General features: G+C 45.8%; 1 protein-coding gene and 1 long non-coding RNA gene across 3 annotated transcripts; one reads left to right on the forward strand and one right to left on the reverse strand.

The window, feature by feature from the left end:
- Positions 1-37,144: 37,144 nt before the first annotated feature.
- Positions 37,145-154,294, reverse strand: LOC143816734 (uncharacterized). 2 transcript variants are annotated; one of them, XR_013223987.1, is made up of 4 exons: positions 154,152-154,294; positions 138,112-138,243; positions 38,688-38,737; positions 37,145-37,187 (listed from the first exon to the last, which is right to left on the reverse strand). It is a non-coding gene; the product is annotated as an uncharacterized LOC143816734 (long non-coding RNA). The 2 variants fall into 2 exon arrangements; XR_013223986.1 differs by having other exon boundaries at positions 138,108-138,243.
- Positions 153,943-163,031, forward strand: LOC143816733 (tubulin alpha chain). The gene is made up of 4 exons (XM_077297485.1): positions 153,943-154,525; positions 161,363-161,585; positions 161,738-161,886; positions 161,972-163,031. Exons 1-4 carry the CDS (start codon positions 154,523-154,525, stop codon positions 162,944-162,946), a joined length of 1,350 nt encoding a protein of 449 aa, XP_077153600.1. The 5' UTR covers positions 153,943-154,522; the 3' UTR covers positions 162,947-163,031.
- The last annotated feature ends 125,327 nt before the right edge of the window (positions 163,032-288,358 follow it).

The raw sequence follows: 288,358 nt of genomic DNA on the forward strand, positions 1-288,358 counted from the left end.
GGTGGGCTCCAGGCTGCGTCCTTAGCCCAAAAATAATACCTGTAGGGTGGGCTCCTGGCTGCGTCCTCAGCCCACACATATTACCACCTGTAGGGTGGGCTCCTGGCTGCGTCCTCAGCCCCGCACATATTACTACCTGTAGGGTGGGCTCCTGGCTGCGTCCTCAGCCCCGCACATATTAGGCTACGTTCACATTTGCGTTGTTGTGTGTTGCGTCGGCGACGCATCGGTGACGCAACGCACAACGCATGCAAAACGCATTGTTTTGTGACGCATGCGTCCTTTTTTTGCATGATTTTGGACGCAAAAAAATGCAACTTGCTGCGTCCTCTGCGCCCTGACGCGTGCGCCCAAAAAGACGCATGTGTCACAAAACGCAACACAACGCATGTCCATGCGTCCCCATGTTAAATATAGGGACACATGACGCATGCGGCGACGCTGCAGCGCCCGACGCTGCGGCGCACAACGCTAATGTGAACGTAGCCTTACTACCTGTAGGGTGGGAACCTGGCTGCATCCTCAGCCCTGCACATATTACTACCTGTAGGGTATGCTCTTGGCTGCGTCTTCAGCCCCGCACATATTACTACCTGTAGGGTGGGCTCCTGGCTGCGTCTCCAGCCCCGCATATATTACTACCTGTAGGATGGGCTCCTGGCTGCGTCTCCAGCCCTGCACATATTACTACCTGTAGGGTGGGCTCCTGGCTGCGTCCTGAGCCCACATATTACTACCTGTAGGGTGTGCTCCTGGCTGCGTCCTCAGCCCACACATATTACCACCTGTAGGGTGGGCTCCTGGCTGCGTCCTCAGCCCACATATTACTACCTGTAGGGGGGGCTCCTGGCTGCGTCCTCCGCCCACATATTACTACCTGTAGAGTGGGCTCCTGGCTGCTTCCTCAGCCCACACATATTACCACCTGTAGGGTGGGCTCCTGGCTGCATCCTCAGCCCGCACATATTACCACCTGTAGGGTAGGCTCCTGGCTTCGTCTCCAGCCCTGCACATATTACTACCTGTAGGGTGGGCTCCTGGCTGCGTCCTCAGCCCCCATATTGCTACCTGTAGAGTGGGCTCCTGGCTGCGTCCTCAGCCCCCATATTACTACCTGTAGGGTGGGCTCCTGGCTGCGTCCTCAGCCCGCACATATTACTACCTGTAGGGTGGGCTCCTGGCTGCGTCTCCAGCCCACACATATTACCACCTGTAGTGTGGGCTCCTGGCCACGTCCTCAGCCCACATATTACTACCTGTAGGGTGGGCTCCTGGCTGCGTCCTCAGCCCACATATATTACCACCTGTAGGGTGGACTCCTGGCTGCGTCCTCAGCCCCGCACATATTACTACCTGTAGGGTGGGCTCCTGGCTGCGTCTCCAGCCCTGCACATATTACTACCTGTAGGGTGGGCTCCTGGACACGTCCTCAGCCCACATATTACTACCTGTAGGGTGGGCTCCTGGCTGTGTCCTCAGCCCACACATATTACCACCTGTAGGGTGGGCTCCTGGCTGCGTCCTCAACCCCGCACATATTACTACCTGTAGGGTGGGCTCCTGGCTGCGTCCTCAGCCCACATATTACTACCTGTAGGGTGGGTTTCTGGCTGCGTCCTTAGCCCACACATATTACCACCTGTAAGGTGGGCTCCAGGCCGCATCCTCAGCCTACATATTACTACTTGTAGGGTGGGCTCCTGGCTGCGTGCTCAGCCCACACATATTACCACCTGTAGGGTGGGCCCCTGGCTGCGTCCTCAGCCCGCACATATTACCACCTGTTGGGTGGGCTCCTGGCTTCGTCTCCAGCCCTGCACATATTACTACCTGTAGGGTGGGCTCCTGGCTGCGTCTCCAGCCCTGCACATATTACTACCTGTAGGGTGGGCTCCGGGCTGCGTCCTCAGCCTGTACATTTTACCACCTGTAGGGTGGGCTCCTGGCTTCGTCTTCAGTCCTGCACATATTACTACCTGTAGGGTTGGCTCCTAGCCACGTACTCAGCTCCCATATTGCTACCTGTAGTGTGGGCTCCTGGCTGCATCCTCAGCCTCCATATTACTACCTGTAGGGTGGGCTCCTGGCTGCATCCTCAGCCCCCGTATTACTATCTGTAGGGTGGGCTCCTGGCTGCGTCCTCAGCCTTGCACATATTACTACCTGTAGAGTGGGCTCCTGGGCTCCTGGCTACGTCTCCAGCCCCGCACATATTACTACCCCTAGGGTGGGCTCCAGGCTGAGTCTCCAGCCTCGCACACATTTTACTACCCGTAGGGTGGGCTCCTGGCTGCGTCTCCAGCCCCCGCCCATATTACTACCCGTAGGGTGGGCTACTGGCTGCGTCTCCAGCCCCCGCATATACTACTACTTGTAGGGTGGGCTCCTGGCTGCGTCCTCAGCCCCCATATTACTATCTGTAGGGTGGGCTCCTGGCTGCGTCCTCAGCCTTCCACATATTACTACCTGTAGGGTGGGCTCCTGGCTGCGTCTCCAGCCCCGCACATATTACTACCTGTAGGGTGGGCTCCAGGCTGCGTCTCCAGCCTCGCACATATTACCACCTGTAGGGTGGGCTCCTGGCCACGTCCTCAGCCCACATATTACTACCTGTAGGGTGGGCTCCTAGCTGCGTCCTCAGCCCACACATATTACCACCTGTTGTTTGGGCTCCTGGCTGCGTCCTCAGCCCCACACATATTACTACCTGTAGGGTGGGCTTTGTTATGGACCTGGTGGGTAGCAGCACCCGGAATGACCTGATGAGTAAATTCAAAATCGGGACTAGCTCTGGGGAAGTGGGAACTCTGCTGACCGCAAACCCTACTCCTATCACACACACTAGAAATAGCCGTGGAGCGTACCTAACTCTCCCTAGACGCCTCTTCACAGCCTAAGAGCTAACTACACCTAAAGATAGAAATAGAAGCCTTACCTTGCCTCAGAGAAATTCCCCAAAGGTAAAGGCAGACCCCCACATATATTGACTGTGAGTTAAGAGAAAAGTCACAAACACAGGAATGAAACAGGTTTTAGCAAAGGAGGCCAGATTTCACTAAATAGTCAGAGGATAGAAAAGGGAACTATGCGGTCAGCACAAAAGACTACAAAAAACCACGCAGAGTAAGCAAAAGACTCCCCACACCGACTCACGGTGTGGAGGTGCCACTCTGCACCCCCAGAGCTTCCAGCTAGCAAAGGAATATCATGATAGCAAGCCGGACTAGAAATAGCAGTACTAAGAAATATATTCAGGAAGCAGTAACAACAAATGAACTAGCAAAGACTTAGCTTCTGCTGGAGTAGACAGGTCCTGAGAGAAGTCCAAGAGAGATCTGAACCAATACTGAAACATTGACAGCTGGCATGAAGTAACGATCTGAGTGGAGTTAAATAGGAAGCCAGCATAGAAATAAACGAGAGCAGCTGATAAAGCCAACCTCAGTGACCAGCAGTTCCGCTCGAAGCCACCAGAGGGAGTCCAAGAGCAGAACTAACCAAAGTACCATTCATGACCACAGGAGGGAGTCCGAGAACGGAATTCACAACAGTACCCCCCCCTTGAGGAGGGGTCACCGAACCCTCACCAGGGCCCCCAGGCCGATCAGGACGAGCCAAATGAAAGGCACGAACTAAATCGGCAGCATGGACATCGGAGGCAACAACCCAGGAATTATCCTCCTGACCATAGCCCTTCCACTTAACCAGGTACTGAAGCTTCCATCTCGAAATACGAGAATCCAAAATTTTTTCCACCTCATACTCCAACTCCCCCTCAACCAACACCGGAGCAGGAGGATCAACGGAGGGAACCATAGGCGCCACGTACCTCCGCAACAACAACCTATGGAACACATTATGGATGGCAAAAGAAGCTGGAAGGACCAAACGAAATGACACAGGGTTGAGAATTTCAGAAATCTTATAAGGACCAATGAAACGAGGCTTAAACTTAGGAGAAGAAACCTTCATAGGAACATAACGAGAAGACAACCAAACCAAATCCCCAACACGAAGTCAGGGACCAACACAACGACGGCGGTTAGCGAAACGTTGAGCCTTCTCCTGGGACAACGTCAGATTGTCCACTACGTGAATCCAAATTTGCTGCAACCTGTCCACCACAGAATCCACACCAGGACAGTCAGAAGGCTCAACCTGCCCCGAAGAAAAACGAGGATGAAAACCAGAATTGCAAAAAAAAGGCGAAACCAAAGTAGCCGAACTAGCCCGATTATTAAGGGCGAACTCAGCCAATGGCAAGAAGCTCACCGAATCATCCTGATCAGCAGAAACAAAGCAACTCAGATAGGTTTCCAAAGTCTGGTTGGTTCGTTCGGTTTGGCCATTTGTTTGAGGATGGAAAGCCGAAGAAAAAGACAAATCAATGCCCATCTTAGCACAAAAGGACCGCCAAAACCTAGAGACAAACTGGGAACCTCTGTCTGACACAATGTTTTCCGGAATGCCATGCAAACGAACCACATGTTGAAAAAATAATGGCACCAAATCAGAGGAGGAAGGTAATTTAGGCAAGGGTACCAAATGGACCATCTTAGAAAAGCGATCACAAACCACCCAGATGACAGACATCCTTTGAGAGACAGGAAGATCTGAAATAAAATCCATGGAAACATGCGTCCAAGGCCTTTTCGGGACTGGCAAGGGCAAAAGCAACCCACTGGCACGAGAACAGCAGGGCTTAGCCCGAGCACAAGTCCCACAGGACTGCACAAAAGAACGCACATCCCGTGACAAGGAAGGCCACCAAAAGGACCTAGCCACCAAATCTCTGGTACCAAAAATCCCAGGATGACCAGCCAACACCGAGCAATGAACCTCAGAAATAACTCTGCTAGTCCATCTATCAGCGACAAACAGTTTCTCCGCTGAACAACGGTCAGGTCTATCAGCCTGAAACTCCTGCAGCACCCGCCGCAAATCAGGGGAGATGGCAGACAGAATTACCCCCTCTTTGAGAATACCAGCCGGCTCAGGGACTCCCGGAGAATCAGGCACAAAACTCCTAGAAAGGGCATCCGCCTTCACATTCTTAGAACCTGGATGGTATGAGACCACAAAATCGAAACGGGAGAAAAACAGCGACCATCGAGCCTGTCTAGGATTCAACCGCTTGGCAGACTCGAGATAAGTCAGATTTTTGTGATCCGTCAAGACCACCACGCGGTGCTTGGCTCCCTCAAGCCAATGTCGCCACTCCTCGAATGCCCACTTCATAGATAGCAGCTCCCGATTGCCAACATCATAATTACGCTCAGCAGGCAAAAACTTTCTAGAAAAGAAGGCACATGGCTTTATCACAGAGCCATCAGAACTTCTTTGAGACAAAACAGCCCCTGCTCCAATCTCAGAAGCATCAGCCTCGACCTGAAAAGGGAGCGAAACATCTGGCTGACGCAACACAGGGGCCGAAGAAAAACGACGTTTCAGCTCCTGAAAAGCCTCAACGGCCGCAGAGGACCAATTCACCACATCAGCACCTTTCTTTGTCAAATCAGTCAAAGGTTTAACCACACTAGAAAAATTAGCGATGAAGCGACGGTAAAAATTAGCAAAGCCCAGGAATTTCTGGAGGCTCTTCACAGATGTAGGTTGAGTCCAATCATAAATGGCCTGAACTTTAACAGGATCCATCTCGATAGTAGAAGGGGAAAAAATGAAGCCCAAAAAGGAAACCTTCTGAACTCCGAAGAGACATTTAGACCCCTTCACAAACAAGGAATTAGCACGAAGGACCTGGAATACCATTCTGACCTGTTTCACATGAGACTCCCAATCATCCGAAAAGACCAAAATATCATCCATATATACAATCATGAATCTATCCAGATACTTTCGGAAGATGTCATGCATAAAGGACTGATACACAGATGGAGCATTTGAAAGCCCGAATGGCATTACCAGGTACTCAAAATGGCCCTCGGGCGTATTAAATGCTGTTTTCCATTCATCGCCCTGTTTAATACGCACAAGGTTATACGCCCCTCAAAGATCTATCTTGGTGAACCAACTAGCCCCCTTAATCCGAGCAAACAAATCAGACAGCAGAGGCAAAGGGTACTGAAATTTGACCGTGATTTTATTGAGAAGGCGGTAATCTATACAGGGTCTCAGAGAACCATCCTTCTTGGCCACAAAAAAGAACCCTGCTCCCAACGGTGATGAAGACGGGCGAATATGCCCTTTCTCCAAGGACTCCTTTATATAACTCCGCATAGCGGCGTGCTCTGGCACAGATAAATTAAAAAGTCGGCCCTTAGGAAACTTACTACCAGGAATCAAATTTATAGCACAATCACAATCCCTATGAGGGGGTAGGACACAGGATTTGGGCTCATCAAATACATCCTGGTAATCCGACAGAAACTCAGGGACTTCAGAAGGAGTGGAAGCAGAAATTGACACCAACGGAACATCGCCATGTACCCCTTGACAACCCCAACTAGACACAGACATTGATTTCCAATCCAATACTGGATTATGAACCTGTAGCCATGGCAAACCCAACACGACCACATCATGCAAATTATGCAACACCAAAAAGCGAATATTTTCCTGATGTGCAGGAGCCATGCACATGGTCAACTGAGTCCAGTACTGAGGTTTATTCTTGGCCAACGGCGTGGCATCAATTCCCCTTAATGGAATAGGATACTGCAAAGGCTCCAAGAAAAAACCACAGCGCCTGGCAAACTCCAAGTCCATCAAATTCAGGGCAGCGCCTGAATCCACAAATGCCATAACCGAGTAGGATGACAAAGAGCAAATCAGAGTAACAGACAAAAGAAATTTAGGCTGTACAGTACCAATGGTGACAGACCTAGCGAACCGCTTAGTGCGCTTAGGACAATCAGAGATAGCATGAGTGGGGTCACCACAGTAAAAACACAGCCTATTCTGACGTCTGTGCACTTGCCGTTCAGTTCTGGTCAAAGTTCTATCACATTGCATAGGCTCAGGCCTCTGTTCAGAGGACACCGCCAAATGGTGCACAATTTTGCGCTCGCGCAAACGTCGATCAATTTGGATGGCCAAGGACATTGATTCGTTCAGACCAGCAGGCGTGGGGAATCCCACCATAACATCCTTAAGGGCTTCAGAAAGACCCTTTCTAAAAATTGCTGCCAGGGCACACTCATTCCATTGAGTAAGCACAGACCATTTTCTAAACTTCTGACAATATATCTCCGCTTCATCCTGACCCTGACACAAAGCTAGCAAGATTTTCTCTGCCTGATCCACTGAATTCGGTTCGTCATAAAGCAATCCAAGCACCAGAAAAAACGCATCTACATTAAGCAATGCAGGATCTCCTGGCACAAGGGAGAATGCCCAGTCTTGAGGGTCGCCACGCAACAAAGAAATAATAATTTTTACTTGCTGAATGGGGTCACCAAAGGAGCGGGGTTTCAAAGCAAGAAACAGTTTACAATTATTTTTGAAATTCAGAAACTTAGATCTATCCCCAGAAAACAAATCAGGAATTGGAATTCTAGGCTCTAACATCGGATTCTGAACTACATAATCTTGAATGCTTTGTACCCTTGCAGTGAGATAATCCACACAAGAGGACAGACCTTGAATATCCATATCTACACCTGAGTCCTGAACCACCCAGAGGTTAAGGGGAAAAGAGAGACAAAACACACTGCAAAGAAAAAAAAATGGGTTCAGAACTTCTCTTATCCCTCTTTTGAGATGCATTAACACTTTATGGGCCAGCTGTACTGTTATGGACCTGGTGGTTAGGAGCACACGGAATGACCTGATGAGTAAACTCAAAATCGGGACTAGCTCTGGGGAAGTGGGAACTCTGCTGACCGCAAACCCTACTCCTATCACACACACTAGAAATAGCCGTGGAGCGTACCTAACTCTCCCTAGACGCCTCTTCACAGCCTAAGAGCTAACTACACCTAAAGATAGAAATAGAAGCCTTACCTTGCCTCAGAGAAATTCCCCAAAGGTAAAGGCAGACCCCCACATATATTGACTGTGAGTTAAGAGGAAAGTCACAAACACAGGAATGAAACAGGTTTTAGCAAAGGAGGCCAGATTTCACTAAATAGTCAGAGGATAGAAAAGGGAACTATGCGGTCAGCACAAAAGACTACAAAAAAACACGCAGAGTAAGCAAAAGACTCCCCACACCGACTCACGGTGTGGAGGTGCCACTCTGCACCCCCAGAGCTTCCAGCTAGCAAAGGAATATCATGATAGCAAGCCGGACTAGAAATAGCAGTACTAAGAAATATATTCAGGAAGCAGTAACAACAAATGAACTAGCAAAGACTTAGCTTCTGCTGGAGTAGACAGGTCCTCAGAGAAGTCCAAGAGAGATCTGAACCAATACTGAAACATTGACAGCTGGCATTAAGTAACGATCTGAGTGGAGTTAAATAGGAAGCCAGCATAGAAATAAACGAGAGCAGCTGATAAAGCCAACCTCAGTGACCAGCAGTTCCACTCGAAGCCACCAGAGGGAGTCCAAGAGCAGAACTAACCAAAGTACCATTCATGACCACAGGAGGGAGTCCGAGAACGGAATTCACAACAGGGCTCCTGGCTGCGTCCTCAGCCGACATATTACTACCTGTAGGGTGGGCTCCTGGCTGCATCATCAGCCCACATATTACTACCTGTAGGGTGGGCTCCTGGCTGCGTCCTTAGCCCACACATATTACCACCTGTAAGGTGGGCTCCTGGCCGCATCCTCAGCCTACATATTACTACTTGTAGGGTGGGCTCCTGGCTGCGTCCTCAGCCCGTACATATTACCACCTGTAGGGTGGGCTCCTGGCTTCGTCTCCAGCCCTGCACATATTACTACCTGTAGGGTGGGCTCCTGGCTGCGTACTCAGCTCCCATATTGCTACCTGAAGGGTGGGCTCCTGGCTGCATCCTCAGCCCCCATATTACTACCTGTAGGGTGGGCTCCTGGCTGCGTCCTCATCCCCCATATTACTATCTGTAGGGTGGGCTCCTGGCTGCGTCCTCAGCCTTGCACATATTACTACCTGTAGGGTGGGCTCCTGGCTGCGTCTCCAGCCCCGCACATATTACTACCTGTAGGGTGGGCTCCTGGCTGCGTCTCCAGCCCCGCACATATTACTACCCTTAGGGTGGGCTCCAGGCTGGGTCTCCAGTCTCGCACATATTACTACCCGTAGGGTGGGCTCCTGGCTGCGTCTCCAGCCCCCGCATATATTACTACCTGTAGGGTGGGCTCTGGGCTGCGTCTCTAGCCCCGCACATATAACTACCTGTAGTTGGGCTCCTGGCTGCGTCCTCAGCCCTGCACATATTACTACCTGTAGGGTGGGCTCCTGGCTGAGTCTCCAGCCCCGCATATATTACTACCTGTAGGGTGTGCTCTGGGCTGCGTCTCCAGCCCCGCATATATTACTACCTGTAGGGTAGGCTCATGGCTGCGTCTCCAGCCCTGCACATATTACTACCTGTAGGGTGGGCTCCTGGCTGCATCTCCAGCCCTGCACATATTACTACCTGTAGGGTGGGCTCCTGGCTGAGTCTCCAGCCCCGCATATATTACTACCCGTAGGGTGGGCTCCGGGCTGCGTCTCCAGCCCTGCACATGTTACTACCTGTAGGGTAGGCTCATGGCTGCGTCTCCAGCCCTGCACATATTACTACCTGTAGGGTGGGCTCCTGGCTGCATCTCCAGCCCTGCATATATTACTACCTTTAGGGTGGGCTCCGGGCTGCGTCTGTAATAATTATAGGGGGTAACTCAGGAGACTCTTTGCGTGGAATAAGACAACTACAGGACACAGTTTTATAAGTAGTAAAGACTATATTATCTCACGGTGATTCAAACAGTTGCAGAGAGAAACTGAAGTCCACAACACTTGGTGCAAATAATAAACGCAGCTTAGCAGTCTATAGGAAACTTCAGAGGAAAATGCAAACAAGCAGAAAGTCTATGAAGCACAGTTATTCTTGAGGAAACTTGACACGAATAAATCCTTGTCTTAGTCCAAACACAGATAGATATGCTTATAAGGCAGTTCAAATCATATCTTAGCTCAACCAGGGAGGCCTGGTGAATAGTCTCAGGTTATTGCAAAGCAGCAGCAGCTTACATGTCCAGCAAATGCAGATGAAGTAAACACGAGCAGCAGATGAAGGAGGATTACTGGAAACTTGTGTATGCAGCAGGAACTCAGAGCAGAGTAGCAAGATCACCACACAGGTTCACAGGAGCAGGTTTATAGCCAGGGAGTAATCAGAGGTCAGGAGCTGGATGCAAGGCAGAATACTCTAGCACAGACTAAAGGCTGGGGTGGAGTTTTATAGCAGGAAGACAGTGCACATGAGACCAAAGACGCCATCTTGGAAAAGGGCAGTAATGCACAAAAGGTAAAAATGTTCAGAGTCCTGACAGCGTCCTCAGCCCTGCACATATTACTACCTGTAGGGTAGGCTCCTGGCTGTGTCTCCAGCCCCGCACATATTACTACCTGTAGGGTGGGCTCCGGGCTGCATCTCCAGCCCCGCATCTATTACTACCTGTAGGGTGGGCTCCGGGCTGCGTCTCCAGCCCTGCACATATTACTACCTGTAGGGTGGGTTCCTGGCTGCGTTTCCAGCCCCGCACATATTACTACCTGTAGGGTGGGCTCTGGGCTGCGTCTCTAGCCCCGCACATATTACTACCTGTAGGGTGGGCTCCTGGCTGCATCTCCAGCCCCGCATATTACTACCTGTAGGGTGGGCTCCTGGCTGCGTCTCCAACCCCGCACATATTACTACCCATAGGGAGGGCTCCTGGCTGTGTCTCCAGCCCCGCATATATTACTACCTGTAGGGTGGGCTCTGGGCTGCGTCTCTTGCCCCGCACATATTAATACCTGTAGGGTGGGCTCCTGGCTGCATCCTGAGCCCTGCACATATTACTACCTGTAGGGTAGGCTCCTGGCTGTGTCTCAAGCCCCGCACATATTACTACCTGTAGGGTAGGCTCCTGGCTGCGTCTCCAGCCCCGCATATATTACTACCTGTAGGATCGGCTCCAGGCTAAATCTCCAGCCCCGCATTTATTACTACCTGTAGGGTGGGCTCTGGGCTGCGTCTCCAGCCCTGCACATATTACTACCTGTAGGGTAGGCTCCTGGCTGCGTCTCCAGCCCTGCACATATTACTACCTGCAGGGTGGGCTCCTGGCTGCGTCTCCAGCCCCGCACATATTACTACCTGTAGGGTGGGCTCCTGGCTGCATCCTCAGCCCTGCACATATTACTACCTGTAGGGTAGGCTCCTGGCTGTGTCTCAAGCCCCGCACATATTACTACCTGTAGGGTAGGCTCCTGGCTGCGTCTCCAGCCCCGCATATATTACTACCTGTAGGATCGGCTCCAGGCTACATCTCCAGCCCCGCATATATTACTACCTGTAGGGTGGGCTCCGGGCTGCATCTCCAGCCCTGCACATATTACTACCTGCAGGGTGGGCTCCTGGCTGCGTCTCCAGCCCCGCACATATTGCTACCTGTAGGGTGGGCTCCTGGCTGCGTCCTCAGCCCGTACATATTACCACCTGTAGGGTGGGCTCCTGGCTTCGTCTCCAGCCCTGCACATATTACTACCTGTAGGGTGGGCTCCTGGCTGCGTACTCAGCTCCCATATTGCTACCTGTAGGGTGGGCTCCTGGCTGCATCTTCAGCCCCCATATTACTACCTGTAGGGTGGGCTCCTGGCTGCGTCCTCATCCCCCATATTACTATCTGTAGGGTGGGCTCCTGGCTGCGTCCTCAGCCTTGCACATATTACTACCTGTAGGGTGGGCTCCTGGCTGCGTCTCCAGCCCCGCACATATTACTACCTGTAGGGTGGGCTCCTGGCCGCGTCTCCAACCCCGCACATATTACTACCCCTAGGGTGGGCTCCAGGCTGGGTCTCCAGTCTCGCACATATTACTACCCGTAGGGTGTGCTCCTGGCTGAGTCTCCAGCCCCGCATATATTACTACCTGTAGGGTGGGCTCTGGGCTGCGTCTCCAGCCCCGCATATATTACTACCTGTAGGGTGGGCTCTGGGCTGCGTCTCCAGCCCCGCATATATTACTACCCGTAGGGTGGGCTCCGGGCTGCGTCTCCAGCCCTGCACATGTTACTACCTGTAGGGTAGGCTCATGGCTGCGTCTCCAGCCCTGCACATATTACTACCTGTAGGGTGGGCTCCTGGCTGCATCTCCAGCCCTGCATATATTACTACCTTTAGGGTGGGCTCCGGGCTGCGTCTGTAATAATTATAGGGGATAACTCAGGAGACTCTTTGCGTGGAATAAGACAACTACAGGACACAGTTTTATAAGTAGTAAAGACTATATTATCTCACGGTGATTCAAACAGTTGCAGAGAGAAACTGAAGTCCACAACACTTGGTGCAAATAATAAACGCAGCTTAGCAGTCTATAGGAAACTTCAGAGGAAAATGCAAACAAGCAGAAAGTCTATGAAGCACAGTTATTCTTGAGGAAACTTGACACGAATAAATCCTTGTCTTAGTCCAAACACAGATAGATATGCTTATAAGGCAGTTCAAATCATATCTTAGCTCAACCAGGGAGGCCTGGTGAATAGTCTCAGGTTATTGCAAAGCAGCAGCAGCTTACATGTCCAGCAAATGCAGATGAAGTAAACACGAGCAGCAGATGAAGGAGGATTACTGGAAACTTGTGTATGCAGCAGGAACTCAGAGCAGAGTAGCAGGATCACCACACAGGTTAACAGGAGCAGGTTTATAGCCAGGGAGTAATCAGAGGTCAGGAGCTGGATGCAAGGCAGAATACTCTAGCACAGACTAAAGGCTGGGGTGGAGTTTTATAGCAGGAAGACACAGTGCACATGAGACCAAAGACGCCATCTTGGAAAAGGGCAGTAATGCACAAAAGGTAAAAATGTTCAGAGTCCTGACAGCATCCTCAGCCCTGCACATATTACTATCTGTAGGGTAGGCTCCTGGCTGTGTCTCCAGCCCTGCACATATTACTACCTGTAGGGTGGGCTCCGGGCTGCATCTCCAGCCCTGCACATATTACTACCTGCAGGGTGGGTTCCTGGCTGCGTCTCCAGCCCCGCACATATTACTACCTGTAGGGTGGGCTCCTGGCTGCGTCCTCAGCCCGTACATATTACCACCTGTAGGGTGGGCTCCTGGCTTCGTCTCCAGCCCTGCACATATTACTACCTGTAGGGTGGGCTCCTGGCTGCGTACTCAGCTCCCATATTGCTACCTGTAGGGTGGGCTCCTGGCTGCATCTTCAGCCCCCATATTACTACCTGTAGGGTGGGCTCCTGGCTGCGTCCTCATCCCCCATATTACTATCTGTAGGGTGGGCTCCTGGCTGCGTCCTCAGCCTTGCACATATTACTACCTGTAGGGTGGGCTCCTGGCTGCGTCTCCAGCCCCGCACATATTACTACCTGTAGGGTGGGCTCCTGGCTGCGTCTCCAACCCCGCACATATTACTACCCCTAGGGTGGGCTCCAGGCTGGGTCTCCAGTCTCGCACATATTACTACCCGTAGAGTGGGCTCCTGGCTGAGTCTCCAGCCCCGCATATATTACTACCTGTAGGGTGGGCTCTGGGCTTCGTCTCCAGCCCCGCATATATTACTACCTGTAGGGTGGGCTCCGGGCTGCGTCTCCAGCCCCGCATATATTACTACCCGTAGGGTGGGCTCCGGGCTGTGTCTCCAGCCCTGCACATGTTACTACCTGTAGGGTAGGCTCATGGCTGCGTCTCCAGCCCTGCACATATTACTACCTGTAGGGTGGGCTCCTGGCTGCATCTCCAGCCCTGCATATATTACTACCTTTAGGGTGGGCTCCGGGCTGCGTCTGTAATAATTATAGGGGATAACTCAGGAGACTCTTTGCGTGGAATAAGACAACTACAGGACACAGTTTTATAAGTAGTAAAGACTATATTATCTCACGGTGATTCAAACAGTTGCAGAGAGAAACTGAAGTCCACAACACTTGGTGCAAATAATAAACGCAGCTTAGCAGTCTATAGGAAACTTCAGAGGAAAATGCAAACAAGCAGAAAGTCTATGAAGCACAGTTATTCTTGAGGAAACTTGACACAAATAAATCCTTGTCTTAGTCCAAACACAGATAGATATGCTTATAAGGCAGTTCAAATCATATCTTAGCTCAACCAGGGAGGCCTGGTGAATAGTCTCCGGTTATTGCAAAGCAGCAGCAGCTTACATGTCCAGCAAATGCAGATGAAGTAAACACGAGCAGCAGATGAAGGAGGATTACTGGAAACTTGTGTATGCAGCAGGAACTCAGAGCAGAGTAGCAGGATCACCACACAGGTTCACAGGAGCAGGTTTATAGCCAGGGAGTAATCAGAGGTCAGGAGCTGGATGCAAGGCAGAATACTCTAGCACAGACTAAAGGCTGGGGTGGAGTTTTATAGCAGGAAGACACAGTGCACATGAGACCAAAGACGCCATCTTGGAAAAGGGCAGTAATGCACAAAAGGTAAAAATGTTCAGAGTCCTGACAGCGTCCTCAGCCCTGCACATATTACTACCTGTAGGGTAGGCTCCTGGCTGTGTCTCCAGCCCCGCACATATTACTACCTGTAGGGTGGGCTCCGGGCTGCATCTCCAGCCCCGCATATATTACTACCTGTAGGGTGGGCTCCGGGCTGCGTCTCCAGCCCTGCACATATTACTACCTGTAGGGTGGGTTCCTGGCTGCATCTCCAGCCCCGCACATATTACTACCTGTAGGGTGGGCTCCTGGCTGCGTCTCCAGCCCCGCATATTACTACCTGTAGGATGGGCTCCTGGCTGCGTCTCCAACCCCGCACATATTACTACCCGTAGGGAGGGCTCCTGGCTGTGTCTCCAGCCCCACATATATTACTACCTGTAGGATCGGCTCCAGGCTACACCTTCAGCCCAGCATATATTACTACCTGTAGGGTGGGCTCCGGGCTGCGTCTCCAGCCCTGCACATATTACTACCTGTAGGGTAGGCTCCTGGCTGCGTCTCCAGCCCTGCACATATTACTACCTGCAGGGTGGGCTCCTGGCTGCGTCTCCAGCCCCGCACATATTACTACCTGTAGGGTGGGCTCCTGGCTGCGTCTCCAGCCCCGCACATATTACTACCTGTAGGGTGGGCTCCTGGCTGCGTCCTCAGCCCCGCACATATTACTACCTGTAGGGTAGGCTCCTGGCTGTGTCTCCAGCCCCGCACATATTACTAACTGTAGGTGTCAGGACTCTGAACATTTTTTATTACCTTTTTGTGCATTACTGCCCTTTTCCAAGATGGCGTCTTTGGTCTCACGTGCACTGGGTCTTCCTGCTATAAAACTCCACCCCAGTCTTCAGTCTGTGCTAGAGTATTCTGCCTTGCATCCAGCTCCTGACCTCTGGTGACTCCCTGGCTATATACCTGCTCCTGTGAACCTGTGGGGTTATCCTGCTACTCTTCTCTGAGTTCCTACTGCATACATCAGTTCCAGTAATCCTCCTGCATCTGCTGCTCGTGTTTGCTTTTATCTGCATTTTCTGGACATGTAAGCTGTTTCTGCTCTGCAAGAACCTGAGACTATTACCCAGACCTCCCTGGTTGAGCTAAGATATTATTTGAACTGCCTTATAAGCATATCTATCTGTGTTTTGGACTAGGCAAGGACTTATTCGTGTCAAGTATCCTCAAGAATAATTGTGCTTCATAGACTTTCTGCTTGATTGCATTTTCCTCTGAAGTTTCCTATAGACTGCTGAGCTGCATTTGGTATTTGCACCAAGTGTTGTGGACTTGAGTTTCTCTCTGCACCTGTTTGAATCACCGTGTGATAATATAGACTTTACCACTTATAAAACTGTGTCCTATAGTTGTCTTGTTCCACGCAAAGAGTCTCCTGAGTTATCCCCTATAATTATTACAGGATACTCTAGCCTAAAAAAAAAGGAGACTGCTGGAACAATGACTGCAGAAAGCAGACTAGAGCAGGTGTTTTCCATAATTAGATCACTGCAGAAAGATGTGGAAGGTCTGCAAAAGAAGTTTGGAAGGTTTGAACTCAATCAACAAGTGTTTGGACAGACTTTGCAGGACTTAAGCACCCGCATGGCAGCCTAGGAAAACAAACTTGCTGGCATAGAGTCCCAGTATGGACGGGCTTTTCTAGACATAAGCACGCAAATAGCTGCACAAGCGACTTTTCCCTCTGGGCAACCGCCACCAGCTAGCCCACCTAAGTTGCCCCCATTCAGATTTAATGGTGATCGTGACAAATTTCGTGGCTTTGTGAATCAATGTATGCTATATTTTGATGTGCATGCTGACCGTTTTCCTAATGATAGATCCAAAGCACTGTGTGTAATAATACTGCTGACCGCACGAGCGCTCGCCTGGGCGAATCCAATGATTGAGTCTCGTGACCCACGGTTAAATAACTTGGATGATTTCTTGACCGCTATGGCATTAATGTTTGATGATCCTAATCTCCGTGCAACCGCTGAATCTGCTTTATAGTCTTTACGCCAGGCAAAACGTTCTGTTATTGAGTATGCTACTGAATTGAAGAGATTAGCGGTAGATACCAATTGGGACAGTTATGCACAATTGCCTATTTTTAAAAGGGGTCTGTCTAGTATTGTAAAAGATGAACTAGCTCGCTCTGAGTCACCACAAGAGCTAGAGACATTTATACAGCATTGTGTGCGCATTGACATTCGCCTTACTGAGCGTAGGCAGGAGAAGTTTTCTGCATATAATCGTATTTCTAACTTTTCCCTTCCTTCCAAAGAGCCTGCAGGTAAAACATCTCAGGAGGTGGAGGAGGTGCCCATGCAAATTGATTCCGTTCAGAGGCGCGAGATCAATGAGCACCGGGAGGACGCCTTCGTGAAAGTCTATGTTTCTACTGCAGCCAGTCTGACCACTTCTTGATCAATTGTCCTAAGTGTCCTAGACGGCCTAACAAGGTGATAGCAGCAGTAGGGGAGTATGACAACTGTGATGATGAATCTGACATCTCTTAATGTAGCCTGCCTTTAAACGCTGTATTCCATTCACTTTCTATGACTTCACCCCCCAAGGAGCTTAAGGAAAAGAACTCTCACTGTTCTCTCCCTATTAAGATCCTGTGTTCAGGACAGTGGATTTCCAGTTCAGCTATGATTGACTCTGGTGCAGGTGGCAATTTCATGGATATCGCATTTGCCAAGGAACATGGTATTGAAATTCAGCAAAGAGCCTCTCCAATTACCATGGAAACAGTGGATGGGTCACCTTTAATCTCTGGGCCTGTGGATCAGGAGACCGTATCCCTTGAAATTTTGTTGGAGCCTAATCATCAGGAGCAACTTTCTTTCTTGCTAATTTCTTCTCCTCATTTTCCTGTGATTTTAGGCATTCCTTGGTTGCGTTCTCAGAACCCAATTATCAACTGGGAGACCAAGGAGATTATCTTTCCAACAAGGAGCAACTCAGCGTTAACAGAAGCTGTCCCTGAGTCCACGGCTACGGAACCACATGTACAGGTATTTTCTTTACCTCCAGCATATAAAGAGTTCTCTGACATCTGTGACAAGAAGAATGCAGATCAGTTTCCTCCACACAGGCATTATGACTGTCCCATTGAGTTGCTTCCTGGGGCAGCTATTCCTTTTGGCAATGTATACCCTTTGGCGGCACCTGAGCTTCAAGCCTTAAAGGAGTATATTGATGAAAATCTGGCCAAAGGCTTCATACGTCCTTCTTCCTCACCAGCAGGGGCACCTATCTTTTTTGTAAAGAAGAAGGATGGGACCCTGAGACCCTGTGTTGACTATCGGGAACTCAATAAGGTAACCGTACAAAACCGTTACCCTTTGCCTCTGATTCCCGAATTACTGGAAAGAGTCCGCCATGCTAAGGTGTTCTCTAAACTGGATCTTCGTGGGGCTAATAATTTGGTGCGTATTCGTCCAGGGGATGAGTGGAAGACAGCATTCAGATGCCGGTATGGACACTTTGAATCTCTTGTGATGCCCTTTGGGCTTTGTAACGCCCCTGCAACTTTTCAACTCCTTGCTAATGACATTTTCATAGATTTGTTGGACCAGTTTGTAGTGATCTATTTGGACGATATACTAATCTTTTCTGACTCTCTACAGGAACATGAAGAACATGTCAAAACTGTTTTATGACGTCTGAAAGAGAACCATCTGTATATTAAGCCAGAGAAATGCGAGTTCCATCATTCTGAGATACAGTTCTTAAGTTATATCATCTCTCCCCAGGGGCTGAACATGGAATCTGGTAAGATTCAGCCTATCCTTGACTGGCTGGTACCCAAGAACGTTAAGGAGGTCCAACGTTTTATTGGTTTTGCAAATTTCTACAGACGCTTCATTCGAAATTTTTCTGATATTGTCCGTCCCATTACTTCTTTGACAAAGAAGGAAAAGCCCTTTAAGTGGTCATCACAGGCTCAAGAAGCTTTTGATCGGCTTAAGATCTGTTTCACATCAGCACCGCCGTTGATACACCCAGAGCCAACACTTTCTTTCATTGTGTAGGTGGACGCTTCTGATAATGCTTTGGGGGCTATTCTCTCCCAAAGAACTGGAGAGAAGGGTCTGCTACATCCTTGTGCTTTCTTTTCCTGTAGACCAACCTCAGCAGAGAAGAATTACGACGTGGGAGACAAGGAATTGCTGGCTATTATTGCGGCTTTCAAAGAATGGAGGCATCATCTGCAAGGAGCTGCACAACAGATCATAGTGCTAACTGACCATCGCAATTTAGAGTTCCTTAGATCCACTAGATGTCTTTCTCCTCGTCAGGCTCGTTGGAACTTATTTTTAAATCAATTTAACTTTGTTATCTCGTACCGGCCAGGTTCTCGTAATGGGAAGGCTGATGCTTTATCCCGAATCCATGCTGCGGATTCCGTACCTGGAGCCCCGTCCAAGACCATTCTATCTGATGCCAATTTCATCGGAGTTATCCACAATCAGGACTTGTGGAAGGAGTGCATGGAGGCTTATGACGGTGATGTATTTCTGGCCAACCCACCTGTGGATATTAATCTTGTCTTTAAGGGTGGCATGTGGTTCAGAGATCGACGTATCTACGTCCCTGAGGTCGTCCGTCTGCAGATCCTCAAGTTGGTACATGACTCCAAGTTGGCTGGTCACAGGGGGATACAAAAGACACAAGTGTTCCTGAGCCGATTCTTCTGGTGGCCAACTTGCCTGAAGGATACCAAGGACTATGTTCTCTCTTGCGAGGTTTGTGCTCGTTACAAGACTCCTCATGTGGCACCTACGGGTCTTCTACAACCATTACCTGTTCTGTCCCGCCCTTGGTGGTCTATATCAATGGACTTTATTGTGGAGCTGCCTACATCGGGGAGCATGAATACAATCATGGTGGTAGCTGATCGCCTGACTAAAGCTGCTCATTTTGTTCCTTGCACCGGCCTCCCCTCAGCTAAAGATACAGTGAACTTGGTTATACAGAATGTCTTTCGGTTGCATGGGGTTCAGGATGAGATCATCTCTGACCGTGGAGTGCAGTTCACTTCAAGATTCTGGAAGAGGTTTTGCTCTGCACTCAATATTAATGTCTGTCTCTCTTCCGCTTACCATCCCCAGACAAATGGTCAGACTGAGCGTACCAACCAGACGCTGGAACAATATCTAAGATGATGTCAGCCATCTCCAGGATGATTGGTTGGAGTTGCTGCCGTTAGCCGAATTTTTATATAACAATTCTCAGAGCGCCTCCACTAAATTTACGCCTTTCTTTGCCAATCTGGGTTATCATCCGTGTATCTTACCTAGGTCTCCAATTAATTCTCCAGTTACGGCAGTGGAGGAAAGGCTGACTGCGATGAGGCAAAATCTCTGGAAGTTCTGAAGGAATCCCTGACCACAGCTCAAGAACGTTATAAGAGATCGGCTGATAGATACCGTAAACCTGCCCCCATGTTCAAGGTAGGAGATTCCGTGTGGTTAGCAACTAAGAATCTGAAGTTAAACGTTCCTTCACAAAAACTTGGACAGAAATTCATTGGCCCTTTCAAGATCAACGGTATTGTGAGCTCTGTGGCCTGCCGGCTGAAGCTGCCTAGGACTATGAAGGTACACCCAGTTTTTCATGTATCTTTACTAAAGCCTGTATCTCCTAATACCTTCAAGGGACGTGTTGTGCCACCTCCGCAGCCTGTGGTGATTGATGGGCAAGAACAATTTGTGGTGGAGGAAATTGTTGATTCCAGGATTCGCAGGAATCGGCTCCAATATCTGATAAGATGGCAGGGATATCCCAGTGAGGAAGACTCTTAGGAACCTGTGGAAAACATCAATGCCCAACAGAAGATTTCTTGTTTTCATCAGAGATTCCCTGAGAAACCAGGTCCAGGATCGTCCTGAGGCCGATTCTAAGGAGGGAGTAATGTCAGGACTCTGAACATTCTTTATTACCTTTTTGTGCATTACTGCCCTTTTCCAAGATGGCGTATTTGGTCTCATGTGCACTGTGTCTTCCCGCTATAAAACTCCACCCCAGCCTTCAGTCGGTGCTAGAGTATTCTGCCTTGCATCCATCTCCTGACCTCTGGTGACTCCCTGGCTATATACCTGCTCCTGTGAACCTGTGGGGTTATCCTGCTACTCTGCTCTGAGTTCCTGCTGCATACACCAGTTCCAGTAATCCTCCTTCATCTGCTGCTCGTGTTTGCTTCCATCTGCATTTGCTGGACATGTAAGCTGTTTCTGCTCTGCAAGAACCTGAGACTATTACCCAGACCTCCCTGGTTGAGCTAAGATATTATTTGAGCTGCCTTATAAGCATATCTATCTGTGTTTTACTTATTCGTGTCAAGTATCCTCAAGAATAATTGTGCTTCATAGACTTTCTGCGTGATTGCATTTTCCTCTGAAGTTTCCTATAGACTGCTGAGCTGCATTTGATATTTGCACCAAGTGTTGTAGACTTGAGTTTCTCTCTGCACCTGTTTGAATCACCGTGTGATAATATAGACTTTACCACCTATAAAACTGTGTCCTGTAGTTGTCTTGTCCCACGCAAAGAGTCTCCTGAGTTATCCCCTATAATTATTACAGTAGTGTAGGCTCCTGGCTGCGTCTCCAGCCCTGCACATATTACTACCTGTAGGGTAGGCTCCTGGCTGCGTCTCCAGCCCTGCACATATTACTACCTGTAGGGTGGGCTCCAGGCTGCATCTCCAGCCCCACATATATTACTACCTGTAGGGTGGGCTCCTGGCTGCGTATCCAGCCCCGCAGCTATTACTACCTGTAGGGTGGGCTCCTGGCTGCGTCTCCAGCCCTGCACATATTACTACCTGTAGGGTGGGCTCCTGGCTGCGTCTCCAGCCCCGCAGCTATTACTACCTGTAGGGTGGGCTCCTGGCTGCGTCTCCAGCCCTGCACATATTACTACCTGTAGGGTGGGCTCGGGCTGCGTCTCCAGCCCTGCACATATTACTACCTGTAGGGTGGGCTCGGGCTGCGTCTCCAGCCCTGCACATATTACTACCTGTAGGGTGGGCTCGGGCTGCGTCTCCAGCCCTGCACATATTACTACCTGTAGGGTAGGCTCCTGGCTGCGTCTCCAGCCCCTCACATATTACTACCTGTAGGGTAGGCTCCGGGCTGCGTCTCCAGCCCCGCACATATTACTACCTGTAGGGTGGGCTCCTGGGTGCGTCCTCAGCGCTGCACATATTACTTCCTGTAGGGTGGGCTCGGGCTGCGTCTCCAGCCCCGCAGCTATTACTACCTGTAGGGTGGGCTCGGGCTGCGTCTCCAGCCCTGCACATATTACTACCTGTAGGGTAGGCTCCTGGCTGCGTCTCCAGCCCCGCATATATTACTACCTGTACAGTGGGCTCCGGGCTGTAGCACATGTACTTTAGTGCTCGTAGACAGGAGTAGTGGGCTGGACCCCTTCTCTGGTCACAAAGCTTGAATACCCCATGAATACGTCATTCATCTGAATGGAGTTTGCAGACGTCTGTGCACCTGCTGCAGAAAAGACCCCATTTACATGTATGAACCAGACAGGGAAAATGCTGCAGTAGATCTGCTGCATGTGAACGCGGCTCAGTGACAGCTGCCCGGAGTGATGTGTGGCAGTGGGGGGCAGCGTGGCTGGGACCCTCCTCCCTTCAGGCTTCTTCTCCTGCCATTCCCCAGTGCCGGCTCTTTGTGTATGGAGGTGACGTCCAGCACAATGGTCCCATTCTCACTCCCTCCCCTCCATTCCTTGTCATCTCCGAAACTCAATCATTGTTACATTCTGCCGGTTATATACATGGTGCACATCACAGAACAAAGCCTCCTCAGTCATACGACTAATCATCTGCGTCCTTGGATCAGATCCTTCCTGTGAATAAGATTCCTGGTCCCAGGAGTGAGAATAGTAAGGTCACACCACCACCAGCCCGGAGATAACGACAATCTCCATATTAGAGGTATTGCTTTCACAAGCCTCACATGCCATTTATAATAGTGCTGCCATGTTGTGCTTCTTCCCAACCACTTATACCTCCTTCCCACTGAGTGAATCGTGCGCCCCGCTATGTTTATGGTGAGAGCTCACAACGCATGCTCCTTGTATTCTGCGTCCATTGGCTATACTGCCGGCTTTTCCTCTTGTGATGGGGAAGGTTCACGACTTTTCGTCTGAGCCATAAACACATCTAGGAGTCATCGCTGTGGGAACAATACTGATGCGCCGTCGCACCCCATTGTGCTTTTGGTTCTAAAGTCTGTTTTTTTAATAATGCTATGTCCAGAGTCTGAGCTGAGAGTCAATAAGGAAGCATTAAAGGAAACCTGCCATCTTCCCTAGCCCCCTAGACTGTCGCCATGAATGCATAAGAACCTTTCCCAGTATTCTAACAAGCATCTTTATGTGGCTCATCCGTTGCTGAATTAATATAAAATGAGGCTTGACACTGCGCTTGTGCTATGCAAATTAGTGTCTGACCAGTCGGGGGGTGTTTATTTCCCCGAAGTAATACTCCCCCTCAGCATGTAAGCACGTCCCTGTGGGACTTCTTAGGCCGGCCTCACACTAGCGAGTTTTACGGACGTATGAGCGCATAAACTACGTCCGTAAAATATGCATTACAGACGGCCCAATGATTCTCTATGGCCCAGCTTCTATCTGCCGTATATTACGCATCCGTAATATACGGTCTTGTACGGCCGTAGAAAATCGCAGCATGCTGCGTTTGTCACCGTATTGCGCAAAAAAATCGCCAATGAAAGTCTATGGGGCGAGAAAAATACGGATTCCACACGGACCAGCAGTGTGACTTGCGAGAAATACGCAGCGGTGTTAGTGAAAAGCCGGTAATTCAATTGCCGGCTTTTCATTTCTCCTTCACAAACCCGACATGATATGAGACATGGTTTACATACAGTAAACCATCTCATATCCCTTTTGTTTTTGCATATTCCACACCACTAATGTTAGTAGTGTGTATGTGCAAAATTTGGCAGCTGTAGCTGCTAAAATAAAGGGTTAAATGGCGGAAAAAATTGGCGTGGGCTCCCGCGCAATTTTCTCCGCCAGAGTGGTAAAGCCAGTGACTGAGGGCAGATATTAATAGCCTAGAGAGAGTCCATGGTTATTGGCCCCCTGGCTACAAACATCTGCCCCCAGCCACCCCAGAAAAGGCACATCTGGAAGATGCGCCTATTCTGGCACTTGGCCACTCTCTTCCCACTCCCGTGTAGCGGTGGGATATGGGGTAATGAAGGGTTAATGTCACCTTGCTATAGTAAGGTGACATTAAGCCAGATTAATAATGGAGAGGCGTCAATTATGACACCTATCCATTATTAATCCAATTGTATGAAAGGGTTAAAAAAACACACACATTATTAAAAAGTATTTTAATGAAATAAAAGGTTGTTTTAATATTTTATTGCTCTCTCAATCCACCTGAAGACCCTCGCTCTGAAAAATAATAAACCAACAATATACAGTTAGGTCCATATATATTTGGACAGAGACAACCTTTTTCTAATTTTGGTTATAGACATTACCACAATGAATTTTAAACAAAACAATTCAGATGCAGTTGAAGTTCAGACTTTCAGCTTTCATTTGAGGGTATCCACATTAAAATTGGATGAAGGGTTTAGGAGCTTCCGCTCCTTAACATGTGCCACCCTGTTTTTAAAGGGACCAAAAGTAATTGGACAATTGACTCCAAGGCTATTTCATGGACAGTTGTGGGCAATCCCTTCATTATGTGTCTGAATTAAGCAGATAAAAGGCCTGGAGTTGATTTGAGGTGTGGTGCTTGCATTTGGAAGGTTTTGCTGTGAAGTAAACATGCGGTCAAAGGAGCTCTCCATGCAGGTGAAACAAGCCATCCTTAAGCTGCGAAAACAGAAAAAAACCCATCTGAAAAATTGCTACAATATTAGGAGTGGCAAAATCTACAGTTTGGTACATCCTGAGAAACAAAGAAAGCACTGGTGAACTCATCAATGCAAAAAGACCTGGGTGCCCACGGAAGACAACAGCGGTGGATGATCGCAGAATAATCTCCATGGTGAAGAGAAACCTCTTCACAACAGCCAACCAAGTGAACAGCACTCTCCAGGAGGTCGGCGTATCAATATCCAAATCTACCATAAAGAGAAGACTGCATGAAAGTAAATACAGAGGGTTCACTGCACGGTGCAAGCCACTCATAAGCATCAAGAATAAAAAGGCTATACTGAACTTTGCTAAAAAACATCTAAAAAAGCCAGCACAGTTCTGGAAGAACATTCTTTGGACAGATGAAACCAAGATCAACCTCTACCAGAATGATGGAAAGAGAAAAGTATGGCGAAGGCGTGGTACAGCTCATGATCCAAAGCATACCACATCATCTGTAAAACACTGCAGAGGCAATGTGATGGCTTGGGCATGCATGGCTGCCAGTGGCACTGGGTCACTAGTGTTTATTGATGATGTGACACAGGACAGAAGCAGCCGAATGAATTCTGAGGTATTCAGAGCCATACTGTGTGCTCAGATCCAGCCAAATGCAGCCAAACTGGTTGGTTGTCATTTCATACTACAGATGGACAATGACCCAAAACATAAAGCTAAAGCAACTCAGGAGTTTATTAAAGCAAAGAAGTGGAATATTCTTGAATGGCCAAGTCAGTCACCTGATCTGAACCCAATTGAGCATGCATTTCACTTGTTATAGACTAAACTTCAGACAGAAAGGCCCACAAACAAACAGCAACTGAAAACCACTGCAGTGAAGGCCTGGCAGAGCATCAAAAAGGAGGAAACACAGCGTCTGGTGATGTCCATGAGTTCAAGACTTCAGGCAGTCATTGCCAACAAAGGATTTTCAACCAAGTACTAGAAATGAACATTTTATTTACAATTATTTAATCTGTCCAATTACTTTTGGTCCCTTTAAAAACAGGGTGGCACATATTAAGGAGCTGAAACTCCTAAACCCTTCATCCAATTTTAATGTGGATACCCTCAAATGAAAGCTGAAAGTCTGAACTTCAACTGCATCTGAATCGTTTTGTTTAAAATTTATTGTGGTAATGTCTAGAACCAAAATTAGAATAATGTTGTCTCTGTCCAAATATATATGGACCTAACTGTACATACCTTCAGATAATCTGTCACGTCCCACGAAGTAAATCCATCTGAAGGGGTTAAATCATTTTACAGCCAGGAGCTGTGCTAAAGCACTCGCTCGTGCCTGTAAACCCCGGGTACTGAATGGAAAGCAGGATGATCTGTACTTACCTTGAGTTGCGGTGATGCGCCCTCTGCTGGATGTCCTCATATGAACTCGAGCGTGGGAACTTTTCCAAGGCTCCAGTTCATGAGGACATCCAGCAGAGGATGCATCACCGCAACTCAAGGTAAGTACAGATCATCCTGCTTTCCATTCAGTACCCGGGGTTTACAGGCACGAGCGAGTGCTTTAGCACAGCTCCTGGCTGTAAAATGATTTAACCCCTTCAGTTGGATTTACTTCGTGGGACGTGACAGATCATCTGAAGGTATGTATATTGTTGGTTTATTATTTTTCAGAGCGAGGGTCTTCAGGTGGATTGAGAGAGCAATAAAATATTAAAACAACCTGTGTGTTTATTTCATTAAAATACTTTTTAATAATGTGTGTGTGTTTTTTTTAACCCTTTCATACAATTGGATTAATAATGGATAGGTGTCATAATTGACGCCTCTCCATTATTAATCTGGCTTAATGTCACCGTACAATAGCAAGGTGACATTAACCCTTCATTACCCCATATCCCACCGCTACACGGGAGTGGGAAGAGAGTGGCCAAGTGCCAGAATAGGCGCATCTTCCAGATGTGCCTTTTCTGGGGTGGCTGGGGGCAGATGTTTGTAGCCAGGGGGGGGGCAATAACCATGGACCCTCTCTAGGCTATTAATATCTGCCCTCAGTCACTGGCTTTACCACTCTGGCGAAGAAAATTGCGCGGGAGCCCACGCCAATTTTTTCCGTCATTTAACCCTTTATTTTAGCAGCTACAGCTGCCAAATTTTGCACATACACACTACTAACATTAGTAGTGTGGAATATGCAAAAAAAAAGGGATATGAGATGGTTTACTGTATGTAAACCATGTCTCATATCATGTCGGGTTTGTGAAGGAGAAATGAAAAGCTGGCAATTGAATTACTGGCTTTTCACATACAGTGGGGCAAAAAAGTATTTAGTCATTCAGCAATAGTGCAAGTTCCACCACTTAAAAAGATGAGAGGCGTCTGTAATTTACATCATAGGTAGACCTCAACTATGGGAGACAAACTGAGAAAAAAAAATCCAGAAAATCACATTGTCTGTTTTTTTATCATTTTATTTGCATATTATGGTGGAAAATAAGTATTTGGTCAGAAACAAAATTTCATCTCAATACTTTGTAATATATCCTTTGTTGGCAATGACAGAGGTCAAACGTTTTCTGTAAGTCTTCACAAGGTTGCCACACACTGTTGTTGGTATGTTGGCCCATTCCTCCATGCAGATCTCCTCTAGAGCAGTGATGTTTTTGGCTTTTCGCTTGGCAACACGGACTTTCAACTCCCTCCAAAGGTTTTCTATAGGGTTGAGATCTGGAGACTGGCTAGGCCACTCCAGGACCTTGAAATGCTTCTTACGAAGCCACTCCTTCATTGCCCTGGCGGTGTGCTTTGGATCATTGTCATGTTGAAAGACCCAGACACGTTTCATCTTCAATGCCCTTGCTGATGGAAGGAGGTTTGCACTCAAAATCTCACGATACATGGCCCCATTCATTCTTTCATGTACCCGGGTCAGTCGTCCTGGCCCCTTTGCAGAGAAACAGCCCCAAAGCATGATGTTTCCACCACCATGCTTTACAGTAGGTATGGTGTTTGATGGATGCAACTCAGTATTCTTTTTCCTCCAAACACGACAAGTTGTGTTTCTACCAAACAGTTCCAGTTTGGTTTCATCAGACCATAGGACATTCTCCCAAAACTCCTCTGGATCATCCAAGTCCTCTCTAGCAAACTTCAGACGGGCCCGGACATGTACTGGCTTAAGCAGTGGGACACGTCTGGCACTGCAGGATCTGAGTCCATGGTGGCGTAGTGTGTTACTTATGGTAGGCCTTGTTACATTGGTCCCAGCTCTCTGCAGTTCATTCACTAGGTCCCCCCGCGTGGTTCTGGGATTTTTCCTCACCGTTCTTGTGATCATTCTGACCCCACGGGGTGGGATTTTGCGTGGAGCCCCAGATCGAGGGAGATTATCAGTGGTCTTGTATGTCTTCCATTTTCTAATTATTGCTCCCACTGTTGACTTCTTCACTCCAAGCTGGTTGGCTATTGCAGATTCAGTCTTCCCAGCCTGGTGCAGGGCTACAATTTTGTTTCTGGTGTCCTTTGACAGCTCTTTGGTCTTCACCATAGTGGAGTTTGGAGTCAGACTGTTTGAGGGTGTGCACAGGTGTCTTTTTATACTGATAACAAGTTTAAACAGGTGCCATTACTACAGGTAATGAGTGGAGGAAAGAGGAGACTCTTAAAGAAGAAGTTACAGGTCTGTGAGAGCCAGAAATCTTGATTGTTTGTTTCTGACCAAATACCGTACTTATTTTCCACCATAATATACAAATAAAATGATAAAAAAACAGACAATGTGATTTTCTGGAATTTTTTTTCTCAGTTTGTCTCCCATAGTTGAGGTCTAACTATGATGTAAATTACAGACGCCTCTCATCTTTTTAAGTGGTGGAACTTGCACTATTGCTGACTGACTAAATACTTTTTTGCCCCACTGTATATCGCGCTGAATTAAATATAAATACAGAATATATATATATGTGTCTCAATGACATATACATATATACTGTATATATGTTTTAACGAACATTTGAGCACATAAATCCATTAGATGTTGGTTTTGCAAGCCTGCGAGAAAATATCGCAGTACGGATGCCATACGGATTACATACGGAGGATGCCATGCGCAAAATACGCTGACACACCCTGCCTACGGATAACATACGGATCACTATTTTGGGGACTTTTCTGCGTATTACGGCCGTAAAAAACGGACCGTATTTACATACGCTGAGTGTGAGGCCGGCCTTAGAATGCAGGGAAAGTTCGATATACAAGTCTATGGCTACGTGAAAAAATTGGACCACGCTCGGATGACATACGAGCACCCTCAGATTTTCACAGACCGACAGAATGGAGAAAGTGGTGAACTTTTTTTTTATCCCTCCACGTGCAAGAAAACTTGATGCTACACTGATTAGAATAATAGGAGCGGTTTTCTTGGATGTGGAGACTTCGGTCGTATGAACCTACCCTTCCAATGAAAAATCCAATTGGTTTTATGATTATTATGGATAGTTGCTTATCTATGGTGCTTATAGTTTCAGATCACTAGGATCTATTCATTCTTTCAGTTTATTGCTCATTCAAGAAGTGACATGACAGAAACCAGCTGCACCTGATGGAACCCATTGACTATAAAAAAAAATCCTTGAGATTTTCCATCAGTGTCCACTAATTTACCAGAGAAACCGGAGCAGCATGCTGGGTTATTTGGTCCAGTATTCTCGTTGTGATCTGTGACGGAGACTCCAGCATGGAAGTGAAAACCTAATCATGACTGGTGCCTGGATAAATGGATATGTGGCTGGATGGATGGATAGACACTGTGTGTTCATTGCCCAGTGCTCAGATCACAACCAGCAGGACACAATATGGGAACAGCCTTTCTTTTTTTGCTCTGCAGAAACCTTATCGCCACTATGAAGGGTGGAGGAAATCACCGGGAAGATGACTTACAGCAAGCTAGAAAGAAGTCATTATTACAAAGCCCATCAGCTGCGCTCTGCATGAATAAAACATGCTCCATTCCTCCGGGAGCGTCTTACACTGTAATTAGATCAGGAAGGAGAATGAAACATTTGCTGGTGATCGCTGGGTTACAGCCTGCCCAATAGATTGGAGAATGTGATGTCCAAGTCGTCTAGTGGTCTGTGCACGATGTGCACAATGTTGTCGGTGAGGAACCATGTAACAGGCCAAACATTGTATGGGATATCAGTTTGCAAAAAAAGGATGACTTGAGGGTCTTCCTACTGGCCTGGATGCCTGCTCTCAGCAGAGAGTTGGCTTCTCGTGCACACTGACTCTCCAATAAGCTTTGCCATGACACAGCATTGGCAAATAGGCTGATTTTTTTGGTTTCTGTATCTTGAATAGGGCTTGATAGTGACCCCATTCACTTGCACTTTAGTGTGGTGTAATAATAATGGAGTGTTTTGGTGCATTCCTCCTCTGAAAACAACAATCGCGTGTACAAGTGTTATGCGGTTTCCCTATGTAATGTGAATAGTGGTGTGCGTCTTGTATATTGTGTGATGTAACGACCAGAATAAAAGAATGGAAATTGTTAATGTATAATATAAGTAATGTATAGTGCAGGGTAAGCACAGGATAAGATAAGTATTGCTTATATAGTAAGTGGTTTAGCAATGGCATAGGACATAAGGACAATAAGTTTAGGGTACTGTCACACAGTGCCATTTTGATCGCTACGACGGTACGATTTGTGACGTTCTAGCGATATCATTACGATATCGCAGTGTCTGACACGCAGCAGCGATCAGGGACCCTGCTGAGAATCGTACGTCGTAGCAGATCGTTTGGAACTTTCTTTCGTCGCTTGATCACCCGCTGACATCGCTGGATCGTTGTGTGTGACAGCGATCCAGCAGATGTGTTCGCTTGTAACCAGGGTAAACATCGGGTAACTAAGCGCAGGGCCGCGCTTAGTAACCCGATGTTTACCCTGGTTACCAGCGTAAACGTAAAAAAAACAAACAGTACATACTCACATTCCGGTGTCTGTCCTCCGGCGTCTCAGCTTCTCTGCACTGTGAGCGCCTGCCGGCCGGAAAGCGAGCGCAGCGGTGACGCGGTGACGTCACCGCTCTGCTTTCCGGCTATGGTGCTTACACAGTGGAGAGAAGCAGAACGCCGGGGGACAGACACCGGAATGTAAGTATGTACTGTTTGTTTTTTTTACGTTTACGCTGGTAACCAGGGTAAACATCGGGTTACTAAGCGCGGCCCTGCGCTTAGTAACCCGATGTTTACCCTGGTTACCCGGGGACTTCGGCATCGCTCCAGCGCCATGATTGCAAAGTGTGACCGCAGTCTACGACGCTGGAGCGATAATCATACGACGCTGCGACGTCACGGATCGTGCCGTCGTAGCGATGAAAATGGCACTGTGTGACAGTACCCTAAGTCTACAGGATAAGATAAAGTTAATAAATAGAGCTAGCCCAGTGGGTGGGGACTAATGTTAATAAAAGGTGGATACTTCCTGATAGTGAGGGAGATAGAAAAGTGCAGTGAAAAGGTCAAGTTCAGGTGTTGTGGGTTGCTAGGGCCAGCATTGCACATCTCTGAAGGCAGTGGGAGGCCATACTGAAATCCCTGCAGAAGATTCTTGGAATGTTCAGAGCTTAGGGCTTGGGCCAAGTGTCATGGAAAGGGCCTGGTCTTCTGACGGATCAAAGTTGGTCGACGTGGAACTGCATTAAGGGCAGGTGGTCGATCCCGGGCACACTGCTGAAGTGGACAGGAAATCCCTGAGGTTGACAGAGTCAGTGGGCTTAGGGGTAGTCCAGGAAGAACGAGTGGTAGGGCTGAAGATGTATTATACTAGTGAAGTAAGGAACATGAAATGCTGTGCCCTATCCCACGCGTCACCACCTGATGAACTTGAACTGACCAGTAAACGTTTGCTTGTTGCATAGAATGTGGTGTCCCCTAAAATATGTGTGATGGCTGCTGAGCATGGAAGCCTGGAGGCAGCGTTTACGCCAGCTCCTTAACACGGCACCGTTACTCACCATATTAAGGAGCTGGAGTAAACATGTTATGCTTGCTTATACATAGTGCCAACATATTTTGCAGCACTTGTGAAATGACACCATACTTCTGGCTAACGGTTTCATTGCTAGAGATGACTTGTCCTTGGTAGCTTGCCTGGAGTCCTAGCCCAGAGGTTTCCGTTTGGGCTCACACCCACAATATAATTGTATTGTGTATCTATAAAGGAACCAATTAAAGCTGAAGTAAGCAGACATTTCTCCACACATGTGACGCCGAGACAGAAAAGCCTTTGCTTCTGTGTTTGCATTAAGGTCACACAGGGATTGGTTTCTTCCTCTTCGGCATTCCATGTATTGTTGTTAGTAACAGACACTACAGGTTACTAGGACCACGCTGTCTCCAGTACAGGTGCTGGCTATACCCCTGCTGCACCACTCACATTCTACACTACAGCCCATTTAAGGGGCTATAACATATTTAAAAAAAATAAATAAAAAAGTTAAAAATATAGATAAAGGATGCAGGTTATCCAGTGATGAAAGAAACGCCATATAAGATATATAACAGAGAGATTGTATACTAGAAGGTTAGACCATGAGTAAGACGCAAGTCAAGACTTGTAGGTCCTACCTTCATACTGTGCACGTTTGCCAATAATTGGAGTCCTTCTTTTAAAATAGCCATATAAAAGCTAGGTTTTATTTACATGAGACTGTTAGCCTTAATTTCTGGATCACCTGCTTCCTTTACCTGTGTCTGCTGCAGTTGCTCTGCCCTGACCCGTGCGTGGCTCTGGAAGACTCCGAGGCTATCCAACCATACTTGTGAGCTGAATATTCTATTTTTTGTTTCCATTTAAAAGTATAGGCCATTTTCAACCAGCTTTTTGTAATATAAAGCTCTGAAAGGTTTCATTTTAATTTTTTGCTTGGGTTTATTATATTTACGTATAGAGCACCATCATATTCCACACCCACTGGGGCTCACAATCTAAATTCCCTAGCAGTAAATCTTTTGGAGTGTGGGAGAAAACCAGAGAACCCTGAGGAAACCCATGCAAACAAGGGGAGAAGATACAAACCCCTCGCAAATGTCCTTGGTGGGACCCCAGTGCTGGCCACATACATTAGATCCATATTGGCTATACTAACGATTTAATGGCTATGGAGGCCTCTCGACCCCAGCCATGCAGGCATGTGTATGTTATAAATGGGAAAGCTAGCCATCAGCAGATACTCATTTGGCCTCCAGCTATCTAAGGTGCATAACTCCCTTAGGCCGGTGTCACACATGCAACTGCAATGCGAGTCTCTCGCCTCAATACCCGGCACTGCCGCCGGCACTGCCGCCGGCACTCGGGACTGGAGCGTGCAGCTGCATGTATTTCTCTGCAATTGAACGCTCCAGTCCGAACCTCCGGCGGCAGTGCCGGGTATTGAGGCGTGAGTTTCTCACATTGCAGTTGAAAGTGTGACACCGGCCTTACATATATTTACTGCTTTCTATACATCTGGTCATAAACATAAGAGAGCTCTTGACCTACTGTCAAGCTGTGACGGTCTTCAGTAAGGAAAAGGGGCCTCAAACAGTCCCTGGAGCTGGGACCTTAACTATCCCGAGTCTCCAAGCTTATTATGCTCCTGCAAGAACCCTGATCTGTCCCCTCAGCAAACCCGATGAGGCATTGGACAGAAATGAAAGGTAAACTAGACACCAAGAAAAAACAGGGATAACAGAAAACCTCTATCATACAAAAGCACTAACCAACAAAGGGGTGGAGGAATAAACTAAATGGCAAAATGGGCCAGGAGATAAAAACCGACGTACTACAGCAAACCACAGAACACCACAACTCCAAACCTCCACTACTTAGCTTTAGCACACAGCACAGGAAGACAAATCTCCAATAGCAATAACAAACTCCTATTGAGCACAGCGTCTCTTAAGAGCAAGGAAGCAGAGCTCTCACTGGAAAGGCAGAGAGGGTCTGGCCAGGTTTTAGGCCAGTCTCACACGTCCAGATAATTCCGGTACCGGAAAAATCGGTACCGGAGTTATCCGTGTCCGTGTGCTCACGTGGCACATCAGTGTGGCACATGTGCGGCAGCCAAGTGCCGCCCGTGTGCCGACTGAGGACCACATGGACCGTGCAGGAGACAGCGCAAGAGTTAAGCGCTGTCCCCTGCTTTTGGTGCTGAAGCCGGCAGCACCCATAGGGGTGGAGCCGCATATTCATCACTGTAATGAGCGGCACCACATGACCGCTCACACAGGACAAGCTGCCGGCGCTGAGAGGAAGCATCGCGGGAGCTGGGTGAGTATTTTAATGCAAGCGGGCGGGTGCACAGGGGGTGGGAGGCGGGGGGTGACCACGAACTTTATTTTAAACACACAAAAAAAAAACCCTTGATTTTTCATTCCTTCTCTCCAGCGAACGCTGCTGGGGAGAAGGAATGAATGCCGGCTTCAGCACCACACGCAGGGGGGACAGAGCTTAACTCTAGCGCTGTTTCTCCTGCGGCGGTACGTACACACGGAGGAGAGTGCACACTGTTCTCCGTGTGCACGTGTGCGGGACGCTTTGCGGACCGTGCTGCCGGAGACACGTAGACATGTCTCCGTGTTTTGCACACGGACACACGGTCCGCGAAAAATCACTGACATGTACAGAGACACATTGATTTTAATGTGTCTACGTGTGTCAGTGTCTCCGGTACGTGAGGAAACTGTCACCACACGTACCGGAGCCACTGACGTGTGAAACAGGCCTTATAGGAAGAGTTAACGACTAGATCAGAAGCAGCTGAAATGGAGCTGCATGTTTCTGACCAGCATAGAAAGGGTCTTTAGCCTCTTCAGCACCAAAGGAAACCAAATTCAAATACACAGGCTAAGGGCAGTCTCACACGTCCAGATAATTCCGGTACTGGAAAAAATCGGTACCGGAGTTATATGTCTCCGTGTGCCCGTGAGCTCACGTAGGCCATACGTGTGGCATACATGTGCCGCCCGTGTGCCGAGTGGGTACCACACAGAGCGTGCAGGAGACAGCGCTAAAGTTTAGCGCTGTCCCCTGCATCTTGCTGAAGCCGCGATTCATATCTTCTGTGCAGCAGCGTTTGCTGCATAGAAGATATGAATAATAGTGTTTAAAAGAAAGCGCCCCCCCGCTGTTCTGAAAATACTCACCCGCTTCCCTCGTTGGCTGTCGCTGCTTCCTGTCCTGACCGCACCTTCTACTGTATGCGGTCACGTGGGGCCGCCGATTACAGTCATGAATATGCGGCTCCACCCCTATGGGAGGTGGAGCCGCATATTCATGACTGTAATCGGCGGCCCCACGTGACCGCATACAGTAGAAGGTGTGGCCAGCATAGGAAGCGGGTGAGTATTTTCAGAACAGCGGGGGGGCGCACAGGGGGTGGGAGGGCGGCGGACAGATAGATCTTTCTTTTAAACACTATTATTCATATCTTCTATGCAGCAAACGCTGCTGCACAGAAGATATGAATCACGGCTTCAGCACCATGTGGGGGGGACAGCGCTTACTGTAGCGCTGTCTCCTGCACGCCACACGGAGAACGTCCGTGTGAGGTTCGTGTTTTACACGGACCCATTGACTTTAATGGGTCCGTGTAATACGTGCGCTCCCACGAACACTGACATGTCTCCGTGTTTGGCACACGGAGACACGGTCCGCAAAAAATCAATGACATCTGCACAGATGCATTGATTTTAATGTGTCTACGTGTGTCAGTGGCTCCGGTACGTGAGGAAACTGTCACCTCACGTACCGGAGCCACTGACGTGTGAAACCGGCCTAAATGGAAGATCTGCAATTCACAATACGCAGTGATCTTTTACCCCATATCTCCAAGGTTGGCGTGACACACTCATGACACCTATGCACAAATATATACTTACCTGAGTGCACATGTTCACCAACTGGATAAAAAAATAGCATAGAAAGCTATTAATATTTGCAGACATGTAATATATGGCTGCACCTAGCTCTCTAGATTACAGCAAGAGCTGACCTCACTATCTATGAGATCCATACACCAGTATTGGGCATTAGGACCTGGGTTGCCAACTCCTATATGGTATTATGCAGTATGACTAACCTCTTTCCTGGAAATAGGCAGAGCATGGAATCCGCGGCTATCACAATGGCGAGGGTTGTGCTATTGCTCAGGGTTCTCTTCTGACAAATTACTAGAATGTAACAGAACGGTGCTCCATTGACCATCTGCACCATTATTTATTTTTTTCCTAAATATCTGAAAATCTGCATAGGTTATGTTGGATTGAGATCAGGGAGACTGCTCACACATGCACATTACAGTTCTGCAAAGTTCATTGGGGAGACCCAAAGACAGAATAAAACAAAGGATCACATTGTTTGGAGATGTTTACTCTGTGTTCTAACAAATGTATGGCTCCCCATGCTCAGACCTCCACCAAGGACATATCTTAATTGCTCAATGTAATGTCATACTTTGTATATTTAGCCATTAGTGATATTGCTTGGAAAAGACAAAATTGACAGGAAAAATTTTATTAGATAAGGTTTGTGTTCATCATTACCAAAGGCCACAGGTAAGCAGGCACGATCATTATCTCAAAATTGTTGTATCCAATAACAGTGTAAGAGGAAAGGTGAAGGAAGGAGAGTGAACAGGGATTAGAAAAAAATGTAATTTCCTATTGGTAATAAAAGGTAGAAAATTTGATGGCATTAAAGAAAACAAAATCTATCCACAGCTAAACATTTCTGAAAACTAAAGGAAGATACAAACAAACAAAGAAATCCTAGGAAAACCAATGAGCTTAGTATTCAATTGCAGTGAAGCTCCGGCTGTGCTCGGATAACGCGTCTATCAGCTTTCCTTAAGGCCCCGTCTCACATAGCGAGATCGCTAGCGAGATCGCTGCTGAGTCACTAGTTTTGTGACGCAACAGCGACCTCCATAGCGATCTCGCTATGTGTGACACGTACCAGCGATCAGGCCCCTGCTGCGAGATCGCTGGTCGTGTCAGAATGGCCTGGACCTTTTTTTGGTCGTTGAGGTCCCGCTGACATCGCTGAATCGGTGTGTGTGACACCGATCCAGCGATGTCTTCACTGGTAACCAGGGTAAACATCGGGTTACTAAGCGCAGGGCCGCGCTTAGTAACCCGATGTTTACCCTGGTTACCAGCGTAAATGTAAAGAAAAACAAACACTACATACTCACCATCTGATGTCCATCAGGTCCCTTGCTGTCTGCTTCCTGCTCTGACTGAGCGCCGCAAAGTGAAAGTGAAAGCAGATCACAGCGGTGACGTCACCGCTGCGCTCTGCTCTCAGTGTACGGCGGCTCAGTCAGAGCAGGAAGCAGACGACAAGGGACACCGAAAGGCGAGTATGTACTGTTTGTTTTTTTTGGTAACCAGGGTAAACATCGGGTTACTAAGCGCGGCCCTGCGCTTAGTAACCCGATGTTTACCCTGGTTACCCGGGTGCTGCAGGGGGACTTCGGCATCGTTGAAGACAGTTTCAACGATGCCGAAGTCGTTCCCCTGATCGTTGGTCGCTGGAGAGAGCTGTCTGTGTGACAGCTCCCCAGCGACCACACAGCGACTTACCAACGATCACGGCCAGGTCGTATCGCTGGTCGTGATCGCTGGTAAATCGCTATGTGAGACGGGGCCTTAATTCTCCATCCACTCCAGGAGGTGTTCACAATAAATTCTCTGTCTGCGGTAAATAGTGTATTGTGAGGCTCTCTGCAAATTGAGCTATTAGCTCATAATAATTGCAGATACTTTGCCTGTTTCAACAGGATTTGTCTTCAAAGAGCGATAAATAATGAACTGAAATCACAAAGAAGTATTGTGTGCTTCTAAATGCCTTTGAGAAAGTCCCGACCAAGAGCCCCATGTACATTCTACAGAAGGAGGATGCAGTTCTCCCCGATTACAGGTGATGTCAGCCTATTGGAACTAGTGGACCGCCAGACAAAAATGTCAGCTTGGCTGTTAGGCTTTATACACGTGGATGTTTTGTGTCTGCAAAAATGGACGTTTTTCATCCAAGATATGGTCGTTTCTGATTCATCTTGGCCCATGGGGCAGCACAGTGGCTCAGTGGTTAGCACTGCAGCCTTGCAGCGCTGGGGTCCAGGGTTTAAGTCCCAACAAGGACAACATCTGCAAGGAGTTTGTATGTTCTCCCCGTGTTTGTGTGGGTTTCTTCCGGGTACTCCGGTTTCCTTCCACACTCCAAAGACATACTGATAGGGAATCTAGATTGTGAGCCCCAATGGGGACAGTGATGATAATGAATGTAAAGCGCTGTGGAATGCGATGGCGCTATATAAGCAAAGCTTAATAAATAGATCTTTTTTTCTCTCTTCAATCCTAATGCATCGCAGCAAGATCCACGTGTTTGGGGGTGTACTGCAACAAGCAAGTATGAAAAAGCAGAATTATTTGGATTTTTAGATACTTGCTTTTCTCAGTACCTTGCGAACTGCAGTGCACTATAGTGCAGCATACAGCAGAATTTGGTGGCACAATCGGCGGTACAGCCAAAGTTGCAGCATAGTCCCAGCCTTATTCAGTTTTTAGATCTGTAGTAGCTATCTCAAGACAGATTCACAAAATGTTGTGACCACACATTGGTGACTCTGTCGTGAGTTCTGTCTGACCCCTTCAAATATAAGATCCAGACATCATCTCAACGGACTACAGACTTTAAAGATATATAATCAGTCGGGGTCCGACATCCGGCAACCCCCGCAGATCAGCTGTTATCGGTGGTGGCCGCAACTGTTTGATTGCGGAGCTGCTCCATCTTCTGATAGTGGCCGCGGCAGGGTACTGCACATCCGCCTCCTATTCAGTAGTAGTAGGAAAAGGAGGCGGATGTGAAGTACCCTGTAGCCACCACTACCGGAAAATGGAGGAGCTCCGCAATCGAGCAGTTCCGAGAGCAGCTGATCAGTGGGGGTGCCGAGTATTGAACCCCGATCGATCAAGTCATCAATCAATAAGTAGCGGATAACCTCTAAAACACGCTACTTTGGACTCTGTTTCAGCTTTTTGCTTGACTGTATCCATCTTTGAAGCTGGAAACAATAGAAAGGCCTCCTGTGCTATTGTTACAATGAGTTACCAGTGCAGATTGATTGTAGCTAATACATGTAGACACAGCCTCTTAGCTTTGTTACAAGATGCATAATTCATTTGCTCTTACCTGGGGCTCAGCTTAGTTGGAGCATGACGTGTGCCATGTGCTTCAGCCACCTGTGGAAGGAAAGGTAAAAATTACCTTATGTCTAAAATATTTGAATCTAGAAACAATGTTGTAACAGTGAATCCACGAAGCACAGAGCTTTCACGATGCACAGCAATGCTGGTCACACATGGCTCCACAGCCATTTCTCTTGATTTCTATATAAATGTGCATGCTCAAATTTGCCAACACGCGTGTTTATTTTAGGAAAGGAAGATGAGTAAACCCTGGACAGACATTTAACAGCACCCTCCCTGCCACATCTCCTAAAAGGGAATGTGTCACCAGGTTTTTGCTATGTAATCTGAGTGCAGGATGATGTAGGGGGTGATATCCTGATTCCAGGGAAGTGTCACTTACTGGGCTGCTTGCTGTCATTTTGATAATATCACTGGTTTATCTACCGCAGATCTACCAGTTCTCTGACTGCTGAGCTCTGTATAACCCCGCCCACACCTCTGATTGGAAGCTTTCTGTGTGCACTATGCATAGGCAGAAAACTGGTAATCAGTGATGGGGACAGGAAAACACAGAGTAGGCATACCTCCCAACCGTCCCGGATCCCGTGGGACTGTCCTGATTTTGACAGTCAGCCCCGCGATCCCGGGAGGGACATTAGTTGTCCCGCACTACGTGCCTAGGGCGGGGACAATGCAGGGGGCAGCAACTGAGCAAGGTTTGTGGCTGTTTTTTTTTTTTTTTTTATAAAAGCTGGGTCACCTCCCGACCGCCCCCGCCCCCTAGCCGCCTCCCACCCACCCTCCTTGAAGACGATACTCACCCTGCTCCAGTGATGGTCTCGGCTTCTGCAGCGCTCCTGAATGAGCGGACACGTGGTACAGCTCATTATAGGTCATGAATATGCGCATATTCATGACCTTAATGAGGTATCACCTGACCGCTCACCCAGGAAGAAGGTGCTGAGCCGGGAGTCGGCGGGACAGAGCGAGAGGGATGGCCGCGCGGTGAGGAACAGGTAAGTATGAGGGATGGGGGACAGGGGAGGGGGGATGAAGGAGGACGGTAAGCCATGCCATTCAAGATGGGAGCGTGGGGGAGCGGGTGGAGAGATGAGCCATGCATACAGGAGGGGAGGGAGGGGTGTTATGATCTGGTGGCCTAAGAGCAGCATGAGACGTACTCTGGAGAAGGTGGTACCTGTACTGACCGCAGACCCTGAACCTAACACCGCAACTAGAAGTAGCCGTGGAATGTACCTAGCGCTCCCTAGACATCTCGACACAGCCGGAGGACTAATTACCCCTAGAGATAGAAAAGGGAAAACTATCTTGCCTCAGAGAAAATCCCCAAAGAACAGGCAGCCCCCCACAAATATTGACTGTGAGAGGAGAGGTAAAAAACATACACAGACTGAAATGAGAATTTAGCAAAGGAGGCCACTTCTAGCTAAATAGAAAGGATAGGACAGAGTACTATGCGGTCAGTATTAAAACACTAGAAAATATCCACCACAGAAAATACAAAAACTCCACAGCTAACTAAAGATATGGAGGGTATATCTGCATCTCCAGAGATACCAGCTTGGCTAAAAAAATCCTTATACAGACCAAGCTGGACAAGACAAAACATAGAAAAGTACTGAACAATAAGACCATAGCATGTGGACAGCAAAATCAAGGCCAGAACTTATCTTTGTTGAAAAGAACTGCAAAGCAGAAGAGACCAGGCAGGGATGTGAATCCTCCAGGAACAATGGACAACTGGCACTGACTAAAGGGTGAAGCAAGACTAAATAGCCCAGTCCAAATCGCAAAAAGTGAAAACACCTGATAAATGCTGTGATTCAGAGACAGCAGCGCTACCACTTACAACCACCGGAGGGAGCCCAAGAGCAGAATTCACAACAGAGGGGGGGGGGGGAGAATATGAGCCATGCATACAGGGGGGGGTCATTATACAGTATTAAGCATCACGTGGGATCATTATACAGTATGGAGCATCATGTGCGGTCATTATACAGTATGGAGCATCATGTGCAGCCAGTATACAGTATGGAGCATCATGTGCGGTCATAAATACAGTATGGAGCATCATGTGCAGCCAGTATACAGTATGGAGCATCATGTGCGGTCATTATACAGTATGGAGCATCATGTGCAGCCAGTATACAGTATGGAGCATCATGTGCAGCCAGTATACAGTATGGAGCATCATGTGCGGTCATTATACAGTTTGGAGCATCATGTGCGGCCATTATACAGTATGGAGCATCATGTGCGGTCATTATACAGTATGGAGCATCATGTGCAGCCAGTATACAGTATGGAGCATCATGTGCGGTCATTATACAGTATGGAGCATCATGTGCGGTCATTATACAGTATGGAGCATCATGTGTGGTCATTATACAGTATGGAGCATCATGTGCGGTCATTATACAGTTTGGAGCATCATGTGCGGCCATTATACAGTATGGAGCATCATGTGCGGTCATTATACAGTATGGAGCATCATGTGCAGCCAGTATACAGTATGGAGCATCATGTGCGGTCATTATACAGTATGGAGCATCATGTGGGGTCATTATACAGTATGCAGCATCATGTGCGGTCATTATACAGTATGGAGCATCATGTGCGGTCATTATACAGTATGGAGCTTCATGTGTGGTCATCATACAGTATGGAGCATCATGTGTGGCCATTATACAGTATGGGGCACTGTGTGGCCATATTTTTTTGTTTATAATTATTGTATATGAAACAGTGTGATCAGCAGTGCAAAATGGGTGTGGTTGGGACGTGGATATGGGTGTGACTAATTATGAATGGGTGTGGTCAGAGGCGTGGCCTAAAATTTGCCGTGGCGCGCGAAGCGCACCGCAAACTTTGTCCCTCTTTCCCATCTTCAGAAGTTGGGAGGTATGGAGTAGGAGATATACATAGTACAAGACACCTAGTCCCTTAGTGATAATCTGCTGATTAAAAGAAAAAAAGGGGGTTGGTACCATGTTAGCCAGTTGAAAAAAAAGCTCTCAGTGTGAAAAATGTCACTCAGCAACCACAGGATGACATCAGGTAACCTACAAATGGAATGGCAAATGGCAGCTGGGGTGAAGTACATGGCAATATCAGTTCGTAACAGGCTCCTAGAGGCAGGACTCAAGTCATGTAAAGCTAGAAAAAAGCCTTTCATCAATAAGAAGCAAAGGAGAGCCAGGTTGAAGTTTGCCAAAGACCATAAGGATTGGACCATAAAGGACTGGAGTAAGGTAATCTTCTCTGATGAGTCTAATTTTCAGCTTTGCCCAACACCTGGTCGTCTAATGGTTAGATGGAGACCTGGAGAGGTAAGCAAGTCACAGTGTCTTGCACCTGACGCACCCACAGGGCCGTGGGATACTCGGTACTGGGTCCTGCGGTTCACAGGGGGATGTCACGGTGGCGACCCGGTCCGTGGCCCTGGGCATCAACGTTAAAGGGGGTAAAGTTTATGTTCGTGATGCCACCTGTGGTGTTCGGTCAATGGGGACGGACGCTGCTTTAAGGGGTCCTCTGGGGTGTTGTTATGGCAGCTAGATGGTATAACTTCCCACAGGTGAAGTGTATCCCCAGGGCTCCCGTGGTGTAGATGGAAGATGGTGAGGAGTGCAGTAAAGAATGAGGACACAAGGTTGCAGACTCTTTACCTTGTTTACTGAAGACTTCAGCATCCGCAGTCCAGAGCTCCAGATCACAGGGCAGGCAGGGTCAGGCCGGCTTGAAGGCAAATTAGGAGTCCCCTTATCCAGGTGGAAATCAAAAGCCTTCCTCTAGCACCGCGGTGGTGTAGTCCCTTACGGCTTAAAGCTCCACATAAGGTCCTCATAGATGTTCTCTCTCTCTGTCCCCCGGGTAGGATAGGACCTAACCCCTATGACTGGTGGCTTGAGGCTGTTTATAGGGACTCTAGCACGCCCCGGCCTCTGAGGGGTGCCACCGTGCCTCCTGGGTATTAGGTCGGACAGGTAACGTAGAGTTCAGCTCTCCTGCCGGTCTCTGATGTAAGTCACAGAGGTCCTTACAACCTTGGTGTTCCGGCTACCGGTCTCTGCGCTTCAGAAGGAGGCAGCCTGCTCGTGGCTGGTCTCCCCCTGGTATTCTCTCCTATGCTTTGTTCTCCTGCACGTTTGCTGCAATCAATTCGGCCTTCTAAATGTCTCTTTCCAGGAACTGCTGCACTGCTGCTACACAGCTCGAAAAACCTTCCTCTGCCTCAGACTGATCCAGTCTGTTTCTTGGCAAGACTGTTCTCTCCTTTCCCTCTGTGTCTCTGGCAGGAACTAACTAACTTTCCCTCCAAAACTACCATATATATATGGGAAGTCACCTAGCAAGTAGGATTAAAAGCTCCCCCTGGTGGCCTGGAGTGTGAATGTGTTGCATGTATGTGGTACCTGGTTGCAGTTATTCCTTCTTGCCTTCAAGCGTAACATCACTCTCCCCATGAGGAAAGCAATGCTACTATGACGACCAGGACCCTGGGGCGCCACACACACACTGTGAAATTTGATGGAGGATCAGTGATGATCTGGGTATGCTTCAGCAAGGCTGGAATTGGGCAGGTTGTTCTTTGCGAAGGACGTATGAATCAAGCCGCATACAAGGTTGTCCTGGAAAAACAGTCGATTCCTTCTGCTCAAGCAATGTTCTCCAACTCTGAGGACTGTCTTTTCCAGCAGGACAATGCGCCATGCCACACATCTAGGTCAATCATGGTGTGGATGAACGACCATTACATCAAATCCCTGTCATGGCCATCCCAATCTCCAGACCTGAACCCCAAACCTTTGGAATGTAATCAAGAGGAAGATGGATAGTCACAAGCCATCGAACAAAGAACTGCTTACATTTTTGAACCAGGAGTGGCATAAGGTCACCCAAAATCAGTGTAAAAGACTAGTGGAAAGCATGCCAAGATGCATGAAAGCTATGATTAAAAATCATGGTTATTCCACAAAAAATTGATTTCTGAACTCTTCCTCAGTTAAAACATTACTATTGTTTTTTGTGCATTATTTGAGGTCTGCAAGCAATGCATTTTTTTGTTATTTTGACCATTTCTCATTTTCAGAAAATAAATACAAAATGTATTGCTTGGAACTTCGGAGCACACCAGCCTGACCAATGAACTGAGATACCAGGGTTCCTGAGCGGAGATGGAAAAGATCCCACTCCAACGAGCACTTCATCACATTCAAACAGTCCCTCACTACTTTCAAGGCCACACTCACTGCAGCAAAACAAACCTACTTCTCATCTCTCATATCCTCCCTGTCTCACAACCCTAAACAGTTATTCAACACTATCAATTCTCTCCTCCGTCCCCCAGCATCCCCTCCCTCTCCACTCATCTCGGCCAAAGACTTTGCCTCATTTTTCAAGCAGAAGATTGATAACATCAGAGACAGTTTTGGTCGGCAACCCCCAGAGCCCTTCCTCCTAACTTCTCAGCACTCCTCCTCCAAAACCAACTTCTCCATTACAGAATATCGACTCTCCACTCTAATCTCAAGATCATATCTCACCACCTGTGCACTTGACCCTATCCCATCCCACTTCATCCCACACCTCACCACAGTCTTCATCCCAACCCTAACCCATCTCTTCAACCTATCACTAACAACTGGTATTTTCCCCTCAAGTTTTAAACATGCCTTAATCACACCTATCCTCAAAAATCCCTCTCTTGACTCATCCTCTGCATCTAGCTATCGCCCCATATCACTTCTCCTCTATGCCTCAAAACTACTGGAACAACATCTCCATCTTGAACTGTCCTCTCACCTCTCTCCCTGCTCCCACATCGACCGCTTTCAATCTGGCTTCCAGCAGCAACACTCCACTGAAACTGCCCTAACTAAGGTCACCAATGACCTATTAACTGCCAAAGCCAAGCGACACTACTCTGTCCTCCTCCTCCTAGACCTGTCCTCTTCCTCTGACACAGTGGACCATTCCCTACTATTACAGACCCTCTCATCTCTTGGCATCACTGACTTGGCCCTAACTTGGATTTCGTCGCACCTAACAGACTGGACATTCAGCGTCTCCCACTTGCACACCACCTCCTCACCTCACCCCCTATCTGTCAGAGTTCCGCAAGGTTCAGTCCTAGGGCCCCTGCTCTTCTCCATCTATACCTTTGGCCTCGGACAGCTCATAGAGTCCCATGGCTTTCAGTATCATCTCTATGCCAACAACACACAGATCTACATCTCTGGACCAGATATCACCACCCTACTAACCAGAATCCCACAATGTCTGTCTGCTATTTCATCCTTCTTCGCTAGATTTCTAAACATTAACATGGACAAAACAGAATTCATCATCTTTCCTGTTATGGTTACCCCAATGACCAGAGGAATAAAAATACAAAACGGACTAGCTCTCGGGTGATGGAAACTAAGGTCGACCGTGACCTGAACCTGACCCAACACTTACAGTAGCCGGGGGATGTACCTACGATGCCCTAGACACCACGCGCCAGCCGGAGATCTAACTACCCCTATAAGAGGAATATACAGGCCTGCCTTACCTCCAGTGAGGAACCCCAAAAGATGATAGTAGGCCCCCACAGATATTGACGGTGAGTTCAGAGGAAATTACATACGTAGGATGAACAGCAGATTTAGCACAGTGAGGTCCGCTTACTAGATAGCAGAAGGACAGGAAAGTGTTACTTCACGGTCGACCTAAAAATCACTATTCAAAAACACCATCCAGAAATTACTTTAAACTCCAGTGACAACTCATGCCACTGGAGTAGTAATTTTCTGTCCACAAGAGCTTCCAGCACTGAAGAGTCACATTGCAGATAGCTGGACAAAAATAGCAAAAACAAGAAACAAAATTCAACTTAGCTGAACTGGAACTTGAGGCAGGTGAATGCAACAGAATGCTACTAGCACATTGTTGGCCGGCATGTGACTAACAGCCAAGCAGCCTTAAATAGGAAACTCCCCTAGAGGGTGGCGACAGGTAATCAGAGATGGAGGAAGGCACATAAGAGACACTACCATAACAGACCACCGGGGGAGCCCACAAACCGAATTCACAACAGTACCCCCCCCTTAAGGAGGGGGCACCGAACCCTCACCAGAACCACCAGGGCGACCTGGATGAGCACTATGAAATGCACGAACCAAATCGGGAGCATGAACATCGGATGCTGTCACCCAAGAATTATCCTCCTGGCCATAACCTTTCCACTTAACCAGATACTGAAGTTTCCGTCTGGAAACACGGGAGTCCAAGATCTTTTCCACCACATACTCCAATTCACCCTCAACCAACACAGGAGCAGGTGGATCAGCAGAAGGAACAACCGGTACCTCATACCTCCGCAATAATGACCGATGGAAAACATTATGGATATTAAAAGATGCTGGGAGGTCCAAACGAAAGGACACAGGATTAAGAACCTCCAGAATCCTATAAGGGCCGATAAACCGAGGCTTAAACTTAGGAGACGAGACCTTCATAGGAACAAATCGAGAAGACAGCCACACCAGGTCCCCAACACAAAGACGAGGACCAATACGCCGATGACGATTAGTGAACTGTTGAGTCTTCTCCTGGGACAACTTCAGATTGTCCACAACCTGTCCCCAAATCTGATGCATCCTATCAACCACAGCATCCACTCCAGGACAATCCGAAGACTCCAATTGACCGGACGAAAACCGAGGGTGAAACCCTGAATTACAAAAAAATGGAGAAACCAAAGTGGCAGAACTAGCCCGATTGTTAAGGGCAAACTCTGCCAATGGCAAAAAGTCAAGCCAATCATCCTGATCAGCGGACACAAAACACCTCAAGTAAGTCTCCAAGGTCTGATTAGTACGCTCAGTCTGGCCATTAGTCTGAGGATGGAATGCAGACGAAAAAGACAAATCGATACCCATCCTGGCACAGAACGTCCGCCAAAATCTAGACACAAACTGAGTACCCCTGTCAGACACTATATTCTCAGGAATACCATGCAAACGCACCACATTCTGAAAAAATAGAGGAACCAACTCAGAGGAGGAGGGCAATTTGGGTAAAGGTACCAAATGAACCATCTTAGAAAAACGGTCACAAATCACCCAGATGACAGACATCCTACGAGAAACCGGAAGGTCAGAAATAAAGTCCATAGAGATGTGCGTCCAAGGCCTCTTAGGAATAGGCAAGGGCAACAACAACCCACTGGCCCTAGAACAGCAGGGCTTGGCCCGAGCACAAACATCACAAGACTGCACAAACATGCGCACATCTCGAGACAAAGAAGGCCACCAGAAGGACCTAGACACCAAATCCCTGGTGCCAAAAATTCCAGGATGACCTGTCAACGCGGAAGAATGAACCTCCGAGATAACTCTACTGGTCCAATCATCAGGGACAAACAGTCTACCAGGCGGACAGCGATCAGGCCTATCCACCTGAAACTCCTGCAAAGAACGCCGCAGGTCTGGGGAGACAGCTGACAATATCACCCCATCCTTCAGGATGCCGGTAGGTTCGGAATCACCAGGCGAGTCAGGCTCAAAACTCCTAGAGAGGGCATCCGCCTTCACATTCTTGGACCCAGGCAGATATGACACCACAAAGTTAAATCGGGAGAAAAACAACGACCAGCGCGCCTGTCTAGGATTCAGACGCCTGGCCGACTCAAGATAAATTAGATTCTTGTGGTCAGTGAGGACCACCACCTGGTGTCTAGCACCCTCAAGCCAATGACGCCACTCCTCAAACGCCCACTTCATGGCCAGAAGTTCCCGATTTCCCACATCATAATTTCGCTCAGCGGGCGAAAACTTTCGGGAGAAAAACGCACATGGTCTCATTACTGAGCAGTCAGGATCTTTCTGCGACAAAACTGCACCTGCTCCGATCTCCGAAGCATCCACCTCAACCTGGAACGGAAGTAACACATCAGGTTGGCGCAACACAGGAGCGGAAGAAAAGCGGCGCTTAAGCTCTTGAAAGGCCTCCACAGCCGCAGAGGACCAATTAGCAACATCAGCACCCTTTTTGGTCAAATCAGTCAAAGGTTTAGCAATGGCAGAAAAACCCGCTATAAATCGGCGATAGAAATTAGCAAAACCCAAGAACTTTTGCAGACTCTTCAAAGAAGTAGGTTGCATCCAATCACAAATAGCCTGGACCTTGACAGGGTCCATCTCCATAGATGAAGGGGAAAAAATATATCCCAAAAAGGAAATTCTCTGAACTCCAAAACTACACTTTGAGCCCTTTACAAAAAGAGAATTAGCTCGCAAAACCTGAAAAACTCTCCTGACCTGTTGAACGTGAGATTCCCAGTCCTCCGAAAAAACAAGAATATCATCCAAATACACAATCATAAACTTATCCAGATATTCACGGAAAATATCGTGCATAAAGGACTGAAAAACGGAAGGGGCATTTGCGAGACCGAAAGGCATTACCAAATACTCAAAATGGCCTTCAGGCGTTTTAAATGCGGTCTTCCACTCATCCCCCTGCTTAATCCGCACCAAATTATACGCACCACGTAGATCGATCTTAGTGAACCACTTAGCCCCCTTTATACGAGCAAACAGATCAGTCAGTAAAGGTAACGGGTACTGGTATTTAACTGTAATCTTATTCAAAAGTCGATAGTCGATACAAGGTCTCAATGAACCATCCTTTTTACCTACAAAGAAAAATCCTGCCCCTAGTGGAGACAACGAGGGGCGAATATGACCCTTTTCCAAGGATTCTCTGATATACTCCCGCATAGCAGTATGTTCAGGTACAGACAAATTAAACAAGCGACCCTTAGGAAACTTACTACCGGGGATCAATTCAATAGCGCAGTCACACTCTCTGTGGGGAGGGAGAGAATCAACTTTAGGCTCTTGAAAGACATCATAAAAATCTGACAGAAATGCTGGGATCTCAGAGGGAGTAGATGAAGAAATAGGAACCAAAGGTGCATCCCCATGAATACCCCGACATCCCCAGCTCAACACAGACATAGATTTCCAGTCCAAGACGGGATTATGAATCTGTAACCATGGTAATCCAAGCACTAAGACATCATGTAGGTTATATAATACAAGGAAACGAATAATCTCCTGATGGTCTGGGGTAAGACGCATAGTCACTTGTGTCCAATATTGTGGTTTATTGCTAGCCAAAGGTGTAGAATCAATACCCTTCAGGGGAATAGAAACTTCCAACGGCTCCAAATCAAACCCACAACGCTTGGCAAAGGACCAATCCATGAGACTCAGAGCGGCGCCAGAATCCACATAAGCATTCACAGTCACAGATGATAAGGTACAAATCAATGTCACGGACAAAAGAAATTTTGACTGCAAGGTACCTGTAGAAAAAGATTTATCAACCTTTTTATCAACCTTATTTATACGTTTAGAGCATGCTGATATAACATGAGCTGGATCTCCACAGTAGAAGCACAATCCATTTTTGCGCCTGTAATTTTGACGTTCGCCTCTAGACAAAACACGATCGCATTGCATATGCTCTAATGCCTTTTCAGAGGTCACCGCCAAATGGTGCACAGGTCTTTGCTCAGAAGACACCGCCATATGGTGCACAGGTTTTTGCTCAGAAGATACCGCCATATGGTGCACAGATTTTTCCTCAGAAGACCCCGCCATATGGTGCACAGATTTGCGCTCCCGCAAACGCCGATCAATCTGGATAGCCAATTTCATGGCATCATTCAGACCTGTAGGCACAGGGAACCCCACCATGACATCCTTCACGGCATCAGAGAGACCTTCTCTGAAATTAGCTGCTAAAGCGCACTCATTCCATTTAGTAAGCACCGACCATTTACGGAATTTCTGGCAGTATATCTCAGCTTCATCTTGCCCTTGGGAAAGAGCTATCAAGGCTTTCTCAGCCAAAATCTCCAAATTAGGTTCTTCATAAAGCAACCCCAAAGCCTGAAAAAACGCATCTACATTTAACAACGCAGGATCCCCTGGCGATAATGCAAATGCCCAACTTTGTGGGTCGCCGCGCAGTAGAGAGATAACAATTTTAACTTGTTGAGTCTGATCACCAGCAGAGTGAGATCTCAGAGACAAAAACAATTTGCAATTTTCTCTGAAACTCAAAAACCGGGATCTGTCTCCGGTAAAGTATTCAGGCAGAGGAATCTTAGGTTCAGACATTGGAGCACGTATAACAAAATCTTGTAGGTTCTGTACTTTTGTCGCAAGGTTATTCAAACCTGCAACTAAACTCTGTGGATCCATGTTTCAAATGGGTGTAACCCAAGCATTCAGAGGTTAAGAGGAGAGGAGAAAAAAAAAAAGGCTGAAGACTGCAGTTTAAGCAAGGAATACAAATGATCAAACTAAGGTGCACTTTCAAACACAGAAAAAAAAAAAAAAAACCTTTTCTCCTCCTTCCTGCTTTAGTGCATATTTTAACACATAGATTTTTTACAGGCCGGCCAAACTGTTATGGTTACCCCAATGACCAGAGGAATAAAAATACAAAACGGACTAGCTCTCGGGTGATGGAAACTAAGGTCGACCGTGACCTGAACCTGACCCAACACTTACAGTAGCCGGGGGATGTACCTACGATGCCCTAGACACCACGCGCCAGCCGGAGATCTAACTACCCCTATAAGAGGAATATACAGGCCTGCCTTACCTCCAGTGAGGAACCCCAAAAGATGATAGTAGGCCCCCACAGATATTGACGGTGAGTTCAGAGGAAATTACATACGTAGGATGAACAGCAGATTTAGCACAGTGAGGTCCGCTTACTAGATAGCAGAAGGACAGGAAAGTGTTACTTCACGGTCGACCTAAAAATCACTATTCAAAAACACCATCCAGAAATTACTTTAAACTCCAGTGACAACTCATGCCACTGGAGTAGTAATTTTCTGTCCACAAGAGCTTCCAGCACTGAAGAGTCACATTGCAGATAGCTGGACAAAAATAGCAAAAACAAGAAACAAAATTCAACTTAGCTGAACTGGAACTTGAGGCAGGTGAATGCAACAGAATGCTACTAGCACATTGTTGGCCGGCATGTGACTAACAGCCAAGCAGCCTTAAATAGGAAACTCCCCTAGAGGGTGGCGACAGGTAATCAGAGATGGAGGAAGGCACATAAGAGACACTACCATAACAGACCACCGGGGGAGCCCACAAACCGAATTCACAACACTTTCCCCCATCTCACGCGACGCCCCAATGAACCTTTCCATTACAGTAAACGGCTGCCCACTCTCCCCAGTCCCACAAGCTCACTGCCTCGGGGTAATCCTTGACATTGATCTCTCCTTCAAACCGCATATCCAAGCCCTTTCCACTTCTTGCCGACTTCAACTCAAAAATATTTCCTAGATCTGTACATTCCTAAACCAAGAATCTGAAAAAACCCTTGTCCATGCCCTCATCATCTCCCGCCTTGACTACTGCAACCTCCTGCTCTGTGGCCTCCTCTCTAACACTCTCGCACCCCTCCAATCTATTCTAAACTCTGCTGCCCGACTAATCCACCTGTTCCCCCGCTATTCCCCAGCCCCTCCCCTCTGTCAATCCCAGCACTGGCTCCGCATTACCCAAGGACTCCAATTCAAAACATTAACCATGACATACAAAGCCATCCGCAATCTATGTCCTCCATACATCTGTGACCTCGTCTCCTGGTACTTACCTGCACGCAACCTCCGATCCTCACAAGATCTCCTTCTATACTCCCCTCTTATCTCCTCTTCCCACAATCGCAAGAAAAATTTCTCCCACGGATCCCCAATATTCTGGAACTCTCTACCCCAACACATTAGACTCTCACCTACCGTGGAAACCTTCAAAAAGAACCTGAAGATGTAGCCTACAACCTGCAGTAACCACCGATCGACCAAACCGCTGCACGACCAGCTCTACCCTCGCCTACTGTATTCGCACCCATCCCTTGTAGATTGTGAGCCCTTGCGGGCAGGGTCCTCTCTCTTCATGTACCAGTCGTGACTTGTATTGATTAAGATTATTGTACTTCATTTTTATTATGTATTCCCCTCCTCACATGTAAAGCCCCATGGAATAAATGGTGCTATAATAATAAATAATGATAATAATATACACTGCTCAAAAAAATAAAGGGAACACTAAAATACCACATCCTAGATATCTCTGAATGAAATATTCTAGTTGCAAATTTTTATTCATTGCATAGTGAAATGTGTTCAGAACAATAAAACATAACAATTATCAATGTAAATCAAAATGAATATCCCATGGGGGTCTGGATTTGGAATGATGCTCAAAATCAAAGTGGAAAATCAAATTACAGGCTGTTTCAACTTCAGTGGAAATGCCTCATGACAAGGAAAAGATGCTCAGTATTGTGTCTGGCCTCCACGTGCCTGTAGGACCTCCCTACTGTACAACGCCTGGGCATGCTCCTGATGAGGAGGCGGATGGTCTACTGAGGAATCTCCTCCCAGACACCTGGACTAAAGCATATGCCAACTCCTGGACTGTCTGTGGTGCAACATGGCGTTGGTGGATGGAGCGAGACATGATGTCCCAGATGTGCTCAATCAGCCCTCAAAAGAAATGCCACCCCACACTACTACTGACCCACTGCCAAACCGGTCATGCTGAAGGATGTTGCAGGCAGCAGATCGCTCTCCACTCTGTCACATGTGCTCAGTGTGAACCTGCTTTCATCTGTGAAGAGCACAGGGCGCCAGTAGCGAATTTGCCAATCCTGGTGTTCTGTGGCAAATGCCAAACGTCCTGCGCGGTGTTAGGCTGTGAGCACAACCCCCATCTGTGGACGTCGGGCACTCAGACCATCCTCATGGAGTTGGTTTTTTAATCGTTTGTGCAGATACATGCACATTTGTGACCTGCTGGAGGTCATTTTGCAGGGCTCTTGCAGCGCTCCTCCTGTTTCTCCTTGCACAAAGGCACAGGTGGTGGTCCTGCTGCTTTGTTGTTGCCCTCCTATGGCCCCCTCCACTTCTCCTGGTGTACTGGCCTGTCTCCTAGTAGTGCCTCCAGCCTCTGGACACTACTCTGACAGACTCAGCAAACCTTCTTGCCATCCTGGATGAGCTGCACTACCTGAGCCACTTGTGTGGGTTGTAGAGTCTATCTCATGCTACCACGAGTGTGAAAGCACAACCAACATTCAAAAGTGACCAAAACATCAGCCAAAAAGCATTGGTACTGAGATGTGTTCTGTGGTCCCCACCTGCAGAACCATTCCTTTATTGAGGGTGTCTTGATAATTGCCAATAATTTCCATCTGTTGTCTATTCCATTTGCACAACAGCATGTGAAATTGATTGTCAATCAGTGTTGCTTTCTAAGTGGACAGTTTGATTTCACAGAAGTTTGTTTTACTTGGAGTTATATTCTGTTGTTTAAGTGTTCCCTTTATTTTTTGAGCAGTGTATATATATATATATATATATATATATATATATATATATATATATATATATATATATATATATATATATATATATATATATAATATTTATTATGTGAAATAGGGCTCAGGTCACTGAGGGATCAGTGACCTGTCAGGGGCCATACTGGTGAATATCTAAGCAGAGCACCACATAATAACACCCCACAGGCTGCCCTGAAGCACGAGCATATCATTAGATAAAAACTCAAAATAAATAACCCCTTCTCGACCGGAGGTATTTTTGTTTTTGCGGTTTTGTTTTTTGATTCCCCTTCTTCCCAGAGCCATAACTTTTTTACTTTTCCGTCAATATGGCCATGTGAGGGCTTGTTTTTGGGGGACGAGCTGTACTTTTGAATGACATCATTGGTTTTAACATATCGTGAACTGGAAAACGCCAAAGAAATTCCAAGTGCGGTGAAATTGCAAAAAAAGTGCAATCCCACACTTGTTTTTTGTTTAGCTTTTTTACTAGGTTCATTAAATGCTAAAATTGACTTACCATTATTATTCTCCAGATCACAGACACCAAACATGTCTAGGTTCTTTTTTATCTAAGTGGTGAAAAAAAAATCCAAACTTTGTTAAAAAAATATGCCCCATTTTCCGATACCTGTAGCGTCTCCATTTTTCTTGATCTCGGGTTAAGTGAGGGCTTATTTTTTGCGTGCCAAGCTGACATTTTTAATGATACCATTATGGTGTAGATACGATCTTTTGATCGACCATTATTGCATTTTAATGCAATCTTATGGAGACCAAAAAAACTTAATTTTGGTGTTTTGACTTTTTTTCCCGCTACGCCGTTTAGCAATCAGGTTAATCCTTTTTTTATTGATAGATCAGGTGATTCTGAATGCGGCGATACCAAATATGTGTATGCTTGAATTTTTTTTATTGTTTAATTTTAAATGGGGCGAAAGGGGGGTGGTTTAAACTTATGTATATATATATATATATACACTCACCGGCCACTTTATTAGGTACACCATGCTAGTAACGGGTTGGACCCCCTTTTGCCTTCAGAACTGCCTCAATTCTTCGTGGCATAGATTCAACAAGGTGCTGGAAGCATTCCTCAGAGATTTTGGTCCATATTGACATGATGGCATCACACAGTTGCCGCAGATTTGTCGGCTGCACATCCCAAAGATGCTCCATACAAGGCAGGATGGATCCATGCTTTCATGTTGTTTACGCCAAATTCTGACCCTACCATCCGAATGTCGCAGCAGAAATCGAGACTCATCAGACCAAGCAACGTTTTTCCAATCTTCTACTGTCCAATTTCGATGAGCTTGTACAAATTGTAGCCTCAGTTTCCTGTTCTTAGCTGAAAGGAGTGGTACCCGGTGTGGTCTTCTGCTGCTGTAGCCCATCTGCCTCAAAGTTCGATGCACTGTGCGTTCAGAGATGCTCTTAGGCCTACCTTGGTTGTAACGGGTGGCGATTTGAGTCACTGTTGCCTTTCTATCAGCTCGAACCAGTCTGCCCATTCTCCTCTGACCTCTGGCATCAACAAGGCATTTCCGCCCACAGAACTGCCGCTCACTGGATTTTTTTTCTTTTTCGGACCATTCTCTGTAAACCCTAGAGATGGTTGTGCGTGAAAATCCCAGTAGATCAGCAGTTTCTGAAATACTCAGACCAGCCCTTCTGGCACCAACAACCATGCCACATTCAAAGGCACTCAAATCACCTTTCTTCCCCATACTGATGCTCGGTTTGAACTGCAGGAGATTGTCTTGACCATGTCTACATGCCTAAATGCACTGAGTTGCCGCCATGTGATTGGCTGATTAGAAATTAAGTGTTAACAAGAAGTTGGACAGGTGTACCTAATAAAGTGGCCAGTGAGTGTATATATATATATATATATATATATATATATATATATATATATATATATATATATATATATATATATATATATATGTATACATATATATATATATATATATATTTTAATATTTTATAAATATTTTTTTTTTTACTTTTTGCATGCTTCATTAGTCTCCATGGGAGGCTAAAAGCTGCCATAACCCAATCGGCTCTGCTACATACAGGCGATGATCAGATCGCCTGTATGTAGCAGAATTACTCACTTGGTATGAGTGCCAACCACCGGGCGGCACTCATAGCAATCCGGCAGTAACAACCATAGAGGTCTGCAAGAGACCCGTGATCACATGACGGGGGTCACCGATGGGCGGATTTCAGCGTGGGAAAAATTCCCAGGCTCGAGTTCATATGAGGACATCCAGCAGAGGGCGCATCACCGCGACTCAAGGTAACTACAGGACATTCCCCTGCTTTCCATTCATTCCCTGGGATTTTACAGCCACGAGCACTGCATTAGCAGAGCTCCTGAGTGTAAAATAAATTAACCCCTTCAGATGGATTTACATCGTGGGACGTGACCTGAAGGTATGGGATACTGTTGTTTTTTTATTTTTCCTTTTTTACAGAACGAGGGTCTTCAGGTGGATTAAGAGTCTAATAAAATATTAAAACACCCTGTGTCTTTATTTCATTAAAGTACTTTGTAATAATGTGTGTGTGTTTTATTAACCATTTCGTACTATTGGATTAATAATGGATAGGTGTCATAATTGACGCCTCTCCATTATTAATCTGGCTTAATGTCACCTTACAATAGCAAGGTGACATTAATCCTTCATTACCCCATATCCCACGGCTACACGGGAGTGGGAAGAGAGTGGCCAAGTGCCAGAATAGGCGCATCTTCCAGATGTGCCTTTTCTGGGGTGGCTGGGGGCAAATGTTCTTAGCCAGTGGGGCCAATAACCATGGACCCTCTCTAGGCTATTAATATCTGCCCTCAGTCACTGGCTTTACCACTCTGGCGGAGAAAATTGTATTTTTCTCGCCCCCATAGACTTTCATTGGCGATTTTTTTACGCAATACGGTGACAAACGCAGCATGCTGCGATTTTCTACTGCCGTACAAGACCGTATAATACGGATCAGTAAAATACAGCAGATAGGAGCTGGGACATAGAGAATCATTGTACCGTATGCAATCCGTATTTTCTGCACCTCTCTTACGTCCGTAAAACTCGCTAGTGTGACGCCGGCCTTAGAGTAAGGTGACATGGAGGTTTTTTTTTACATTGGAAACATGCTATATAGGAAATGTAGTATGCCTTTGTGGCTATTTAGGTGACCATCCTTGTAATAAAGGGAAGCTTTCTGTTCTGGCTCACAGACGGGAGTCCCAGGCAGGAGATGTCCGTATGCCCTAACAGTGGTAAATGGATTGTGTTTGTCTTCTTATCTATAGAAGGAAATGTTTTGAGAAAAATTGTACAATTAGCACCTGCGTAGTAGCAGAGACTTTGCTGGCGCCTGCGCAGAAGCAGGATGATGACACTGCCCATAGAAGGGCGGATAAGGCACCCAAAATTGCACTAGTGTACGGCGCATGCGCAGGATTACGGCGCCGCAAGTGCACGTCACAGGTCAGCGTGAAGTGCATGGGAGGGAGTGCTACTGTAATGATGAGAGGAGGCAGGGATTTTTTTCAGCACCGCCCGCCCCGAAGCCTGGAAGAAATGATTAACATGAAACATTAAGGCTACGTGCACACGTTGCGGAAAGTCCTGCGGATTTTTCCGGACTGATTTTGGTAAATCCGCAGGTAAACCGCACTGCGGATTACCTGCGGAATTACCGCTTTTTTTGCGGTTTTTGTGCGGATTCCACCTGCGGTTTTACACCTGCAGATTCCTATTATGGAGCAAGGTGTAAACCGCTGCGGAATCCGCACAAAGAATTGACATGCTGCGGAATAAACAATGCAGCGTTTCCACACTTTTTTTCCGCAGCATGTGCACTGCGGATTTTGTTTTTCAGTGGTTCACATGGTACTGTAAACTCATGGAAAACAGCTGCGAATCTGCAGCGTCAAAACCCCTGCGAATCCGCAGCAAAATCCGCAACGTGTGCACATACCCTAAGGCTGCCGTCACACTTGCAGTATTTGGTCAGTATTTTACATCAGTATTTATAAGCCAAAACCAGGAGTGGAACAATTAGAGGAAAAGTATAATAGAAACATATGCACCACTTCTGTATTTATCACCCACTCCTGGTTTTGGCTTACAAATACTGATGTAAAATACTGACCAAATACTGCTAGTGTGATGGCAGCCTAAGGCCGGCGTCACACTCAGCGTATGAAAATACGGTCCATTTTTTACGGCCGTAATACGCAGAAACGGTCCCAAAATAGTGATCCGTATGTCATCCGTAGGCAGGGTGTGGCAGCGTATTTTGCGCATGGCATCCTCCGTATGTAATCCGTATGGCATCCGTACTGCGAGATTTTCTCGCAGGCTTGCAAAACCGACATCTAATGGATTTATGGGCTCAAATGTTTGTTAAAACATATATACAGTATATATATATATATATATATATATATATATATATATATGGTCCGTGTGTAATCCGTATTTTTCTCGCCCCCATAGACTTTCATTGGCGATTTTTTTGCGCAATACGGTGACAAACGCAGTATGCTGCGATTTTCTACGGCCGTACAAGACTGTATAATACGGATCAGTAAAATACGGCTGATAGGAGCTGGGCCATAGACAATCATTGTACCGTATGCAATCCGTATTTTCTGCGCCTCTCATACGTCCGTAAAACTCGCTAGTGTGACGCTGGCGTAAAAGTGCATTTCTCCACATCTACACCGCAGCTATAAGATATAAAGGTAAGACTGGTTACCTCTATTACCTGTATGCCCATAGTGATATCAAAGCATCCAGGGGGTGACAGATTCCCTTTAACTTTCATCAGGTGAACAAAACCTTATGAAAAATGGAAGAGGAACCTCCAACATGTACTTCCTGCTTATTAACCATTTAGTGACCAAGGTCTTTAATTCCGAAAGTTTAATTATGAAAGGATATATTCTAAGAGTGCATTCGCACTAATGTTTGTTTTTTTTCGGTCTGTGTGCACAATGGACCACACACAGACCAATGTTACCCTATGGGCTCATGAATACATCCACGGATCTGATCATGAGCCACAATGTATAGAATGGCTGTGGGTCTCCTAAGTCGAGCATGACAGCCTCAGAAATACATGAGGCTGCTATGCTAAGCTCAAGAGATCCATGACCAGTCTGTGCACTGAGGTCCATGGACATCTGCATGTGCTCTATGTATGAGTGCAATGGACAATTTTTTTACATGGAAAACAATTGCAGCATGTGCTAGTCTGGTCGGGTTTGTGGTCCAGAATAGCGCACGTAAATAGTAGGCAGCTAATGCACCCATCCGCTATAAGGATGAGCACACGGAGCGGTCATGTACACCGTTTTCAGATGTGATTGTGCCACATTTTACCACACATGTCAGGGAAATATTTGATTTAGATCAGTCTCAGATCGATCTCGCCAATGTAAGTCTATGGGTCTATGAAAAAAATCAAAAAAGCAGTTGAATGCCATCAATGGGCTGTTTGTTTTGTTTAATGTTTGACAGAAGCTCAAGAAACCATCATTTTTTTCATCAGAGAAAAAGTGATCTGATGGTAAAGACCAAACTCTGATGTCACTCCGATGAAAATCACTCAGTCCATTTCTTGCATGTGACGTCTGAGTGAGCCCTCACTCCTGATAAAGGACAGCTTCCTATCCCCATTATGGCCCAGATGACTGATCTGCCTCAGTACTAGAATGAATGGCCGCATGTGGGCTCCGGCTCCACGCAGAGACAGCTGGCATCCCCAAGAGGCCGAGCCAAGAGCCCAGCAGCTGAGCCGGAGTCTGTGTCTCCTGCAGGCCCAGCAGGATTACTCTATTACCAGTCTTCCTCACACCCACCTGCTTTACTCACATTTTTCAGAGCATTCTTTATAATATTTTAGAATTGCAATTATGGGAAAAATAAATAAAAAAATATGATGTTAGTAATTTTAATACTCGCTGACAATTATCGCCAATATACACAATGGAGATGAGTGTATAACCTTATACATACAGTACAGGAAAGGCCGATCCTGTCACTGCATAAATGAGCCAATGTAATTGGTTGTTAGAAGTGACCTTTTACCCACCATGCCCTTTTTTCACCTACTTGAAATCCACAACGTGTCAATTTCTCTTGTGGGTATATTGAGTTTCATCTGTGGATTTTTCCATAGAATTCCATCAGGTGCAGATTATTGGATTAAAATTGCCAATGCAATCCTATGGATCAATGAAAAAAAAAATCAGACTGCCTTCAGATGCCATCCATGTGCAGCCCATTTCTACCAACTGAGAGGAGATGCTTGAGAAACCCGTTTTTTTTCATCTGAGAAAAATGGATGAAACTCTGACAGTAAAAACGAACACTCTGACCAAACTCTGATGACTCTGAGGACACTCGGACAGTTTCTCTTGTAGAAGAAAAATCACTGACGTCTCAATGAGGCGTAAAGAACACCGGCCGACAGCCGTCTACAGGAGACTATTCAGGTGAAGACTGACTATATGTTATTGAAACCCATGGCTGAGGGTTAGACGTGCTAATTAGTGATGAGCGAACGTGCTGGGATTAGGTGTTAACTGAGCATGCTCGGGTGCTAACCAAGTGTCTTTGGCGTGTTCGAAAAATATGTTTGAGTCCCCGCGGCTAGGTGTCTCATGGCTGTTCGACAGCTGCAACACATGCATGGATTGCCTGACAAACAGTCGCAAGGACTAGAACATATTTTTCGAACACGCCAAAGATACTTGGTTAGCACCAGAGCATGCTCAGATAACACCTAATCCCAGCCTGTTCGCTCATCACTAGTGCTAATATTGTAGGATGCTCTGCCATTATTCTATGATTGCCAGCATTAGACAGTGCTTGTTTACTGCGGCGTGACAACAGAGCCGGCGAGACATCGCACCTAGACACGTCGCCATAACAACTGCAGCCGACGCAACCTATACTGACTACTGTATCCAGTGTCATTTCTTCATGAGCGCTCCTGCACCTCCCACTGTTACTATGGTAACCACAGGGAAGCCCATCAATTGTTTATCAGAGTAAGTGGGGGCAGGGAAGGCCCCAGACGCCAGGCTCGGATCCCATTGCTTCTAATGTGTAAAGTGATTGCAGTATAGAAACCTGCTCCGATCTGAAGCAAGCGGTGGTCACACAGTCCATTATCAGCATGGTACTGACGGTGACCATCGCATACTGTGCACAGATGTTTGGCCACAAAATCCGGCTCTAAGCTTTTAAGCCAGAATTATAAAAGAGATAATGTGATCTTGGAAACATGCACAATAGTTCACATATTGCACATTTTCCTTAAATAATGTCAGCTTCAACCATCACCTCTAAATTTATTTCTAATTTCTTGAAAATATTTTACATTTTTTTTATCTTTATTAAAATATTTGAAAGGCATCGGTCACGTGAAAAAATGCTATTAACCTGCAGCTATGGGGTTAATCTGCAGGTTAATGGCGTTTGGAGCCTGCCCGGTGCCCGCTCTTAGAGCCTGGATGCCGGGAGGAAATTAACTTTATTCCCCCCTAGCAGCGTTCGGCGTTCAGTCATATGGGCGGTGCCAGCGCGGGTTCAGTCACTGCGCTGTAACCACACCCCCTGGACTGATTGACAGCTGGCGCTAATGCTGAGCTGCTGTCAGTCCATTCCGGGGAGCGCGGTTACAGTCACTTCTCTTTATACACAGTATGGTGACTGAACCTGTGCCGCTGCCACCCCCGTGACTGAACGCTTCTGGGAGGAATAAAGTTCATTTCCTCCTGGGGGTCTAAATGGGGGTGCTGCACGGTGTCAGAATGATAGTAACCCCACATCTGCAGGTTAATAGCGTGTTTTCAAGTAACAGGTTCCCTTAACCCCTTAATGACCGCCAATACGTCTTTTAACTGACCTGAGATATAAGACTAGCATCCCCATACAGGTGACAATCCAGCAGCTGTCGGCTGTACGCTTAAGGCTACTTTCACACTGGCGTTTTTTGTCCTCCGTCACAATGCGTCGTTTTGGTCAAAAAATGCATCCTGCAAAAGTGCTTGCAGGATGCGTTTTTTGTCCTTAGACTAACATTAACGACGCATTGCAACGAATTGACACACATCGCAACCGTCGTGCGACGGTTGCGCCGTGTTGTGGCGGACCGTCGGCTGCAAAAAACGTTACATGTAACGTTTTTTGCTGCCGACGGTCTGCTTTTTCCGACCGCGCATGCGCGGCCGGAACTCCGCCCCCACCTCCCCACACTTCCCCGCACCTCACAATGGGGCAGCAGATGCGCTGGAAAAATGCATCCGCTGCCCCCGTTGTGCGGCGTATACAACATTAGCGTCGGTAACCTCGGCCCGACGCACTGCGACGGGCCAAGCCCGACGCTAGTGTGAAAGTAGCCATAGCTGACAACTTGCTGCATCAGCCATGATCAGTGTTTGCACCGTCCAAATCTGTTTAACCCTTTAGATGCTGTCAATAGTGACTACATCATTATAAATGGTACACAGTGTGTGGCTTCTTCCTCTTTATACCAATTGGTGCCCTCAAATCATGACTGTGTGGTCCTGATGTTTGCGATGGCAATTCATGACCAAATAGCGGCCTTAGTCTGCCGGCTGTAGTAATCTGCTCAGAAGTTACCGACATTTAGATGGTAAAAATACACATTTTCATTTCTGTCATGTCACTTTGCATTCATTCCTGAAAATCACCTAAAGGCTACGTTCACACGATCCTTTTTTCACTGCGGATTTTTCAGGTCCTTTTTTGGACAAATCCGCAGTGAAAACCGCAGTGCTTTTCACTGCGGGTTTTGATCCTTTTTCTACTGCGGATTCCACTGCGGGTTTCCAACTGCAGTTTCCTATTGGTGCTGTTGGAAACCCGCAGCGGAATCCGCAGAAAGAATTGACATGGTACTTCTTTTTTCCGCAGGCAAATCCGCGCTGATTTTCCTGGGGAAAAAAGGATCGTCGGCACAGCGGGTTTTGTTTTCCATTGGGTTACATTGTACTGTAACCTGCATGGAAAAAGGATGCGGATCCGCAGCTGCAATTCCGCTGCGGATCCGCACCAAAAACCGCACCGTGTGAACGTAGCCGAAGGGTTAATAAACTACCTGACTGCAGTTTTAAATCTGTCACAGGGTGCCGTTTTTAAGAGCTGTCCCACACGTCCAGATAATTCCGGTACCGGAAAAAATCGGTACCGGAGTTATCCGTGTCCGTGTGCCCGTGAGCTCACGTAGGCCATACGTGCGGCACACGTGTGCCGCCCGTGTGCCGAGTGGGTACCACACGGAGCGTGTGGCACCCACGCGTGTGGTACACTGCATCGTGCTGAAGCCGCGATTCATATCTTCTGTGCAGCAGCGTTTGCTGCATAGAAGATATGAATAATAGTGTTTAAAATAAAGATCTATCTGTTCGCCGCCCTCCCACCCCCTGTGCGCCCCCCCCGCTGTTCTGAAAATACTCACCTGCTCCCTCGTTGGCTGTCGCTGCTTCCTGGTCTGGCCCCATCTTCTCCTGTATGCGGTCACGTGGGGCCGCTCATTTACAGTCATGAATAGGCGGCTCCACCCCTATGGGAAGTGGAGCCACATATTCATGACTCTAATCGGCGGCCCCACGTGACCGCATACAGTAGAAGGGGCGGCCAGACCAGGAAGCAGCGACAGCCAACGAGGGAGCGGGTGAGTATTTTCAGAACAGCGGGGGGGGCGCACAGGGGGTGGGAGGGCGGCGGACAGATAGATCTTTATTTTAAACACTATTATTCATATCTTCTATGCAGCAAAACGCTGCTGCACAGAAGATATGAATGGCGGCTTCAGCACCATGTGGGGGGGACAGCGCTTACTGTAGCGCTGTCTCCTGCATGCCACACGGACTGCACACGGAGAAGGTCCGTGTGTGGTCCGTGTTTTACACGGACCCATTGACTTTAATGGGTCCGTGTAATACGTGCGCTCCCACAAACACTGACATGTCTCCGTGTTTGGCACACGGAGACACGGTCCGCAAAAAATCAATGACATCTGCACAGATGCATTGATTTTTATGGGTCTGCGTGTGTCAGTGGCTCCGGTACGTGAGGAAAGTGTCACCTCACGTACCGGAGCCACTGACGTGTGAAACCGGCCTAAAATGGTATAACTTATTTGGGTTTCCCAATATATAGGACCCCTAAAGTCACTTCAAACATGGATAGGTCCCTAAAAAAATACAGTTTGTAAATTTCCTTGAAAAAAATGAAAAATTGCTGCTACATTTGTAAACCTCCTAAAATGCAACAAAATAAAATAACATTTTACAAATGGTGCCGATTTAAAGCAGACTTAAAGGAAATGTTATCTATTAATGGTTTGCTGTGGTATGACTATCTGGATTAAAGGGATAATCATTCAAAGTTTGAAAATTGCTAATTTTTTAACATTTTTCTCAAATTTCTGATATTTTTTTATAAATAAATACAAAGCATATTGACCTAAATTTACCATTATCATAAAGTATAATGTATCATGAAAAAACAATCTCAAAATCACTGAGATTTGTTGAAGTGTTCCAGAGATATTACCACATAAATTGACACTGGTCAGATTTTAAAAATGTGGCTCCGTCACTAAGGGGTTAAATATTACATCATATTTATCATTTCAATGCACCAAAAACAGATATTCGCAGTACCAGCCTTTGTGTGTTACATGCGTGAGTGACCCCACCATGTGCTATAATTCTCCATGTATGACATTCGGTGCCATTGCCCTGTTTCCACTTATGACAAGGGTCCCATTGTTGGCACTTGCTCTTTGCATGTGGCAGCATTGAGCATCTGCTTTCCTTGGCCAGTGTCTGCGCAAACAAAGGGTGGTGTCTGGTTCTCTGCAGACACAGGCAGTGAAGGATGTGAAGGAAGGGGGAGGGATGAAGGAGGCGCACTGCAATGCGGCAGAACTCTGCGGTAAAGCGGAGACACAAAGACCTGTGACAGAGCATGTTTCCAGATTACTTCAGTCATCCGCACCTCGCAGCTTCTGGTCCACTCCTTAGTCAGGCACAATAATGTGGGTGGGTGGGGTGCTGCGCAGGGCTCCCTTCTGGTATCTAGGATACTATTGTCGAACAAAGGCGATGGATACTGCTCTGACCATCAGTGAGAGAAAATCAATCCTCTTAGATGTTTCTGGTAACACAAAGCTACAATATATACCGTGGTATCAGTCTGAATGGCAGGTAGACAGTGCTCACTATGGAGCTTAAGACCCTCATACACACCAGATGAAAGTCAGTTTGACCACCGACAATCTAAGGTGTGTGGGGGCCTCCCAACTCTGCCACATATTTTGGCAGAGAGGGATCGATTCTTTTGATTTCAGGGGAGATGAGTTCCTACAAGAGCATCTGGCTGCCTCTTCGTCTTCTCGCCCCACTAAAAACATGAATACTTGGCTTTGCCAAGCGCTCATGTGCATGGGGGAGTTGGGAGAGATAACGAACATCCAACCGACCGCTACCTCATTTGCACGACCTGTTTCATTGTTATAGAATACTGTCTATATAATTGCAAACCAAGAAATTTATAGGAATATAGGGCGACATTTATCCATCATGCAAAACCATCACAAAGGCATCTGATTGACTGCAAATGTATTCTGCAGCAGGACAAGGACCCCAAACATGCAGCTAATATAATTAAAGGGAACCTGTCACCCCCCCCTTACTGTAGCGCTGTCTCCTGCACGCACACGGACCCCAGACGGAGAATGTCCGTGTGAGGTCCGTGTTTTACGCGGACCCATTGACTCTATTGGGTCCGTGTAAAACGTGCGCTCCCACGAACACTGACATGTCTCCGTGTTTGGCACACGGAGACACGGTCCGCAAAAAATCAATGACATCTGCACAGATGCATTGATTTTTATGGGTCTACGTGTGTCAGTGTCTCCGGTACGTGAGGAAACTGTCACCTCACGTACCGGAATCACTGACGTGTGAAACCGGCCTTAGGTGAAGAAAATCCCATTCAAGGTTTTCTAGACGAACAACGTGTGAAAATAGTGGACTACCTCAACAATGTCTTGCAAGATGGCAGTCATCCAAGAGAAGATTACAAAGAGCTATTAGAACTATCATTTCTATATCTTGGAGACTGGGATGAAAACTATTTCGAATTTAGGGTTCCAGGGGCCCTGACTGAAGCAAGGTGGATGGCAAAGGCCATATATGTACTCAAAATTGTGCTATTCACTAAACAATTGCATATTTCTAATACCGAATTGAAAGGAATAAGAAAAGTAGTGCATTTTGTCTGTCTAATATATGTCTGCTTTTGGCACGAGGCAGTTGTAAGTCGATGGGCTCCAAAGAATGATTTGGAGATGCTACAGCTTTTGCAATATTATCCAGATAAAGATGTCAGAGAAAGTGCCCTCACAGTGGCTAAGAGACACATTTGGTATCTGTCAGAAACTAACATAGGATTGGCATTTTTGGATGAACGTATCAGTCAGGCTGAGAAGGATTAGGCTAAGTTCACATTAGCGTTGTGCGACGCAGAGTCGGGCGCCGCTGCGTCGCCGCATGCGTCATGCGCCCCTATATTTAACATGGGGGCGCATGGACATGCGTTGTGATGCGTTTTTTGACACATGCGTTTTTTGCGGCGCACGCGTCAGGGCGCACAGGACGCAGCAAGTTGCATTTTTTTTGCGTCCAATTTCGGCCAAAAAGGACGCATGCGTCGCAAAATGCAGCGTTTTAGCGTGCGTTTTGCTGCGTTTTTGTTTGCGTTGTGCGTTGCGTCGCCGACGCTGCGGCGCACAACGCAAATGTGAACGTAGCCTAAGATGTTTGAAAATTTAAGAAGGAAACCTGCAAAGAAAAAGGAGCTGAAACAGTTGGAAGGTAAAAACTAGTTTTTGAAGGTAAAGACCTCAGCGATTTTGTTACAAGTAAAACAAAGACATTCTTTCAATTGTTTGGGATCCACGACGTAGAAGAATATTGCAGTGATACACTAAGAAGCTCCATCAATGCTCTTTAAGGTGGTGAATGACACCACAGAAAGGGGCATTGCTCTGATAAAGAAGTTTAATAATTCAATCAGCGATGAACAACCGAAACAGTTCTTGTTAAGAGTTGTCGAGCATCATAGAAAAGCCGTCACCAAGCGAACAAAAGAAGGAGTTGCATCTTTCACAGCACATTAGTGTAAATCATTTAATACGTATGATACTGCCTATCAATGTTACTGTTTATTGTCACTATTATTCTAAGTTTTTAATTGTTTGAATTTCTAATAAAAAATGCTTAACATTGAAAATCTGTTTTTTTGCATGCTTTTATTAAACTGATAAAAGTGTGCAACCTCTAAACATAGTTCGATCATCTTGAAAATTGGCATATATACTTTTTACATTAGTGAGACTCGGGGTATAAGCAAAGTCTGCAAAAATTTGACATTTTAATTTTTACCATACAAAATGAAACACCCTAATGTATACACATATGACAAGTTTTAAAAACTACAGAATAATTAATGCAGAGAAGCTTTACATACTATAAGAATATATAAATCATGTTTGTGATGGGAGTAATAATATAGAGATTTTACGGACACCAATTTGGTGTCATCTGACCAACCTTCTTTGTCCAAAGGACCCTATCATTTTGGATTGATTTCAATGGACTGCAAATTGCATGGATCTCAAAGAGTGATTTTATTACCATTTATACATGAAATCACTACAGTTTATTGTCACTGTTTTGATGAATGTGTTGATATACGACCCAATACTGCACATGGCCCAACACCATCACTGTATTTGGTCCAACACAAAAATGGTCCATCACTGTACATGGTGTTAAGAAACCCCGGCATGGGCTTTTATTTTTGGAGTGAACTACAGGATGGTAGGGGGGCGGTCCACTCCCTCCCGCCGGGTCTTAGAAGTGGCCCATGGCCACAGATTCCATTTAAAAACCCTGTAGCAAAGGGTTAGGTGTGTCAGTGTTGGTTTGCAAGCTGCAGAGCAGGTGGCTCTGCAACATCCAGTTTGTGGAATCAACACAGAGCCAAGGGAAGCGAATGCCTGGTGCCCCCTCAGCATGACATGGTGGTGCAGTCGCTAATGGCAACCGATCTCGGATACAGACTGTTTTTGACACCCCGGCTGCGATCCAGAGGATACCATTTGGCCTTTAAGTTGTGAGTTTTTGGACAATAAAGACATCTGAGCTGAAATTTACTGGGTCACTGCCTCATTACCGCATGGTGTAAACACCGCAGCACTACAATGGCCAGAACACTATCCCTGCATATGGCCTGACACTATTTGTTTGTATATGACCCAAACACTATTCATGGCCCAACAGCATCACGATTAGGCTATAATAATCAATATAATACAAGAATATGGTCCATCACTGTTCATGGCCAGAACACTATCACTGCTTATGGCCTTACACCATTTGTTTGTATATGGCCCAAACACTGTATATGGCCCAATACAATATATGTAGCCTAACAGTGTATACATGGCCCACCACTGTATATGGCCCAACACTATCATGATTATACTTAATAATCACAGAACTACATATTTTTATTTTATTTATTGTATTTCATCACAAACATGATTTATATATTCTTATACTTACCAGTATATAAGCCTCTGTAAATTAATTATTCTGTAGTTTTTAGTACTTTGTTCACTTTTTTATCACCATATTTTAAGGGTTTCACACTGTCTTTTGTGTATATACAGTACATCTCATTTACCTTTACCACCTTATAAACACAGCCCTATTGTTCAAAGACCCCACCACTTTTGTACACTGTGCTGCTCAGTGTTCGCTGCTTTCAACCATTGCTTTGAGATTGTGAACATGCAAACTCAAGGCACTTGATGACTTCCGGTCTTGCACACTCAGCAGTGTGCTTTCCACGCATGTATTCCAAGCCCAGAGACCAGAAGTCACTATTTCACCAACGAGCGTTCAGCAAGTGGCTCATGCGCCGCCTACTCTCAGGACAATGATTGGTTGTCCATTCTTCGATACCCACACATTGGTTAGTGCATGATACTTAAAGAACCTTCCCTTTTGTTAACGCCCCTTGGAACAAACACAAGTTGTCAGGGTTTTATTCCTACATGTGGACACGATTTAATCCAACAGTAAGTTTACTGGATTTTATAGTATATTACCAGTTTCATACAATATATATAAATAAATATATATATATATATATATATATATATATATATATATATATATATATATACACAGTACATGCACACACACACACACGTGCATCTCACAAAAATAAAATATCATCAAAAAGTTAATTTAATTCAGTTTTTGAATTCAAAAAGTGAATCTCATATTCTATAGAGTCATTACAAACAGAGTGATCTATTTCAAGTGTTTATTTCTGTTAATGTTGATGATCATGGCTTACAGCCAATGAAAACCCAAAAGTCATTATTTCAGTAAATTAGAATACTTTATCACACCAGCTTGAAAAGTGATTTTTAAATCCGAAATATTGTCCTACTGAAATGTACATTCAGTAAATGCATTCAATACTTGTTGGGGCTTCTTTGGTATCAATTACTGCCTGTGGAACTGCTGAGGTGTTATGGAAGCCCAGGTTGCTTTTAGCTAATCTGCATTGTTGGATCTGGTGTCTCATCTTCCTCTTAACAATACCCCATAGATTCTCTATGGGGTTAAGGTCAGGCAAGTTTGCTGGCCAATGCAGCACAGTGATACTGTTGTTTTTAAACCAGGTATTGGTACTTTTGGCAGTGTGGACAGGTGGCAGGTCACACTTAAATAACAGAATATAACTCCAAGTAAATCAAACTTCTGTGAAATCAAACTGTCCACTTAGGAAGCAACACTGATTGACAATCAATTTCACATGTTGTTGTGCAAATGGAATAGACAACAGATGGAAATTATTGGCAATTATCACGACAGCCTCAATAAAGGAGTGGTTCTGCTGGTGGGGACCACAGACCACATCTCAGTACCAATACTTTCTGGCTGATGTTTTGGTCACTTTTGAATGTTGGTTGTGCTTTCACACTCGTGGTAGCATGAGACGGACTCTATAACCCACACAAGTGGCTCAGGTAGTGCAGACTAGTTCTCTGTTCAGTCAGTTTACCATTACTTGCTATGTACTATTTTTTCTGACTTGAACACCCCGCCCTTCACCATGCTGTGATTTTAATTACATCCAAACACATTTGGTTCCGACCTTCCTATAAATGCAGGCTTTACCATGGCATTAGCCAGATGTAAGTGTTCACACTAGGCAGTTAGGTCAGGGACTCATCCGATTCATGAGATTACCTTGACGTTGGTGGATGGGCTCACATTTTTTGGCCAAATTTTGTGCTAAGCATCTCATGTGTTTTTTCATAGATTTCACAAGCCATTATGCTATTCACATTTCATATATCACATATTAATTTGCTTTAGTACAATGGAGTGCAGCCATTTATCTATTTGCTATACCTGTATGTCATCTCCCCTGTATATAGTACATACCTGTATGTCATCTCCCCTGTATATAGTACATACCTGTATGTCATCTCCCTTGTATATAGTACATACCTGTATGTCATCTCCCCTGTATATAGTACATACCTGTATGTTATCTCCCCTGTATATAGTACATACCTGTATGTCATCTCCCCTGTATATAGTATATACCTGTATGTCATCTTCTCGTGTATATAGTATATACCTGTGTCATCTCCTCCTGTATATAGTATATACCTGTATGTCATCTCCCCTGTATATAGTATATACCTGTGTGTCATCTCTTACTGTATATAGTATATACACCTGTATGTCATTTCCCCTGTATATAGTATATACCTGTGTGTCATCTCCTACTGTATATAGTATATACCTGTATGTCATCTCCCCCTGTATATAGTATATCCTGCTCTGCGGTTTGAGTCGCGTCTTGCAGGTTTACCGGCGCCATTTTTTTGAAGCAAAAGTTTTTTTTAACACAATATTAACTCCTTAACGACTGCCAATACGATTTTTTAACAGCGGCAATTAAGGGGCCTTATTCCTCCTGTACCTCACGCTCCTCCTTTATACACAGCATTTTTCTGCAGCACAGCTTTTCTCCTTTATAGTCGCCTCCTCCGGCAGCACCTCACACTCCTCTTCCATATACAATTGAAAAACACTTGATCCCGAGAGAAATTGCAATAATTGCAATAAAGCGTATCGTATACACAGCCTACTTCTTCTGCAGCACCACACTTTTCTCTTTTAGACCTCATTCACATGTTATTTGGTCATTATTTTTACCTCAGTATTTGTAAGATAAAACTTGAAGTAAAACAATCAGAGGAAAAGTATATTAGAAACACGTCACCACTTCTGTATATTTGTCCCACTCGTGGTTTTGGCTTATAAATACTGAGGTAAAATACTGACCAAATACTGAATGTGTGAATGTGGCCTTATACACAGCCTCCACCTGCAGCGCCTCACTCTTCTCTATACACGGCCTCATACTGCAGCAGCACCTCACTTCTCTCATTTTCCCCCTGACAGCTCTATCCATGAGGCTCCTCCTTTTCCCTTGATGTCATACCTCACAAGAGCAACTCCATTCTAGAAGCGACGGAGCTAGACACACACATACACACACACACACACACACACACACACACACACACACACACACACACACACACACACACACACACACATATACAACTTCATATAGATAGATTTCTGTATTTGTGTGTTTTTACATATACAGTCGACGTATGACCCAATATGTTCTGCTCAGATATTTTCTATATGGACAGTGCTATGTAGTCTTACAATGTACTTCCTACCACAGCCAGGAATAGCTAATGTCTCAGAGTGCAGCTACATTGCTTTTAGCAGGATGTTGACCGAAAAAGGAAGCAAGGACTAATTCCACAGATCAAGAAGTCACATGTTACCAGAGAACAAAAGACAGAATAGTTCTTCTATTCAGCTTGCAAACACCATGGCTTGTGGCCAGCAGAACAAGTCACAATGCAGGTCCAAGGCTGAATCAACAGTTTTACATTTATTCTAGACACATTTTAACAACTTTTATATTTGCTGATAGAAAAGACTGGCTTTTATCGAAAAATCAAAAATTAGCCAAAAATTCAATGACATTCAAAACTCTGAATCACTTCCATATTACACAATAAACAAAAATACCAATATAATGGTAGCCCTCCCCCGTAAAAGAATGCGGGGGGTGGGGGGGGGTTGGGGTCTCATGGTGATACAGACCCTAAATAATCATTTTTGCCATGGTGTTTTTTTGGTGGTCCATTTTCTTTATAGCTATTCAGGCCGGGGTCAAAAGGTCAACTCAGTTAGGCTACGTTCACATTTGCGCCTTTGGGCGCAGCGTCGTTGACGCAACGCATGACGCAATGAAAACGCACACAAAACGCAACAGTTTTTGATGCATGCGTCAAAAAACGCGTTTTGTGTGCGTTTTCATTGCGTTTTTTCAAAAACGCTGCATTTTTTGACGCATGCGTTGTGTCATTCTTTACCCAATTACTGGGAAAAAAAGCCCAATTTTGACACTAGATAAGGACCACCAATGGATAGAGGAGGGTGGGTGTAATGGAATTTGTGTATATATACCCTAGCAGAGATGAATTCCTCCCATTTTGCTTGTGTTTCCAGCATCATGATGGAGCGTTCCATGGAGAGTATCTACATGAATATAGAGTTGGAGTTTGCCTTGGCTAATGCTTACGCTATTGCCTATTACGAGCAAAGGAAAAGAGAGAAACGGAGAAGGAGTCTTCATCGGCGCTTTTGGCTACACCCTATAGTGGAAGTCCGGGAGAGCCGTGGAGCCTACCATTGCTTGTTTGGCGAGCTAAATGACAACCTGGAAAAATATTTTGAATTTACCAGGATGTCTTAAGACAGCTTCCGATATCTGCTTCGTCTTGTGGAAGGATCCATTACCAGGCAGGACACACAGCTCTGGAGATCAATTTCTGCTGAGGAACGGCTGCTGGTGACTCTACGGTATGTTATCTTGTAATGTAAAGGCCTGTCATATGTTCAGCAATGTTTTCTTTTTTTTTTTTGTTATTCTATTTTTATATTTCAATGTACTTAATTAAATTTTTAAATTTATCTGTTTGGCAGTTTCCTGGCTACCGGAGAGACCTTGAGATCCCTGCATTTCCAATTCAGGATTGGAGTCTCCACACTTTCGGGAATTATTGCCGACACATGCCGCGCTTTGTGGGACAATCTCCGGGATGAATTTTTCCCCCTCCCTACAACTGAATTATGGGAGGCCAATGCCAAAAAATTTGAACAACTGTGTTCTTTCCCTAACTGTATTGGAGCTGTGGATGGGAAGCACATTAGGATTACAAAGCCTGCAAGAAGTGGATCTCTGTTTTTTAATTATAAAAAATACTTTTCCACCGTGCTCATGGCAATTGCAGGTGCGGACTGCAGGTTTGTCGCCGTGGACATTGGAGCGTTTGGCCGTGCAAATGATTCACGGACATTTAAGGAGTCTGATATGGGCCGAAGATTATATCAGAACAATTTTTATTTCCCCCAGCCACGACCTCTTACCAACACCGAAGGCCCAGCAATGCCATTTGTTGTGGTTTGGGATGAGGCATTTCAAATGTGTGCCAACCTATTAAAACCCTACTCCAGTCGGGGATTGGACCACACAAAAGGTATTTTTAATTATAGACTGTCCAGGGCCAGAAGAACTGTGGAGTGTGCCTTTGGAATCCTGGTCTCCAAATGGCGGATTTTAGGATCCGCTATAAATCTGAAAATTGAGACAGTTGATGAGGTGGTGAAGGCTTGTGTGGTTCTCCACAATTATATTATTGCTAAAGAGAGAGTCAACGTGGAACCAGATGAACCCATATCAAACCCATTGCCCGATTACCAACATCATCCTCTGAGGACAACTTTGGTAATTGGGCAGATGAGGGATCGATTTGCTTCCTATTTTGTTTCAGATGTTGGCCGTGTGTCATGGCAAGATCAAATGGTGTAGTGTTGATTTTAACAGTACTTTATCCTGCTGTTAACTTAAAATAAATGTATTGTGCTTAATAAAAATCTAAATACTGACATTTAAAGATTTAAACACTATTGAGTCCATTAAATTTTACCAGCCTAATGTAATGTTCTTTCAATGTTGTAATGTACCTAGATTTTCTACTGTGTTGTGTTTTGAATAAACGTACTGTAGTGTGCCTTTCCGTTACAAAAAACTGCTTTTTTTTTTAACAATGTTGTTGTCAATAAAAAAATGTTAAAACAAAGGCAATGTCCTAGAACCAAATGTGTGTACCACAAATAATGTACTAATGTGACACCAGTTCCCAAATTGACTCTGACAAACCACCCCACTTGTTCACATAGCCGTGTGTTCCATAGTTTTAAGCGAACATGATCGGCTCCCACCTTGTCAAGCAATTAAGCTTGCAGACTAGTTGCATATGGAACCTGGCTTCATGTAGCGCGCGGGCTGAAGCAGGTTTTCTGCCGCTGCAGCTGCATGTGCCGCGGCTGTGTGACAGGCACTACACATGCATGGCGAGGCCAACAAATAGGCCTGGGTTGTGCATGTGTTCTGCCTGTCACACAGCCTCTGAACATGCGGCTGCAGATCATAATCCGCACTCCATGAAGCCGTGGCCCATATGCTACTAGTCTGCAAGTGTTTTGCTTGCCAAGGAGGGAGCCGATCATGTTCGCTCAACTCTAGTGAGTTAACACTATTGAACTCAGGATGCTGGAAAACGTCCTGAGTTAAATAGTGGCGACACTTGTCCACGTGACCATTGCTACCACCTCACCTGACCCATAACCTTACAGTATGTTTGAAAATTGTTATATTTTTTAATCCTCTTTGTGTTTGTAACACCTCATAGTACAATGAGAGACACCCAAAACCCCCCAGAAAAAATAGATAAAATAGTGTCAGACATTGCAGATATGAGGTGTGAAAAACAAAAGATTTGTGTATACGGCGCACGGTGTGAGTTGCTGCAAACTTATTTTAGAACAAGAAACTCCGATTTTGTTAGCAAAATAACAATTTTAATAAGGGGGACACAAAAAGAAAAATGGGGAAAGGTTCTTCAGGGGTAGGAATGTCTGCAATTAAGGGCGACTGATATCCACCGGTTTGGGAGTGGGTGAAGGGGGAGGAGGAGGAGGAGGAGGAGGAACCGTACTGTAAAATACTTGAAGGTATCTCTGACCACCCTGTGGCCGACGGTGGCGAGATTGCCAACGCAGGAGGGGAGGGAGGAGGCACGACCAGTCTCCTAGTCACTGTTGACTGGCTCTGGCTACTCCTGCTCCGGCTAGACCCCGGCCGAGAGCTCGGTGTTGGTATTGGAGCAGCCAGAGCCGCCGTAGCTGTCCGTGTTTTTTTGCGTTTTCTCCTCTCTCCCTCTGGGTGGTGTTCTGTGTGGCGTCTTCTGGAACTGGAAGGCCTGGCAGGAGCAGGACTTGGCGGCTCGTTTCGATGGTGTCGGTGGCGGTGACCCTCAGCACCCGGACCTCTGTGGAGTTGCTCTGCAGCAGGAGTCAGAGTCATGCTAGCCAGCGATGGTACTACGGGCATTGTAGTCGCTGACTGCATGACCCGAGCCTGCTGCAGAGCAGTCACGTAGGCATTGTTGCAGGCCTGCATCACCGAAATCTGGAGTTCCGGCGTAAGATGTTCCACCATGCCCTTCGCAATGGCACTAAAAAAATGTTTTGCCGGCCTCGAGAGCTCGGATTCCATTGTTTTAAGGCGCCGGTCGATATTGGACAGAGCAGTGTCCATTCTATCGCCCAGCGCCTTGAAACAATTCTGGAAGACCGTGCCCAAATGCAAAAATTCGGGCATTAGCGGCCTGTCCGAGGCCCGCTGACGCTGTCGGGAATAACTGAAGGAAGGAGCGCCAGTGGCCTCGGCCAGGGGAACACCTGCTGGACCGGCTGCCGGCTCTCCAGATGGTGGTGCAAGCCTGCTTTCGCTGTGGGATGGCTGTGACGGGTCAGATGGCGATTCACGAAGGACCGCTCCAGATGGCCGAACAGGCTCGAGGGTGCTGCTGTGTGTTCTGTGAAAACATAAGGAAAACATTAGTATACAAAATATAACATTTCACATTCGCCACCTGCTGTGTAATAAAAAGTTAACATTGCATCACACAACAGTAAAACAATTTTAAAAAATTGTAAAGGGTCAGTTCCGTCTGTCAGTCTGTCTGTCCTGCAGTAACGGTTTATTCATTCGCTGATTGTTCTGGCCAGCTGCCTGTCATGGCTGACGCGACCAATCAGCGACGGGCAAAGTCTTTAATAAAATGGCCGCTCCTTACTCCCCGCAGTGAATGCCTGTCGCCCGCATACTCCCCTCTGTCACGATAAACAGTTACCGGCGGTAACCGTTGCCGCCGTTAAACCTTGATGTCACAATCTTTTTAATATTGACGCTGCCTATGCCGCATCAATATTTAAAAATATAAACATTTTGATTTTAAAAATTACCATGCTATACTCAACCATGGTTGCCGTTTGTGACGGCCGCCATGGTTTACGCTTATCGTCGGACCTGCCATGACATCACGGTCATGGACTATAAGGTCTCCCGTGTCAAATTTTTTTTTTTTTTAGAAAACTGTGACAAACCAGGATGGGCAATATACAACGCCACTATGAAATATTGTACGTGGCTGGGCAATATACTATGTGTCTCTGTGCTGTACTACGTCACTGGCCAATATACTAAATGGCTGGGCAATATACTACGTGGCTGGACAATATAGTACGTGAACATGCATGTTGTACAATAGCCGATGTGTTTGAATAGGTACTAAATACTTACTCTCGGCGGGCAAGGACCGGTCTCAGGAACTGGAGAAGTCTGGTGTGCCTGTACGTAGATGTCCTTGCCGCAGCAGCACCACTACGAGCCTGTTCCTCCTCCTTCCGCAGGCCACGATTGAAACGGTCCTTCATGGAAAGCCATCTTGTCCTCAATTTTTTGACTGTGAAAAAACAAAACCCCCCAAAAAATTTTGAGAAACATTTTCATATGATAACGCAACTGTGTGCGATGCAACAAACTTGCAGGAGTTGATCGCATCACACACGGTTGTGTATCCTGGCCTGATGTGTCAGAGCGGCATTTCAGCAATACTTACCAAAGTTATCTTTGTCCGCGGATGAAGCTGTGTCAAAGCCATACCACAGCGATTTGGCAACCTCCGTACACATACGCCTCAAAACAACCTGGTCCGCGTGCCGGGGGTCACGGCTGTCCCACAACGGGCCTCGCTCCTGGATAGAGGCGACCATGATATCTATGTCTATCTCCTCATCTTGGTCCCGTTGTGAAACCTAGAATAATTGGAAAACATTAATGCTTGCAGTCTAAATAAAAATAGCTCCCCCCCCACCCAAATAAAAAAAAAAATTTTTAAATTGTTAAAAAAAAAAAAAAAGGTTGTTGGAAAAAATACTTACTCGCCGTCTTGCCACCACAGCTTGGCCCCGAGGTCGCTGCTCCTGCTGGCGCGTTTCCTCCTCACTTGAAGAAGCCTGGAAAATAGTTTTACAAAAATTGAGTGACATGTCTACAAATGACACCGAATAGTAAGCAACAGTAGATCATGTAGTCACCGGACTCCCCTGCGGTGTTGTGTGGCTTGACTCGCTGGCCATGGTAACAAGATAAATTCTGCAAGGAAAAACAAAAAAAAATATTTACATTAACAGAATGCACAATTATACACAGCCACATAGAGGGAAATATCAAAAAATCCATACATAAACATTACGAACACAACAAACAGTGCACTCATAGTACAATGCCAACTGAACAAGCACTGAGCAAACGACACCGCCATACATTGAAACTACAATGGCAGAGACGACACAATGCCAGAGTATAGCAAAAGCTGAATAGAACAGTCCCAGAAAAGATAACAAAACAAATAAACAACAGACCCTATGTACTAATCCAAAAAACACACATATCTTTTTAAAAAAAAATAAATAGTTTTTTTTCAGAAAGGCACAAGAAAAGGCAAACCAAAAAAAAAAAAAAAAAGGAAAGAGAAGTCACTCCTAGATACACCACCATACTTTACAATAACCAACAAGGCCGGAGACAATGAAACGCCATCATATGACGCCAGAAATACATCACAACCATAATAAAAAAACACCCCCAAAAAATGGAAAATAAAAGTCAATCCTGGATAGACCACCATACTTTACAATAAAACCAACGAGGCCGGAGACAATGAAACGCCATCATATAACGCCAGAAATACATCACAACCATAATAAAAAAACACCCCCAAAAAATGGAAAATAAAAGTCAATCCTGGATAGACCACCATACTTTACAATAAAACCAACAAGGCCGGAGACAATGAAACACCATCAAATAACACCAGAAATACATCACAACCATAATAAAAAAACACCAATGTCCATTACACAACCACAGTATATAAAGTGCATAACAAACACACAACTTGCTATAAATTTAAAAAAATCAAACAGAAAGAAAATGCGCAGATCCATTCTATACTTACATCTCTTGAAAGCAGATGATGCAGATGATATAGAGCTTGTCTGTTCTCTGTCCTATGCAGCAGCCAAGTGACAAACAATGCAAACATTTTATTTATATATGTCGGATGTTTTTTCACTGTCTAGACACCGTCTAGACACTTTTTGTGTTATTTTATTAAATGATGCATGCGTCGCACAACGCAGTACGACGCACGCACTCGCGTCCGTTGCGTTGTCAATTGTTTTCAATGGGGATTAAAACGCATTTACGACGCACGGGCGACGCATGCGTTTTTTCCAAAATTTTCGACGCTACAAACATGCAACATGTAGCGTCGGCCGCGCCCCCCCAGGTGCGGCCAAACGACGCATGCGTCGTGAAACGCAACAAAACGCATGACAACGCATGTCCATGCGCCCCTAATGTTAAAGATAGGGGCGCATGACGCATGCGTCGTTATGCATCAACGATGCTGCGCCCAAAGGCGCAAATGTGAACATAGCCTAAATTGTGGTAGCCACAAGCAGGTTGATTCCAATTCTGACCAGTTTTTCTTGGCACTCTTTTTATGCGTTTTTATTGGTGGATGCAGAAAAAAAGGGAAGATTTTTGCTATAAAAAGCCTGTTGCCTTGCCCGTGATTCTATTTATCTAATAAGAAGAAAAGAAGATCCCACTCTCCCTCCCCCAAATATTTATTGTTATCCCTTGTCGTGATGTTCTATTTGAGGGAAGTTCGAGCCAGAAAATTACAGGCCAGTGAGCCTTACTTCTATACAAGGAAACATGTTTGAACAAATTAGACAGCATTTATGTAAGTCCTTGGATAAGAATACAGTGATTAACCAAAGCCAGCATGGGTTTGTAGCAAACAAGTCACGCCAGACTAATCTAAATTCCTTCTATGATGGAATCACTGACTGGGTGGATCAGGAAATGCGGTATAGTATATCTAGACTTTAGCAAATCATTTGATAAAGCATCTGTCATGTTGGACGCTGTTCACACTAGGGCGTCCGACAGACAGTGGTAATTCCTCATTCGTCCACTATATGCTCAGTGGCGCCGGCTAGATTGATCCAGATTTTCCGGGGTTAATCTGGCTGGTACTCGGGTTGGAGGCTTAGTCACGCCCATTGCCTTTAAATAGTTTTGGTGGGCTTTGGGCGTCGCCGATTATAGCTTGTGTCTTGTGCCTGGTGATCTCGGTCTGGAGTGGTGGTCTAGGAGAGGAAATATCGTATCTGGTGGTGTATTATCCTTCGTTATTTTTCTCCTTCCTATATTTGTATTGTTTTGCCCTGTGCACATTATAGTGTTTACTTGTGTGTCTGCGGCGTGGTGCATTTTTTGTTTTCCCTGTCTTTGCTTTCTGTAGGGGTTGGTGTGAGGTCTTATCACTGGGTGGCGGGTGGAGGTTTCAGCTTAGTACTGAAACAGGACTCAGGGTCAGGCCTGTCGGCCCAGACATGCACACCTTCAGTGTAAACTCTGGGAGAGGGACAGACAGGGTTTCCCTAGTTTGAGGGATATTGCAGGGGCCCGGGTAATCAGCTGTAGTCTACCCAGTACCCCCGTGACATTATAATCGGCCAAGCGTCTGTCCCCCAGGCAGGCTCGCTGGGCATTGTTTTTCACGCGGTTCAACTTTTTTGTTACTTACCGACCTGGGTCTAAAAACACTAAGGCGGATGCTTTGTCCAGGTGTTTTCCGGGGAGAGAACCTCGGGAAGATCCGGTACCCATCCTCCAAAAAGGTGTAGTGGTCTCGGCTCTCACGACAGAGGTTGAGGCTGAGATTGCCGAGGCTCAGGAGGAAGTGCCACCAGAACTTCCCGTTAACAAATCGTTTGTACCGCTCCATCTTTGCCTAATGATATTGGCAGAGCATCATGATGCTGTCCTGGCTGGTCACCCAGGGGTTAGGGGTACTTTGGAGTTGGTGTCGCGTCGGTTTTGGTGGCCCAAAATCCGACAGGACGTGGTCTCATACGTGTCAGCATGCACCACGTGCGCTAGGGCTAAGACGCCCCGCTCCCGTCCTGCTGGCACACTACTTCCTCTCGAGGTACCCAGTAGGCCATGGACGGAGATCTCCATGGATTTTATCACGGACTTGCCCTCCTCAGCTGGGAACACAGTCATCTTGGTGATTGTTGATCGGTTCTCAAAAATGTCGCACTTTGTGTCTTTGCCTTCGTTGCCTAACGCTAAGACTCTGGCTCAGGTATTTGTGCAGGAGGTGGTCAGACTTCACGGGGTCCCTTCTGACATCGTGTCTGATAGGGGTACTCAGTTTGTGGCAAAATTTTGGAAAGCATTTTGCTCACGGCTGGGGATCAAGTTGTCGCATTCTTCGGCATTTCATCCTCAGTGAAATGGTCAGACCGAGCGAATGAATCAAAATTTGGAGCAGTACTTTTGCTGCTTTGTTTCTGACAACCAGGAGGAGTGGTCGACGTTCCTTCCTTTGGCTGAGTTTGCCATAAATAATCACAGCCAGGAATCTTCTGGGGAGTCTCCGTTCTTTTGTGTTTACGGGCACCATCCTCAATTTTGTACTTTGAGTCAGGGGGGCTCTTCCGGCGTCCCGGAGGAGGACCTGTTAGGAGCACAACTGTCTTCCGTCTGGAGGAAAGTGAAACAGCGCCTGTTGAGCGTGGGTGCAAGGTACAAACGTGTGGCTGACTGTAGACGTGTGCCAGGTCCGGACCTGAGTGTGGGTGACTGGGTGTGGTTGTCCACAAAAAACATAAGACTCAAAATACCATCCCTTAAATTGGGTCCTAGGTTTATTGGTCCGTTTAGGGTCGCCGCCATCATTAACCCGGTTGCCTACCGATTGGAGCTCCCTACGGTATATAAGATTCACAACGTGTTCCACAGATCGTTATTAAAAAAGGTGGTGGGTTCTGTGGACGCGGCGCCGATGCCTCCTCCAGTCTTGGTGGATGGCAGTTTAGAGTTTGAAGTCTCTAAGGTGGTTGACTCTCGAGTGGTGCGCCGCACGTTACACTACCTGGTACACTGGCGTGGTTATGGGCCGGAGGAGAGGTCTTGGGTACCAGCCTCGGATATACATGCGGACCGGCTGGTCAGTATGTTTCACCACCGCCATCCGGACAAGCCGGGTCCTATAAGTCATGAGGGCCCTGGGGTCCCTCGTAGAAGGCGGGGTACTGTCATGTCGGACGCTGTTCACACTAGGGCGTCCGACAGACAGCGGTAATTCCTCATTCGTCCACTATATGCTCAGTGGCGCCGGCTAGATTGATCCAGATTTTCCAGGGTTAATCTGGCTGGTACTCGGGTTGGAGGCTTAGTCACGCCCATTGCCTTTAAATAGTTTTGCTGGGCTTTGGGCGTCGCCGATTATAGCTTGTGTCTTGTGCCTGGTGATCTCGGTCTGGAGTGGTGGTCTAGGAGAGGAAATATCGTATCTGGTGGTGTATTATCCTTCGTTATTTTTCTCCTTCCTATATTTGTATTGTTTTGCCCTGTGCACATTATAGTGTTTACTTGTGTGTCTGCGGCGTGGTGCGTTTTTTGTTTTCCCTGTCTGTGCTTTCTGTAGGGGTTGGTGTGAGGTCTTATCACTGGGTAGCGGGTGGAGGTTTCAGCTTAGTACTGAAACAGGACTCAGGGTCAGGCCTGGCGGCCCAGACATGCGGTGTAAACTCTGGGAGAGGGACAGACAGGGTTTCCCTAGTTTGAGGGATATTGCAGGGGCCCGGTTAATCAGCTGTAGTCCACCCAGTACCCCCGTGACAGCATCTCATACTATCCTTATTGAAAAAATGACCAAGTATGGGATTGACAAAGCTATGGTTAGGTAGATTCATACTAACTGGCTCAGTGATCGTACTCAAAGAGTGGTGATAAATGGTTACACATATTTTTAGAAGAGTGTTTCAAGTGGGGTACCAAAAGGCTCTGTCCGGGCCCCAGTGTTGTTTGACATTTTTATAAATTATATAACGTAACTAATCAAATTTGCAGATGATGCACAGAAAAAGGATTCAGAAAGATCTAGGTAAGCTTGAACAATGGGCAGTGACTTAAGAGAATGGTATTTTACAGACAGAAATGCAAGATTCTACATCTGGGCAAGAAAATGAAAATTACATCTACAGAATGGGAAGAATAGAACTAAGCAACAGCACATGTGAAAAAGACTAGGGTATACTAATAGATCTCAGACTGCACATGAGTCAACAGTGTGATGCAGCAGCAAAAAAGACAAACATAATTCTGGGATGTATTAAGAAGCACAGAGTCTAGATCACGTGAAGTAATGTGGTATTATTCGGTCACTATATGGGGTAATATGTGGTCTGGTCATGGTATGGCAGTAATTGACCAAATATTACCACGTATAGGGGACACTATGTGGTGGTAATATGTGATCTGGTCATGGTGTGGCAGTAGTTGTCCCTTGTATGTGGTATTATTCGGTCACTATGACTATGTGGTAGTAATATGTGGTCTGGTCACGGAGTGGTGGTATTTCTCCCTTGTACATGGCATTATTCAGTAACTATGGGGTGGTAATAGGTGATCCGGCCATGGTATGGTGGTATTTGTTCCTTGCATGTGGTAATGTTCAGTCACTATGTAGTGGTAATATGTGGTCTGGTAATGGTGTGGCAGTAATTGTCACTTATATGTGTTATTATTTTGTCACTATGTGGTGGTAATATGTGGTCTGGTAATGGTATGGCAGTAATTGTCACTTATATGTGGTATTATTCTGTCACTATGTGGTGGTAATATGTGGTCTGGTCATGGTGTGACAGTATTTGTTCCTTGTGTGTGGTATTATTTGGTCACTATGTTGTGGTAATATGTGGTCTGATCATGATGTGTCGGTATTTGTCCCTTAAATATGGTATTATTCGGTTACTATGTGGTGGTAATATGATGTTCGGCCATGGTGTGTCTGTATTTGTCCCTTGTATGTTGTATTATTGGTCATTTTGAAAAATGCATGTGACACATTCCCTTATACAAACAAATAATAATATAGCTAAAAAAAGTTGGATATTTTAAGAAATGGTTAATAAGTTAAAGTAGAGCCCAGCCAAAAGAGTCTACCTTGTTGTGGTGGCAGCTTAAACAATCTTTTAGCCAAAACAAAAGCTGCTGGCTATATGTGTGATCTAGTGTTAGATGGGAACTGTTAATGTGTGAATGGTGAGGACGTGGTGCAGAAGTGGAGTTTTTACAAGAGTGGGCAGTGGGACTGTGGAAGGTTTGAGGTGTGGAGGCGGAGCGGGAGTAGAGGTGGAGCTGGGGTGAAGCCGATGCAGAGTCTCAAGGAGGCCAGTATGGAGCACTGAAATTCCTGGTGGCAGCCCTGACTGATTGATACCAGTGCCATTCCACAGATTCTAGCACCGCCCTCAAATGAAACATCAAGGGGCAGTGCTGGTGTCACTCACTGCTTTTATCACCACCCTTTGCTGATGATTTGTTTGAGGGCGGTGCTAGAAATGGTGGTGCGGCACTGGCATCACTCACTGCTTCTATCTTCGCCCCCTGGCAATATATTTTTTTATTTTTACAGCTAAGAGAGAAGGTTTTGCGTGTAGAAAAAAAAACTAAACCTAAAAAGCCCTCCTTATCGATAAACCTGCGAGAACTTATCTGAGGTGCAGCTCAGTCTCTCCAAGTACAAGGCGAAAGGAAATCTCGCTTTTATGTTGCTGGACAAATTTCTACATCTTTGGTCCTCTAAGAACAACACAATATTCAGCTTTTTCTCAGCTCCACTGCTAGCTTTTCACTTTTTTCTTGATTTTTATTTCTTTTATTTCCTATTCTTTATTTCAGCTTAATGTTACCCCCACAGCGAATCCTCATTTGTAGTGTAAAGTTTACTGCAAATTTCACCCCTATGAGCTGAAAGGGGTGAAATGCAAACAAAAATGTATAACCCATAAATGACCACTAGTGATGAGTGAGTATACTCGTTACTCGAGATTTCCCGAGCACGCTCGGGTGTCCTCCGAGTATTTTTTAGTGCTCGGAGATTTAGTTTTCATCGCCGCAGCTGAATGATTTACAGCTACTAGCCAGCTTGATTACATGGGAGGATTCCCTACCAACCAGGCAACCCCCACATGTACTCAGGCTAGCTAGCAGCTGTAAATCATGCAGCTGCGTCAACAAAAACTAAATCTCCGAGCACTTACAAATACTCGGGAGACCCCCCCCCCCCGAGTATGCTCGGGAAATCTTGAGCATTGAGTGTACTCGCTCATCACTAATGACCACCAATGCGCTGTTTTAACTAACCTAAGATAGAAGAGAAAGCATCCCCCAAGGGGTGAAAATGCAGCAGCCGTCCACTATCGCTGACACCCTGCTGCATCAGTCACGATCGTGTTGACACCAACCATTGCCGTTTAACCCCATAGATGCTGCTGACAGTGACATCGCCATCTAAATGGTTAACAAAGTGAGGGGGCTGGCCCCCTCTTTAACCCCATTTTGGCACCCTGAAGTCCTGATTGTGTGGTCCTGATGGATGGCATGGCAATCCAAGGTCAAGTAATGGCCTTAGAGCCTATTCAAAAGTTAGCAACATTTTAGTGGTAAAGTACAATTTTTCATCCTTATCATGCCACATTGTGTTAATTCCTAAAAGGAACCTAAAGGGTTAAATAAAAAGTACCTGACGGAACTTTTGAATATTTTGAGGGGTGAGGTTTTTACATTAGAATCATTTAGGTTTTTTTTTTTCCAATATATAGGTCCCCCAAAATCACTTTGAAAATGGATAGGTCCTTCAAAAATAGTTTAATAAATTTCCTATAAAAAATGAAAAATTCCTTCTAAGTTTGTACAGGAAAGATATATATCTTGGTACCGTGTTAGCCATCTTTTCAGTTAGCCATTAAAAGATATCAACCACTGAGGACTCTCAATTCTAAACATTTTTCTAAGTTTGTAAACGTTTTAACATCCTAACAACATAACAGGATATTAGGCAAATTGTGCTGATATCAAGCAGACATAAGGTAAATAAGGCTATAGATTAATTCTTTTGTGTGCTATTTTTGTGTGACTATCTGGAGTAAAAAGGTACATTAGAGGTTTGAAAATTGCACATTTTGTTAAAAATGTTATCAGTTTTCTGGATTTTCATAAATAAACGCAAATCATCATCAACCTAAAATTACCAATATCATAAAGTATAATGTGTCACAAAAAACAAAAACCGTCTCGGAATAACTCGGTTATGTTGAAACATTCCTGAGTTATTGCTACATAAAATGACGCATCAAATTTGAAAACTTTGGAGGGGTCACTAAGGGGTTAAAATCCACACCAGCGGTCTGATTTCATGCAGAAAAATTGCGTAGTATGCAGATGAGATTTCGAGTGATCCTTTATTCTGCTGAGGACCATTCAACCACAGAGCATGTGACAGCTCCAAGGGGAAGTACAGAAAAGCAAGAATGAATGGGTGCAGGCGAATGCCGGACCACCATTGCTCATCGCCAGTTATGAATCATCCTGAGATGCAGCTGCTAGATGAATATTGCCAGCTTCATTCTCAGAAACCACCTCGCTATTCAGTTTCCAGCGTCATTACTAATCTAAGAAATGGCATCTAGCGCTGACACATTACTGTGCAGTATAACAACCCCCCAACATGAATAATGCCCCACTAAGCAGGATTGTGTCCATTTCTCATAGTAATGCCACCACCTTCTGAAAAGCGAGTGCAGCGCCAGCTATAGCAGATTTTCCACTCTATAGATGCAGTCCACGTTCGCAGAATCTAGATACAATCCATGCACATGCTCTGCAATAAATATCCTTGCATGTGGATGGTTTCTGCACCCCTAGATTTTTTTCCAGGGACCTTTAAAGAAAAATAGTGCACCCATCATGTTGTAAATGAAAGAAATGTCAGATTTTCTATTCTGTAAGCACGTAAAGTGTTTTTCTGGACTATTGCAGCACAAGGCCTAGGTCAGTTATGGATGTACGCACATTGCTGAGTTTAGGGCGTGGGCCGCCTGCATTCCTCAAGCAGCTAGAGAGATCCAACTTGTGGAACAACAAGGCGGTATATTGTCCTGCTCCTCACATCCTCTCACAGTGCGCCCTCCTGTGGCTACAGGAGAAATAGCGGTAGAAAACAATTCCAGGAATGACCACAGGTGGTGCTAGCGGCATACAGAAGAATGAGACTACTGAGTCATGTAGCTGTAACCAGAACATGGCAGCATGAGAAGCAGACCGTTGTATTTGTAATCTCAGTGATAATCAGCATGCATGAAGAACATTCATACAGTTCAAAGGAAAATGGCAGCAAAATTGGAAATCATAGTGGCTCAGTGGTTAGCAATGCAGCCTTGCAGCGCTGGGGTTCAAATTCAACCAAGGTAATATCTGCAAGGAGTTTGCATCAATTTCCTCTGGCTTCCTCCCACACTCCAAAGACATACTGATAGGGAATTTACACTGTGAGCCCCAATGGGGACAGTGATGATAATGTCTGTAAAGTGCTGTGGAATTAATAGAGCTATACAGAGTTAAGTGAGTAAAATAAATAAATCCTCACACATACTAATGAATATTTTCTATTGGATTTTGTACAAGGCATACATCGCTAAGAGGAGATTTCCTCTCCATGTCACAGCCGCAATTTGTATTTCAGAAACAAACTGAACTCTACTCACCCTGCCCAGGTCCAGCGCCACAGATCCTAGTATGTGTTATTGTTTGCAGCGCTGACAGCACATTGACAGCACTGCAGCCGGTAACTGAGCTCAGTGGCCTAGTCCGAGCTGATTGGCTGCAGCGCTGACAACGTGACATCAGGTCTGCACACAAGGAGGAGGAGGTCACGAGGAGCTTAACTCTGAACTTGGGCAGGATGGGTAAAGAACAGTTTTTTTGTTTATTTTTTAAACTGGAGCTGAGGGGCAGGGATTTTTCAAAACCGGAAAACCCCTTTAACAACAGAAGACACAATGAGCAGGTGTCAATGCTGGGTTTCTATATTGCTGTGGTGTTTATTTTATATTTTTTGACTAAAATATGCACATGACTGTCACCATCACCATACACTCACTGCACGCGGCACTCGGATTCACCTTTAAAAGGGCACTCCGCTTCTCACACTCACTTGTCCCCTCACCTATCGCAAATAGGCTGACAAAAGCTAAGAGAACCCCACAACTTGTTCACACATCCATTCGCCGTTTTGATAGTCCAGCGAGACACCTGCTCTGGTCACTGGGTAACACACTAGGACGCACGCCACCCAGCTTTCCCAAGCTCCTGATAGGTACTCTTCTTGCACTGACATCCACAGGGTAATATAAGCAGACTCTGCTTTCCCTATTTGTAGTTGCGAGTACGTTTACAGCAGCAAGGAACACATTTATGAAATTTTAGATTTAAAATATGAAGAAAAAAAAAAGGTACAGTGCTCAAAAAGTTACAAAAAAGATGAAATAACAAAGACATACTTAAAGGCGATAACAGTATAAAATACAAAGGGACAAATAAAGTAAGCTTTATAGTGACTACCTCTTGAAGCTCATCAAGAGAATGCCAAGAGTGTGCAAAGCAGTCATCAAAGCAAAAGGTGGCTACTTTGAAGAACCTAGACTATAAGACATAATTTCAGTTGTTTCGCACTTTTTTGTTAAGTATATAATTCCACATGTGTTAATCCATAGTTTTGATGCCTTCAGTGTGAATGTATAATTTTCAGTCATGAAAATATAGAAAAATCTTTAAATGAGAAGGTGTGTTCAAACTTTTGGTTTGTACTGTATAATACATTGTTAGGAGTCGGAGTTGGTCCATTTTATACTCTTTACATAGAGCGGCATGACCCCACCTTTTTGGGCTGTGCATCTTGTCTATATAGTTTTCCACTGGCAGGTGCAAAACAGTTAGACCTGGTCCTCCTCTACCCCTTCTATTGAGGCCTGTTAGCACACAGAGAGGTGAAATACTAGAGATAGGACCATCCAGATCCACCTTGTTGTGGTAGAATGGCTTTTACTCTTTTTTGATCAAAATAGTGTCAACCAAGTACTCTTTTTTACTCTGAAAGCTTTTGGCATGCTCTCAAGCAGCTTCATCAGGTAGTCACCTGGAATGGCTTTCCAGAAGTCTTGAACAAGTTCCCAGAGAAGCTAAGCAATTGTTGCCTGATTTGCCTTCACCTTGCAGTTCAACTCATCCCAAGACATCTTAAATGGTTTTGAGGTCGAGTGATTGTGGAGGCCATGTCATCTGATGCATCGCTCCATCCCGCTCTTTAGCAGCCACATAACCGTTACATTACCAAGTAATGATGGACTATCATTTCTTTTTACTTAGTTGAGTGGATCTTGCCATATTCTGGCAATAGGGACTGTAGAACTGTGTACCAACACTGCTTCTGTAAAAACAACCCTGATGGACGAAAACACTTTGAGAAGGCCGGTGATACCACAAATGAACCCTTGACAAGGTATACCTGTTCATTGGAAGCCATGCGCCAGGAGACTACATGATGAAGCTGATTGAGAGAAAGCTAAGGGTGTGTAAAGTTGTCATCAGAGTAAAAGGGGATACTTTGAGAAATGTCAAGTTTCACACACATTCTGGTTTGTTTCACATTTGCTTCTTTCCTCCTTGTTTCCATATGATTAATGAAACAGTAGCACAAAAATTCTGTAACACACCAATAAGTGGGAATATACCCTTACTTGTGACTAAAGGCATATATTGTAAAAGGATTACAAGAATACACTGAACCCTTAGAATGGGAATGATGGGTCCTTTCATTTTAGAAGGGCTATTGACAGCTTTACATATTGAAACATCTTTACATTCATCGAAAAAAAAAGAGTACATTATAGTGATAATATATTTATTGGAGCTTCTCTTTAGGATTTAAATCTACCTTACATTTACATTTTTTGTTGTACAGTCATGGCCAAAAGTTTTGCGACAGAAACAAATTTTGTTTTTCAGACGTTTTGCTGCTTCAGTACTTTTAGACCTTTTAGTTTTGTATTTGAAAGAGCCACTGCCAGACTCCTCTGGCAGCAGCTTGCTTCTGTCTGGGAAAAGTTTTGAATCCGCCATATATATATTAGACTGTCGACCAATCCCACTATTATTGGTTTGTTCAGCCGACTTTATTCTTAGTCCTGTTACTTTCTTACAGAATATATTTATATGAAATATAAAGCAATTTACAATAATTAAAGTAATTATTAAATATAACATGTAAGTGGCCTATATGCAAATAATGTATTTCCATATTATTCCTCCTTTTTCTTTAATCTGTGTTTTAAATAAGATTCCTGTTATGCCACATATTTGCGATCCTAAATAGGGAGCTGAAAGCAGAGTAAAACCATCTACCTGAAATAATGGCATATACTGAACATATTTAATCTGGTACAACTATGTAAACTTGCTCCATGAAATGTGTACACTTTTCAGGAATGTCTCAAACAATTTATAGGCCCGTAATATGAAAACATGCTAGGACAACTTCCTTCCTGATCAAGTAGAAAAAAATGTAAAACAGATTGAAAAGATAAGAGATAACTTTAAACACTTCTACACCTTTACCCTCCAACAAAATACAATGACAGACTATAGCAAGGCCTAGAATAGGCATAATCATATATCCAATAATCACTTATGTAAAAATCCACTTTTTGCAAAGGAGAAAATTATATATCATAATTACCAACGACAAACTGGTACAAGTGGGGAGATGACCTTGCCCTCACGGGCTTATAATCTACAGGGTATTGAAGAAGGATATAGTAGGTCATGGGGTTGGAACAATTCTGGTCGTAGTGAGATGGCAGAGGGGTTATTGCTGGGGGTAGATTTACATAAATAGATGTGTTTTCAGGTTGCGGCCAATGGTTTCAGTTGTCACAAACAATTACCGTATTATCTGGTGTGTAAGACGACTGGGCGTATAAGACGACCCCCAACTCTTCCATATAAAATATGGAGTTTGGGATATACCCGCCGTATAAGACGGGGGTCATCTTATACGGTGTGTGCGGTGCGGATGGTTCCCAGGGTCTAGAGGAGAGGAGACTCTCCTTCAGGCCCTGGGATCCATATTCATGTAAAAAAAAAAAAAAAAAAAAAAAAAAAAGGGATATACTTACCCTCCGATGGCCCCCAGCTCTCAGCGGTGCAAGCGGCGGCCTCCGTTCCTAAGGATGCAGTGAGTGAAGGACCTTTGATGACGTTGCGGTCACACAACCAGTCACGCGACGTCATCGAAGGTCCTTCACTCGCTGCATCCTTAGGAACAGAGGCTGCCGCTTGCACCGCTGAGAGCCACGGGCAATCGGAGGGTAAGTATATCCCACATTTTTTATTTTTATTCTTTTTTTTACATGAATATGGATCCCAGGGCCTGAAAGAGAGTCTCCTCTCCTTCAGACCCTGGAAACCATACAGGACCGCTCCCTGCACACGACGTACCCGGCGTATAAGACGACCCCGACTTTTGAGATGATTTTCAGGGGTTAAAAAGTCATCTTATATGCCGGAAAATACGGTTGGTGTGCTGAGGCACTGAATTCCAGAGGATGGAGGATGCTAGGGAAAAATCTTGGAGGCAGTTGGGTAAGAAATGTATGAGGGCAGAAGAGCTTGTTAGTACTGGAAATTACATGTGGGGAGGTATCGGGAGATTAGTTTGGAGATGTATGGAGGAGACAGATTTTGGACAACTTTGTACATCATTGTTAGTAATTTTAAACTAGATTTGTTGAAGAACTAGAAGCCAGTGAAAGAATTGGCAGAGGTGGAGGAGTAGTGAGGTGGTGGTTTAATCGGGCAGCAGACTTAACAAATAGACTGGAATGGTGTGAGAGTCTTAGATGGGAGGCCAGAGAGGAGGATATTGTAGTAGTTGAGGTGGAAGATGATGAGAGCATGCTGTAACATGGAAAGGACATATTCCGGAAATTTCTTTAAGTCGCAGGAGGTGGTAAGGGCCTGGATTTGTGGTATGTTAGACAGAACAAAGTCAAGGGTTGCAATCATGCATCGGACGTGTGATACAGGAAAAAGTGGGATCCAAGGGGTAACATTTCTCCTTGCGGAGAGCGACATGTCAAGCCTGACATGCCGAGATGAGGAGACTTTTAAGCCGCAATGCTCCTCTGGGCAATATGCGAATTGTCTCTTCAGAGAGGAAGAGGACTAGAACTCTAGTGCCACCTATTGGAAGTAGCAATCCTAAAAGTCAACATTAACCCTTTAATGAGCCTTTTCACATGACTTAGGATAAAAAAAACAAAACCAAAATCTCAATTTGCACTGACGAGGGGCAGTTCCATGAAACACAGTGCTCCCCCTCAAGACTTGCAATGGCTAAGAGGGCTTCTACCACTGCCATTACCAGAGTCAGCAACATAGTTTAGTGTTAAATTTGTGTTCTTCATCTACTCCGACCTCATCTCACCCAAGAACAAAGGCTGACTGTTCATCTCTTCCAATAAATGAACAGTAAGAAGTTGTTCTGATGTAGTATGTTTCTTAGCCCATGGGCTCTGGGTTAGGGGACTGTGGTGTAAAACAGAAACAGGTGTTATTGACGGAATGGAAATTCTATTGTGTACAACATTAAGTGTTATGGCAACGCGGGAGGTAGGTTGAGCAGAACAGTGATTCCAGCTGATGGTGTCACTGTCAGAGGCTACATCATTCTGCTGTCATTGAGATGAGTGGTGCGATAGATATTCCATGTCTTTCACTTTCTCCGCACAAATACATTTGTCAGAGGTAAAAGATGTGTAACCTGCATTTGGGACTATTGCCAGGATGGTTAAGGACAGTAGTGCTGGTGGTGTTGCTGCTGCTAGCAGCTCCAACAGTTTAATTGAATCACGCTACCATTTTGCTCAGGCCATGTTACAGTTTAACATACATTTTTGACACAAGTATAACATTTAATTTGTGTCCAAAACTTTGTGATGGATAAATAGGATAATTCAAAAAAACAGTATGCCAGTAGTGTGGGTATGCCATGTATTTGTCCCCAATTTGACAATATAAACAGGTGTGGCAAAACACACCTGCAAAATGAAATGTCTCAATGTAATGTAATATTTTATTTGCAAATTTTGAGTTAAAGGGAACCTGTCACCTGAATTTGGCGGGAAAGGTTTTGGGTCATATGGGCGGGGTTTTCGGGTGTTTGATTCACCCTTTCCTTACCCGCTGGCTGCATGCTGGCCGCAATATTGGATTGAAGTTCATTCTCTGTCCTCCGGAGTACAAGCCTGCGCAAGGCAATATTGCCTTGCGCTGGCATGTACTACAGAGGATACAGCATGAACTTCAATCCAATATTGCGGCCAGCATGCAGCCAGTGGGTAAGGAAAGGGTGAATCAAACACCCAAAAACCCCGCCCATATGACCCAAAACCGGTCCCGCCAAATTCAGGTGACAGGTTCCCTTTAAAGCACATTAATTCTCCTTGGCCAAAAAGAACAACATGAAAACAAACACCAGGATGTAGGAGAATCAAGTAATAATGCTGAAACTGACTACAGTATATTTGTATGGTGTACCATTGCCAGATTGGAATAGGTATGCAAAAAGTGAAACGTGTGTAACTGTGTATAATGTTTCTCTTTTTTTGGGGGGGGATGGATGCACAGAATAGATTTTTTTTATTTTAAATTCAACCCTATTTAACAAAAAATTGCGCAACCCTGAACAACTAGGTTGCTAAGTAGGTACACGAACAGAAATATGCAGCAACAGCTAACAGTATAGCACCTACGACAGTTATTTGCAATGAGTGAAACTGTTGTAAAACCTTAGTCTTTATTGGCATTTATGTTAATTTCTTTATTGGACCTATACCCCTTTAAACAAAAATATAATGTAACTAGCTGAAGAGCCCGGCGTTGCCTGGGCATAGTAAATATCTGTGGTTAATTATAGCACCTTACTTCTCTTATTTTCCCATCATGCCTCTCATTTTCCCCCTCACATCTCATTTTCTCCCTTACACCTCTCATTTTCCCCCTCACTCCTCTCATTCCCCCTAACACTTGTCATTTCGACCTCACATCTGTCATTTTCCGATCATTCCACTATTTTCCCTCACTCCTCTCATTTTGCACTCACACCTTTTCATTTTCACCTCACACCCCTCATTTTCCCCTCAGTATATACATGTTTGTCATCTCCCTTATATATAGTATACACCTGTATGTCATCTCCTGTATATAGTATATACCTGTATGTCATCTCCCCTGTAAATAGTATATACCTGCTGTATGTCATCTCCTCCTGTATATTGTATATACCTATGTGTCATCTCCTCCTGTATATACCTGTGTGTCATCTCTTCTGTATATACTATATACCTGTATGTCATATCCTCCTATATATAGTATATACCTGTATGTCATCTCCCCTGTATATAGTATATACCTGCTGTATGTCATCTCCTCCTCTATATACCTATGTGTCATCTACTCTTTTATATAGTATATACGTGTGTCATCTCCTCCTGTATAAAGTATATACCTGTAAGTCATCTCCTCCTGTATATAGTATATACCTGTATGTCATCTGCTCCTCTATATAGTATATACATGTGTCATCTCCCCTGTATATAATATATACCTGTGTGTCATCTTCTCCTGTATAGTATATATCTGTATGTCATCTCCTCCTGTATATAGTATGTACCTGTGTCTCATCTCCTCCTGTATATAGTATATGTTAGGGGTCGAGTTCCCGCCTCTGCACAGTGGGAATTTCCGGCCATCTCCGCTACGGTCCCCCATTCTTCTTCTGCCGCAGTGGAGCCTGCTCAGCGGAGACATCGGTCCCAGCGTCTCTCTCAGTCTGACTCTGTACAAAGAGTTACTGCTGCCTTTCCTGCTTCTGCCATTGAAGTCAGTGCTGGGCAGCAGCGAGCAGACGCTTCTAGGACTAAGTCCTGCTTTTCTCGTTCTGAGCATGCCCAGAGTAGGATCTCTCAGTGGAGATCGAGGGTCACATGATCAGATACTGCAGCTAAGGCCATTGGTCCTTCAGGAAGGTCCTGTACCTGTAGGTGCTCACGCTCTGTGGCAGCCTCTCATTGGTCCTCCTAGGAAGGTCCTGTATGTGCTGCAACTATTTAAGGTTCGCATGGCCGCACTGCCATGCGCTAGTATTGTTCTTTGTTATGTGCTTTGCGCCAGTGTGGTCACGTGAGAGTGTGTTCAGGGACTCGGCTGAAATAAGCCCCTAGAATGCTGGCACCTCCGGCGAGGAGTTTGTGTTTGTATGTATTCAGGGACCTGGCTGAAATAAGCCCCTAGAATGCTGGCACCTCCAGCGAGGAGTTTTGTGTGCATGCGTGACCACTGACTGCTCTCTGTTTGGGCAGTTAGCCTGTGCCTCTGTGAAGTCTAACAGGGCACAGTGCTTTGCTTTCACGACTACTCGGTGAATTAACGGAGTTAGTCCATACCGCCATATAGTGCCGCCGTTTGCTAGCAGCAGGTACAACTGCACGGTGGACCCCGGGCTGCGAACGCACCAATATCAATAAAAACATCTCTATTTACTCGGTGCGTTCCGCTAGCCCTAACAGTATATACCTGTGTGTCATCTCCTCCTGTATATAGTATATACCTGTGTGACAAATATCACAGAAAAGAATATATTATAAGTGCCCAGAAAAAACCTAAAGTTCACCAACAACCAGCACTGAATTAACAGATAAATCTAGTACATAATAAAACATAACATTTATTATAGATAAAGATAAAAACAGCAACAATCACGACCTAAAAAACGTCCAATGTTTGGCTGAAAAAAGATACAGGGTGCACTCAGTCCCTAATATATTAGCTATCTGTACCCTACCTTGCTGCGGAGGTTGGCACCCTATAAATCCTGCGCAATGGCGCCCCCGCTCAACGTAGGCTTTTCCTGACTCACCCTGGGAGACCCTCAAGTGTGAGAAAAAAAGTCAAACAGCAGACCATACAAACAGACAAACAAATAAATAAATTTAACCAGTGTGCTATATAATAAGGGCACTAGATAATGGTAAAGTGCAAGAGTGCTGTAATAAATTTTCAATGACACGCACTCAATATATAATTGCACATATCCCCATATGGCCTATAGCCTATTATACTGTACCTAGATGCTCACTACCTGCTTGCGGGGGTTGGCACCCTAGATATCCTGCGCAAATGGCGCCCCCGCTCTCGTCGTCTGGCCCTAATAAGCCCTAACACTGCCAATTGGCAAAAAGCCAAAAAATATATATATAAGAAAGCAGCAGGCCGAGCGTACAATCCTTAATACACTATAGCACCCAGTCATATAGAACAATTTACATTAATCCCCAGTGTCTTAGATCTTATATAATACATAAACACAACATAATAAATATGCTCATCTCAGTATGTTTATCTCGACGCGTTTCTCCGAGGTCGGTTCATCAGGAGACATACTAGAGAAATATCACTTATCTGAATGAAGGGTAAGAGGATAAGTCACTTCAGAGGAAGCGTGCGATACTGTAGTGGGGAACAATGCCCATCCCTGACCACCAGTTCATAACAGCCTTGCGCCCGTAGTGTCCACTGCGCTTTATAAATCTAACCTCCTCCTGGTGCCAATCAGTGTCCTATGACCCCCGCCAGTCCGATCACTTCCGGGTCCTTTACCTTGCTGCAAGGGATTACTCTCTGCGCAAGTGCCATTTTACGGCTGTCTTCCCGTCGGCGCCCCACTCTGCGCATGCCCCGTAGTCATCTCCATGCGCCACTCACTTGGAACGCAAATGCGTGTCATTCTGCGCATGCCCCGTAGTGGTCGCTACGCAAACACGTCAATACCTACAAGAGTGACGTTCATTGGAACGCAACAGCGTGCCACGCTGCGCAGACGCATTAACGCTCCCAAATACTACTATACAGTCAAAGTCCTTCGCTGGAGCGTTACAAAAGGGCATTACCTAAGAAAGCACCGCTATACCATTTACCTATAACGAGGGAATAATTATACACAGGACACTGAAAAGAGATCTTAACTATTAACCTCCCTACCATTTATTAGACCGTGCACTATCAGATAAATCATTAAATAAAGATAAAAATAAAATAATAATGACCAACCCCTCTCTTGGGACAATGGGTCTTAGGTTTACATTCCATAAGGGATTTTCAATAGGAAAACGGGTAGGCAGAAACTCATACAAAGCAACCAAATTGCAATTGATCGTTCAAACCCCGTGGTTTCATACTCTTCATCCGAAATATCCATTTTGCTTCCTTTTGCAAAATCAAACGGTCCCAGTCTCCACCTCTAACCGGTGGTGTTATTACTTCAATCACTGAAAAACTGCAGCACTTTAAGTCACCCCCATGTGTACTCCTAATATGGTTGGCAATAGGGGTATCTCTTCCATTTAAAATGTCTCCTATATGTTCGCCCACCCTCCTGCGCAGCTCCCGTTTAGTTTTGCCCACATAATGGCGGGTTTTCTATCTGGGACTATCGATAGGGAGTCATGGGTGGCTGATGCTCTGGATGCCTTCTCTGAAACAGAGGAGGGGAGTGGTACAAAAAATACGGATCTTAGGAGTCTCTTTAATATCCTAACCGTATGCTATAAGGACAACATTCGTTCCTGGTGGGAAACACAGTCACTGGAAAACTATATAAAGAATAAGATAGTACCCAAAGGTCTTAGGATCTCCATTACACCAGCACGGAGATCTAGGTCGGCCAACCTTCTTGGTAGATGGGAAACGGAACTCACTGAAAGTTCATTGAGGTTTATGACTATTTTGTTAGAAGAAGAGAAAAAAACCTTTGAGGTTACCTCCAAAAAATTGGCTGAGCAAGTGGAGGAGGTTTTGAAATTTAAGACACATACTGACTTTTCTAGGAGGGAAGCTAGCCTTCAAACGACAGTGGAACAGTTTCAGAGTGAGATCAAGGCTAGAAAGCATAAACAGTTTACCCGGGATATCCAGGAATTTAAAGAGAAAAGGGTCTATACATTTTTACAGGAGGATAGGAGACCACAGAACACAATAGACGTATCATCTTCTGATATCGATTCATCAGACACTGATAGAGGGGCACCCAGTTTTTTGGAGAGCAGAGGTATTTTTGGAGGGACACGTAGGAAAAATAATAGGCAGAAATGGGTAAGACAAGATCGTATGGTAACAAGGAATTATCACAGCAGGGAAGCATCTCCTACAGGATCCTCTTCATTGTCTTCATCATTGTCTTTTTTGGAGAAAAAGAGGGCCATGGGTACGGATCCTCCAAAAGAAAAAGAGGACAGGAACAAGAAATGATGGAGGAAAATAGGATCATTAACCTTTCTTCGTATCCCTTAAATGATGTAGAAAGGTCAGCTCTGTCCAAGGGTCTCTCGTTCGTCCCCACGAACAAATTTGATGAGTTTGGGTGGGTCAAAGATATAAATCTGTTCATAAGGAAGGTTAGATGGAAAAATTTTTTTAAAACACATGATCGTGCTGATTGTGAACGGTTAGGTGTGACTGAGGAGGATTTACCTAGTGTGAGAATCCTTACTGACCTGCTGAGGGAGAACGAGAGACCTTTGGATGTAGGCCCATTTACTGATCTGAAGCCTAGGAGTGTCAGAATGCCCCCTCAGGAGGGCTATGATAGTACCGAAATATTTACCAGATTGGTGATTAAGGACTTGGAAAAAATTAATGCTATAGGTGATGGATATCACTCCAATTTAACTAGAGCAGAGAGGGAGGCGTTGGATGGTTTGGCTGCCAACAAGGACTACGTGTTTAAGCCCTCGGATAAAGGGGGGAACCTGGTGATGTTAGATCTTGAGCAATACCAGGTGATGTGTGATAATATTCTTAAGGACACATCCACGTACAGACCTCTTAAGAAAGATCCTACTAATGAGTTTATGGAGGATTTGAAAATACTTCTGACTGAGGCAAAAAATGCTGGGTTAATAACAAAGAATGAGAATGATTTTATGCTTCCGAAATTTCCAGTGTTGGCTGTGTTTTATTCACTGCCGAAGGTGCATAAGGGCTTGAGCCCATTAAAAGGCCGCCCAATAGTGGCTGGGATCGATTCAATCACGCAGAACACCAGTGTATATATTGATAGAGTGTTAAGACCTTTTGTGGTCTCATTACCTTCTTATGTTAGGGACTCCTCGGATCTCCTCCTCAGGCTTGAGGATATTGTCCTTAGTGATGATGTGTGTTTTGCCTCCATAGATGTGGAGGCGCTCTACAGCAATATTCCACACGATAAGGGCCTCCAGGCTACTAGCTTCTTCCTGAGATCAAGGGGTACACAGCTGTCCCGGCATAATCAGTGCATTGTTGGGTTACTTGAGTTCGTGCTTAAACATAATTTTTTTGCTTTTGGGGGTGGGTTCTTCCACCAGCTCAGGGGTACGGCTATGGGGAGCCCTTGTGCTTCCACGTATGCTAATCTGTTCCTGGGCTGGTGGGAGGACCTATCAGTTTTTGGTGAGGACGAGGCATTCTGGTGGACACCCCAAATACTATTTTGGGGTAGGTACATAGATGATGTGCTTGTATTATGGTCCGGTAGTGTGTCGTCGTTCTCCAGATTTGTAGACGAACTCAATAACAATGCTATTGGTCTCAGGTTGACGTATGAGTTCCAACGTGATTCTATTAATTCTTTGGACTTAAAGATTTCTAGGGGCAGTACGGGTCGGATTATTACTGAAACATTTTACAAACCCACTGCCACTAACAACCTATTACGCTGGGAGAGCCATCATCCTGTAGCTTTGAGGAGGGGTATACCGAGGGGTCAGTACCTACGTATGAGGAGAAACTGTTCTACTGATTCTGCTTTTTTCCGACAGGCGGGAGACTTGAGGGACAAATTTGTGGATAGGGGATACCCGCTGGGGGTCCTAAATGAGGCCTTTAAGAACTCAAGTACTAAGGAGAGAGCCCCTTTGCTTGTTAAAAAAGCAAGGGAGGAAGGTGGTAATGATCTTAGAATTATAGGTACTTTTGATAACCAATCGCATAAGGTTAGGAATGTGATTCAAAAACTCTGGGAGATTTTAAAAATGGACCCAGCTTTATGTGACATAGTCCCCGATGTACCATCTATCACGTACAGAAGAGGGAGATCAATTTGTGACCAATTGGTCCATAGTGCCTTCTTCCCTCAAAAGAAGTCTCCCACTTGGTTGGAAAAAAGACAGAATGGCACTTTTAAATGTGGAAAATGCAAATTTTGCAAATATGTCTCGAGGAGTTGTACTTTTGTAAGTTCTTGCACTGGTAAAATCTATGATATGAGGCAATTTGCTAATTGCAGGACGGAAGGGGTGGTCTACCTATTCCAGTGCAGCTGCCCTATGGATTATGTGGGCAAAACTAAACGGGAGCTGCGCAGGAGGGTGGGCGAACATATAGGAGACATTTTAAATTGAAGAGATACCCCTATTGCCAACCATATTAGGAGTACACATGGGGGTGACTTAAAGTGCTGCAGTTTTTCAGTGATTGAAGTAATAACACCACCGGTTAGAGGTGGAGACTGGGACCGTTTGATTTTGCAAAAGGAAGCAAAATGGATATTTCGGATGAAGAGTATGAAACCACAGGGTTTGAACGATCAATTGCAATTTGGTTGCTTTGTATGAGTTTCTGCCTACCCGTTTTCCTATTGAAAATCCCTTATGGAATGTAAACCTAAGACCCATTGTCCCAAGAGAGGGGTTGGTCATTATTATTTTATTTTTATCTTTATTTAATGATTTATCTGATAGTGCACGGTCTAATAAATGGTAGGGAGGTTAATAGTTAAGATCTCTTTTCAGTGTCCTGTGTATAATTATTCCCTCGTTATAGGTAAATGGTATAGCGGTGCTTTCTTAGGTAATGCCCTTTTGTAACGCTCCAGCAAAGGACTTTGACTGTATAGTAGTATTTGGGAGCGTTAATGTGTCTGCGCAGCGTGGCACGCTGTTGCGTTCCAATGAACGTCACTCTTGTAGGTATTGACGTGTTTGCGTAGCGACCGCTACGGGGCATGCGCAGAATGACACGCATTTACGTTCCAAGTGAGTGGCGCATGGAGATGACTACGGGGCATGCGCAGAGTGGGGCGCCGACGGGAAGACAGCCGTAAAATGGCACTTGCGCAGAGAGTAATCCCTTGCAGCAAGGTAAAGGACCCGGAAGTGATCGGACTGGCGGGGGTCATAGGACACTGATTGGCACCAGGAGGAGGTTAGATTTATAAAGCGCAGTGGACACTACGGGCGCAAGGCTGTTATGAACTGGTGGTCAGGGATGGGCATTGTTCCCCACTACAGTATCGCACGCTTCCTCTGAAGTGACTTATCCTCTTACCCTTCATTCAGATAAGTGATATTTCTCTAGTATGTCTCCTGATGAACCGACCTCGGAGAAACGCTTCGAGATAAACATACTGAGATGAGCATATTTATTATGTTGTGTTTATGTATTATCTAAGACACTGGGGATTAATGTAAATTGTTCTATATGACTGGGTGCTATAGTGTATTAAGGATTGTACGCTCGGCCTGCTGCTTTCTTATATATATTTTTTTGGCTTTTTGCCAATTGGCAGTGTTAGGGCTTATTAGGGCCAGACGACGAGAGCGGGGGCGCCATTTGCACAGGATATCTAGGGTGCCAACCCCCGCAAGCAGGTAGTGAGCATCTAGGTACAGTATAATAGGCTATAGGCCATATGGCGATATGTGCAATTATATATTGAGTGCGTGTCATTGAAAATTTATTACAGCACTCTTGCACTTTACCATTATCTAGTGCCCTTATTATATAGCACACTGGTTAAATTTATTTATTTGTTTGTCTGTTTGTATGGTCTGCTGTTTGACTTTTTTTCTCACACTTGAGGGTTGCCCAGGGTGAGTCAGGAAAAGCCTACGTTGAGCGGGGGAGCCATTGCGCAGGATTTATAGGGTGCCAACCTCCGCAGCAAGGTAGGGTACAGATAGCTAATATATTAGGGACTGAGTGCACCCTGTATCTTTTTTCAGCCAAACATTGGACGTTTTTTAGGCCGTGATTGTTGCTGTTTTTATCTTTATCTATAATAAATGTTATGTTTTATTATGTACTAGATTTATCTGTTAATTCAGTGCTGGTTGTCGGTGAACTTTATATACCTGTGTGTCATCTCCCCTGTATATAGTATATACCTGTGTGTCATCTCCCCTGTATATAGTATATATTCTGTGTGTCATCTCCCCTGTATATAGTATATATCTGTGTGTCATCTCCCCTGTATATAGTATGTACCTGTATGCCATCTCCCCTGTATATAGTATGTACCTGTATGTCATCTCCCCTGTATATAGTATATACCTGTGTCATCTCCTCCTGTATATAGTATGTACCTGTGTGTCATCTCCTCCTGTATATAGTATATACACTCATCGGCCACTTTATTAGGTACACCATGCTAGTAACGGGTTGGACCCCCTTTTGCCTTCAGAACTGCCTCAATTCTTCGTGGCATAGATTCAACAAGGTGCTGGAAGCATTCCTCAGAGATTTTGGTCCATATTGACATGATGGCATCACACAGTTGCCGCAGATTTGTCGGCTGCACATCCCAAAGATGCGCCATACAAGGCAGGATGGATCCATGCTTTCATGTTGTTTACGCCAAATTCTGACCCTACCATCCGAATGTCGCAGCAGAAATCGAGACTCATCAGACCAAGCAACGTTTTTCCAATCTTCTACTGTCCAATTTCGATGAGCTTGTACAAATTGTAGCCTCAGTTTCCTGTTCTTAGCTGAAAGGAGTGGTACCCGGTGTGGTCTTCTGCTGCTGTAGCCCATCTGCCTCAAAGTTCGACGCACTGTGCGTTCAGAGATGCTCTTAGGCCTACCTTGGTTAAAACGGGTGGCGATTTGAGTCACTGTTGCCTTTCTATCAGCTCGAACCAGTCTGCCCATTCTCCTCTGACCTCTGGCATCAACAAGGCATTTCCGCCCACAGAACTGCCGCTCACTGAATTTTTTTTCTTTTTCGGACCATTCTCTGTAAACCCTAGAGATGGTTGTGGGTGAAAATCCCAGTAGATCAGCAGTTTCTGAAATACTCAGACCAGCCCTTCTGGCACCAACAACCATGCCACGTTCAAAGGCACTCAAATCACCTTTCTTCCCCATACTGATGCTCGGTTTGAACTGCAGGAGATTGTCTTGACCATGTCTACATGCCTAAATGCACTGAGTTGCCGCCATGTGATTGGCTGATTAGAAATTAAGTGTTAACAAGAAGTTGGACAGGTGTACCTAATAAAGTGGCCAGTGAGTGTACGGGTGTGTCATCTCCCCTGTATATAGTATATACCTGTGTGTCATCTCCCCTGTATATAGTATATATCTGTGTGTCATCTCCTCCTGTATATAGTATGTACCTGTATGTCATCTCCTCCTGTATATAGTATATACCTGTGTGTCATCTCCTGTATATAGTATATACCTGTGTGTCATCTCCCCTGTATATAGTATATATCTGTGTCATCTCCTCCTGTATATAGTATGTATCTGTGTGTCATCTCCCCTGTATATAGTATATACCTGTGTGTCATCTCCTCTGTATATAGTATATATCTGTGTGTCATCTCCTCCTGTATTAGACCTCATTCACACGTTATTTGGTCAGTATTTTTACCTCAGTATTTGTAAGCTAAATTGGCAGCCTATTAAATCCCCAGCCAACAGGAAGCCCTCCCCCCTGGCAGTATATATTAGCTCACACATACACATAATGGACATGTCATGTGATTGACAGCTGCCGTATTTCCTATATGGTACATTTGTTGCTCTTGTACTGTAGTTTGTCTGCTTGTTAATCAAATTTTAATTTTTGAAGGATAATACCAGACTTGTGTGTGTTTTAGGGCGAGTTTCATGTGTCACGTTGTGTGTGTTGAGTTGCATGTGGCTACATGCATGTAGCGACTTTTGTGAGATGAGTTTTGTGTGGCGACATACGTGTAGCAACTTTTTGTGTGTCGAGTTGCATGTGACAGGTTAGTGTAGCAAGTTGTGTGCAGCAAGTTTTGTGCATGGCGAGTTTTGCGCGTGGCGAGTTTTATGTGTGGTGCGTTTTGAGTATGTGCAAGTTTTGTGTGAGGCAACTCTTGCAACTTTTGTGCATGTGGCAATTTTTCCGCATGTGCAAGTTTTGCGTGTGGCGAGTTTTCCATGAGGTGAGTTTTGCACGTGTGGCAAGTTTTGCGTGAGCCTAGTTTTGCATGTGGCGAGTTTTGCGCGTGGCGAGTTTTGAGCGGCGACTTTTGCATTTCGACTTTTATGTGGCGAGGTTGGTGTATGTGTGGTGAAATGTGTGCTGAGGGTGATATGTGTTCAAGCACGTGGTAGTGTGTGGCGCATTTTGTGTGTGTTCATATCCCCGTGTGTGGTGAGTATCCCATGTTGGGGCCCCACCTTAGCAACTGTACGGTATATACTCTTTGGCGCCATCGCTCTCACTCTTTAAGTCCCCCTTGTTCACATCTGGCAGCTGTCACTTTTTCCCCATTATGTAGATAGGGGCAAAATTGTTTGGTGAATTGGAATGCACGGGGTTAAAATTTCGCCTCACAACATAGCCTATGACGCTCTCGGAGTCCAGACGTGTGACTGTGCAAAATTTTGTGGCCATAGCTGCGACGGTGCAGATGCCAATCCCGGACATACACATACACATTCAGCTTTATATATTAGACTAGCTGAAGAGCCCGGCGTTGCCTGGGCATAGTAAATATGTGGTTAGTTATAGCACCTCACTTCTCTTATTTTCCCATCACGCCTCTCATTTTCCCCCTCACATCTTTCATTTTCTCCCTCACATCTCTCATTTTCTCCCTCACACACCTCTCATTCCCCTTTCACTCCTCTCATTCCCCTCTAACACTTGTCATTTCGACCTCACATCTGTCATTTTCTGATCACTCCACTATTTTCCCTCACTCCTCTCATTCTGCACTCACACCTTTTCATGTTAACCTCACACCTCTCATTTTCACCTCACACCTCTCATTTACCCCTCAGTATATACATGTTTGTCATCTCCCTTATATATAGTATACACCTGTATGTCATCTCCTGTATATAGTATATACCTGTATGTCATCTCCCCTGTATATAGTATATACCTTTATGTCATCTCCCCTGTAAATAGTATATACCTACTATATGTCATCTCCTCCTGTATATTGTATATACCTATGTGTCATCTCTTCCTGTTTATAGTTTATACCTGTATGTCATCTCTTCTGTATAAAGTATATACCTGTATGTCATCTCCTCCTATATACAGTATATACCTGTATGTCATCTCCTGTATATAGTATATACCTGTATGTCATCTCTCCTGTATATAGTATATACCAGCTGCATGTCATCTCCTCTTTTATATAGTATATACCTGTATGTCATCTCCTCCTGTATATAGTATATAGGTGTGTCATCTCCTCCTGTATATAGTATATACCTGTATGTCATCTCCTCCTATTTATAGTATATACCTGTATGTCATCTCCTCATATAGTATATACTGTACCTGTATGATATCTCCTCCTGTATATAGTATATACCTGTAACTCATCTCCTCCTGTAAATAGTATATACCTGTGCGTCATCTCCCCTGTATATAGTATATACCTGTATGTCATCTCCTCCTGTATATAGTATATGCCTGTGTGTCATCTCATCCTATATATAGTATATACCTGTATGCCAGTGCAGCACCCCAGAGTCCTGGTCATTGCAGTATTGTCGCTCTTCCACCAGGGGGAGTGATGGTATGTCTGATGGCACTAATGGAGTTCACCTGACCAGGTATCACAGTCACACACTACACTTCACACTCCGGCCACCAGGGGGAGCAAAAGGTTCTATCTATTAGGCCACTCCTCACACTCGGGTAAAACTGAGGGTTGGATAGGAAGTTAGTCAGAAAGCTACCTGGGTTCGACCCAGAGAAGACCTGTCAGGCAGACAGGGGGAGAAGGAGGAACATCTGAGCTGCAGACAGAGGTCCCTGTCAGGGGTGGGATCCTGACAGAGACATAGCAAGAGATAGAACGTTACGGAGCTGCGCCTGCACCTCATTGCAGCAGCATCCTAAGAAAGGACAAGAAGCAAAGTATATTGTGGAGAAGTGAGAAACGAGATCAAAGCACAAGGAGATAATACCAGGAGGAGTCCTGCCTTAAGATCGGCAACATCCTTCTGAGGCGCGTAGCCGGTGGCCGGAACACTGAGGGAGTAATAGGCTCTACGCATTACTTCAAACAACGGCAGGACAGTTAATTCCAAGTTGGCTGCCCAACCTTTAACCTAATGAAGACAATGGAGGCAAATTGTGGGAGAGGGGCGTCTCTAGGGTCCCTATAAAATAGCTCCAGGCCTACCCCGTCGTACGGGTCGTCCTATCCATACCATCTGGGGGACGGAGAGAGAATATCAGAAACAGACACGACAGTTGTGAGGACTATCCCGTGGTGCTCTGCAGGGAAGTACTACAACACACAGGCGCTAGTAGGAAGGCTACTGATTTCCACCTGCAAAGGGAACTCTGGATGTGCCTTCGGACCGGCCGGATTCAGCCAGCCCTGTTAGCAGTGCTCTGGATTGTGGACGCTGAAGTCTACAGTAAAAGGTAAAGAGACTGCAACCCTGTGTCCTCGTTATTTACTGCTACCTACACCATCATCATTTACCTTACTGCGAATCCCTGGGGACATACTTCACCTGTGGGAAGGTATTCCATCTAGCTGCCATAACATCACCCCAGCGGACCCCTAAGCAGCGTCAGTCACACTGACCGAACACCACAGGTGGCGTCACGAACACTTGACAAACTACATCCTTTAATTGGGCGCCCCTTAGCAGGGCCAAGGACCGGGTCGGGCCACCGTGACATCCCCAGAACTGATGGGCTCACAATTTTTGGCCAAATCTTGTGCTAAGCATCTCATGTGTTTTTTCATAGATTTCACAAGCCATTATGCTATTCACATTTCATGTATCGCACATTTCCTTGCTTTAGCACAGTAAAATTGAGTGCAGCCATTATCTATTTGCTATGTAAGATTTTTGGTTATGCACCAGTTCAGACTAGATTGCTGTTCAGTCAGTTTTCCTATATTTACTATGTACTGTTTTTTCTGACTTGAACGCCCCGCCCTTCACCATGCTGTGATTTTAATAACATCCAAACACAGTTGGTTCTGACCTTCCTATAAATGCAGGCTTTACCATGTTATTAGCCATAGGTAAGTGTTCACACTAGGCAGACAGGTTAGTTACCCATCCGATCTGAGATTACCTTGACGTTTGGTGGATGGGCTCACAATTTTTGGCCAAATCTTGTGCTAAGCATCTCATGTGTTTTTTCATAGATTTCACAAGCCATTATGCTATTCACATTTCATGCATCGCACATTTCCTTGCTTTAGCACAGTAAAATTGAGTGCAGCCATTATCTATTTGCTATGTAAGACTTTTTGGTTATGTGTTGTGGATTCTATTTTTGGGCTCCCTCTGGTGGTTACAACTGGTACTGGGTGACTTTGGTGGGTTGCGGTCTCTGGTTTCCACCTGTCCATCAGTGGCTGGGTGTTTCCTATTTAACCTGGCTTTCCTGTCATTCCCTTGCCGGCTATCAATGTATCAGTGTGTGTCTCTGTTACCTGCTCCTAGGCCTTCAAGACAAGCTAAGTCTGTATTTCCCTGTTTCATGATTGCTTTCATGTTTTTTAGTCCAGCTTGCAGATATGTAATTCTCTGCTGCTGGTTGCTCTAGTGGGCTGAAATTACCACTCATGTACCATGAGTTGGCACATGAGTTCAAGTAATTTCAGGATGGTATTTTGAAGGGTTTTTCAGCTGACCGCGCAGTTCACCTTTTGTATCCTCTGCTATCTAGCTTAAGCGGGCCTCATTTTGCTGAATCTGTTTTCATAACTACGTTTGTGCCTTCCTCTCATTTCACCGTCATTATATGTGGGAGGCTGCTATCTCTGTGGGAATATTTCTCTGGAGGCAAGTGAGGTCTGTTATTCTTCTGTTAGGGGAAGCTAGATCTCCGGCTGGCGCGAGACGTCTAGGGGCCCCCCAGGAACGTCCCCCGGCTACTGTTAGTTGAGTGTTGAGGTTCAGGATCGCGGTCAGCTCAGGTTCCATCACCCTAGAGCTCGTCCTGTTTTTGCCCGTGTTATGTTGACAAATTCCCTGCAATTGGGAATCATGACAGTATAGCCGGCCCACAAAGTGTTAATTGTTTGGGCTGAAGCAGGAGAAAAAGAAGTGTTGAAGGGAAATTTTTTTTTTTTTTCCCCTCAGAGTTTTGCTGCCTAGCCCTTAATTGCTGTCTAGCTGCTTCTTACCTCCTCTTAACCCTTGAATGGCTCTGACCTTAGCTGTTTAACATGGATGTCCAGAGTTTGGCTTCCAGCCTGAATAATCTTGCTGTAAAAGTTCAAAATATACAGGATTTTGTTGTTCACACTCCTATGTCTGAACCTAGAATTCCTATTCCAGAGTTTTTTTCTGGAGATAGATCTACCTTCCTGAATTTCAGGAACAATTGCAAATTGTTTCTTTCTTTGAAATCTCGCTCCTCTGGAGACCCTGCTCAGCAGGTCAAGATTGTAATATCTTTCCTGCGGGGCGACCCTCAGAATTGGGCATTTGCATTGGCACCAGGGGATCCTGCATTGCTCAGTGTGGATGCGTTTTTTCTGGCACTGGAATTGCTCTATGAGGAACCTAACCTGGAGATTCAGGCTGAAAAGGCTTTATTGGCCCTCTCTCAGGGGCATGATGAAGCGGAAGTATATTGTCAAAAATTTCAGAAATGGTCGGTGCTTACTCAGTGGAATGAGTGCGCCCTGGCTGCAAACTTCTGAGATGGTCTTTCTGAGGCCATTAAGGATATTATGGTGGGGTTCCCTGCGCCTACAGGTCTGAATGAGTCTATGACTATGGCCATTCAGATTGATCGGCGTTTACGGGAGCGCAAACCTGTGCACCAGTTGGCGGTGTCTTCTGAACAGGCACCTGAGACTATGCAATGTGATAGAATTCAGTCCAGAAGTGTACGGCAAAATTATAGGCGGAAAAATGGTTTGTGTTTTTATTGTGGTGATTCAGCTCATGTTATATCAGCATGCTCTAAACGCACAAAAAGGGTTGATAAATCTTTTGCCGTTAGTACTCTACAGTCTAAGTTCATTTTGTCTGTAACTCTGATTTGTTCACTGTCATCCATTTCCGTCGATGCCTATGTGGATTCGGGCGCTGCCCTGAGTCTTATGGATTGGTCTTTTGCCAAACGCTGCGGTTTTAGTCTGGAGCCTCTGGAAGTTCCTATTCCTTTGAAGGGAATTGACTCTACACCATTGGCTATGAATAAACCGCAGTACTGGACACAAGTGACCATGCGCATGACTCCCGTTCATCAGGAGGTGATTCGCTTCCTTGTACTGTATAATTTACATGATGTACTAGTGCTTGGTCTGCCATGGTTACAAACTCATAATCCAGTCCTGGATTGGAAAACAATGTCTGTGTTAAGCTGGGGATGTCAGGGGGTTCATAATGATGCACCTCTGATTTCAATTGCTTCATCTACTCCTTCTGAGGTCCCTGCGTTTTTGTCTGACTATCGGGATGTTTTTGAGGAGCCTAAGTTCAATTCGCTCCCTCCTCATAGGGATTGTGACTGTGCTATAGAATTAATTCCTGGCAGTAAGTTCCCTAAGGGTCGTTTATTTAATCTGTCAGTGCCAGAGCATACTGCTATGCGGAATTATATTAAGGAGTCCTTGGAAAAGGGACATATTCGTCCATCTTCGTCCCCTCTGGGAGCAGGTTTTTTTTTCGTGGCTAAAAAAGATGGTTCCCTGAGGCCTTGTATAGATTATCGCCTTCTGAATAAGATTACAGTCAAATATCAGTATCCATTGCCATTATTGACTGATTTGTTTGCTCGCATTAAGGGGGCTAGGTGGTTCACTAAGATAGATCTTCGCGGTGCGTATAATCTTGTGCGGATAAAGCAGGGTGATGAGTGGAAAACCACATTTAATACGCCTGAGGGCCATTTTGAGTATTTGGTAATGCCTTTTGGACTTTCTAATGCTCCTTCAGTCTTTCAGTCCTTTATGCACAATATTTTCCGTGAATATCTGGATAAGTTTATGATTGTGTATTTGGATGATATTTTGGTGTTTTCTGATGACTGGGAGTCTCATGTTCTACAGGTCAGGAAGGTGTTTCAAGTCCTGCGGGCCAATTCTCTGTTTGTGAAGGGCTCAAAATGTCTCTTCGGAGTCCAGAAGATTTCTTTTTTGGGGTACATTTTTTCTCCTTCTACTATTGAGATGGATCCCGTCAAGGTTCAGGCGATTTGTGACTGGACACAACCTACATCTGTTAAGAGTCTTCAGAAGTTCTTGGGTTTTGCTAATTTTTATCGTCGGTTCATTTCTAATTTTTCCAGTGTTGTTAAACCTTTGACTGATTTGACTAAAAAGGGTGCTGATGTTGCTAATTGGTCTCCTGCGGCTGTGGAGGCCTTTCAGGAACTTAAGCGCCGGTTTTCTTCTGCTCCTGTGTTATGTCAACCAGATATTTCACTTCCTTTTCAAGTTGAGGTTGATGCTTCCGAGATTGGAGCGGGGGCGGTTTTGTCACAGAGAAGTTCCGATGGCTCGGTGATGAAGCCATGTGCGTTCTTTTCTAGAAAATTCTCGCCCGCCGAGCGCAATTATGATGTGGGTAATCGGGAGCTTTTGGCCATGAAGTGGGCATTTGAGGAGTGGCGTCATTGGCTTGAGGGTGCTAGACATCGTGTGGTGGTCTTGACTGATCACAAGAATCTCATTTACCTTGAGTCTGCCAGGCGTTTGAATCCTAGACAGGCTCGTTGGTCGTTGTTTTTTTCTCGTTTCAATTTTGTGGTTTCATACTTGCCAGGTTCAAAGAATGTGAAGGCAGATGCTCTTTCCAGGAGTTTTGTGCCTGACTCTCCTGGAGACTCTGGGCCTACTGGCATCCTTAGGGATGGGGTAATATTGTCCGCCGTCTCCCCAGACTTGCGACGTGCATTGCAGGAGTTTCAGGCGGATAAACCTGATCGGTGTCCACCAGAAAGACTGTTTGTTCCGGATGATTGGACCAGTAGAGTCATCTCCGAGGTCCATTCTTCTGTGTTGGCTAGTCATCCTGGAATATTTGGTACTAGAGACTTGGTGGCCAGGTCTTTTTGGTGGCCTTCCTTGTCAAGGGATGTGCGCACCTTTGTGCAGTCTTGTGAAGTGTGTGCTCGGGCTAAGCCTTGCTGTTCTCGGGCCAGTGGGTTGTTGTTATCCTTGCCTATTCCGAAGAGGCCTTGGACGCACGTTTCCATGGATTTTATTTCAGATCTCCCTGTCTCACAGAAAATGTCCGTTATCTGGGTTGTGTGTGACCGCTTTTCTAAGATGGTTCATTTGGTACCCTTGCCTAAGTTGCCTTCCTCCTCTGAGTTGGTCCCTTTGTTTTTTCAGAACGTGGTTCGTTTGCATGGGATTCTGGAGAATATCGTTTCGGACAGGGGATCCCAGTTTGTGTCTAGATTTTGGCGGACGTTTTGTGCTAAGATGGGCATTAATTTGTCTTTCTCGTCTGCATTCCATCCTCAGACGAATGGCCAGACGGAGCGAACTAATCAGACCTTGGAAACTTATTTAAGGTGTTTTGTTTCTGCTGATCAAGATGACTGGGTTGCCTTTTTGCCACTGGCCGAATTTGCCCTTAATAATCGGGCTAGTTCTGCTACTTTGGTTTCTCCTTTCTTTTGTAATTCGGGGTTTCATCCTCGTTTTTCCTCTGGTCAGGTGGAGCCTTCGGATTGTCCTGGAGTGGACGTGGTGGTGGATAGGTTACATCAGATTTGGAATCAGGTGGTGGACAATTTGAAGTTGTCTCAGGAGAAGGCTCAGCAGTTTGCTAATCGTCGTCGCCGCGTGGGTCCCCGACTTCGTGTTGGGGACTTGGTGTGGTTGTCTTCTCGTTTTGTCCCTATGAAGGTCTCTTCTCCCATGTTTAAGCCTCGGTTCATCGGTCCTTATAAGATCTTGGAGATTCTTAACCCTGTATCTTTTCGTTTGGATCTCCCAGCATCGTTTGCTATTCATAATGTGTTCCATCGGTCGTTATTGCGGAGGTATGAGGTGCCCGTTGTTCCTTCGGTTGAGCCTCCTGCTCCGGTGCTGGTGGAGGGAGAATTGGAGTATGTTGTTGAGAAGATCTTGGATTCTCGTGTTTCCAGACGTAAACTCCAGTATTTGGTTAAGTGGAAAGGTTATGGTCAGGAGGATAATTCCTGGGTGGTCGCCTCTGATGTTCATGCGACTGATTTGGTCCGCGCCTTCCATAGAGCTCATCCTGATCGCCCTGGGGGTTCTCGTGAGGGTTCGGTGACCCCTCCTCAAGGGGGGGGTACTGTTGTGGATTCTGTTTTTGGGCTCCCTCTGGTGGTTACAACTGGTACTGGGTGACTTTGGTGGGTTGCGGTCTCTGGTTTCCACCTGTCCATCAGTGGCTGGGTGTTTCCTATTTAACCTGGCTTTCCTGTCATTCCCTTGCCGGCTATCAATGTATCAGTGTGTGTCTCTGTTACCTGCTCCTAGGCCTTCAAGACAAGCTAAGTCTGTATTTCCCTGTTTCATGATTGCTTTCATGTTTTTTAGTCCAGCTTGCAGATATGTAATTCTCTGCTGCTGGTTGCTCTAGTGGGCTGAAATTACCACTCATGTACCATGAGTTGGCACATGAGTTCAAGTAATTTCAGGATGGTATTTTGAAGGGTTTTTCAGCTGACCGCGCAGTTCACCTTTTGTATCCTCTGCTATCTAGCTTAAGCGGGCCTCATTTTGCTGAATCTGTTTTCATAACTACGTTTGTGCCTTCCTCTCATTTCACCGTCATTATATGTGGGAGGCTGCTATCTCTGTGGGAATATTTCTCTGGAGGCAAGTGAGGTCTGTTATTCTTCTGTTAGGGGAAGCTAGATCTCCGGCTGGCGCGAGACGTCTAGGGGCCCCCCAGGAACGTCCCCCGGCTACTGTTAGTTGAGTGTTGAGGTTCAGGATCGCGGTCAGCTCAGGTTCCATCACCCTAGAGCTCGTCCTGTTTTTGCCCGTGTTATGTTGACAAATTCCCTGCCATTGGGAATCATGACAGTTATGCACCAGTTCAGACTAGATTGCTGTTCAGTCAATTTTCCTATATTTACTATCCCCAGAACCGAGACAGAGGGACCCGGTACAGAGTACCCCACTGCCCTGTGCTTGGGGGTAATCCAACTTCTCCTCCTGTATATAGTATATACCTGTGTGTCATCTCCTCCTGTATATAGTATATGCCTGTGTGTCATCTCCTCCTATATATAGTATATACCTGTATGTTATCTCCTCCTGTATATACACTATGTTCCAAATTATTATGCAAATGACATTTTTCTCTGATTTTCCTAAATGGTCGGTGCAAATGACAGTCAGTCTAATAAAAGTCATCACCCATTAGATTATACATCGAATTTTATTGAAGAAACCTCCCAATGATAACAGTATAATCTCTAAAATGACTAAAAACTCAAAATGCACTGTTCCAAATTATTAGGCACAGTAGAATTTCTAAACATTTGATATGTTTTAAAGAACTGAAAATGCTCATTTGAAGAATTTGCAGCGTTAGGAGGTCACATTCACTGAGCAAAAAAGCTATTTAACTCCAAAACATCCTAACAGGCCAAGTTACATGTTAACATAGGAACCCGTCTTTGATATCACCCTCACAATTCTTGCATCCATTGAACTTGTGAGTTTTTGGAGAGTTTCTGCTTGTATTTCTTTGCATGAAGTCAGAATAGCCTCCCAGAGCTGCTGTTTTGATGTGAACTGCCTCCCACCCTCATAGATCTTTTGCTTGATGATAATCCAAAGGTTCTCGATAGGGTTGAGGTCAGGGGAAGATGGTGGCCACACCATGAGTTTATCTCCCTTTATGCCCATAGCAGCCAATGACTCAGATGTATTCTTTTCAGCATGACAGCATGAGATGGGGCATTGTCATGCATGAAGATGCTTCTGCTCCTGAAGGCATGTTTCTGTTTTTTATACCATGGAAAAAAGTTGTCAGTCAGAAACTCTATACACTTTGCAGAGGTCATTTTTACACCTTCAGGAACCTTAAAGGGCCCTACCAGCTGTTCTGGACCAAAACATGACTCCTCAACCTCCTTGCTGACGTCGCAGCCTTGTTGGGACATGGTGGCCATCCACCAACCATCCACTACTCCTTTCATCTGGACCATCCAGGGTTGCTCGACACTCATCAGTAAACAAGACTGCTTGAAAAATAGTCTTCATGTATGTCTGGGCCCACTGCAACCATTTCTGCTTGTGATAACTAATTAGGGGTGGCCGAATAGTAGGTTTATGCACCAAAGCAAGCCTTTGAAGGATCCTACACCTTGAGGTTTGAGGGACTCCAGAGGCACCAGCAACTTTAAATAACTTTTTGCTGCTTTGTAATGGTATTTTGGCAGCTGCACTCTTAATTCAATGAATTTGTCTGGCAGAAACCTTCCTCAATATGCCTTTATCTGCATGAACTCTGTTTCAGTCATAAATCTCTTCATAGTATGATGATCACTCCTAAGTTTTCGTGAAATATCTAATGTTTTCATACCTTGTCCAAGGCATTGCACTTTAACGCTTTTCAGCAGCAGAGAGATCTTTTTTATTTCCCATATTGCTTGAAACCTGTGGCCTGCTTAATAATGTGGAACATCATTTTTAAGTAGTTTTCCTTTAATTAGAATCACCTGGAAAACTAATTATCACATGTATTTAAGATTGATTTCAGTGATCCATTGAGCCCTGAGACACAATGCCATCCATGAGTTTATTTGAAAAACAAAACGATTAAATCTTTATGACACTTAAATCCAATTTGCATAATAATTTGGAACACAGTGTAGTATATGCCTGTGTGTCATCTCCTCCTGAATATAGTATATACCTGAAAGTCATCTCCTCCTGTTTATAGTATATACCTGTGTGTCATCTCCTCCTGTATATAGTATATATGTGTGTGTCATCTCCTCCTGCATTAGACCTCGTTCACACGTTATTTGGTCAGTATTTTTACCTCAGTATTTGAAAACTAAATTGGCAGCCTGATAAATCCCCAGTTAACAGGAAGCCCTCCCCCCTTGCAGTATATATTAGCTCACACATACGAAAAATTCCCAGGCTCAAGTTCATATGAGTTCATCCAGCAGAGGGCGCTTCACCGTGACTCAAGGTAACTACAGGACATTCCCCTGCACTCCATTCATTCCCGGGGTTTTACATCCACGAGCACAACTGCATTAGCAGAGCTCCTGGGTGTAAAATGATTTAACCCCTTCAGATGGATTTACATCGTGGGACTGCCAGAACGACGGAAGGTATGGGATATTGTTGATTTTTTATTTTTCCTTTTTTACAGAACGAGGGTCTTCAGGTGGATTAAGAGAATAATAAAGTATTAAAACACCCTGTGTCTTTATTTCATTAAAGTACTTTGTAATAATGTGTGTGTTTTATTAACCATTTCGTACTATTGGATTAATAATGGATAGGTGTCATAATTGACGCCTCTCCATTAGTAACCTGGCTTAATGTCACCTTACAATAGCAAGGTGACATTAACCCTTCATTACCCCATATCCCACCGCTACATGGGAGTGGGAAGAGAGTGGCCAAGTGCCAGAATAGGCGCATCTTCCAGATGTGCCTTTTCTAGGGTGGCTGGGGGCAGATGTTTTTAGCCAGGGGGGGGCCAATAACCATGGACCCTCTCTAGGCTATTAATATCTGCCCTCAGTCACTGGCTTTACCACTCTGGCGGAGAAATTTGCGCAGGAGCCCACGCCAATTTTTTCCGCGATTTAACCCTTTGTCAAGCTACAGCGCCCAAATTTTGCACATACACACTACTAACATTAGTAGTGTGGAATATGCAAAAAAAAAGGGATATGAGATGGTTTACTGTATGTAAACCATGTCTCATATCATGTTGGGTTTGTGAAGGAGAGAGGAAAAGCCGGCAATTGAATTACCAGCTTTTCTATAGAACACCGCTGCGTATTTCTCGCAAGTCACACGCATGGTCCGTGTGTAATCCGTATTTTTCTCGCCCCCATAGACTTTTATTGGCGTATTTTTTGCGCAATACGCTGACAAACGCAGCATGCTGCGATTTTCTACAGCCGTACAATACCGTATATTATGGATGCGTAATATACGGCAGCCCCATAGAGATTCATTGGGCCGTGTGTAATGCGTATTTTACAGACGTATTTTCTGCGCTCATACGTCCGTAAAACTCGCTAGTGTGACGCCGGCCTAAAGGTTCACATTATTTAGCCTAAACACAAACAAAATCTAAAATTTTGTAATTATTTGATTGATTAGCTTCTCTTTAGCTACTTTTAGGACTTTTTGTAAAAATCTGATGAAATCTGACAAATTTAAACTAAAATTAGGAAATTTCTGAAGGGTTCACAAAATTTCAAGCACCACTGTAAATAAAGGCATCATGGATTAATACACATCAAATCATAAAATTGTCCAATCATGCCTCCATATACAAAACTACATGTCAGCCTGGAGACACAAGTTAAATAGCAAAAGTAACCTCAGTTATAATTACTAAACATTACCCAAAAGATATAAAAGGAGCTGCCTCATGAGTACGACTCTCGCCCGTAAAGACTTCTCAGGATTCCGTGAGTCATAATGGAAAACCACTCTATTCTGAATATCCTCAATGTATTACTACATCGGCCCTGCATAATCTAGGTGCGATTTCACCCAACAAAATCAGCTTTTCTTCAAGACAGCTATATTCTTTAAAAAAGTCTGTCTTAGGCCATGTGCACACGTTCAGGATTTTTCGCGTTTTTTTCGCGTTTTTTCGCTATAAAAACGTGATAAAAACGTGAAAAAAAACGCTAACCTATGCCTCCTATTATTTACAGGGTATTCCGCATTTTTTGTGCAAATGTTGCGATTTTTTCCGCGAAAAAATCGCATCGCGGAAAAAAAAGCAACATGTTCATTAAAAATGCGGAATTGCGGGGATTCCGCACACCTAGGAGTGCATTGATCTGCTTACTTCCCGCACGGGGCTGTGCACACCATGCGGGAAGTAAGCAGATTATGTGCGGTTGGTACCCAGGGTGGAGGAGAGGAGACTCTCCTCCACGCACTGGGCACCATATAATTGGTCGAAAAAAAATAATTAAAATAAAAAATAGTCCTATACTCACCTTCGATGTCCCCGGAGTGTTCCCGCCTCTCACCGCTGCATGCTGCCGCTTCTGTTCCTATAGATTGTGTGGTTCAGGATCTGCGGTGACGTCACTGTCTTGTGATTGGTCGCGTGACCGCTCATGTGACCGCTCATGTGACCAATCACAAGCCGTGACGTCACCGAAGGCCCTGAACCACGCCGGCATCTATAGGAACGGAGGCTGCAGAGGGTGAGTATAACCATTTTTTTATTTTTTTATTATTTTTAAACATTCTATCTTTTACTATAGGTGCTGCATAAGCAGGCTCTATAGTAAAAAGTTGGTCACACTTGTCAAACAGAATGTTTGACAAGTGTGACCAACCTGTCAGTCAGTTTTCCAAGCGATGCTACAGATCGCTTGGAAAACTTTAGCATTCTGCAAGCTAATTACGCTTGCAAAATGCTAAAAAAAAACGCAAAAAAAACGGAAAAAAAACGCAAAAAAAAAAATGCGGATTTCTTGCAGAAAATTTCCGGTTTTCTTCAGGAAATTTCTGCAAGAAATCCGGACGTGTGCACATACCCTTACTGTGTTCACTCTCAGCATCGATAAGCTCACGTCTACTAATCTGCGCACTTTTCAGGGGTCCACTCAGTTCCCAGACTCCCAACGATCTGTAGTCAATTAGTCGTAGCCACTAAATCTGAATAATGAAGAAAAAAGTTTAGGTACTCTTTAAATGGGTATTCCGGTAAGTCACCTTTGTCATCTAACCCACTGGATAGCTGACAAAAGCTTAATCTGTGAGGATCCAACTGCTGGAGCCACCAATAATAACCAGAAATGGAGACCCTGGTTCCTACACCCTTGCTCCAGATGTGAGACCACACCTTGAAGGAGTTTGAAAGAAGTGACAATCAAGAATATGCACTGCCAATCCATCCAGCCTTTGGCACTTATGGAAACAGCCAGGTGCAGTGGTGGACAACTAGCCACCTATGATTTCCCTATCTTGTAGCCTATAGCCATGTGCAGCAGCATCTGTTTGACGCAGAGTATACACACAAGACATTAGTGTGTGAGGCATAACAGCAGAGACTGCGCACATTTCTATATTCTGCCTGTTTAGTGTAACATGTGTAAGGTGGCTACCGGACACATTGTGGATGGGAGATATGCATCACAGAGGTGGATGTCCTCTAATCTAAATCTGGAATAACACTCTAGTACACAAAGAACTAAGAGGGGTTAATTGGCCATGACAGGGGCCAGGTTTAATATGAGCAGTGAAGAGTTGGGCGGGACATGTTATGATCCGGTGACCTTGGAGCCGCATGAGACTTTCTCAGGAGTAGGTGGAACCTGTACTGACCGCAAACCCTAAACTGTCACCGCAACTAGAAGTAGCCATGGGGTGTACCTAACACATCCTAGACACCTCGACACAGCCGGAGGACTAAATACCCCTATAGATGGAAATGGGAATTCTATCTTGCCTCAGAGCAGAACCCCAAAGGATAGGCAGCCCCCCACAAATATTGACTGTGAGTATTAGAGGAAAGACACACGCAGGCAGAAATCAGGATTTAGCAAAAGAGGCCCCGCTAGCTAAATAGGAAAGGATAGGACAGAATACTAAGCGGTCAGTATTAAAACCCTAAAAATATCCACAGTAGATAATACAAAAATTCCACCATCTAACTAAAGACATGGAATGTATATCTGCATCTCCTGAGAATCCAACTTGACTGAAATATCCAAACACAGTTTAAGCTGGACAAGAAAAAACATTGAATAGTACTGAATTGTAAAGCACACAGCATGTGTGCTGCAGAAACAAAACCAGACACTTATCTTAGCTGATTTGGCAGCAGGGCAGGAGGAACCAGACAGAGATGCAAAACCTCCAAGAACAATGGACAACTGGCAAGGGCTAATGAATCCTGCACACCTAAATATCCCAGTCAGAGCTGCAATCAGCAGGGACACCTGCCCAGGATTGCAACCCAGGGACAACTGCATTACTACCAACAACCACCGGAGGGAACCCAAGAGCAGAATTCACAACAGGGACAGCTGCTCACCATATCTCCACCCCTGAATGTTGTTCACATTGTAAAATGGGACCTGTCTGTCTCACGCAGTCTTTTGTTTGTAGGTGTGCAGACCTTCAGGATTGTGTGCCTTTGCTAAAGGACTAAGAAGCTGGAGTCTAACCCAAGCACACAAACTCACAGTATTGTATGGACTTTTTAATGTTGTTTCACTTTGTGCCGAACAAGGGCTGAATTTATGTTTTCCTGGGTTGCGCTTTCTGAGGAGTGAAATAAACAAGCTAAACTTTTAAATAGAAATGGTTCCTGTGATACCTCATTCCACTTCCAAGTAGCATTGCTACATTTGGTGTTAGAAGTGCGGGCATTGTTCCCAGAGAACACGTGTGACTGCTACAGAATTACAGCATGAAGTCAATAACACTGATCCAGATGTAGTCCACCTGTTAAATGGTGAGATATACTGGACATTCTATGAATAGTCAGTTTTTGAATTTGATGTGTTATGAGCAAGAAAAATGGCCAAGAAAGTATCTCCAATATGGTAAGTCTTGTTTTCAGTATGCCTTTTATGTACCTACCAAAAGTTCTACAAATCAGTTATTGAAAGCAACAGAGTTAAGAGTTACCAAAACCCACAGATGAGCATAAGGAATATTGGATAGCCATCATGTTTCAAGCCCAGACAAGATCTACAATAGGGTAACTTGATGAAAAAGATAATCTTGGTGATGATAGAAAGGTTCTGAAATGCACAGAGCATCACAGTCTGCAATGGTTGAGCTACAAAGTCACAGACTAGTTAGAGTGCTCATCTGTTGACTGTCCACTGCCCAAAGCCTACAAAGGGCATGTATACATGAGCACAAAGTCATGGAGCAATGAACAAAACATGGTCTGATGAATCACATTTTTTTTTTTTTTTTTTTACATTATACGGACATCAGGGTGCATGTAAATTGCTTAAGTGAGGAAGAGGAACTAAACAACAGTTAGCTCCTGATCCTGCTCGGCCCTTATTTACATTGAGGTTATTTTTCACACATGGTAAGGTTTTAATAATAGATTTTAGGAACGTCCCGACGGGGTACGCCTTGGTGCTCGTGGTATGGCTTTTACGCGTTATTTTAAATCAAAAACAGTGTTTACTAAATACCCTGTTATATATGTACTATTGCTTTTTACTTACTTGCAGCAGGGTATTTGTTCATTTTGTTTCTATCTTAGGTTTTGTCTATTTAATGGCCAGTTTGAACATGCTCCTACACATTGCATGTATACCAACTTATACTCCAGTTCATTTCTTTCGGTTTGGCTAACTAAACAACACAAGCCATGGCTACTCATACATGGCTCAGCTACTCACAATCTGGTCAAACAAAACAGCTATCATCCGTAACAAGCAGTAAGGGTACCGTCTCACATAACGATTTACCAACGATCACGACCAGCGATACGCCCTGGCCGTGATCGTTGGTAAGTGGTTGTGTGGTCGCTGGAGAGCTGTCACACAGTCAGCTCTCCAGCGACCAACGATGCCGAAGTCCCCGGGTAACCAGGATAAACATCGGGTTACTAAGCGCAGGGCCGCGCTTAGTAACCCGATGTTTACCGTGGTTACCAGCGTAAAAGTAAAAAAAAACAAACGCTACATACTTACATTCCGGTGTCTGTCCCCCGGCGTTCTGCTTCTCTCCACTGTGTCTGTGCCAGCCGGAAAGCACAGCGGTGACGTCACCGCTGTGCTCGCTTTCCGGCTGGCCGGCGCTCACAGTGCAGAGACGCAGAATGCCGGGGGACAGACACCGGAATGTAAGTATGTACTGTTTTTTTTTTTTTTTACTTTTACGCTGGTAACCACGGTAAACATCGGGTTACTAAGCGCGGCCCTGAGCTTAGTAACCTGATGTTTACCCTGGTTACAAGCGAACGCATCGCTGGATCGCTGTCACACACAACGATCCAGCGATGACAGCGGGAGATCCAGCGACGAAAGAAAGTTCCAAACGATCTGCTACGACGTACGATTCTCAGCAGGGTCCCTGATCGCTGCTGCGTGTCAGACACAGCGATATCGTATGGATATCGCTGGAACATCACGGATCGTACCGTCGTAGCGACAAAAGTGCCACTGTGAGACGGTACCCTTACACTTACAATTTGGTGCACATAGCCTTTGCAATCTCTTCTCGGAGAGAAATTCCGGCTGGTCTCTCTCTTCAGCTCAAACACAAATCGACTCTTGTCAGTTTTCCCTAGCTGACTGACTCTGATGAACTAGCCAGGTTATATGCAGAGCCAGCCAGGTGCAAATAATCAGAGCCTGTAAAGCTAGGATTTAACCTTAGCCTACCTAGCTTTGCTACATACCCCCCTCTCCCACCTCTGCCTAAAGCCGAGGGTTAAGCACCATCTGCAAACACACATAAATTGCGGGGCCTTAAATTGGCCCGAAAGTGAGGCACATGCTTTATGACATGAGGGTGACCTAGTACCTCCAACAACCCCCAAACTCTTTTGGTTTCCGATTTTCGGTCGTGCTGATTTTTGGAAGGTAGCAAAGTTCCTGCCATTTTGACACCCACAATGTTGGCTTCTGACCAAGCCAACAAGCAAAGGGGTTCGAGTGGGTCCCTACCCTCCCAGGGTTTTAGTAGGTTGCCATAATATATTGGAAAGGTCTTCCTTTTTCCTGGTCGGTGTACTTTATAGTTGACCTCTGACACCTTTTCCATCTCCCTATAGGGCAGGGGTCCCCAACCTGTAGCTCGCAAGCCACATGTGGCTCGCCTGCTCCTGAAATGTGGCTCGCCGACGGTCACCGGAAGAAGACTGTGTTAAGTCCCCAGGCAGCCGCCTCACCGTCTGTAATACCCACCCCGCCAATGGTAATATGCCGCCCCTCCTGTGTCAATCACTGACTGCATTCACTCCTGCGCAGTAGTCACTGTGCTCTATTGAAGCCGCACAAAGTCTCACGAGACTTCACAAATCTCGCAAAACTTTGGTTACTGCGGCTTCAATAGAGCACAGTGACCCGCACCACCAGGGATGCCATCAGGGCTTTACTGCCCTGACTGGCGTATGGGGCCTGTTTAGCAGAGGAGGCCCACATTGGGCCCCGTCTCTTTTGATCGAGCCCCAGCGGCAGGCTTCTGCTCCGTGCAGTAACTGAACCTGTGTCCGAGACGTAGGTTCAGTTACTCTATTGCAGTGTGGGCCCAGGCCCGCACGGCAATAGTTAAAGTACGCACTTGAGACGTCTGGAGGGATCATCATCGCTGCAGGAGCGCGGCAAGGTACGAAGAAAGTTGTTTTTTGTTTTTTTATTTATTTTTCTAAAACAATATGTTTCACTGGCAGGATGGAGATACGGGGTTAGAATGGAGACATGGGGAAGAATGGAGACAAGGGGCAGGATTGGAGACACGGGTGAGAACGGAGACACGGAGGCAGGATGGGAGACACGGGGCAGGATTGTAGACATGGGGCAGAATGGAGACACGGGGCAGAATTGAGACAAGGGGGCAGAATGGAGACAAGGGGCAGAATGGAGATAAGGGGACAGAATGGAAACAAGGGGCAGAATGGAGACAAGGGGCAGAATAGAGACAAGGGGCAGAATGGAGACACGGTGGCAGGATGGGAGAAACGGGCAGAATGGAGACAGGGCAGAATGGACACAGGGGGCAGGATTGGAGACACCGGGCAGGATGGAGACATGGTGCAGGATGAAGACAGATGGGGCAGAATGGAGACAGATGGTGCAGGAACATGGGGCAGGATGGAGACAGATGGTGCAGAGTCATGGGGCAGGATGGAGATGATGGAGACAGATGGCACAGGATCATGGGGCAGGATGGAGACAGATGGTACAGGATCATGGGGCAGGATGGAGACAGATGGGGCAGGATCATGGAGCAGGATGGAGAAGATGGTGCAGGATCATGGGGCAGGATGGAGACAGATGGGGCAGGATGGAGACAGATGGGGCAGGATGAAGACACATGGTGCAGGATGGATATAATGGAGACAGATGGGGCAGGATCATGGGGCAGGATCATGAGGCAGGATCATGGGACAGATGGGGCTGGATCATGGGACAGGTGGGGCAAGATCATGGGACAGATGGGGCAGGATGGGATATCACTGGAGCAAGGAATGAGACACACGGGGGCCAGGATGGGGGATATTATTACTGCAGTGAGGTATTTATTTTTTGAGGATAGTGTTTTAAATGGGGGAGGCGGTCCTGTTACTGTGCAGAGCAACACTGTGGCCTTTTTTTCTTCATCTGGTGTAGTTTAGAATTTGGGGGAAAAAAAGGAATGTGTTCTGCAAGCGGAGCTCTAGATAACTGTGTTATTTCCTGCAGAGACAAGCCCTGGCTGGAAGAAGCAATGGTTGTCTGTGCTGGATGAAGATGACAAGCAAAGATGTAGGACTTCATGTACAGACGTCACTGGTGACTCAGTGTGTTACCTGTACACTGACACTACTGTACTACAATGTGGCTCTAGACCAACTTTCTTAGCAGAATGTGGCTCTCAAGGTAAGCAAGGTTGGGGACCCCTGCTGTAGGGACACGGCCACTGTGTAAGCAACTTGCTTTTACTTGTGGGCACTAACAAAAGTAACTGATCCCCAGGCTTAAATTATATCACTCGGACTGACCGATTAAAAACCCTGGATTTTTCCTCTTGGGCCTTGATGAGGCGCTCTTTTACCTGTCTCTTCCCTTTGGTATCACAGCTCAACCAATCATTATGTCTGGCCCCTTGAGGAAACCAATTATTGGCTCCTACCTCCTGAGGAGCACCATTTAACACATTTACATTTTCCAGTATACCTTTTACTGTTAAGTCCTTCATCTGGGCAGCCCCAAAGTTGTCCTGTGACTCCTACTGGTCAGTGATATTGGCTTCAGGGGATGCTTTCTCATCCTCCTTTCTAGCTCATACAGTTTACGGAAAACACTGTTTCCATTATGTGACTTTGTTCTCATAGCCAACTCCTGGCAGCATACTGGATTACTAAGTGCTACAGCTTTAGCTCATAAGTCCCAGAATAAAGGAAAATCTCGACAGATTAAAATAGCATGCAACAAGCCCTTGACCACTCCCACTTGATGGGACACAAAACCACAGTTTGTGCATATGTCGACTTGGGCCATGGGATAATTCTTAGAGTCTATATGGATACACCTTACCCCTACCCCCTTCCCATGGACTAGCACATGCCAAAGTGCGGCCCTTTCACCAAACTCCCGAAGTTCAGAAGTCCTGTCGCTTGGACCAGTTAACAATCTCTTACCATTCTGGAGGCCCCTCGCCAGGATGAGGAACACTACTGCAGATGAAGTAGGAGTAGTGCCGGCCTAAGCTGCAGTCCATCAGCTCGAGGGCAAGGAACAAATGGCTGATATATGACCCGGAGCACGACAACTCCAAAAAATGTTACGAGGTGTACCCCCTTGAACCGGGCTCCGACTCCTCCTGAGACTTTGGGCACCCCTCCTAGGTGGTCTTGGACTACTTTCACGGTGAGAAAATTTCTAACGGCGCTCGTGCTGACATCAGTTATGTGAAGTGAGTTCATTGGCTGTGAACTCCCAGGACCTTTCTGACAGCAACATGAGTATGTGAACTTTCTCACGCTCGCGGTGACATCAGGTCATACGAGTTCACCGCGAGACTCTGAGCAGTGGTAGCACACGCTGCTCAGTGTCTCTGCTGGATGGCAGGTTGCATAGTCGCATAATGCAACAATGCAGCCTGTCATCTAGATGTAGCACAGCCAAAATAGTCGCTGGACAAATGGATTATTATCTTCTCGGTGGACAGGTGAGCAATATTGTTGTTTATTATTTTAATTCTCTTACAGGGGACAATGGCTTCACTGGAATGGATAACGATGTCAGTATGGTTTAATTTAGATTCATTAAAGGAGAATGTCATTATTTCAAGTAAAGGAATTTATTCTGTGTGTGTTTTTATACAATATGACGCCTCTCCATTACTTACCTCTGGGCTTGATGTCACCTGACAATGCAAAGGTGACATCAAACCCCCCCAACTATCACCCCACTTGCCACTGCACCATGGCAATTGAGAAGAGCAAGGCTAAGTGTCAGAATTGGCGCATCTTATAGATGAACCTTTCCTGGGGTGGCTCAGAGCTGATGTTTTTACTTTGGGAGGCAATATCCATGGCCCGTTCCTAGACTATTAATATCAGCCCGCAGCTGACTGCGTAGCCTTTGCTGGTTATTAATTATAGAGGGACCATACGTAATTTTTTTTTGGGTGCCCCCATTTTAATAACCTGAAAAGGCTAACTATACAGATGTGAGCTGATACTTATAGCCTGGGAAGCTCCATGGGCATTACCTCCTTCACAGGCTATAAACATTTGTCCCATATATATGTATGTATGTATATATATATATATATATATATATACAGTACAGACCAAAAGTTTGGACACACCTTCTCATTTAAAGATTTTTCTGTATTTTCATGACTATGAAAATTGTACATTCACACTGAAGGCATCAAAACTATGAATTAACACGTGTGGAATTATATACTTACCAAAAAAGTGTGAAACACCTGAAATAATGTTTTATATTCTAGGTTCTTCAAAGTAGCCACCTTTTGCTTTGATGACTGCTTTACACACTCTTGGCATTCTCTTGATGAGCTTCAAGAGGTAGTCACCGCGAATGGTTTTCACTTCACAGGTGTGCTCTGTCAGGTTTAATAAGTGGGATTTCTTGCTGTAAAAATAGTGTTGGGACCATCAGTTGTGTTGTGCAGAAGTCTGGTGGATACACAGCTGATAGTCCTACTGAATAGACTGTTAGAATTTGTATTAAGGCAAGAAAAAGCAGTTAAGTAAAGAAAAACGAGTGGCCATCATTACTTTAAGAAATGGAGGTTAGTCAGTCCGAAATTGGGAAAACCTTGAAAGTGTCTCCAAGTGCAGTGGCAAAAACCATCAAGCGTTACAAAGAAACTGGCTCACATGAGGACCACCCCAGGAAAGGAAGTCCGAGTCACCTCTGCTTCTGAGGATAAGTTTATCCAAGTCACCAGCCTCAGAAATCACAGGTTCGAAAGCAGCTCAGATTAGAGACCAGGTCAATGCCACACAGAGTTCTAGAAGCAGACACATCTCTACAACAACTGTTAAGAGGAGACTTTGTGCAGCAGGCCTTCATGGTAAAATAGCTGCTAGGAAACCACTGCTAAGGACAGGCAACAAGCAGAAGAGACTTGTTTGGACTAAAGAACACAAGGAATGGACATTAGACCAGTGGAAATCTGTGCTTTGGTCTGATGAGTCCAAATTTGAGATCTTTGGTTCCAACCACCGTGTGTTTGTGCGACGCAGAAAAGGTGAACGGATGGACTCTGCATGCCTGGTTCCCACCTTGAAGCAAGGAGGAGGAGGTGTGATGGTGTGGGGGTGCTTTGCTGGTGACACTGTTGGGGATTTATTCAAAATTGAAGGCATACTGAACCAGCATGGCTACCACAGCATCTTGCAGTGGCACGCTATTCCATCCGGTTTGCGTTTAGTTGGACCATCCTTTATTTTTCAACAGGACAATGAACCCAAACACGCCTCCAGGCTGTGTAAGGGCTATTTGACCAAGAAGGAGAGTGATGGGGTGATACGCCAGATGACCTAGCCTCCACAGTCACCAGACCTGAACCCAATCGAGATGGTTTGGGGTGAGCTGGACCGCAGAGTGAAGGCAAAAGGGCCAACAAGTGCTAAGCATCTCTGGTAACTCCTTCAAGATTTTTGGAAGACCTTCCCCGGTGACTACCTCTTGAAGCTCATCAAGAGAATGCCAAGGGTGTGCAAAGCAGTTATCAAAGCAAAAGGTGGCTACTTTGAAGAACCTAGAATATAAGAGTCATTAGGGGTATACTAGATAATACGGAGTGACCTGCCACCTAATGATTTGATTGATACGTCCCCATTCATGATACTATATACTGTATATATGCATATACATATTCATGTAATACAATGGTTGTATATTTTAATGGTCTCTATTGTTATTAAATAAAAATATATATTTTAACCCCTTAGTGACAGAGCCAATTTGGTATTTAATGACCAGGCCAATTTTTACAATTCTGACCACTGTCACTTTATGAGGTTATAACTCTGGAACGCTTCAACGGATCCTGCTGGTTCTGAGATTGTTTTTTCGTGACATATTGTACTTCATGTTAGTGGTAACATTTCTTCGATATTACTTGCGATTATTTATGAAAAAAATGGAAATATGGCAAAAAAATTAAAAATTTAGCAATTTTCAAAATTTGGATTTTTATGCCCTTAAATCAGAGAGATATGTCACAAAAAATAGTTAATAAATAACATTTCCCACATGTCTACTTTACATCAGCACAATTTTGGAACCAAAATTTTTTTTCGTTAGGAAGTTATAAGGGTTAAAAGTTGACCAGCAATTTCTCATTTTTACAACACCATTTTTTTTTAGGGACCACATCACATTTGAAGTCATTTTGAGGGGTCTATATGATAGAAAATAACCAAGTGTGACACCATTCTAAAAACTGCACCCCTCAAGGTGCTCAAAACCACATTCAAGAAGTTTATTAACCCTTTACGTGCTTCACAGGAACTGAAACAATGTGGAAGGCAAAAATGAACACTTAACTTTTTTTTGCAAACATTTTGCTTCAGAACCATTTTTTTTTATTTTCACAAGTATAGAAACAGAAATTTAACCATAAATATTGTTGTGCAATTTCTCCTGAATACGCCGATACCCCATATGTGGGGGTAAACCACTGTTTGGGCGCACCGCAGAGCTTGGAAGAGAAGGAGCGCCGTTTGACTTTTTCAATGCAGAATTGGCTGGAATTGAGATCAGATGCCATGTCACGTTTAGAGAGCCCCTGATGTGCCTAAACAGTGGAAATCCCCCCACAAGTGACCCCATTTTGGAAACTAGACCCCTTAAGGAACTTAACTAGATGTGTGGTGAGCACTTTGAGCCCCCAAGTGCTTCACAGAAGTTTATAAAGTAGAGCCCTGAAAATAAAAAATCGCATTTGTTTACACAAAAATGATCTTTTCGCCCACAAATTCTTATTTTCACAAGGGTAACAGGAGAAATTAGACCACAAAAGTTGTTGGGCAATTTCTCCTGAGTACATCGATACCCCATATGTGGGGGTAAACCACTGTTTGGGCGCACCGCAGAGCTTGGAAGAGAAGGAGTGCCGTTTTACTTTTTCAATGTAGAATTGGCTGGAATTGAGATTGGACGCCATGTCGCATTTGGAGAGCCCCTGATGTGCTTAAACAGTAGAAGCCCCCCACAAGTGACCCCATTTTGGAAACTAGACCCCTTAAGGAACTTAACTAGATGTGTGGTGAGCACTTTAAACCCCCAGGTGCTTCTCAGAAGTTTATAACGTAGAGCCGTGAAAATAAAAAATCCTTTTTTTTTCCTCAAAAATGATTTTTTTAGCCTGCAATTTTTTATTTTCTCAAGGGTAACAGGAGAAATTGGACCCCAAAATTTATTGTGCAATTTATGCTGAGTAGGCTGATACCCCATATGTTGGGGTAAACCACTGTTTGGGCGCATGGCAGAGCTTGGAAGGGAAGGAGCGCCGTTTTGGAATGCAGACTTTGATAGAATGGTCTGCGGGCGTTATGTTGCATTTGCAGAGCCCTTGATGTACCTAAACAGTAGAAACCCCCCACAAGTGACCCCATTTTGGAAACTAGACCCCCCAAGGAACATATCTAGATGTGTGGTGAGAACTTTGAATGCCCATCTGCTTCACAGAAGTTTATAATGCAGAGTCGTGAAAATAAAAAATATTTTTTTTTTCCACAAAAAAGATTTTTGAGCCCCCAAATTTTTATTTTGACAAGGGTAACAAGAGAAATTGGACCCTAAAAGTTGTTGTCCAATTTATCCCGAGTACGCTGATGCCCCAAATGTGGGGGTAAACCACTGTTTGGGTGCACGGCAGAGCTCGGAAGGGAGGGAGCACCATTTGACTTTTTGAGCGCAAAATTGGCTGTGGCGTTTAGAGACCCCCTGATGTACCTAAACAGTGGAAACCCCCCAAATCTAACTCCAACCCTAACCCCAACACACCCCTAAGGCTATGTCTCCACGTTAAGGCTACGCGGTGGTATCGCCGCAGCGGCGAAGCCCCGCCCCCTTAATGGGACGCGATGGTGCCGGATGTGTGCAGTACACATCCGGGATCATCGCACCCCTCGCCATAGGGCCCTGTGATATGCCTTGCGGGGACGCTGCGTCCCCGGAAGGTGTACGGACATGCTGCGTTCTGAAAAGACGCGCAGCATGTCCGGAGTCGCAGGGCCGCCGTGTGCGGGTTTCCACGCATAGTGGAGACGGGATTTCATAAAATCCCCTCCACTATGCTGGAACATCTGGACGCTGCTTGTTTGACGCTGCAGCGTCAAACAAGCAGCGTTTACTGACCGTGGAAACATACCCTAAGGCTTCTTTCACACTTCAGTTGTTTGGCGTCAGTCAGCTCCGACATAGTGACGGATCCGTCACAATTGTTGAGAAAACGGTATTAACGGATCCGTTTTTTTGACGGATCCGTTACTTGGGGGTTGTCTGGGAAAAGTATCTACTTTTTGGAGCATGCGCAATTGAAAAAGCGGATTGGGGCGACGGATCCGCCGAAATGACGGTAACAACGGATCCGTCGCCCATAGGCGGCCATTCTATGGAATGACGAACGCGACGGATTCGTCGCGAACCGCCATTTCGGCGCAGACAAAAAACGTTACAATGGCCGTCAATGTCTAGATGACGTCCGCCAAATCTCGACGGATCCGTCACATGGCGGATGGAACGGACGACCATCCGCCACAATCCGTCGCTAATGCATGTCTGTGGGAAAAGAGCGGAACCACCCAAAAAAATGGCGGATCCGCTATTTGATGAAAATGGCCGTTTCAGACTGACGCCAAAAGACTGAAGTATGAAAGAGGCCTAACCCTAATGCCAACCCGATCCATAATCCTAATCACAACCCTAAGGATAATCGCAACCCTAACCTCAAAACAACCATAACCCTAATCAGAACCCTAAATCCAACACACCCCTAATCCTAATCTTAACCCTAACCTCAAACCTAACCCTAATCCCAATACACCCCTAATCCCAACCCTACCCTTAACCCTAATCCCAAACCTAACCGTAATCCCAAACGTAACCCTAATGCCAACCCTAATCCAAACCCTAATCCCAACCCTAACCCTAACTTTAGCCCCAACCCTAGTCCTAACTTTAGCCCCAACTCTAACTATAGCCCTAACTGTAGCCCCAACCCTAACCCTAACCCTAAATTTAGCCCCAGCCCTAACCCTAAATTTAGCCCCAACCCTAACCCTAAATTTAGCTCCAACCCTAACCCTAAATTTAGCCCCAACCCTAACCCTAGCCCTAACCCTAATTTTAGCCCCAACTCTTCTCTCCTGCCGGCCGGCAGATGGCAGCAGAGAGCGGGCGCACTGCGCATGCGCCCGCCATTTTCTTTCTCTAGGAAGAAGCCGGCCGGCAGGAGAAGACACAGGAGGACCCAGGGACACCGGTAAGTATGATAGGGTCCCCGAATCCTCCTATTTCTCTGTCCTCTGATGTGCGATCACATCAGAGGACAGAGAATTACACATCACTTTTTTTTTTTTTTGCGGTCACCGGTAAACAGTTAATTACTGGCGATCGCAAAACAGGGGTCAGTAAAAACCGACCCCGATCATGTTCTTTGGGGTCTCGGCTACCCCCAGCAGCCGAGACCCCAAAGATCTCCCAGGTGCAGGCCGGCAGGCGCACTGCGCGTGCGCCCGCCATTTTTAAGATGGCGGCGCCCATGGGGAACCACGAGGAGCACCAGGGGAGACAGGTGAGTATCGGGGGCGACCGGGGACCCCATTTCTCTGTCCTCCGATGTGCAATCACATCGGAGGACAGAGAAATTAAATGGGAAATCGCGTTTTTTGGGTTTTTTTGCGATCGCCGGTAAACGGTTAATTACCGGCGATCGCATCTCGGGGGTCGGTAAAAAAACCCCGAATCATGTTCTCTGGGGTCTCGGCTACCCCCGGTGTTATGATTTTCCCAATGGCAGGGAAATCAAAATAACAACGGACTAGCTCTCGGGTGATGGGAACTAAAGTGACCGTGACCTGAACCTGACACGACACTGGAAGTAGCCGGGGAGTGTTTCCTACGATGCCCTAGACACCACGCGCCAGCCGGAGATCTAACTACCCCTATCAGAGGAATATACAGGCCTGCCTTACCTCCAGAGATGAACCCCAAAAGGAGATAGCAGCCCCCCACAGATATTGACGGTGAGTCAAGAGGAAAAGACATACGTAGGATGAACAGCAGATTTAGCACAGTGAGGTCCGCTTACTAGATAGCAGAAGTACAGGAAAGAGTCACTTCACGGTCAACTTCAAAACACTACTCAAAAACACCATCCTGAAATTACTTTAAAACTCCAGTGACAACTCATGCCACTGGAGTGGCAATTCCAGTCCACGAGAGCTTCCAGCTACAGAGAGTCACATTGCAAATAGCTGGACAAAAATAGAATAAACTAGAAACAAAATTCAACTTAGCTGAACAGGATCTTGAGGCAGGAGAATGCAACAGAATGCTACTGATACATTGTTGGCCGGCATCAGACCAGCAGCCAAGCAGCCTTAAATAGGAAACTCCCCTAATGGGTGTCAACAGGTGATCAAGGATAGAAGAAGGCAAATAAGTGGCACTACCATAAAACACCACCGGGGGAGCCCACAAACAGAATTCACAGCACCCCGGTAACCGAGACCCCAGAGAAAATACGACTCTGGGGGGCGCTATTCACTTTTTCCACAGCGCCGTTAATTAACGGCGCTGTGGTTTAAGTACCCTTAGCGGCCGTTAAAAGGCGTATCGGCAGTCGTTAAGGGGTTAAACATTTCCTGTTGTGATGGTCCTGATTGGAGCACGACCTTATAAACTGTGTATTATATTCATGTGCTGTTTTTGGTTTGCATCTTTACATTTTTTTGTGGGCTTGCTGCTGGAGTCATCCATTGTTCATTCACCGATCCCAGTATTTACACTTGATTGATTACTGATATTTTAAAATTGTTGTATTATATCAATAAAGTTTACATTCCTTATTATTGATGACGTTATGTCTATTTATGGGGCAGCATGCTCTTGTTAAGTGTATAGGTTAATAATATCCCTCGGAGGTCAAGAGTCGGAATGATGCTCAAAATGCTCAAAGTGGGAAAATATAGTTCTTACCGATAATGGTATTTCTCTGAGCCCATGACGGCACCACGGAGAGAGGGGATCCGCCCACCAAGGACAGGAAACCTACAGATAAAAAAGGCGGTACCACTCTCCCGCATCAGTTGTTTACTAGAGAACGATGGGAGACTATGGAATAGCGTATTAGTTTTAACATTACTTAACTTAATTGAGATACCACGTGACTTAATCATATAAATAGCATATGGCACTATGTTAGTGTGCACATCCATAAATGAAGGGAGGGAATGTACGGGTGCCGTCATGGGCTCAGAGAAATACCGTTATCGGTAAGAACTATATTTTTCTCTGACGCCCATGACGGCACCAAGGAGAGATTTGTAGAGAATGTACATTCAAGGAGGGACCACCGCTTCCAGAACCCTTTTACCGAAGGTGAGGTCTGAAGAGGAGATAAGGTCCAATCTATAGTGCCTATAGAATGTAGATTGTGAGGAACGGGTAGCAGCTCTACATATCTGGTCATTTGAAGCTCCGGCCTTCTACGCCCAAGAAGTTGCTACTGCTTTCGTTGAGTGAGCCTTGACATCTCCAGTGACGGACATTCCACTTGATGAATATGATAGGCTGATGGCATCTGTGATCATCTCGCCAAAGTGGCTTTGGAGGCTTTTTTCCCCTTCCGGGGACCCTGAAAACACACAAAAAGACAGGCATCCTCCCTACTCTCTCTGGTGGCTTCTATGTAATGCATGAGGCACCTCCGGACATCTAGTGTATGTAAGGATTCTTCCTCCTTGTTTTTAGGGTTGGGACAGAAGGAGGGGAGAGATATCTCTTGAGTTCTATGAAACCGGGATGCTATCTTCGGGAGGTATGCTGGGTCTATTTTGAGAACAACTCTATCCTCCAAGAACTGTGTGTAAGGAGGGTTAGCAGATAGAGCCTGTATGTCGCTAACTCTACGTGCAGACGTGAGGGCGACGAGCAGGGATGTTTTGAGGGATAGGAATTTCAATGGGATATCTCCTAAGGGCTCGAAGGGAGGTTTAGTCAGGGCTTTAAGGACCAAATTTAAATCCCATTGAGGGGTAACTTTTAATGGAAGTGGTCTCGATCTACCTGCTGCCCTGATGAACCTGGAAACCCACCGATTCATAAAGTGATGTTTTAAGGGACAGGTTCCCAGAGAAGCCTCTGACAGGGGTTCAAAAGGAGGTTTGGATACGGATGTAAGATCCAAGTTTAAATCACAAGGAGGAGTAAACAGAGAGGGGATGGGTCTAGACCTGGCCAACGCTTTGATGAACCTGGATATCCATCGATTCCCAGCCGGGTCGTAATTGTACAGGGCCCTTAAAGCCAAGACTTGAACTTTTAAAGTATTTGTGGCTAGCCCCTGTTCCAACACCTTGTGCAGAAACTCTAAGACAGCTGTTATTGGAAACTCCCTCTTCTAACTTGGAACCTGAAAAGAAGTTCCTCCAGGTTTCCCCCCATGCAGTTTGGTGGTTCCTATATGGTCTTCTCCACTCCTGGAAACATTCACAATCAATATTATGTTTAATATTCTGAGGAGTTGCACTAGTGAAGTCTGGGTGACCAGACTTTTGACCATTGCCACATATTAGGGCTCAGAGTACCAGCCCCCGACCACCTGCACCATATTTCCACGAGGAGGGGACTTGGAGAAGCGACATGTGCCTGTTCAGACTGGATTACCCAGTCATGCACCGCGGCGTCTGTTTGCATCATAGGGGCGCGCGCTCACCCTGCGCACTAGCCACCGGTCCTGGACTGCGGGAAGATCAAACCAATAACAGTTAGTACATGGATAATGGCAGAGCATTAGGATGTACACCATTACTAATCCAGGAGATCACGTCTATTCCGAATCCTTAGATGTCTAAACCCCAAGCAAGGGTTGGATATTATTGAAACTAAGGAATACAGGTCCTTCTCAAAAAATTAGCATATAGTGTTAAATTTCATTATTTACCATAATGTAATGATTACAATTAAACTTTCATATATTATAGATTCATTATCCACCAACTGAAATTTGTCAGGTCTTTTATTGTTTTAATACTGATGATTTTGGCATACAACTCCTGATAACCCAAAAAACCTGTCTCAATAAATTAGCATATTTCACCCGACCAATCAAATAAAAGTGTTTTTTTAAAACCAAAAAAAAAAACCATCAAATAATAATGTTCAGTTATGCACTCAATACTTGGTCGGGAATCCTTTGGCAGAAATGACTGCTTCAATGCGGCGTGGCATGGAGGCAATCAGCCTGTGACACTGCTGAGATGTTATGGAGGCCCAGGATGCTTCAATAGCGGCCTTAAGCTCATCCAGAGTGTTGGGTCTTGCGTCTCTCAACTTTCTCTTCACAATATCCCACAGATTCTCTATGGGGTTCAGGTCAAGAGAGTTGGCAGGCCAATTGAGCACAGTAATACCATGGTCAGTAAACCATTTACCAGTGGTTTTGGCACTGTGAGCAGGTGCCAGGTCGTGCTGAAAAATGAAATCTTCATCTCCATAAAGCATTTCAGCCGAGGGAAGCATGAAGTGCTCCAAAATCTCCTGATAGCTAGCTGCATTGACCCTGCCCTTGATGAAACACAGTGGACCAACACCAGCAGCTGACATGGCACCTCACACCATCACTGACTGTGGGTACTTGACACTGGACTTCAGGCATTTTGGCATTTCCTTCTCCCCAGTCTTCCTCCAGACTCTGGCACCTTGATTTCCGAATGACATGCAAAATTTGCTTTCATCAGAAAAAAGTACTTGGGACCACTTAGCAACAGTCCAGTGCTGCTTCTCTGTAGCCCAGGTCAGGCGCTTCTGCCGCTGTTTATGGTTCAAAAGTGGCTTTACCTGGGGAATGCGGCACCTGTAGCCCATTTCCTGCACACGCCTGTGCACGGTGGCTCTGGATGTTTTCACACCAGACTCAGTCCACTGCTTCCTCAGGTTCCCCAAGGTCTGGAATCGGTCCTTCTCCACAATCTTCCTCAGGGTCCGGTCACCTCTTCTCGTTGTACAGCGTTTTCTGCCACATTGTTTCCTTCCAACAGACTTACCATTGAGGTGCCTTGATACAGCACTCTGGGAACAGCCTATTTGTTGAGAAATTTCTTTCTGGGTCTTACCCTCTTGCTTGAGGGTGTCAATGATGGCCTTCTTGACATCTGTCAGGTCGCTAGTCTTACCCATGATGGGGGTTTTGAGTAATGAACCAGGCAGGGATTTTTTAAAAGCCTCAGGTATCTTTTGCATGTGTTTAGAGTTAATTAGTTGATTCAGAAGATTAGGGTAATAGGTCATTTAGAGAACCTTTTCTTGATATGCTAATTTATTGAGACAGGTTTTTTGGGTTATCAGGAGTTGTATGCCAAAATCATCAGTATTAAAACAATAAAAGACCTGACAAATTTCAGTTGGTGGATAATGAATCTATAATATATGAAAGTTTAATTGTAATCATTACATTATGGTAAATAATGAAATTTAACACTATATGCTAATTTTTTGAGAAGGACCTGTATACAATCCGGCAGGTAATATTTCCTGACATTACCAGAGTTGGCCTTCTCAATAGAAGCGCTGAAAGAGAAACGTGGATCATCACTCCTATTTTACTGATATTACACACATATACATATCCTAAAAGGCAAGCTTGTCAGTGTTATTTATACACCCAGACAGCCATGGAGGGAGTAGCCATACTCTATGGCTAGAGAAAAGCAGGTTTCTTCCCACCAGAGAGGTGCTGATTCGCCACAAGGTACCAAAGGTCCCTGGTAACCATAATACAATAGACTTATGGGACGAAAATCTGTCTACTGGATGTTAATCAAGGAAACTAGCCTGATTGTCGTATGTGGAATTGGGAAGGATTCTTTCCTTCCACCTCTTGGTATTTTCTGCTCCCCGGACAGTAGTATGTCCTTTTATAGGTTGAGAAAACTGTTCCAAACGGAAGAACTGCAAATTTACTAAGCCAATTCAAGCATAGCTGTTTGATTGGGTAAGCCCTGTTGTAAAGAATGAAGCAACAGAAGTTGGAACTGGGTACAAAACCACTAGGACTCTATAAGCCAGAGTTGGGGCCCAAGACAAAAATGTGAAGTGGTAGGCCAACGATACGATGTGCAGCCACGCAGCACGGCATAAGTCAGAAGGTCTAACCCAGAGGCAAAAAAGGAACCAAGCCCGAAGTACTATGAAGCACAGAGGCACTATGATACTAATGATACCCCCTGAGGCACAGGGGCACTGAAGCTATATGATGCAATAAGATGCCTGTAAGCACACATTTTGATGCATACAGGCGCTATGAAGCCCTGAGTAAATATGAAGCAAAAAAAGCACAATGAAGCACCATGATGCAACACGATGCAACACGATGCAACACAAAGCATAAAGGCAACATGAAACACCACGATGCAACATGACGCAACACGATGCACAGAGGGACCGTGAAGCACCATGACGCAACACGACGCACAGAGGCACCACGACGCCATATAATGCAGAGGCACCATGATGCAATATGAAACACTATAATACAACATGATGCACAGAGGCACCATGATGCAATATGATACAAAGAGGCACTCAATATGATGCATGGAGGCACTATGATGCAACATGATGCACAGAGGCACACAATATGATGCATAAAGGCACAATGATGCAATATGAAGCACCGAGGCACTCAGTATGATGCACCATGATGCAACAAGACGCACAGAGGTACTCTGTATGATGCATAGAGGCACAATGATGCAACATGAAGCACCGAGGCACTCAGTATGATGCATAGATGCACCACGATGCAACATATTTCACTCAATATAATGCATAAAAGTATTATGATGCAATATTATGTACAGCGGACACAATATAATGCATAGAGGCACTATGATGCAATATGATACATAGTGGCATGCAATATAATGCATAGAAGCACTATGATGCCATATGATACACAGAGACAATATAATGCATAGAAGCACTATGATGCCATATGATACATATGACACGCAATATAATGCAGAGGCACTATGACGCAATATGATGCACAGAGGCACTCAGTATGATGCATAGAGGCACTATGATGCAGCTTTACATGAACACCCGAGCCTTACACTATGGCTGGTCCAAATAACTAAAGCAATTGTTACATCCACCTCTCGTGTCTCCCCTTTTCCTCATAGTTTGTAAGCTTGTGAGCAGGGCCCTCATTCCTCCTGGTATCTGTTTTGAACTGTGATTTCTGTTATGCTGTAATGTCTATTGTCTGTACAAGTCCCTTCTATAAGTTGTAAAGCGCTGCGGAATATGTTGGCGCTATATAAATAAAAATTATTATTATATGACACACAGAGACTCTCAGTATGATGCAGAGGCACTATGATGCAATATGACACACAGGGGCACTCAGTATGATGCATAGAGGCACTATGATGCAATATGACACACAGAGGCACTTAGTATGATGCATAGAGGCACCATGATGCAATATGACACAGAGGCACTCAGTATGATGCATAGAGGCACTATGATGCAACATGTTGCACACAATATAATGCATAGAAGTATTATGATGCAACATGATGTACAGCTGCACACAATATAATGCATAGAGGCACTATGATGCAATATGATACACAGACACGCAATATAAGGGAGTCCAATTAAGACGTTTGCTATGTGACCCCTTGATTTCTATTCACACTCCTGTTTTAACCTATGGCCAGGATCACACATATGCGTGATACGGCCGAGTCTCACAAGTGAAATCCCTCCTCTGGCGCCGCACTCCGGAGCGGAGCGTGCAGCCGCACAGCAACACATGGAGCTGCACGCTCCGCTCCCAAGTGCCGGCGCCAGAGGAGGGATTTCACCTGCGAGACTCTGCCGTATCACGCGTATGTGTGATCCCGGCCTATCCCATATAAAGCTGAGTTATGTGTTTTTTTTGTGTGGGATAACCTCTTTTAGGAAAAAAAAAAAAGACTTAGGCTACGTTCACATTTGCGTTGTGCGCCGCAGCGTCGGCGACGCAACGCACAACGCACACAAAAACGCAGCAAAACGCATGCTAAAACGCTGCGTTTTGCGACGCATGCGTCCTTTTTGGCCGAAAGTTGGACGCAAAAAAAATGCAACTTGTTGCGTTCTCTGCGCCCAACGCTTGCGGCCATGCGTCGCAAAACGCAGCACAACGCATGTCCATGCGCCCCCATGTTAAATATAGGGGCGCATGACGCATGCGGCGACCGACTCTGCGGCGCCGAACGCTAATGTGAACGTAGACTTACTTTGTAGGAAAATGCTAGTGTACTTGGAGGGTGTGTATGGTGATCATACAATGTCGAAGGTCAGAGTGGAAACCAGGAACAGCTAGTATTACGCAACATTTTTGATAGTTACAAAACTACGATGTATTGTGAATACAATTAGGTCTCTTGGCTTTTTTTACCTACTTCCTTGAGAGAAAGTAACTTTTTCATCATGTAACATTTCTACATTCCAGAAGTTCAGCCAGTTCCAACTGCCGGTGTTTATGTAGTAGCAGTGAAAGCCGCACTTCACATCAGGGGCCCAGCCAGCAGGATCTAAACAGAGGTGAGAATGAATGCTGTGAATACCAGGGCTGTTCCTTCATACCAGCAGCTGAAGGTGCACATCTCAAGATGACCGAAAAGTACTTTCAATTCTACAGACATAGATCACATTACTGTGCTACGTTAAGAGGAAAGTTTAAGATGCGTGCCATTATTAGCAGACAAAATAAGTCGTTATACCTCTTCTAATTTATCATCAATCATCGTCATGGGAAGGAATTTTGTATACAGTACTGAGCTCCTGCGGGCAGGAAAGCAGACACATCAGTTCTTAAATCATGACTCTCCCATCATCTAATACCAACAACTTGAATGTCACAGGTTTCTCCTCTCCTTAATGGGCCTTACCACCTCATTTCTCAAGCCCACACAGCCACTGTGGCAGATATTTAGTAATCCTGCTTATACAGCGTTTTACATACATTGTCATCACTCACTGTACCCAGTGGGCCTCCCAATCTAAATGAATGTAAAGGGAATTTATTACCTATTTTTCTTCCTTTTACTAAAACTAAATAGACCGTAAGAAACAATAGGCAGAAATGTTCATCGATGTCAACAGGGGAGTATTCTAGGCATGTAGGTCTGCGACCAATGCAGCGGTCATTGTGCAGGTAAGGTGAAGAAGTGAGCTGCAGCCATTCCCTATCATGAATCATGCGATTCAGTGGTATCCATCTAGTTTTCTCACTAAGTAACTGAAGTATGATTGTGCATTTTTGTGAGACACACTTCCACGCAGTGTTAAAGGGTTGTTCAGACGGTGTACAAGTCTGTTGGAAAGGAGTACAACAGGAGCATATAGGTAATTAAAAAATCATAGTACCTTATTAAGTTAATTTTAACAAGCTTAAAGTGCGTACAGTATACAGAAACCAATATTAGATAAAGTGCATAAGGATGATTAAAAAGAAGTGGGTATCCCCCAGTGTGAGATGTCCATGAAGCCAGCATGCATGATTGCGGAAGGGAAGTGCTGCCAAAAGTCCATATACCAGATTAGCTAGTTAGCAAAAAGTACCTCACAGCACAAAATTAACAAATGTAAAGAGCAGCGCTTACCAATGCGGGACACCAGGACAGGAGACACCGGGTGGGATCCATCGGGTGGGGGTTTGAGCTGGTGGATCATTGGTGTACAAGTCTGCAGTCACTCTATGACTTCAGTCCTCACATTGTGCACAATGCACTTGTAGATTGTGAGCCCTCGCGGGCAGGGTCCTCTCTCCTCCTGTACCAGTTATGACTTGTATTGTTCAAGATTGTTGTACCTGTTTTTATTATGTATACCCCTCCTCACATGTAAAGCGCCATGGAATAAATGGCGCTATAATAATAAATAATAATAATGCGTGCTGAGGATTCTCCAGTGTCGGGCATTCATGTCATTGCAAGTAAACAGTTTGCATTTTTTCGCCACATTCCAATTAGGGATGTCTGGCCTTGCTCAATTAATTTGTGTTGAGCGAGGCTGTATACATCTAGTTGGCACATGACTGCATGTATTAAAATTTGCCAGTTAACCCCTTGATCACATGCGCCATACATGTCGGGTCCCCGACCCCTTTGATGTGGCTCCGGCGCTGAGCCCACATCTTTTTAGGCACATGTCAGCTGATTTTGTTTATCCCTGTCCTGCGGATTACTCCTGAAGGTGGAGAGGTTGAGTTTTCATGCCTAGCTATGCTCCTATATTAACCCTTGTCTGTACCCTCCCCCAACCAGGGAGGTGAGAAGCCGAAATGTTTAGGATAACACTAACCAGACAAACAAGGGAAGACTGACAGGGATAAAAGAAAATAACAGTCACACAAAATACACTCAAAACAACAGAGTGGAATACAGGGGAGTTAAAGAAAGGAGAAACGAAACAGTTTGAGAAAATGAGGATAAGCACACAAACAAAACTCCAAGCTACAGTCTCCTGAACAAATCACCCACCACAAAATACACCTCCAACTCCAAACCCAGTAGTAAGAACTAACACTGGCAATTTCTGAGTGCCAGAGGCAAGCATATGTATATAGCAGAAGGGAGTAGCCAACACTGAACAGCTGAGACAATCAGGTAGGAAAGATCCAACTGATTAAGATTAAGCCTTGCACTGCCAGCTATGAAAAAAACTGTTTGTTTAATAAGATGGTGAAGTACTTCTAACAAGTGCAGGAGTTTGTGAAACAGGATGCCGCAATCTTCTGGCCGCTCTCTGTCGCGGTATCCCTGTGACACCACCAATTTGCAATGTGTAATCCGCTATGTCTGTATTTAGCCTGAAGCAAGTCATTTCATGAAGTTGGATGGGGAAATGTCATTACATTCTCTCGAAAGGGCAGTAACTTCAAGATTTTTTAAATAACTAACAGGTGTACTTATGTGCATTCTTCTAGGTTTCCTTTAGAGTAGGTGCACATTGAGTTTGCACCAATTGTCAGTCACATGCGATCAGGAAATATGTACACAATAGTGGCTAAAGTCAGGATGGGTGCCTAGACATCCATCCACATATCATAGTCTGCTGCACTTTCCTATATAGATAAATATGTAGTATGCAGGCACATACCTGCCAGAGGCTGAAAGAACACGTTTGGCCTCCATCCTGTGAATGGGGGCCTATGGCCACGTTACTGTATACATTGATAAACGATACAGACGTATACCGTAGCTAACTGTATAGGCATCTATATTTAACTCCATCACGACATATGATGCAAACATACGTCACATGTCGTGTCCCTGCCTTTGATGCGGGCCCTTCGTGAATAATGCTGATCCTGCAGTCAGTCAGTGCGGAGGGCGCAGGTACAGCCGCCGCTCTTTATACGCAGAGCAGTGACTCAAACCCGAATGCCAATGGGAGGAATAAAAGTTCATTTTCTCCCTGCAGGGAGGCTCTAACAGTGTAAGGCGGTGTGCCCACTTTGCATTTTTTATGCGTTTCTGCCATGTTTTTTGCCGCAGCGGAAACGCATAAAAACGCATAAAAACGCTTAAAAATCACATTCCCATGCAATCTTAAGGGATTCCGCAGTTGCTGTGCCCATGCTGAGGATTTTCCCTATTCAGAATCGGATAACGGCAAAATCCGCAGCATGTTCATTATTTCTGCGGAGCGCGGTGATTCCGCCTATGCCTCCATAGGATTGCATTGAAATGCTCACTTTACGCATGTGGCTATGCCCACCAATGCGTGAAGTGAGCGCTTCATGTGCGGATGGTACCCAGGGTCTGGAGGAGAGGAGACTCTCCTCCAGGGCCTTGGGAACCATATTTCTTTAAAAAGAAAAGGATTCAAATAAAAAATAGGGATATACTTACCTTCTGATGGCCCCCGAAGTCCCCCGCCTCTCAGCGGTGCACGTGGCGGCTTCAGTTCCTAGGGATGCATTGCGCGAATCACCTGGGATGACGTTGCGGTCACGCAACCTTGACGTCACAAAGGTCCTTCGCGCAAAGCATCCCTGGGAACGGAACGTACCGGGAGTGCCGCTGAGATCGGGGGCTGTCGGAAGGGGAGAATAACCTATTTTTTTAAATTATTTTTAACATTCTATCTTTTACTATTGATGCTGCATAGGCAGCATCAATAGTAAAAAGTTGGTCACACTTGTCAAGCACTATGCTGGACAAGTGTGACCAACCTGTCAAACACTTTTGCAAGCTATGGTTCAAATCACTTGGAAAACGCAAGCATTCTGCAAGCTAAAAATGCTTGCAAAACGCTTGAGTTTTGCAGGAAAACACATGCAAATTCCGCATGCGTTTTACCGGCGGCAGAGAGTTGCGGAAATGCTGTGGACATTTCCTCAGCATTTCTGCAACGTGGGCACATTGCCTTAAGGGGGAAAAAAAGCTTTTAAAAAAAAAGCATAAACGTGCTAATCACCCCTTTTTTCACATTAAAAATCAAACAATTAAAACAAAATATATACTTGGTATCGCCGCATTCAGATATGTCTGGTTTATCAAAATATAAAATTTATTAGATAAGCGTAATGAGAAAAAAAATGTGTATACACATACTTACCTGGGGAATCATATTGCTAAGTTAGTTTCACCATATGTTGAAAATGATAAATAAAAAGATACACAAAAAAGATTGTGGAATTTAACTTTTTTTTTTTGCAATTTTCACACTTGCAATTTTTTTTCCCGTTTTCCACTACACTAAAAAGTTTCCATCCATGTAATGGATGGCACATTTACTAGGAGTACTGCCAATATACAGTGTGGACAGCATAGCATGTCCATATTCTATAAGGGTATGCGCCCATGATCAGGAACTGCTGCGGGTTAGACGCTGCATATTTGTCCAGATGTGACAGCATAGTGGATGGGATTTCTAGAAATCCCATGTCCTCTATGCATGCATGTGCACCTGCAGAGACTGACATGTGGCGCATCTTTCAAGACCACAGCATGTCAGTTTCTCTTGCGGGGATGGCCTAAGATGGGGCATAATCATTGCAAAATATGGCAAGGCTGCAGAAATGTGGCAGGTTGTATGTGGAAGCTTTTGCAAATGAAAAGGTGAAAGCCATAAAATATTCTATCAATGATGAGGAGATTGATAGAGACATGTGACTGTTTAATTAGTGTTGATAGATCTGTTCCATAGTACACGCTGATGCACAGATAGAAATCAGCTATAATGGCTAAAAGGCAGACTCCACAACATTTAGAACATGAAATGAGCGCATTCTTACAAGGGTCACAGCTGTCTGACAAGCACAGACACAGAGCTCGAAGACAGACACAGAGCTCGAAGACACAACTGAATCAATATCTAAAACAATCAATGAAAAGAAGCAGCAAATGAGCCAGTAACATGATCAGTGAAATAGACAGCGTCCTGCAGCAACGTGCTGAATGGCCTCTTTCATCATGTATACAAACTGCCATTTGCGTTTCATACAGATATGGATTGAAAAACACTTAACCCATTTTTTGTAAGCAGGACAACCCCTTCTTGATCTAAATGTTTGGCCTCGATAAAATTAAAAAAACTGTTACTTCCCTCCCATGCCAGCACCGATTCTGGGGCTCTTGTGCGGTTCTTATGACAGTAAGCCCTCTATATAACAGAATGAGCCCACACACAACACTCTGTATACAGTATGAGCCCATATACAGCCCCCCTATATACAGTATGGGCCCACACACATCTCCAAATGGTATGATCCCACACACAGCCCCTTATATACTGTACGAGCCCACACACAGCCCCCATACATCGGCTTCTAAACGTTTGGACACCCCTGGTCAAAATGACTGTTATTGTGAACAGTTAAGCCAATTGGAGATTAAATGAGCTCTAAAATGTCTAAAGTTAAAAATGACTTTTCTTTTGAATTTTAAGCAAAAAAAAAAAGGAAAATATTTTCATCTTTTACATATTAAAAATTACAAAAAGGAAAAAGTTGCAAAAAATATGCAAAAGTTTTGTCACCCTGCATGGTTAGTACCTAGTAGCACTCCCTTTTGAAAGTATAACAGCTTGTAAAATCTTTTTGTAGACAGTCAAAAGTTTTTCAATTCTTGTTTGAGGGATTTCCATCATTCTTCCTTGTAACATTTTTCAAGTTCTGCGAGATTCCTGGGTCGTCTTGCATGTACTGTTTTTTGAGGTCTAGCCACAGATTTTCAATGATGATCAGAGCAGAATGGACTGTGAGAACCACTGAAAAACCTTCAGCTTGCTCATTTCAGGTCTATTGTGGATTTTGACGTGTTTAGGATCATTATCCACTTGTAGAACTTCAGCTTTTTTACAGATGTTTGATCATTGAGGCCAAAGAGTTCTATTTTAACCTCATCGGTCCACAAGACTTGTTTCCAAAATGCATCAGGCTTGTTTCAAGGTTTTTTTTGCCTACTTCTAATGCTGAATTTTATGGTGAGGATGCTGATGACTCTTCCATGAAGGCCATATTTGTGAAGTTGTCTCTGAACATTAGAACAATGTACCACAACTCCAGAGCCTGCTAAATCTTTCTGAAGGTCTTATAGCTTTCTCCTGTTTGGTGGGTCTCCACGATTTTCAGAGTGCTACGCAGCTGCTTAGAAGAACCCATAGATGCTATTTTTTGGCACAAGATTAGAAGAGGCAGGGTTTTTATGAAGCTGGGAAATTGCATCACTTGGCCTTTCCTAACGATGATAGTGAACAAGCCATAACCCTAACAAGCTAATTAAAGGGAACCTGTCAGGTCCCCAGAACCACCAGCACTTGTGTCTGCATATGTAAATGCCCTAACAGTCCTTTTATTACATTACACACAAATAGATCTTTAGAAAAGTATTTCTAAAGTCCCTTAATGATACTGACCAATCAATGAGGTGTTAGTGTCCCCCGACTAATATCAAAAGACGGACCACCACATCCAAACATAAATTAGGTCTGAACAGGTGCTTACCTAGAGTCGCCAACTCATATACAGTCAAACAAATAAAGCAGCACTCAGTAGCGCTATAGCATGTAAACATGAAATATGAAAATTGAATTGCATTACTGCTCTAGAGATATGAAAAATTGAGAGTGCTTAGCGCATAAATTGGATATTTGAATGTACAGTGCCTTGCGAAAGTATTCGGCCCGCTTGAACTTTTCAATCTTTTCCCACATATCATCCTTCAAACATAAAGACACCAAATGTAAATTTTTGGTGAAGAATCAACAACAAGTGGAACACAATTGTGAAGTTGAACGAAATGCATTGGTTATTTTATATTTTTGTGGAAATTCAAAAACTGTAAAGTGGGGCGTGCAATATTATTCGGCCCCTTTACTTTCAGCGAAGCAAACTAACTCCAGAAGTTGATTGTAGATCTCTGAATGATCCAATGTTGTCCTAAATGCCTAATGATGATAAATATAATCCACCTGTGTGTAATAAAGTCTCTGTATAAATGCACCTTCTCTGTGATAGTCTCAGGGTTCTGTTTGAAGCACAGAGAGCATCATGAAGACCAAGAAACACAACAGGCAGGTCCGTGATACTGTTGTGGAAAAGATTAAAGCTGGATTTGGATACAAAATGATTTCCAACACTTTTAAAATCCCAAGGAGCCCTGTGCAAGCAATCATATTGAAATGGAAGGAGTATCATACCAATGCAAATCTACCAAGACCCGGCCGTCCCTCTAAACTTTCATCTCAAACAAGGAGAAGACTGATCAGAAATGCAGCCAAGAGGCCCATGATCACTCTGGATGAACTGCAGGGATCTACAGCTGAGGTGGGACAGTCTGTCCATAGGGCAACAATCAGTCGTACACTGCACAAATCTGGCCTTTATGGAAGAGCGGCAAGAAGAAATCCATTTCTCAAAGATATCCATAAAAAGTGTTGTTTAAAGTTTGCAGCAAGCCACCTGGGAGACACACCAAACATGTGGAAGAAGGTGCTCTGGTCAGATGAAACCAAAATCAAACTTTTTGGCAACAATGCCAAACAATATGTTTGGCGTAAAGGCAACACAGCTCATCACCCTGAACACACCATCCCCACTGTCAAACGTGGTGGCAGCATCATGGTTTGGGCCTGCTTTTCAGCAGGGACAGGGAAGATGGTTAAAATTGATGGGAAGATGTTCACACTAGGGCTGTTCACACTAGGGCGTCCGACAGACAGTGGTAATTCCACATATGTCCACTACACGCTCAGTGGCGTCGGCTAGATTTTATCCAGCTTGCTCGGGGTTAATCTACCTGGTAATCAGGTTGGAGGCTGGGTCACGCCCACGGCCTTTAAATAGTCGTGCTGGACTTTGGGCGTCTCCGATTATAGCTTTTGCTTTGTGCCTAGTGATTCTGGTCTGGAGTGGTGGTCTTGTTGGAGGAATATCGTATCTGGTGGTGTATTATCCTTTGTCATATTCCTCCTTCCTATATTTGTATTTGTTTTGCCCTGTGCACATTATAGTGTATTCCTGTATGTCTGCGGCGTGGTGCGTTTTTCAGTTTTACCTGTCTGTGCTTTCTGTGGGGATTGGTGTGTGGTCTCTTCACTGGGTGGCGGGTGGTGGTCTCAGCTTAGGGCTGAAACAGGAGACAGGGACAGGCCTGGCGGCCCAGACATGCACACCTTTAGTGTAACTTCTGGGAAAGGGACAGACAGGGTTTCCCTAGCCTAAGGGAAATCGCAGGGGCCCGGGTAACCAGCCTTAGTCTACCCAGTACTCCCGTGACACTGAGCTTGAGCTGTTTGCCAAGGAAGAATGGGCAAAAATTTCAGTCTCTCGATGTACAAAACTGATAGAGACATACCCCAAGTGACTTGTGGCTGTAATCGCAGCAAAAGGTGGCGCAACAAAGTATTAAGTTAACCCCTTCATGACCCAGTCTATTTTGATCTTAATGACCTGGCCATTTTTTGCAATTCTGACCAGTGTCCCTTTATGAGGTAATAACTCAGGAATGCTTCAACGGATCCTAGCGGTCCTGAGACTGTTTTTTCGCGACATATTGGGCTTCATGTTAGTGGTAAATTTAGGTCGATAATCTTTGCGTTTATTTGTGAAAAAAATGGAAATTTGGCTAAAATTTTGAAAATTTCGCAATTTTCAAATTTTGAATTTTTATTCTGTTAAACCAGAGTTATGTGACACAAAATAGTTAATAAATAACATTACCCACATGTCTACTTTACATCAGCAAATTGTTTTTTGCTAGGAAGTTATACGGGTTAAAATTTGACCAGCGATTTCTCATTTTTACAACAAAATGTACAAAACCATTTTTTTTAGGGACCACCTCACATTTGAAGTTAGTTTGAGGGGTCTATATGGCTGAAAATACCCAAAAGTGACACCATTCTAAAAACTGCACCCCTCAAGGTGCTCAAAACCACATGCAAGAAGTTTATTAACCCTTCAGGTGCTTCAGAGCAGCAGAAGCAATATGAAAGGAAAAAATGAACATTTAACTTTTTAGTCACAAAAATGATCTTTTAGCAACAATTTTTCCAAGGGTAAAAGGAGAAACTGGACCCCAAAAGTTATTGTACAATTTGTCCTGAGTACGCCGATACCCCATATGTGGGGGGGAACCACTGTTTGGGCGCACGACAGGTCTCGGAAGGGAAGGAGCGCCACTTGACTTTTTCTATGAAAAATTGGCTCCAATCTTTAGCGGACACCATGCTGCGTTTGGAGAGCCCCTGTGTGCCTAAACATTGGAGCTCCCCCACAAGTGACCCCATTTTGGAAACTAAACCCCACAGGGAATTTATCTGGATGCATAGTGAGCACTTTGAACCCCTAGGTGTTTCACAAATTGATCCGTAAAAATGAAAAAGTACTTTTTTTTCCACAAAAAAATTCTTTTAGCCTCAATTTGTTCATTTCCACATGGGCAACAGGATCAAAAGGATCCTAAAATTTATTGGGCAATTTCTCCTGAGTACACTGATACCTCACATGTGGGGGTAAACCACTGTTTGGGCACACGGCAGGGCTCGGAAAGGAAGGAGCGCCATTTGACTTTTTGAATGAAAAATTAGCTCCAATCGTTAGCGGACACCATGTCGCGTTTGGAGAGCCCCTGTGTGCCTAAACATTGGAGCTCCCCCACAAGTGACCCCATTTTGGAAACTAGACCTCCCAAGGAACTAATCTAGATGTGCGGTGACCACTTTAAACTCCCATGTGCTTCACAGAAGTTTATAACGCAGAGCCGTGAAAATAAAAAATCATTTTTCTTTCTTTCCTTTTTTATTTTCAGAAGGGTAACAGGAGAAATTGGACCCCAAAAGTTGTTGCCCAGTTTGTCCTGACTATGCCGATACCCCATATGTGAGAGTAAAGCACTGTTTGGGCACATGTCGGGGACCGGAAGGGAAGTAGAGACGTTTTGAAATGCAGAGTTTGATGGAATGGTCTGCGGGCGTCACGTTGCGTTTGCAGAGCCCCTGATGTGCATACACTGTGTTCCAAATTATTATGCAAATAATATTTCCTCATATTTTCTCTAAATTACCTATCTGAATTGCAGTCATTGTTATTTTCCAGTCATCTACCATTCTAGTATAATTGCAATGTTTTGGAACAAACTGCCTATGAAAACAGTATATTTTTTTAAAAAAACTAAACACTCAAAATACATGTTCTAAATTATTATGCACAGCAGAGTTTTCAACCTCTTTTTTTTTTATTTTGAACAAAAAAATGGTCAGTTGTGAAGTTATAAGCATTTATCAGCTTATTACAAAATGAAATCAAACAGTTTTCAAGTGAAAACTTTATTCTAGGTGATGTTACATTTGCACATAGGACCCCTTGCTCGAAAGAAGCTTCTGAACTCTCGTCCATTGAATTTGTCAGTTTTTGGAAGGTTTCTGCTTCAATTGTTTTGCATGTGGACAGAATACCCTCCCAGAGCTGTTGCTTAGATGTGAACTGCCTCCCGCCATCATAGACACTCCTTTTGATGATGCTCCAGAGGTTCTCAATGGGGTTGAGGTCAGGGGAAGATGGTGGCCACACCATAAGTTTGTCCTCTTTTATGCCCATAGCAGCAAGAGATGCAGATGTGTTTTTTGCAGCATGAGACGGTGCATTATCATGCATGAAAATGATCTTGCTGCGGAAAGCACGGTTCTTCCTCTTGAACCATGGCAGGAAGTGTTGTTTTAGAAACTCCACATAGATTATGGAGTTCATCTTTACCCCTTCAGGGATCATAAAGGGGCCGACAATCTCTCTCCCCATGATTCCAGCCCAAAACATTACTCCACCTCCTCCTTGTTGGCGCCTTAGCCGTGTTTTCATGGGGTGTCCATCAACCAGCCATCCTCCACTCCATCCATCTGGACCGAGTGTTGCACGGCACTCATCGGTGAACAAAATAGTTTGGAAGTCAGTCTTCATGTATCGTTTGGCCCACTGGAGCCGTCTCTGCTTGTGTGCAGTGGATAGAGGTGGTCGACAGGATGGCTTACGCACAGCTGCAAACCTCTGAAGGACCCTGCATCTTGTTGTTCTGGGGATGTTGGAGGCACCAGCAGCTTCAAAACCTTGTCTGCTGCTATGACAAGGCATTTTTGCAGCTGCTCTTTTAACCTTTTTCAATTGCCTGTTGGAAAGAGTCCTCAATTTTTCCTTATCAGCACGCACACGTGTGTGCTGGGAATCAGCTACATACTTCTTGATTGTGCGATGATCACCATGAAGTGTCTTGGCAATGTTGATTGTAGTCATGCCTTGACCTAAATACTCCACAATTTGTTGCTTCTCAGCAGCCGACAGATCCCTTTTCTTTCCCATTTTGGCAAAAAATGTAGGCTGCTTAATAATGTGGAACAGCCTTCTTAAGTAGTCTTGCCTTTATTTGGACACACCTGCCAAACTAATTTGCACAGGTATCTGCAATTGCTTTCAGTGATATAAAGAGCCCTGACACACATCACCATCAATGAGTTTAAATGACAAACAAAAAAAATTCTAACCTTATCACTCCTTATCTCTTTGTGCATAATAATTTGGAACACAGTGTAAACAGTGAAACCCCCCCACAAGTGACCCCATTTTGGAATCTAGGCCCCCCAAGGAACTTATCTAGATGTGTGGTGAGCACTTTGAACCCCCAAGTGCTTCACAGAATTTTATAAAGCAGATCCGTGAAAGTAAAAAATCATGTTTTTCCCACAAAAATAATTTTTTAGCAACCATTTTTTATTTTCTCAAGGGTAACAGGAGAAATTAAACCCCCAAAGTTGTTGTGCAATTTTTCCTGAATACACTTATGCCACATATGTTTGGGTAAACCACTGTTTGGGCGCACGTCGGGGCACGGAAGGGAGGGAGCCCCATTTGACTTTTTGAATGCAAGATTGGCTGGAATCAATGGTGGCGCCATGTCGCGTTTGGAGACCCCCTGATGTGCCTAAACAGTGAAAACCCCTCAATTCTAACTCCAACACTAACCCCAACACACCCCTAATCACATCCCTAACCCCAACACACCCCTAACCCTAATCCCAACCCTAACCCCAACACACCCCTAACCCTAAACCCAACCCTAACCACAAGCCTAATCTTAACCCTATTTCCAACCCTAACCCTAATTCCAACCCTAACTCAAATTCCAACCCTAACCCTATGTGCCCACGTTGCGGATTCGTGTGAGGATTTTTCCTCGTTTTTGAAAAATCTGCTGGTAAATGGCACTGCGTTTTATCTGCGGATATACCGCGGATTTCCAGTGTTTTTTGTGCGGATTTCAACTGCGGATTCCTATTGAGGAACAGGTGTAAAACGCTGCGGAATCCGCACAAAGAATTGACATGCTGCGGAAAATACAACACAGCGTTTCCAAGCTGTATTTTCAGCACCATGGGCACAGCGGATTTGGTTTTCCATAGGTTTACATGGTACTGTAAACGTGATGGAAAACTGCTATGAATCCGCAGCGGCCAATCCGCACCTTGTGCACATAGCCTATTTCTAACCGTAACCCTAATTGCAACTCTAATTCTAACCCTAATTGCAACCCTAACCCTAATTCTAACCCTAGTTCTAACCCTAACCCTAGTGGAAAAATAAAAGTAAATATATTTTCTTTATTTTATTATTGTCCCTACCTATGGGAGTGATAAAGGGGGGGGGGGTTCATTTACTATTTTTTTTATTTTGATCACTGTGATAAGTTTTATCACAGTGATCAAAATGTACCTGGAATGAATCTGCCGCCGGCAGATTCGGCGGGCACACTGCGCATGCGCCCACCATTTTGGAAGATGGCGGCGCCCACGGAGAAGACGGACGGACACCGGAGCTCGGTAAGTATGGGGGGGTGGGATCGGAGTATTGGTGAAATGTTACGATTGCTCTGATTGGCTGTTGAAAGTGAGTCAATCAGAGCGATCATAGCCACGGGGGGGGGGGGGGGGGGGGCGAAGCCACTCCCCCTGGGCTGAAGTACCACTCCCCCCAGTCCCTGCAGGTCGGGTGAAATTACGGTTAACCCTTTCACCCGACCTGCAGGGACGCAATCATTCTGTGACATGATTATTCTGTGACACAGCATATGCGTCACAGGTCGGAATGGCACCGACTTTCATGACACATACGCTGTGTCACAGGTTGGGAAGGGGTTAAAGGGGCCAAATAATATTGCTCGCCCCACTTTTCAGTTTTTAAATTTCCACAAAAATTTAAAATAACCAATACATTTCTTTCAACTTCAAAAATTTACATTTGGTATCTTTATGTTTGAAGCACGATATGTGGGAAAAGGTTGAAAAGTTCCAGGGGGCCAAATACTTTCGCAAGGCACTGTAAGGCTACTTTCACACTAGCATCGTACACTGCACGTCGCTATGCGTCGTTTTGCAGAAAAAACGCATCCTGCAAAAGTGCTTGCAGGATGCGTTTTTTCTCCATAGACTAGCATTAGCGACGCAGTGCGACGCAATGCCACACATCGCAACCGTCGTGCGATGGTTGCGTCGGACCGTTGGCACAAAAAAATGTTACATGTAACTTTTTTTGTGCGTTGTGTGCAGCAATTCCACCCCCGCCTCCCCGCACCTCACAATGGGGCAGCGGATGCGTGGAAAAACAGCATCCGCTGCCCCCGTTGTGCGGCGCTTCCACAGCTAGCGTCGCATAGCAACGTGCAGTGCACAACGCTAGTGTGAAAGTAGCCTTAAAGCCTTCTGTGTACTGATGGGATTGGAGAGTGCTGCGCTCCTGATGACTGAAAGTGATGACTTTACATGTTTTATTTTTGAAGTATCAAAAAAAATATATTGAAAAATGAAGCATTTGTGACCAATGTTAATCAGTGAGGCGGTGGTTACATATATACACACATGCTGGGTTTTGTGCACAAACAAAAGCACTAGGTAAAAGGGTCCATATACAGGTGCTTCTCACAAAATTAGAATATCATCAAAAAGTGAATTTATTTCAGTTCTTCAATACAAAAAGTGAAACTCATATTATATAGAGTCATTACAGAGTGATCCATTTCAAGTGTTTATTTGATGATTATGGCTTACAGCCAATGAAATTCCAAAAGTCATTATCTCAGTAAATTAGAATACTTTATGAAACCAGCTTGAAAAATGATTTAAACTCTGAAATGTTGGCCTACTGAAATGTATGTTCAGTAAATGCACTCAATACTTGGTCAGGGCTTCTTTGGCATCAATATGGCATGGCATGGAGGCGATCAGTTTGTGGCACTGCTGAGGGGTTATGGCAGCCCAGGTTGCTTTTTGTATTGAAGAACTGAAATAAGTTAACTTCTTGATATTTTAATTTAGTGAGTAGCATCTGTTGATGTGATCTAAACCGGACAGCCATCACTCAGGCACGGAGCCCACAGCCGCTCTGTCAGTCACCACTAGGACTTGTCCATCACACACAGATGTCTGGATTCGGCCTTAGGCTACTTTCACACTAGCGTCGTTTGACGGACGTCGCAATGCGTCGTTTTGGAGAAAAAACGCATCCTGCAAAGTTGCCCGCAGGATGCGTTTTTTCTCCATAGACTTCCATTAGCGACGCATGGCCACACGTTGAATCCGTCGTGCGACGGATGCGTCGTGTTTTTGGTGGCCGCAACACACAAAAAAGTTCAATGAAACGTTTTTTTGTGCGTCGGGTATGCCATTTTCGACCGCGCATGCGCGGCCAAAACTCCGCCCCCTCCTCCCCAGAACTCACAACGGGCAGCGGATGCGTTGTAAAACTGAATCCGCTGCCCACGTTGTGCTACATTAACACACTGTCCGTCGGTACGACGGCCCGTAGCGATGGACTACTGTGAAAGTAGCCTTAAGGTACCGTCACATTAAGCGACGCTGCAGCGATAGCGACAGCGATGCCAATCGCTGCAGCGTCGCTGTTTGGTCGCTGGAGAGCTGTCACACAGACCGCTCTCCAGCGACCAACGATGCCGAGGTCCCCGGGTAACCAGGGTAAGCATCGGGTTGCTAAGCGCAGGGCCGCGCTTAGTAACCTGATGTTTACCCTGGTTACCAGCGTAAAAATTAAAAAAACAAACAGTACATACTCACCAGCGCGTCCCCCAGCCTCTGCTTCCTGACACTGACTGAGCTCCGGCCCTAACAGCACAGCGGTGACGTCACCGCTGTGCTTTCACTTTCAGTTTAGGGCCGGCGCTCAGTCAGTGTCAGGAAGCAGAGGCTGGGGGACGCGCTGGTGAGTATGTGCTGTTTGTTTTTTTAACTTTTACGCTGGTAACCAGGGTAAACATCGGGTTACTAAGCGCGGCCCTGCGCTTAGTAACCCGATGTTTACCCTGGTTACCAGTGTAAAATATCGCTGGTATCCTTGCTTTTGCTGTCAAACACGGCGATACACGGCGACCTAGCGACCAAATAAAGTGCAGACCTTCTAGCAGCGACCAGCAATTTCACAGCGGGATCCAGATCGCTGCTGCGTGTCAAATACAGCGATATCGCTATCCAGGTCGCTGCAACGTCACGGATCGCTGGCGATATCGCCTAGTGTGACGGTACCTTTAGAGTGGGCAGTCACTCAGACCATTATGGCCCCATACAAAGGGCCCTAATAGATAGTGTGACTGTGGACTAGCAGTATTTGGTCAGTATTTTACCTCAGTATGTGTAAGCCAAAACCAGCAGCCAGTGATAAATACAGAAATGGTGACGTGTTTCTATGATACTTTTCCTCAGCCATACAGTGCCATACACAGTGACTGAGGCAGGCTCGGAGGAGTGCCTCTGATCCCGGCCATTGCCGCAGTGAGAGCCGCGCCTGAGGCCCCGCTCTATCAGGGCGCGGTGACGCATGCGGTAATGTCCCGGGAACCAGCAGCACCCTCGGCATGTGTCGGAGCTGCCACCACACGGCGCTGTGCGCTGGGCCGCGCTCGGCAGGCGGCTGCTCTCTGCGATATCGGGGCATTACCATGTTTGGCGTTGCCGAGGAGCAGACCTGTACAGCTGCACGGGCCTGATAAGCCGCCACCAGCGCAGCAGCCCAGCCTCACCACGTAAATAACCTGCCGCTTCCGGCCACCACTGCGCGCTCTGCTCTAGAAATGACGTTTTCTTTCAAAAGTTCGAAGGCACCAATGGCGGTTCCCATCTGCGCACCCCCGCCCATCCCTTACAGTGCGCCCGCCCGCCTGACGTCACGCCAGCAAAGTTGTTATAAGTTCCCGTCCGGAGCGCATTCCAGGGCAGTTCTTACCGAGACTCCTAACTGTCGGTCGGTGAGAATTTACACTTCTCGGATCTCTCTTCCGCGCTCTTTGTGAACGTCCTTGTTGAGCAGCCATGGTAAGTGATGTGAAGGGATAGCGCCTGGCCACCGCATCCTTGTACAGCGGGGAGTGCTCCTCCCAAACGCTCCGCACCAAGCCCAGCCCGCCGGCCGAGCGCCGTTATTCGGGCCGGGGCCTGCAGTGCGATGGGCTGTTAACCCCTTCCTGCCGGGCTCCGGTGGTCACAGGCCGCGCGCTCTTTCGCCTGCTGCGCGGTGGCGCACGTGCACTGTCTCGTGACCGGGGCCGCTCCTTATCCGCGGCTTATAGCGGGAGGGCCTCGTGGAAAGGCTGATAATTAGAGGGGGCTTTCAGTGGGTGAAGCGCGGGTGGTCGGGGTGTGACTCTCGGGCCGCAGTCACGTGGCCGTGTTCCTGCTCAGCAGCTGCACCAGCCCTTCTCTATAACGGCCATAGATGGCGCCTGACATGAGGCCTGGTGGGACGTGTGGTGGTCCCTGCAGGACCCTGGTCACGTGTCTGCCAGTTCTGTTCCTTACAGGGGGTTGGGTCTGGTCCACTACAAGTACCAGAGCATCCGCAGCACTGGATGTTAGAGGGGTCCTCCTATGTAATGGCCCCCGCCTATCCCCAGGGGAAGCGATGACCCTGAGCCCACAGTTACCGGGGTCCTGAGCCCACCATTGCAGAGGAAAATGTAGTGGCCTCTCACCGTTCACAGCTGCAGCCTGATGGACAAAGGCATGGCCGACTGTCCGTCCTGTAGTTTGTATGGATAGCTACCTATTAAGACTCCTGGACTGGTGGTCTCTCTTTGGGTGATCATTGGGGTCTTGGAGAGATAATTGCCTATTTTGTGGAGAAGTAATGTTATTTTTTAGAAGGCCCCTATAAAATTAGACCTCCATTGTGGTTCTTGCGCTAAGCGTTATCTTGGCGCTGGAGTGGTGCCACAAGGCTGCAGTCCCTGTCTTATACTGGCCCAGGTTTGTTTCTCCGGTGCCGCTCCAGTCCTGCGGCGCCGCCTTGTGACCACAGCTCCTGAATGACCTAAAGTCAGATGTTGCGTCACAAGCTCTCCGTGCCAGTCATAGACTTGTATTGTGGCTTCCGGCTCGCTCATGAGAGCCATCAGGCAGGTCGCAATCTGCCGGAGACTGACAGGAGCAGCGGCGATGAGGGTGACGACTGCGGTGGGCAAAGAATCTGACTAGCTACAGGGACCTAATGGTAGAAGAAGCACTGCAGTGATGCTGTAAAAGCTGGCTCCAGAGGAAACGCCCTTCATGATTGTGCACGGAGTCTGATGGGGGCAGCGCTTCTATTACCACGATGTGTATTACGGGGCGGCCTGACTCGTGCCCCCGGGTAATACGGAGTGTAGCTGATGGCACAGCTTAGTGGTTCTGTAATGCCAGCTCAGAATGTGAAGGAGGGGTACAGCTCTCCAGTGATAAGGTGTGTGCTGTAGGATGAAGTCATTGCTTCCTGCTACTTGTGACTCATGATCTGCTCACTGCAGAGATCACAAAGGGCTCCTGGGTTCCCTGCTGGAGCACGTACAGGAGGGGTGACAGCTGGTCAGGAGAGAAGCCCCCTGTGTCATGTGCAGTGGGCCTGAGTGGCTTGTAGTGTTTAGGAACATGGCGTTTATACAGTGTAGTGATTATATATTGCACATAGATTGTTTCTGGCCTTCCGATTTCCCTAATCTGGTCCGGTAATGTAGGTGAACACATTGAGCCTTTGCTCATGTTTAGTGGTATTATTCTGGAACTATTTTAAAGGGAAGCCATCATCAGGAAATGACCGATTGTTGAAATTGGATTGTCTGGAAATTGCCACAATACGTGTTTGCTTAATTTAAAGATAAGTATTTGTGTTAAATAGAGATCTTGCAATGCTTACTCTGGTCAGTAGTTTTTTTTTGTTAGATTAACTTCCTGTTAAAGGAAACAATACATGGACATCAATGGCCGGATCCCAACCCCATGTTTTCTACTGTAGTCTGAGCAGGGGGTGTAAGTCAGGGGGAGCAGGGTCCGCTGTGACATCTTGTGATTGGTGGATCCGGTTATCAGCTGTGAATAGGTGTTACCCCCACATTGTAGTCCTGCCTCTAATAAAGGAGCCTGCTCAGTCTTTTTTAACCAGAGTGCAAGTTGCAAAATTACACTAAATAGTCGTCTTAATAGTAGGAAAGATTGTATGCAGTCTTCTGTCTTGTTTTGCTTTTTTTATAAAGTATATTTAACACAAGAAACTGATTTGAAGTTTTTGCCATCCTTTGAAAGCAGCATAATGTAGAGGCAGAGACCCTTTTTGCAGCAGTGTCACTGAGCTGTTCGCTTTTTTTTTTTTTTTTGTAAAATCACTTTTCTGCAGGAGATCCAGTAGAGAGAACCTGGTGCCATGTCCTCCATATCATTGAGCTCTGCATAACCCTACCCCACCGCTGACTGCACACTGTATACAGATTCCCTTTAAACGGGTCACCTTCTAAAAGAATCTTTTTAAGAACATGACTTCTGATGCCAACACTTGGCTAGGTGTGGACCAAATTAAAATGCTTGTACCATGTCATAGCATCAGATGAGTTGCCTAGCTGCACTGCATGTTCTGTTACCCTGCTATACTTCATATAATGCACCTGTGATCATAGAGGAAACTGTATCCTTCTCTCACAATGAATATAGGGTTTGGTATAAAATCTGTCACTTCTGTAGGGTGAGCAGATGTGGGGAAACGAGGGTTTAGCTCAAAATTCTATCCTTGGAAGCATCTTGATTTGGCTTCTGTAAACAGTTTTACAAAAAATGAATGACAATTTAAAAACATTTGCCTCATCACATTATTATTATTTATTGTTATAGCGCCATTTATTCCATGGCGCTTTACATGTGAGGAGGGGTACATACATAATAAAAACAAGTACAATAATCTTGAACAATACAGGTCATAACTGGTACAGGAGGAGAGAGGACCCTGCCCGCGAGGGCTCACAATCTACAAGGGATGGGTGAGAATACAGTAGGCGAGGATAGAGCTGGTCGTGCAGCGGTTGGTTGATCGGTGGTTACTACAGGTTGTAGGCTTGTCGGAAGAGGTAGGTCTTCAGATTCTTTTTTAAGATTCTGATGGTGGGCGAGAGTCTGATATGTTGTGGTAGAGGGTTCCAGAGTAGGGGTGATACGCGAGAGAAATCTTGTATACGATTGTGGAAAGAGGAGATAAGAGGGGAGTAGAGAAGGAGATCTTGCGAGGATCGGAGGTTGCGTGTAGGAAAGTACCGGGAGACGAGGTCACAGATGTATGGAGGAGACAGGTTGTGGATGGCTTTGTATGTCATCGTTAGGGTTTTGTACTGGAGTCTCTGGGCAATGGGGAGCCAGTGAAGGGATTGACAGAGGGGAGAAGCCGGAGAATAGCGGGGGGACAGGTGGATTAGTCGGGCAGCAGAGTTTAGAATAGATTGGAGGGGTGCGAGAGTGTTCGAGGGGACTTCTTAATAATCCACCTAGCTGGGGTGATCGGCTAATTGCCCCACAATTTTACTTCTGCTCATAAGGTTGAGGGGTGCTATGACTGCACTGCCAGCAGCAGATATAACTCCTAGTATTTTGGGATGGAGGCGTAAAGAAGGCAGTGTATATCAAGCTTAGTCTGTTCCATCAGGGATGCCATGTATGTTGCAGATGGGAATGACCCATTTAATAATTTTCACTGGTGACTGCTTTTAAAGGCCTTATTCTTGTATGTTTCTTAGCTTGGACCAGGTCACATGTTACCTGATTGCCATTTTCTGGCTATTCGCACAGGTCCTGAAGCATACAGCTCATGTTGGAGGTTTGTCTTTAGGTGTCCTGATCAGGTCCTGAGAGATCTGCTCATGTGCCACATGATGCCGTCACATCACGTGTCTGCATAGGTTATTTCAGCTTCACTATAGTGGGGTTGATCCTGCCGCTGCCATCCTGGCATTCCTCGGTGAGTCAGTGCTAGGAAATGTGCTGGTTTCAGCCGGTTTATAGTGTAGAACAAAAATTAGTATGTGAGGCATATGATTAGGCTTCACCAGGCAGAACAATGGGGACACACTGACTCGGGAGTGCTGGGGCAGAACATTCATCAATTGAGCTCTGTGCATCATGCTGGAAGCTGCTATGGGTTGGTGTAAAAAACAAAAAAATATTTTTAAAGTTAATTATATATTCGCATGACCTGCCCTCATCCTAAAGATAACTGTTAGCTTCCAGTCTGCTCCATTACAGGAGAACACAAATGGTAGCTTTGCCAGATTAGGCTCATGGACAGCAGTGCCCGGTGGGCTCCATTACCTTTATTTGGGTCTATTAGATTTGTGTGGCCTTTTATCAGACAAAATGCAGCCTGCTGCACTGTTTGATGTAAACGGGGCCATAAATGGGTTATCCATTAATTTATTAAAGGGCTCTGGAAGGCGGAAAAGACTCCTAGACTGGAGCAACTCCACTACTCAGCTCTGCTTGTCCCACTGGTGTGCTGGGATAAACAGCTGGGGGTGGTGTCATGTGAGCGCTGCAGCCGATCAGCTGGGACACCCCCACCAAATGTTTGATCCCAGAAGACCGGTGAATGATGCAGGGAGATCTAAAGTTTGGTGTCCCCCCCCCCCCCCCCCCCCCCCCCCCCTGGGTCTATTAACAAAGTTTTGTTGGACAACTTTAGCACTTAACCATTAGCAGCTGACCATTATATGTGAGTGGCTCCTGGGGCCCTTCTGTGTACAGTAGCTGGCATGTCATGTGCCAATAAGCTGATGTTGAATTATGATTAAGGCCAGAAAATCCTATTCTCAGAATTGGTGATCTTTTATAGTAAGCCTTTTATCGGGATTTTTCTAAGTAAACCACAGGCATTGTCAAGTTGGTGTCGTTACACTGATTAAAATGATACCTGGTTGAAGAAATCTGTCTGTGGTTTAACTCAAAACTGCAAACCAATATTAATAAGATTCTTGTGCTCTGGAGCGGCCTGTGGGGGGATCTTTTGCTGCTCTGGCCTCATCGTCGTCGTTTTGGCTTAAATAGCAGATCACTCAACTTTCAGTAACTTGCCTCCTATGTTAAATACTGTACTTGCACAGTTAATAAGTGTTCTAAAAAAAAGTAAAATAAATAAAAAAATAACTCCAGCAAAATGGCAGCACATGCGCAGTAGTGTCTATCTGCAAGCGATTTTGTTAATCTGCATAAGCCCCGCCCACTGGTGATTAGGTAATTTGTTATAAAAAAAAATAGCCCAGCACTTAGGGATTAAAATCTCTTAACTTTATTCACATATTCATAGAAGCTTTAATTGGCAATGATAACGGCATGTTCAAACCACCGATGCGTTTCGGACTAAGGGTAGCCCTGGTTCAGTGTGCAGATAAAACTAACAGCAATGAGACAATTGAATTCAAGGCTGCAAATCCGACACATCACATAAAAGCTGGTATGGCTCCAAATGGATGCAACAAGCTAGAGGGGGAATGTGTGTGAGTACAGCAGTGCACATTCCTTATAGTCATTCTAGTGTTTCCAGTTTATTATGCTACATAACTAGGGCACAGTAGATACCATACATGATGCACAAACTCCAAACTTAAATGATATGGTGTAAAAAACACCAGTCCATTTTGCAGTGAGCAGGATTCTGTCACCATATAATGTGTTATGGTGGAAATTCTCATGGCAAACAATTGTATACAGTCTCGCATAGAACTTTAAGCACCCCTGGTCAAAATTACTGTTGTGGATAGTTAAGCAAGTTGAAGAAGAAATTATCTCTAAAAGGCCTTAAGTTATAGGCCATTTTTTCTGTTTTAGGCTAAAATATATATACTAATGTTTTACATTTTAAGGCTGGGATCACACATGCGAGAAATACGGCCGAGTCTCGCATGTTAATACCTGACGTTTCTGCCGTCACTCAGGAGCGGAGCGTGCGGCCCCATAGCGATACATGGAGCCGCACGCTCCTGAGTGATGGCGGCAATACCAGGTATTAACATGCGAAACTCTGCTGTATTTCTCACATGTGATCCCGGCCTTAAAAATTACAAAGGAATATGGGCACACGGAATAGTTTGGATGCCCTTGGAGATGTGCTCGGATAACTTTGACCAAGGTTTCAGACCTTAACTGGCCTATTGGGGGTTGTGGTGTTCACGATCATCATTAGGAAAGGCCAGGTGAGGCAAGTTTCCCAGCTTTATTAAAACCCAGCCTCATACCGTGTGCCAAAAACCAGCAGCTGTGGGTTCTTCCAAGTCACGCTATTTGAGGCACACATGCAACATGCATGATCTGCATATTTACAGTTATGTGCCATCTAGAGCCTCCTCGACTAGAACTGGAACATCGAGGAGATGCTGGCGGGCACATCACTGCAGGTATGTAAGTAACTTACATGCAGTTTCCAGACAGCCCACCTGCCGCCAGGGAAAACTGGAAACTTGACAGTGAGCATTATTGCTCATGGTTTGTCAGAACAGTCTGAAGTCCCTGTCTGCAGACTGAGACCATATAACGGTATGGAAATCATAATGGCTGTACTGTCTACAGTGTATCTAAATGTTCTGCTGCCATTGGCAGGCCTGAAGTACTTCATATTTTGACATACTGTATTGCTTGGTTCTGCGTATAGTACTTATAGGGGATCTGATCATGTACAAAATAGGGACAAAATAATTAATCTTCTCCGCTCCCCATGTTCTGAGACCTGGTGATCACGTGACAACATATTCAAGATGTTTTTAATTTTTACTAATATAAAACATGTTAATCAAGGGCAGTTGATCACTATTAAAAAAGCAGTTCCATTTTACTATACTTCTTAATGTGATGTTTTTTATTTTTTTGTTCTTCCAGCGTGAGTGCATCTCTATCCATGTTGGTCAGGCCGGTGTGCAGATCGGTAATGCCTGCTGGGAGCTCTACTGCCTGGAACATGGCATCCAGCCTGATGGGCAGATGCCCAGTGACAAGACCATCGGAGGAGGGGATGATTCCTTCAACACTTTCTTCAGCGAGACTGGAGCTGGCAAACATGTCCCTAGGGCTGTGTTTGTGGACCTGGAGCCCACAGTTATTGGTAAGTTTAGTCTGCAGTTTTCCCTGCACTTTTTTCTATTCAAGGTTTGCCCTGTCATGAATTTAGCTGCCTGCATTGAAAGTGTATTGATTGTGTTCTCACTTTATGGAGTGGGTAAATTCTTAAACCTTGATGAATGACTTTTTCTACAGATGAGGTGCGCTCTGGTACATACCGACAGCTATTCCACCCAGAACAACTGATAACTGGAAAAGAAGATGCTGCCAACAACTATGCCCGTGGTCACTACACAATTGGCAAGGAAATCATTGATCTGGTGCTCGACAGAATCCGCAAACTGGTGAGTGACTGTTGATAGTGTGGATATATAGCAGATTCATTAAATGTTTCTTATCGTAACATGCTGTGCCTCATGTAATCCACAGGCTGACCAGTGCACAGGTCTTCAGGGTTTCCTGGTTTTCCACAGCTTCGGTGGTGGCACTGGTTCTGGCTTCACCTCTCTGCTGATGGAACGTCTCTCTGTTGATTATGGAAAGAAGTCCAAGCTGGAGTTTGCGATCTACCCAGCTCCCCAAGTGTCAACTGCTGTTGTTGAGCCCTACAACTCCATCCTTACCACTCACACCACTCTTGAGCATTCTGACTGTGCTTTCATGGTGGACAATGAGGCCATCTATGACATCTGCCGTAGAAATCTAGATATTGAGCGCCCATCTTACACCAACTTGAACCGCCTTATTAGTCAGATAGTGTCCTCTATTACAGCTTCCCTCAGATTTGATGGAGCCCTAAATGTAGATCTGACAGAGTTCCAGACTAACTTGGTGCCCTATCCTCGTATCCACTTCCCTCTTGCCACCTATGCCCCAGTCATCTCTGCAGAGAAAGCCTACCATGAGCAGCTGACAGTAGCAGACATAACCAATGCTTGCTTTGAGCCAGCCAACCAGATGGTGAAATGTGACCCACGTCATGGTAAATACATGGCTTGCTGCCTGTTGTACCGTGGTGATGTGGTGCCCAAAGATGTTAATGCAGCTATTGCCACCATCAAGACCAAACGTAGTATCCAGTTTGTGGACTGGTGCCCAACTGGTTTTAAGGTTGGTATTAACTATCAGCCACCAACTGTGGTTCCAGGTGGGGATTTGGCCAAGGTCCAGCGTGCTGTGTGTATGCTGAGCAACACCACTGCTATTGCAGAAGCCTGGGCAAGACTGGACCATAAGTTTGACCTGATGTATGCCAAGCGTGCCTTTGTGCACTGGTATGTAGGTGAGGGTATGGAGGAGGGAGAGTTCTCAGAGGCTCGTGAGGACATGGCTGCTCTGGAGAAGGATTATGAAGAAGTTGGTGCAGATAGTGCTGAAGCAGAGGATGATGGTGATGAGTATTAAACATTTAGGTAAAATGTGCCTTTTTCCCTCTCAAGCTAAAGCCTTCCATCTTATATTTTTTAAATAAAGTTCCATTTAAAATATGGTTCCTAATAAGTGATGGCTGTTTAATTTTGAAGTTGCAAAGATGTATGAAATGAGCTGCTAAAAACTTCCAGTACAGTGGAAATCTGTACACTGACTTATGTAAAGCATATTCCACTAAAATGAATACAGAAACAATGATGTCCTAGGCTGTAATTATTTTATTCCAGTTTGCGCTTCTTGGTCATACCTTGATGTAGCTTATAATGTTTTCACTGTTCATTATTTCAAGCTTCTAAATGGTTTCACTTACTATTGGGAACCTGTGAAAAAATTGAGTTTCAGTGGAAGTGTTTTTCTAAATGATACCATTAACTCGGGGCTTCTGCTTTTTAACAGGAACTGGTAATCACAATTTTGTACCTGAAACCAATGACCTGTATGTAAAACACTATAATGCTTATAAATTCATACCAGAATTTTTTTCTGCTGTTTTAGAGAAATCTATAATGTTCTGCACAGAAGTAGGAAATGCTGTGCACTGGGACAATGTACTTGCCTCCCTTCATGTTGCCAGTCTGCTGCCTGCCTCTTGTGACATATCACTCTTCTTTCAGTGACCTGGTTTTTGTAGCAACATTTTTCCCCAGCGCCGTGTATGATCAGATTACCAGTCCAGCTTTCACATCAGGACCTTCCCTAGTGAGATCTTGCACAACTAGTCATGGCCTGTGGTGGTGTAGGCACAGTAAGGTGCTGATGACATGAGAGCTGGTCTAACAATCTGTGCACACAGCCCCAAGCAATAACTGCACTGGGAGACCCATGTCCCTGAAAGTGATCTGCCAGATAGGCGGTGAGTGAGGGACATTGTCCTACGTTGCTGCACTTGCTATTCATTTATACTAGAGAAAATCATTGTATAAATCTGAAATGGCAAAGAATTCTCCAAGCAGGTATGGATTTATTCAGAATTAGTGCCTTTATATACAGATGATTTAGTTTTTGGGTATAAAATCCTGATTGTAGGCTTCCTTTAACATCAAAGATATTGCTACACACTTTAATAGGTTATGAAACCTATTCTTTTGAATTGCCACTTAGGTGATACTTCATCCATGCTAATTTAGTGTTCTTTGTAGCAAACAAGGCAAAATTTTGGCCTTCTTCCAGTGGACATCAGTAATTGAACATTAAGGTCTCAAGACTGGCATTTCGGAGAACAGTGGACTTTGTGGCACATCTGAGCAGCTGTAAGGATGTATGTACTTGCATAGGAAAAACTACTCTGTAGCTGACATCCTATCCAGATTCTTCCTCCTGGGACATCAACATCTTTATTTGAGGATACTTTAGGGTTGTAGGACCTGTGAACACTTGTCTGCAGCCCTGTAACTGTACATTAATGGAGATCTCAATATTGGATTCTCACTTGGTCTCATTGAATGAATTGGGGAAACTGACACTTGAAGGAAATTGGGGCTTCTCAATCTATTGGGGGTTCACCAGACCAATCCATGTAATGTTTAGAACTCAGTGTAGGCTGTACTCACACACAGGAGTGTTACAATCTCAAAAAAAGTTGTTCTCCTATTTTTTCCACTTTCTATTTTTTATTTTTTTTTATTTTTTTATCTTTTCCCCTTTTATATGCAAAGGGATAAGTGTGGTTTCTTCCAAGCCAATAAAACAACCATAGCCGGTCATAATATAGTTATCGTGAGCAGAAAACACTGGTCAGAATAGGATGTTCTGAGTCACACAATTGTCTCCACAGCACCATAGAGCTGATTCTACTCCTTTTAGTCATGCAAAATGCATCATAAAAGCAGTGTTTTGGCCAGCAATTGGCCTTTTTTAAGCATAAACAAAATAGCAGATGATGCTAACATATGGTCAGTACACAGCCATTTTATATCTGGGATCCATTGGGCCACTCCTTCCATCTTTGTATGTTGGCTTCATCTGCCTTTTTGTTTATGCTTGAAAAAGGTCCATTGCCAGCCGAATCATTGCATTTTGGATGAATAAAGGAATAGAATCATCTCTGGCTTAAAAACCATTTGTCTCTGAATGTGTTGGTAATAAGTTGTGGTAGAGCAGCACGGAATTGGTTCAGTAGTGCAAAGGGAGGTACAATTGGGGTTGAGTTGCACAATCTGTTTATATGCAGTCCACAAAAGAAAAATCAAAGCGCACAAGTTTTTCATTGGTGTAAATGCATTTGTCATGATGATTTTTCTCCTAACTGCAATTTACCAATAAAATAAGCAGGGATGGTAATTTTGAGTGCTAAACTAGAGCCTGCCGCAGCCATAGAAATGTTGGGCATAATCTAAACAAAGCCATTTACCTGCAGACATCTGCTAGTCTGTAACCTGGCAGACATGATTTGAATACTTACTGGAGCAGCAGCTACAGGGAGAAAAGGCAGCTATTGTCTCCCTGTAGCTAACAGCTTCCAGTTATCAGGGCAGTATAATAACGCTCAGCACAGTGACCGCTTGCTCTGCCCATGTGCTGCAGAACAGGCTGATGTGCTGGCTAGATGTAAGGGACTGTCTGTGCTGAATGACTATTCAAATTACAAGTGCTTGTGCATTGTGGCATGGACAAACATTTAGTGCATCTTTTCACTCGTTTTCCATCCATCTCTACATCTATGAAGCCATAACTGTCAATCATAAGAGGGTAGAGATTTAGGGGAAGGTGCACTTAAATATTTGGCCTTGCCATGGTGCACAGAACGCTTGTACTTGGCTTGAACAGTCTTTGGCACAGCCTTAATGACTGATCGTATAACTTCATTGCTTCTGCTAGGGTAAGGCAGCCCGCCATGACACTGTGTCTGCAGCTTACAACCTTTCTGTAAGCCAAGAGTGTGTTTTGGTGTAACATATACAACTAATTTTGATGAATTTGCTGGAGGAGCCATGATCTCTTCTGCCTTGGATACAACAACTTTAGCAGGGCTGGTGAAAACATCAAAAGATGCAAAAAAAAAAAAAAAAGTTGTGCATATTCAGCTGCTCCTTATTTACATTGTACAAGAATGTTTTCTGTCAAAACACCCTGTACAGAACACAAAAAAACTGCAAGAGGAAGTAGGTAAAAAAACAGCCGCGTGTGTGGTGGGAAAATGCTGGCTGGAATAATTGAGCATGGTTTGGTAGCACAGTACCAGTGACCTCGATAGCTTCAAAAAGTTATAATTTAAACACTAAAAATGCATATGTCCTATGCAGATTTATTTTTTAATAATTTGAGGCATTGGCTTTAGAGGCTCAATTTTGAATTCTGTCAGACTTGATGGGAGGGATAACCTGTGTCTTATGTTTTAGTGATGCTTAACTGGGTGGATGACGTGAGACATGTACAATACACATCACACTGTACCCAACAATACCGTAGAGGGACTATTTCAGCTCTATGTAACACAGCACTGCTCTCAATGAAGAGACTCCCAGGGGGTGATATGAATAGGACAAGGATGACACCAGGTTAAGTTTATCATTTTATGGGCATATCAACTATTGTCTGTCATACATTGGCATACTGTATTAGTGGTTTAAAAGGTAAATGGGGCTAGAAGTACCTTCCAATAGGTAATACACTCAGAGCATGCCCACTGTGGTGTTTGTTAGGTCTCCATACCTGACATAGAGAAACTGTCCTAAAGGGGTTGTCAGGTTACAACAGTGATCATTATACCGAATCGGTGATGGCTTATTGATTGGTGGGTGCTCCACTGCTGGGTCTTAACACTGACTGACATACTCCTGGACTTGCTGAAGCACAGGCCAGCACGAAACGGCTGTCGTCTTTTGAAGGTGCTTCCTCTCTACAGCCGGCTTTTATGATGTAAATAAAGATGTTGATTCTTACAGAACTGGTGAGTGCTATTATTCTTTTTTTTTTTCTAAAGTATACAATACATGATGCACATTCACGAAACTAAGATGATATTATGGGGTAAAAACATAACAAAACTCCCAATTTCCACATATATTGTATTGTGGTGGAAATACCATTCGCAAACAATTGTAGGTCACCCCTGGTCAAAATTACTGTTATTGTGAACAGTTAAGCAAGCTAAAGATTAAATGATCTCTAAAAGAGATAAAGATGACACATTTCCTTTGTATTTTAGGCAAACAAATATATATTTTCACTTTTTGCATTTTAACAATTACAAAAAGGGACAGAACAGAGATTATGGAGGCGCTTCCATCTGACCGGTGCGATCCCAATTATAACATACCTCCAGCTATAAACTGGAAAGGTGGAAGGACTGCTTTTTGTGTGTCTGAACTAGTTTATTCTAGAAGGTTGCAGTGATACTGCACACTCCAGCTATATTCCACCACGAAGTGGACAACGTTGGCCTCAGTATGGGTCAAGTATAGCACAATGGGCACTGTTTGTCACCGTCATGCATATAGGACACTGGTCTAAGCAGCGCCTGTTCCTCATCATAGAGACCGACTGCTTTGGGGTGGCCTGTGGGCAGGTCTTTCCTTGGTTTCTCTAGCTTAGAGCAGGAAGGTAAGACTATGCCTACAGTTCTGTCCCGGAGCACGGGCATCTCATTAACCGAAAACTTTTGACCCTGATTACACAAGAACCACAAGATGGATTTCTTCACCCCAGGTAACGTTTTAATCAGTATAACATCTGCAACTTGACAATGCCTTTTAGTTTACTTCGCAAAATCCTGCTGACAGGTTCACTTTAAGAAATGGCAGTTAACAGGAACAGTGGAGGTCAAGATAAGTTACACTCCAATATCCACCAATAATGCTAGTGGCACTTATAAATTGAAACAACACCATAGCTCTGGCTAAGTGTAATAAAAAGACTTGAGTATAGAAGAGATCCACAATTTAAAAAAAAATATCTATTGGAACAAAACGATTAAAAAGAGTGTCATACAGGGGCCGCTGATAAGCAAATACTATCCAAGAATGATGGATATTACAATATAGATGGAGTACTTAAACATTGAGAACGTTGTGACCCCCCCACCCACCCCTCCAAGTGAACACGTATAATAAACCTGGGATATTATATATGTAAAGCAAGGAGTCACTTAAGCAGATCAGAAAGGTATGTGGTCAGTTAAATTTGCATCTGGTCAAATATGAGGGCCAATACTAGCCAGAGTCCAAAGAAAAGTCCTATTGTTCTGATATGACATTCCAGTGAAAACTAATAGCATGTGCATAAAGTATAGAGCTATGAAATGAGGGATTGTATTACAGCCTAGGGGCAAATAGGTGTACAATTGTATCATAATTATATCCCAATAGCCTCCCAAGTTAATGTTCACCATAAAAACCCCTCTAGTCAGCAGGAATACCTTGTAAATATAGATGATGACAGATAGCCAAGGATGGGATGACCAGCTCAGCGATCCCACACCTCGACTCGCATTTCGCTGCCAGATTCTTCCAAACATGGCCTTCATGGAAGAGTCATCAGAAGAAAACCTCACCTGCATCCTCACCATAAAATTCAGCGTCAGAAGTATGCAAAATAACATCAAAAGTTTGACGCATTTTAGAAACAAGTGTAAATGGACCTTTACCCCCGAGGGTGGTTTGCATGTCAATGACCTGGCCAATTTTTGCAATTCTGACCACTGTCACTTTATGAGGTTATAACTCTGGAACGCTTCAACGGATCCTGGTGATTCTGAGAATGTTTTATCGTGACATATTGTACTTCATGGTAGTGGTAAACTTTCTTCGGTATGACTTGCGTTTATTTGTGAAAAAAATGGAAATTTGGCAAAAATTTGGAAAACTTCACAATTTTCAAATGTAGAACTTTCGTGACCTTAAATCACATAGATGTCACACAAAATAGTTCATAAATAACATTTCCCACAGGTCTACTTTACATCAGCACAATTTTGGAACTGACATTTTTTTATTAGGAAGTTCTAAGAGTTAAAAGTTAACCAGCAGTTTTTCATTTTTCCAATAAAATTTACAAACCATTTTTTTAGGGACCACATCACATTTTAAGTCACTTTGAGGGGTCTGCATGAAAGATACCCAAGAGTGACATTATTAGAAAAAAACTACCCCTCAAAATGCTCAGAACCACATTCAAGATGTTTATTAACCCTTCAGGTGTTTCACAGGAATTTTTTTTTTTTAAATTAACATTTAACTTTTTTTCACAAAAAATTGAATTCAGATCAAATTTTTTTATTTTTAAAAGGTGACAGGAAAAAATGGACCCCAAAATTTGTTGTGTAATTTCTCCTGAGCATGTCAATACCCCATATGAGGGAGAAAACCACTGTTTGGGTGCACGGCAGAGCTCGGAAGGGAAGGAGCGCCATTTGACTTTTTGAATGCAAAATTTGCTGGAACGATTGGCGGACACCTTGTTGTGTTTGGAGAGCTTCTAATATGCCTAAACAGTGAAAATCCCCCACAAGTGACACCATTTTGGAAACTAGACCTGTAAGGGAACTAGATATGTGGTGAGCATATTGAACCCTTAAGTTTATAATGTTGAGCCATAAAAAAAAAAAAATCAAATTACCCCACGAATACGTTTTTAGCACAAAATATTGCATTTTCATAAGGGTAACAGGAGAAAGTACACCATACCATTTGTTGTGCAATTTCTCCTGAGTACGCCGATACCCCATATGTGGGGAAATACTACTTTTGGGTTACACTACAAAGCTCAGAAGGGAAGAGGTGCCATATTAGAGTTCAGGCTTTGCTGGAATGGTTTGATGGTACCCTGAGGTGCCAGAACAACAGAAACCCCGTATATGTGAACTCATTTTACAGACTACACTTCCCAATGAATTCATCTAGGGGTGCAGTGATCATATTGACACCACATGTGCCTCACAGAGTTTTATACCACTGAGCATTGAAGAAAGAGTAAATTACATTTTTACCAGTAAAATGTTTTAGCCCCAAGTTTTTAATTTTTCTAAGGGCCAATAGGGAACTTTTTTTTACAACAAAATGAGGTCCATTTTTTCGTGAGTGCACCAACACCCTACATGTAATCGGAAAATATTTTTCAGGCACAGTGCAAAGCTCAGAAGGCAAGGAGCACCAGATATTACGGTTATGGTTGGCAGGTGCAATGACCCACTGGGAGAGCCCATGAGGTGTCAGAAGAGCAGAACCCCCCATAATTGACCCCATTTTACAAACTACACCTCTCAATGAATCCATCTAGGGGTGTAGTGATCATATTGACACCATGTGTGTGTCGCAGAATTTTATACCATTGGGCAGTAAAGCCAAAATAACTACATTTTTACCTCCAAAATGTTGTTTTAGGCCCAGATTTTACATTTTCACAAATACGGGTAAAAGTGACACCAAAATTTGTCCCACGGTTTCTCCTGAACGTAGCAACACCCCATATGTGGCTGTACAATACTACTTAGCCATACGGAGAGACTCGGGAGAAATGGAGCACTACTTGCCTCCTGGAGCGCAGATTTTCCTAGAACAGTTTGTGGATTCCATATAAAGAGCCTCTAATTGCTAGAAGAGCAGAATCCCCCCTCAAGTGATCCCATTTGTGAAACTATACCCCTTGGGGAATTTAGCTACAGGTGTGACGATTTTGACTCTATGGGTATTTTCCAGAAACAAGCAGCAATCAATGTCGCCAAGTGAAGATTGCAAACTGCCGTTGTAGTGACCAGTATGCTGTAGTGACCAGTACATTGTAGTCAGCAGTACGTTATGCGAAGCCCTTCTGGAGGTATGCACCCGTAAGTTAGGTGGGCTCTCAGCGCTTCAGAAATGCCAAACGTGGGCACATTATGGGGTTTAGGTACACTGTGGGGCTCAGAAGGGAGGGGGGGATTTGGGAGCGGAGAATTTGCTGAATTTCTTTTGTCAGGTGAGGAGCCATTTCGCTTTTCCAGAGCCTTTGTGCTACCAGTAACGTGTAAACCGCCTATATTTTCATTAACAGATGACAGACCTGAGTAAGGGCTTGCTTTTTTTGTGGATTGAGTTGAAGCTTTTATTGGGAACATTTTACCTAATGTTTGGGATCACATTTATCCAGCGCTCTATGCTGACCACTTACTTTGGGGTTTCTTTCCATCTAAATCTCTTGAGTGGAGCCATTCACTATAATGAGTCAGCAGAGTTACTCTGGACTCCGTCTGGCTATTGTTCAGCTGTGTCCTTCTTTTCACAAGTGCACAAAACTGTGGCCAATGGCACTTTCATGCAATCCTAAAAAGACAGACACTGCTGGATCACAGGTCCTATCGCGTCCACAGTGCCTCCATCTGCCTCATTATAGGGAATCTTCAGATAGAGGTTCTGTCTGAATCACATACATCAGAGATTTACACGGAAACCCCAGTGTATGAGTTCAACTCAGAGCGCAGGATAAATATGCAGCCTTACTGCGATCTTTGGGAGGCAGAATGAAAAAATCAACAGCAGGTGAAGAATTAGTTGTTGTTGTTTTTTTTACGCCGTTCCTCATAAGGTATAAGTGATTAGGCCACTTTATTCTTCGGTGCGATTACAGCGATACCAGATTTAAATCGGGTTTTTATGATTCTCAGCGGGGTTCCGGATCGCAGTAGCGTGTCAGACACTACGATATCGTAACGATATCGCTAGAACGTCACGAATCGTGTCGTCGTAGCGATGAAAATGGCACTGTGTGACGGTACCCTAAGAGATTTCCAGGATTGTATTTCCTGCAGAAATGAGGGGTCAAACATTCAGTTTATAGATGTCATGGGGTTTTGAGGGTAGGTAGACCCCAAGATAACACAGGGAGTCTCTCCTCCACTGGAAGGGGAAAGGGACTGGCCACCGTTTCTGAGCAGCTTTGAAGATAGCTAGAGGATGAGATTTGTTGTAATTTATGCAAAATCCCCAATCTGCTCCAAACTCTTTAAAGGCATCCCTTATAGAAGGAATGGATTCCTTAGGGGTTGGCTATCATGAGTAAAATATCAGCAAATGCCAATGTTTTAAGCATATGATGACCGATCCCAATACCCCCAAAGGAAAGGATCATCTCCAGGTATCTCAGCAAAGGGTCCAGAGCAATATTAAATAACAGAGGTGACAGGGGACATCCCTGCCTCGTACCCCTGAAGATGGAAAAAGACGTTGACTGAATACCATTGAGCCAAATCGAAGATTGAAGGTTGGTGTAAATTGTCCTTACAAAGTTGAAAAAGGTAAAGCCAAACAATCTATACTTAAGGGTTCAAATGAGGTGAGACCAAGACACTCGATCGAAGGCTTTATCAGCATCAAGGCTGACCAGTATATTCTGCTTGGCTTTAGCCTGGTAACTATGTGTAATGGCAGCCAATGCCATCCTAATATATGTGATAGCCCGACCATAGACAAAACCCGTTTGAGATGAGGTGAGAATATCAGGAAGTTAGACTGAAGTCTATTAGCTATGATTTTGGTAAGCAATTTAAAATCAACGTTTAGGAGGGAGATTGAATGGTACGAGGCAGGGAAAAGCGGGTCCCTGCCTGGCTTTAGCAACAAAGATAAACAAGCTTTGTTGAATCGGTCAGGCGTAAAAGCCGAATCTACTATATAATTGTCTAAGGGTCACTTCCGTCTTTCTGTCTGTCCTTCTGTCTGTCTGTCACGGATATTCATTGGTCACAGCCTCTGTCATGGAAATCCAAGTCGCTGATTGGACATGGCAAAACGCCCACGACCATTGCCACGACCAATCAGCGACGGCCATAGTCTGGCAGCGAAATGGCCGCTGCTTTACTGCCCTGCAGTCAGCGCTGAGCGCTCACAGAGGGTTAATGCCAGCGTTAACGGACCACGGTGTAACGCACTCCGTTAACGCTGCTATTAACCCTGTGTGACCAACTTTTTACTATTGATGCTGCGTATGCAGCATCAATAGTAAAAAGATCTAATGTTACAAATAATAATAATAAAAAAAAGGGTTATTCTCACCTTCCGACGTCACTCGCTGTCCTCGGCAGTGCAAGCCGCAGGTTCCGGTGCCAAGGATGCTATGCGAGAAGGACCTGCCATAACGCCACGGTCATGTGACCGTGACGTCATCACAGATCCTGCGCTCATACCATCCCTGGTACCGGAAGCTGCCGCGTGCACCGTACACAGGTGCCAGGACTTCAAGGGGCCTTCGGAAGGTGAGTATATGTTTATTTTTTATTTTAAGTCTTTTTTTAACCACGCATATAGTGCCCACATTGCTATATACTACGTGGGCTATGTTACATACTGCGTGGGCTCTGTTATATTCTACATCTCTGTGCTATATACTATGTAGCTGGGCAATATACAACGTGACTGTGCAATATACGACGTGACTGTCCAATATACTACGTGGCTGTGCAGTATACTACGTGCTCTGTGTTATATACTACGTAGCTGTGCTATATACTATGTGGCTGTGTCGCTTCTGTTATATACGTCGACTTTGCAATATACTACGTGGCTCTGTTATATACTACGTGGCTGTGCAATATACTACGTAGCTATGCAATATACTACATGCCTCTACAGTATACTACGTGGCTATGTTATATACTACATGGCTCTGCTATATACTACGTCGCTGACCAATATACTACATAGCTGTGTTATATACTACGTAGCTGTTCAATACACTACGTGACTGTGTTATATACTACGTGGCTGTGCAATATACTACGTGCCTGTGCAATATACTACGTGACTCTACAATATACTACGTGGCTATGTTATATACTACTTGGCTCTGCTATATACTACGTGGCTGACCAATATACTACATACCTGTGCAATACACTATGTGGCTATGTTATATGCTACGTGGCTATGTTATATACTATGTAGCTCTGCTATATACTACGTACGCTGTGTTACATACTACGTAGCTCTGTTATATACTACGTAGCTATGTTATATACTACGTCGGTTGTGTTATATACTACGTCACTGTGCAATATAGTACGTAGCCTGTGCTATATACTACCTACATTTTCTAGAATAGCCGATACGTTAGAATCGGGCCACCATCTAGTCAATAATATGATTAAAAAGAGAAGTAAGGTGGGGAGGGAGTAAAGGTTGTAACATTTTATAAAATTCAACCGAAAACCCATCTGGGCCAGATGCTTTAAGCAACTTTGAAGACTTGATGACTGATCTCACCTGCCCAGAAGAAATCGGCTGATTTAAAATTTCCCTTTAGGAAGCGGAAAGTTTTGGTGGATCAACCTTATGTATAAATTTGTTTCCATCCTCCCGGAAGTCTAGGGATGGGCCATAAAGGTCTGCATAAAAATCTCTAATAACAGCACAGATTTGAGTCAGGTCACGGATGATAGAGCTATCGGGTAATGCAATATTAGAGACTCTAGTAGCCGCTTTGGATGGCTTTGTTAGGGATGCCAAATGATGGCCCGTTTTTTACCCCACCGAAAATATTGATTGCGTTGATGAGCTAACTAATTGTATGCCTGTTCATGCAGTAGGGTGTTTAAGTTTTGTTTAGCCGTAATGTAAGCCTCTCTGAAGGAGGGAGTATTATGTAATTTAAACTCTCTATATGATTGAGTAAGCCGGTCTAAGAGAGGCTGCAGGGAGGACAACAATTTATTTTTTTCTGGGATACAAAGGAGATAATATGTCCCCTAAGCACCGTCTTAGCAGAGTAAGTTGATATTGTCTAGGTGTTTCAGGTTATCCTCGATGAAAGTCTTCCACCAACCAGTCATATAGCGATTGAAGTCATCCGAAGTGTAAAGATATGAGGGTAAACGCCAACGAAAAGATACAGTTCTACTAGTGGGGAGTTCCAAATTAAGTAAAACCGGAGAGTGGTCCGAAATAACCGATGGGAGGATATCAACTGTTGTCAAGAAGGAAAGAAGAGGGGCAGAGATTAATCAATCAATTTGAGTATGAACGTCATGTACTCTAGAATAAAAGGTGTATTCTCTCTCCGTAGAGTGGCAGCATCTCCAAGCATCAACTAGATCAGGCCTATCTAGTAGGGTAGAAAAAACTCCAGTTGAAGAATGAGATGCAGGATGTAGATCTATCAAAGAAGACGTCATGAAGGGTATTTAAATCTCCATCTAATAATATATTAGTGGGATGCCAGCCATGAACATCTTCCAAGAGCCTAGCAAAAAAGGAAGGATTGGCAGTGTTGGGTGCATAAACATTAATGAGGCAATATTCCGGCTGTTCAATAAGGACTCTGACTAGTAAATATCGTCTCGCCTTACCTCTCGCTACATCTTGTATAGAGTATTCAAGGTCCCTATGAAACAAAATGGCCACCCCACACTTTTTCCGTGAAAAAGAAGCCTCCAAGCACTCCAAATAATGTCTATTACGGAGCGATGGGTGACCTCTGCAAAGCCAGTGAGCTTGTAAAAGGACGATATGGGGGCGTAACTGGGTAATATGGTCTAAAACCTTTCTGCACTTTACCGGCGAGTTAAGACCAGCCACATTCCAGGATAAAAGTTTGAGAGAGTCTATATTAATATGAGAAGCTATATCATCGAAGGTAGCCATGTTAGCCTATCCCACATGGAGGCCAAAAAGTAGAAATAGTAAAAAGAGGACAAATGGGCAAAGGTCCGTCCCAGCTAGCAAACCTTAATACCCAAATTAACCAAACAGACTGAGTACAGAGTGTGCCCAAGGAAGGTGAACCCACCCCAATCCCCAAGCGAACTGAAAAACAACATATAAACCAAAATACTGAACATCAGGTTAAATTATTCCAGCTAATAGCATCCCTTAGAAAGGAAATTTACAAGATAAGAACAAATATTGTGCAAACTAAAAAAAAGCCTAGGTAATAATTGTGCAATAAGACCACATCACAACCCAGGTCCCAATATTTAAAGGTAATAAAACATATTACCACAAACCAAAGTCAAGTAAGAGGATGCCCGGGAGGACCGCTCTATTTCCTCCAAGGCTTTATCAGGATAGTGAAAAAAACACCGGCTTTCTGTGAAGCACCACCCAGAGGTGTGCAGGGTATAGAAGGGCAAAACGTGTGCCCTTGTCATATGACAGTCTACCAAAGCAGAGAAATCAGCTGAATTAGCTGAAGCAGCTAACATAGTCTATATAATAGGTTTAGACATCAGAGAGAGCTAGGTAGGATTAGACCCAAATTGTTTGGTAAATATGAACAATATATTAGGGCCAAGCAACAAACAGGCACAAATACATCCCAAGGAGTTTCGGGGTCAACCGCAATACGGAAGGCGAGCCCCGATGGAAGGGGGCTTTATCTGTTATTTATCCAAGCATGTGTAGGCAGGTGCCTGTATAAAAAAGCAGTAATCACTGTGTAGCGTTGGACCTCCGGAAATAACATAAAAAGTTCACATCAGTAGCAGGCTGTGTATTTGGAGATAAAATGATAAGCAGATAAACTGACTGTTTGTGACTTTACAGATTATATATTTTCCGTAACAGTAGTTGTCCGAAAAGACTATAGTTGTGTAGTTATGAGAGGCGGGAAGAAGATACACAGCTTAATGTTGTATTAGAGTAAAATTGATTAGCAAAGCCAACCCCATAGACGTCAAGGTTTTGGGGTTTATTTTAGGTGATCTCTGGCAAGACAGATAAAAAAGTCATTCAACAAAGCGTGGGTGGGGGGGATGGAAGGAGATATGGAGCATCAGCTTCCTTGGCCAGCAAAAAACAGGAGGGGAGGGAGTGATCTATGGGACCCTCTCACTAGACTTATCACTCCTACCTCTTGACTTCAGTCTCTGATCGTGGAGAGCAGGAACGGCACCAGGCAGCCTCCCCTTCTGAAACAGCTAGCTCTTTCTCACTGCCTAAAATGGCCGCCAGGAGAGCCCACTTCCAGGTTGATGGCACAAAAAAGATGCTTTTTATTTCAAAAAATAGTTTTTGCATGACCACATTTTGAGAGCGATAATTTTTCCATATTTTGGCCCACAGAGTCATGTGAGGGCTTGTTTTTTGCGGGACAAGTTGTCGTTTTTATTGGTACCATTTTCGGGCACATGACATTTTTTGATCGCTTTCTATTCTGATTTATGTGAGGCAGAACAAACAAAAACCAGCAATTCAGGAATTGCTTTTGGGGGGTTATACCGTTCCGTGTGTGGTAAAATTGGTAAGGCAGTTTTATTCTTCGGGTCAGCGATACCTCATTTATATAGTTTTTTTTATGTTTTGGCACTTTTATATAATAAAAACTTTTATAGAGAAAATAATTATTATTCTGAGAGCTATAACTTTTTATTTTTCTGCTGATGGAGCTGTATCATGGCTTGTTTTTTTTCAGGACAAAATGACGTTTTCAACAGTACCATGTTTATTTTTATCCGTCTTTTTCATTGCATTTTATTCCACTTTTTGTTCGGCAGTATGATGATAAAGCATTGTTTTTTGCCTTGTTTTTATTTTTTTATGGTGTTCACTTTATGGGTTAACAAGTGGGACAGTTTTATAGGTTGTTGCAGACGCGGTGATACCAAATATGTGTACTTTTATTTATTTTTTTTTTTTTTCCATTTAAATATTTATTTAGAGATACAATATCTTTTGATTTTTTATTATTATTTTTGATTTAAAAAAATATTTTTACAATTATTTAAAAATTGTTTTTGTCTTTTTTTACTTTTTCTAACTTTTTTACTTCATCCCACTATGGCACAATCATTTTTCACAGGCTGATCGCCATGCTGCAGAAACTGTAAGCTCTGCTCTGACAGACAAACTTGCTCATCATGCACTGGACATGATCAGCAAGTTTGCTAAGTCTGGTGACCCGGATGTCGTCATGACGACATCGGGTCATCATGGCAACGATCGGGACCTCACATCACGCAGCATTCTGGGGGTTAAAGTGCCGGGTGCTCCTGGCACTTAGTGCCGGGTGTCAGCTGTCAGAATCAGCTGACACTCGGCGGCGATCGCCTGCACACACCCCTTGTGCGCTGGTGATCGCTCAGACGTAATATTTTGTCCCTGGTCAAATAGGCACAGGGACAGAATATTACGTCCAATGTCAGAAAGGGGTTAAGCATGAGGGTGGATCAATCATACTTTGGGGCTGTGTTGCAGCCATTGGCACGTGGAACATGTCCCGGGTAGAGGGAAGAATGGATTCAATGAGGCTTCAACAAATTCTTGATGCAAACATAACACCATCTGTAAAAAAAGATGAAGTTGAAAAGAGGATGTCTTCTACAAATGGATAATGATCCTAAGCACACGTCGAAATCCAAAACAGACTACCTCAAAAGGCGCAAGCTGAAAGTTTTACAATGGCCCTCACAGTCCCCTAATCTGAACATCATTGAAAATCTGTGGCTAGACCTCAAAATAGTGTCCCAGGAATCTTACAGAACTGGAAGAATTTTCCCAAGGAAGAATGGATGAAAATCTCTCAAACAGGAAGTGAAAGACTCTTGGCTAGCTACAAAAAGTGTTTACAAGTAGTGATGAGTGAGTGTACTCGTCACAAATACTCGGAGATTTAGTTTTTGTTGACACAGCTGCATGATTTACAGCTACTAGCCTACCTGAGTACATGTGGGAGTTGCCTGGTTGCTAGGGAATCCCCACATGTAATTAAGCTGTCTAGTAGCCGCAAATCATGCAGCTGCGGCAAGGAAAACTAAATCTCTTAGCAGTTACAAATATTCGGAGACCACCCGAGCATGCTCAGGAAAACCCGAGCAACGAGTACACTCGCTCATCACTATTTACAAGCTGTGATACATGCAAAAGGGGGTGCTGCTAGGTTCTAACCATGCAGGGTGCCCAAACTTTTGCAATGCTCTTTTCCTTTGTCTAATTTTTTTAAAATGGAAAAGTTGAAAAAGATGACACTATATACATTTTTTGCCTAAACTACGAAGGAAATGTGTCATCTTTAGCTTTAGGCCTTTTAGAAATTATTTAATCTTCAACTTGCTTAACTGTTCACAATAACAGTAATTTTGACCTGAGGTGCCCAAACCTTTACATGCCACGGTATGTTGCTCCAATAAAGGCGCTGTTTAGGAAATATCACTCAATGTGAACAAGACTGTCCCCTTTGCATTAAAAAGCATGATCACAGAGTGTGTTTAGTGGATAACCATACATTAACTCTCAAGACCATATACTGCAAGAAATATGGAAAATGTACAATCCACTAAGCAGGTGCGATTGACATGATGATGTCACTGCATTGCGTCTGCTGTGTGGAGCGTCCGTGCACTCGAGACAGGAGTAGAGCACCAGGCGAATGGAAGCAAGGTTAGTATGTGTTGGTTTTTTTTTCATGTGTGGGGGCTCAAACTCTATATGAGGTTATGTGGGGCTCATCCTGTTTGTAGAGAGGAACTGTAAAGAGAAAAGTCCAGCTCACCTATGTTCTATTCAGCTTGTGGAATTAACCCTTAGTGACGGAGCCAAATTTTTTAAATCTGACCAGTGTCACTTTATGAGAGAATAAGGCCGGCGTCACACTAGAGAGTTTTACGGACGTATGAGAGGCGCAAAAACAACGCATTGCACACGGACCAATGATTCTCTATGGGGCAGCTCCTATCTGCCGTATATTTCTCGGCTGTATTTTATGGGCGTAGAAAATTGCAGCATGCTGCATTTGTCAGCGTATTGCGCAAAAAATCCGCCAATGAAAGTCTATGGGGCGAGAAAAATACGGATTACACTCGGACCATGTCAGTGAGACACACACACACATATATATATATATATATATATATAAACTCAAAAAAAGGAAAAGCAGCACAAAATAATTGAAAAAAAGTGGACTTTAATGCCTGAACGGCGTGGCAACGTTTCAGATGTGTTATCCTTTGTGATAACACATCCGAAAGATTGCCACGCCGTTCAGGCATTAAAGTCCACTTTTTTTCAATTATTTTGTGCTGCTTTTCCTTTTTTTGAGTTTATTACTTTTTGACCATTGGATTGCTGGTCGGAAGAGCTCTGCATGCCTTGTAAGGTAGTAATTTGATGCTGTTCCAATTTTTTCACTTTATATATATATATATATATATATATATATATATATATATATATATATATATATTTTTATATTTATTTATTTATATTTAATACAGCGCTAGATAGCAGAAAAGCCGGTAATTCAATTGTCGGCTTTTGCTATCACCTACCCAAACCCGACAGGATATGAGACATGGATTACATACAGTAAACCATTTCACACACCTTCTTTTTTTACATATTCCTCACTACTAATGTTAGAAGTGTCTGTGTGCAAAATTTTGTGGCTCTAGCTGTTAAAATAAAGGGTTAAATCATCTTCCAGATGTGGCTTTTCTGGGGTGGCTGGGGGCAGATGTTTTCAGCCAGGGGGGGAACAATAACCATGGTCCCGCTCTAGGCTATTAATACCGTATTTTGCGGCATATAAGACGCACCGGACCATAAGACGCACCTAAGTTTTAAAGGTTGAAAATAGGAAAAAAAATATTTTGAAGCAAATAACGGGGTAAAATATTTAATAACATAAATAACATAATATTTCACTAATGCAAATGTAAACAGAACTCAGCAGCAACATTAACAACCATTACTGATTTAAGTACAGAAACTCCTCAGTCATCAGGGAACCCCAAGAACTCCTCATCACTACTGTCCGAATTTAAGAAGCTCGGTTCCTCAGAATCACTAGTATCACTGTCTTCACTCTGTTCATAGAGGATGTCATCTTCAGAGCCATCTAAGGCATTGCTGATGCCACATTTTTTGAAGGACTTCACAATGGTTTCATCCTTAACGGACTGCCATGAGGTTTTCACCCACTCACAAACTTGGGTGATTTTGGGCCTTTTCATTCGTCCAGTTGGTGTCAAATCATGGTTTCCAGCAGCCATCCATTTATTCCACTCTTCTCTCATGAAAACTTTAAATGGCTTGTTGATGGAAACATCCAAAGGTTGCAACTGACTGGTAAGCCCCCCAGGAATTACGGCAATATGGGTTTTCTCTTCTTTAAATCTCCTTTTTGTGGCTTCAGTGATATGTGCCCTAAACTGGTCCAGCACAAATAGAGCAGTTTTTTTCAGAAGCCCTCCAGGACGTTTGGACCACACTTTTTTATCCATATCTTCATGCCATTTTCATCCATCCATCCCTTGTCGTGAACATGGACAATGACTCCTTTTGGGATTGCCTCTTTTGGCATGGTTTTTCTCTTGAAAATCAGCAGTGGAGGCAATTTGGTGCCATCTGCACAGCAGGACAACACAGCTGTATAATGGGTTTTCTCATGCCCTGACGTCTTCACGGCTATAGTTTTGGCACCTTTCACATCAACCGTTTTGTTTGACGGAACATCGAAGGTCAACGGGACTTCATCCATGTTGCCAATCTGAGTCATTTCATATCCATTTTTCTTTCTTGCTTCCAGTACAAATTTGTGAAAAGACACAATCTTGGTTTCGTACTCTTTAGGCATTTTTTGTGCAATCCTAGTTTTTGTGCGCATAGCAAGACCACATCGCTTCATAAATCTATAGCACCAAGATGGTGTTCCTGTGAAGTCCTGAATGCCTTTCTCTGCAGCAAGACGTTTAGCTTCATAAATGATCATTTTTGTCGATACAGAATATCCATTGTTCCTGTGACGTATGATCCACTCTTTCACATCCACTTCTAAATGTGGCCACTTTGGAGCACGCCAACGTAAACATTTTTTATCTTTGTCCGTTTTCTGCAGCTGATCCTCCTGTTTCCTCCATTCCCGTATCATATTTTCAGTTGGAGGTGGCCCGAAGTGTCTCTCCGCTGCCTTGTTCCCATGTTCTTTGGCGTACTTCACTACCTCCAGTTTAAAAGGGATTTTATATGAAATCCTTCTCTGCTTTGACATCTTTCCAGGAGAGTACGGTAACGTACGGTATCTTTCTGCAAGAAAATACAAAATTATGGTATCAGTACGGTACTTTGTCCTGCTGCTGACACTGTTATGGTGGGGGATCTGCTGCTGGAGGGCCACAGGTAGTGCTACACTCTTTTACCGAACAACACTCTTTTACCGAACAACACCCCACCAAGGAGAACATCTGCAAGAAGTTTGTATGTTGTCCCCAGGTTTGTGTGGGTTTCAGCTTTCCTCCCACACTTCCAACATACGGTATACAGATAGGGATATTGTGAGCCCCAATGGGGACAGTGATGATAATGTCTGTAAAGCGCTGTGGAATAGGATAGTCCAATATACGGTACTGTACTGTAGGCAATGCATAATAAAAAATACGGTAATACCGATACCGTAATTGACCACCACCGTAACTCTGTGGTACGGTAATTTTTCAGTTCACCATATGTGTGAGGTTTTTTTAGAAAGCTGGAGTTTATATTGGTACCAATTTTTGGTATGGTACCGTGCTTACGGTATGATTTTCAATCACTTTTTTATGCGGCGGGATGAAAAAAAAAGTGTGTGTACAGATTGGTGACATTTTTTGATGGATTAAAAGGGTTTTTCAGGCACCGTTTGCTTCTGGATTGGGAAGTGAGTAGTGCTGACATCCTACCATCAAAGTGAACCAAGGCACCGGAATGACACTAGTTACGGTACCAATCATGCATCTGTCCACATGTGAATGCAGCTCACCTCCCAATGCGGAAGAACTGTAAACACTACGGTATAAAGGGAACCTGGCAGCTGATACATGCTACCGTAATCCACGGACAGCATGTATCAGACACTGGCAGTATGATCTACCGTACCGAAAGCCAGGTATGGTATGCTTCACTCTGAAATGCTACAGCGTTTCAGAGAAAAACACACTGTACCGTACCTTTGGCTTTTCCCCTCCTGCTGCCAATCACTGACAGGTCTCTTCCTGTATGCGCACGCAGTAAAAAAATTGTCACTCATTGGGAGCGGATGGGGAGAAGCGGCTGGGGACCTGTCAGACTAGTCTTTTGGTGGCTTTTAAAGTACGGGCTGTTCAATGCATAGCCAGCATGTACGGTATTAGCGTAACAGTGGACTGTATGACTTTAGCCACTTTTTTTCCTCTGAAATGCTGTGGCATTTCAGAGAAAAAAGTGGCTACGGTCATACAGCTTGTTGCTACACTAATGCATGCTGCCTACGCATTGGACAGCCTATATTTAGAAAACATCACCTTTAATACTGTATGTCATAGGTGCCATTTATTGTACCGTATGTTTCCACGTTCATCCAGGAAACGCAGTGCTTTGGACGCAGCGGATGCCCCGCTCCACCCAAAGCATCACCCCCTGTTGTAAGCGTGGTGATTCCGAATGTGTTCATTGAGCACATGCGGAAGCACCGCATCGTCTCCGCAAGATAGACATGTTGCAGTCTATAAAGACGCGCCGCATGTCCGGATACACAGGGCCGCCGTATGCGGCCCTGCACGCATAGTGGAGATGGGATTTAATAAAATCCCCTCCATTATGCTGTAACATCTGGACGCTGCGGATTGGACGCTATGGATGTACCCAGCTTCCAATCCAACAGGCCCTAACTCCCAACATGCAGCTCCTGTAACATGCTGGGAGTAAGGCTAGGTTCACATTGCGTTAATGGGTTAACGCTAACGGACTGCGTTGCACGGCAAAATTGTCGCAATTAATGCCATGCAACGGGTCCGTTAGCGCACCCATTGACAGCAATGTGATTTTTCTCTGTAGCGCATCGCTAGCGCATGCCATTTTCGGCACACGCTAGCGATGTGCCGTTCTTTTGTGACGGACCTCGGACCCTGCGCTAGCGGGGACACTGAACGCGGACCCTAAACAAACATTGCGTTAGCGCAATCCGCTAGCGCTATGCGCTTAACGGATTGCCCTAACGCAATGTGAACCTAGCCTTACAGTTCAGGAGTGTGAGTGTTTTAGTGTACGGTAACTTTTTTTTTTTTACTTTTAACGCAAATTACCGTGAAGGGAAGACGTTCTCCTATCCAGATCACGAGCCGCAGTGACAACAGTAGCTGGTGAGACAGGGCCAGTATGTCACTGCAGCACGTGACCGAACGTGAGAGACTTCCTACTTCCTGTTTAGCGTCGCCGCGCAGTACAGCGGCTGCTCCAGGAGCTGCTCCACCAACAGACCCACCGGCGGCTCCCACAATGCCGCTCCACCGCCGGCGGCTCCGCCAGGGACGCTGCACTGCTGGCGGCGCCCGCAGTGGCCGCTGCACCGCCGACAGACAGCGACTCCGCCAGAGGCTCCCCCACTGCCGGCGGCTCCGGCTGGGCCGCTGCATTGCAGGCGGCGGCAGTAGTGGCCACTCCAGCAGGGCCGCTCCGGGCAGACATCCGTGACTCCGCCGGCGGCTCCCATACTACCGCTTCACTGCCGGCGGCTCCGGCTGGGCCACTGCACTGCAGGCGGCTCCCGTAGTGGCCGCTCCGGGACAGGCGTCCGTGACTCCACCGCTGGCAGCTCCGGCAGGGCCGCTCCACTGTCGGCGGCTCAGGCAGTTGCTGTAACACCGCCGGCGGCTCCCGCAGTGGCCGCTTCACCGCCGGCGGCTTTGGCAGCGCAGACAGACCTCCGTCCCAGCTCCTGCGAACCCCATCTAAAGGTACATTCTATTTATAAGACGCACCCTCATTTCCCCCCCGAATTTGAGGGGGGAAAAGTGCGTCTTATATGCCGTAAAATACGGTATGTGCCCTCAGTCACTGGCTTTCCCACTCTGGCGGAGAAAATTGCGCGGGAGCCCATGCCAGTTTTTTCCGTGATTTAACCCTTTATTTTAACAGAGCCACAAAATTTTGCACACGCACTCTACTAACATTAGTATATATATATATATATATATATATATATATATATATATATATATATATATATATATATACTGTATTTTCTGGCGTATAAGACTACTTTTTAACCCCTGAAAATCTTCTTAAAAGTCGGGGGTCGTCTTATACGCCGGGTGCCGTCTTGTACGCCGAGTGCAGACACCAATGTGTATATGGTGGGTGGGGGGAGTGGTCCCGATGACGAAGAGGGGGGCGTCTCACAGGAAAGTGTGAGTGGAGTATCCCCCATTACCTCATTGTAGCTGCAGCATGGGGTCTCTGTGCTGGGGAGAGGCGGCAGCTGCTGCTCCTCTTTGTGCCGCATGGGTGCTGTGCTGTGGGCCGGTGGCTGCCGCCGCTCCCCAGCACCCCACACTGCAGCTACAATGAGGTAATGGGGGATACTCCACTCACACTCTCCTGTGAGATGCCCCCTCTTCGTCATCAGGACCACTCCCCCCCAAAAGGCACATTAGTCACCGGCCCTATAAGACGACATACGGCGTATAAGAAGACCCCCGACTTTTAAGAAGATTTTATATTTTAACTGGAAAAGTTGGGGGGTCGTCTTATACGCCCAGTCGTCTTATACGCCGGAAAATACGGTATATATATATATATATATATATATATATATATATGAGTGCATATATGTTTTCAGGAATATTTGAGCACATGGATCCATTCTATGTCCGTTTTGCAAGCCGGCGAGAATATCTCGCCATATGGATGAAATACGGATAATTTTTGTAGAAAAAATCGCATCCTCGCATTGAATACGGATCAATGTTCAAGAGCTTTTCTGCGTATTACGGCCGTAAAAAACGGACCGTATTTCCCTACGCTAAGTGTGACGCCGGCCTTACTCTGGAACACTTTAACATATCCCAGTGATTTTGAGAATGTTTTTTCGTGACACATTAAACTTTATGACAATGGTAAATTTAGGTCGATATGTTTTATGTTAATTTATAAAAAATATCAGAAATTTTAGAAAAATTGAAAAAAATTAGCAATTTTCAAACTTTGAATGATTATCGCTTTAATCCAGATAGTCATACCACAACAAACATTAATAAATAACATTTCCCACATGTCTGCTTTACATCAGCACAAGTTATAAAATGTTATTTTATTTTGTTAGCATTTTAGGAGGTTTAAAAACGAAGCAGTAATATTTCATTTTTTCAAGAAAATTTACAAAATGTATTTTTTTAGGGACTTATCCATGTTTGATGTGCCTTTAGTGGTCCTATATATTAGGAAACCCCCTTGACATATTGAAAACTGCTGTCAGGTAGTTTATTAACCCTTCAGGTGCTTTTCGGGAATGAATGCAAAGTGACATGACAGGAATGAAAAAGTGTGTTTATACCACCTACTGTAAATGTCGCTAACTTCTGAACAGGTTACAACAGCCATCAGACTCTAAGGCCACTATTTGGTCATGAATTGCCATGGCAAACATCAGGACCACACAATCATGATCTGAGGGCACCAATTGGGATGAAGAGGAAGCCCCCACACTCTGTTAACCCTTTATATGATGTAGTCACTATTGACAGCAGCATCTAAAGGGTTAAACAGATATGGACGTGCCAACACTGATCGTAGCTGACGCAGCAAGTTGTCAGCTATAGTGCACAGTTGACAGCTGCTGGACTGTCACTTGTATGGGGAGGCTATTCTCTTATATCTCAGGTCAGTTAAAAGATGTATTGGCGGTCACTAAGGGGTTTTATTCTTGGGCGGCGCACGGAGTGCTGTGTTGGCAGCAAGCAGGAGATTCAAAGTAAAAATCCAGCGTCATGTCCATGAATAAAATAAATGTACATTCTTTATTAGATCATGTTAAAATCCTTTTCTAGGAAGGTAAGGTATGGACATAGGGGTGACCTGTATAGAGAGAGGCTGTATGGGTGCTCAAACTGTGCACAAGGTGCGAAGTTGGGGCTCACACTGTATATAGTGGTATTGTGAGGGCTCATTTTCATGGTTGATGAAATCCGTCTTGTGGTTTTTGTTTAATCTTTATTTTCGGTTTTCAGTTAATAATATGCTCGTGCTCCAGAATGGTCTGTCTTTATCTGGTGCTCTGCTTAGGTTTTCATATTGATGGCTTCTGACAGGTGACTGATCCCTCAGTGACCTGCCCCTTATTTTACATACTGCATATAATATGTATTAAAAAAAAAACACATTCAGCAAGTGGCAGCGCCTGTGCTGCGGCATCATCGCATCTATAATATGCATTACATTATTTTATTTATTATTCTGAAAAAAAGCAATCTGTCTCAAAATGGCGCCGGCCACACCTGCACAGTGGCATCTACCGGCGATTTGATAGATACTGCTGCGCAGACGCTGCCAGCTCCATTTTGCTAGAGGAAAAAAAAATTGTCTCCACCAAGATGGCGCCAATGTGTGACCCAATGTAGGATTTGACTTATGACATTATATTGTCTAAGTCCCCAGTATATTGCTTTTGTGTCATGTTTTTAAGTGTTTTTAAATTTGTTGTTTTGGCTTGTTGTTTATAATAAAAATCACCTTTGCTTCTCATTTTTGGTGATCACTGTCTCATACATAGTGCCTTTTTCTTGTATTTGATATGTTTCACACTTGAAACATCCACTATTATTTATAATTTTCTCTGGAGGCAAAGTCTCATGCAGATCAGTGTCCATAGTCCTGAACAGCTCACTTACATATAAGAAAAGCATGGATTTCTCTGGAATAAGATATCGGATCGCAGATATCAAGGTATCATGTTATTCAGCTTCCTATGCTTTGCATGACCATATAGATGGCTTAGGAGGGTTGGCCTGCTGACAGATTACCTTTAATTGTGTGACTAGGATGATATACAATTTATGTCTCTAGGTTTGTGGGTTCTCCAACAAATCCATTGCTAATTTAAAATATAAACTTTTGTCCATAATGTTACGCATGTGGTTGTGGAACCACTGTGCCACGGTCCATGGAGAGGCTGGAGGGGCAGGGGTGAACCTAGCCTCTCTGCTGCCTGAGGCAAACTGCAAAATGGCGCCCCCCCCCGTAGTAAATTTTTTAAATCGGTAAAAAATGGTGCGTCTTCTATAACAGACCACACCTCCGTGTCCCGAAACGCTTAGCCAATCACAAGTGCCACACACAGGGCTGTCCGGGGCTAATAGGGGCCTTCCCATTGGGTTGGGCGAGGGATGTGAGAGCAGGAAGGGGGACGAGCGCCACCGACCAAACGCCGCTCGGGAGAAACATGGCTGGATGCCTGTATGTACCAAGGGGCGACATTGGACGTGGTGTGGAAGTTATGGCCAGTCAGTCCTGCAGCAGAGACATACTGTATGTGAATGGTGCAATGCATCCTGCACCTGGGGCGTACATAGAAATTATGGGGCCCCATAGCATTAGTTCTAATTGGCTCCCCCTCCAGACCCCACCGGCCCACGTACTGTATTGTCCACTTCCAAATTTCTACATTCCAAAAAATGGTAACACCACTACTTAAAAAGGAAGTCAGTGACCCCCAAGATGCCTACTAAGCTGCTATATAGTAGTATAAGGGGCTCACCTCCGGTAAAATACAGACTAGAACAGGACAATTTCCTGAGAAAATTGTTTACATCTAATGCAAATGAGGAGATTTTGGTGCCCCCCTATGACAGGGCTATTGGCCAATGAATGAAGTAAGGAGCCGCATATAACATGTATTCTCCACTCTCTCCTCCTCTTTAGACTGTGTTCACACAGGGAAGGTTTTGCTGCATTTTTACCTTGGTTTTATGCTCATCTAAACCTGCATTTTTTATAGCTGAGAACGCACATTGGTTTTATTTATTTGCAGACAGTGAAACCTGCACGGGTTTTCCTGCGATTTGGAAAGAATGAGCACCAATTCTTTTCAGCGCTTTTGCAGCGTGCTATGGGCGAAAACACAGAAATGCAGTGTGTGAATATAGTCTTAGGGTATGTGCAGCGCCCCAGAGTCCTGGTCGTTGCAGTACTGTGGCTCTGCCACTATGGGGAGCTATGGTACGTCTGATTGCACTAAAGGAGTTTCTCTGACCAGGTAACACCTCACTACACTTCACACTCCGGCCACCAGGGGGGGTGGTCCTATCTAGTAGGCCACTCCTCACACTCTGGTAAAACTGGGGGTTGGACAGGAAGACAGAGAGAAGTAGCTGGGAAGAGCTAGTGAGAGGACCTGTCAGGGATGGGATCCTGGCAGACTCCTCAGAGCAGAACTAACCAGTGCACAACGGGAATACAGTAAAGAGGAATTAGGACCAGAAGGAGTCGTGCTGTTAGACCGAGGCAACATCCTTCTGAGGCGCAAACAGTCAGTGGCCGGAACGCCGAGCAAGTAAGAGACTTTAAGTACTACTGCAAACCACGGCGGAACAGCCAATTAAAGGTTGGCTGTCTCACTTAACACCTAAGCAGACAACGGAGGCAGCTGTGGGAGAGGGGCGACTCTAGGGTCCCGGAAGAACTCCAGGCCTACCCCGTCATACGGGTGCGTCCTACCATATCATCTGGGGGACGGAGAGAACGAACATCAGAGACAGACAGAAGCAGTTGTGAGGACTACCCCGGGAGCTCAGCAGGGAAGGACTACAACACACAGCGCTAGAAGGTAGACACTGATTCCCACCTGTAAAGAGAACTCCTGATGTGCCTTTGGACCGGCCAGTCTCAGACAGCCCTGTTGACAGCGCTCTGGACTGAGGACTCTAAAATCTTCAGTAAAGAGGTAAAGAGACTGCAACCTGGTGTCCTCGTTATTTACTGCACCGCACCACTACAGCTTCACCACCATCATCCGTCATACTTATCTATTACTGTACGCCCCTCGGCAGGGCCACGGACTGGGCCTAGCCACCGTGACAACCCCAGAGCAGAGACTCACAGGCCCGGTACCGGGTACCCCTCGGCCCTGCGGCAGTGGGGGGGGGCGCTACAACCTTGGCGTCACGAACAGGATCTACTTAAGCCTGAAGAATCAGGTCATGTGTGCCTTGGAACTGATTTATTGTGCTAGGACTGTGTACTGCCATTTACCGCCAAAATTCGCCATTGCCGCGCACGGAGGGAGGAGCCTTAGCTTCGTGGGCGGAACCGGCCAAAAGAAGCGCGGAACGGAAAGCGCGGTAAGGCGCCAATCCTGGAAGAGGAACTCCGACCTCCAGCAGGTTAGTGGGAGGAAGGGACAGCCATGTCCGAGTCGGGAGGAGAGGAGGTGGCGGCCGCAGCCGCGGACGCAGGGGCAGCTCCAGTCCCCGCAGCGAGCGAAGCCGTGGCCCTAATACCACCACCGGTAGCCGCAGAACCCGCTGTTCCCCTCAGCCAGTCGGACACTGCCGCTAACACAAAAGCCATAATGCCCTTCTCTATGCCGTACCTGCCCGGAGCGGCCTGGCTCCCACGATACTCTGGGGAGTCGCATACATTCACTGACTTTAAGGAAGGGCTCTGCAGCCTGCTCGAGTTCTATCCCCTGACAGAGCCTCAGAAGGTTCATATGGTAACCGGCCAACTCTTTGGGGCGGCTCTGAGAGAATTGAAGTCCTGGCCCGCCGAGGATAAGGGAATTGCACAACAGATATTTGAAAAGCTTAAAGCCACCTTCGATACTCGCACTGCTACAGAAATTAAACTGACTTTCTATGGATGCAAACAGAGACCGCAGGATAGCTTACGGGACTATGCCCTTAATCTCCAGGAGGCGATGCGGGCCATTAAGCAGAGTGACCCCGGCAGCATGCAGGATGAGGATAAAATCCTGAAGGAGCGGTTCATTGAGGGGCTCCTGTGCAGTCACCAGCGGGGCCAATTGCACTTCCTGGCCATGCAAAATCCAGACTTGACTTTTGCTCAATTCAAAGATAAAGCTATCCAGGCATTGCAGGAGCAACAGCCCAGCCGTGCAACACCTCCCCGGCGTCCTGCTCTCACATACCACCAGGAGGTGGCGTCGGATGCCCCAGTCGCCGCCGAGGCCGATGCCCAGAGCCTAGAGGACGACTCCCCTGCAGGACTTCGCCTCCAGATGCAGGAGCTAACCAAGAGCGTTGCTGCCCTGACCCGGACGGTGCAGTCCCTACAGGAGGCCCCCAAGGAGAAGATCCGGTTGGCCTCCAGACCAGAGGATGTCCCTTGGATGCGACAGAGGAGGACTCCGCCGACCAGAGGCCGGAACGACGATCGCTTCCACCCGGACGGACGACCCATCTGCCGCCGCTGTCACCAGGTGGGCCACCTTGCAAGGTACTGTCCTTTAAACGAGCAACCCCTGGGGCAAAGGGCCAACCCCCAGGAGTAGGACGGTCAGGCCCGCAGCATTGGAGAACCAAGTACATTGGAGGACGACCAGTTCTCCCTGTAGTGGTTGATGGAATCCCATTGAACGCTTTGCTGGACACCGGTTCTCAGGTGACGACTATACCTTACGTGCTTTATAAACGGTATTGGGAGGACACCGATATTACTCGTGGCCCTGACGATGATTTCACCATAATAGCCAGTAATGGTCAGCCGTTGCCACAAGTGGGGTATAAGGAGGTCACCATCAAGGTGGGGCGGGTGGAATTGAAAGCCCAAGGGATTGTGATTGTTGATATTGATCGTCGAGAATGTAATCCCATGATGACTCTTGGTACTAATGTTATAGAAAATTGTCTTGCAGAAGTTATTGTTTTGTTGCAACAGGTGGCGGAAACCGCTGGCCACAGTGAGCAACGTGCCCTGCAGAAGGAAATCAGAGCTCTGATGCAGAGACAGCAGGTAGAGCTGACTGGGGGTGAGATTGGTCGTGTCACTGTGAGTGATTCAAACCCCATCGCGATACCCCCCAGGAGTGAAATGTTAATATGGTGTCGGGCAGCCATAGGCCTCAGGGGTAAGGACTACCAGGCCTTGGTAGAACCCGTATATTCAGACAATAGGCCTACTGTTCTGACAGCCCGGGGGGTGGTCGACGTCCGCCAGGGGAGAGTGCCCGTACGTGTCCTCAATTGTGGGGAGGAAGAGGTTCACCTCACCAAGTATACCACGCTCGCCAAACTGTTCACTGTCAATAATAGTGTGATACAGACACCTGAACCCTTGGTCCCGTCAAACGTGGCAGAGAACAAAGGTTCTGCAGAGCACTCGAAAGACTGGTGTCGGGAATTGCATGTGGGCATTGACTCTACCCCATCCCATCAAAAACAGGGGGCCTACAGGGTGGTACATGAGTACGAGCAGGTATTCAGCAAACACCCCTTAGATTTTGGGCAGGTGAAAGGGATCCAACATCATATCCCCACGGGAGATCACCGACCCATAAAAGAGAGATATCGCCCTGTACCCCCAGCTCATTATCAGTGTGCCAAGGACATGTTGCGGGAAATGAAGGAGGCTGGGGTGGTGAGAGACAGCTGTAGCCCCTGGGCAGCTCCGTTAGTCCTTGTTAAAAAGAAAGATGGTACAATGAGGATGTGTGTTGATTATAGGCAGTTGAATCGCATTACACATAAAGACGCATACCCACTGCCCAGGATAGAGGAGTCTCTGGCTGCCTTAAAATCTGCTAACTACTTCTCTACCTTAGATCTCACCAGTGGGTACTGGCAGGTTCCTGTGGCAGAGGCGGACAAAGAGAAGACAGCCTTCACGACCCCAATGGGTCTCTGCGAATTCAACTACATGCCCTTCGGATTGTGCAATGCTCCCGGGACGTTCCAGAGGATGATGGAGTGCTGCCTGGGACACATGAACTTTGAAACCGTGCTGCTGTATTTGGATGATGTCATTATCTTCTCTAAGACCTACGAAGACCATTTGAAGCACCTGGCCGAGGTGTTTGAAGCCCTGTCCAACTTCGGCTTAAAGGTGAAACCGTCCAAGTGTCATCTGCTCAAACCTAAAGTGCAGTACCTGGGCCATGTGGTGAGCGCTGAAGGAGTGGCCCCAGACCCCGACAAGGTCACAGTGATCAAGGACTGGCCAAAGCCTAGTGACCTCCACGAAGTCCGGCAGTTCCTCGGGTTGGTAGGCTACTACCGGAGGTTCATTAAGGACTTCACCAAGAAGGCCGCACCCTTGCAAAACCTGTTGGTGGGCCAACCAAAGAAGACCAAGGGGAGGAACACCCCCTTTGATTAAAACGAGGAGCTGGAGGAATCCTTCACCTGTTTGAAGTCGGCACTGACGGGAGAAGAGGTACTGGCTTACCCCGAATATGATCAACCGTTTGTGCTGTACACAGATGCCAGCAATGTGGGATTAGGAGCCGTGTTGTCCCAGGTCCAGAAAGGCAAAGAAAGGGTGATCGCTTACGCCAGCAGGAAACTCCGTCCCACGGAAAGGAACCCTGACAACTACAGTTCCTTTAAGCTGGAATTCCTTGCCATCGTCTGGGCAGTGACAGAGAGGTTCAAACACTACCTGGCCTCCGCGAAATTCACCGTCTTTACGGATAACAATCCACTAACGCATCTGGATACTGCCAAACTCGGGGCCTTGGAACAGCGATGGATGGCCCGGCTGTCCAACTACGATTTCACCATCAAGTACCGGGCAGGACACAAGAATGCCAATGCCGATGCCTTGTCCCGAATGCCCAATTTGCCAGAAACGGGAGAAGACCCGGAGGCACTTGAAGAGGTGGAGCTGCCTGCATTCCATCGCCCCAAAGCCACTCAGAACTCTCATCATGTGAAGAACAGGCACAGGAACCAACCAGATGCCACGCTGAATCCCCTGCCTCATCACGGGTGGGCAGAAACCCAGGATGGTGACCCCGCGGTCCGTCGGGTGAAAGAGCTCTTGACGCAGGCAGGGTTGCATCCCGGCCCAGATGATCCACAAGAAACCCAACAGCTGTGGAAGGGGAGAAGCAAACTGTTTATCCATGATGGCAAGCTATGCAGGAGGAGCATCGACCCACGTACTCATGAATTGGTGTGGCAGATAGTGGTGCCAAGGCGAGATGCGCCCATGGTTCTGTGAGCCTACCATGATGGAGCCGGACACTTCGGATGGAGGAAGCTAGAAAGGCTACTCCGAGGGAGGTTCTATTGGATTAGCATGAAGAGAACCACTGAGAAGTGGTGTCGGGAGTGTGGTCCATGTAGTCTGCGCAGGAAGCACCGTGACAGTCAACGGGCTCCCCTGCGGCCTATCATCACCAAACGGCCGCTCGAACTGGTCGCGCTGGATCATGTGAAGCTGACACCTAGCCGGTCGGGCTATATCTACGCCCTTACCATCGTGGACCACTACTCCAGGTTTTTGGTGGTTGTACCTGTCAAGGATCTAACGGCCAGGACTGCTGCCAGGGCCTTCCAGCAGCACTTTTGTAGGCCCCATGGCTACCCAGAGAAGGTACTGACCGATCAGGGACCTGCATTCGAAGCAGAAGTGTTCCAAGAATTCTGCCAACTGTACGGTTGTAAGAAGATCAGAACCACACCGTACCATCCTCAAACCAACGGGATGTGCGAGAAGATGAACCAAGTGGTAATCGATTTATTGAAGACCTTGCCTGTGGAGGAACGGAACCTGTGGCCGATAAAGTTGCCTGACTTGGTGGATATGTACAATCACATCCCAGTAAATTCCACCAACTGTACTCCAGCGTAGCTGATGCGAGGAAGATCTAGTCGGTTACCCGTTGATCTGGACATGGGGGTCCTAGTACCCGAAGATACCTCGCCGGATGCAGATTGGGATGCAGAAAGGCAGCGAAGGTACCGCAAAGTACAGGAGTGTGTAGAAAGAAGTCTCGCCCAGGCTAGGCAGAAACAAGAAAGGGACTACAACCAACACGCTCCTGCGATTCCCCTGTCACCTGGTGAGCAAGTACTTAAACAAAAGAGGAGATTACACAAGCTCGATGACCAATGGGAAGCGGAACCGTATACCATCCTGCCATCCGACTTCGACAACACGAAGGTCTGTCTCATCAGCAAGGACAGAGGGGAGACCTCGACAGCGGTATCCAGGGATCACCTTAAGGTCTGCCCCGATAAGTTGAGAGAGAGGGACACGGCCCCAGAAATCTCCCCGCCGGTGGAAAAGGAGAAGATGATCCATACCGTCCTTGGTGACTTTCCCCAGTCCTGGACTCAGATAAATCAAGCCATCGTGGTACCTGTTCTAATGTTTCAACAGCCGGACCCACCAGAAACAATGGTGGTACCAGATCATCCGGTCCCGCAACCTCAACAAGCCTTACCTGAAGATGCCATGCCAACCGTTGAACCGGCAAATCCTTCCTCTGCTATCGGTGAATCTGCTGTACCCACTGTTGATAGCAGCAGCTCTGAGAGCCCCAACCTGCCAGTGCTACCCAGACTCACTAGAAGTGTAGCTAGAAGACAGTGCACTACACCAGCGGTAGCAAGCATAGCGGGCCCTGTTAGGCCAATAGCAACCCCTGCGCTGCGAAGGTCCACACGCAGCACTAAAAATCAAACTCCCCTCCGCTACAAAACTTGGAGGTATTAATAAGGGCTGCTATTTAGTTGAGAATGTTTGTGTGTATATCTTTTGTTACAGGTTTTAAAATGGACAATAGAGTAATGGACGGTAAATTGCTCAAAAACTTTCAAAAAGGGAGACCCCTTTGTTTACCCGGGGTCCCCGCTGTTTCAACCACTGAACTGAGAGTCATAAACTGTGCATGACCTGACTTTCGCAACGTTCAAGAGTTCTCACCTCCCATAAAGGGAAGCACTGTTATATTTAATTGTTATGCTATTTCAAAAATTTTGTGTGTTTCCTGTTAACATGTATTGTTGTTCTTGTTTTCCCAGTCCGGGAGTACTGGATTTAACCGGGGGGGAGTGCAGCGCCCCAGAGTCCTGGTCGTTGCAGTACTGTGGCTCCGCCACTATGGGGAGCTATGGTACGTCTGATTGCACTAAAGGAGTTTCTCTGACCAGGTAACACCTCACTACACTTCACACTCCGGCCACCAGGGGGGGTGGTCCTATCTAGTAGGCCACTCCTCACACTCTGGTAAAACTGGGGGTTGGACAGGAAGACAGAGAGAAGTAGCTGGGAAGAGCTAGTGAGAGGACCTGTCAGGGATGGGATCCTGGCAGACTCCTCAGAGCAGAACTAACCAGTGCACAATGGGAATACAGTAAAGAGGAATTAGGACCAGAAGGAGTCGTGCTGTTAGTCCGAGGCAACATCCTTCTGAGGCGCAAACAGTCGGTGGCCGGAACGCCGAGCAAGTAAGAGACTTTAAGTACTACTGCAAACCACGACGGAACAGCCAATTAAAGGTTGGCTGTCTCACTTAACACCTAAGCAGACAACGGAGGCAGCTGTGGGAGAGGGGCGACTCTAGGGTCCCGGAAGAACTCCAGGCCTACCCTGTCATACGGGTGCGTCCTACCATATCATCTGGGGGACGGAGAGAACGAACATCAGAGACAGACAGAAGCAGTTGTGAGGACTACCCCGGGAGCTCAGCAGGGAAGGACTACAACACACAGCGCTAGAAGGTAGACACTGATTCCCACCTGTAAAGAGAACTCCTGATGTGCCTTTGGACCGGCCGGTCTCAGACAGCCCTGTTGACAGCGCTCTGGACTGAGGACTCTAAAATCTTCAGTAAAGAGGTAAAGAGACTGCAACCTGGTGTCCTCGTTATTTACTGCACCGCACCACTACAGCTTCACCACCATCATCCGTCATACTTATCTATTACTGTACGCCCCTCGGCAGGGCCACGGACCGGGCCTAGCCACCGTGACAACCCCAGAGCAGAGACTCACAGGCCCGGTACCGGGTACCCCTCGGCCCTGCGGCAGTGGGGGGGGGGGGCGCTACAACCGTGCTCAACATCTGGAGGGGCTGCGTCTTGGAAGCAGTGTCTCCGGACCTGTGGGAACCCGCGGGTGATCGCAGGGAGACCGCCGCTGCCCCGTACTCACGATCTGCAGTGGGTGCAGGGCGGCTTCTCCCCGCATTCACCCGATGGAGAGCTCTTCTGACTCCGCAGCATGAAATGAACATGCTGTGGTGTTGCGGAAGTCCCAAAACCTGCACTGCAGCTAAAATAACGCTGCGGAGGGGAGAAACATAGTGAGGATGGGATTTCTAGAAGACTAGTGTCTTCTTCTCATACTGAATTGGCATGACAAAAAAAAAAATCACAGAATGCGGAGTAGCAGGGTATATTGGACAGCATGCAAACATTCAAATCAGTGAGTGGGGGCAGAACATTGGACTGCACTTGGATGACATCTGAGTGCAGTCTGATTTCCGCAAAGTGATAAGATAAAGAAGATAGAGAATTATTTCCTCCATCTTCTCCTCAGTGTGCTCCGATTCTCTCGTGAGATTATTGGGCCATGTTAAGCCGACATTCTGATCAAAGGCATTTAACTTAATACCATTATCCAACAGAGGAACTGCACAAAAGAGTCCACCACAGTCATTAGGTCATTGTGCTATGTCAGCAATACATATTGTTCTCAACAGAAATCTGTGATATCAGCCTGTGTGTCCTATAAAAAAGGAGACTTTAGCCGCCCACACAGAACCGACATGTTTGTCAGTCAGAGAGGAACCTAAACCCGGACTCATCACTACATCTATATATAGTGAAATGACCTTGGTCACCACTGCCCGGACTATTAGGTCCATTGCTAGAATGACCAGAGCTCTGGAATCATGCACGAACCTTCAGGAGATGTTCCACAGAGCGGACATTCTAGCTGAGGTGTGATAAAGTGAGGGGCGATAACTGCAGAACATACAGGTGCTGGGTACCAGAGTGCACAGCGATCGTCTGCACTGATAGCATCACATACACCAGCACCGCACTGCCTGCACCCCAGCACATTACTGGACAGGACTCCGGATACTCAGGGGAGCACACATCACATACACCAGCACTGCCTGCACCCCAGCACATTACTGGACAGGACTCCGGATACTCAGGGGAGCGCACATCACATACACCAGCACTGCCTGCACCCCAGCACATTACTGGACAGGACTCTGGATAATCAGGGGAGCGCACATCACATACACCAACACCGCACTGCCTGCACCACAGCACATTACTGGACAGGACTCCGGATACTCAGGGGAGCGCACGTCACATACACCAGCACTGCCTGCACCCCAGCACATTACTGGACAGGACTCCGGATAATCAGGGGAGCACACATCACATACACCAACACCGCACTGCCTGCACCACAGCACATTACTGGACAGGACTCCGGATACTCAGGGGAGCGCACATCACACCCACCAGCACCACACCGCCTGCACCCCAGCACATTACTTGACAGGACTCCAGATACTCAGGGGAGCGCACATCACATACACCAGCACCGCCTGCACCCCAGCACATTACTGGATAGGACTCCGGATCCTCAGGGGAGCGCACATCACACCCACCAGCACCACACCGCCTGCACCCCAGCACATTACTGGACAGGACTCCAGATACTCAGCGGAGCGCACATCACATACACCAGCACCGCCTGCACCCCAGCACATTACTGGACAGGACTCCAGATGCTCGGGAGTGCACAGGTTACACTGTGCTGGATATATGCGAAGGATTGTTATTGGGGGGAATTTATTATGTGGGATCCTGACAAGCAGAGACAATTGTGGGATCAGGTCTGATCATACTCAAGAATCACAGGCAGTATAGCCAAATACACTCATTTATAAACAGAGACACACATACTGTACACTACACACACTATTACATACACAAGAAACCTCTGCATTCATTCACACACAGGAAAGCAGACACTATACACACTATTACATACCCTATAAATGACATTCCATATACTCACGTGCTGCAGCAGCCCAGCACATTACTGGACAGGACTCCGGATACTGCTCACTGCGTCACTGCTCGCCCCATCCCAGGTCACCAGGGGCAAAGGAGACAGGACACAGGGAGCTGCTGCCTCGTCTAGGAGTCTGTGCAAGCAGGATCTCCCCCTCCTCCTCCTCCGGTCCGACTGCCTCCTGTGATCTCAGAGGAACTAGGAAGGAGTTATGGAGGGGACAGTGTACAGAGGCACCAGCAGGCAGCGTCAGCAGCTATTCTCAGGAATGGTGGGGGCTGGGGTAGGGAACAGCCCTACATCTGGAGCCAGGAGGGGGCAGCATCAATTTGTGACGCTGCCACCTACTGGCCACTATAATTGTCACACACTGAGGAGATTTCTGGCTCCGAGCTCCTCCTGCTTTGTCCCTCACTGCCGATGTCCTGATCAGCCAGAGGGTGAGGGGGAGAGAAGACAGAGGAGGAGCCAGTGCTGGAGGCGGCACCAAGCTCTGCACAGGAGCAACACTCAGGACTTAGTGCATCGGGTCTCCTGCACTGAGCGCTCCCACTGCCGCCCAGCAGGTGGTGCCGCCTGAGGCAACAAGCTCAAGTTGCCTCATTATAGGGACGCCCCTGTGGAGGGGCATAACTAAGTGCAGCGCCCCAGAGTCCTGGTCGTTGCAGTACTGTGGCTCCGCCGCTAAGGGGGGCTATGGTACGTCTGATGGCACTGAAGAAGTTCATCTGACCAGGTATCACATACACCAATACATTTCACAGTCTGGCCTCCAGTGGGAGCTAAGGGTACTATTCATTAGGCCACTCCTCACAGTCTGGTAAAACTGGGGGTTAGGCAGGAAGTTAGAAAGAAAGCTGACTGGGTTGGAACCAGGCAACACCTTGTGGCAGAGGGTGTTGTAGGGGAAGATTCGGTAGGGTCCCTGTCAGGGGTGGGATCCTGACAGAGGCCTGGCAAACAGAGAAGAAAGCTACGGGACCACGCCTGCACTTCATAGCGGCGGTGCCCTAAGAAAGGACAAGAAGCGAGATTTATTGTGCTGAGTGAGAAACGAGATCAACGCAACAGGGAGAAATACCAGTAGGAGTCGTGCTGTTAGACCGAGGCAACATCCTACTGAGGCGTAAATAACCGGTGGCCGGAACGCCGAGGAAGTACAGAGCTCTAAGCATTACTTCAAACCAACGGCAGGGCAGAGAGCTATAGGCTGGCTGTCTCACCTACATCACCTACGCAGACATAGGGGGCAACCTTTGGAGAGGGGCGACTCTAGGGTCCCGGAAGAGCTCCGAGCCTTCCCATCATACGGGTGCGTCCTACCATAAGATCTGGGGGACGAGAGTAAGAAGAACATCAGAATCGAGTTGTTGTGAGGGAACACGAGGAACAGACACAACAGTTGTGGGGACTATCCCGTAAGCACAGCAGGGGAGGACCACAACACACAAGCGCTAGAAGGAAGGCACAGATTTCCACCTGCAAAGGGAACTCTGGAGGTGCCATCGGACCGTCCGGACTTGCGCAGCCCGGTTAACCGTAGTCCGGACTGAGGACCCAGAAGCCTTCAGTAAAGAGGTAAAGAGACTGCAACCTTGTGTCCTCGTTATTAACTGCGACCGGCACTACACCGCACCACTACTACCATCCACATCTATTACTGTACGCCCCTCAGCAGGGTCACGGACCGGGTCTAGCCACCGTGAAAACCCCAGAGCAGAGACTCAGAGGCCCGGTACCGGGTACCCCTCGGCCCTGCGGCAGTGGGGGCGCTACAACTTGGCGTCACGAACAGGATCTACTTAAGCCTGAAGAATCAGGTCATGTGTGCCTTGGAACTGTGATTTATTGTGCTTGGACTGTGACTTATTGCAAAGACTGTGTATTGCCACTTGCCGCCAGAAATTCCCGCCAAAACCGCCGCCATTACAGCGCTAAGGAGAGCGCAGGAGAAGAAGAAGGGCGTGGAGTGGGCGTAGACGAGCTGGAGAGCGCGAAAGACAATGGCCGCCCAGTCTAGATATTTCTGTACCTTGAGGACGTGTCCGTCAGCAGCCGAGATCCGCCTCCTGATTCTCAATGGTGGGCGGAGACAGAGAAAACGAAACCGCCCACGAAGGAGAGAGCGGGAAAAGGACCAGGAAGAAGTCAGCGGCATGGAGGACGCCATGGCCAGCCGCCAGGAGCCGGAGCGTGGGGTCGGAGCCGAGGACTCCCCCAGCTACCCGGAGAAGCACCGCGGCCAGACCTCCACAGTTGACGGTGACCTCCTGCAGACCGGGGCGGACGAGCTGATCCACCAACTCCTGCAGACGCAGCTGAACACTGAGGCCGGGTGGAAGAAGACCATCATCGGAAGCCTCACCGACATCTGTCGGCAGCCTCGTCTGGTCCGGAGCAAGAAAGAAGTTCCAGCGCTCCGAAGCCAGAAAGCAAGGCCCTACCAGAAAGCGAGGTGCTGCAAACTGAGATGACAACGCCGCAGCGCAAGGCCCTGCAGCTAGCGTTCCAGACCCCAGCGGAGACGGAGCAGACCGGCACCGGAGGGACCGCATCTGAAGCAGGTATGAAGGACGACCCTGCCCTGATGACTGACCCCACTCCCGCGACTGCTAGTGCCACAGCTGCTGACTCCATTCCAGTGACTGATCTTGCAGCAGCCGCTACCTCTGCTGCAGCAAATGCCCCTACTCAAGCTGCGCAGACCTCCATCGCTGTGCATGACCTAACCGTACATGAAAGACGGATTAACGGCGTTTGTCCAGCACTGGGTGCAACCCTGGACTTCACCCTTCCCGGACCAAGAGGGGTTAAGTGCCAGGTGCAGCCCTGGAAGCCGTCCAACTAAACCTCGGAAACCTGAAACTAAATAGTTAACTGTTCCTACTGTTTTGCTGCTAAAACCCGTCTAGGGTTACTCTTAAAGGGATCCCTTTGTTGACCCGGGATCCCTATTGCTTTTTGTTTGTTTTCTACGTTTTGCACAAGTTATCAAGAACTGCTGAATCATGAACAATGCATGATACAAACTCCTTGTACATAGTTTGCACCTTCTTAAAGATGCTCTCTACTGGTTTTACATAAAGGACGGACTCTTTGCGAAGATACGGTTCTTGGAACTTGCACTGGAGTCCTTGCTGCATACGGACTTGCGGCTTGCGAAGTTGCACCACCTCGTAGAGACTTGGTCCCCTCTTAAAGGGGATGTTCACATCCTGCACTTATGAACAGTGTTGCCTTAAGATGGTTAGATGGCAATAATGTCTTGACAGAAAAAGTAATGATGCTAATATGAAGAAGTTATATGTAACTAACTAGTTGATTGTAAGAAATGTTTAATAATGTTAATAGAAGAATGAGGACAGGAAGTGAACCCGTAGGGGTTAGTGGTGAGTCCTCTTAGGAGCCATATGGGGATGGCTCAGTGATCTTGAACTGAAAGAAAAATATGTTCTATACTGTGTATAGTAGTGGAAGGACAGAAGGCTCGGGTGGAAAGGAGCGGTCCTGTACAGAAAGGAGAGGCAGTAGGCCTGGAGCAGTTAGGACAGGCGGTCCTGCAGACGTAAAGTAGGAGAATGCATAAAAGTTAATTAGCCTTATATGTGATATAAGAAGGTCTTTAGTGAATTTAGCGAGTACGTCCTTAAAGGCAATGTTAAACTATTGTTCAGGATTTGCACTCAGTAGAATACCCGGTTGGGTAAGAAAAGTCATTTATAGTAAAGTTATTTAAAAGTATTTAACCATGTTTGTAACGTTCAAGTGTCCTCACCTCCCATAAAGGGAAGCTCTGTTAAAAAGTTGACTTGTACTTGCATTTTCAAAATTGTATGTCTTTTTGCTGACATGTATTGTTGTTTTCTTCCCAGTCCAGGAGTACTGAATTTAATCGGGGGGGGGGGGAGTGCAGCGCCCCAGAGTCCTGGTCGTTGCAGTACTGTGGCTCCGCCGCTAAGGGGGGCTATGGTACGTCTGATGGCACTGAAGGAGTTCATCTGACCAGGTATCACATACACCAATACATTTCACAGTCTGGCCTCCAGGGGGAGCTAAGGGTACTATTCATTAGGCCACTCCTCACAGTCTGGTAAAACTGGGGGTTAGGCAGGAAGTTAGAAAGAAAGCTGACTGGGTTGGAACCAGGCAACACCTTGTGGCAGAGGGTGTTGTAGGGGAAGATTCGGTAGGGTCCCTGTCAGGGGTGGGATCCTGACAGAGGCCTGGCAAACAGAGAAGAAAGCTACGGGACTGCGCCTGCACTTCATAGCGGCGGTGCCCTAAGAAAGGACAAGAAGCGAGATTTATTGTGCTGAGTGAGAAACGAGATCAACGCAACAGGGAGAAATACCAGTAGGAGTCGTGCTGTTAGACCGAGGCAACATCCTACTGAGGCGTAAATAACTGGTGGCCGGAACGCCGAGGAAGTACAGAGCTCTAAGCATTACTTCAAACCAACGGCAGGGCAGAGAGCTATAGGCTGGCTGTCTCACCTACATCACCTACGCAGACATAGGGGGCAACCTTTGGAGAGGGGCGACTCTAGGGTCCCGGAAGAGCTCCGAGCCTTCCCGTCATACGGGTGCGTCCTACCATAAGATCTGGGGGACGAGAGTAAGAGGAACATCAGAATTGAGTTGTTGTGAGGGAACACGAGGAACAGACACAACAGTTGTGGGGACTATCCCGTAAGCACAGCAGGGGAGCACCACAACACACAAGCGCTAGAAGGAAGGCACAGATTTCCATCTGCAAAGGGAACTCTGGAGGTGCCATCGGACCGTCCGGACTTGCGCAGCCCGGTTAACCGTATTCCGGACTGAGGACCCAGAAGCCTTCAGTAAAGAGGTAAAGAGACTGCAACCTTGTGTCCTCGTTATTAACTGCGACCGGCACTACACCGCACCACTACTACCATCCACATCTATTACTGTACGCCCCTCAGCAGGGTCACGGACCGGGTCTAGCCACCGTGACAACCCCAGAGCAGAGACTCAGAGGCCCGGTACCGGGTACCCCTCGGCCCTGCGGCAGTGGGGGCGCTACATAAGCATGCACCTAACTCTTCACTAGAGCCCCTTAACCCCTTAACGACCGCCGATACGCCTTTTAACGGCGGCCGCTAAGGGCACTTAAACCACAGCGCCGTTAATTAACGGCGCTGTGGAAAAAGTGAATAGCGCCCCCCAGAGTCGGATTTTCTCTGGGGTCTCGGTTGCCGAGGGTAGCCGAGACCCCAGAGAACATGATTCGGGGGGTTTTTACCGGCCCCCGAGTTGCGATCGCCGGTAATTAACCGTTTACCGGCGGTCGCAACAAAAAAAAACAAAACGCGATTTGCCATTTAATTTCTCTGTCCTCCGATGTGATTGCACATCAGAGGACAGAGAAATGGGGTCCCCGATGGCCCCCAATAGCCCCCAATACTCACGTATCTCCCCCGGTGCTCCTCGTGGCTCCCGATGGGCGCCGCCATCTTTTTTCCGGGGAAAAAATGGCGGGCGCATGCGCAGTGCGCCCGCCGCCCAGCACCCGGAGGATCTTTGGGGTCTCGGCTGCTGGGGGTAGACCCCAAAGAACATGATCGGGGTCGGTTTTCACCGACCCCTGTTTTGCGATCGTCGGTAATTAACTGTTTACCGGCGACCGCAAAAAAAAAAAAAAAAAAAAGCGATCTGTAATTCTCTGTCCTCTGATGTGATCGCACATCAGAGGACAGAGAAATAGGGGGATTCGGGGACCCTATCATACTCACCCGGTGTCCCTGGGTCCTCCTGCGTCTCCTCCTGCCGGCCGGCTTCTTCCTCAGGAAAGAAAATGGCGGCGCATGCGCAGTGCGCCCGCCGTCTGCTGGCCGGCAGGAGAGACGAGTTGGGGCTAAAATTAGGGTTAGGGCTAGGGTTAGGGTTAGGGCTAGGGTTAGGGCTAGGGTTAGGGCTAGGGTTAGGGCTAGGGTTAGGGCTAAATTTAGGGTTAGGGCTAGGGTTGGGGCTAAATTTAGGGTTAGGGTTAGGGTTAGGCTACTTTCACACTAGCGTTCTTTGGCTTCCGTCGCAATGCGTCGTTGGAGAAAAAACGCATCCTGCAAAAGTGCTTGCAGGATGCGTTTTTTCCTCCATTGACTTGCATTAGCGACACATTGCGACGGATTGCCACACGTCGCATCCGTCGTGCGACGGATGCGTCGTGCTTTGGCGGACCGTCGGCACAAAAAAACGCTACATGTAACTTTTTTGTGCGACGTGTCCGCCATTTCCGACCGCGCATGCGCGGCCGGAACTCCGCCCCCGCCTCCCCGCACCTCACAATGGGGCAGCGGATGCGTTGAAAAAACAGCATCCGCTGCACCCGTTGTGCGGCGCTTACAATGCTAGCGTCGGTACGTCGGCCCGACACACTGCGATGGGCCGAGTACGATGCTAGTGTGAAAGTAGCCTTAGGCTTCTTTCACACTTGCGTCGGTACGGGGCGGTCGCAATGCGTCAGCCCGACGTACCGACGCACGTTGTGAAAATTGTGCACAACGTGGGCAGTGGATGCAGTTTTTCAACGCATCTGGTGCCCAGTCTATGTCCTGGGGAGGAGGGGGCAGAGTTACGGCCACGCATGCGTGGAAATGGCGGACGCGACGTACAAAAAAAAGGTTACATTGAACTTTTTTTGTGACGCCGGTCCGCCAAAACACAACGGATCCAGTGCACGATGGACGTGACGTGTGGCCATCAGTCGGTAATACAAGTCTATGGGCAAAAAAGGCATCCTGTGGGCACATTTGCAGGATCCGTTTTTTGTCCAAAACGACGGATTGTGACGGATGCCACACGACGCAAGTGTGAAAGTAGCCTTAGGGTTAGGGTTGGGGCTAAAGTTAGGGCTAGGGTTAGGGTTAAATTTAGGGTTAGGATTGGGGCTAAAGTTAGGGTTAGGGCTAGGGTTGGGGCTAAAATTAGGGTTAGGGTTAGGGTTGGGGCTAAAGTTATGGTTAGGGTTGGGGCTAAAGTTAGGGTTAGAGTTGGGATTAGGGTTAGGGTTTGGATTAGGGTTGGTATTAGGGTTACGGTTGGGATTAGGGTTACGTTTGGGATGAGGGCTGGGATTAGGGTTAGGGTTGGGATTAGGGTTAAGGTTAGGGTTGGGATTAGGTTTAGGGGTGTATTGGGATTAGGGTTAGGTTTGAGGTTAGGGTTGAGATTAGGGTTAGGGGTGTGTTGGATTTAGGGTTTTGATTAGGGTTATGGTTAGGGATGAGATTAGGGCTGTTTTGGGGTTAGGGTTGTGATTATCGTTAGGGTTGTGATTAGGATTATGGATCGGGTTGAGATTAGGGTTAGGGGTGTGTTGGAGTTAGGGTTGGAGTTAGAATTGGGGGGTTTCCACTGTTTAGGTACATCATTGGGGTCTCCAAACACGACAGCCAATTTTGCGCTAAAAAAGTCAAATGGTGCTCCCTCCCTTCTGAGCTCTGCCGTGCGCCCAAACAGTGGTTTACCCCCACATATTGGGTACCAGCATACTCAGGACAAATTGGACAACAACTTTTGGGGTCCAATTTCTCTTCTTACCCTTGTGAAAATAAAAATTTGGGGGCTAAAAAATCTTTTTTGTGGGAAAAAAATATATTTTTTATTTTCACTACTCTGCATTATAAACTTCTGTGAAGCCCTTGGGCATTCAAAGTTCTCACCACATATCTAGATAAGTTCCTTGGGGGGTCTATTTTCCAAAATGGGGTCACTTGTTGGGGGTTTCTACTGTTTAGGTACATTAGGGGTCTGCAAACGCAACATAACGCCAGCAGACAATTCTATCAAAGTCTGCATTCCAAAACGGCACTCCTTCCCTTCCGAGCTCAGCCATGCGCCCAAACAGTGGTTTACCCCCACATATGGGGTACCAGCATACTCAGGACAAATTGGACAAAAACTTTTGGGGTCCAATTTCTCTTGTTACCCTTGTGAAAATAAAAACTTGGGGGCTAAAAAATCTTTTTTGTTAAAAAAAAAATTATTTTTTATTTTCACGACTCTGCCTTATAAACTTCTGTGATGCACTTGGGCATTCAAAGTTCTCACTACACATCTAGATAAGTTCCATGGGGGGTCTAGTTTCCAAAATGGGGTCACTTTTGGGGGATTTCTGCTGTTTAGGCACATCAGGGGCTCTCCAAACGCGACATGGCGTCCGATCTCAATTCCAGTCAATTTTGCATTGAAAAGTCAAATGGCGCTCCTTTGCTTCCGAGCTCAGCCATGCGCCCAAACAGTGGTTTACCCCCACATATGGGGTGTCGGCGTACTCAGGACAAATTGTACAACAACTTCTGGGGTCCATTTTCTCCTGTTACCCTTGGTAAAATAAAAATTTGGAGGCAAAAAGATCATTTTTGTAGAAAAAATGCGATTTTATTTTCACGGCTCTACGTTATAAACTTCTGTGAAGTACCTGGGGGTTTAAAGTGCTCACCACACATCTAGATAAGTTCCTTAAGGGGTCTAGTTTCCAAAATGTTGTCACTTGTGGGGGGTTTCCACTGTTTAGGCACATCAGGGGCTCTCCAAACGTGACATGGCGTCCGATCTCAATTCCAGCCAATTCTACATTGAAAAAGTAAAACGACACTCCTTCTCTTCCAAGCTCTGCGGTGCGCCCAAACAGTGGTTTACCCCCACATATGGGGTATCTACGTACTCAGGAGAAATTGCACAACAACTTTTGTGGTCTAATTTCTCCTGTTACCATTGTGAAAATAAAAATTTTGGGGCAAAAACATCATTTTTGTAGAAAAAATGTGATTTTTTTATTTTCACGGCTCTACGTTATAAACTTCTGTGAAGCACTTGGGGTTTCAAAGTGCTCACCATACATCTAGATAAGTTCCTTAAGGGGTCTAGTTTCCAAAATGGTATCACTTGTGGGGGGTTTCCACTGTTTAGGCACATCAGGGGCTCTCCAAACGCGACATGGCATCCGATCTCAATTCCAGCCAATTCTGCATTGAAAAAGTCAAACGGTGCTCCTTCACTTCCAAGCTCTGCGGTGCGCCCAAACAGTGGTTTACCTCCACATATGGGGTATCGACGTACTCAGGAGAAATTGCACAACAACTTTTGTGGTCTAATTTCTCCTGTTACCCTTGTGAAAATAAGAATTTGTGGGCGAAAAAATCATTTTTGTGAAAACAAATGCGATTTTTTATTTTCACGGCTCTACGTTATAAACTTCTGTGAAGCACTTGGGGGTTCAAAGTGCTCAGCACACATCTAGATAAGTTCCTTAAGGGGTCTAGTTTCCAAAATGGTGTCACATGTGGGGGGTTTCCACTGTTTAGGCACATTAGGGGCTCTCCAAACGCGACATGGCGTCCGATCTCAATTCCAGCCAATTCTGCATTGAAACAGTCAATCGGCGCTCCTTCACTTCCAAGCTCTGCGGTGCACCCAAACAGTGGTTCATCTCCACATATGGGGTATCGACGTACTCAGGAGAAATTGCACAACAAAATTTGTGGTTAAATTTTTTACACTTGTGAAAATTAAAAAAAAATGGTTCTGAAGTAAAATGTTTGCAAAAAAAGTTAAATGTTCATTTTTTTCTTCCACATTGTTTCAGTTCCTGTGAAGTACGTAAAGGGTTAATAAACTTCTTGAATGTGGTTTTGAGCAGCTTGAGGGGTGCAGTTTTTAGAATGGTGTCACACTTGGTTATTTTCTATCATATAGACCCCTCAAAATGACTTCAAAGGTGATGTGGTCCCTAAAAAAAACATGGTGTTGTAAAAATGAGAAATTGCTGGTCAACTTTTAACCCTTATAACTCCCTGACAAAAAAAAATTTTGTTTCCAAAATTGTGCTGATGTAAAGTGAACATGTGGGAAATGTTATTTATTAACTATTTTTCGTGACATATCTCTCTGATTTAAGGGCAGAAAAATACAAAATTTGAAAATTGCAAAATTTTAAAAATTTTCGCCATATTTCCGTTTTTTTCATAAATAATCGCAAGTAATATCGAAGAAATGTTACCACTAACTTGAAGTACAATATGTCACGAAAAAACAGTCTCAGAATCAGCGGGATCTGATAAAGCGTTCCAGAGTTATAACCTCATAAAGTGACAGTGGTCAGAATTGTAAAAATTGGCTCGGTCATTAAGTACTAAATTGGCTCTGTCACTAAGGGGTTAAGGTAGGGGTTAGACTTGGCTCCAGGTACATGCCAGGTGCTTCTCCAGGTGGACCCACATAGCCATGGCAGCTTACCCCCACAGGGGTGCAGGAACGGACAGTAATTGGTTAGCGGATTTGTACGACACAAGTGTGACACCCCAGGTAACAGGTTGTCACAGTGATATTGCTTTTCTTTTGGGGAGGGTGATGTCATTCTTGGAGGCAAGGAGAATTCCCTTTAACCCCTTTACCCCCAAGGGTGGTTTGCACGTTAATGACCAGGTGAATTTTTACAATTCTAACCACTGTCCCTTTATGAGGTTATAACTCTGGAACGCTTCAACGGATCCCAGTGATTCTGACATTGTTTTCTAGTGACATATTGTACTTCATTATATTGGTAAAATTTCTTTGATATTACCTGTGTTTATTTGTGAAAAAACGAAAATTTGGCGAAAATTTTTAAAATTTCGCAATTTTCCAACTTTGAATTTTTATACAATTAAATCACAGAGATATGTCACACAAAATACTTAATAAGTAACATTTCCCACATATCTACTTTACATCAGCACAATTTTGGAACCAAATTTTTTTTTTTTTGTTAGGGAGTTATAAGGGTTAAAAGTTGACCAGCAATTTCTCATTTTTACAACACCATTTTTTTTTAGGGACCTCATCTCATTTGAAGTCATTTTGAGGGGTCTATATGATGGAAAATACCCAAGTGTGACACCATTCTAAAAACTGCACCCCTCAAGGTGCTCAAAACCACATTCAAGAAGTTTATTAATCCTTCAGATGTTTCACAGGAATTTTTGGAATGTTTAAATAAAAATGAACATTTAAAGGGAACCTGTCACCTGAATTTGGCGGGACCGGTTTTGGGTCATATGGGCGGGGTTTTCGGGTGTTTGATTCACCCTTTCCTTACACGCTGGCTGCATGCTGGCCGCAATATTGGATTGAAGTTCACTCTCTGTCCTCCGGAGTACACGCCAGCCTGCGCAAGGCATTGATCACACAGCACAGCAGGGAGGCTTCCCGGCGGCTGCTCTGAGCAGGCGCTGTGAAGCCACCTCCCTGCAGGACCTGGATGCAGCCCCGCAGCCATTTTGGATCCGGGGCTTGCAGGGAGGAGACGCTCGGTACAAGGTGAGCACATCACCTTGTACCGATCGTCTCAGGGAAGCACGCAGGGAGCCCCCTCCCTGCGCGATGCTTCCCTGTACCGCCGGAACACTGCGATCATGTTTGATCACAGTGTGCCGGGGGTTAATGTGCCGGGGGCGGTCCGTGACTGCTACTGGCACATAGTGCCGGATGTCAGCTGCGATAGTCAGCTGACTCCAGGCCGCGATCGGCCGCGCTCCCCCCGTGAGCGCGGTCGATCGCGCTGGACGTACTATTCCGTCCTTGGGAAGTAGGGCCCACCCCACATGGACGGAATAGTACGTCCAATGATAGGAAGAGGTTAACAGGTAAAGCACCTACATGCAAAACATTCTGACTCCAGGCCAGAAGGGGAAGCTCTGAACTGTATTCAGGGGAGCTTCCTCAAATATATATATTCTGGTCTGGAGGAGGAGTTAGTGAGTTAAGCCAGGGAGTTGGAGGTGAGAGGAGTGAGAGCAGATTGGAGCCATGTAGCCATGTGTGTGCTGCAGCTCCAGGATGGAAGAGAACCAGAAGGGTTGCAGTGATAGTGAGCACTTGAGGGGAGAAGCAAAGGAGAAGAAAGGAGCTTGGAGGGGAACTGTGATTGGACACCCTCTGAGCTGAAGCGCAGGAACCAGGCACTGGGAGCCCGAGGCTGTGTCGTATTTCACATCCCACAGCAGAATCAGAAGGACAGAAGATTGTATGTCATCTGTCCGCACCCACCCCCGAAGGTGCAGCAGTACACAGAGAGCCTGGGTCATGATAGAGACCCTGTAAAAAGGCTCGCATTGCCCACCATACTGGTACTGTCCCAGGACAGGAGAGAGAGGACTTTGTAAAGGAGCCGCAGGCAGCAAGGACCTCACATAAGAGCACGAGCAGGAAGGCTTACAAACCTCACCTGGGAGAGGGATCCACCATTGCCTCCAGGCCGGCCGAACCACATCACCACCTGTTGCTGGTACCCTGGACTGTGGCTTACTAAAGTAAGTTTACTTAGTAAACCAGGTAAAGAGACTGTAATCCTGTGTCCTCTGTTAATTCTGGCACCACATCACTCTAGCCAAACACAATGGGAGCACTGGGGACCCCGCTTTACCTGTGGATCTTTGCTGCAGCACCATTGCTCCCAGAGGACCCCTTTAAGCAGCGTCGGTCACCCCTGACCGAGTACCACAGGTGGCGTCACAAACTTTTATTATTTTCTCAACCCCTTTATAAACTGTTCCTTTTACTTGGGCGCCCAGGGCAATGACCGGGTTGCCGCCACCAGGACCACCCCTTTAATAACGACCAGACCTGGTACTGATTACCCCACGGCCCTGGCGGGCGTTCCACAAGCAAGACAGGACAGGACCCGGGACGACCAAAATACAGGATAGCAGCTGCAGGTGCAAGTTCAGACTGGGTAGAATAGCTGGCACAGGTACAGGACAGACGGATCAGGATCAGGACTCAGCATAGGCAGGACAGACTCGGGTATGGGAATAGCAGGGTGGACTGGGACAGGAACGGACTGGGCAGAATGGATCAGGAGCACTGAGACCTTACAACTGACTAGTCGGAAACACTAGAACTAACTAAGTTGCCAAGTCATCTCCCAATAGAGGAGGATGCCTTAGATTCAAGACATCTCCCAGCTATTGGCTGGGGGGATCTTTAGCAGCACGTGCTCCCCAAGCCTACTCCCAGGAGACCTGTGTGCTGCACTAAGGTCCTGGGAGCAGACAGATGCCGAGGGAGTGTGGACGGTTAAGTATACACGCTGGCGTCCTTGCATTGGGGAGGTGGTGGCAGGGGCACCAGCGGTGTCCTAACACATAATAACTACGGCTCCACCCTTGTCCGATTGTTTATAAATTATTTTTTATTGTTTTCTTCAGTCAAACTGTTTATTGGTTAGACAACTTGGTAGAGGCGATTGTCATGTTGGACACTGTCCAGACCAGGTCGTCTGACAGACAGCGGTAATTCCACGTTTGACCACTGTTTGCTCATTGGCGTCGGCTAGTTTTCGTCTGGCTGCTCCGGGGTTAATTTATCTGATCCTCGGATTGGAAGCTGGGCCATGCCCATTTCCTTTAATTGGTTCTCCTGATCTTTGGGCGTCGCCGATTATAGCTTCTGTCTTATCCGTAGTTATCTCGGTCCGGAGTGGAGAGCTGGTTGTTGGAGAATCATTGCTGGTGGTGTATTTTCCTTTGTCTTATTTACTCCTTCCTATATTTGTATTTATTTTGCTCTGCACCTTTATAGTGTATTCCTGATTGACTGCGGCGTGGTGTATATTTTCCTTCATCCTTGTTTGTTATAACTGTGGGTATTGGTCTATTGCATTCACTGGGTGGTGGGCGGTGGTGTTCAGTCTAGGGCTGAATCAGGAGTCAGGGTTAGGGTGGAGGCCTGAACATGCACACCTTCAGTGTAAACTTCAGGTAGAGGGTCAGACAGGGTTTCCCTAGTCTGAGGGAAATTGCAGGGGCCCGGGTTATTAGCTCTCGCCCTCCTTGTATCCCCGTGACATTATAATCGGCCTAACAAAAAAAAAAAAGGGGGTTCTTTTTTTTTTTTTTCTCCTCTCTGTGTTTTGTCATGGATCCCATGACTTCTATAACCCGCCAGTTGGAGGCGCTGTCCCTACAGGTCACTGAGTTGAAGGGAGCAGTGCAGCAACAGGGACTAGCAGTATCTAATATACAGGCTGGAGCGACAGGAGGAGTTAATGAGCCCAAGTTTCCTTTGCCTGAAAAATTTGCTGGGGAACGCAGTAAATTTGTTTCTTTTCGTGAAGCTTGCAAACTGTATTTCCGTATGCGCCCGATCTCCTCTGGTAATGAGGCTCAACCTGTGGGCCTGGTGTTGTCATTATTGAGCGGGGATCCCCAAGCATGGGCATTTTCGTTGCCATCTGATTCTGTTGCATTTAACTCAGTGGAGAGTTTCTTTTCTGGTCTAGGACACATTTATGACGATCCAGACAGAATGGCTCTAGCAGAATCTAAGTTACGCACTATTTGCCAGGAGGAGCGTGTTGCAGAGGATTACTGTTCTGAATTTCGCCGCTGGGCGGTTGACACTCAGTGGAATGAGCCAGCATTGCGGAGTCACTTTATTCATGGAGTTTCTAATAGGGTTAAAAAAGCCCTCCTGATGTACGAGACTCCTGCTTCACTAGATTCCACTATGAGTCTTGTTGTCCGCATTGATCGCCGTTTACGTCAGGGGAATCATGAGACGCCGCCTGTGGGTGAAGGTTTAAGTTCACGTGAGGTTGCTGCAGGTGAGCCCACGGAATCTATGCAAATCGCAGGGGTGTCACATGTTAAGAATCGTACCCCTGTACTCAGGAAGCAGGGATCCTGGTTTTTTTGCGGTAAAACTGGTCATTTTATTAATATCTGTCCTCTGCTGTTAAAGAAAAACGCAACGGCGGAAAACTTCTGAGCTCAGAGGGTGTGGAGGAGTCCAATCTGGGCTTATGTATATCCTACATGATGATTTCTCAGTGCATGCTCCCTGCCAAAGTTGTTGTCGCTGGCAGAGAGATACCAATCACTATTTTTGTGGATAGTGGTTCCGCCACAAATCTCATTGATGAGGAGTTTGCGCGCACTGCTGGTTTTAAGATTGAAAAACTGCCTCATCCTATCCGTGTGGTCACCATCAATTCTGCTCCTCTTCCACAGGGGGAGATTACTGAGTTCGTGGCTGAGGTAAAACTCCACACTGGGGTTCTTCATTTCGAGCAGGTCACATGTAAGGTGCTCAAGAGTCTTCCGGCACAATTGGTTCTGGGTTTTCCATGGTTGTCTACACACAACCCGGTGATTGACTGGAAAACTCAGGACATAATCCAGTGGAGTGATTTCTGTCAGGAGAATTGCCTGGCCACATGGGTGTCCGCTGTGACTTCAAGCGTTCCTGAGTCACTTCAGGATTATGCGGATGTGTTCTCTGAGAAGGGTTGTTCAGAGTTGCCGCCACACCGCTCCTATGACTGTTCTATCAGGTTTAAACCAGGGGCCAAGTTGCCTAAAGCAAGGATGTTCAACATCTCCGGTCCGGAGAGACAAGCGCTCAAGGATTACATTTCTGAAAGTTTGAGCAAAGGGCACATCAGGCCGTCATCCTCGCCGGTGGCAGCAGGGTTCTTCTTCGTGAAGAAGAAAGATGGTGGATTACGCCCGTGTTTGGATTTCAGGGAGTTGAACCAGATTACGGTTCGTGATCCATACCCTATGCCACTGATACCTGACTTGTTCAACCAGGTGGCAGGTGCTAAGTGGTTTACCAAGCTTGACCTCAGGGGGGCGTACAACCTCATAAGAGTCGGTCAAGGTGATGAGTGGAAGACGGCTTTTAATACCCCTGAGGGTCATTTTGAAAATTTGGTGATGCCTTTTGGGTTAACTAACGCACCTGCAGTGTTCCAACATTTCATCAATGATGTGTTCTCGCATGTTTTGGGGAAATTCGTTATCGTGTACCTAGATGACATCCTCATATATTCTTGCAACCGTGATGCTCATTTAGATCATGTCAGGCAGGTGTTACAGCTTCTCAGAGAGAATACGCTGTATGCTTAACTTGAGAAATGTGTATTTTTTGCTCAAGAGTTGCCGTTCTTGGGTTATATTGTGTCTGCTTCTGGTTTTAAAATGGATGCTGCTAAGGTGCAAGCGGTGCTGCATTGGGAACGTCCTGATAACCTGAAAGCACTTTAGCGGTTCCTTGGGTTTTCTAACTACTATAGGAAATTTATCAAGGATTTTTCTATCATTGCTAAACCGCTAACTGACATGACTAAAAAGGGTACCAATTTCTCCGTTTGGCCTGAGGCTGCTGTTCGCGCATTTGAATTTCTCAAGAACAGTTTTGTTTCAGCCCCCATTCTTGTGCAGCCAGACGTATCTAAACCCTTTGTCGTGGAAGTCGATGCGTCTGAGGTTGGTGTGGGGGCTGTACTATCTCAAGGCTCATCCTTGAGTGGTTTGTGTCCGTGCGCCTATTTCTCCAAAAAACTGTCGTCCCCTGAACGTAACTACGATATCGGCAACAGGGAGTTGTTGGCTATTAAGTTGGCCTTTGAGGAATGGCGACACTTCTTGGAGGGGTCGGTACATCAGGTCACTGTTATTACCGACCATAAGAATCTGCTGTATTTGGAGTCTGCCAAGCGTCTGTCTCCCAGGCAGGCTCGCTGGGCACTGTTTTTCACGCGGTTCAACTTTGTTGTCACTTACAGACCAGGGTCTAAAAACACTAAGGCGGATGCTCTGTCCAGGTGTTTTCTGGGGGGAGAACCTCGGGAAGATCCAGTACCCATCCTCCAAAAGGGTGTTGTGGTTTCGGCTCTCAGTACCGAGGTTGAGGTTGAGATTGCCGAGGCTCAGGAGGAGGTACCGTCTGAGCTTCCCATCAACAAATCTTTTGTACCGCTTCATCTCCGCCTAAAGGTGTTGGCGGAGCATCATGATACTGTCCTGGCTGGCCACCCAGGGGTTAGAGGTACTTTGGAGTTGGTGTCACGTCGGTTTTGGTGGCCCAAAATCCGACAGGACGTGGTCTCATATGTGTCAGCTTGCACCACGTGCGCTAGGGCGAAGACGCCCCGCTCCCGTCCTGTTGGCACACTACTTCCTCTGGAGGTACCTAGTAAGCCATGGACGGAAATCTCCATGGATTTCATCACTGATTTGCCTCCCTCAGCTGGGAACACGGTCATTTTGGTGATTGTGGATCGGTTTTCAAAAATGTCGCACTTTGTGTCTTTGCCTTCTTTACCTAACGCTAAGACTCTTGCTCAGGTGTTTGTGCAGGAGGTGGTCAGGCTTCATGGAGTTCCGTCTGACATCGTGTCAGATAGGGGTACTCGGTTTGTAGCAAAATTTTGGAAAGCATTTTGCTCACGGCTGGGGATCAAGTTGTCTCATTCGTCTGCGTTTCATCCCCAGTCAAATGGTCAGACCGAGCGTATGAACCAAAATTTGGAGCAGTACTTGCGCTGCTTTGTCTCTGATAACTAGGAGGAGTGGTCTACCTTTCTTCCTTTGGCTGAGTTTGCCATCAATAATCACCGCCAGGAGTCGTCTGGGGAGTCTCCGTTTTTTTGTGTTTACGGGCTACATCCTCAGTTTTGTACGTTGAGTCAGAGAGGCTCTTCCGGTGTTCCGGAGGAAGACCAGTTAGGAACACAATTGTCATCAGTCTGGAGGAGAGTGAAACAGCGCCTGTTGAGTGTGGGTGCTAGGTACAAACGTGTGGCTGACAGTAGGCGTGTGCCAGGTCCGGACCTGAGTGTGGATGACTGGGTGTGGTTATCCACAAAAAACATAAGACTCAAGATACCATCCCTTAAATTGGGTCCACGGTTTATTGGTCCATTTAGGGTCACCGCCGTCATTAACCCAGTAGCGTACTGACTGGAGCTCCCTACGGTGTATAAGATACACAACGTGTTCCACAGGTCTCTTCTAAAGAAGGTGGTGGGTTCTGTGGACGCGGCGCCTATGCCACCTCCAGTCTTGGTGGATGGTAACCTAGAATTTGAAGTCTCTAGGGTGGTTGACTCTCGTGTGGTGCGCCGCACTTTACAATATTTGGTACACTGGCGTGGTTATGGGCCTGAGGAGAGGTCCTGGGTACCAGCCTCGGACATTCATGCGGATCGGCTGGTCAGGTGTTTTCATCGTCGCCATCCAGACAAGCCGGGTCCTATAAGCCGTGAGGGCCCTGGGGTCCCTCGTAGAAGGCGGGGTACTGTCATGTCGGACACTGTCCAGACCAGGTCGTCTGACAGACAGCGGTAATTCCGCGTTTGACCACTGTTTGCTCATTGGCGTCGGCTAGTTTTCGTCTGGCTGCTCCGGGGTTAATTTATCTGATCCTCGGATTGGAAGCTGGGCCATGCCCATTTCCTTTAAATGTTTCTCCTGATCTTTGGCCGTCGCCGATTATAGCTTCTGTCTTATCCATAGTTATCTCGGTCCGGAGTGGAGAGCTGGTTGTTGGAGAATCGTTGCTGGTGGTGTATTTTCCTTTGTCTTATTTACTCCTTCCTATATTTGTATTTATTTTGCCCTGCACCTTTATAGTGTATTCCTGATTGACTGCGGCGTGGTGTATATTTTCCTTCATCCTTGTTTGTTATAACTGTGGGTATTGGTCTATTGCATTCACTGGGTGGTGGGCGGTGGTGTTCAGTCTAGGGCTGAATCAGGAGTCAGGGTGAGGGTGGAGGCCTGAACATGCACACCTTCAGTGTAAACTTCAGGTAGAGGATCAGACAGGGTTTCCCTAGTCTGAGGGAAATTGCAGGGGCCCGGGTTATTAGCTCTCGCCCTCCTTGTATCCCCGTGACAGCGATATCCAGCAACAGATCCGGAGAGTAGTGTTGAGCATTCCGATACTGCAAGTATCGGGTATCGGCCGATACTTGCTGTATCGGAATTTCCGATACCGAGATCCGATATTTTTGTGATATCGGGTATCGGGTATCGCAACAACATTAATGTAATAATGTGTAAAAAAGAGAATTAAAATAAAAAATATCGCTATACTCACCTGTCCGACGCAGCCGGGACCTCAGCGAGGGAAGCGGCAGCGTTGTTTGTTTAAATTTCGCGCTTTTACTTGGTTACGTGAAGTCCCGGCTTGTGATTGGTCAGGGAGGCCATGTTGCCGGGACGCGGACCAATCACAGCAAGCCGTGACGAAATTACGTCACGGCTTGCTGTGATTGGTCCGCGTCCCGGCAACATGGCCGCCATTAACCAATCACAAGCCGTGACGTCACGGGAGGCTGGACATGCGCGTATTTTGAAAAGCGCGCGTGTCCAGCCTCCAGTGACGTCCCGGCAACATGGCCGCCATTAACCAATCACAAGCCGTGACGTCACGGGAGGCTGGACATGCGCGTATTTTGAAAAGCGCGCGTGTCCAGCCTCCAGTGACGTCCCGGCAACATGGCCGCCATTAACCAATCACAAGCCGTGACGTCACGGGAGGCTGGACATGCGCGTATTTTGAAAAGCGCGCGTGTCCAGCCTCCAGTGACGTCCCGGCAACATGGCCGCCATTAACCGATCACAAGCCGGGACGTCACGGGAGGCTGGACATGCGCGTATTTTGAAAAGCGCGCGTGTCCAGCCTCCAGTGACGTCCCGGCAACATGGCCGCCATTAACCAATCACAAGCCGTGACGTCACGGGAGGCTGGACATGCGCGTATTTTGAAAAGCGCGCGTGTCCAGCCTCCAGTGACGTCCCGGCAACATGGCCGCCATTAACCAATCACAAGCCGGGACGTCACTGGAGGCTGAACACGCGCGCTTTTCAAAATACGCGCAAGTCCAGCCTCCCGTGACGTCACGGCTTGTGATTGGTTAATGGCGGCCATGTTGCCGGGACGCGGACCAATCACAGCAAGCCGTGACGTAATTTCGTCACGGCTTGCTGTGATTGGTCCGCGTCCCGGCAACATGGCCGCCCTGACCAATCACAAGCCGGGACTTCACGTAACCAAGTAAAAGCGCGAATTTTAAACAAACAACGCTGCCGGTTCCCTCGCTGAGGTCCCGGCTGCGTCGGACAGGTGAGTATAGCGATATTTTTTATTTTAATTCTTTATTTTACACATTAATATGGTTCCCAGGGCCTGAAGGAGAGTTTCCTCTCCTTCAGACCCTGGGAACCATCAGGAATACCGTCCGATACTTGAGTCCCATTGACTTGTATTGGTATCGGGTATCGGTATCGGATTGGATCCGATACTTTGCCGGTATCGGCCGATACTTTCCGATACCGATACTTTCAAGTATCGGACGGTATCGCTCAACACTACCGGAGAGGTAAGTATTAAAAACAACTGTAGATACCATATATTGACTAAGAACAAGTAGTTTGAAACGCGTCAGTCTGGTGCATTCCCAGGGATATGCATTTTTTATAAACATGTTAACATAAATTTTTTATCATTTTTTTTAAATAAACAGTTGTTTTTAATACTTACCTCTCCGGATCTGTTGCTGGACATCTCCTCTATAGTGTTGAGCATTCCGATACTGCAAGTATCGGGTATCGGCCGATACTTGCTGTATCGAATTTCCGATACCGAGATCCGATATTTTTGTGATATCGGGTATCGCAACAACTTTAATGTAATAATGTGTAAAAAAGAGAATTAAAATAAAAAATATCGCTATACTCACCTGTCCGACGCAGCCGGGACCTCAGCGAGGGAAGCGGCAGCGTTGTTTGTTTAAATTTCGCGCTTTTACTTGGTTACGTGAAGTCCCGGCTTGTGATTAGTCAGGGCGGCCATGTTGCCGGGACGCGGACCAATCACAGCAAGCCGTGACGAAATTACGTCACGGCTTGCTGTGATTGGTCCGCGTCCCGGCAACATGGCCGCCATTAACCAATCACAAGCCGTGACGTCACGGGAGGCTGGACATGCGCGTATTTTGAAAAGCGCGCGTGTCCAGCCTCCAGTGACGTCCCGGCAACATGGCCGCCATTAACCAATCACAAGCCGTGACGTCACGGGAGGCTGGACATGCGCGTATTTTGAAAAGCGCGCGTGTCCAGCCTCCAGTGACGTCCCGGCAACATGGCCGCCATTAACCAATCACAAGCCGTGACGTCACGGGAGGCTGGACATGCGCGTATTTTGAAAAGCGCGCGTGTCCAGCCTCCAGTGACGTCCCGGCAACATGGCCGCCATTAACCAATCACAAGCCGGGACGTCACGGGAGGCTGGACATGCGCGTATTTTGAAAAGCGCGCGTGTCCAGCCTCCAGTGACGTCCCGGCAACATGGCCGCCATTAACCAATCACAAGCCGTGACGTCACGGGAGGCTGGACATGCGCGTATTTTGAAAAGCGCGCGTGTCCAGCCTCCAGTGACGTCCCGGCAACATGGCCGCCATTAACCAATCACAAGCCGGGACGTCACTGGAGGCTGGACACGCGCGCTTTTCAAAATACGCGCATGTCCAGCCTCCCGTGACGTCACGGCTTGTGATTGGTTAATGGCGGCCATGTTGCCGGGACGCGGACCAATCACAGCAAGCCGTGACGTAATTTCGTCACGGCTTGCTGTGATTGGTCCGCGTCCCGGCAACATGGCCGCCCTGACCAATCACAAGCCGGGACTTCACGTAACCAAGTAAAAGCGCGAATTTTAAACAAACAACGCTGCCGGTTCCCTCGCTGAGGTCCCGGCTGCGTCGGACAGGTGAGTATAGCGATATTTTTTATTTTAATTCTTTATTTTACACATTAATATGGTTCCCAGGGCCTGAAGGAGAGTTTCCTCTCCTTCAGACCCTGGGAACCATCAGGAATACCGTCCGATACTTGAGTCCCATTGACTTGTATTGGTATCGGGTATCGGTATCGGATTGGATCCGATACTTTGCCGGTATCGGCCGATACTTTCCGATACCGATACTTTCAAGTATCGGACGGTATCGCTCAACACTACTCCTCTACCAAGTTATCTTCATTTCCTGCTGCTGACAGGCTCTCATGTCCCTGCACTTCAGTTTATGGGTGAGCTGGATAATAATATGTTTTTTCTATGTTTATTGGTTAGATTTTTGTTCACTTAGGCAGATTGTGGCTTGTGTTATTGTTTCAAATGAGAACTTGTTTTAACTGGACAACACATCCGGGGAAGATGGCTGGCCCAAAACACAATAGATGATTAAATATCAGAAAATAAATCAGAAAAATAATTGTTTTATTAATGGATAAAAATAAGTTGATAAATTAACTTGAAAGGTCAATGGAAGAAACTTTTCTTGTTCTTTAAAATGGCTTGTGATGCCATAAAGTAACAACAAATCTAATACTTCTCTTGTAAATTGTAAATATTTTTTTCTAATACTAAGCAATCACCCCCTCCATGAATTGATAAGTAGTGGGTGGTTGTCTCATCAGTATTTTGCACCTATTTTGCCACCATCTTTATTACATGAGTTTGCTGCATCCAGTGCTTTAGTTCTGAGACCTGGGCAGGTAAACACTGCTGCCCTTTTTGCTGTGTTAGGCTATGTGCACACGTTGAAGATTTTGATGCATTTCCAGAGCGTTTTTGGATGCACGGAATTGCATCAAATCCGGAGTGTAGTGCACAAGCAATCTTAGTCAATGGGAAATTGAGAATTGTTGTGCACGTGCTGCGGAAAAAAAGCTTGGATTTGCAGCGTTATATTTTCAACAGCATGTCAATTCTTTTTGCGGATCTGCAGCGTTTCTGCACCCATTCACTTACATTGAGTCAGGCAAATCCGCAGCAAAACCTAAGGTTTAAAAAGATCTGCAGTTTTGCTGCGGAGTTGCCTGCGAGAAACGTTGCAGATCGGGAGGAGGAAGAGTGTGTGGGTGGAGACTATGTGTGTGGGCGGAGACTGTGTGTGGAGAAGATGTGCGTGTCTGTGTGCGGGTGTTTGTGTGTGTCTGCTGGGCTGTGTGTGCGGGTCTGTTTGTAGGCAGGCATTGTCCGATGGGACTACTAGTCCCATCTGACTATTCCTGCCAGAGTGACAGCTAGCCGATGATGGGACAGCAGTAGTCCCATCATCCGGCTACTGTGAAAAAACAAAAAAAACACATACAGAACATACTCACCAATCACCTAGTCCCCGACGCTCTCGATCACCTGAACCAAAAATAAAAATAATAAACCAACAGTATACTCCCTGTTGCGATGTAATCCATTTAATAATGAGTGTCCCACGACGATCTCCCATGGAGAGCTGTCACATCGGAAGATGTGACCGCTCTCCAGGGGCTCCAGTGATACAATTGCAGCGCCCCAGAGTCCTGGTCGTTGCAGTAACGTCGCTCTGCCGCTAAGGGGAATGATGGTACGTCTGATGGCACTAAAAGAGTTCACCTGACCAGGTATCACAGTCACACATTACACTTCACACTCCGGCCACCAGGGGGAGCCAAAGGTCCTATCTACTAGGCCACTCCTCACACATGGGTAAAACTGGGGGTTGGATAGGAAGTTAGAGGAGAAAGCAGTCTGGGAGAGTTCGGGAGAGGACCTGTCAGGGGTGGGATCCTGACAGTGGCCTAGCACAGGACAGATCGTTACGGAGCCGTGCCTGCACCTCATTGTGGCGGCATCTTAAGAAAGGACACGAAGCGAAGTATATTGTGGAGAAGTGAGAAACGAGATCACAGCACAAAGGCGATAGAACCAGAAGGAGTCGTGCCCCAAGATCGGCAACATCCTTCTGAGGCGCGTAGCCGGTGGCCAGAGCACCGAGGAAGTAATAGGCTCTACGCATTACTTTGAACTACGGCAGGGCAGTTAACTCTAGGTTGGCTGTCTCACCTTTTCACCTAATGAAGACAACGGAGGCAATTGTGGGAGAGGGGTGTCTCTAGGGTCCCTATAAAATAACTCCAGGCCTACCCCGTCATTTGGGTGCGTCCTATCCATATCATCTGGGGGACGGAGAGAGAGAGAGAACAGAAACATACACGACAGTTGTGAGGACTATCCCGTGGTGCTCAGCAGGGAGGTACTACAACACACAGGCGCTAGTAGGAAGGCCACTGATTTCCACCTGCAAAGGGAACTCTGGATGTGCCTTTGGACCGGCCGGTCTCAGCCAGCCCTGTTAGCAGTGCTCTGGATTGCGGATGCCGAAGCCTTCAGTAAAAAGGTAAAGAGACTGCAACCCTGTGTCCTCGTTATTTACTGCGACCTACACCGTCACCTACATCTTAAATTGGGCGCCCCTTAGCAGGGCCACGGACCGGGTCAGGCCACCGTGACATCCCCAGAACTGAGAGACCCGGTACCGAGTACCCCGCTGCCCTGTGTTTGGGGGCCGCTCCAACTTGGCATCACGAACAGGATCTACTCAAGTCTGAGGAATCAGGTCATGTGTGCCTTGGAACTGTGACTGAATTGTGCTTGAATCGTGATTTATTGCAAAGACTGTGTATTGCTATTTACCGCCAAAATCCGCCATTGCCGCGCCGTGAGGAGCGCGAGGGGAGGAGCCGTAGCTTCATGGGTGGAGCCAGCCGAAAGGAGCGCGAAGCAAGAGGGCGGGTGTCGATTACAGAAAGGAACCCCCAGGTTCCACCAGGTTAGCGGAGGGGGAGAGCGGCCATGTCCGATCCCGGAGGGGAGGTGGCGGCGGTCGCAGCCGCAGACTCAGATGCGCCCCCAGGCCCCGCAGTAGGCGCAGCCACGGGCCTTGTACCATCACCGGGTCCCGCAGAGCTTGCCGCCCCATCAGCCAGCCGACTACTGCCACGGCTACGGCGGCCATAATGCCCTTCTCCATGCCATACCTACCTGGGGTAGCCTGGCTCCCGCGATACTCTGGAGAATCACATACATTAACTGACTTTAAAGAAGGGATCTGCAGCCTGCTTGAGTTTTATCCCTTGACAGAGCCTCAGAAAGTTCATATGATAACAGGCCAACTCTTTGGAGCGGCTCTGAGAGAAGTGAAGTCCTGGCCCGCCGCGGATAAGAGAACTGCGCAGCAGGTCTTTGCAAAGCTCAAAGCCACCTTTGACACCCGCATCGCCACAGAAATTAAATTGACGTTCTATGGGTGCAAGCAGAGGCCGCAGGATAGCTTACGGGACTATGCTCTTAATCTCCAGGAGGCATTGCGGGCCATCAAGCAGAATGACCCAAAAAGCATGCAAGAGGATGAGGATAAACTCCTAAAGGAGCAGTTCATTGAGGGGCTCCTGTGCAGTCACCAAAGGGCCCAACTGCACTTCCTGGCCATGCAGAATGCAGACCTGACCTTTGCGCAATTTAAAGATAAAGCCATCCAGGTGCTACAGGAGCGACCGCCCAGCGGCGCAGTACTTCCTCAGCGTCAAGCTCTCACGTACCACCAGGAGGTGGCGCCAGATGCTCCAGTTGCCGCTGAGGCCGATGCCCAGATCCTGGAAGACGATTCCCCTGCAGGACTACGCCTCCAGATGCAGGAGCTGACCAAGAGCGTTGCTGCTAGTGTTGAGCGATACCGTCCGATACTTGAAAGTATCGGTATCGGATAGTATCGGCCGATACCCGAAAAGTATCGGATATCGCCGATACCGATACCCGATACCAATACAAGTCAATGGGACACCAAGTATCGGAAGGTATCCTGATGGTTCCCAGGGTCTGAAGGAGAGGAAACTCCCCTTCAGGCCCTGGGATCCATATTAATGTGTAAAATAAAGAATAAAAATAAAAAATATTGATATACTCACCCTCTGACGCGCCCTGGTTGTAACCGCCAGCCTCCGTTCATAACAATAAGCGCTTGAAAGTCCTTAGATGACGTTGCGGCCTGTGATTGGTCGCGGAGCGGTCACGTGACCGCAACGCGACCAATCACAAGCCGTGACGTCATCTAAGGTCTTTCAAGCGCTTGAAAGTCCTTAGATGACGTCGCGGCCTGTGATTGGTCGCGGAGCGGTCACATGACCGCCACGCGACCAATCACAGGCCGCGACGTCATCTAAGGTCTTTCAAGCGCTTGAAAGACCTTAGATGACGTCACGGCTTGTGATTGGTCGCGTTGCGGTCACGTGACCGCTCCGCGACCAATCACAGGCCGCGACGTCATCTAAGGACTTTCAAGCGCTCATTCTTATGAACTGAGGCTGGCGGTTACAACCAGGGCGTGTCAGAGGGTGAGTATGTCAATATTTTTTGTTTCCAGGACGTCCCCCTGACAGCACGCTGGAGGACGTCCTCCTCCTCCTTGCAGGGACAGGAAATACAACACGAGAGGTTAAAAGGTCCCACTCCACCCCCTTTCCTTCAGTGTTTTTCCTGTCCCTGCATGGAGGGACACACGAGAGCGGAGCAGCGCAGAAACTTACCAGTCTGGAGGGCCCGGGGGATCGTGCGGCGGTGCCAATATCTTTCCCCCACGACGGTGGCCCGAGGCAGAAACTCCCCGGTGGGGAGTCCCTCTGCCTAGAGACCAGTCGAGCGGACGAGCTCCTGGGTGAGAGCCGCTTCCTCCCGGTGGGAGGCTCTCGGCTCGGGCGCCAGGCCAGCAAGAGGCGCCACATGTCAGAAGATCCGGCAGCGGTTTGCGTTCCACGAGGTGGAACGCGGAAGTAGGTCGTACAGCACTTCCGGTGGCGTCTCGAGGTAAGGTGACGTCACATCCGGGGGGAGGCGATGCATTCGGCGTGCGTTCCACTGGGTGGAACGCGGAAGTATGCGTACATAAACCCGGAGGTACTGCAATAGTGCGTCCTGCATTCCTCTGTATGAAGGAGGTTAAGGCGCAAGTTTATAGTCCGGGCCAGCCAGCATATTGAACCGCATCTGATGCCGGAGACTAAGGGTGAGCGCAGCAGAAGCTGCTATATCCTTTATTTGATTAAGAGATTACACACTTACCCTGTGAATTCCTCAACAGAAGATATGGAGGTCAGAAGTGAGGAGGCAGGGGTAAGTGCGCAGGGCGCAGAATGACGTTATTTTTGCACATACACTGAGCAATGCCTATTCTTATATTTAAGGATAAGGAGGCCACACAAAATCCCCTCCCTCTGACAAAGAAGACGGGAAAAGCATCTTCAAAGTCTAAGAGATGTTTTGTGTGTAATACGAAGCTTCCAGAGACATATAATAAAGCTCTCTGCAGCTCGTGTATCTCTAAGATTGTCAGAGAGGAACAACCTTCTTTATTGTCGGAAATGAGGAGCCTAATCCGAGAGGAGGTCCAGAACTCCCTGGCCTCAATGACTCAAAGCGGTCGATCCAGTCCAGGCCCGGCACGTAAGAGACCCAGAAGTGAGGCAGCTCAGGAGGATCGGTACGATTCTTCAGAAGAAGAATTGGAGTTTAGAGGTTCAGATCAAGAAGAAGGAGAATTGCCTAAGGAAGAGCAAGAGCAAGGAAGAAAGTATTATTTCCCAGTGGAAGACACGGAGCAGCTGGTTCAAGCGGTAAGAGAGGCTATGCAGATAAAGGAAGAACCACGGCTGAAATCTAGACAAGACCAGATGTTTGGAGGTCTCACACATCAAGAAAAGACGGTTTTCCCTGTGAGCGAACACATTCGTCAGATGATAGCCCAAGAATGGAAAGATGCGGAGCGTAGGTTGGTGATGTCGCGTGAGTTTAAAGGTCATCTACCGTTTAACCCTGAAGAAATCAAGACTTGGGAAGAAATTCCGAAAGTAGATGTGCCCATAGCCAAGGTTACAAAGAAGACTTCCATCCCCTTTGAAGATTCCTCAAGTCTCAGGGACGCAATGGATCGGAAGGCAGATATCCTATTACGTCGAGCTTGGGAAACCTCAGCAGCTCTAATTAAGACTAACATCGCGGCTACGTCAGTAGCAAGGTCCATGTTCCTGTGGATGGAACAGTTAGAAGAACATTTGATTAACAAGACCCCGCGGGCAGATATAATTGCCTCCCTGCCTATCATAAAGTCAGCTACGGCTTTCATGGCAGATACTTCGGCTGAGTCCGTTAGATTTGCAGCCAGAAATAGCTCTTTGTCAAATGCGACCCATAGGGCTATTTGGCTTAGATCTTGGTCGGGGGATAACACATCAAAAAATAAATTATGCGCCATTCCATTTATGGGGTCCAAAATTTTTGGTCAGGCTCTGGATGACATTTTAGAATCTGCATCAGATACTAAAAAAGGATTCCCGGAAGATAAACCCAGGAAGTTTCAGCCTTTTCGGAAAAGGCCCTTTCCTCCCCCCCCCCTCCCCCCCGCAGGCAGCCTGAGTATAGAGAACACTGGAGACCCAGCAGGGGGTCCTTCAGGGGTTCCTTTACTCAGAACAGAAAGGGAAGGAGTTCCCTTTTTAGTTCAAGCTATAGACAAAGAAGGCAATGACGCCATAGGGATAGGCGGGAGATTAAGTCTGTTTCTAGATTCTTGGAGTCTGATCTCAGACAACAGATATGTCCTCGGTATTATTGCAGACGGTTACAAAATAGAACTAATATCCCGCGTACCGCAGAGGTGTATCGCACCAACCGTTGTAACCACAAACTCCCCTATGTACTCAGACCTGCAAAAGCTATTCAGCTCCCAGGTCATAGTTCGGGTTCCCTCTCCAGAAATAGGTTCAGGTCACTATTCGTCTCTTGTGTTAGAATTCCTAAAGGGTCCGGTTACAGTAAGATCTGCCATGAAAATGTTGGGGAAGATGACAGCTTGCATCCCTTGTGTCAGGTGGGCTCAGGCACACTCAAGACCACTACAGGAACAAGTTCTCAAAATATGGGACCGTCGTCGTTCATCCCTGGACAAAAGGCTTCGTCTATCAATAGACGTAAGAAGATCTCTACAATGGTGGACTCGAGACTACAACCTAAAAGTAGGTGTGCCATGGATCGCAACCCCCTGCGTGGTTATCACCACGGACGCAAGTCAGTGGGGATGGGGAGCACACTTGGAAGGAAAGTTCTTTCAGGGAGAATGGCCAAGGAAAATCAGTCGGATGTCATCAAACTACAGAGAATTGTACGCAGTCTGGGAGGCCCTCAGAAGAAATCGTCCCCGCCTAAGAAACAGACACGTAAAAATCCTATCGGACAATGTGACAGCAGTATCCTTTTTGAGACACCAGGGAGGTTCCAGACACAAGGCTCTTCAAGTTCTAGCTCAAAGGATTTTTGCTTGGTCAGAAAACACGATCCTGTCAATAACAGCGGTACATCTAGAGGGATCTCAAAACATTCTGGCCGATTACCTAAGCAGAAAAAAGGTGTCTCCAACAGAATGGGAATTAAATCAGAGCATTTTTCAAATACTTTGCCACCATTGGGGAACTCCTGGCATAGACTTGTTCGCTACAAAGAAAAATTCGAAGGTGCCAAGATTTTATTCCCTCAACCCTTCAGACATCCCGGAAGCAGTCGACGCACTGAGTCAGAGGTGGGACGAACCTCTATCTTATGCGTTCCCTCCAATAGCACTTATCCCAGTAGTGCTCAGGAAGATTCAAGAGGATCAAGCAACAGTGATAACAATAGTACCATACTGGCCAAAAAGAAGCTGGTTCCCATTGTTAGGAGCCATGATGTTGGAAAACCCTATCAGACTCCCGTTATGGAAGGACATCATTTATCAGGGACCAGTGTTACACCAAGATCCAGGGAGATTACATCTATCAGCATGGATCCTGAGAGGGACATGTTAAAGGCCAGAGGTCTGTCGGACAAAGTAATTTCAACCATCCAGGCTAGTAGAAAGCCTGTGACTGCGGCCATCTATCACAAGATTTGGAAGAAGTTTTGTACAGAAAGTGGCAGGTCGGCCGGGATACCGGGAGCCTTGGATGTTCCTAGAGTTTTGAATTTTCTACAGTCTGGCTTCGACATGGGGCTTAGGCCAAGTACTCTTAAAGTTCAGATTTCGGCGCTCAGTACTTTCCTAAATTATCCATTGGCTTCTCACCCGTGGATAATTAGATTCGTGAAGGCCATCCAGAGATTACGTCCTACCTTGAGGCAGCTAGTTCCTTCTTGGGACTTAAATTTAGTTCTTAGGGCGCTATGTAAAGATCCCTATACTCTTAGAGAGGATATGCCTATTTCAGTACGTACCTGGAAAACGGCCTTCTTGGTAGCCATTACAACAGCTAAGCGCGTAGGCGAGATTCAAGCCCTTTCAATTAAAGATCCTTACCTTCAGGTCCGGGAAGACCATATAATTCTAAAATTAGATCCATCTTTTGTCCCCAAAGTAGCCTCGTTAAAAAATCGAGACCAGGAAATAATTCTACCTTCCTTTTGCGACAACCCTTCTAATGAAAAGGAACGGGCATTACATTCCCTGGATGTTAGACAGGCAGATTTAGACTATCTGGAAGCCACTAGTTCCTGGAGGAAGGATTCTAATCTGTTTATTTTATTTGGGGGCAGAAATAGAGGTAAAAAAGCTTCCAAGACCTCAATTGCTAGGTGGATCACGTCTATAATCTCAAAAGCCTACACATCAGAAGGGATAGATTGTCCAGTAGGGATTAAAGCGCACTCTACTAGGGCGGTTTCGGCTTCATGGGCCGAGCGGGCGGGGGCATCCCTAGATCAGATTTGCAAGGCCGCTACTTGGGCCAGAGTAAATACTTTTTGTAAGCATTATAAATTGGATGTGTTGGCTGCACATCAAACATCTTTTGGGAGAAAAGTTCTCCAGGCAGTTGTCCCACCCTAAAGGAGGTTTTCTTTGGTATTCTCCAGCGTGCTGTCAGGGGGACGTCCTGGAAAATGGGTATTATACCTACCGATAATTCGGTTTCCAGGAGTCCATCCTGACAGCACCGTTACTTCCCCCCCATGTATTCTATTTTCATATGCTGTATATATTGGTTAATAAAGAGTTTTTTGCAAGGTATATCTATCCATGGTGTGGTACTTGTCAAAACACTGAAGGAAAGGGGGTGGAGTGGGACCTTTTAACCTCTCGTGTTGTATTTCCTGTCCCTGCAAGGAGGAGGAGGACGTCCTCCAGCGTGCTGTCAGGATGGACTCCTGGAAACCGAATTATCGGTAGGTATAATACCCATTTTTTATTCTTTATTTTACACATTAATATCGATCCCGATACCGATTCCCGATACCACAAAAGTATCGGATCTCGGTATCGGAATTCCGATACAGCAAATATCGGCCGATACCCGATACTTGCGGTATCGGAATGCTCAACACTAGTTGCTGCCCTAGCCCGGACCGTACAGTCCCTACAGGAGGCTCCCAAGGAGAAGATCCAGCTGGCTTCCAGACCGGAGGATGTCCCCTGGCAGCGACAGAGGAGGATTCCGCCAACCAGAGGCAGAGACGATGATCGCTTTCATCGGGACAGACGACCTATCTGCCGCCGCTGCCACCAGGTGGGCCATCTTGCAAGGTACTGTCATTTAAACGAGCAACCCCTGGGGCAGAGGACCAACCCCCAGGAGTAGGACGACCAGGCCCGAAAAATTGGAGAGCCAAATACATTGGAGGGCGACCAGTTCTTCCCATCGTGATCGACGGTATCCCCATGAACGCTTTGCTGGACACCGGTTCTCAGGTGACGACTATGCCTTACATCCTTTACAAACGTTATTGGGAGGACACCAATATTACTCGTGGCCCCGATGATGATTTCACCATAATAGCCAGTAATGGTCAGCCATTGCCACAAGTGGGGTACAAAGAGGTCACCATTAAAGTGGGGCGGGTAGAATTGGAGGCCCAAGGGATTGTAATTGTTGATATTGACCGACGCGAATGTAACCCCATGATGACCATTGGTACTAATGTCATAGAAAATTGTCTTGCAGAGGTTATTGTCTTGTTACAGCAGGTAGCGGAGACAGCTGGTTACAGTGAACAACGTGTCCTGCAGAAAGAAATCAGAGCTCTGATGCAGAGACAACAGGTAGAGCTGACTGGTGGTGAAATTGGCCGTGTCACAGTGAGTGATTCGAACCCCATTGCGATACCTGTTGTGAACTCTATTTTTGGGCTCCCTCTAGTGGTCACAAGCGGTACTGTGTAGTGTTGTCTTTCTGCAGGTTGGCAGCATCAGCTGGTTCGTTATCCTTGGTTGGTTTCCTATTTAGCTCACCTGGATACTCAGTTCCTTGCCTGCTCTCAATGTATTCAGTGCTCTTCAGATTCCTTGTGACTACCTTGCTCCCAGTCTCTCCAAGACAAACTAAGTTTTTGTTTGTTTATTTTTTGATTATCAGCATTCATCATGTTTCTTGTCCAGCTTGCTAAAATGTGATTTCCTCGCTTGCTGGTTGCTCTAGGGGACTGAGTTTCTCCCCCCACACCGTTAGTTGGTGCGGGGGTTCTTGAAATCTCAGTGTGGATATTTTGTAAGGGTTTTTTACTGACCGCACAGACCCCTTTTCTATTTTCTGCTATCTAGTATTAGTGGGCCTCATTTGCTGAATCTGCTTTCACCCCTGTGTATGTGCCTTCCTCTTACCTCACCGTTATTATTTGTTGGGGGCTTCTATATCTTTGGGGATTATTTCTCTGGAGGCAAGTGAGGTCTTTCTTTCTCTCTAGGGGTGGTTAGTTCCTCGGGCTGGCTCGAGACGTCTAGGATTTTAGTCACGTTCACCGGCTACCTCTAGTGTGTTGGATAGGTTCAGATTTGCGGTCAGTCCAGTTTACCACCTCCCTAAAGCTTGTCCTATGTTTTGTTACTTAGCTGGAGTATTTTGTGATCCTCAACCACTAAGGATCATAACAGTAGAGCAGACCAAAAGTGTTTAATGCATCGCAGAAGTGGGATAAAAAGAAGACCTGAGTACATTTTTTTTTCCTCCCGCTTTTTCCTTTGCTGCAGTCTGTTTAGCTTCTTTCATCCCCTTGAACTCTGGGTGGTTTTGAGCTCAGCTGCAGACATGAATGTTCAGACTCTGACTTCTAGTGTGGATCATCTTACTGCACGGGTGCAAAGTATTCAGGATTTTGTTATTCATAGCCCTATGTCAGAACCAAAGATACCCATTCCTGAGTTGTTTTCTGGAGATAGATCTGGGTTTCTAAATTTTAAGAATAATTGTAAGTTATTTCTATCTCTGAGACCTCGTTCCTCTGGTGATTCTGCTCAGCAAGTTAAAATTGTTATCTCCTTGTTGCGTGGCGACCCTCAAGATTGGGCTTTCTCTCTGGCGCCAGGAGATCCTGCATTGCTTAATGTAGATGCATTTTTTCTGGCTCTTGGACTGCTTTATGAGGAGCCTAATCTTGAGAATCAGGCAGAAAAAGCGTTGCTGGCTATCTCTCAAGGTCAGGATGAAGCAGAGGTGTATTGTCAAAAATTTCGGAAATGGTCGGTGCTTACTCAATGGAATGAGTGTGCCCTGGCTGCAAATTTCAGAGAAGGTCTTTCTGAGGCCGTTAAGAATGTTATGGTGGGGTTTCCCACCCCTACAAGTCTGAGTGATTCTATGGCTTTAGCCATTCAGCTTGATCGGCGTTTGCGGGAGCGCAAATCTGCTCATCCTTTGGCGGTATTTTCTGAACAGAGACCTGAGTCTATGCAATGTGACCGAACTCTGACCAGAATTGAGCGACAAAGTCATAGACGTCAAAATGGGTTGTGCTTTTACTGTGGTGATTCTACTCATGTTATCTCAGCATGCTCTAAACGCTTAAAAAAAATCGCTAAACCTGTCACCATTGGTACTATGCAGCCTAAATTTATTTTGTCTGTTACTTTGATTTGTTCTTTGTCGTCCTACCCGGTTATGGCTTTTGTGGATTCGGGTGCTGCCCTGAATCTGATGGATTTGTCGTTTGCCAGGCGCTGTGGTTTTGTCCTGGAGCCTTTGGAATTTCCTATTCCTCTGAGGGGAATTGATGCTACGCCATTGGCTGAGAATAAGCCTCAGTATTGGATGCAAATGACCATGTGCATGACTCCCGTACATCAGGAGGTGATTCGCTTTCTTGTTCTGCATAATTTGCATGATGTTGTCGTTTTGGGTCTGCCATGGCTGCAGGCTCATAATCCAGTTTTGGATTGGAAAGCTATGTCTGTGTCAAGTTGGGGTTGTCAGGGAATTCATGGCGATGCTCCGTTGGTGTCTATTGCTTCTTCCACTCCTTCTGAGGTCCCTGAGTTTTTGTCTGACTACCAGGATGTATTTGATGAGCCCAGGTCCAGTGCCCTGCCCCCTCATAGGGATTGTGACTGTGCTATAAATTTAATTCCTGGTAGTAAATTCCCTAAGGGATGACTTTTTAATCTGTCTATACCAGAGCATGCCGCGATGCGGAGTTATATAAAGGAGTCTTTGGAGAAGGGACATATTCGCCCATCCTCTTCCCCTCTTGGTGCAGGATTTTTTTTTGTGGCCAATAAGGACGGTTCTTTGAGACCTTGTATAGATTATCGTCTTCTGAATAAAATCACAGTCAAATTTCAGTATCCTTTACCACTATTGTCTGATTTGTTTGCTCGGATTAAGGGTGCCAGTTGGTTCACCAAGATAGATCTCCGTGGTGCGTATAACCTTGTGCGCATTAAGCAGGGAGATGAATGGAAAACAGCATTTAATACGCCTGAAGGCCATTTTGAGTACTTGGTGATGCCTTTTGGACTCTCTAATGCTCCTTCTGTGTTTCAGTCCTTCATGCATGACATCTTCCGAGAATATCTGGATAAATTTATGATTGTTTATCTGGATGACATTTTGGTCTTTTCTGATGATTGGGAGTCCCATGTGAAGCAGGTCAGGATGGTGTTTCAGGTCCTGTGTGCTAATGCTTTATTTGTGAAGGGCTCAAAATGCCTCTTCGGAGTACAGAAGGTCTCCTTTTTGGGTTTTATTTTTTCTCCTTCTACTGTGGAGATGGACCCAGTCAAGGTCCAGGCTATTCATGACTGGACTCAGCCCACGTCTGTTAAGAGTCTTCAGAAGTTCTTGGGTTTTGCAAATTTTTACCGTCGTTTCATCGCTAATTTTTCTAACGTGGTTAAACCTTTGACGGATTTGACCAAGAAGGGTTCTGATGTGACTAATTGGTCTCCTGCGGCCGTGGAGGCCTTTCGGGAGCTGAAGCACCGGTTTTCTTCAGCTCCAGTCTTATGTCAGCCAGATGTCTCTCTCCCCTTCCAGGTCGAGGTTGATGCTTCTGAGATTGGAGCAGGGGCTGTTTTGTCGCAGAGAAGCTCTGATGGCTCTGTGATGAAGCCATGTGCTTTCTTTTCAAGAAAGTTTTCGCCTGCCGAGCGGAATTATGATGTTGGTAATCGGGAGTTGTTGGCTATGAAGTGGGCATTTGAGGAGTGGCGACATTGGCTCGAAGGAGCTAAACATCGTGTGGTGGTCTTGACTGATCACAAAAATCTGATTTACCTTGAATCTGCCAAGCGCCTGAATCCTAGACAGGCTCGTTGGTCGTTGTTTTTCTCCCGTTTCAACTTCGTGGTCTCATACCTGCCTGGTTCGAAGAACGTGAAAGCTGATGCACTTTCTAGGAGTTTTGTGCCTGACTCTCCGGGAGTTTCTGAGCCGGCTGGTATTCTCAGAGAGGGAGTGATTATGTCTGCCATTTCCCCAGATTTGCGACGAGTGCTGCAGAAATTTCAGGCGGATAGACCTGACCGTTGTCCACCAGAGAGACTGTTTGTCCCGGATAGATGGACCAGCAGAGTTATTTCCGAGGTTCATTCTTCGGTGTTGGCGGGTCATCCTGGGATTTTTGGTACCAGAGATTTGGTGGCTAGGTCCTTCTGGTGGCCTTCCTTGTCGCGGGATGTGCGTTCCTTTGTGCAGTCTTGTGGGATTTGTGCTCGGGCTAAGCCTTGCTGTTCTCGTGCCAGCGGTTTGCTTTTGCCTTTGCCTATTCCGAAAAGGCCTTGGACGCACATTTCCATGGATTTTATTTCGGATCTTCCAGTATCTCAGAAAATGTCTGTCATCTGGGTGGTGTGTGATCATTTTTCCAAGATGGTCCATTTGGTGCCCTTGCCTAAGTTGCCTTCTTCCTCCGATTTGGTTCCTCTATTTTTTCAGAATGTGGTTCGCTTGCACGGCATTCCTGAAAATATTGTGTCTGATAGAGGATCCCAGTTTGTGTCCAGGTTTTGGCTGACTTTTTGTGCTAAGATGGGCATTGATTTGTCTTTTTCGTCGGCCTTCCATCCTCAGACTAATGGCCAAACCGAGCGAACTAATCAGACGTTGGAAACTTATTTGAGATGTTTTGTTTCTGCTGATCAGGATGATTGGGTGACTTTTTTGCCATTGGCCGAGTTTGCCCTTAATAATCGGGCTAGTTCTGCTACTTTGGTTTCGCCTTTTTTCTGCAATTCTGGTTTCCATCCTCGTTTTTCCTCGGGTCAGGTTGAGTCTTCTGACTGTCCTGGGGTGGATTGTGTGGTGGATAGGTTGCAGCAGATTTGGAACCATGTGGTGGACAATTTGAGGTTGTCACAGGAGAAGGCTCAGCGCTTTGCCAACCGCCGCCGCGGTGTGGGTCCCCGACTTCGTGTTGGGGATTTGGTGTGGCTGTCTTCTTGGTATGTTCCTATGAAGGTCTCCTCTCCTAAATTCAAGCCTTGCTTCATCAGTCCTTATAAGATCTTGGAAATCCTTAACCCGGTGTCTTTTCGTTTGGATCTCCCAGCATCGTTTGCCATTCATAATGTGTTCCATAGGTCTTTGTTGCGGAGGTATGTGGTACCTGTGGTTCCTTCTGTTGAGCCTCCTGCTCCGGTGCTGGTCGAGGGCGAATTGGAGTACGTGGTGGAGAAGATTTTGGATTCTCGTATCTCTAGACGGAGGCTTCAGTATTTGGTTAAGTGGAAGGGCTATGGTCAGGAGGATAATTCCTGGGTTGTCGCCTCTGATGTTCATGCGGCCGATTTGGTTCGTGCCTTCCACGCGGCTCATCCTGATCGCCCTGGGGGTCTTGATGAGGGTTCGGTGACCCCTCCTCAAGGGGGGGGTACTGTTGTGAACTCTATTTTTGGGCTCCCTCTAGTGGTCACAAGCGGTACTGTGTAGTGTTGTCTTTCTGCAGGTTGGCAGCATCAGCTGGTTCGTTATCCTTGGTTGGTTTCCTATTTAGCTCACCTGGATACTCAGTTCCTTGCCTGCTCTCAATGTATTCAGTGCTCTTCAGATTCCTTGTGACTACCTTGCTCCCAGTCTCTCCAAGACAAACTAAGTTTTTGTTTGTTTATTTTTTGATTATCAGCATTCATCATGTTTCTTGTCCAGCTTGCTAAAATGTGATTTCCTCGCTTGCTGGTTGCTCTAGGGGACTGAGTTTCTCCCCCCACACCGTTAGTTGGTGCGGGGGTTCTTGAAATCTCAGTGTGGATATTTTGTAAGGGTTTTTTACTGACCGCACAGACCCCTTTTCTATTTTCTGCTATCTAGTATTAGTGGGCCTCATTTGCTGAATCTGCTTTCACCCCTGTGTATGTGCCTTCCTCTTACCTCACCGTTATTATTTGTTGGGGGCTTCTATATCTTTGGGGATTATTTCTCTGGAGGGAAGTGAGGTCTTTCTTTCTCTCTAGGGGTAGTTAGTTCCTCAGGCTGGCCCGAGACATCTAGGATTTTAGTCACGTTCACCGGCTACCTCTAGTGTGTTGGATAGGTTCAGATTTGCGGTCAGTCCAGTTTACCACCTCCCTAAAAGCTTGTCCTATGTTTTGTTACTTAGCTGGAGTATTTTGTGATCCTCAACCACTAAGGATCATAACAGATACCCCCCAGGAGTGAAATGCTAATATGGTGTCGGGCAGCAATAGGCCTCAGGGGCAAGGACTACCAGGCCATGGTAGAGCCTGTATACTCAGATAATAAACCTACCCTCCTGACAGCCAGAGGGGTGGTTGAAGTCCACAAGGGGAGGTGTTGTGAACTATACTTCTTGGCTCCCTCTTGTGGTCACTAGTGATTTGGCACTTGGATTGTCTTTTACCAGGTTTGTACTCACCTGCTTCGTTAGGCCTGGGGTGTTGCTATTTAAACTTCCTGGATTCTCAGTCCAGTGCCTGGCATTGTTGTAATCAGTTCATTTCTATTTGCTCCTTTCTTCAGGTCCTGGTTCTTTGCAAGATAAGCTAAGTCCTGCTTTCTTACTTTTGTTTATTTGCATTGTTCTTATTTTTGTCCAGCTTGTACAAAATGTGATTCCTGATATCGCTGGAAGCTCTAGGGGGCTGATATTCTCCCCCCTCACCGTTAGTCGGTTTGGGGGTTCTTGGATATTCAGCGTGGATATTTTGCAGGGTTTTTTGCTGACCATATAAGTCATCTTACTATCTTCTGCTATTTAGTCAGTGGGCCTCTCTTTGCTAAAATCTAGTTCATTCTTACGTTTGTCTTTTCTTCTTGCCTCACCGTTATTATTTGCTGGCGGCTTGTATTTCTTTGGGGTATTTTCTCTGGAGGCAAGAGAGGTTTTATTTTCCCTGATAGGGTTAGTTAGTTCTCCGGCTGGCGCGAGACATCTAGGATCAACGTAGGCACGTTCCCCGGCTACTGTTAGTGTTTGTGCTAGGATCAGCTATATGGTCAGCCTAGTTACCACTTCCCTATGAGCTGGTATTTATGTTTGCAGACTTTGCTTAATCTCTGTGATCCTTTGCCATTGAGATCATAACAGGGAGGGTGCCAGTACATGTTCTTAACTGTGGGGAAGAGGAAGTCCACCTAACCAAGTATGCCACACTTGCCAAACTGTTTACTGTTGATAATAGTGTGATACAGGCACCAGGACCCTTGGTCGCGTCCAATCCGACGGAGAACAACGGCTCCGCAGGGCAACCGAGAGATTGGTGTCAGGAATTGCACATGGGCACTGACTCCACCCCATCACACCAGAAACAGGGGGCCTACAGAGTGGTTCATGAGTATGAGCGGGTATTCAGCAAGCACCCCCTAGATTTTGGGCAGGTAAAAGGGATTTGACATCATATCCCCACAGGAGATCATCCACCCATAAAGGAGAGATACCGTCCTTTACCCCCAGCTCATTATCAGTGTGCCAAAGACATGTTGCGAGAGATGAAGGAGGCTGGGGTAGTGAGAGACAGTTTTAGCCCCTGGGCAGCTCCATTAGTCCTCATCAGGAAAAAGGATGGCACGATGAGGATGTGTGTTGATTATAGGCAGCTAAATCGCATTACACATAAGGATGCATACCCAGCTGACGGTACTGGAACCCAGATGGGTAGCAGAAGGTACAAGAGCCAATGGAACTACCGAGAACCAGCTGACGGTACTGGAACCCAGTTACTAAGCAGGAGGTACCCGTGCCAGAAAGCACTACCAAGGACCACCAGACGTTGGTGGAACTCGGAAACTGAGAAGGAGGCACCTAAGCCAAAGGCTCTGCCTGGAACCAGCTGACGGTACTGGAACCAGGATGGGGACCTATTCAAGATTGACTTCCAAAGAACCAGCTAATGGTGCTGTGTTGTGATCCGCTTTTTGGGCTCCCCTGGTGGTGGCTGGTGGTACTGGAGGCTTGTGTGTGCCTTTCTCCCTCAGCTCACCTGTTTCCATCAGTTTTGGGAGTTCCCTATTTAGCCTTGCTCTCCAGTCACTTCCTTGCCGGTCATCATTGTAACCTGAGTCATTCAGTTGCATGTTCCTGCTACTAGTCTGCTGATCAGCTAAGTGGACTCTTGTCCTTTTTGTTTTGTATTTTTTGTCCAGTTTACAGTTTTGTCATTCCCTGTTACTGGAAGCTCTTGTGGACTGAAATTGCCACTCCTGTGTCATGAGTTGACACAGGAGTCTTAAAGTAATCTCAGGATGGGTTTTTGAAAGGGTTTTTCAGCTGACCGTGAAGTCCTCTTTTGTATCCTTCCTCTATCTAGTAAGTGGACCTCGCTTTGCTAAATCTACCTTCATACTGTGTATGTCTTTTCCTCTGAACTCACCATTAATATATGTGGGGGCTACTATCATCTTTGGGGAATTTCACTAGAGGTAAGCCAGGTCTGTTCCTTCCTCTTCCAGGCGTAGTTAGTTCTCCGGCTGGCGCGTGGCATTTAGGCAGCCGTAGGAATGCTCCCTGGCTACTGTTAGTTGTGTGGTAGATTTAGGTCACGGTCAGCTTGAGTTTCCATCACCCGAGAGCTAGTCTGTTATTTTGTGCTTCTGATGTTCCCATGCCATTGGGGAATCATGACAGTATGACCGGACGCTGTTAAAAGTAATTGGCAAAAGAAAGGAGAGTAAAAGAAGTCTGTAGATTTTTTTTTTTTTTTTTTTCCCCTCTCATGTTTGCTACTTAGTTGGCTCAGTTGTATTTCTGCTCTATTTACAGCCTTGCCTTTCTCTCCTTCTAACCCTTGAATGGCTCTGATCTCTCCGGTTTAAGGATGGACCCTCAGAGTTTGGCTGCAGGTTTTAATAATCTTGCTACGAAGGTTCAGGATTTACAAGATTATGTTATACGTACTCCTATTTCTGAACCTAAGATTCCTACACCAGAGGTATTTTCCGGAGATAGATCTCGGTTTCTGAATTTCAAATGTAATTGTAAATTATTCCTTTCTCTCAGACCTCACTCCTCTGGAGATCCTGTTCAGCAGGTTAAGATTGTGATTTCTTTGCTGCGAGGTGACCCTCAAAATTGGGCATTTTCATTGACACCAGGGGATCCTGCGTTGCTCAATGTGGATGCGTTTTTCCTGGCTTTAGGGTTGCTGTATGAGGAACCTAATTTGGAGATTAAAGCTGAAAAAGCTTTAATAGCCCTGTCTCAAGGGCAAGATGAAGCTGAGATATACTGCCAAAAATTTCGTAAATGGTTTGTGCTTACTCAGTGGAATGAGTGTGCCCTAGCGGCAAATTTCAGAGAGGGCCTTTCTGATGCCGTTAAGGATGTCATGGTGGGGTTTCCTACGCCCACAGGTCTGAATGAGACCATGACAATGGCGATTCAGATTGATCGGCGTTTGCGGGAGCGCAAACCCGTGCACCATTTGGCGGTATCTTCTGAAGGGATGCCAGAGAAAATGCAATGTGACAGAATTCTGTCAAGAAGCGAGAGGCAGAATTATAGGCGCAAAAATGGCTTGTGCTTCTACTGTGGTGATTCCGCGCATGTTATATCAGCATGCTCTAAACGTACTAGGAAGGTTGACAAGTCTGTTTCTATTGGCACTTTACAGTCTAAATTTCTTCTGTCTGTAACTCTGATTTGTTCATTATCAGTTATTACCGTGGATGCCTATGTGGACTCTGGCGCCGCTCTGAGTCTCATGGATTGGTCCTTCACCAGGCGCTGTGGGTTTGATTTGGAGCCTCTGGAAGTTCCTATACCTCTAAAGGGTATAGATTCTACACCTCTGGCTTGTAATAGACCACAGTTCTGGACGCAAGTGACTATGCGTATGACCAGACCATCAGGAGGTGATTCGCTTCCTCGTGTTGCATAATCTACATGATGTTTTAGTGCTTGGATTACCATGGTTACAATCTCATAACCCAGTACTGGACTGGAAAACTATGTCTGTGTTAAGCTGGGGATGTCGGGGGGCTCATGGGGACATACCTTTGGTTTCTATCTCGTCATCTATTCCCTCTGAGATTCCGGCTTTTTTGTCGGATTTTGGGGATATTTTTGAGGAGCCTAAAATTGGTTCTCTCCCTCCCCACAGAGAGTGTGATTGCGCCATAGATCTGATTCCAGGCAGCAAATTTCCAAAGGGTCGTTTGTTTAACCTATCTGTACCTGAGCATGCTGCCATGCGAGAGTATGTTAAGGAGTCCCTGGAAAAGGGACATATTCGTCCTTCTTCGTCACCTTTAGGAGCTGGGTTTTTCTTTGTCTCTAAAAAGGATGGCTCGCTGAGGCCTTGTATTGATTATCGACTCCTGAATAAAATTACAATCAAATATCAGTATCCGTTGCCGCTGCTTACTGATTTGTTTGCTCGTATAAGGGGGGCTAAGTGGTTCTCCAAGATTGATCTCCGGGGGGCGTATAATTTGGTGCGAATTAAGCAAGGGGATGAGTGGAAAACCGCATTTAATACGCCTGAGGGCCACTTTGAGTATTTGGTGATGCCTTTCGGCCTTTCTAATGCACCTTCAGTTTTCAGTCCTTTATGCATGATATTTTCCGTGAATATCTGGATAAATTTATGATTGTGTATTTGGACGATATTTTGATTTTTTCTGAGGACTGGGAGTCTCATGTTCAGCAGGTCAGGAGGGTTTTTCAGGTCTTGCGGGAGAATTCTCTGTGTGTAAAGGGTTCTAAGTGTGTTTTTGGGGTTCAAAAGATTTCATTTTTGGGGTACATTTTTTCCCCTTCTTCTGTTGAGATGGACCCTGTCAAGGTTCGGGCTATTTGTGACTGGACGCAGCCTACTTCTCTAAAGGGTCTTCAGAAATTCTTGGGCTTTGCTAATTTTTATCGTCGATTTATAACTGGTTTTTCTGGTGTTGCTAAGCCTCTTACAGATTTGACTAAGAAGGGTGCTGATGTTGCCAATTGGTCCTCTGCCGCTGTGGAGGCCTTTCGGGAACTTAAGCGCCGCTTTTCGTCTGCCCCTGTGTTGCGCCAGCCCGATGTCTCTCTCCCCTTTCAGGTTGAGGTCGATGCTTCCGAGATCGGAGCGGGGGCGGTTTTGTCGCAGAAAAGTTCCAATTGCTCAGTGATGAGACCTTGTGCGTTCTTTTCTCGAAAATTTTCTGCCGCCGAAAGAAATTATGATGTCGGTAATCGGGAGCTTTTGGCCATGAAGTGGGCATTTGAGGAGTGGCGTCATTGGCTTGAGGGTGCTAGACATCAGGTGGTGGTTTTGACTGATCACAAGAATCTGATTTACCTTGAGTCTGCCAGGCGCCTGAATCCTAGACAGGCGCGCTGGTCGTTGTTTTTCTCTCGGTTTAATTTTGTGGTCTCATATCTACCAGGTTCTAAGAATGTGAAGGCGGATGCCCTTTCTAGGAGTTTTGAGCCTGATTCCCCTGGTGATTCGGAACCTACAGGTATCCTTAAGGATGGGGTGATATTATCCGCTATTTCCCCAGATCTGCGACGTGCTTTGCAAGAGTTTCAGGCGGATAGACCTGATCGCTGTCCACCTGGTAGACTGTTTGTTCCTGATGATTGGACCAGTAGAGTCATCTCGGAGGTTCATTCTTCTACGCTGGCGGGTCATCCTGGAATTTTTGGTACCAGGGATTTGGTGGCTAGATCCTTCTGGTGGCCATCTCTGTCTCGAGATGTGCGTGTTTTTGTGCAGTCTTGTGATGTGTGTGCTCGGGCCAAGCCTTGTTGTTCTAGGGCTAGTGGGTTGTTGTTGCCCTTGCCTATTCCAAAGAGGCCTTGGACGCACATCTCTATGGACTTTATTTCTGATCTTCCTGTCTCTCAGAGGATGTCTGTTATCTGGGTGGTGTGTGACCGTTTTTCTAAGATGGTTCATTTGGTGCCATTACCGAAGTTGCCTTCCTCGTCTGAGTTGGTTCCTTTGTTTTTTCAAAATGTGGTTCGCTTGCATGGTATTCCTGAAAATATCGTTTCTGATAGGGGTACCCAGTTCGTTTCTAGATTTTGGCGGGCATTCTGTGCCAGGTTGGGCATTGATTTGTCTTTTTCGTCTGCCTTCCATCCTCAGACTAATGGCCAGACGGAGCGAACTAATCAAACTTTGGAGACGTATTTGAGGTGTTTTGTGTCTGCGGATCAGGATGATTGGGTTGCCTTTTTGCCGTTGGCGGAGTTTGCTCTTAATAATCGGGCTAGTTCTGCCACTTTGGTTTCCCCTTTCTTTTGCAATTCGGGGTTTCATCCCCGTTTTTCTTCTGGTCAGGTGGAATCTTCGGATTGTCCTGGAGTAGATGCTGTTGTGGATCGGTTGAATCGGATTTGGGGACAAGTGGTGGACAATTTGAATTTGTCCCAGGAGAGGACTCAGCGGTTTGCTAACCGCCAGCGTCGGGTTGGTCCTCGCCTTCGTGTTGGGGACTTGGTGTGGTTGTCTTCCCGTTTTGTCCCAATGAGGGTTTCTTCTCCTAAATTTAAGCCTAGGTTCATCGGTCCCTATAGGATTTTGGAGATTATTAACCCTGTTTCCTTTCGTTTGGACCTTCCGGCATCTTTCGCTATCCATAATGTGTTCCATCGGTCGTTGTTGCGGAGATACGAGGTGCCGGTGGTTCCTTCTGCTGAGCCTCCTGCTCCTGTGCTGGTTGAGGGTGAATTGGAGTACGTTATAGAGAAGATCTTGGACTCCCGTATTTCCAGGCAGAGACTCCAGTATCTGGTTAAGTGGAAGGGCTATGGTCAGGAAGATAATTCTTGGGTAACTGCCTCTGATGTTCATGCCTCGGATTTGGTTCGTGCCTTTCATAGGGCTCATCCAGGTCGCCCTGGCGGTTCTTGTGAGGGTTCGGTGCCCCCTCCTTAAGGGGGGGGTACTGTTGTGATCCGCTTTTTGGGCTCCCCTGGTGGTTGCTGGTGGTACTGGAGGCTTGTGTGTGCCTTTCTCCCTCAGCTCACCTGTTTCCATCAGTTTTGGGAGTTCCCTATTTAGCCTTGCTCTCCAGTCACTTCCTTGCCGGTCATCATTGTAACCTGAGTCATTCAGTTGCATGTTCCTGCTACTAGTCTGCTGATCAGCTAAGTGGACTCTTGTCCTTTTTGTTTTGTATTTTTTGTCCAGTTTACAGTTTTGTCATTCCCTGTTACTGGAAGCTCTTGTGGACTGAAATTGCCACTCCTGTGTCATGAGTTGACACAGGAGTCTTAAAGTAATCTCAGGATGGGTTTTTGAAAGGGTTTTTCAGCTGACCGTGAAGTGCTCTTTTGTATCCTTCCTCTATCTAGTAAGTGGACCTCGCTTTGCTAAATCTACCTTCATACTGTGTATGTCTTTTCCTCTGAACTCACCGTTAATATATGTGGGGGCTACTATCATCTTTGGGGAATTTCACTAGAGGTAAGCCAGGTCTGTTCCTTCCTCTTCCAGGCGTAGTTAGTTCTCCGGCTGGCGCGTGGCATTTAGGCAGCCGTAGGAATGCTCCCTGGCTACTGTTAGTTGTGTGGTAGATTTAGGTCACGGTCAGCTTGAGTTTCCATCACCCGAGAGCTAGTCTGTTATTTTGTGCTTCTGATGTTCCCATGCCATTGGGGAATCATGACAGTGCTGTATCTCAGATAGGAAGCAGAAGGTCCACATGAAACAAAAATTGCAAGGCCGTGAGCCGGCCGGAGTTACCGAAAGCCCACAGTCCTACAGGGGGAGTTTGTCCTATTAGCACTACAGAACCAGCCTTGATTGCCAGATCCCGCAGCCCACATAGGAAGCACCTAAACTGCAGGCACCATAGAGTCGGCTAACCTGACCGCAACCCGACAGGACAACGTATTGGAGGCAAAGTGACCTTGACACTACCCGGAAACAGCTGGCATGCTGGAATCAGGCTGGGCAGGAGGGAGTACCCATGCCAAAGACACTTCCGAGCAGCAACTGGCGGTGTTGGAGCCCAGGGATTACAGGAGAAACAGAGTGTAGGCTGAGGCCTAATTGGAGCAAGTTTAAAATCTGGAGTAGTGTGAATGCGGAGGGAGCAATAGAAATTGCCACACACACAGCTGGGGATCAGCTGACGTTACTGAACCCCAAAACACTGGAGCATGTGTTGACTGTGCAGACGGCACTTCCGAGCAGCAACTGGCGGTGTTGGAGCCCAGGGATTACAGGAGAAACAGAGTGTAGGCCGAGGCCGAATTGGAGCAAGTTTAAAATCTGGAATAGTGTGAATGTGGAAGGAGCAGGAGAAATTGCCACACACACAGCTGGGGATCAGCTGACGTTACTGAACCCCAAAACACTGGAGCATGTGTTTACTGTGCAGACGGCACTTCCGAGCAGCAACTGGCGGTGTTGGAGCCCAGGGATTACAGTTCAGGTGGTAGAAACATGAACACAACAGGAGACCTGGATACTGTTGCCAACCAATTATTTAATCTGGAAGAGGAGTGGCAAATTCCTGTGAGATCCAGGCCTTGTTCATTTTCAGAAATGTAAGCCAGTCAACGTTATCAGAGGATAGTCGCATGCGACGGTCTGTTAGTACACCACCTGCGGCACTAAAGACACGTTCCGATAACACACTAACAGCAGGGCAAGCCAGCACCTCCAATGCATACTGGCTAAGCTCTGGCCATGTATCCAGCTTAGAGACCCAAAATTTGAATTGGAAAGAGCCGTCTGGGAGTACACTGAGAGGGCAAGACATGTAGTCTGTCACCATCTGACGGAAACGTTGCCTCCTGCTGACTGGAGCCGTTTGTGATGGTGTAGACGTTTGTGGTGGCAAGCACACAAAACTTTGCCACATTTGGGCCAAACTGGTCTTGCCTTGTGCTGAGGCACTGCTTCTGCTCCCTCTTTGTGCAGAGCTTCCTCCACTGCCTTGACGCACTGAGCTGCTTTGTAAAGCACTAGCAGCACTGCTCTCGGTTGGAATGGAGAACATGATGGAATGCACCAGTGTGTCTTGGTACTCCCGCATTTTACGCTCCCGGTTCAATGGTGTTATGAGGCTTTGTAAGTTGTCCCGGTAGCGAGGATCTAGGAGGGTGTACACCCAATAATCAGCCGTGTTGAGAATGTGGGCGATGCGGCGGTCATTTCTCAGGCACTGCAGCATGAAATCAACCATGTGCTGCAGACTGCCAACTGGCCAAGAAACGCTGTCCCCTGCTTGAGGCGTGATCTCTGCCTGCTCTGCATCACCCCACCCTCGCTCTACATACTGACTACTAGAGCATTGTGTACCTCCCTCCTCTGGACAGATGTCTTCCTCCTCAATTGACTCCTCCTCATCCTCCTCACAAAGTGTCCCCTGCCTAGGCCTTTGTGAGGAACCACGTTGCGCAGACTGTCCAGAAGCAGATGGCATTTGTGACTCCTCATCCTCCACCTCTTCCACAACCTCCTTCCTTAGTGCTTGCAGTGCTTTTTCAAGCAGGCAGATAAGGGGGATAGTCATGCTGACTAGTGCATCATCTGCACTCGCCATCCGCGTGGAATCATCGAAGGCACGCAAAACCTGGCAGATGTCCTTTGCAGCGCCCCAGAGACCTGGTCGTTGCAGTAACATCGCTCTGCCGCTAAGGAGAGTGATGGTACGTCTGATGGCACTGAAGGAGTTCACCTGACCAGGTATCACAGACACCAATACACTTCATAGTCTGGCCTCCAGGGGGAGCTAAGGGCGCTATGTATTAGGCCACTCCTCACAATCTGGTAAAACTGGGGGTTAGATAGAAAGTTAGAGAGAAAGCTGACTGGGTTGGAACCAGGCAACATCCTGTGGCAGAGGGTGTTGCAGGGGAAAATTCAGGGGGGTCCCTGTCAGGGGTGGGATCCTGACAGAGGCCTAGCGAACAAGAAAGAACGTTAAGGAACTGCACCTGCACTACATCGCGGCGGTATCTCAAGAAAGGACAAGAAGCGAGGTTTATTGTGGAGAGTGAGAAACGAGATCAAAGCAAAAAGGAGATAACTCCAGTAGGAGTCGTGCTGTAAGATCGAGGCAACATCCTATTGAGGCACGTAGCCGGTGGCCAGAACGCCGAGGAAGTATTAGACTCCAAGCAATACTTCAAACAGAGGCAGGACAGTTGATTTTAGGTTGGCTGTCTCACCAAAATCACCTAAGAAGACATAGGGGGCAACTGTGGGAGAGGGGCGACGCTAGGGTCCCGGAAGAACTCCAGGCCTTCCCGTCATACGGGTGCGTCCTATCCATATCATCTGGGGGACGGAGAAGAACATCAGAACAGACATACTGTAAGTTGTGGGAAATAACATCAGAAAGAGACACAACAGTTGTGAGGACTATCCCATGGTCCTCAGCAGGGAAGTACTACAACACACAGGCGCTAGAAGGTAGGCACAGATTTCCACCTGCAAAGAGAACTCTGGAGGTGCCATCGGACCGGCCGGTCCCAGACAGCCCTGTTAACCGTACTCTGGATTGAGGACCTTGAAGCCTTCAGTAAAGAGGTAAAGAGACTGCAACCTTGTGTCCTCGTTATTCATCGCGACCTGCACCACGCACCACCACTTACAACTTTCATTGGATGCCCCTTAGCAGGGTCACGGACCGGGGCTAGCCACCGTGACAACCCCAGAACTGAGACCGAGAGGCCCGGTACCGAGTACCCCGCCGCCCTGCATCTGGGGGCGCTCCAAAACTTGGCGTCACGAACAGGATCTACTTAAGCCTGAAGAATCAGGTCATGTGTGCCTTGGAACTGTGATTTATTGTGCTTGAACTGTGACTTATTGCAAAGACTGTGGATTGCCACTTGCCGCCAGAAGTTCCCGCCAAAACCGCCGCCATTGCAGCGCTACGGGGAGTGCAGAAGAAGAAGAAGGGCGTGCCATGGGAGGAGACTATCCAAGCGGCGCCAAAAGTGGCGGCCACCCCCTCCGACTACTGCTGCAAGATGACGACCTGCCCAGAAGCAGAGGAGAACCGCCCCCTGGATTGCAACGGCGGGAACGGGAGGAAGAAAAGCTACGTCCTCAGAAAATGGAGGGGCAACGTGCATGTGCCACCGAAGATCCCGGAGCAGGGATGGAGACCAGCAAGTCCCAGAGCGACGGCGAAGTGATCCTGGCCTGTCCTCGACTACCGGAGACGGACCCGGACCCGCCGCAGCTGGAGGACCCGGACCTCTTGGAGCCAGAGGCGGCGGAGCCGAGCCAGCCTATCATGAATGTGGAGCCAGCCGGTGCGGAGCAATGGAGGTCGGAGCTGTGTCAGGAGACCGCCCTGGAAGAACCGCGGTCCGAGCTGCAGCTGATTCCAGTGTCCTTGTCAATGGAACAGACAGACATTGGTGGAATCACATCAGACGCAGGTATGGAAAGCGTCCCTGCTCCCCCGACCGATCCTGCTCCCCCGACCGACCCAGCTCCCGTGACCGCTCCCCAGCCCGACAATAATAGAGTTTTCACCGCTGAGCTAGTAATACTAACCCCAGGCACCATGGAGAAGCTGGTGCCTCCGCTACCAACAACGATGGGGAAACCGCTAGATGTGAGCTCAGAGGGGGTGACCTTCCAGTGGGACACCCCACGGATCGCGCCAGATGGGGCCAGGCAGGAGGGCCTCAGCATTGCTGCGCTCACCTGGGAACAGTATAAGCAATGCTTAATTCGACAATGGCAAAACCAAAAAGAGACAGAACCAAATGACCCACCGAGAGTACAGAGACCAAAGACTGAACACAATAGGAGGAACTCGATCAAGCAGGGGACTGTACTAGCCTTCCACCCGAAGCGGGGTTGGGGCTCTATACAAGAACCGGGACTGCCGACTGAAATCTTCTTTACCAGCTACAATGTGAAAACCCCATCCCGCAATCGATATGACAATCATCTACCATGTAAGGGGGACCAGGTGACCTATACTCGCCACCGGAGTGCGCAGGGGTGGTGCGCTCGAGACGTCCAACGATGCGAGCCGGCCGTAGTGCCACCTGCTGTCCCGACTACGACTAACCCAGATTTGACCAATGCCACTACTGTCGCCACGGTGTGTATTATCGCCGCTACTGAACTTGCAACCACAGCTGACATTCGAATCCAGACACCGGGTGATCTGACTGCGCCTGGGAGACCAACCAATCATACTGATTCTGCGTCCGTTGAGGACAGAGGACCGCAGCCTTCCCGGCCGGCGAGTGTCCGTCACCAATTGATGCAGTGTAACCTTCTGTGAGGATAAACCTCGGAACCACGAGTATGTATATAGTTAACTGTTCGTCTTTTTGTGTTTCTCTGCTGCTATAACCCGATCAGGGTTATCTCTTAAAGGGATCCCTTAGTTGACCCGGGATCCCTATTTTTGCCTTTTTGATTGGTTCATCATTGTTTTAAAGACTACCGAATCATGGACGGTGAATGGTTCACAAACTGTTTTGTACATAGTTCGCACCTTATTAAAGGTGCCCCCTACTGGTTTTACAAGGAAAAGAACTCTTTGCGAAGAAACTGTTCTTGGAAACAGTGCAGAAGTTCCTGCCTTACACGAACTTGCAGCTTGAGAAGTTGCGCTACCTCCAAGAGACTTGGTTCCCTCTTAAAGGGAACATTCACCAATAGCACTTAAAGTATAATGTTGCCTTAAGAGAAGTAGCAATAATGTTTATATGTAGAAGTAATATGTAGTTACTTAGTTATAAGAAAATGTTTGATAATGTTGCTAGAGATTGAGGACAGGGAAGTGAACCCGTACGGGGTTAGATGGTGAGTCCTCCTAGGAGCCATAGAGAGATGGTTCAGTGTTCCTGTGCTAAGAAAAGAGGCAGTAGGCCTGGGCAGATAGACAGGCAGTCCCGCATAAGACAAATCAAGAAGAAAGTGTTGCACTTAGAAGAGAGAAGTGATAAAAGTTAATTTATATTTTAGGAGTTTTATAGTAAGCCTTTAGTGGATTCAGCTTATACGTCCTTAGAGGCAAAGTTAAATTATTGTTGAGAATTTGCACTAAGTAGAATAGCCGGCTGGGTAAGAAGAGTTATTTATAGGATGTTATTTAAAATATTTAACCATGTTCTGTTTGTAACGTTCAAGTGTTCTCACCTCCCATAAAGGGAAGCTCTGTTTAAATTTACTTGTTTCTGCATTTCAAAAATTGTATGTCTTTTTGCTGACATGTATTGTTGTTTTCTTCCCAGTCCAGGAGTACTGGATTTAACCGGGGGGGAGTGCAGCGCCCCAGAGACCTGGTAGTTGCAGTAACATCGCTCTGCCGCTAAGAGGAATGATGGTACGTCTGATGGCACTGAAGGAGTTCACCTGACCAGGTATCACAGACACCAATACACTTCATAGTCTGGCCTCCAGGGGGAGCTAAGGGCGCTATGTATTAGGCCACTCCTCACAATCTGGTAAAACTGGGGGTTAGATAGAAAGTTAGAGAGAAAGCTGACTGGGTTGGAACCAGGCAACATCCTGTGGCAGAGGGTGTTGCAGGGGAAGATTCAGGGGGGTCCCTGTCAGGGGTGGGATCCTGACAGAGGCCTAGCGAACAAGAAAGAACGTTAAGGAACCGCGCCTGCACTACATCGCGGCGGTATCTCAAGAAAGGACAAGAAGCGAGGTTTATTGTGGAGAGTGAGAAACGAGATCAAAGCAAAAAGGAGATAACACCAGTAGGAGTCGTGCTGTAAGATCGAGGCAACATCCTATTGAGGCGCGTAGCCGGTGGCCAGAACGCCGAGGAAGTATTAGACTCCAAGCAATACTTCAAACAGAGGCAGGACAGTTGATTTTAGGTTGGCTGTCTCACCAAAATCACCTAAGAAGACATAGGGGGCAACTGTGGGAGAGGGGAGACGCTAGGGTCCCGGAAGAACTCCAGGCCTTCCCGTCATACGGGTGCGTCCTATCCATATCATCTGGGGGACGGAGAAGAACATCAGAACAGACATAAGTTGTGGGAAATAACATCAGAAACAGACACAACAGTTGTGAGGACTATCCCATGGTGCTCAGCAGGGAAGTACTACAACACACAGGCGCTAGAAGGTAGGCACAGATTTCCACCTGCAAAGGGAACTCTGGAGGTGCCATCGGACCAGCCGGTCCTAGACAGCCCTGTTAACCGTACTCTGGATTGAGGACCTTGAAGCCTTCAGTAAAGAGGTAAAGAGACTGCAACCTTGTGTCCTCGTTATTCATCGCGACCTGCACCACGCACCACCACTTACAACTTTCATTGGACGCCCCTTAGCAGGGTCACGGACCGGGTCTAGCCTCCGTGACAACCCCAGAACTGAGATCGAGAGGCCCGGTACCGAGTACCCCGCGGCCCTGCGTCTGGGGGCGCTCCACCTTCATAGTGGCCTACTCAGTGGTGGAAAAGAATGGCGCGCAGTGTGACTTTTTTGCGCCTGATGCAGCTGGTACTCCATTACTGCTGCCTGCTGCTCACACAACCGCTCCAACATATGTACTGTAACGTTGAATTCCACTGGTGGGTAGGTCACATATGATTCGATGTTCCCGAAGGTGGAATCAGTGCTGCAGAGCTGCAATGCGTGATCTTGCCATGCTGGAAGGCCGCAAGTGAGCACACTCTAGGCCAGGGGTGTCAAACTGCATTCCTCAAGGGCTGCAAACAGGTCATGTTTTCAGGATTTCCTTGTATTGCACAGGTGATCATTTAATCACCTGCACAGAAAGATTCTAGCACCTTGTGCAATGAGAAGAAAATCTTGAAAACACGCATGGTTTGAGGCCCTCGAGGAATGCAGTTTGACACCCCTGCTCTAGGCGGACCTTTTGCAGCAGTGCATCAAGATCTGGATAGTCCCTCAAAAAACTCTGCATGACCAAGTTGAGCACATGTGCCAGACATGGGATGTGAGTGAGGTTGCCTAGGCCCAGAGCTGCCACCAGATTTTGGCCATTGTCACACACTACCATGCCTGGCTGGAGATTCGCTGGCACAAACCACACTTCGCTCTCCTGCTTGATGGCATTCCAGAGCTCCTGCGCTGTGTGGCTTCGATTCCCCAAAGAAATTAATTTCAATATGGCCTGTTGACGTTTGGCCACGGCTGTGCTCATATCGGTCGTAACAGGTAAGCGTTCACAGGTCCATGTGGATTTAGACTGTGACGGCTCCTTGCAGCGCTGATTCAGAGGAACTGGAGTATAAGGAGGAGTCAATGTGTACAGACTGGATTCCTGCAATCCTTGGAGTTGGCAGAACATGTACAGCGCCACTCTCAAGATGTGTACCCGGCTCCACAACATTTACCCAATGGGCAGTGAGGGAAAGGTATCGTCCCTGTCCATGGTGACTGGTCCACGCATCGGTGGTGAGGTGGACCTTGCTACTGACGGCGTTTAGTAGCGCATGTTTAATGTTTTCCTCCACATGTTTTTGCAGGGCAGGGACGGCTTGCCTGCTGAAATAAAAGCGGCTGGGCACGTTGTATTGTGGGACTGCCAATGCCATGAAGTTACGGAAGGTGTCAGTCTCCACCAGCCTGAATGAGAGCATTTCAAGGGACAGTAGTTTTGCAATGCCAGCATTCAGAGCCTGTGCTCGGGGGTGGTTTGCCGAGAATGGCCGCCTTTTCTCCCATGCCTGTGCTACCGATGGCTGTAGACTGGGCTGGGAGTGTGAGGATGACAGGGAACGTGGTGCTGTGGGTGGAATTACACTGGGTCTCTGTACAACAGTGCCAGAGGTTCTTCCATGGCGATCCTGTGAGGAAGCCGAACCAGCTGTGTGTGAGCTGGAGGAAGAGGCTACAACACGAGCTGAAGAGGTGGTAGTGTTATGACCTGGTGGTTACGGAGCGGTACTGAGATGACCTGGTGGGTAAAACCAATCATGGACAAGCTCAGAGGAGGTGGCAGCTCCACAGACAGAAATCACTGATATGACCTAGTGATTACGAAGCAGCACTGAAATGACCTGGTGGGTAAAACAAATAATGTACAAGCTCTGAGGAGGTGGTAGCTTTACTGACCGCAATCCCTACTCCTAACACCAACACTAGAAATAGCCGTGGAGCGTTCCTATCTCTGCCTAGACGCCTCTTCACAGCCTAAGAACTAGCTACCCCTGAAGATGGAAATGGAAAACTATCTCGCCTCAGAGAAACCCCCAAAGGAAGATAGCCCCCCACAAATATTGACGGTGAGTGGAGAGGGAAATGACAAACTCAGAAATGAAACTAGATTTTAGCAAAGGAGGCCAATACTATCTAAATAGACAGAGATAGAAAAGGCTACTGTGCGGTCAGTATAAAAACTAAATGTCCACGCAGAGTTTACAAAAATAACCTCCACACCGACTCACGGTGTGGAGGGGCAAATCTGCGACCCCAGAGCTTCCAACTAGCCGGAATATTTCATAATGACAAGCTGGACAAAAGAGACATAACTTAAACTGAACAGAAGGTCATAAGCAGGGAAACACCCAAAAACTAGCAAAACTTATCTTAAGCTGAAATAGACTGGCCAACAGAGAACTTCCAGGAAAGAACTGAATCCACAGGAAAAACATTGACAGCTGGCATCAACTACAGCCAAAAGCCCAGTTAAATAACAAGGCCAGGGAACCGATTAGTGAAAGCAGCTGCTAAGTTCCACTCGAAACCACCAGAGGGAGCCCAAGAGCAGAACTCCCAAAAATACCATTCGTAACCACAGGATGGAGCCCAAGAACGGAATTCACAACAGTACCCCCCCCTTGAAGAGGGGTCACCGAACCCTCACCAGAGCCCCAGGCCGATCGGGATGAGCCAAATGAAAAGCACGTACCAAATCGGCAGCATGGACATCGGAGGCAAAAACCCAAGAGTTATCCTCCTGGCCATAACCCTTCCACTTGACCAGATACTGAAGTTTCCGCCTTGAAAGACGAGAATCCAAAATCTTCTCCACCACATATTCCAGCTCCCCCTCAACCAACATCGGAGCAGGCGGGTCAACGGAGGGAACCATGGGCACCACATATCTCCGCAACAAAGATCTATGGAACACATTATGAATGGAAAAGGAAGCTGGAAGGGCCAAACGAAAAGACACCGGATTGATAATTTCCGAAATCCTATAAGGACCAATAAAACGAGGTTTGAACTTAGGGGAAGAGACCTTCATAGGAACATGACGAGAAGACAACCAGACCAAATCCCCAACCCGAAGCCGGGGACCAACGCACCGACGGCGGTTAGCAAAACGTTGAGCCTTTTCCTGAGACAATGTTAAATTGTCCACCACATGAGTCCAAATCCGCTGCAACCTGTCCACCACAGAATCTACCCCAGGACAGTCCGAAGGCTCAACCTGTCCTGAAGAAAAGCGAGGATGAAAACTGAAGTTACAAAAAAAAGGCGAAACCAAAGTAGCCGAACTAGCCCGATTATTAAGGGCAAACTCGGCCAACGGCAAGAAGGTAACCCAATCATCCTGATCAGCAGACACAAAGCATCTCAAATAGGTTTCCAAGGTCTGATTGGTTCGCTCCATCTGTCCATTTGTCTGAGGGTGAAACGCCGAAGAAAAAGACAAATTAATGCCCATTCTAACACAAAAGGACCACCAAAACCTAGAAACAAACTGGGTACCTCTGTCAGACACAATATTCTCCGGAATACCATGCAAACGAACCACATGCTGGAAAAACAAAGGAACCAAATCAGAGGAAGAAGGCAACTTAGGCAAAGGTACCAAATGGACCATTTTAGAAAACCGGTCACAAACCACCCAGATGACAGACATCTTCTGAGAAACAGGAAAATCAGAAATAAAATCCATGGAAATATGCGTCCAGGGCCTCTCAGGGATAGGCAAAGGCAAAAGCAACCCACTAGCACGAGAACAGCAGGGCTTAGCCCGGGCACAGATCCCACAGGACTGCACGAAGGAACGCACATCCCGTGACAAAGAAGTCCACCAAAAGGACCTGGCAACCAAATCTTTGGTACCAAAGATCCCAGGATGACCAGCCAACACCGAACAATGAATCTCAGAAATCACCTTACTAGTCCATCTATCAGGAACAAACAATTTCCCCACAGGACAGCGGTCGGGTCTATCAGCCTGAAACTCCTGAAGCACCCGCCGCAAATCAGGGGAGATAGCAGAAAGAATCACCCCCTCCTTGAGAATACCAGCCGGCTCACGGACTCCCGGAGAATCAGGCAAAAAACTCCTAGACAGGGCATCAGCCTTCACATTCTTAGATCCCGGAAGATACGAGACCACAAAATCAAAACGGGAGAAAAATAAAGACCAACGAGCCTGTCTAGGATTCAACCGCTTGGCCGACTCAAGGTAAATCAAATTCTTATGATCGGTCAAGACCACAACACGATGCTTGGCTCCCTCAAGCCAATGTCGCCACTCCTCGAATGCCCACTTCATAGCCAACAACTCCCGATTGCCGACATCATAATTATGCTCAGCAGGCGAAAACTTTCTAGAGAAGAAAGCACACGGCTTCAACACAGAGCCATCGTCACTTCTCTGAGACAGAACAGCTCCTGCCCCAATCTCAGAAGCGTCAACCTCAACCTGAAAAGGGAGAGAAACATCTGGCTGACACAACACAGGGGCAGAAGTAAAACGACGCTTAAGCTCCTGAAAGGCCTCCACAGCCGCAGAGGACCAATTCACCACATCTGCACCTTTCTTGGTCAAATCGGTCAGAGGTTTAATCACAGTAGAAAAATTAGCAATGAAGCGGCGATAAAAATTAGCAAAGCCCAAAAATTTCTGAAGGCTCTTCACAGATGTGGGTTGAGTCCAATCATAAATAGCCTGGACCTTAACAGGGTCCATTTCAATAGCCGAGGGAGAAAAAATGAACCCCAGAAAAGAAACCTTCTGAACTCCAAAAAGGCATTTAGACCCCTTCACAAACAGAGTATTAGCACGAAGAATCTGAAATACCATCCTGACCTGCTTCACATGAGACTCCCAATCATCGGAAAAAAACAAAATATCATCCAAATATACAATCATAAATTTATCCAGATACTCCCGGAAAATATCATGCATAAAGGACTGAAACACAGATGGAGCATTAGAGAGCCCGAAAGGCATCACAAGATATTCAAAATGGCCTTCGGGCGTATTAAATGCTGTTTTCCATTCATCACCCTGTTTGATGCGGACCAGATTATACGCCCCTCGAAGGTCAATCTTGGTAAACCAGCTAGCCCCTTTAATCCGAGCAAACAAATCAGAGAGCAAAGGCAAAGGGTACTGGAATTTGACCGTGATCTTATTGAGAAGGCGATAATCTATACAGGGCCTCAAGGAGCCATCCTTCTTGGCAACAAAAAAGAACCCCGCTCCCAACGGTGACGAAGACGGGCGAATATGCCCCTTTTCCAAGGACTCCTTTACATAAGTCCGCATAGCGGCATGCTCTGGCACTGACAGATTGAAAAGTTGACCCTTAGGGAACTTACAGCCAGGAATAAAATTAATAGCGCAATCACAGTCCCTATGAGGAGGCAGAGGACTGGATTTAGGCTCCTCAAATATATCCTGGAAATCCGACAAAAACTCAGGAACTTCAGAAGAAGGGGACGAGGAAATTGACATCAGAGGAATGTCACTATGTATCCCCTGACAACCCCAACTAGTCACAGACATAGATTTCCAATCCAGCACTGGATTATGTACCTGTAACCATGGAAACCCCAGCACAACCACATCATGCAAATTATGCAACACCAAAAAGCAAATATTTTCCTGATGTGCTGGAGCCATGTTCATGGCTAACTGTGTCCAGTACTGAGGTTTATTCTTGGCCAATGGCGTAGCATCAATCCCCCTCAAGGGAATCGGACTCTGCAAAGGCTCCAAGGAAAAACCACAGCGCTTGGCAAATTCTAAGTCCATTAAGTTCAGGGCAGCGCCAGAATCCACAAATGCCATTACAGAAAAGGACGACAATGAGCAAATCAGGGTAATAGACAAGAGAAATTTAGGCTGTACAGTACTGATGGTAACCGACCTAGCAACCCTCTTAGTTCGCTTCGGGCAGTCAGAGATAGCATGAGTAGCGTCACCACAGTAAAAACACAGCCCATTCTGACGTCTGAACTCCTGCCGTTCTGCTCTCGTCAAAATTCTATCACATTGCATAGGCTCAGAACTCTGCCCAGAGGACACCGCCATATGGTGCACTACCTTACGTTCACGTAGGCACCGATCAATCTGAATGGCCAGAGACATTGATTCGTTCAAACCAGCAGGCGTGGGAAACCCCACCATAACATCTTTAAGGGCTTCCGAAAGACCCTTTCTGAAAATAGCCGCCAGTGCATCCTCATTCCATTTTGTAAGTACAGACCACTTTCTAAATTTCTGATAATATATCTCTGCCGCTTCCTGACCCTGACACAGAGCCAGCAACATTTTTTCTGCCTGATCCACAGAATTGGGTTCGTCATAAAGCAATCCAAGTGCTTGAAAAAATGAATCTACATTGAGCAATGCAGGATTCCCTGGCTCAAGGGAGAATGCCCAATCCTGCGGGTCGCCACGCAGCAGAGAAATAACAATCTTCACCTGCTGAATGGGGTCACCAGAGGAACGGGGTCTCAGAGCAAAAAACAATCTGCAATTATTTTTAAAGTTCAAGAACTTAGATCTATCCCCAGAAAACAAATCAGGGATAGGGATTCTAGGCTCAGAAACAGGAGTTTGAACAACATAGTCTTGGATACTCTGTACCCTTGCAGCGAGATGATCAACACGCGCAGACAGACCCTGAACCTCCATATCAGCACCAAGCTCCTGCACCATCCAAAAATCAAGGGGAAAAAAAAGACGAAACAAGCAACAAGAAAAAAAAAACAATGACTCAGAACTTTCTCTTCCCTCTTTTGAGATGCATTTAACACATTGTGGGCCAGCTGTACTGTTATGACCTGGTGGTTACGGAGCGGTACTGAGATGACCTGGTGGGTAAAACCAATCATGGACAAGCTCAGAGGAGGTGGCAGCTCCACAGACAGAAATCACTGATATGACCTAGTGATTACGAAGCAGCACTGAAATGACCTGGTGGGTAAAACAAATAATGTACAAGCTCTGAGGAGGTGGTAGCTTTACTGACCGCAATCCCTACTCCTAACACCAACACTAGAAATAGCCGTGGAGCGTTCCTATCTCTGCCTAGACGCCTCTTCACAGCCTAAGAACTAGCTACCCCTGAAGATGGAAACGGAAAACTATCTCGCCTCAGAGAAACCCCCAAAGGAAGATAGCCCCCCACAAATATTGACGGTGAGTGGAGAGGGAAATGACAAACTCAGAAATGAAACTAGATTTTAGCAAAGGAGGCCAATACTATCTAAATAGACAGAGATAGAAAAGGCTACTGTGCGGTCAGTATGAAAACTAAATGTCCACGCAGAGTTTACAAAAATAACCTCCACACCGACTCACGGTGTGGAGGGGCAAATCTGCGACCCCAGAGCTTCCAACTAGCCGGAATATTTCATAATGACAAGCTGGACAAAAGAGACATAACTTAAACTGAACAGAAGGTCATAAGCAGGGAAACACCCAAAAACTAGCAGAACTTATCTTAAGCTGAAATGGACTGGCCAATAGAGAACTTCCAGGAAAGAACTGAATCCACAGGAAAAACATTGACAGCTGGCATCAACTACAGCCAAAAGCCCAGTTAAATAACAAGGCCAGGGAACCGATTAGTGAAAGCAGCTGCTAAGTTCCACTCGAAACCACCAGAGGGAGCCCAAGAGCAGAACTCCCAAAAATACCATTCGTAACCACAGGATGGAGCCCAAGAACGGAATTCACAACAGGTAGGTGGTGCTGTAGGTTGGCCTAGGTCTTCAGTGTGTTTTTGTATCTCCATCGCGTGCTTGGTCCGCACATGTTTCCATATATTTGTGGTATTGAAGTTGCTGACACTTTTCCCTCTTTTCACTTTCTGATGACACAGCTTGCATTTGACAAAGCAAATGTCATCTACAACTGTGTCAAAAAAGGACCAGGCACTGCAAGTCTTGGGAGCGCCTGTTTTGGGTTTTGGAAGAGGCATGCTCCTAATGGGTGCCGAAGTGGAGGCTACAGGCAACCCAGTCTGCCCCTCCCTCTCCCTCCTTTTTGGGCCGCTCGGGGAATCTCTTCCTCAGAGCTGCTCCCACCACCTTCCTGTACCTCACGCCATGATGGGTCAAGGACCTCATCATCTACACTACCCTCTTCCAACAACTGCTTCTCCTGGGTAGTCTTGGCAGCACGGTACGCACCAGAAAGTGGCACCTGATCTCATCATCAGATGCGCACTGAGGTGTGCTTACCGTAGGCACTGGCCCACCCGCCTCTTCAGATTCAGAGAGACAAAGCAGTTGCGCATCACTGCATACTGCCTCTTCTTCCATTTCTCGAATGCTGCTTGGCTGGCCCCCTCTTTCCAAGCCAAGAGATTCAGAGAACAGGAGTAGAGATGGCTCCTGTCCAGGGCTCTCTGACTGTCTGGGCAATTTGGCAAGTGGTGAAGAAACAAATGGGTGCTCTTCAGTGCTCTGGACCTGAGAGGATGTGGCACTAATTGAAGTCGATGCGTTAGCTGCCATCCATCCGACAACGGCTTCAATTTGTTCGCAGTGGGGTACGGCGAGCTCCTACAAAGCTGCGCATAAAGGACTGTTCTCTGGTAAAACTGGGGGATGCTGAGTCACTGGTGCCCGCAGCAGGCACAGAATCCCCATGTCCTCCCCCTGCAGAAACTCCACGCCCACGACCACGTGCCTTACTCCCTGCCTTCTTCATCTTGGTAGACTGATAAAGATAGGCAGAAAAGTACTAAGGGGTTAGTGTGCTTATTCCTGAACAGCTGCTAACAGGTATAAGAAACACTAATTTTATAAAGTGTGGACTAGACTTTAATATGAGCTAATGTGGCCTACACAACTGTAAAGTGGAGTGTTTGGTGAAGTTTATTTATGTTTTTTTTTTTTTTTTGACAAAAAAATGGATGTGCCCGCTACAGAAAGGCTCGTCTATCTACTCCTATATAGTGCACGCAATCTAGCTGGATACGGATGGAAACACAACACTAATAGGATAAATCAGGAAAAATGGGCTGCACTAATGAAAAAAAGGACAATGTATGAGGCAGTAACGCATGCTGAGCGGACTACAACCAGATGTGGCTGCAGAACACACTGCAGCGAGAGCTGCACTCACACACAGAGACCTCGCAAACCGCTGTGAATGGCGCTGCAAGGCTGCAGAAAAGCTACTCTATCTACTCCTATATAGTGCACGCAATCTAGCTGGATACGGATGGAAACACCACTAATGGAGGAAATCAGGAAAAATGGGCTGCACTAATGAAAAAAAGGACAATGTATGAGGCAGTGACGCACGCTGAGCGGACTACAACCAGATGTGGCTGCAGAACACACTGCAGCGAGAGCTGCACTCACACACACAGACCTTGCAGACAGCCATGAATGGCGCTGCAAGGCTGCAGAAAAGCTCCTCTATCTACTCCTATATACTGTTTGTACGCTATCTAACTGGATACGGATGGAAACACAGTAATAGGAGAAATGTGGCAAAATGTGCAGCAGCACAAATGCAAAAAAGGACAATGTAACAGTATGAGGCAGTGACGCACGCTGAGGGAACTACAACCAGATGTGGCTGCAGAACACACTGCAGCATGAGCTGCACTTACACACACAGAGACCTTGCAGACAGCTGTGAACAGCGCTGCAAGGCCAAAAAAGGTTCTCACACAGCGGTTGCTACAGTAGCCTGGGTAAAGCACAATGAACAAATCGCTATCTCAAACTGTCCCTCAGTCAGAAGAGCAGCGTCCTGTCCCTAACTGAATTCACAGCATAGTGAACCCAAAATGGCGGCGGCGACTTTTATAGTGCATCATGACATCATTTCAGCAGCCAATCACAGCCATACCAGTAGTTGCATGCCTAACATGCATAACAGGATGTGCCCAAACTTCTAAAGGTACCTTCACACTAAACAACTTTGCAGCGATAACGACAGCGATCCGTGACGTTGCAGCGTCCTGGATAGCGATATCGTTGTGTTTGACACGCAGCAGCGATCTGGATCCTGCTGTAATATCGCTGGTCGTTGCTGAAAGTTCAGAACTTTATTTGGTCGTCAGATCGGCGTGTATCGTCGTGTTTGACAGCAAAAGCAACGATGCCAGCGATGTTTTACAATGGTAACCGGGGTAAATATCGGGTTACTAAGCGCAGGGCCGCGCTTAGTAACCCGATATTTACCCTGGTTACCATTGTAAAAGTAAAAAAAAAAACAGTACATACTCACCCTCTGATGTCTGTCACGTCTGTCACGTCTGCTGCTCAGAGCTTCCTGCACTGAATGTGTCAGTGCCGGCCGGAAAGCAAAGCACAGCGGTGACGTCACCGCTGTGCCCTGCTCCTGCCGGCGCTTACACAGTGCAGGGAAGCGGACGCCGGGGGACGCGAATGTAAGTATGTAGTGTTTGTTTTTTTACATTTACACTGGTAACCAGGGTAAACATCGGGTTACTAAGCGCGGCCCTGCGCTTAGCAACCCGATGTTTACCCTGGTTACCTGGGGACTTCGGCATAGTTCGTCGCTGGAGAGCTGTCTGTGTGACAGCTCTCCAGCGACCACACAGCGACGCTGCAGCGATCGGCATCGTTGTCGATATCGCTGCAGCGTCGCTTAGTGTGAAGGTACCTTTAGGATTCCTCATTGGCTGAATTAAATCAAACTGGCTCATAGCATTATGGGAACTTCCAATTCCGGTATCCGATATTGCAAAAGTATCGGAAGTGAGTTGAGTTGTATGCTAACGAAATTGCCTCCCTGATCCACCTACCTAGTGTACTTTTTGATGCTCTAAGGCCTTTCTTAGTACCCTGATAGGACACGAACAGGGCATTATCTTTCTTCCAGGCATCAGTAACTGCTAGATTCTCTAGGATACATCTCCTTACGTCTAGGGTGTGTAGTTTCTTTTCTTTTTTGTTACTAGGATTAGGGAGGAAGGATGGCAGAACTATTTCCTGCTTTCTATGAATTCTGGAAACTACCTTAGGTAGATCAGGATCAGGTGAAAGTATTACCCTATCATCACTAAGCTGCATATAAGAATGAAGCCTGGATAACGCCTGGATGTTACTTACCCTACGAGCTGACGTTAGGGCTACCAGGAAGACTACTTTAAGGGACAAGTTTTTTATGGAGGTCGATGAAATCGGCTCGAATGGGGCCTTTGTCATGGCCGTGAGGACTAAGTTTGAATCCCACAGCATGACCCTATTTTTAACTATTGGCCTAGAACTACTTGTTGCCTTAATAAACCTACTAATCCAATAATTCCCGGAAATGTTACAGCCAAAGAAGGCCCATAAGGCTGACACCTGCACTTTAAGAGTGCTAGTGGATAATCCCTTGTCTAGACCTTTTTGTAGGAACTCTAAAATCTGGTCTATTGGTGCTGACTGACTAGCTACCACCCCTGAGTTTTGAAGGAATCTTTTCCAGATTCTGACGTAAATTTTGGTAGTGATTATTTTTCTGCTTTTAAGCAGGGGGAGTGATATTACGTCTGATGGTACTAAAGGAGTTCACCTTGCCAGGTATCACAAGTCACACACTACACTTCACACTCCAGTCCACCAGGGGGAGCCTTGCTTCTATCTATTAGGGCACTCCTCACACACGGGTAAAACTGGTGGGTTGGATAGGAAGTCAGGCAGAAGCTACCTGGGTTTGACCCAGAGAGGACCTGTCAGGCAGACAGGGGGAGAAGGAGGAACATCTGAGCTGCAGACAGAGGGTCCCTGTCAGGGGTGGGATCCTGACAGAGGCCAAGCACGAGATAGAACGTTACGGAGCTGCGCCTGCACCCATTGGGGCAGCATCCTAAGAAAGGACACGAAGCGAATTGTATTGTGGAGAGTGAGAAACGAAGTCACAGCACAAGGAGATAATACCGGGAGGAGTTCTGCCCCAAGATCGGCAGCCTCCTTCTGAGGTGCGTAGTCGGTGGCCGGAACACCGAGGGAGTAATTGACTCTACGTATTACTTCAGAGACCGGCAGGACAATCAATTCCAAGTTGGCTGCCCGACCTTAATACCTAAGAAGACACGGAGGCAAATTGTGGGAGAGGGGCGTCTCTAGGGTCCCTATAAATAAGCTCCAGGCCTACCCCGTCATACGGGTTGTCCTATCCATACCATCTGGGGGACAGAGAGAGAGAACATCAGAAACATCCACGAAAGTTGTGAGGACTATCCCGTGGTGCTCAGCAGGGAGGTACTACAACACACAGGTGCTAGTAGGAAGGCTACTGATTTTCACCTGGATAAGGGAACTCTGGATGTGCCTTCGGACCAGCTGGACTCTGCCTGCCCTGTGAACGGTACTCTGGACTGTGGACCCTGAAGTCTTCATTAAAAGGTAAAGAGACTGCAACCTTTGTGTCCTCGTTATTCATTACGCCTTACATCGTCCACCATCACCATCTACACATCTGGGAAGCCCTGGGGACATACTTCACCTGTGGGAAGGTATACCATCTAGCTGCCATTCCATCACCCCAGCGGACCCCTAAGCAGCGTCGATCACCCTGACCGAATACCACAGGTGGCGTCACGAACACCAGACAAACTACACCTTTAATTGGATGCCCCTCAGAAGGGCCACGGACCGGTTCGGGCCACCGTGACATCCCCATAACTGAGAGCCAGACCCGGTACCGAGTACCCCATTGCCCTACATGTGGGGGCGCTCCATATAGTACCTGTATGAGCAGGATTCAGAAAGGAAATTTCCAATGTGGACACGTAGCATAGAATGGCTTTTATGTGCACGACTCACAAAGAGGGGCGGGAACCTCCCTAGTCTTCTAGAAACAAGAAAACAACAACAAACACATGAGCCATGCACACGGTGAACAAGCCTGTGTCCACATTGGACATTTCCTTTCTGAATCCTGCTCATACAGGTACTATACATATGACCAGGTTTTTAAATACATCAGATAGGGATTACATACATTAGTTAGGACTGCTCTAATACGGGTATACCTTAGAGATGTGCCATTTCTGGGGCGGCTGTGAGCTGGTGTTTGTACCTGGGGGGCAATAGCCATGGCCCCTTCCTAGGCTATGAATATCAGCCCACAGCTGTCTGCATAGCGTTTTCTGGCTATTAATTATAGGGGGAGTTTTTGGGGGTCCCCCTATTTTAATAGCCAGTAAAGGCTAAAAATACAGCTGCAGGCTGATATTCATAGCCTGGGAACATCCATGGGTATTAACCCCTTCCTAAGCTACAAACATCGGTCCCCAGTCGCTGGCTGTTGCTCTCTGGTGCAGAAAATTGCACGGGAGCCCACGCCATTTTTTTTTTTAATTTAATTTAAATATAGTTTTTAAGGCTGGTGTCACACTCGCGAGAAACTTGCACGAGTCTCGCACCTCAATACCCAGCACTGCCGCCGCCATTCGGGACCGGAGTGTGCGACTGCATGTATTTCTATGTAGCTGAACGCTCCGGTCCGAGTGACGGCAGCAGTGCTGGATACTGAGATGCAAGACTCGTGCGAGTTTCTCGCAAGTGTGACCCTGGCCTAGCGCAGATTTTGTGTGTGTGTGTGTCTTGTACCATTTTATTATGTTTATTTCTAAACATCGGGCTTGGTATTATCTATCTATCCATCTATCTATAGATATATCTAGCTATAGATATATCTATCTATAGATAGATATATCTATAGATAGATAGTTAGATATATCTATAGATAGATTGATAAGAAAAAATGGAACAGCACAATGCTCACCAGTGGGTGCCTGGCCTCCTGGGTAGAATGGTCCACTCATCTACCCAAATTACATACCAAATAGAAAAAAGAAGGCAGCACTCCAAATCCTTTTCAAAGTGAAAAAGTGCGTAGTTTATTCAAACCCACATCTCTGTGGTATAGATAGATTGATATATATATTGATAGACAGATAGATCGATAGATCGATCTATCTATAGATCTATCTATTATCTATCTATCTATAGATCTATCTATCCCATATCTATCTATCTATCTATCTATCTATCTATCTATCTATCTATCTATCTATCTATCTATTATCTATCTATCTCTCTATCTATCTAAGGCTGCCGTCATACTTGCAGTATTTGGTCAGTATTTTCATCAGTATTTGTAAGCCAAAACCAGGAGTGGGTGATAAATGTAGAAGTGGTGCATATGTTTCTATTGTACTTTTCTTCTGATTGTTCCACTCATGGTTTTAGCTTACAAATACTGATGTAAAATACTGACCAAATACTGCTAGTGTGACGGCAGCCTCATATCTATCTATCTATCTATCTATCTATCTATCTATCTATCTATCTATCTATCTATCTATCTATCTATCTATCTATCATCTATCTATTTTTCTGTGTGTGTAAACATTATTCTTCAATGGAGTATGTAAATGAAGAGGTTGGACAAGAAATGACATCACAATTCTTTTTTTTTGTTAAATGATAGATCTTTATTTAGCCTACAAAAATACATACAAATCCGCATGAAAATCCACATCAAAAATGCACCAAAAATGCATTTTTCGTTTTCTGCCAAGAGATGCAGAATCTGCACAGAAAATTCCACAGGCAAATCTGCAACGTGTACACATACTCTTAATACTTGAATTTTTGTGGGAATTCTAATTCTTATTATGATTTTGCTTTTAATTTAAGTTGTAAATCTCCAAACGCTTTCTTCTACCAGTCTCATTTATTTCTGTTTTATCGTTGTTATGTTGACACAATATGCCACGGCTGCAATCAATCACTGATGACAATGGTGATTGCTGTGCTGTCAACTAGTAATTGACTGCATAGTCACATGTTAGGTCATCTTGGCATCGCTGGAATGAGATGAACAAATACTGACAGGGAAACCAGGAAAGTGTCATCACAAAGGAGGGAAAGTGAATTTTACTACGTGAAAGAAAATTTGTAATTTTAATAAATAATACATGACTGGACAACCCCTTTACATTTGTTAAAGTGGAGAATTGCTCTGGTGGCCCTGGTATGTCCATTGTATTACACATACAGCCATTCATTTAAATGGATCCAGCTACATGTCAATCAGGGAGACTGATAGGAACAGGGAAAGGCAGCCATATATACAGGTGCTTCTCACTAAATTAGAATATCATAAAAAAATAAATTTATTTCAGTTCTTCAATACAAAAAGTGAAACTAATATATTATAGAGTCATGACAAACAGAGTGATCTATTTCAAGTGTTTATTTCAGTTAATGTTGTTAATGTTGATGATTATGGCTTACAGCCAATGAAAACACAAAAGTCATTATCTCAGTAAATTAGAATAACTAATAAAAAAAACACCTGCAAAGGCTTCTTAAGCATTTAAAAATGTCTTTTATTCTGTTTCAGTAGGCTCCAGAATCCTGGGGAAAACTGCTGATTTGACAGATGTTCAGAAGGCATTCATTGACACACGCCACAAGGAGGATAAGACGCAAAAGGTCATTGCTAAAGAAGCTGGCTGTTGTATACGTATAGGGGAATATGGTGGGTGGTGATAAGATTAAAATTCTTAATTGGAATGTGAGGGGATTGTCTGATGAAACACGAAGAGCGTCGATTATGAACTATATTAGGAAGCAGGGACCGGATGTGATATGCCTTCAAGAGACACATTTGATTAAGAAGAAGGTGGAGGTGTTGAAGAGAAGATGGATTGAAGGGTATATCACTCCACATACTCCTCATATGCCAGGGGGGTATTGTTGTTGGTGAGAGCGTCCACACCCTTTGAAGAAATTGAAAGCCATGTCGACAGTGAAGGCCAATATGTTTTTGTAATCTGTAAAATTTGTGAGCAATTGTTATGTATGGTGGCCATATACATACCACCTCCATACTCAGTGAAGAAGATCCAGGAGGTGATAGAGTTGTACAAAAGGGGTGCGGGACTACTGTTATTAATTATTGGCAATTTTAATAATATGATGGATGAAGGATAGAATAGGCATAAACAGGGAGTAGGAAAGGGTGCCCCAGAAATTGACTTCATTTGGGAACTACAGTATGTGAAAGAGCTTGGAATGGTACACCTGTGGAGGGTAAGGAATGAGGATGTGGTGTGTTACTCCTGCTATTCTACTACTCATGGATCTCACTCACGAATTGATTTGGCGCTAGGTAATGAACTGTTGACACAATTGATTTGTGGAGAGGAATATCTTCCAAGAGTGATCTCGGACCATAAACCTCTGGAGCTGCTTATTAAAAAGACCGCGGGTTGGTCTAGACAGGGGAGTGGGTGGAGGCTTCATCCACTATGGTTGGAACATATTAATATGAAAGCAATAAAGGGGGTGTTAGACGAATATTGGCAGATCAATGAAGGTAGTGCTGACAGGCGAGTGGTGTGGGATGCCAAGAAGGTATATTTGAGGGGTCTTCTGTTTCGAGAAATTTCTAGATGTAAGTCTAAAACTAGATCGGAAGACAGGGCAGTGATGAAGGCTTTAGAAAGGGCGGAAAGGGAACTGATAGTGAACCCGTCAGTGGAGAGTCAGAACGGGCTCAAGAAAGCTCAGGAGGAAGTCAACTAACTATATTTAAAGAACAAGAGGGGATTATAGGGAGAGAAATGGGAAGCGCAGACTTCTGAGTGTAGTAGTTAGTTTCCAAAGGTGTGTACTCAGTGTGAATCCACTCACCTTTTTGGTGTCTTGATATACTGTGTATAGATCCAATCCATGGATCACTCCATTCCTCTTTCCACTCAGTTTGCTGCAAAGATCTGGGAACTGATGAGCGCACTGAACAGTGCTTTCATAGGCGATAACACTTTGTGAATGTTTTTCCCAGCAATATGCGCTCCTGAAGGATGAGGATGGAACTCGATATTCTGATTCAAAGATGATTTTTATTTCGAACTAAAATACAACCGGTTTCGACTTCTTAGAGTCTTCCTCAGGTATAATGTCATGCATATAAACAGATCTATCTGAACACATTTTATAGCAGATATCCCTGCATGTCAATTTGGGTGGGGACTGACAATTTTTTTTTTTTTTTTTTTTTTTTTTCACACAAGGAGGAAAAAAAGTGTTAAAAAACTCCACACTGAAAAAAACAAACAAACAAACAAAAAAAAAACAACCAAAAAATGTACCCACAAATTCTTCACTAAAATGATTTTTTCTTTTCTAAAAACACTATAAATATAATTATGCTATATATAAAATTTCTTTTAAAATGTTATTAAACATACTAAAGTGTGATTTCATACTAAAATGTAAAATCCTACAAACATATACATAATAAAAAAAACAAACAAAAACAAAAAAAAACAAAAAAAAAAGAAAAAAAAACCTCCCTTTTTTCATGTTGGGACTATTTCCAAATGCCAAATACAAATTTTCGAAATTTCATTCATATCAAAACTGAAAAAACTAATATGCAATTTTGTACCTGTCAGTTTATTTGCTTTGTACATCATATACCCTCTATAACATCATTTAATCCATCTGGGTATAATGTACCCAGACGGAAGATCCAATATGATTCTTTCCAGTTTAACTTTTGTACTCTATTAGTACAATTCACAGGTATTTGCTCCAACGGGGTTACAGAAATATTGAATGTTTTATTATGCTTCAAACATAAATGCCGGGATAAGCTCTGTTTTAAAAAGCCATTTTTAGTATTGTGTCTGTGGCCATTCATACGGGATCGTAAGGACTGAATAGTCCGACCCACGTATTGCAGGCCACAGGCACAGGTAATAACATATATCACAAAATCACTATCACATGTTAGTTTTTGTGTGATTGCTATGGTTTCACCCGTACTATACGACGTGATGTGATGAGTCATATGGGTGATAATTTTACAGGTACAACATTTTCGGGAACCACATCGATAAATACCCAGTTTGGAAGCATCCGTTTTGTTTATCCTAATTTTTTCTTTTCCCTTTATACATTCACGTTCCTCATCTTTGGTCATTCTGAGATTACTAGGGGCAATTATACCCTTCACTGTTTGGCCCCTACGAAAAGTAATATTGGGTTTGTCTGGTAAAAGTTTTTTCAAAAATGTATCTTTTTTCAATAAGTACCAATATTTATTTAAAATGTTTCTTATCTCTATATTACTACTATTAAAAGCAGTGATAAAATTATACTGCCACCCATCTTTTTCTCTATCCTTATTATTTTTGTTTTTATTAATTGTCTGCTCAGGTTTTTCTCCTCTTTCCTTAGTTATCCCCTCTTCCACTTCCTTATTTTTATTATTCTCTCTGGATAAGCACTCCTGCTGAGTTCTTTCTAGATTGGTTCTATATGCTGCCATAATTAATCGCTTTGGATATTTCTTATCCGTAAACCTATCGATCAAAATTTTCGATTGTTCCACATAATCTTTCTTATTTGTATTATTTCTCCTGATTCGACGGAACTGGCTATAAGGAATGTTTTGCTTCCATTTTTGATGGTGTGCACTCCGATAATCGAGGAAACCATTGGTGTCAGTTTTCTTGAAGTAAGTTCTAGTGCTAATTTTTTTGTTTTTATGAGATATTTCTAGATCAAGAAAATTTATTTTTTCTTTATTAACCTCTGCGGAAAAAGTGATACCCCAGTCATTCCTGTTTAATGCCACAATAAATTCTTGAGCTTCAACTGCAGTGCCTTTCCAGAATATAATTAAATCATCAATGAAGCGTCGATAATATAATATATTGTTACAGTAAGGTAGCTGACATAAGGGGGATGAGGACTCGAAGCACCCCATGAAAAGATTTGCGAAACTTGGGGCTACCCGAGTCCCCATCGCGGTGCCAAGCCGCTGTATATACAATTGCCCCTGGAAAGTGAAAAGGTTGTGTTCCAATATGAATTTTAGACCCATTATTAAAAATTGTCTCTGATGTTCTGGCATATCAATTACCTCATTCAAATAATGTGAAACTGAATTTATTCCCAATCTATGATCAATGTTGGAGTAAAGAGCGTGCACGTCTAAAGTTATGAACATGTAATCTTCTTCCCAAACAAAATTTTCACATTCTTTTATTAATTGGCTGGAGTCTAGGAGAAAAGAAGGTAATTTCCTAACTAGATCCTGCAGGTACAGATCAATGTAATGAGACAGCTGACTAGTTAGTGACCCTATCCCCGAGATGATCGGTCGTCCGGGAGGTTTCACAGGATTTTTATGCACCTTGGGCAGATGATAGAATAGGGCTGTATTTGGATTTTTGTTAGTCAGGAACCGTTTTTCCCTTCTATTTAGGATGTTTTGATTAAAGGCCGTGTCTATCAACCTATGATAATCTTCGATATGTCTTTTGGAAGGGTCAACATCTAATTTTTTATAGTATTTTACATCCGATAATATATTATATGCTTCCTCCAAATAGTCCTCTCTGTCCTGAATGACAATACCCCCTCCTTTATCTGCCCCTCGAATCACAATGTTTTCATTGTTCTTTAGTTCTTTTAAAGCTTCTTTTTCTTCTTTTGAAATATTCATTTTTTGAATGGTTCTTTTATTACTTAGTCTGTTTCTACCTACAGAACTCGTATTTTCTATTTTCCCTTTTTGTATAGTTTTTCCAGTCTTATTTAAGCTCCGAAATTCCTCAGATACTAAAGTATAAAAAGTGTCCAAATGACTGCCTCGATGGTGGGTGGGGTTAAAATTGGATTTGGGACAGACGTTTTTATGTATACTTTTACTGGATAGTATGGTATCTGCTTTTTCAATAGTTTTTACTTCATCCTTGTCTTTACACCCTGCTGTTCGATCCATTATAGCAAAATGTCTAATAAGTGTTAATTTACGGACATACTTATTTAGATCAAGAAATAAATCAAGAAATATATAAAAGTATATATAAAGTATTTTAGTTCGAAATAAAAATCATCTTTGAATCAGAATATCGAGTTCCATCCTCATCCTTCAGGAGCGCATATTGCTGGGAAAAACATTCACAAAGTATATTTAAAGAAAGTAGAGAGGAAAAGAACTTTCCAGAAGGCATGATTCTACGATGAGGGTGAAAGGGTGGGGCATTTGCTATCATTAGTGGCGGCAGCACAGAGGGAGTCCTCATTTGCATACAAGCTGAAGAGGGGACAGACGTGGTGGATACGGAGGATATACTGGAAGATTTTAGACGGTTTTATGAGCAGCTATATTCCTCTGAGTCAGGAGCCTCATCAGCAGAGATAGAAGGATTTCTTGGGGCGGCGGGACTCCCTAGAATTGTAGAGAGTGACAGGAGGAGACTGGAAGAGCCTGTAACACAGGAGGAGGTTGAAACAGCTATAATGTCTATGACAAATAATAGGGCTCCGAAGGCGGACGGACTCCCGAGTGAGATCTATAAACACTTGGTTGAGATGGTAGCACCTAGACTAAAGGTGGTCTTCGAGGAGGCTTTGGAGTGTGGTGCACTGCTGTTGTCCTTGAGGGAGGCTGTGCTAGTGGTCATTCCTAAGGAAGGTAGACATCCGAAGTTGGCAGGCAGAGTCCTACAGGCCCATTTAGTTGCTGACGGCGGATGTAAAAATTCTGGCCAAAACTATGGCCAACCGATTGACGAGTGTGGTGCAAGATCTTGTCCACCCCGATCAATCTAGATTTATGCTGAATAGGTCTAAAGCAATAAACATACGTAGACTCTTTCTTAATTTACAGCTGCCGTCGGATAACGGGGGTCGTAGGGTGGTAGTGTCGTTGGATACACGTAAAGCATTCGACAGCATCGAATGGAGCTATGTTTGGAAGGTGTTGGAGTACTTGGGATTTGGACCAACCTTCATATCATGGATACAGCTGTTGTACACATCACCAATTGCTAGGGTCAAGGTTAACAGGTAGATATCCAGACAATTCGCTCTTCATAGAGGGACCAGACGTGGGTGTCCGCTGTCTCCGCTGCTTTTTGCGTTGGCAGTCGAGCCCTTGGCGGAGCCAATTACAAAGGCAGCCTTGGTCAGGGGGTTTAAATATGGACCTATAGAGGAAAAAATAGGCAGATGATGTGCTGCTTTTCCTGGAAGACCCTGATGAGCCCTTGTGTGATGAGCATCCTTGGGAGATTTGGGGCTAAGTTGGGCCTGGAAATTAATTGGGAGAAATCCAACATTCTAGCTATGGACGGTAGTGATGTAGACCTTAGGATAGAGGGGGATGGTAGTAGGTTGGCGTTTGTGTGGCAGTTCAAGTACCTGGGCATTCAGGTATCGCTCCCGCTCTCGAGCTATATAGACCTGAATCTGATCCCGCTACTGAATACTTTCAGAAACAAAGTGGGGGCGTGGTGTAGATTACATCTATCAGTAGTAGGAAGGGTAAATTTGACAAAATGGGGGAATTTTAAAACTGGACGAGGTAAGGAATTCAATACATGGCCTAATTACAGGACTCACGAGGACAAGTGACTTTTGAGAATCTACAGGAGGAATATGAGTTATCTATGACCTGTAGATTCCAGTATAGACAGCTCTGTCACGCTTACATAGCGCAGAGTAAGACAGTTTCTACGAGGGTCCAAAAAGACATATTGGTGGACTGTGTGTAGTGATGGGGGAACAAAAGGAGTTACGTCAGGTATTTATAAGGACTTAATGCACACCTTTTTAATCAATTACCCGATTAAGGCTACAGAGAAGTGGGAAGATGAATTGGGACTGATAGAAGAGGATAAGTGGGAGGCAATTATGGAGTATATAACTCAATTGTCACTAAGTGAGCCAGGTAGACTATCACAAATATATGTGTTCCATAGAATGAACAGGACCCCTGAAAGACTATATAGAGCAGGACTGAGACAGACTCCTGAATGCCCTCGTTGTCAGGCTGATGGGGCCGGGATCTTACAATGTTGTGGCAGTGCTCCAGACTGGACTCGTACTGGACAGCGGTTATTAACAGTATAGAGGGAGTGTATGACTGTAGAATTTAGAGGGATCCTGTGGTTTGTATTGTAGGTTATGTGGAAGAGATTCAGATTCAAAATCAGTTCAAATTGGCGATAGCTAGGTTGTTATACATTGCACGTAAATTAATAGCTAGGCATTGGATAAATGAAGAACCGCCAATGATACAATAATTTTTTAGACAAACAGACTTTATTGTAAATATGGAAAAAGGTATCTATGCCAAAAGAAATAGGGAAAAAGCATTCAATGCATTGTGGACACCATGGGTGGAGAGACGATGATCCCGAAAGGAGGATATACTTCTGAGTATTTGTTGCTGATATTTTTTATAAAGGGGGGGGGGGGGAGATGTGCTGTAATTGAAAATATGTGCCCTTGTTGGACATTGTAATGTCTGGACTCTGTTTCTTTGTTTGAATTTCGTTAATAAAAATCTATCTGATTCAAGAAAAAAGAAGCTGGCTGTTCACAGAGTGCTGTATCCAAGCATATTAATGGAAAGTTGCGTGGAAGGAAAAAGTGTGGTAGAAAAAGGTGCACAAGCAACCGGGATAACCGCAGCCTTGAAAGGATTGTTAAGAAAAGGTCATTCAGAAATTTGGGGGAGATTCACAAGGAGTGTACTGCTGCTGGAGTCATTGCTTCAAGAGCCACCACACACACACAGATGCATAGGCTACAAGTTACAAGGGTAGCATTCCTTGTGTCAAGCCACTCATGATCAATAGACAACGCCAGAAGTGTCTTACCTGGGCCAAGGAGAAAAATAACTGGACTGTTGCTCATTGGTCCAAGGTGTTGTTTTCACATGAAAGCATATTTTGCATTTCATTTGGAAATCAAGGTCCCAGAGTCTGGAGGAAGAGTGGAGAGGCACACAATCCAAGCTGCTTGAGGTCTAGTGTGAAGTTTCCACAATCAGTGATGGTTTGGGGAGCCATGTCATCTGCTGGTGTAGGTCCACTGTGTTTTATCAAGACCAAAGTAAGTGCAGCCATCTACCAGAAAATTTTAGAGCACTTCATGCCTCCCTCTGCCGACAAGCTTTTTGGAGATGGAATTTTAATTCTCCAGCAGGACTTGGCACCTGTCCACACTGCCAAAAGTACCAATACCTGGTTTAAAAACAACAGTATCACTGTGCTTGATTGGCCAGCAAACTCACCTGATCTTAACCCCATAGAGAATCTATGGGGTATTGTCAAGAGGAAGATGAGAGACACCAGACCCAACAATGCAGACGAGCTGAAGGTTGCTATCAAAGCAACCTGGGGTTCTAAAACAGCTCAGCAGGGCCACAGGCTGATCGCCTCCATGCTACGCCGCATTGATGCAGTAATTGATGCAAAAGGATCCCCAACCAAATATTGAGTGCATTTACTGAACATACATTTCAGTAGGCCAACATTTCAGATTTTAAAATCATTTTTCAAGCTGGTGTTATAAAGTATTCTAATTTACTGAGATAATGTCTTTTGGGTTTTCATTGGCTGAAAACTATAATCAACACTCCCCGCACTCAGTGCCCGGCGCCCGCATACTCCCCTCCGGTCACCGCTCGCACTCCGTAACTGCTGTGTAATAATTAGAGGGGATAACTCAGGAGACTCTTTGCATGGAACAAGACAACTACAGGACACAATTTTATAAGTGGTAAAGTCTATATTATCACACGGTGATTCAAACAGGTGCAGAGAGATACTCAAGTCCACAACACTTGGTGTAAATATTAAACGCAGCTTAAACAGTCTATAGGGAACTTCAGAGGAAAATGCAATCACGCAGAAAGTCTATGAAGCACAATTATTCTTGAGGATACTTGACACGAATAAGTCCTTGTTTTAGTCCAAACACAGATAGCTATGCTTATAAGGCAGTTCAAATAATATCTTAGTACAACCAGGGAGGCCTGGGTAATAGTCTCAGGTTTTTGCAGAGCAGCAACAGCTTACATGTCCAATAAATGCAGATGGAAGTAAACACGAGCAGCAGATGAAGGAGGATTACTGGAAACTGGTGTATGCAACAGGAACTCAGAGCAGAGTAGCAGGATCACCACACAGGTTCACAGGAGCAGGTATACAGCCAGGGAGTCAACAGGGTCAGGAGCTGGATGCAAGGCAGAATACTCTAGCACAGACTGAAGGCTGGGGTGGAGTTTTATAGCAGGAAGACACAGTGCACATGAGACCAAAGACGCCATCTTGGAAAAGGGCAGTAATGCACAAAAGGTAATAAAAATGTTCAGAGTCCTGACGACACGCTGCTATTAACCCTGTGTGTCCCCAATTTTTTACTATTGATGCTGCCTATGCGGCATCAATAGTAAAAAAATGTAAAGTTAAAAATAATAAAAAAACAAAAAACCTGCTATACTCACCGTCCGTAGTCCGCGGAGCCGCTCGCGCCGGCTGCCACTTCCGTTCCCGGCAATGCATTGCGAAATTACCCAGAAGACTTAGCGGTCTCGTGAGACCGCTAAGTCATCTGGGTAATTTTGCAATGCATCCTGGGAACGGAAGATGGTGGCCGGCGCGGGCGGCTCGGCGGAGCTTCGGTGGATCCCAAGCATCGGTAACCGCTTCCTGGATCCAGGCGCCAACGGAAGGTGAGTATATAACTATTTTTTATTTTAATTCTTTTTTTTTTAACAGGGATATCATTCCCACATTGGTATATACGTGGGCTGCGCAATATACAACGTGGGCTGTGCAATATACAACGTGGGCTGCGCAATATACAACGTGGGCTGCGCAATATAGTACGTGGGCTGCACAATATAGTACGTGGGCTGCACAATATACTATGTGGGCTGCGCAATATATAACGTGGGCTGCGCAATATACAATGTGGGCTGCGCAATATACAACGTGGGCTGCGCAATATACAAAGTGGGCTGCGCAATATAGTATGTGGACTGTGCAATATACAACGTGGGCTGCGCAACATACTACGTGGGCTGCGCAATATAGTACATGGGCTGGGCAATAAACTACGTGGGCTGCGCAATATACAACGTGAGCTGCGCAATATACAACGTGGGTTGCGCAATATGCTATGTGGGCTGCGCAATATACTACGTGGGCTGCGTAATATACTATGTGGGCTGCGCAATATACAATGTGGGCTGCGCAATATACTACGTGGGCTGCGCAATATACTACGTGGGCTGCGCAATATACAATGTGGGCTGCGCAATATACTACGTGGGCTGCGCAATATACTACGTGGGCTGCACAATATACTACGTGGGCTGCAATATACTACTTGGGCTGTGCTATACACTACGCATACATATTCGATGCGTTAGAATCGGGCCACCATCTAGTGACTCTATAATATATGAGTTTCACTTTTTGTTTTGAATAACTGAAATAAATTAACTTTTTGATGATATTTATTTAGTGAGAAGCACTTGTAAATAAGGAATAGCCAGGTATTGCTGTTGATAGCATGAGTTACGAGTACATAGGCTTTATAGGGCAAGGTATTAGCCATAGAATTTACCATGTCTCATTCATTGGATTGGACTTTCCTTGGATCCTGTTTGTTTTTTGAACCAACCTGGATAGGTGAGTTCCAATCTCTTCTTTTCTCTCCTTGATTCATTGGTTGATGCTGTTGATGCAAACCTTCAACCACTCTCCCGATACGGTATATGTTGTCCATGGGCAGGTTTCAAACGTGTCCAAGTATGGACCATGATGTATGGACCGGCCACGGTATTCCTAATCCAAACGCAACAACATCATAGGCATATATAAAGTTGTTGAGCTCAGTTCAGGAGATCCACTGCTGGTCAATAGAGTACATCATGGTCTGCACTGGGATACACGGATGTGTGATACCGGCCTTAGTTATTTTGGAACACATATTTGTTGTATGTGTTGTCACAGTTTTCATGGATTTATATTAAAAGTTCAGCTTTAAGGATATATCTCACTACTTCTATTTGCTTTAGGTTTGTTTGGTGAGAATGAGGTTTGATATTTTAAATGGATATTCACCCCCAGTTTTATCACTTTGGAATAAGATAGCTTATCTTGTGTGGATAGTTATCATTTATGAATTCAAAAACAGAACTAGATCCAGCAACGTTGAGTAGGAAAATGTAACTTCTCTCGGCTAGAAGGACTTACTATTTTCATAAAATGCAAATTTCTCCATGTAAATAAGCTCTAAAGTTGCTTCTAGAGTTACTGCTACTGTATTGAGGTGGTTATAAACTATGGTGTCATGTGACACTATTATTACTTAAAGGGGAAGTTTTTTATTTCTTATACTGGCCAAATACATGAGATAGTTATCTATCAATCAAATGTTCATTCAGCAGACAGCTATTTGTGTTGATTCCTCCATATTCATGTGCTCTAAAAGGAATGTGATGAGAAAGCTGCTGCCAGACTCACTAGACAGCTGTTTATAACCCCAGAAAACAAGAAGGGTCAGGTGTTCAAATTCAAACTTGTCTAATCCTTCTTTTCCCCGACATCCTCTGTCTGGGTAAAGATGGTTGACAGGTCCCACCAAATTTGGTGGGAAAGGCCAACTTTCATCCAATGTGCACGTAGACCTTAATTCCTAAAGAAATGTTACATATAATATCCATATGGGATCTAGGTCTAAATCTTAAAAGGTTTGTCTATTTGTTACAATGGCCGAATTAGGGCTGGACTGGTCATCAGGCAAATTCTAGATAGGCCAGTCTAGTTGTAGGCATCATTGTCTGCTACACTGTTAACAGCATCGGCATTCTCAGGACATGAATACTGTTAATTGTTTTGTCATTTAATCGAGGAGAACGCAGGCTACATGCGGTGCCAGGTAGGGGATGTTGAGTGGCGCCATGATGTCACTGCATCGCGCCGTCTGTGTCCACTACGAGACAGGATAGAAGAAGAGACAGAGACTGCAGGGATGGAGAGCCTGGACATGTTGAGTATAACAGTTTTTTGGGGGGAGGGGTTATTTGCTTTTTTTGGGAAAGGCTATAGTGGGCCATCATATCGTATGGAGGGTTTGGGAGAACCATCATACTGCATGTGAGATTGTGATAGGACTATTATACCGCATGGGAGGGGACCATCGTACACATGGAAGACTGAGGGGGGACCAACATACCCTATGAGAGGCTGTGGGGGACCATTATTATAGTGTGTAGGGTGGTTTTGGGGGACCATCATTATAGTGTGTGGGAACCATCAATATATTGTGTGGGGTTGGGAGCGGACACAGAAGAGGACCCCTGTGCTGTTGTGGACCATCACACTGTGTTGGGTGGCTGTGGTGGACCATTACAGTTCATGTGTAGGCTTTAGTGGACCATCATACTATGTTGGATAGCTGTGATGGACATAATACTCTATATAGGTGGTTGTGGTGGACATCAGACTATATTGAGGTGGATACTATACTGTATATGGTGAACTGTGGTAATCATCTTACTGTGTTGGGGGCTGTGGTCACCATCTTACTGTGTAGGGCATGATACTCTGTGTGGGCTCATCATACCGTGTACGTGGAGGAATGTGGGGACATCAATCTGTGTGAGGTCATCATGCTGTGTAGGTGCCATTAAGAGGGGATTTTACAGTGCCGGCAAAAAAAGTCTTTACAAGTTCAATGAATCCACAAAATATTAACATTCAAGTGTTTTATTGTGGATATTTCATTACAATTATTATTTCGTCATGTCACCCTTACATTGTATAACTATCTGCAGTCGTTTAAGCATGGAATCAGCAAGCCTGGTGAAGTACATGGAGTCCATTGTGTCCATCATAACACGGATTTTACATGTAAAGTTGTTTTTCCGCACAAATTTAAAGATTTTTTTGCTGGCACTGTAGTGGGTGAGAATACTATGAGCCTTGAGTAGAGGCAAAATAACTGTGTAAGTACCGCAATACATATTCCTCTCCATTTCTTAATTTGGGAGATATGTCCTGCTGTGACTGAGACTATGTGCCGTGATAGAAATATTAGTATGGAGCAATTGTGATTTCTATGTGTTCCCCTCAGGGGCATTATTACAATACAGAGCCTAAAAGGGTCATTATAAGGCCGCAGCCAGATGGCCATTTTACTTGTGCAAGGATCGCATTGCATCCTCAGACTGGTCGTCAGCTCTCCTGACCTGAGCTTGGCAGCTACCACACTTAGGTCAGGAGAGCAGATGGTCAGTCCGAGGATTGCGATATGATCGTTGCGCAAGTAATGCGGCTGTAAGACTGCACCTTTAGAATGAGGCACAGTGGGGGATCATTATCTTTACAGAGGAAATACAGAACATTCTGGTCATTCAGAATAATGCTTGTCCACAGTGGCGTAACTACAAAGTTATGGGCCCGGTGCAAACTTTCAAATGGCGCCCCCCATGCCAAAATCTTTTAAAGGTAACCTGTCACCTACTTCATGCCCCCAAGCCTATGACTACCTGTCCCTGCAGCTTCCTAGTACATGCAGAAAAAAAGATATATTCAGCTCACCCTTTAGATGTATTTCCTTATGAAAAGATGGTCATCTTGTACTGAAACGTACGTTGGGGAGTGGGTCCCGGCTCCATCGCACTGCACCATGACGGGTAATTGTATCTGACTTCAGTTTTTTATTTTGTTTTCTGTGCCGCCAGCATAACATCGATATTTAGAGAGGGGTGAGCAAAGAGTATGAAGGCAATATGGGGGCCCCTATGCATTTAGTGGTAGCTTGTAGCACCTGCGGGAGTGCCCTTGCTAAATTTTGATTACACCTTTCTTCTGCAGTTAACCCCATCTTTTCTAAGAGTACTATGTCTATGGTGGCACAATAAATGTTACAAGCCCTTGGGGCACTGCTTTGCAGCCGGTACCCTATATCTTTGGATTTCTTGGTCACTGACCCAGTGTTTATTTATTAGTCTATTTGGCTGCTTTACACGTTGCTTGTTTTATGTATCTCTGTATTGTGTGTTTTACATGGTTTAAATAAAGGTATTTTTTGTATTTTTGATGAACTAGCTAAGACTCAGTTTTCTTTTTTATATAGTATTTCCTTATGAGTCCAGGAAATCTTGAGCACGGATTCGCGTCTCTGCCAGTCACCTGGAGATGCACATGTGGAAAAAAGGGAATCCCAGCTCCAAGAGATAAAATCACTTAACTTTAGTAGTATTCAATCAATGATGGTTTCGGAAGCCATGTCATCTGCTGGTGTAGGTCCACTGTGTTTTATCAAGACCAAAGTCAGCACAGCCGTCTACCAGGAAATTTTAGAGCACTTCATGCTTCCCTCTGCCGACAAGCTTTTTGGAGATGGAAATTTAATTCTCCAGCAGGACATGGCACCTGTCCACACTGCCAAAAGTGCCAATACCTGGTTTAAAAACAACAGTATGACTGTGCTTCATTGGCCAGCAAACTTGCCTGACCTTAACCCCATAGAGAATCTATGAGGTATTGTCAACATGAAGATTAGAGACACCAGATCCAACAATGCAGACGAGCTGAAGGTTGCTATCAAAGCAACCTGGGCTTCCATAACACCTCAGCAGTGCCACAGGCTGATTGCCTTCATGCCATGCCTCATTGATGCATTAATTGATGCCAAAGGATCCCCGACCAAGTATTAAGTGCATTTACTGAATATACATTTCAGTAGGCCAACATTTCGGATTTTAAAATTATTTTTCAAGCTGGTATTATATAGTATTCTAATTTACTGAGATTATGACTTTTGGGTTTTCATTGGCTGTAAGCCATAATCATCAACATTAAGAGAAATAAACACTTTAAATACAGTACAGACCAAAAGTTTGGACACATCTTCTCATTCAAAGAGTTTTCTGTATTTTCATGACTATGAAATTGTAAATTCACACTGAATGCATCAAAACTATGAATTAACACATGTGGAATTATACACTTAACAAAAAAGTGTGAAACAACTGAAAATATGTCTTATATTCTAGGTTCTTCAAAGTAGCCACCTTTTGCTTTGATGACTGCTTTGCACACTCCTGGCATTCTCTTGATAAGCTTTAAGAGATAGTCACTGGGAATGGTTTTCACTTCACAGGTGTGCCCTGTCAGGTTTAATAATGGGATTTCTAGCCTTATAAATGGGGTTGGGACCATCAGTTGTGTTGTGCAGAAGTCTGGTGGATACACAGCTGATAGTCCTACTGAATAGACTGTTAGAATTTGTATTATGGCAAGAAAAACGCAGCTAAGTAAAGAAAAAGGAGTGGCCATCATTACTTTAAGAATAGAAGGTCAGTCAGTCCGACAAATTGGGAAAACTTTGAAAGTGTCCCAAAGAGCAGTTGCAAAAACCATCAAGTGCTACAAAGAAACTGGCTCACCTGAGGACCGCCCCAGGAAAGGAAGACCAAGAGTCACCTCTCCTTCTGAGGATAAGTTTATCCGAGTCACCAGCCTCAGAAATCACAAGTTAGCAGCAGCTCAGATTAGAGACCAGGTCAATGCCACACAGAGTTCTAGCAGCAGACACATCTCTACAACAACTGTTAAGAGGAGACTTTGTGCAGCAGGCCTTCATGGTAAAATAGCTGCTAGGAAACCACTACTAAGGACAGGCAACAAGCAGAAGAGACTTGTTTGGGCTAAAGAACACAAGGAATGGACATTAGACTAGTGGAAATCTGTGCTTTGGTCTGATGAGTCCAAATTTGAGATATTTGGTTCCAACCACCGTGTCTTTGTGCGATGCAGAAAAGGTGAGCGGATGGACTCTCCATGCCTGGTTCCCACCGTGAAGCATGGAGGAGGAGGTGTGATGGTGTTTGGGTGCTTTGCTGGTGACACTATTGGGGATTTACTCAAAATTTAAGGCATACTGAACCAGCATGGATACCACAGCATCTTGCAACGGCATGCTATTCCATCCGGTTTGCGTTTAGTTGAACCATCATTTATTTTTCAACAGGACAATGACCCAAAACACACCTCCAGGCTGTGTAATGTCTATTTGACCAAGAAGGAGTGTGATGGGGTGCTACGCTAGATGACCTGGCCTCCACAGTCACTAGACCTGAACCCAATCGAGATGGTTTGGGGTGAGTTGGACCGCAGAGTGAAGGCAAAAGGGCCAACAAGTGCTAAGCATCTCTGGGAACTCCTTCAAGACTGTTGGAAGACCATTTCCGGTGACTACCTCTTGAAGCTCATCAAGAGAATGCCAAGAGTGTGCAAAGCAGTTGGAGCGGCCCACAGACGCAGGACGGCGGGGTACTCGGTACCGGGTCTCTCGGTTCTGAGGATGTCACGGTGGCCTGACCCGGTCCATGGTCCTGCTAAGGGGAGCCCAATAAAAGGTGTAGGTGGTGGTGTTAGTTGCAGTAAATAACGAGGACACAGGGTTGCAGTCTCTTTACCTCTTTACTGAAGGCTTCGACATCCGCAATCCAGAGCACTGTTAACTGGGCTGGCTGAGACCAGCCAGTCCGAAGGCACATCCAGAGTTCCCTTTGCAGGTGGATGTCAGTGCCTACCTACTAGCGCCTGGGTATAGTAGTACTTCCCTGCTGAGCACCACGGGATAGTCCTCACAACTGTCGTGTGTGTTTCTGTTCTTTCTCTCCGTCCACCAGATGATATGGATAGGACGTACCCGTATGACGGGGTAGGCCTGGAGTTATTTTATAGGGACCCTAGAGACGCCCCTCTCCCACAATTGCCTCCGTTGTCTTCATTAGGTGATTTAGGTGAGGCAGCCAACCTAAAATTAACTGCCCTGCCGTTGGTTTGAAGTAATGCGTAGAGCCCAATACTTCCTCGGCGTTCCGGCCACCGGCTACGTGCCTCAGTAGGATGTTGCCGATCTCGGGGCACGACTCCTACTGGTTCTATCGCCTTTGTGCTGTGATCTCGTTTCTCACTTCTCCACAATATGCTTCGCTTCGTGTCCTTTCTTAAGATGCCGCCGCAATGAAGTGCAGGCGTGGCTCCGTAATGTTCTGTCCTTTTCGCTAGGTCTCTGCCAGGATCCCACCCCTGACAGGGACCCCCCTGAATCTTCCCAAGCAACGGTCTTCTCTCACTAGATGTTACCTGGGCAAAACCCAGTCAGCTTCTCCCTAACTTCCTATCCAGCCTAATACATAGAACCTTTTGCTCCCCCTGGTGGCCGGAGTGTGAAGTGTAATGTGTGACTGTGATACCTGGTCAGGTGAACTCCTTTAGTGCCATCAGACGTACCATCACTCCCCTTAGTGGCAGAGCGACAGTACTGCAATGACCAGGACTCTGGGGCGCTGCACTGTCATCAAATCAAAAGGTGGCTACTTTGAAGAACCTAGAATATAAGACATATTTTCAGTTGTTTCACACTTTTTTGTTAAGTATATAATTCCACATGTGTTAATTCTTAGTTTTGATGCCTTCAGTGTGAATTTACAATTTTCATAGTCATGAAAATACAGTAAAATCTTTAAATGCGGTGTGTCCAAACTTTTGGTCCGTACTGTAGATCACTGTTTGTAATGACTCTATATAATATATGAGATTCACTATTTGTATTGAAAAACGGAAATAAATTAACTTTTTAATGATATTCTAATTTTGTGAGATGCACCTTTATATGGATTTGGAATATTCTGGTCCTTCTTGTTTATCCCTTTTGTATTTGGGTTGGTTTATTTCACAAAAAAAATGCAAAAGAAAATCCGCATTGTAAGGATAGTGGTAGCACATATAAATCAATGTCGTTTAGAAATATTAGTAATGCCACATGCATTGCTACAGGAAAGAAATATATCTTGGTACCGTGTTAGCCAGTAGATAGAAAAATATTTAGAATTGAGAGTCCTCAGTGGTTGATACCTTTAATGGCTAACTGAAAAGATGGTAACAAATTGCAAGCTTTCGAGACTACATACGTCTCTTCATCAGGCAAAGACTAAAACAAATTCTGAAGAATCACATATTTATATTTCTATACTATGTTGTGCATAAATATGTGATTCTTCAGAATTTGTTTTAGTCTTTGCCTGATGAAGAGACGTATGTAGTCTCGAAAGCTTGCAATTTGTTACCATCTTTTCAGTTAGCCATTAAAGGTATCAACCACTGAGGACATGCATTGCTATCATTTTAATATTTCATTTTCTTTATTAGATACAGAACTTAGTAGATTGTTATCCTTGAATTCCCTGACAGTGGCCACAATCAGAATGGATGGAAAAGTATCTGTCTACCATAGGGACACAATGTATATAGAAAATAGTGTAGCGCATGGCATTGGATCCCTTGCAGTAGTCCTCTGTATAGTAAAAATCTGGCTCTGTATAGTAAAAATCTGTGTGTTCCTATACAGTTAAACAAATGGTATGGAAGCATATACCTACCTGGCAAAAACCAAAAAAAAACACGCTCCTTCTGGCCAGTGGGGGCCAATGACAATGTTACAGTGTACATTTGGGAGAGCTTCAGACTTTTACTGTATTCTAAGTGCATAGAAGCATTGTCCACCTAAGCGTAAGACGCACATAAACTCCTATCAATTATTCATGCTCTTAGCTTTGTGTGCCCTTTCTGAGATAGATTTTCTTAAATGCATTCCTCACTTTATCTTCATTCTCAGCTGTCTATTCTGGCAGAGCTTGGACCCGCACCAGTGCATTTCTGGATGACCTTTCCTTAATTAATAAGTCTGGCAGACAGAAAGGATCTACATTGTCACCTTACATGTAAATGACTTCCTGAAAAAGGATGTAGACAATGTGCCCTCAGGTTATATCAATCGTTTACTTAATGATAATGAATATTGTATAGTGTTCCACAAAAATCCATTTAGATGAGCCCATAGAAATCAGGAATAAGATTTACAACACTTGTTCCGCCATTGTCGGCTTGTGTAAACATGCTGTCACCAGACCAAAAACCGAAAAGGCTTGTTGTTGGGTGATTGGATCGTTCATTCTGGTAATAAAATCGTCCTGCACCTTGTTGGAGAAAGTGCACTCAAGGGATGTTGGAAGGAGTGGTGCAGTGATGTCATTGGGCCATCCAGCATGCACTGCTGCACTTCACAGAAGAGGAGACGGTGTATGGGAGCCTGGACTATATGAGTATTAGCCTTTTTTTTTAATTCTTATTTTACCATGCAAAGGGGCATGAAATGAGGAGGGATAAAATGAAGGGAGGGGCTGTGCTGATAGGGAGGAATAAAATGAGGGGAGGGGCTGTGTCTATGCGGGAATTAAATGAGGGGCTGTGCAGATAGGGAGAATTAAAATGAGGGGATGGGCTGTGTTAACAGGGGGTAGTAAAATGAGATGAGGGGCTGTGCTAACGGGGGAATAAAATGATGGACTGTGCAGATGGGGGGAATTAAAATAAGGGGAGGGGCTTTGCTTATGGGGTGAATAAACAGAGGGGCTGTGCAGATGGGGGTAATAAACTGACAGACTGTGCATAGGGGGAAAATAAACTGAGGGGCTGTGCAGGGGGGAATAAACTGAAGGGCTGTTCAGATGAGGGGAATAAACTGACAGGTTGTGCAGATGGGGTAATAAGCTGAGTGGCTGTGCTGAGGGGGGAATAAATTGAAGGGCTGTGCAGATGGGGAAATAAACTGAAGGGCTGGGCAGGGGGTGGTATAAAATGGGGGCTGTGCAGATGGGGGGAGTAAGCTGAGGGGCTGTGTAGAGGGGGGAATAAACTGATGGACTGTGCAGATGTGGAATAAAATGAGTGGCTGTGCAGGTGGAGGAATAAACAGAGGGGCTCTGTAGATGGGGAAAATAAACTGATGGCCTGTGCAGATGGGGGGAATAAGCTCAGGGGCTGTGTAGATGGGGATATAAAATAAGGGGTTGTGCAGATGGGGGAATAAACTGATGGGCTGTGCAGATGGGAGAATAAATGGAGGGGCTGGGCAGATTGGGAATAAACTGAGGGGCTGTGCAGAGGAGGGACATAAAATGAGGGGCTGTGCAGATGAAGGAATAAACGGAGGGGCTGTGCAGATGGGGGAATAAACGGAAGGGCTGGGTAGAAGGGGAATAAACTGAGGGGCTGTGCAGAGGAGGGGAATAAAATGAGGGGCTGTGCAGAGGAGGGGAATAAAATGAGGGGCTGTGCAGGGGAGGGACATAAAATGAGGGGCTGTGCCGAGGGGCATGAAATGAGAGGCAGTGTGAGGGGCCATGAAATGAGGGAATGTGCGTTTGAGCCATGAAATTAGGGGCTGTGAAGAGAGGTACAGCAAAGTATATGAGGAGCTGTGGTGACCATACTGTATACAGCTGTGCTCAAAAAGTTTACATACCCCTGCAGAATTTTTGCTTTCTTGGCCTTTTTTCAGAGAATATGAATGATAACACCAAAACTTTTTCTCCACTCATGGTTAGTGGATGGGTGAGGCCATTTATTGTCAAACTACTGTGGTTTCTCTTTTTAAATCTATATATATATATAGATCCAGTTGAAGTTTGTGCTGTCATCGGCAGGTCCCTCACCAGCATGAGCCCCCACCTATACCATACCTCACGCGACCTCTGTGACCGCGGTCGTTACACTCCTGGATGTGGTGTGATCAGACCATTATCCTGTACGGTCAGACACAGCCATTAAACAGTAAATAGCAGGGGTATATTCATAAGATTATCTCAGCACAGGAACATTTTTTATTTAAACACATCCAGTTGTGGAAAGTATTATTCCAAGATCTCTTGATTAAAATGTACTTAATTATAGTTAATTTACTGACAAAATGTGTAATTGGTGGAGAAAGGTTAAACTTGATGGACTTAGGTTCAACCTATGTAACAATGTAATGAATAGATGCCTTTTCAATTCCAGTTACCATCCTGGGATGTGCTTTCTACTAATATCCTATATATACAGAACAATCTAAATAACAGTAATTTTGTGCACACAAAAACCTCTGGTCTGAACAGGACATTACCCCCTTTCTGACATCTGACATAATATTCCATCTATGTGACCTGGTTACTGAATATTACATCATCGCAATCGGCCGCGCACATGGGGAGTGCGCGGGCGATCACCGCCGGGTGTCAGCTGATTCTGACAGCAGACACCCGGCACTAGGGGCCAGGAGCGGTCAGACCGCTCTCAGCACTTTAACCCCCGAAATGCTGCGATCGAACAAGATCGAATCATTCCGGAAGCCAGCAAAGGGCTGTCAGTCCCTCTGCCTTTGGATTGGAGACCCCGCGATGTGGCGCGGGGTCCTGATCTTTGCCATTGTGACCCGATGACATCCGGGTCACCAGACCTAGCAAACTTGCTGATCATGCGCAGTGCATGATCAGCAAGTCTCTCTGTCAATGCAGAGCTGACAGTTTCTATAGCATGCAGATGCTTCTTCATCTGCATGCTATAGAAGCGATCAGCCTGCAAAAAATGATTGTCTGATAGTGGGACAAAGTAAAAAAGTTAGAAAAAAGTAAACAAAAAAATGTTTAAATAATTGTAAAAATATTTAAAAAAAAGAATAAAAAATAATAATACAAAAATCAATATACTGTATATTCTATCACTAAATAAATATTTGAATGAAAAAAAAATCTAAACAATAAAAGTACACATCACTTCTCAGCCTGGATGGTCGCATCTTTTCAGGTTGAAAAGTAATTATCCCCCAGACATGGATTACCGCGTAGGACAGAATGACAGACAGGTAGGTGAGTATAACTGTGTTTGTTATTTTTAAATAAAAAAGTAAAACTGTGTTTTATTTCTAATAAAAGACTTTATTCTGGCTGTGTCTTTATTTACCATGTAACTATAGGATTAGGAATGGATAGGTGTCTTATAGACACTTCTCCATTACTAAGCCGTGGGCTTTATGTCACCTGACAATACAAAGGTGACATCAACCCCACAAATATGAACCCCACTTGCCACCGCTACAGGGCAAGTGGGAAGAGCCAGGCAAAGCACCAGAATTGGAGCATCTAATAGATGTGCCTTTTCTGGGCAGTTGCAGGCTGCTATTTTTAGGCTGGGGATCCATGGACCCTTACCAGTCTGAGAATACCAGCCCAGAGCTGTGAGCTTTAGCAAGGCTGGTTGTTAAAAATGGGGTGGAACCCACACCATTTTTTTAATTATTTATTTCAATAATTAAAAAAAAACAGCTTGGGGACGACTCTATTCTTGGTAACCAACCTTGCTGAAGATAACAGTTGAAGGTTTCAGCCCCCAACTGTGAGTTTTGCCTGGCTGGTTATAGAAAATACAGGGGAAGCCACTTCTTGTGTGAAAATGTAAAATCTTTGGCTAAAACAACATTTTGGTGGTAATAATGTAGTTATTTTGTCTTCACTGCCCAATGGTATAAAATTGTCTGACACACCCATGGTGTCAATATGATCATTGCACCCCTAGATGAATTCATTGAGAGGTGTAGTTCATAAAATGGGGTCACTTATGGGGGTTTTGCTGTTCTGGCACCTCATGGGCTCTCCCAGTGGCTCATGGCACCTGCAAACCATAACAGTAAAATCTGGCACTCCTTGCCTTCTGCCATTTGCACTGTGCCTGAAAAATATTTTCCGATTACATGTAGGGTGTTGGCACACTCAGGAAAAAATGGACCTCATTTTGTTATATAAAAATTTCCTATTAGCCCCTAGAAAAATTAAAAATTTGAGGCTAAAACAACATTTTAGTGGTAAAAATGTAATTTATTCTTTCTTCACCGCTCAGTGGTATAAAATTTTGTGAGGCACATGTGGTGTTAATATGATCACCGCACCCCTAGATTAATTCATTGGGAGTGTAGTTTGTATAATGACTTCACATATAGGGGGGGGAGGGTCTGTTTTTCTGGCACCTCAGGGGCTCTGCCAATGTGAAATGGCACCCTCAAATCATTCCAGCAAACTCTGAACTCCAAGATGGCGCCTCTTCCCTTCTGAGCTTTGCACTGTGCCTCAAAAGCAGTATTCCAATACATATGGGGTATCGGCATACTCAAGAGAAATGCACAACAAGTTTTGAGGTCCAATTTCTCCTGTTTCCCTTGGTGAAATAAAATATTGGGGCAAAAAGTTCATTTTTGTCGAAAAAATTAGATTTTTTATTTTTCGTTATAAACTTCTGCGAAGCACTTGGGGGTTCAAAGTGCTCAACACACATCTAGATAAGTTCTTTTGGGGGTCTAGTTTCCAAAATAGTGTCATTTGTGGAGGGTGTCCACTGTTTAGGCACATCATGGGATCTCCAAACGCGACATGGCGTCCGATCTCAATTCCACGGCGCTCTTTCCCTTCCGAGCTCTGCCATGCGACCAAACAGTGGTTTACCCCCACATATGGGGTATCAGCGTACTCAAGACAAATTGCAGAACAAGTTTTGGGGTCCAAGTCCTCCTGTTACCCTTGGTAAAATAAAAAAAATTGTATCTGAAGTAAATTTTTTGGGAAAAAAGTTAAATGTTCATTTCTTTCT

The sequence above is a fragment of the Ranitomeya variabilis genome, chromosome 3 (genome assembly GCF_051348905.1).
Source record: "Ranitomeya variabilis isolate aRanVar5 chromosome 3, aRanVar5.hap1, whole genome shotgun sequence".
In the NCBI taxonomy this organism is placed as follows: domain Eukaryota; kingdom Metazoa; phylum Chordata; class Amphibia; order Anura; family Dendrobatidae; genus Ranitomeya; species Ranitomeya variabilis.

What these genes read in the sequence shown, in the direction of transcription:
- LOC143816733 (XM_077297485.1), top strand. An exon ending in CCTGGAGCCCACAGTTATTG is followed by an intron (nt 161,586 to 161,737) that starts GTAAGTTTAGTC and finishes CTTTTTCTACAG; the next exon opens with ATGAGGTGCGCTCTGGTACA. An exon ending in TCGACAGAATCCGCAAACTG is followed by an intron (nt 161,887 to 161,971) that starts GTGAGTGACTGT and finishes TGTAATCCACAG; the next exon opens with GCTGACCAGTGCACAGGTCT.